A 288,358-nucleotide genomic window follows, 5' to 3' on the forward strand; every position below is an offset into this window, starting at 1 on the left:
GAGCAGCAGTAGGCCCAAGCCTCGATCTCAAGTTCATCATATTAGTGGGGCAAAAATGCCGTGAAACTCGCAGAGACGGCAGCCACTGGAGAGAGGAATGAACATCATGGGACAGCGAGTGAAATGTGCTCAATCCTTGCCTCCAGTCCCGACGCTTGGGCATTCCAGTCTATCTGGGCAGGCATTTAAATTGTCCAAGCACCGAGTAGTGTCTCGCTCCAAGACCCGGGCCCAGTGCAGTGACGCACCCAGACCGCACAGCCCGAAGCCATTTTTGATCTCACCAAATCAGCGTGGCGCTTGCAGCGATCCAACCTCACATCCAGGTTAGGTTGAAGGGCATCAAAACTCTACCGCATTGATTCCTCTCCAATCCAAATGTGTGTAACGTTCTTGAATATCCCCAGTTGCTTAAAGTATAGAGGTAGAGTTACTGTAGCTGCCACACATAACTCTGGCTACAGTCGTTGCCGGTTCCCGTTGACATAAGTCACTAAGCGGAGAAGCTTTACAGAGTAATTCACTTTCCACTTTATTTACAATGACAATATCCTGAAGACCACATGCTGCAATGTTTCCTGCACATCCCAGTTATTTGTCCTCTTCCAGTCGTTCCCACAGTTCCAGGTTTCCCTTCCTACTGATGCTGCTACTTCAAACTGCTAATGTCTTTAAAATTAATGTAAATTTAAAGTACAAAGTAAAACGTATTATCAGAGTACATACGTCACCACATACAACCCTGAGATTCTTTTTCCTGCAGGCATACTTAGCAAATCTATAGAACAGTAACAATGTATGTAACAATAACAGGATCAATGAACTACAAATTGTGCAAATGCAAATATAAATAAACAGCAATAAATAACGAGAGCATGAAATGAAAGTCACAACATCAGTTGTGGGAACACCAGAAATAGAATGAGTGAAGTTATTCTCTTTTGTTCAAGAATCTGATGGTTTAGGGTTCTTGAACCTGGTGGCGTGAGTCCCGAGGCACTTGTACTTTCTACTTGATGGCAGCAGCGAGAAAAGAGCATGGCCTGGATGGTGAGGGATACTGCTTTTCTATGGCAATGTTTCATGTAGATGTACTCAATGTTGGGAGGGCTTTACCTGTTATGTACTGGGCCAAATTCACTACCGTTTGCAGGATTTTCTGCTCAAAGGCATTGGTGTTCCCATACCAGGCCACAATGCAGCCAGTCAGTGCACTTTCCACTATACATCTATTGATGTTTGCCAAGGTTTTTTGACATGCTGAATATCCACAGACTCCTGAAGTAGAGGTGATGTCGTGCTTTCTTTGCAATTATATTTATATGATTATATAATAGATAGTGAAACCCAGGAAATTAAAGTTACTGACCCTCTCCACTTCCAGTCCTGCAATGCTTTCTGGCTCACGGACCCCTGATTTCCCTCTCCTGATGTCTACAATCAGTTCCTTGGTCTTATTGCCATTGAGTGAGGGGTTGTTGTTATCACACCACTTGGCCAAGTTTTCAATCTCCCTCCTGTATGCCGATTGATCACCACCTATGGTACGGCCCAGAACAGTGGTGTCATCAGCAAACTTGTATATGGTGTTGGAGTTGTACTTAGCCACACAGTCATAAGTGTAAAGCAAGTAAAGCAGGGGGCTAAGCACACACCCCTGTGGTTCATCTGTGTTGATGGAGATGTGGAGGAGGAGTGGGGTCTGCAAGTGAGGAAATCCAGGATCCAATTGCACAAGGCTCTGGTCTTGGAGTTTACTGATTAGTTTTGAGAGGATGATGGTATTAAATTCTGAGTTTAATAGATAAAGAGCACCCTGATCTATACATCTTTGCAGTCCAGATATTCCGTCACTGTCTATTTTGCCATAAAATAAACCCACAGCCCTCCTGTAGTCTATCATGCACAGCCAACTAACTGGGAACCCTCAAAATGGTGCTGGAATCAACTTTCCAGATATCAGCATTATGTTTTGCTGAATGGTCATAAGATATGATGAACCGGACATACCCTGACATCAAATTCAGAAATACCATTTGCTTTAAGCATGCCCTTATTAATCCAGTAAGCCACTTTCAAGAATATCAATGGAACATTCAAGTAGGTGTACTCGTGGAGCGATTTGTAAGCTTAATTTTTTGTTATTAGACTTTCTTTAACTCCTGCTTTAATCCAAAATGAGTAAAATAGCACCATATTTCCCTCCAGATATTGAATTCTGAAACTACTCAGACTTTCCATACAGGCAGATTGTTCACACCTACTATGTATAGTAGGCCCAATTTAATGCCTATCTGACAGAAAAATACAACTTATTTTCATTTATTTCAATTACAATACTTGCCTTTTACTTAAATTGGAAAATGCACAAACTGAAGCCTCAATACTGTAAAGAATGGCATAATAGCAATGGAAATCCAGTTAATACATTTTGAGGGTCAAAACCAGCTCTTCATAAACTAACGAACTTCTTATTTTCTCTTGTCAGTTGAAATGAAGATAATTTCTTTTAGGATACTTATTGACTCCAAATAATTTAATTAAAGCTTTGAAGCAAATATGCACTTCTTGGGCAGGAAGGGAATTTTTAAAGCACAGTATGGCTTTTGTTGATGTGCTGAACATTATCTTCTGTATCTTCCAACGAAGGTTATTTTAGTGAAATTAATGAGGTGTTCATCTACAAAAATAATTAGTATTAAATTCTTGTCCACCAATTTTCTTTCTCTTTTTCTCCTGAAGGCACAAGCTCACTTCAACTTGAAGGGCTCCAGCAGCTATCTGTTACTGTTGAAGTAGGCACTTTGCATACCGCAGTTTAGACAATATATGCAGACAGGTTATTTGACAATTAAGCCTGATCCTTTCATTAATAGATTTTTCCCCATGTGTTAAATTTTACAATGGTAATCAGGATGAGAACTTTAAATGACAAAGCTAACACCCAGATCATTGAGAAACTCTGAAAAAAATACAACCATATAGTAATGCAGACATTATGAAAAAAAAGTTTGTATTGTGTTGCGGTGTATTAAATTTTATAAAAATACTTGATGCCAGTCTGAACAATTGCAAGTGATACTTTAGCTCTGTGAGCTTGCAGCATTGTAAGATATCTGTGAAATTAAACATTGTAGATTTGTTAAATGTTTGTGAATAGTGGCTGCATTCATACACTACAGGTTTGTTAACTGTTTGCTAATAGCCCCTGGATTCATTGGCACCAGTGGCATGAGAACAAAAGACCAAAGAGTTCATCTGTGGATTGAATCCATATTTATTCAGGCACCTTCTGCTCCGTTCTTGGGACTTCACCTAGACTGAGGAATCGCAATCAATCGGTGCCTAGGATGAACCCAGGATGATTTCATGTGTCGGAATTCAGACCTCCCCCGACAACAGTAGCAATCAAGACCCCAATGACGGCAACAAATAAGTGGTAACTAAGAATTGTGAGACAATAGACAATAGATAATAGGTGCAGGAGTAGGCCATTCGGCCCTTCGAGCCAGCACTGCCATTCACTGTGATCATGGCTGATCATCCACAATCAGTATCCAGTTTCTGCCTTATCCCCATAACCTTTGATTCCGCTATCTTTAAGAGCTCTATCCATCTCTTTCTTGAAAGCATCCAGAAACTTGGCCTGCACAGCCTTCTGGGGCACAGCATTCCAAATATCCACCACTCTCTGGGTGAAAAAGTTTTTCCTCAACTCCGTTCTAAATGGCCTACCCCTTATTCTTAAACTGTGGCCTCTGGTTCTGGACTCACCGATCAGCGGAAACATGCTTCCTGCCTGCAGCGTGTCCAATCCCTTAATAATCTTACATGTTTCAATAAGATCCTCTCTCAGCCTTCTAAATTCCCTAGTCTACAAGCCCAGTCGCTCCAATCTTTCAACATATGACAGTCCCGCCATCCCGGGAATTAACCTCGCTGCACTCCTTCAATAGCAAGAATGTCCTTCCTCAAATTTGGAGACCAAAACTGCACACAGTACTCCAGGTGTGGTCTCACCAGGGCCTTGTACAGCTGCAGAAGGATCCCTTTGCTCTTATACTTAATTCCCCTTGTTATGAAGGCCAGCATGCCATTAGCTTTCTTCACTGCCTGCTGTACTTGCATCCTTGCTTTCAGTGACTGATGTACAAGAACACCTAGATCTCATTGTACTTCCCCTTTTCCTAACTTGACTCCATTTAGATAATAATCTGCCTTCCTGTTCTTACCACCAAAGTGGATAACCTCACATTTATCCACATTAAACTGCATCTGCTATGCATCTGCCCACTCACCCAGCCTGTCCAAGTCACCCTGCATTCTCATAACATCCTCCTCACATTTCACACCCAGCTTTGTGTCATTGGCAAAATTGCTAATGTTACTTTTAATTCCCTCATCTGAATCATTAATATATATTGTAAACAGCTGCGGTCCCAGCACTGAACCCCGCGGTACCCCACTGGTCACCGCCTGCCATTCCGAAAGGGAGCCGTTAATCGCTACTCTTTGTTTTCTGTCAGCCAGCCAATTTTCAGTCCATGTCAGTACTCTGCCCCCAATACCATGTGCCCTAATTTTGCCCACTAATCTCCTATGTGGGACTTTATCAAAGGCTTTCTGAAAGTCCAGGTACACTACATCCACTGGCTCTCCCTTGCCCATTTTCATAGTTACATCCTCAAAAAATTCCAGATTAGTCAAGCACGATTTCCCCTTCGTAAATCTATGCTGACTCGGACCAATCCTGTTACCGCTATCCAGATGTGTCGTAATTTCATTTTTTATAATTGACTCCAGCATCTTTCCCACCACCGACGTCAGGCTAACCGGTCTATAATTCCCTCAACATACATCAAAGTTGCTGGTGAACGCAGCAGGCCAAGCAGCATCTATAGGAAGAGGCGCAGTCGACGTTTCAGGCCGAGACCCTTCGTCAGGACTAACTGAAGGAAGAGTGAGTAAGGGATTTGAAAGCTGGAGGGGGAGGGGGAGATGCAAAATGATAGGAGAAGACAGGAGGGGGAGGGATAGAGCCGAGAGCTGGACAGGTGATAGGCAAAAGGGGATACGAGAGGATCATGGGACAGGAGGCCTAGGGAGAAAGACGGGGGGGGGGGGTGACCCAGAGGATGGGCAAGAGGTATATTCAGAGGGACAGAGGGAGAAAAAGGAGAGTGAGAGAAAGAATGTGTGCATAAAAATGAGTAACAGCTGGGGTACGAGGGGGAGGTGGGGCCTAGCGGAAGTTAGAGAAGTCAATGTTCATGCCATCAGGTTGGAGGCTACCCAGACGGAATATAAGGTGTTGTTCCTCCAACCTGAGTGTGGCTTCATCTTTACAGTAGAGGAGGCCGTGGATAGACATGTCAGAATGGGAATGGGATGTGGAATTAAAATGTGTGGCCACTGGGAGATCCTGCTTTCTCTGGCGGACAGAGCGTAGATGTTCAGCAAAGTGGTCTCCCAGTCTGCGTCGGGTCTCACCAATATATAAAAGGCCACATCGGGAGCACCGGACGCAGTATATCACTCCAGTCGACTCACAGGTGAAGTGATGCCTCACCTGGAAGGACTGTTTGGGGCCCTGAATGGTGGTAAGGGAGGAAGTGTAAGGGCATGTGTAGCACTTGTTCCGCTTACACGGATAAGTGCCGGGAGGGAGATCAGTGGGGAGGGATGGGGGGGACGAATGGACAAGGGAGTTGTGTAGGGAGCGATCCCTGCGGAATGCAGAGAGAGGGGGGGAGGGAAAGATGTGCTTAGTGGTGGGATCCCGTTGGAGGTGGCGGAAGTTACGGAGAATAATATGTTGGACCCGGAGGCTGGTGGGGTGGTAGGTGAGGACCAGGGGAACCCTATTCCTAGTGGGGTGGTGGGAGGATGGAGTGAGAGCAGATGTACGTGAAATGGAGGAGATGCGTTTAAGAGCAGAGTTGATAGTGGAGGAAGGGAAGCCCCTTTCTTTAAAAAATGAAGACATCTCCCTCGTCCTAGAATGAAAAGCCTCATCCTGAGAGCAGATGCGGCGGAGACGGAGGAATTGCGAGAAGGGGATGGCATTTTTGCAAGAGACAGGGTGAGAAGAGGAATAGTCCAGATAGCTGTGAGAGTCAGTAGGCTTATAGTAGATATCAGTGGATAAGCTGTCTCCAGAGACAGAGACAGAAAGATCTAGAAAGGGGAGGGAGGTGTCGGAAATAGACCAGGTAAACTTGAGGGCAGGGTGAAAGTTGGAGGCAAAGTTAATAAAGTCAACGAGTTCTGCATGCGTGCAGGAAGCAGCGCCAATGCAGTCGATATAGCGAAGGAAAAGTGGGGGACAGATACCAGAATAGGCACGGAACATAGATTGTTCCACAAACCCAACAAAAAGGCAGGCATAGCTAGGACCCATACGGGTGCCCATAGCTACACCTTTAGTTTGGAGGAAATGGGAGGAGCAAAAGGAGAAATTATTAAGAGTAAGGACTAATTCCGCTAGACGGAGCAGAGTGGTGGTAGAGGGGAACTGATTAGGTCTGGAATCCAACAAGAAGCGTAGAGCTTTGAGACCTTCCTGATGGGGGATGGAAGTATATAGGGACTGGACATCCATGGTGAAAATAAAGCGGTGGGGGCCAGGGAACTTAAAATCATCGAAAAGTTTAAGAGCGTGAGAAGTGTCACGAACATAGGTCGGAAGGGATTGAACAAGGGGTGATAAAACAGTGTCGAGGTATGCAGAAACGAGTTCGGTGGGGCAGGAGCAAGCTGAGACAATAGGTCGGCCAGGACAGGCAGGTTTGTGGATCTTGGGTAGGAGGTAGAAACGGGAAGTGCGGGGTGTGGGAACTATAAGGTTGGTAGCAGTGGATGGGAGATCCCCTGAGCGGATAAAGTCGTTGATAGTGTGGGAGACAATGGCCTGGTGCTCCTTAGTGGGGTCACGATCGAGGGGTAAATAAGAGGAGGTATCCGCGAGTTGTCGCTGTGCCTCGGCAAGGTAGAGGTCAGTACGCCAGACTACAACAGCACCCCCTTTATCAGATTATGCCTATCACCTGTCCAGCTCTCGGCTCTATCCCTCCCCCTCCTGTCTTCTCCTATCATTTTGCATCTCCCCCTCCCCCTCCAGCTTTCAAATCCCTTACTCACTCTTCCTTCAGTTAGTCCTGACGAAGGGTCTCGGCCTGAAACGTCGACTGCGCCTCTTCCTATAGATGCTGCTTGGCCTGCTGTGTTCACCAGCAACTTTGATGTATGTTGCTTGAATTTCCAGCATCTGCAGAATTCCTGTTGTTTGCCTATAATTCCCTGTTTTCTTTCTTCCTCCCTTCTTGAAGAGCGGGACAACATTAGCCACACTCCAATCCACAGGAACTGTTCCTGAATCTATAGAACATTGGAAAATGATTACCAATGCGTCCATGATTTCTAAAGCCAGCTCCCTAAGTACCCTGGGATGCAGACCATCAGGTCCCAGGGACTTATCAGCCTTCAGACCCAACAGTCTATCCAACACCATTTCCTGCCCAATATAAATTTCCTTCAGTTCATCCATTGCCCTAGGTCCTTTGGCCACTATTATATCTGGGAGATTGTTTGTGTCTTCCCTAGTGAAGACAGATCCAAAGTACCTGTTCAACTCGTCTGCCATTTCCTTGCTCCCCATAATAAATTCACCCGTTTATGTCTTCAAGGGCCCAATTTTGGTCTTAACTATTTTTTTCCTTTTCACATACCTAAAGAAGCCTTTACTATCCTCCTTTATATTCTTGGCTAGTTTACCTTCGTACCTCATTTTTTCTCTGTGTATTGCCTTTTTACCTTCTGTTGCTCTTTAAACGTTTCCCAATCCACCGGCTTCCCACTCGTCTTTGCTATGTGAGCTCTGAAATCTTTATAGAAATCTTACTACATAGTATCTAGGTCACAAACAAGAGAAAAATCTGTAGATGCTGGAAATCCAAATAACACACACAAAATCCTGGCCTGCTGAGTTCCTCTAGCATTTTGTGTGTGTTACGTAGTATTTAGTGTAGTTTATTTGTGTTTTCAGTTTTATGACAATAAATTAGGCTTAAGTTACTTTGTTGTGCTTGTTCGCTTATTAACACGTCTCTTGAACAATCCAATTGGTTTGGGTCTTTTGGGTCTGATCAACCCAGCTCATTATAGTATTATAAGACTAAAAATTCAATTCTAGACCAGTTTAAACTAAAGAACTGCTTTATGAATAGGAAATTTGTAAGTTCCAGAAAATTATAATTCAAATCTGAAAATCACAAGTAATTTAGTAACTGAAAAAGTTAAATCCCTAGTCAAACAATTTTGCTTTCCTATTTAAACCTACCAGAAAATCTGGTATATTGGCACTTCCTGCAGATTTTAAAGTTTTACAAACTATAAAGAAACAATTCACATACAGATACTTCATGCAACCTTACTACACAAATAATGAAAACAGAGAAACAATCCATACACTGGATTTTCTGGTTATACAACATTTAAGTAAAACACCAGTTTACTACACCATTTAAAACTCTTCATCATTGTTAATATTTGAAATTCAATTTAATATTAACTGATGTAGCTAATTATAATTGCAGCTCAAAATCTTTATTTAAAAAAGCCAGGTACTGAGCCAACACAAAACAGACATAAACTTCAATTACATAACAAGTGGAAGTCAGATATTTTGAAAGAAATGAACCACAGAACTACATGAAAACTATAACAGTAAATGCTACATCACATTCCTATATGAAACACCTTTGCTGCAGGAGGGCATGAAGTGAAACATTCTCATTTATAAAAGGGAAACAAAAATACTGCCTTAATTAGTGAAAATTGTTAAACCTCCTATAAAACTGTTAAGTCAACATTAAGGCTAATATGGCCACTACAAGACCTGGTAAAAAGTCATACTTTTGTACAGCTGGAAAATAAACCATTTTTACACAGTTAGAACATTCAGGACCTTGCATGGTTTATCACTGATTGATAAAAAATGTAATGGGTGAGCAACTGTGTAGCAAACACCTCTATAAATCTGGATAGTTTAGCTCTTCGCAAATAGTAAATACTATATTTAAGGATACTGGCTTTGGAGGTATTGGTTGTATATTAACTAGCAGGCTACTTACATCAAACAATAGGTTGGCTTGACTTCAAATTGCCCTTTGATTGATTTTTCAAATAAAATTGGAAATTCTAACAATATTTTACATCGGTTTATAGCCAAAATTGAAAATGCAAGCAAATGACGTACACTATAGAATCTAGGGAAGTTACAAATGCTGATTATTACCGTAAGATAATTTGTTCCAGTTTCTTTGCCTCCAATATGGTCAATTATGCTGGTTTTCCTTTGACTTATTAAAGATTCATTGATTGTGACTCGGTCACAGCAAATAAACTGTAAATATCTTTTGTTTAAATAATTATGCTTATTTTCTTGAAGGCTACACGTCTCAAGAGATCACACTGTTTTGTAACAATCGTGATCAACACTCATTAAGGTAAACACACTGGGTAACATTAGAAAATAACACAGCCAATTAAAAAAAAACTCACATGAGCCAAGTAAATTTCAAAATCCAAAATTAGCCCATTATATTGTAGAGCTTAGTGCCTATAACTAAACCTTGTATTTTATGATGATGACCACATTACATTTTGAAACAGTAACATTTCAAAGCAACAGAAGTGGATTATTTCAAAAGGTTCCAATAACCCACCTGGGCAATTCTTACATTGCTACCTTTATTCAGGAACCATGGTTGGATTTACAGCAAAGTGTTTTAAAGGGGGCACATTTCTTAGAAATGTGTACCTTTAATACTACTACAGTCAATAACTAATATCAACTTAAAGTTCCCTTCTGAATAGAATAAGTACTTCCATGAGCGGTGTCCAGTTGAAACCATTATCGGTTGATCTGACAGTCTTTTAACACCTATCCTAATGTTTGGGATTATTTCTCTCTTTGTTTTACATAGATTTTGCAAATAAAATTGTCTAATATGAAACACTTCTAAACACAGAAGAAACAAATTTAAAATTATCGGCACTATGGACAAAATGGTACAAAAGATTTAGGGTAGAAGGGGATGGGTTCTATGGCATGCTCCCCTGCACAGTTTGCAAAAATTATTTAGTGCATTTTCATCCCAAAAGATGCAAAATTATATTATTTAAATATTAAATCTGGACAAGCAAGGTTACTGAGTAATACCTGAAGTGCTATATTGCTATGAGCTGACAGTGTGGAAGCAAATCCATATGTAACAGCTCAAAACAGACGTGAGAAATCACCTGTTTAGTTCCATCCTATTTCTCAGAAACCAGTATTAAGATTTAAGACACAGATAGGCAGCCACAGTTATTTGTAAAGTACAATTTCACAATAGGACACAAAATTGAGTATATCAAGAGAAGGAAAATTTGAAATGGATTTGAATTAAATATGCAACTTTAAAAAAAACATCTAGTCTACTATTTTTATACTGCCATAAACCAAGGCTGCTTGGAACTGGAAAAGCTACTTTGCATTCCATGTTGCACTAGAATAGAAAGTGACAAAGTACATGGGAAATACATTCTTTTTGTGGCTTGTTACCTTTCTGTAACAGTAAGTACTTGCCATTAGCAACTCCTTTCTTTAACTTTTGCTCTGTGGCTTCCATGTCTACATCAGAGTTTCCTACTCTATGTCCCTTTGTTCATTTTATGGACTTAGTGCAATGCTTCCTGCAGCACAATGCCTGTGCCTAATTTAGAAGTAACTGGTGACAATTTCAGAATTAAAAATCTGAACCATTTCCATGAATAAAAAGGCAGTATCAGGTTTCTCTTCTGGCTTTCACTTTCCTCTTCTCTGTTTTGGCACAGTCTAAGGTGAATCCATTTTCTGCAATAAATCAAAAGAAAGTACTTGAGAATGACGACTGTTTTTAGAATAATTTGCCAACTGCTCACAGCATGTTTAAATTCTTCACCTGAAGGCAATTTCATAAAATCGCCCTCCTTCCTGCTAATTTTGAAATGTTTTTGTCCGGTAATTTCAAAGACAACTAAAAAGGTGATATCACACGTATTTTTAACATAGAATCCTAAGCAGACCTAAAATAAAAAATGATTCACCAGGGTAGAATTTATACATGCCAGTCCAGTTTCCTAATCTCATGAATACAATGACTCTCATAGACCTCCAATGCCTGAAGTTACCAAGGAGGGAGCAGGAAAGCCAGAGGTACTGAGGCCCTGCTATTTTAGCAACAGCTCATAATTTAAATAGAAGAAAAAGAGATTTGGGGGATGTGGTTAAAATTAGACCACATAGCAAATTGCTTAATAGCTGCTTTACGCAATACAAGAGTGACTTATTTAAAGCTTATGACCATTACCTAATCCGATGACAACTTTTGTTTCAGTAAACAAAACAGAAGTGCTGATATGGCATTAAATTGATTGCAGATGAAAATGGTTAACAAATCCCACCAAAAACGAGGAATCACTAAAAACAGGAGAGACTAACTGAGCAATTTTCAATGATTTTGTTGCAAAAAATGAGCATGTTTTGTACCAACCAGTGATTCACTCACATTCCCACGAATATTTTAAAGAAACTGGCTTAGATGTTTTTTTTCACGGCATGGCCTTGTGAAGTTCTGCAAAATTAAGACATCTAATACTCGAGTCAAAGTCTGTACTACTTTAAAACACATGGCTTACTTTTAGTGCTTGATGTGCTGGCTCCATTGTTCCATTGTTCAGTAAGACCAATATCTGTCAAGCACTGTTCCACTTCAATCCCTGATCTTTGTGAAATTCCCTTTGGATCCACATCTGCCAGAATCTTCTTTTGTACACCATCTCTGAGCTGTCACGTGAAAAAACTGTGATTAGCTTTATAACAATAACAGTTTTATTAATGTGTTAAGGTGTTACAAAGGCCTTCACAAGTGCCAGTCAACTCAAGTTTATTGTCACTTATCGATATACATATGTATTGTCAAATAAAACATCGTTTCTCCGAAGCAGAGCGTAAAATACACATAATAATTTATGAAAGTAAGGATGAAATCTACAGATGGTTAACACATAAATAAACAAACTAAAGTACATAAATTAAATATTGTAAGATATGGAACAGATAAACCAGTGACACTCTGAATGCGATACGGCAGGAAGTTCAGAAGCCTTATGGCCTGAGTGAAGAAACTGTTTCCTATCCACACCATTCTTGCTTTAATGTGTCGGAGTCCCCTGCCTGATGGTAGAAAGCTAAAGAGGACGCTGGATGGATGGGTGGGATCCTCCATAATACTCCGCAGCACTCCTGATAAATATCCCTGATGGATGATAGGGAGACAGCAATGACCCTCTCAGTCTTTCTCACAATCCTTTGTAGGGACTTTCGGTCTGATGCTTGGCTGCTCCCATACCAGATGGTGATGCAACTTGTCAGGATGCTCTCAATGGTGCTGCTGTACAGCACAGTTAAGATGGGAGGGGGGGAGCTTTGGTTTCCTCAGTCTCCCTAGGCACTCACTATCCATTAAAATATAGCACTGAGTTATTTAGAGAAATATTCTTGTACTATCTGCTCATTCAAATCACTTCCATGTCCTGCCAGAACTGTTCACAAACTGGATGCACTGTCTACACACTCTAAATCTAGCCATTTCATGGCTTCACTTTACTTGAATGCTGTTAGTCAGCGGTCCCCAACCACCGGGCCGCAAAGCATGCGCTACCGGGCCGCGAGGAAACGATATGATTTGGCGATATGAGTCAGCTGCACCTTTCCTCATTCCCTGACATGCCCACTGTTGAGCTTGAACTTACGTGAGGTCATTACCCGCACGTCATCCGTGTCAGCGCGGGAAGATCAACTCCTCGTGCTTGCAAATGACGGCGGGCTGAAAAGTATGTTTGATATAACATCTCTGCCAGCATTCTGGATCAAAGTCAAGGCTAAATATCCTGAGATAGACACGAAAGCACTGAAAACGTTGCTTTCATTTCCAACATTTTTCTACGAAGCGGAGTTCTCTGCAATGAAAACTAAAGTGCGGAACAGACTGAACATAAGGAACCCCCTTCGAGTATCGCTATCTCCCATCACTCCTCGATAGGACCGTCTTGTTGCAGGAAGACAAGCCCAGGGTTCCCACTGATTCAGCAATATTGGTGTGTTGCAATGATTTTATATGTTCATATGGGGAAAATGTGCGCTGTGTGTTTAATATCCAAACGTTACTTAAAATGTTATGATGCTATTGACTTACTTATATTACCATATAACAATTACAGCACGGAAACAGGTGATCTCGGCCCTTCTAGTCCGTGCCGAACGCTACTCTCACCTAGTCCCACCGACCTGCACTCAGCCCATAACCCTCCATTCCTTTCCTGTCCATATACCTGTCCAATTTTTCTTTAAATGATAATATCGAACCTGCCTCTACCACTTTTACTGGAAGTTCGTTCAACACTTACTTCAAGCTCCCCTGTCCTCCCCTGATAATTGACTTATCACTATATTCATGCGAGGAAATACGCGCTGTGTGTTTAATATTAAATTCGTTAGATAAATCATTTTAGAAACAAAATTGAGTGTATTAGCCACTTATCACCTATATTCTGGTCGTGATTAACCCCTCCCCATGAACAGAATTGCCAAAAACGGTTTGCAGAAAAAAAATCGGCTGGTACACGCCTGCGCAGGTCATGCAAGCGCACTGGTGCCCGCGCAAGGCTTCATGGTCATTGTAGTCTTTCTCTGGGTAAACACAACGTATTTGACTGCTACTCTTGTCCGTTGGCAAAAAAGGTTGAGGACCCCTGCTGTTAGTTATCTGCAGGATAGCCAAAGGCTCCTCAGCAGAGTGGAAGCAGAATTATCACTTGCAGTAGTGAGAGGGTGAGAGGAAGGACATCAGAGCTGAACAGTGGCAGAGCTAAGGGAATGACCACCTTAAGGGTTGTAGAAAGAAAGTCCTGGAGGAAGGAGATTAACTAGACAGTCAGTGGCCACAGAAATTAACGTGGTTTTTATCGTTGTCCTTTGGACCATCAAAGTGCATCTATACTGTCCTTCACTATTATGGTGTTCTTTTACAAGCTTGAGAGAGGTTGTTAACTGTCGCTTTTTTTTAAGTGCAGTCGTGAACAGCAGCCAGATCAGAAATGCTGATCAAGTCAACTAGTTCCCAAGGAGAACTCCAATAGGCCAGTCAGATGGTTCACTGCTGCTCAGCCATCGAACACAAAGAAAAATCACATGTACAATTAAGAAACATTAAAAAATAGTAGAAATACTGGAGTCATGATGAAGTCTGCTGGAGAGAGACATTTATACACATGCTGTCCTCCATAATTCAAAAAGGTTGAAAGATAAGGTTGCAGGGTGACAAAACGTGGCAGGAGCACTTGGAACTAAAAACTAATCCCTACTGGGAGAAAACAGCACCTGTTCTTTCCGCACTGTTCTCCAGCAGTTTAAGGACTAAGTCCAGCCGGAACATAACTCACAACTGCTCTTGAAAGTCAGGTATTAACCCTACCACCAACAACCAAGCATTGCCATCCCGGTCCCCTTCATGATAGCTTATGAAGAAGTATGTGACTTCCTTCCCAGAGATGATGGGTGTTTGTGCACTCGACTCTTGAAGGCTTGGACCCCATCATCGCAAATGTTTCTAGCCACAGCATCTGGAAGGCTGTTCCAAATTCTGATAGCACAGTAAAGGAAGCTTCTATCCAGTGTGTAGGTTTTCGCATCAGGCATAGAAACAGCCTGAGCATGAATAAATAAACTTGATCGTGTGGTGCGCTGTCTCTCACAAGATGAAGGCAGCATGGCGCGAAGGTCTGCAGGGCTGTGGCTGCTGTGCATTTTGTACAGCACAGTAGCTGCAGCAAACTGTCCTCTGTGGTGTAAGCTACTGATGGCTAGCTTCTCACGAGCTGTAGTGCCATGTACACCTATAATCCTGAGAGCCTTTCTTTGAATGGAATCAAGCTGGCTGAGGACACTCTGAGGCATTCATCCATGATAAGCAGGCATACTCCATGATACTTCGTACCTGGGCTTTGTAAACCATGGTTCTGCCTTCTTTGTCTGGTTTGGATGCTACTTTCCACAGAGCTCCAAGCCTTTGTCCAGTCTTGTTTGAAATAGTGGAAAGGTATTCATCCCACACCAACACGACAAAATCTGCAGATGCTGGAATTTCAAGCAACACACATAAAAATTGCTGGTGAATGCAGCAGGCCAGGCAGCACCTATAGGAAGAGGTACAGTCGACGTTTTGGGCCGAGACCCTTCCTGACAAAAGGTCTCGGCCCGAAACGTCGACTGTACCTCTTCCTATAGATGCTACCTGGCCTGCTGTGTTCACCAGCAATTTTTATGTGTGTTATCCCACATCAACTTGCTGTCAATACTAACACCAAGGATTATCAGCTCCTTCTTTAAATCCAGCTTGCAGTTCCCAAATTACAGGTCGGGGTTAGATGGATTCCTCTTCCTAGACATCACCACTTAGTAGGCTCAAAGGTGACATTCCAGTCACCTGCCCAGGCTTTCATCCTGTCAAGATCCCTATTCAGGCCTGCTGCCACTGTATTACTCTCTCCTGCTCTAATTGCTGCAAATAGTGTGGAGTGATCAGCGTACAGGTATAGCTTGTTACTGCATGCATCAACCAAGTCGTCAATAAAGATGGAAAACAGAAGTGGCCCAAGTATTGTACCCTGTGGTACCGATGCACTGATGGTTGAAGAATCAGAAGCCTGACCAGAGATAACAACTTTGATGGTCTGTCCATGAAGGTAGCTCTGCGGCCATCTAAGCAGCTTTCCAGATATTCCTTTGGGTCTCAGCTTAACACAGAGTCCATTATGCTAGACCTTGTCAGATGCTCCTTTGATATCCAGGGCTATGACACACACTTCTCCACCTTTGTCTAAGAAGGTGTTCCACGTTTGAGATAAGGTGGTGAGGAGATCGGCAGTACTGTGATTTTCTGATCATCTAAGTAATTTTCTTGAAATTCTGTCACAAGTTTCAAATGTTAGAATGCATCCTATAAACAGGATAGAATTCAAAACTGTCTATTTCACATTGCAGTCAAACAACGTTTTGCCCTACTTCTACCTCCATCTGAAAAATTTCAGAACAAAACAAAACTTTACCAACCTTTGTTTCTGACTCCGTTACAACAAAATGGACATCAGAGAAGCCAGCAGTAACTGGATGTGTTTTGCCTGGTTCATTTTGTGATATAGAACCCAGTTTCTCCAATGTCATCTAGAAAACAAAATGCGACTTTACTCCTTGCTTTGCTAAATTTTTCTTACTTAAAAGCTGAGTCATTCACTTCCCTAAACGAAGAGCGACTTTTCTCCTTTCAAATTATATTCTTGTCCTTCTTCTTCTGCTATTCCATGAAACACAATTCAATAGTAAAGCAATAATTTGCAGAATGACAAAATTATTGTGCTTAGCTTTTTTGTGCAGTCAATGGAGAATCCAAGTAGCAGTGACTATTTTTTAAGTGCGCTATTGTAATCTGAAAGGCATTACTGGCTCAAATGGAGTCAATATTAACTTTGAAAATTAGATGATATATTATAGGGCTGGGAAGCAAGTCCGGAGCAAGGGAATGGGGCTAATGGTATAGTCTTTACAAAGAACCAGCTCCCCCAGTTGCCTACTACCTCTCTCATGGTTCCGCCTCCTTCTACTACCCATTGTGTTTTCCCCTATTCCTTCTTCACCTTTCCTGCCTATCCCCTCCCCCACCCCTTTATCTTTCCCCTTACTTGCTTTTCACCTGGAACTTACCAGCCTTCTCCTGTCCACCCTCCCCCCACCTTCTTTATAGGGCCTCTGCCCCTTCCCTCTTCAGTCCTGACTAAGGGTTCCGGCCGGAAACGTTGACTAATCATTTCCACGGATGCTGCCCGACCTGCTGAGTTCCTCCAGCGTGTTGTGAATGTTACAAAGAACCAGCTTCAGCCTGATGAGCTAAACAGCCTCCCTCTAGTTGTGATTCTATTTTTATTTGCTTTTGGCTTGTAGGAAAATTGATGGAGCTGGAAGGAAATTGGATTTCAGATATTGCCACCAGGGACTGATGTGGGGGGATTTTAGAGGAAAGCTACATGTATGTTTGGGCACAATGAAGGCAATAATGCGATCCAGTTGCCAGCTCTCTGCGCATTTCTGGTAAACTGAGCTGAACTTGATTTTAATATTTTCACGGCACAGAAGAAGAATGTGAAAGGTCATCCTGCATCAAAGAACTTTTGCAACTCTGTGAAGGAATGCCTCTCAAGTTCTTCATAGTTCTGTTAGCAAAGATTGTATATTTATATCCATGCATCAACAATGTCAGTGAATTGGTTAAAATCAATCAATATTTGGTATATCAAGTACATGAATTATTCACTGCTTGGACAAGATGAAAAAAAATGTACCTGAGACCAGATGTACAGTGCTCTGCAAAATCTAAAGTATTTAATCAAAGCTAATAGCTTTGTATTAAACAGGTTATATGGAATTTTGCAGACAGAATTGTTTTCTTTGAAAAAGGGCTGGTGATACAGATCCATCCCATTCTGTGACCAAAATAGGTGTGTTGTACTGAAAATACAAATATAGGTTGAGTATATTACCAAAAGCTAACTACCACCTTGAACAGGAACAGATTTTATTCTCAGATTGGTATCCTGTCTTTGAGCATTTAGATGCTTTGTATTCTTCCAGTAGATTTAAAATGTTCAACAAATTTACAGAGATAATTTGTCTCTTGTGCTCAACAATTATCACACTGCATGTCTTAACTCTGAATCCATTTTGAAACTAATGTTCTAACAAAATGTACTTAAACTGATCTTGTTGAAAGCTCTTAAATTCACTCTATAGGAAATTTTACAAACAATTGATGATGCAAATTATTTTACTGTATCTTCTTGATTTAAAGTAAAATATATTCAAAAATATGAAAAAACTTTAATCTGAACTGGCAGGAATTTCATCCAAAAATCTTAAAAGGATAATAACTCAGTTCCATTCTGTACTTGTGTTGTGCCTTGAGGCATTCTGTTGTATTAGATATGCTTAGTTAGTACCCTTACTTCTTGTTGATTAAACAATCATCAAGAATGCTTTTCAAAAAGACTGTTTTATCTTTGACACCACATACCACTTCCCTTCCGACAGAATCTTCTGCATGCTTGCCCTTCTTCTTCCTCTTCTTTCGTTTTGACTTCCCACTGCTTGCAGGATTCATCTGAGACTTTTCTTCTTCTTCTTCAGACATCTGGGCAATAGGAACAAAATTCATTACAGTATTTAAATCATTGGCCCTTAATTCACTGCCTTGTGTATAATATTCCACAACAAATGTCCTGGTGCATACAAAGCTGCTCCCTGTCTTCATCTTGGATACTCTGACCAGTTATCTGATATGCTAATTCCTGCATACTGACTACTGTCAAACCAGTACAAAGGGAGATAAGGACATTGTGTTTAAGAGCCAGGAGGTAATGTTGCAGCTATTTAGGACCCTGGTCAGACCTCACTTGGAGTACAGTGCTCAGTTCTGGTTGCCTCACTTCAGGAAGGACGTGAAAACCATAGAAAGGGTGCAGAGGAGGTTTACAAGGATGTTGTCTGGATTGGGGAGCATGCCTTATGATAACAGGTTGAGTGAACTTGGCCTTTTTTCCTTGGAGTGATGGAGGATGAGAGGTGACCTGATAGAGGTGTACAAGGTGATGAGAGGCATTGATCGTGTGGATAGTCAGAGGCTTTTCCCCAGGACTGAAATGGCTGGGACGAGAGGGCATCGTGTTAAGCTGCTTGGAAGTAGGTACAGAGGAGATATCAGGGGTAAGTTTTTTGTTTTTTGCGCAGAGAGTGGTGAGTGCGTGGAATGGGCTGCCAGCGGCGGTGGTTGAGGTGGAAACAATAGGGTCTTTTAAGAGACTCCTGGATGGCTACATGGAGCTTAGGAAAATAGAGGGCTATGGGTAAAGCCTAGGTAGCCCTAAGGAAAGGACATGTTCCGCACAGCTTTGTGGGCTGAAGGGCCTGTGTTGTGCTGCAGGTTTTCTATGTTTCTATGTAGACCTGGCCAGCAGGACCAACATCAGTGTCGTGGGACATGTTCAGTGAGGTGGCTATCTACAACCAATACATTAACGTTGATGAATATATGAGATCTGTGATTGGCTACATAGAGAAGTACATTGAGGATGTCACCATTATTAAACACATCTACTGTATCTGAAAGCAAGTCAGAAGCCATGGCTGACAGCAGAGGTGCAGGCATGGTGGAGAGATCAGGATGCAGCATTCAGATTGGGGGATAAGACAGCTCTCAGGTCAGCAAGCTGTGCTTTCCTGCACCAAAATTCAAAGCAAATTTAAGTCACCATATACAACCCTGAGGTTCATTTTCTTGCAGACATTCACAGTAAATACAAGAAACATAATAGAATTCAAGAATGACCGCCCCTATCCAATGTGCAAGAATTAATATCAGGGTTGACAAATATGTACTTTGAAAATAAATTTACTTTGAACTTTGATGGTGTGGGAAAGCACTGTGTAAATACAAAAAGAGAATGAAGTAATAACAAGAAAACTTATGTATATAGTTACACAGCTACATAGAAATACTTAAGTAAATCTCCAGAAAGCCACAATACTAAACATCACTAGGATAGTCCAAAAGTTCCTAGCAATTGAGAAATGAGTGTGCTTGGCTATGCCCATTACTCAGGATCAACCAGCTTGAACTGAGAAAAAATAAAAATACAACAATAACAAATAAATAAGCAATAAATATCAAAAGCATAACATTGAAGAGTCCTTTGAAATGAGTTGATAGGTTGTGGGACAGTTCAGTGATGGGATGAATGAGGTTGAGGGAGGAAGGCAAAGCAGGATAGATGCACAGCCATTTCTGCGACACCAGAGACATGAAGTGCATGTGTCAGGACATTCAGACAGTAAGTCTACAAGTCCACCCTGCACATTAATGACAGCGACACTTCTCTTCCTGATAGACAGACAAGATTTACAAGTCAAAGGTTACAAGCTCACTTCCCTGGTTATAGGTTGACTTATTACACAGCCTGATGGCCGAGGGTAAGAAGGACCTCATATAGTTCTCTTTGGAGCAGAGCAGTTATCTTAGTCTAGTACAAAAAGTGCTCCTCTGTTCAGCAAAGTGGCATCTAGGAGGTGAGAAACATTGTCCAGAATTGCCAGGATTTTCTGGAAGGTCCTTTGCTCTACCACAACCTCCAGTATGTCTGGTTTGACTCCTATAACAGAACCAGCCTTTCTAATCAGTTTACTAGCATTACCCATGTGGTTGCCATTGCCCCAGCACACCATCGCATAGAAGATTACACTGGTGATAACAGACTGGTAGAACATGCGAAGGATGGGTCTGCATACTCCAAAGGATCTCAGCCTCCTCAGGAAGTAGAGGCTAATCTGGCCCATTTTGTACCCAGCCTCTGTGTTGGCACTTCACCCGTCTGTCATTCAGGTGCACCCCTAGTTACTTGTAGGGCCTCACTACATCCACATCTTCACCATCAATAGTAACAGGAAGTCTTCCTAAAGCCCATCACCATCTCCTTTGTCTTACTGATGTTGAGCTGCAGATGATTCAGCTTGCACCATTTGACAAAGTCCTCCACCAGGGCCCTGTATTCATCCTCCGGTCCTCCCATCCTTCCATCCTCCCTTAATACACCCAACTACTGCTGAGTCATCAGAGAATTTCTGCAGGTGGCATGACTTAGCGTTGTAGCTAAGTGTGAGATATAATGGGTAAACAGGAAGGGAGCCAATACAGTCCGCTGTGGGGCCTCAGCGCTGTTTATAGCCATGTCTGACACACAGCTCTGAAGCTACAGAAACTGTGGTCTGTTAGTCAGGTAGTCCATTATAAAGGATACAATGGAAATGCCAACTTGCACTGAATGGAGCTTTCCCCCCAGCAATGGTATTGAAGGCACTAGAAAAATCAAAAAACATGATTCTCACAGTGCTGCCCTGCTTATCCAAATGGGAATAGGTTCTGTTCAGCAGGTAGATGACAGCATTATCAATTCCAATGTGCTCCCGGTGGCAAACTGCAGGGCATCGAGGGCTGATCTGACCAGGATCGGAGGTGAGCCAGGACCAGCCTCTCTAAGGTCTTCATGATGTGTGAGGTCAAGGCCCCTGAACGGTAATCATTCAAGACTTTTGGTCGGCCCTTCTTGGGTACTGTTTTCCACACAGTTGGGACCCTTTCCAGGCTGAGATTCAGACTGAAAATGCACTGGAGAACTCCACACAGCTGCTCAGCACACTCCCTCAGGACCTTGAGGTTCACATGATCTGGTCCCAATGCTCTGCCATGTCTGGGTTTCTCCAGAGCCCTTCTTACCTGCTCAGTAGTGAAGGTGAGTCCATGATGACTGGGGAATTGGAGGAAGGTGGAGGATGTGAAGGTGAAGATTGGGACGATAGCAGTTGGTATGCAGAGGTGTGGCTGGTATGTGCAGAAGGAAGCGATGTAAGCAGTGGTAGCCTGGGTTGTTCATCTACGTGTTGAACTGGAGGGGGGAGGAGGGAAGAGGGACAGCATTGGAACTGGTGTGCTGAGGTGGGGGGGTGGGGTGAACAGGAGGGCAATTGTCAAACTTACTGAAGAAGTGGTTTAACTCAGGCTTCATGGCAGTCATCATCATTCTGGTGCCTAAGAGTGCACCAGTAACCTGCCTCAGTAACTACTGTCCAGTAGCACGGACCTCAACAATAATGAAGTGCTTTAAACAGTTGGTTATGGATCACATTAAATTCTATCTTCCTGCTACATTGGACTCTTTCCAGTTCGCTTATGAATCAACTGGTTCACTCCATGACACTCAATGACAGGTTGCTGTTTATCGACTTCAGCTCAGCATTTAGTACGATCATCTGATCATCCCTCAGAAGCTGGTGGGTGAACTCTCCTCATTGGGTCACAACACCTCTCTCTGCGATTGGATCCTGGACTTCTTGACAGAAAGACCACAGTCAGTCTGTGTTGGCAGAAAGATCTCGAGCTCCGTCACGCCGAGAACCAGTACTCTCCAGGACTGTGTGCTCAGCCCACTGCTGATACATGTTTGCATTGCTAGCTCCAGTTCAAACTGCATCATCAAGTTCGCTGATGACACAACAGTGGTTGGCCTCATCTGTAACGACGACAAGATGGCATACAGAGAGGACGTAGAGCAGCTGGTAAATGGTGTGAACACAACTTGAGTCTCTATGTGGAAAAAACCAGACATGATTGTGGATTTTAGGAAGGCACGGGCTGACCACTCTTCAGTGCACATACATGGCTCCTCCATGGAGAGAGTTAAGAGCAACAAGTTTCGGGGAGTGCACATAATAGACAATCTCACTTGTTTCCTCAATACCACCTCTTTGGTCAAGAAAGTACGGTAGTATCTACACTTCCTGAGGAGGTTTCAAGGTAAATTTATTATCAAAGTACATATATGTCAGCATGTACAATCCTGAGATTCATTTTCTTGTGGGGTATACACAGCAAATCCAAGAAACACATTAGAATCAATGAAAGACTGCACCCAACACCCAGTGTGCAAAAGGCAACAAACTGAGCAAATAAAAAAGAGAAAAAATGATAATAAATAAATAGGCAATAAATGTGGAGAACATGAGATGAAGGGACTTTGAAAGCCAGTCCGTAGGTTGTGAGAGCAGTTCAGTGATAGGGCGAGTGAAGACAAGTGAAATTTCAAGAGCCTAATGGTTGTGGGGCAATAACTATTCCTGTTCCTGAACCTGAAGGTGTGGGTCCTCGGCTCCTGTGCCTTCCTCCTGACAGCAGCGGTGAGAAGAGAGCATGACCTGGTTGGTGGGGGTCCTTAATAATGGATGCTAATTTCCTGCGACAGCGCTCCATGTAGAAGTACGGGCCCATGATGGACTGGCAGTACCCGCTACTTTCTGTAGGGTTTTCCATTCAAGGGCATTGCTGTTTTCATATCGGGCTGTGATGCAGCTAGTTAACATACTCTCTGTCATCCATCTATAGCTTCTAAGAGGACCACAACCTTGTTGGTGGTTTGGAGGCTTGCGCAAGAGCCAAAGCTATGTTGGCTGGAGTCAGGGCTTTATGCTTTGACTTAGTAGGGTCACCCATGCCAAACAGGTCAAAGGCAGGAGGCCAGACCAAAAGTGGCCCACCAGTCCTCCAGGTTCAGGGGTTTAACTCAAGGCTAACAACCCTGACTGGTAAAACAAAACTGTTATGGAAACAACAACGAAGAATCCTTTTACACCTGAGTGGTCAAGGACAAACAGATGGAGGGCCTTCACTGCTGCCCTAAACACCAGCAACGTAATGAGCATTAAGTAAGTAATACACCAATAGAAGTTTGTCAAAATTTTAGATGTCATGCTGAATCTCTGCAAACTTCTAAAGAAGTAGAGAGATGTTGCTGTGCTTTCTTTGTAATTGCACTTATATGCTGGGCCCAGGGCAGATCCTCTGAAATTATAACACTGAGGAATTTAAAGTGGTAATCCTCTACTCCGCAGATTCCCTAATGAGGACTGGCTCGTGGACCTTCAGTTTCCTCCTCCTGAAGTCAATGAGGTTGTTGTTGTAACACCACAATGTCCCTCCTACATGCTGAATCGTCACCACCTTTGATTTGGCCAATGACAATGGTGTAATCAGCAAACTTAAATATGGCATTGGAGCTGTGCTTAAACTCCCAGCCATAAGTATAACAGCAAGTAGAGCAGGGGGCTAAGAACACCTGACTGGTAAAACAAAACTGTTATGGGACACCTGTGGTACACCTGTGCTGATGAAGATTGTGGAGGAGATGTTGTTATCAATCTGAAATTGATATAGTATATAAATCAAAGAGCAAGAAATCAACAGATTGGAATGGATATGATATGTACTTAATTAAAAACATCATTGACTGTGTTGTGAAACCACTGACTCATATTTGTAATCAGTCTTTGATTGCTGGAAAATTTCCCAATAAAATGAAAATAGCCAAGATCATTCCAATATACAAAGCTGGCGATAAACATGTATTTTCAAATTATAGACCAGTTTCTTTGCTCTAAAATATTGGAAAAAATATTTGTAAGAAGGTTAAATGATTTCATAACAAAACATAATATATTCTGTGAACAGCAATATGGTTTCAGAAAGAAACAGAACCACTACAATAGCATTAATAGATTTTGTAGACGAAATATCAAACACTATAGAAAGAAATGAATACACAGTGGGGAATATTCCTTGATCTAAAAAAAGCATTTGACACCATTGACCATAAATTATTATTAACAAAATGAGAAAGATATGGTATTAGAAGGATGGTACATGACTGGTCAAGTAGTTATTTGAAAGACAGGTATCAGTATGTACATATAAACAACTCGAATTCAAAACTTTTGAGGGTAACTTGCGGGGTTCCACAAGGTTCAGTGCTTGGTCCATTGCTGTTCATTTTGTATATAAACGATATATGTATGGTCTCTCAGACATTAAAACGTATATTATTTGCTGATGATTCAATTATATTTTGTAGTGGGGAACATCTGAAACAACTTTTGGATACAGTGGAGAAAGAACTAAAAATTATAAAGAAATGATTTGATACTAACAAATTATCACTGAATCGAAATAAAAATAAATTCATAATATTTGGAAACCGTGTACCAAACTCATATAGTAAATTTAGAATAAATGATGTTGAAATTGATAAGGTATCGGAAACAAAATTTTTATGCATGGTAATAGATAATAAATTAAGCTGGAAACCACATATAAATTATGTCAAAGCAAAAATGTCAAAATCTATTGCAATACTGTATAAAGCGCAAGATTTCTTAAATCAGGAATCTTTTGTATACATTATACAAAGATTATAGTCCCATACATGACTTACTGTGTAGAGGTATGGGGAAATACATACAAAACAAATACAAACTCAATTTTTCTACTCCAAAAGAAAGTCATATGAATTGTAAATGAGACAAGTTATTATGAGCCAACCAATCCACTATTTATTTAACTAAACAGTTTAAAATTCAGAGATTTCGTACATCTTAAAATAATACAAATGATGTATAAAATAAAAAATGGACAGCTACCACAAAGTATCCAAAGGTTGTTTAAAATGAGAGAAAGTCAACATGATTTGAGAAGAACATGTATATTTCAAAAACAAAGGATAAGAACAAATGTAAAAATTCATTGAATTTCAGTCAGAGGGGTGAATCTATGGAACAGTTGTAGTGAGAATTTAAAAACATGCACTACACTTAACAAGTTTAAAAATTATTTAAAAATAATTTAATGAACAAATATAAAATACATGATTTAAAATGAATGGGAGTAATGTAAATAAATGATACTTGGAATTGGATTTTGTGTTAAAAGATTATGAAATTTTTTGTTTTGATATGATGATTGATGCCAAATGTTGTATAAGTAAGTGTGGTAGGCGTAATAAGCTGTAGCTTCAGCCTACACCCTTTCGGTCTGTTTAAAAGAATATCTATGTTTTTTGTTGTAATTTTTTGTCCTATGAAATCATCGCTATCAAATCACCGTTGAAAATGATGCTTTTTGTTACGTTTGTACTGACCAAAATATATTTCATTCATTCATTCATTCAAATGACTGGGGTCTGCAAGTGAGGAAATTGAGAATCCAATTGCACAAGGAGATATTGAGGCTAAGGTCTTGAAGTTTATTGATTAGTTCTGAAGCGGTGATAGTACTGAATGCTGAGCAGTAGTTGATAAAGAGTATCCTGGTGTATGCACCTTTGAATGTATATGTTGTTTGTCATATACATTAATGATCTGGATGATGGGGTGGTAAATTGGATTAGTAAGTATGCAGATGATACTAAGATAGGTGGCGTTGTGGATAATGAAGTAGGTTTTTAAAGCTTGCGGAGAGATTTAGGCCAGTTCGAAGAGTGGGCTGAAAGATGGCAGATGGAGTTTAATACTGATAAATGCGAGGTGCTACATTTTGGTAGGACTAATCAAAATAGGGCATACATGGTAAATGGTAGGGCATTGAAGAATGCGATAGAACAGAGGGATCTTGGAATAATTGTGCATAGTTCCCTGAAGGTGGAATCTCATGTGGATAGGGTGGTGAAGAAAGCTTTTGGTATGCTGGCCTTTATAAATCATAGCATTGAGTATAGGAGTTGGGATGTAATATTAAAATTGTACAAGGCATTGGTAAGGCCAAATTTGGAGTATTGTGTACAGTTCTGGTCACCGAATTATAGGAATGATGTCAACAAAATAGAGAGAGTACAGAGAAGATTTACTAGAATGTTACCTGGGTTTCAGCACCTAAGTTACAGAGAAAGGTTGAACAAGTTGGGTCTTTATTCTTTGGAGCATAGAAGGTTGAGGGGGGACTTGATAGAGGTATTTAAAATTATGAGGGGGATAGATAGAGTTGACGTGGAGAGGCTTTTTCCATTGAGAGTAGGGGAGATTCAAACAAGAGGACATGACTTGAGAGTTAGGGGGCAAAAGTTTAGGGGTAACATGGGGGGGAACTTCTTTACTCAGAGAGTGGTAGCTGTGTGGAACACACTAGTGGAACACTAGTGGTAGAAGTGGTTGAGGCAGGTTCGATATTGTTATTTAAAATAAAACTAGATAGCTATATGGACAGGAACGGAATGGAGGGTTATGGGCTGAGTGCAGGTTGGTGGGACTAGGTGAGAGTAAGTGTTCGGCACGGACTAGAAGGGCTAGAAGGGCTGAGATGGCCTGTTTCCGTGCTGTAATTGTTATATGGTTATATGATGTTCCTGAATGGAGTAAATAGTCAACAAAATGGCATCTGCTGGGGACCTGTTATGTCAGTAGGCAAATTAGAATGGTTCCAAATGGCTTCTCAGGCGGGAGTTGATATGTTTCAACACAAATTTATCAAAGTGCTTCATTACAATAGATGTAAGTGCTATTGGACAACCATCACTGAAGCAGATTATCACGTCCTCCTTACACGTCGGTATAATTGAAGCTTGCCTGAAGCTGGTGGGCAGACTGCCAAAGCGAGAGGATAAAGATATCGGTGAACACAACAGCCTGTTGATCAGCACAAGTCTTTACTACTTGGTCATGAATCCTATCTGGGCCAGATGCTTTCTGTGGGTCACCCTCCTGAAGGATGCTCTCATGTTGGCCTCTGAGACTGAAATCACAGGGTCATCTGGGGCTGTGGGAGTCTGAGAAAGTTCCTCCATGTTTTGGTGGTCAAAGTGAGCATAGAAGGCATTGTGCTCATCAGGGAGCGTAGCCTTGTGACCTCTGTTGCTTGGTTTCACTTTGTAAGAGGTAATAGCATTTAAGCCCTACCAGAGCTGTCAAGCATCCTTCAGTGATTCAAGTTTGGTCTGGAATTGCCTACTTGCACGTGGGATGGCTTTCCAGAAAGGATACTCTGGACCTCTTGTGGCAAGTGAGGACCCCACTCGAACCAATTTTTACAGGAGTACACTGTGACTGTCTTGACGAGCTGCATCACCTATTGGTTCAGGAATTGCAAGGCATCTGATCGCAAGTCCCTGCAAAGGGTTGTGAGAACTACTGAGAGGATCACTGGGTCTCTTCCACCCATCAGAGATATTTATCAGGGCCCTTGGCATTGTCAATGATCACTCCCGTCCGTTCAATCCCTTTGACCTACAACCATCAGCCAAGAGATACTGTAGTATTAGGATAAGAACTGTTAGGATGGGAAAGAGTGTTTTGCTCCAGGCCATAAAGCTACTGAACTCCACACCACCACCCAGCTCTCATCACGCATGAAGTGCCAGTTGTGTTATACTGTTCACTTTATAACGTTTTATAAGCACACTTTATTATTTGTTAATTTAGAATCAGATTTAATATCACCTGCATATGCCGTGAGATTTACAGCAACAGAACAATGACATAGATGATAAATAGAGAAAAAAAAACTTAGTTACATTAAGTATATATGTGTCTATTAAACAGTTTAGTTAAAACAAGTAGTGCAAATAAAAAAATAAGAAAGTAGTGAGGTAGTGTTCATGCGTTCAATGTCCATTTAGGAATCAGATGGCAGAGGGGAAGAAGCTGTTCCTGAATCACTTTGAGTGTGGGCCTTCAGGCTTCTGTACCTCCTTCCCAATGGTAACAATGAGAAAAGGGCATGTCCAGGGTGGTGGGGTCCTTAATGATGTGGTAATATCATTTTATGTGTTATGCGTTTGAGTTATATGTAGTATTGCGCACCTTAGTCTGGAAGGACATTGTTTCATTTGGCGGTATAGATATGTACGGTTGAATAACAATGAACTGAACCTGAACTTGAACTGAACCATGAAGAAATTTGGCTGGCACTCAGTGTAATGTTGAGCTGTTGTTAACTATCAACTACAGTATGTTGTCATTTAGCTGGGACATTAGACATTAAACCGGTGCTCAAATACTCTTTTGGAAGAATGTAATTAAGACATTGTGACATCTTTCAAAAAAGGAACATGGGTGTAAACTCAGATGCCTTGTTTGGTATCTATCCCTCAACTCACATCATTAAAACAAAGGAGTGAGTTTTACTGATAGCACACCAAGCTTGCTTAAAGGCATTATGTCAAGATAAGGAGTGACTATGAAAGGTGCTTTATAACATTTTTTCTTTAACGTGCATTCATATCAAATGCAAATTTCAAAGCTGTATGTTCATAACATCGCTGATCATATTAGATGATAACACTGAATATTTACAGTAAATGACAAAATATTAATCTAAGCATTGTGGATATGTTATTTATAGTTCTGGCTAACACACTACAGGAAGCCTCACAGAGGTGTTGCTTGGCTGGAGGATGTTAGTTAAGAGGAAAGATTAGCTTGCAATATTAAGAAAGAAAGGACAGTATAATTAAGAAGGATTAATTTTCCCAAGCAGAGAAGTAAATAGCTGGGGTGGATGCTTTGTGTAGCGGTGAGGTAGGTGTACAATTTAATATAGTTTATCAAAGGATTTGTGGGGTTACGTGTTGGAAAAGATGATTTCCATTATTAAGAAGAATCACAGAAATGTAAAACGTTGGCCACCTTGTATATGTGAACTAATCGTACTAGCAAGATAATGATCTATAGCAGCGATCCCCAACCACCGGGCGCGGACCGGTACCGGGCCGCAAAGCATGTGCTACCGGGCCGTGAGGAAACGATATGAGTCAGCTGCACCTTTCCTCATTCCCTGTCACGCCCACTGTTGAACTTGAACATAGGGTTGCCAACTGCCCCATATTTGCCGGGACATCCCGTGTATTGGGCTAAATTGGTTTGTCCCATATGGGACCGCCCTTGTCCCGTAATTCCCCCGCTAAGGTAGAGTGTTCCTATGAAACCTTTCGGGCCAAAATGGCGTGAAGCGAAGAAGCAATTACCATTAATTTAGGTGGGAAAAATTTTTAAGCGTCCCCAGACCCAAATAATAACCTAACAAATCATACCAAATAACTCATAAAACTGAAAATAAATAACACTAACATACAGTAAAAGCAGGAATGATATGATAAATACACAGCCTATATAAAGTAGAAATAATGTATGTACAGTATAGTCAGGAAGATGAATGCAAACAACAGGAATTCTGCAGATGCTGGAAATTCAAGCAACACACATAAAAGTTGCTGGTGAACGCAAAACCAATTTGTGGGGGAAAAACATCGGCACGTACACGCACACGCACGTTACGCATGCACACACAGGTGCCCGTGCAAGGCTTCATGGTCATGGTAGTCCTTCCTGGGGTAAAGTGTCCCGGGATTTGACTGCTACTTTTGTCCGTTATTTGGGAGTGAGAAAGTTGGCAACCCTAACTGTAAAAGACACGATGAGGTGAGTTTAACCCTACTTGAACCCCCCCCGGTCGGCCGGTCTGCAAGAAAATTGTCAATACTAAACCGGTCTGCGGTGCAAAAAAGGTTGGGGACCCCTGCAGATTACTGTAATTCAAGTGCTCAACTAGGTGCTCTACATACATACATACATACATACATATTTATTTATTTATTTATTTATTTATTTACTTACTTACTTACTTACTTACTTACTTACTTACTTACAGAGACAGCATAGAACAGGCCCTTTTGGCCCAATGCCTCATCTATTTAACCCCAGCCTAATAACAGGACAATTTACAATGACCAATTAACCTACTAACCGGTATGTCCTTGGAATGTGGGAGGAAACTGGAGCACCTAGAGGAAACACATACATTCACGGGGAGGATGTATAAACTCCTTATCGGAATTGAATTCTGAACTCCCAACACCCCAAGTTGTAATAGTTTCACGCTAACCAATATGCCACCCTGATGAGGGTTGGTGTTTCCCCCACTCTTCTAGGCAATAAGTTCCAGACACACACCATTTCCTGAATAAGTTTGTTCTTAAACTCCTCTCAGAACCTTCTAATTAGTTTAATTCTAACAAGGTTCTCCAACTCCCTAATTCTTTGATAAAGAATTTTAAACCTTCCTAATTATACTGTCTAGGTCTCTCCAAGTTTTATATACTTTCACTAAGACTTGCTTCAGCTTTTTTTTTGTCCAAAAATAAACCAGCTTAGACAATTTCTTCTCATAGCTAAAATTCTCCAGCCCCGCAGGAAATTTGTATACATCCTCTGCAAGTTATCAAGTGATGTCACATCCTTTCAGTAAGGTGGCGACCAGAACTGTGGATCTGCTATAGTTAACAAGTGCTTAAGCCATCCAGTTCCGGCATTATTCTCTTGCTCTTATGTTCTGTGTATCAGTCAATAAATAGATGCATGTTCTACATCTTAATCACCACTTTGTCCACCAGACTACCTTCAGGGAGCTGGGAACATAATCTCTGCTCATCTGCTCTCAACAGTATCATACCATTTATTGTGCATTCCCATACCTTACCCACACAGCTCTTCAAAACGATGATTTCTTTCTGAAAATGCATCTACTACCAACGTAAGGCTGAGTAGCCTTTTATTACTAAGTTTAACGCTTTCTCCGCATCTCACTGGCTTCCAATCATTCAGAAATATGCTTGAAGTCAGATAGTATGGAAAATTATGGCTAAAACCACTATCAATTTCGGTACAGCTAGTCTTTTAACTGCACTATTCTGATTGAAAGCTAGTGTTCCAATTCCACTAGAGCATCTTCATTCCACCTAAATTCATAACTACCCGTCTTCTCTTGGTATTGCGATTTGAAACACATTCTGTGCTCTCAATTCCTTTCCACCTCATTTCTGCCCCGGTCAGTGTTGAAGTAGTTCAAATCCTCTACAGAACTGGCAACTTTTTTTTTCATTTTTTGCAAATTTACCTACATTTTTGAATTAGGACACACTTCTGTACCATAGGACATGAAGAACACCTGAAGCATTTCATTGGAGTTTCTGTTTGGGTACAAACTTCTCATCATTACCTTCAGCTTCTCCTTCTCAACTTCTTGAACTATTAAGATTTCCTCTCCTGTCCAGTTGCCCCATTCCTCTGTTGGTGGACTCCAATCTGAGTTAAGGTCAACTGCAAAGGGGTCATCTATAAAACAAAGATATTCAGGCTATAATTTTAACCATTCAGTGTCATGGATTAAAATAGTTCAAAAAAGATCAGAGATCCAGCAAAGGTGCTCAGTTCGGGAAGAAACTATTCAGTCCATTTTAAAAATTCACTACCTTCAACTTCAGGAAATTTATTCACGAATGAATGCCTTGGTAAAGCTGGCAACTTACTGAAACTCATTACCTGCCTGATTTAGTCATAATATGGAAGGAGTAGAATGAGATCTAATGGCAATTGCTCTACTTCTTTTCGTGAAGTAACTTTTAATTGGTATAAATTCTTCAAGTGCAAGGACTGACTTATGAGGAAAGATTAAAAAGAATATTCAGTGGGGATCATATGAAGGAGAGCTGATCTCACAGAAACATTTTTTTGGTAAGGTGGCAGTGTTTTCCCTCTCGGGACCCAACCACAGGTGTTTTTGTCATTTTTACAATCGAAAGACAACGCTGGGCATTAAGAACTTCAAGTTCTGCAGGTCTAATCCATCAGCAAGCTGCTTGTTGTTGGAGGACCTGGTCTTTGTGCGAACCCTGTTACTGCCTGCTACAGAAGGGTGCCAGAGTCAGTGCATGAAGGCAGTGTGCAGTCTAACAGAGAGTGATTGGTTTGGATTTTTCTCTAACAATTGCAAGACCCTGCTAGACATTGGAAATGTAAAATGCTACAGGTCCATTTTCCTTGTTTATTGGTGAGACATACAACAGGGGAACTGTGTGGCCTTAGCTGTAGTGGGGACTAGGCCTCAAGATGCAGGCTTGCCTGTTGCAACAGTCCAGGAGAGGAGACATCGGAGCAGAGTGCAGTGTCCATGCTGAGTTGGGGGCCTGCTCCTCCCATCGGTGCTGTCCTCTAGTGTTCCACTGGTAGAATGACAAGCTGGATTGCGTGCGTGCGTATGTTTATCTTTGGACTTTTGAAAACTGCTTGTTCTTGCTGAAAGCATCCATGTACCATCAATTTTCAGGACATTTCATTCAGGGACTTTGGGTTATATTTTTTTTGTAAGTACATTTACTTGCTGTACGTTTATATGTGTCTTGTGCTGTGTTTGATGCCAGTACTGTGTTTTGCACCTTGGCCCCGGAAGAACACTCTTTCATTTGGCTGTATGCATGGGTATTCACGTATGGTTGAATGAGAATCGAACTCAGACTTGAACATTCAGAGAGGACATGAACAGGGTAGATACTGTGAGGCTACTAACACTTAGGAGGTGATAGTCATGGCGGACAATCAAGAAAATAGAAGTGGTCACTATTTTCCTTTTGCGGCTGGTGTGAGGATAAACCACTCAGTTTAGCACTGGCATGCACACAATTAAGAATCTTCTGCATTGCAAACAATGTGGTGCAGAATAACTCTCAGCTTTTCCAGTTCCTACATAGCCCATTGATTTCTCTCTCAGGTGCTTGTGCAAACAACGAGCTACTTTTGCTGTGTACTTATCTGCTATAATTCAAGAGCACACCATTGCCCAAACTCAATTCCTTTACTGATGACAATAAATGGAAATCTTATATTCATCAGAGAGGATTGCGTGGAAAGGGTATGGGCAGAATTTTACATGCAGCTGGAAAACTGATGTTTGAACATGTTCCGATATATAGCTTACCAGTTAAAACACAATGGTAGGAATTAGTTGCTGCCTGCTGTCTAACTCTAACAACACTTGAGACACCTTCTTTTCAGGATTACATCACACTCAGGTGATGCAACTCCTTCCAACAATTTGTTTATATGCAACATGAGTTTTTATATGGCACCGATGGATTTCATGAATGTCCTGCAATATTCAAGTGGATATTAATAGAAATATTTATATCATACAATACCATTCTTAACTAGTCTCGGCCTGAAACGTCGACTGCACCTCTTCCTATAGATGCTGCTTGGCCTGCTGCGTTCACCAGCAACTTTGATGTATGTTGATGGTATAAGATTAAGCTTTGTCTAATTTTCCATCAGCACTTGTTGGATATCTGATGCAATGTTTGGTTGTGCCCAGTGAAATGCGAGTGGGTATAAATGGAAGGGTTAATCAAGCGGTCCAGGTATTTGTGGCTGAATTGCTCACCCCAACAGATTGTTTTGGTGGCAATGACTTCAAATAAAAACCTCAACTTTACTTCACCTACATTTCAGCAAACAGCTGTAAGAGTAAAGAAAAAATGGTTTCTTTCTAAAGATCTATCAATTCTGTCTCATCAAAATCTCCAGAGTAAGTGCAGGAAACTGCCTGACAGAACGTTCTTTGTGATGTACAATCAATGAAATTATGCACCCAGACCCAGCTCAGTAATACTCAAAGAACATAAGAAAATGAAACAGGAACAGGCCATTAAGACACTTGTGCCTAATCCACTATTCAATAAAATTTACAGCTAATCTTTCACCTCAGCCACAGTTCAAGTGTAATCCCCTCAGCCCCTTAAAATCCAAGTATTTACTATGGTTACCTTTGAATATATTCAGCATAGTTCTAAGGAATTCACTGAAAAAAAAGAATCCAATTAATACAGGACTGCATGAATGGCTCTGCTGTGGAGAAAAATAATCATAGTCTGTCCCAAGGGATTTCTTTGCTCAATGTTTCACCTCAGGGACAGATCTTGTGCAAGTTAACCTTTAAGGATGTGATCCTCTGTCTGACCACTTTGGTTACTTTAACCCCAGGTTGCAGATGCCACAGTGAATTCCACAAGATGTAACTGTGCCATTAATGAAAACAAAATTCAGAATGCATACATGAGTTTATTAAAAAAGGTTTTAATTTGACTTCCATGACTATATTTACAATATCTACCATTATGTGCTATTTCTTAATAATGAAAAAATACCAAAAGCATTTATTAGATTCTAGGAATTTTCTTCAAACAAAACTTTGCATTGTTGACCCAGAGTTAGATGGTTATGTACTACAACCTTTACCCCACACACATACACACACCTCCCCCCCACCCCCTAAAAGAGTCTAGTCAAGGAGCCAAAACTCAGGATGGAATTTACATCAACCACCTATAGTTTTATGGGAACTTCGCTGAGAGTAAAGAACCTACTTAACATGGATCAGTTAAATACAAGTTAAAAAAAAGACATTTTCTAGAAAGCAGTGCATGGTTATTGCCAAGTATAGTTCTCAAGGTTTTGGAGGATTACTCCAGGGAGGCTGAGGAAAGCTGGAAATTTGAGGTCATTGGAAAAGAATGAGTTAAGATCAGGAAACTGAAACAGAATAGGTTTCTGAAACAGAAAGCTGTATTCAACAGTAAACAAGTATGGCAAAGAAGAAAAGGAAAGTTGATTCAATTGTTTAGAAATGGGAACGCAGAGATTTGTAGTGTACTAAAACACTGATCAAATTACTGTGAACTCCCGATGGGATTCTACTCTCTACCCAAAAGTGGAAATTCTTGAAAATGCGGTGTGAACCAGCAATAAAGGTGGCTTATACCCAGAGCCAGGGCCAACTGCTGAATGCCACGCGTGCAATACCCAACTGAATCATCCCAAGGTTCAATCATCTCCTGCCACTTTGCTGCACAATATCAAGGGCTGCAACTCTTTAAAAGGTACATTCCCCACAGCATTTATATATGCCAGCAACAGACACTTAGACTGCCTTGAAGTGAAAAAGAGTTCAGGGAAAGAGCGAAATGGTTTCCAGAATCACAGAATGGTGAACCACAGGAACACAAGGGTGTCCTCAACATACCTTAAGTGACCAATCACAGAGCCATAGCCAAAAGGACGCTTCCAAGACTGGAGTGCTATCAGAGGGACCACTACTGAGTCTACCACAAAATGAGAATCCATGGAGTAAAATTCTGGGAAAAAATACCATCTGTAACTTTAAGTAACTACAGACTTTAGACTTGAGCAACTTGCCGTCAGTTTTGAAGTCACATCTCCCAAAGTTAGCTGACTCCATTCAAATAGTAAAATATCAACAATTTGCTTTTACTTTTTTAACGGAGTCTACTTCATGCTGGTTGTGATGTGGAGTTTACTGTTGCAATAACGTTGATACAGTGGAAGAAAATTAAATTTTGCTATCAAGCTTGACTAACTCAGTATTAACAGGCTCATGAGGGTGACAGGATAAACATAGAACATAGAATAGTACAGCACAGTACAGGCCCTTCAGCCCACATTGTTGTGCCAACCCTCAAACCCTGCCTCCCATATAACGCCCCCCCACCTTACATTCCTCCATACACCTGTGTGTCTTGCTTGTGCCAGCTAACAACAGATCATATCAATACTGAGGTATTGCTGACCTTTGTCTGAGAAGCAAAATGACTGACAGCCTGGAAATGCAGTTCTAATTTTGTGTACTGCATCTGTAAACTGGCTGATATCTAACGTGCTTCTTCAAGTCACTAACCAAGTACATTTAGCTGTTGGCTATTGCCCACGATTTACTGTCCAAATTTAAGATGTAACCTGGCATTGGCAGAGTCTTGAATGGCTCTCCGCGATCACGTATTAAAGGTAACAGGGTAATTTCTCTGACAGACAGGCAGAATTGTGGGTTATGTTAACCATGACATAATTTGGTGTGCAGTTAATGTCAGGGAATGTCAGACGCAATAACATGAATGGCACATAAAAGTGCAACTGAATCGTGAAACATTTAAACAAATATGGCACTTCACGATCCAGTTCCGATTAACTCAACCCCTGGTATGAGGAAGTTATTGCTAAATGCAAGTTTGATCTCTTTCTTGTAAACAACCCAAGAACTGGTGGGAAGCAGCTCTTTTTATTATTTGCAGTTCACATTGTTATACTAGTGAATAATTCATTAACAAGATTATTGATAGCAAATGTTTTGTTTTGAAGAAACTAACTTATTAAAGTAAAAAAGCAAAAGTTTTCAATTCCAATTCCATTAAATATATTGGTACATGAAGGTGATAAAAATAATTTGCAGAAGTTGGACATTGTACACATGCCAACTAAGACATTACGGGTTATGTTAACCATGACATAATTTGGTGTGCAGTTAATATCGGGGAATGTCAGACGCAATAACATGAATGGCACACAAAAGTGCAATTGAATCATGAAAACGAGAGTTTTCTGGACAGGACCTACAGTGAGGTCGTTACACCCAGGACACAGGAAGAGAGTAGGAGGACGACGATGAGCAAAGAAAGGATGCTTGAAGTACAGGAGACCCCGGGAGATGTGCCTCTCGTAAACAGGTTTTCCCTCTTGGAAGCTGTCGGGACAGAAGACAGTGCCAGTCTGAGAGGCGGACGGGTCTGTGAGTCAACAATTGGCGCTGAGGCAAAGTCGAGGAGACAGACGTCAGGCAGAGCCATGGTAGTAGGGGACTCCATAGTGAGAGGTACAGAAAGGGGTTTCTGTGGCAACAGGCGAGATTTAGGGATAGTGTGCTGCCTCCCTGGTGCCGGGATCCAGGATGTCACGGACCGATTGCAGGGAATCCTCAAAAGTGAAGGTGAACTTCCGGTAGTGATGGTGCATGTCGGCACAAATGACGTGGGGAAGAAGAGGAAAGACATTCTACAGCGTGACTTCAGAGAACTCGGAAGAAGGCTGAAAAGCAGGACTTCCAGGGTGGTTATCTCCGGTTTGTTTCCAGTTCCCCGTGCTGGAGTGGTCAAGAACAGGGAGATAATGGATCTGAATGTGTGGCTGAGGAACTGGTGCAGGAAGCAAGGATTTACATTCTTGGACCACTGGGGTATGTTTCGGGGTAAGGATGAATTGTACAAAAGGGACGGGTTGCACCTTAATAAGCGGGGCACCAGCATTCTGGCAGGCAGGTTTGCCTCTGCAACACGGGTGTGTTTAAACTAAGTAGTGGGGGGAGGGGACGAACTGGAAATATAAGGATGGAGATAAAGGGAAAGTGAGAATAAGAAAAGTTAAGAAAGACAGCAGAATCAACAGAGCAGAAAGCTCAAGAAGGGATCGTACAGTATGGCCAAGTGAAACAGGAATTGATATGGGAGGTGAGGGGAGTAATGAATTAGAAGTATTGTATGTGAATGCACGGAGTATAAGAAATAAAGTGGATGAGGTTGTGGCACAGTTGGAAATTGGTAAGTATGATGTTGTGGGAATAACAGAGACATGGCTTCAAGTGGACAGGGCCTGGGAAATGAATATTCAAGATATACGTCCTATCGAAAGGACAGACTAATGGGCAGAGGGGGTGGGGTGGCTCTGTTGGTGAGGAATGATATTCAGTCCCTTGCGAGGGAGGACACAGAATCAGGAGACGTAGAGTCAGTATGGATAGAACTGAGAAATTCTAAGGGTAGAAAGACCCTAATGGGAGTTATCTACAGGCCCCCAAACAGTAGTCTGGATATAGGGTGCAAGTTGAATCAAGAGTTAAAATTGGCATGTCGCAAAGGTAATGGTACAGTTGTTATGGGGGACTTCAACATGCAGGTAGACTGGAGGAATCAGGTTGGTACTGGACCCCAAGAAAGGGAGTTTGTGGAGTCCCTCTGAGTTGGATTCTTAGAACAGCTTGAACCGCAGCCTACCAGAGAGAACGCAATTCTAGATTTAGTATTGTACAATGAACCGGATTTGATCAGGGACCTCGAGGTAAAGGAGCCATTAGGAGGTAGTGACCATAATATGATAAGTTTTAATCTACAATTTGAGAGGGAGAAGGGAAGCTCAGAAGTGTCAGTATTACAGTTGAACAAAGGGAACTATGGTGCTATGAGGGAGGAGCTGGCCAAAGTTCAATGGAACAATACCCTAGCAATGGCAAGTGTTTCTGGGAATAATGCGGAAGGTGCAGGATCAGTTCGTTCCAAATAGGAAGAAAGATCTTAAGGGGAGTAAGGGGAGGCCATGGCTGACAAGGGAAGTAATGGACAGTATAAAAATAAAAGAGAAGAACTATAACATAGCAAAGACGAGTGGGAAGCCGGAGGATTGGGAAACTTTTAAAGAGCAACAGAAGGTAACTAAAAGGGCAATACACGGAGAAAAAAATGAGGTACGAAGGTAAACTAGCCAAGAATATAAAGGAGGATAGTAAGAGCTTCTTTAGGTATGTGAAAAGGTAAAAAATAGTTAAGACCAAAATTGGGCCCTTGAAGACAGAAGCGGGTGAATTTATTATGGGGAACAAGGAAATGGCAGACGTGTTGAACAGGTACTTTGGATCTGTCTTCACTAGGGAAGACACAAACAATCTCCCAGATGTAATAGTGGCCAAAGGACCTAGGGTAATGGATGAACTGAAGGAAATTTATATTAGGCAGGAAATGGTGTTGGATGGGCTGTTGGGTCTGAAGGCTGATAAGTCCCCGGGATCTGATGGTCTGCATCCCAGGGTACTTAAGGAGGTGGCTTTAGAAATCATGGACGCATTGGTAATCATTTTCTAATGTTCTATAGACTCAGGATCAATTCCTGTGGATTGGAGGGTGGCTAATGTTGTCCCTCTCTTCAAGAAGGGAGGAATGGAGGGGGGTAGTGTTGTGTATCTTTTCATTCACAACATTAGTGAGGGGGTGTTTTGTTTTTTCTTTTTTTGTATCTTACCTATCTTTTTTTTCTTTTTGCCTGGATGATTGGGAGGGAAACACATAGCAAGTTCAAAGAGATTCCCCAGGGAACTATGAGAGTTGAGAAGCTAAGTAATGTTTTAGATTGTAAGAGACAAATATGAAACATTTTTGAATATTTGGAGCCCTTATTTATAGCTCCGATGATGAAGATCTTGGTTCCTTGGGGGAAAGTAACAAATATATATTAATTTTATTTTTATCCCATGAGCATGTGCAAACCTTCCAATATTCAGGCGGTCTCTTTTTTCTTTCTTTCTTTTTTTCTTTTCTCTTTAGGTAGGAGTATATATCGGGGGGGGGGAGGGTAGATATTATTTTTTCATGTACCACTTTGAAAACTCAATAAAAATTATATATAAGAAGGTAGGAAGAGAGAAAACAGGGAATTATAGACTGGTTAGCCTGACGTCGGTGGTGGGAAAGAAGCTGGAGTCAATTATAAAGGATGAAATTACGACGCATCTGAATAGTAGTAACAGGATTGGTCCGAGTCAGCATGGATTTACAAAGGGGAAATTGTGCTTGACTAATCCTCTGGAATTTTTTGAGGATGTAACTATGAGAATGGACAAGGGAGAGCCAGTGGATGTAGTGTATCTGGACTTTCAGAAAGCCTTTGATAAAGTCCCACATAGGAGATTAGTGGGCAAAATTAGGGCACATGGTATTGGGGGCAGAGTACTGACATGGACTCAAAATTGGCTGGCTGACAGGAAACAAAGAGTAGTGATTAACGGGTCCCTTTCGGAATGGCAGGCGGTGACCAGTGGGGTACCGCAGGGTTCAGTGCTGGGACCGCAGCTATTTACAATATATATTAATGATTTAGATGAGGGAATTAAAAGTAACATTACCAAATTTGCCGATGACACAAAGCTGGGTGGCAGTGTGAAATGTGAGGAGGATGTTATGAGAATGCAGGGTGACTTGGACAGGCTGGGTGAGTGGGCAGATGCACGGCAGATGCAGTTTAATGTGAATAAATGTGAGGTTATCCACTTTGGTGGTAAGACAGGAAGGCAGATTATTATCTAAATTGAGTCAAGTTAGGAAAAGGGGAAGCACAACGAGATCTCGGTATTCTTGTACAACAGTCACTGAAAGCAAGCATGCAAGTACAGCAGGCAGTGAAGAAAGCTAATGGCATGCTGGCCTTCATAACAAGGGGAATTGAGTACAACAGCAAAGAGGTCCTTCTGCAGGGCCCTGGTGAGACCACACCTGGAATACTGTGTGCAGTTTTGGTCTGGGTTTGTATACTCTGGAATTTAGAAGGCTGAGAGGGGATCTTATTGAAACATATAAGATTATTAAGGGATTGGACACGCTGGAGGCAGGAAGCATGTTCCCGCTGATGGGTGAGTGCAGAACCAGAGGCCACAGTTTAAGAATAAGGGGTAGGCCATTTAGAACGGAGTTGAGGAAAAACTTTTTCACCCAGAGAGTGGTGGATATATGGAATGCTGTGCCCCAGAAGGCTGTGGAGGCCAAGTCTCTAGATGCTTTCAAAAAAGAGATGGATAGAGCTCTTAAAGATAGTGGAATCAAAGGTTGTGGGATAAGGCAGGAACTGGATATTGATAGTGGATGATCAGCCATGATCACAGTGAATGGCGGTGCTGGCTCGAAGGGCTGAATGGCCTACTCCTGCACCTATTGTCTATTTGTTTTTAACTGTGCATAGTAGTAAATAATACTTTATCCAAGTGTCTCATTGTGCATACCACAGATATAATTTATATGTTCCAATATGTCAATTTAAATCTGAAAGCTGTTAACCTTTACACACTATAAAGGTAATCTCATTGTCATTCATTGCTGCCGTGCCACACCACACTTTGAGAGTACCCTCACCAAAAAACACTGTAAAGGTTCAAAAAGGCTCATAACAAATTTTCAAGGACAATTAAGGGTGCCCAATAAATGCTGACCTTGCTGGTGATATCCAGATATCGAAAATGAACATAAAATATGTGGATAAAGGAAGGACTCCCATACCTAATCCAAGCCATGCTTCATCAATTACATGTGAGGCACTCAAGTGACATCTGGCTGGGCTATCTTGAGATGAAGTATTGTCTTGGGTAACTGCGGACAGAAAGAACATTTTTTGTCAAACCAATTCATGATGTCTTTGAATATCGTTCAGCTCGTAGCATTATTTATAAGACAAGAATGTGAACTGATTTACTGATTTTATGGAGATGAAAATATAGTTTGCTAGTAAGTGGTCTGTGTTAAGTTTGCACATTCTTACTGCTACCGTGAGTATTCCCCCAGGTGCTCTGACTTTCTCCATGTTCCAAAAAACATGCAGATTTGCAGGTTAATTGACCACTGCAAATTGTCCCCAGTCTGGTAGGGTAATCGTTAGAAGGTTAAGAAAGTAGGTTACAGTGACATTGCGATTGCTCTGAGAGCTACAATGGACATGCTGGGCTGAACAAGTTCTCCCATGCCATAAGGAAATTAGGAAAACATGAGGTGGGAGATCAAAACCTCCATCAGAAAATTGTATGGTCAAGGCACTGGATATTTGGAGGTAGTCTCTCTGGCAACTGGGGTCAAAGGTGGGTAGTCAGAGACTGTGGGAAAATTAGTGAGTGAGGAAGGAAGTAGTGTAGAGATGCACGCTTCAGTATGGTGCCGCTCAATGAGAACATGGTTGTACAAAAATAGTTACTCTTAGGACAATAAGGGGAAATTTCCGCAACGGTGCTCCAAAGGAATTGCACAAGGAATGAAGTTATTTGATGCAACAGGAAGTGTCTGGTCAACATTCTGGTGTGATGCAAAATGACCGAGAAATGTTATGGTGTTTCACCCCATCCACCTTTTTATTTCAATAGTGTAAAACGAAATGAATATTATTTACCAGAAGCTTTTTGTTTTACGTGCTGCAATATCTGAGAAGACCCGATGGAAATCAGTGCCTCATGGCTCTTTCTGAATACAGAACCCCTTTACTGACAATCCAACTGCTGTTGACACTATTTATTGAACATAACATAAATTACTTATCCTTTAATGGATGGGACAACTTAATTGCAAATATTCGAATGTCCTGTTGCTTACTGGCTGCCACACAGTCTCCCTTATTTATGCTACAGGTCGATGTACTGCATCTGCAATTAAATGAGCTCTCCATAAGAATGTATTGTCTTAAGAATTGTTGAACACTTACTAGTTTCAGGTGGATCAGGAAAGGCTCCAAAAGTCACGGGAGGGTTTTTTACACCTGCCTTATTGTCCCAAGTTCCTAAACACAGATCAGCAAAATCAATTCATGACAAAACATAAAACAGTTTGAATTGTTTAACATTACATTTTGAACTAGCAACTAGTTCTACAATTTGCCATTCCCAGCAACAAAACACTGCTATGATATTATGGATTAGAAGTGTGTATCCTCTTAGTTATAAAGTTATACAGCATGGTAACAGGCTCTTTGACCTAACTCATCTATGTTAACTAAGCTGTCTGCTAGAGGTAGTCCAATTTACCCTATCTATATCCATGGCACATATCCCTCTAAACCTTCCCTATCCACGTACCTGACCAGGTGTTCACATCTCTACTACTTCCTCTGGAAGCTCAGTCTATATACCAACTAACCTCTGCATGATGAAGTTGCCGAAAGATCCCTTTTAAATTCTTCTCCCCTCACCTTAAACCTATACCCTCTAGTTTTAAACTCCCTGGGAAAAGGACCAGTCTGACTCTCCATGATTTTATACACTATCTATAAGGTTACTGCTTGGCTTCCTACGCTCCTGAGCAAAAAGAAAGTCCCAATCTATCCAGTCTCTCCCTATAGCTCAAGCTCTCCATTTTTGGTAGCATCTTGTGAACCTTTTCTGCACCCATTCCAGCTTAATGACATCTTTTCTATACCCAGGCAACCAGAAATGCAGACAGTATTGTCGTGACTAGATCCCTTTGTAAACTTAGTTAACACTTCCCCAGTCCACACCACCACTAATTCTGACATCGTCCACAAACTTCCTACATCAACAATACTTACTTCCTGCCCGTTTCGTTGCTGGAGCTGAGGGCAGCAAATTGTGAAATGAGGAACAACAATGGAGCCAGCACAACTCCCTCCAGTGTTGCAGCAGCTTCAGCCACAGCAATTTTACGGAGTGCTCAATTTTAAACCCAAACCACCCACTGACAAGTGGTGAATGATGAATAAAGTTCCGTTATTCCAGCATGCTCACGACTTTGAGGGTGCCAACCTGGCATATTTCTGGACTACTTGATGTTACTCTCTAATGGAGTCATCGAGAGATTTAGCACAGAAACCGGCCCTCCACTTGACTGAGTCCGCACCTAATTAACCCCAGTTTTTATTTTCCCCATATTCCCATCAACTCACAACACTCACCCTACCACTCACCTGCAATTGGGGGCGACCTACGATTAAGCTACCACCATGCTGCCTTTGGAAAGTGAAAGGAAGCCAGAGGAAACCTGCATGGTCACGAGAACGTGGAGCTCCACATAGATCCTACCAGAGATCGAGACTGAAACTTGAAACTTACTCATGCTCCATTACTCTGGCATTGTGAGGCAGCAGCTCCTTGGGTGTCATCCTTGTTCTAATTAATACTTTTAATTTACTTTTGTTTCACATGTTATACAGTAGTAAGATACATTTCGCAGCAGCCCCACTAAGTTTAAAGTGAGCACGGGAAACAGAAACAAGTGAGTTCAAGGCATCATGGAAGATGGAGCGTGAACAAGTTTCACAGGAATGCGGGAAATGGAACAAGATATTTCAGGGCTCTTGTGAACTTAAGAGGAACGTCCTAGTAAGTTTACAGGGAGCATGGAAAACAGGTCCCCAGTGAATTTAAAGGGAGTGCAGGAATGGGACCCTCCGAATTAAAAAGCAAGAGAAAAGTTCCCACTGTCTTTAAAAGGAGCTGGGTGCCCTGGTTCTTAAGAGAAGCATGCAAACTGGGACTTGGGTGTGCCCAAGGGAGCGTGGGAATCAAGGTCCCCAGAATGCCAAAGGGAACATGGAACCAGGGATCTGAGCACTTCAAAGGGGGCGTGGGAACAGGGAGCTCCCAATATGTCATCAAAATAAGCATATGGGTACTGGGGCTCCAATGTAGCAAAGGGAACATGAGAATTGGGAGTTCAGTGGTAAGCGGAGCTCCAATATATTAAGGGGGACATGAAAACGAGTGCCCCCAGCATGCTAAGGGGAACATGGGAACTGGGGTTCCGGTGTGTAAAAGGAGCTTAGGAATCAGTAGCGTGTGAACCAGCAGCCAAACTGTTAGGGATTCCTGATCAAGAGGATGGCAGTTTATTGGAATTTGACTGCAGCTCTGTGTCTGAAATTAGACCAACTAGGCACCATATTGTACTAGCCCATACTTCTATAGTGCTACTAATCCCAACTAGAACATACTGTCAACCTCCACCATTCACATGATCTCTTTGATTTGTCCCTTCCCCTGAAGTATGGAATACGGAATTAAAAAAATCAAGCTGCTGGAAGAACGCACTGGGTCAAGTAGCATCTGTGAAGGTAAAGGGATGGGTGATGTTTTGGAATTGAGACACTGCATAAGGACTGAAAGGGTAGAGGGAAGATAGCCAATACATAGCAGTGAGAAGGAAGTGTCAGACAGAGGACAGTAGTTGACAAGAGGAATCAGAGAAGGGAGGGATGATGAATAGATAGAATCTGGTGGGTGTGGAGCAGTGTTAAGAAAGGTAAACAACAGGAGGGGAAACACAGTTAGATTGGTATGTGGTTGATGGGTAGATGCAACCAGGTGGAGAAAGGTAATAAGCTTTGATAAAGACAAAAAAAAGCAAAGGAAAAGGTTGATAAAAGGAAGGATATCTGCATGGACTGACGGAAGTGGGAAAAACATACAAGGAGTGAGTTACATGAGATTAAAAGACTCAATGTTCATACACTTGGTCTGAAGGATACCCAAGTGGAAAATGAAGGTTGATCTTCTAATTTGTGCTTGGTCCCAGTGTGACAGTGCAGAAGGTTGAGGACAGACAGGTCAATGTGCTAATGGGAAAGGGAGTTAAAATGTTGTGCAACAAGATGGCTGTTGGTGGCAGTGCACGGTTGCTCTACAAAATGATCACCTAGTCGAAATTAGATCTCACCAATGCAAAGGTGACCACATCACAAGAACTGAACACAATAGACCAGGTTGAGGAGGTGCATATGAATCTCTGCCTCCCCTGAAAGGGCTGTTGAGGTTCCTTCCTGGTGGTGAGGGAGGAGGTGAAGGGATAAGTGTTGCACCTCCTATGGTGGCAGTGGGAAGTGCCAGGGAATGAGGGGCAAGTTGAAGGAATAGGTGGACCAATGAACCATTTATCAGGTGCAAACAACAAGAATTCTGCAGATGCTGGAAATTCAAGCAACACACATAAAAGTTGCTGGTGAACGCAGCAGGCCAGGCATTTATCAGGTGTTTGTCTTTGCATGTGTGCTGTGGGGACAATAAAGTGTCATTCCTACAGTATGTGGTGGTGGGGGGGGGGATGTGAGGCACAAAGGGAAGACGAGACTTTTTACTATGTATGCTTTGGACTACGGGATTAATGGATTTGTGGCTAAATTTGCCAATGATACAAAGATAGGTGGAGGAGTGGGTAGTGTTGAGGAAACAGAGAGCCTGCAGAGAGACTTACATAGTTTAGGTGAATGGGCAAAGAAGTGGCAAATGAAATACAATATTGGAAAGTGTGTGATCATGCACTTTGGTGGAAGAAATAAATGGGCAGACTATTACTTAGAGGGGGAGAGAATTCAAAATGCAGAGATGCAAAGGGACTTGGGAGTCCTTGTGCAGGATACCCGACAGGTTAACCTCCAGATTGAGTTGATGGTGAAGAAGGCAAATGCAATGTTGACATTCATTTCTAGAGGTATAGAATATAAGAGCAGGGATGTGATGTTGAGGCTCTATAGGGCACTCCTGAGACCACACTTGGAGTATTGTGTGCAGTTCTGGGCTCCTTATTTTAGAAAGAATATATTGTCATAAGAGAGGGTTCAAAGAAGATTCATGAGAATGATTCCAGGAATGAAAGGGTTACCGTATGAGGAACGTCTGGCAGTTCTTGGGCTGTATTCCCTGGAGTTCAGGAGAATGGGGGGGGGGGGGCGGGAATTTCATTGACACATTCCAAATGTTAAAAGGCCTGAACAGATTAGATATGGCAAAGTCATTTCCCATGGTAGAGGACTCTAGGACAAGAGGGCACGACTTCAGGATTGAAGAGTGTCCATTTAGAACAGAGATGTAGAGAAATTATTTCAGTCAGATGGTGGTAAATCTGTGGAATTTGTTGCCACGAACGGCTGTGGAGGCCAGGCCATTTAAGGCAGAGATGGAATGGAACGCTGGTGGAGATACAAGAGAATGCAGATCTGGAGCTTGGAGCAATACACAAAACAATGGAGGAACTCAGTGAGTCAGGCAGCATCTATGGAGGGAAGGGGACAGTTGACATTTCAGGTCGCAAACCTTCGTCTGGACTGAAAGATAGAGGGGGATAGCCAGTAGAAGTAGGTGGAGGGGATGAAGCAAGTGATAGGGAATCCAGGCTGGGAAGTGGTGGTGGGGTTGGAGCTTGTTGACAGTCTGATGGGGAAGGGAATGGCACCACAATCTGGAAGGTGATTGGTGAAAGTGACAAAGTATTCGAAGTAAATGTGGAACGTGGAATGGGGGAGGAAGATGGGGAGGTCAGACAAGAATAGTGGCTGAGGAAAAGTAGTTGGAGGAGTGTGTGAGTGATAGGCAGATGGAGGGGCTGAAGAGCCAGGTATATCAAGGGGGGAAGGGATAGAGGGGGCACAGTTTCTGAAAGTTGGAGAATTCAATGTTCATACTGCCAGTCAAAATGTGAGGCACTGTTCCTCCAGTTTGCATTTAGCCTTGACGTGGCATTGCAGGAGGCTGAGGCCAGACAGGTCACTGCAGAAATACTAATTATCCAAACTGCCTTGGTCATATTTTAAGCCACATCAGCCAATCTCTGAATGTACAATCAACTTTAAGGATACTGACCTATATTGGAAAAGATGTCCTTTTCAACAGAATCTACAGTTTCCCAGTCAGCTCCACTGCTGCTCAAGTCCTTAGTTGCTACTCCCCAACCTGAGGGAGCCATTGGTTTGTCTGAGGGTCCCCAACCTACAGTGCTGGTGTCTCCACCCCCAGGAAAGTGCCAAACATTGGGCTTATCAGTTGCTTCATTCCAGTTGGATGCTGCATCACCTGCAGAGTCAGGTGGGGCCTTCCATGCAATGGTCTCTGGAAGAAAATGAAGAAGGTAATATCAGGTTACATGCCATTTGCTACAGGACTTGCAGCACTTTTACTATTTTATAGTCAGTTACAAATTGCAAGGTTCATTATTCAGTTCATGTTTTATATTTCAAAACATATCCAGGGGTAAGTTGCATATCAAAGTATAAACCAGTCAACTTAAGGCCAATATATAAATATTTCAGATAAACCTGAGATACTACAGAGCCGGCAGATCTTCCATCCTCACTGAGGCTCTTATTGATCAGGTACTTCCCCAGGAAAAGACAAGGAAAATTGGCAGCTCAGAGCAATAACTTTATGCAACTTTGAAGGACGCCAAGCAACACACACAAAATGCGGGAGGAACTCAGCAGGCCAGGCAGCATCTGTGGAGAAGAGTACAATTGACGTTTCAGGCCGAGACCCTTCAGCAGGATGCCAATCTGCTACATGATTGTACCTTCATTCCAGTCTGAAAAAGTCAATCCTCAGATTTGTCCAGGGTGGACAAAAATCCTCAATTTTTGCTTCATAGCTACTAAAAAAAAATTTCTAAACTTTGTTGAGTACATAGACAAGTGGCAGTCCTATTAATCAAACTGAATTCCCCCGCTATCCGAGGTAGAGCGTTCCTATGAAACGGTTCATAAGCCGGAATGTCATAAAGCGAAGAAGCAATTACCATTTATTAATATGGGAAAAAATTTTGAGTGTTCCCAGACCCAAAAAATAACCTACAAAATCATGCCAAATAACACATAAAACCTAAAATAACAGTAACATATAGTAAAAGCAGGAATGATATGATAAATACACAGCCTATATAAAGTAGAAATACTTTTCTGCAGCACTGTCTAGTGCAGGGAAAATCTCATGGAAGCGCTCTCGGCAAAAACACGGCGCAAGCGCTCTCAGCAGAAACACTCTCTCCAGTAACCTTTAAGCTATGAAGCTGCCAAATCATACCAAATAGCACGTAAAAATACACAGCCTATATAAAGGAGAAATAATGTATGTACAGTGTAGTTTCACTTACCGGAATCAGAAAGACTCCAATAAATTGCAGTTTCGTTACAGCTAAACACTTGCTTATATGAATAACCACCTGACGCAATTGTCAATTGCCTCTGATCTGGGCCGACATTTACATGCCGGACGGCACCTAATTAATTATGCAAACAAGAGGAATTCTGCAGATGCTGGAAATTCAAGTAACACACATCAAAGTTGCTGGTGAACGCAGCAGGCCAGGCAGCATCTCTACAAAGAGGTACAGTCGATGTTTCGGGCCGAGACCCTTCATCAGGACTAACTGAAAGAAGAGCTAGTAAGAGATTTGAAAGTGGGAGGGGGAGGGGGAGATCCAAAATGATATGACAAGACAGGAGGGGGAGGGATGAAGCCAAGAGCTGGACAGATGATTGGCAAAGGGGATACCTCCACTTATTTACCCCTCGATCGTGACCCCACTAAGGAGCACCAGGCCATTGTCTCCCACACCATCACAGACTTTATCCGCTCAGGGGATCTCCCATCCACTGCTACCAACCTTACAGCTCCCACACCTCGCACTTCCCGTTCCTACCTCCTACCCAAGATCCACAAACCTGCCTGTCCTGGTGGACCTATTGTCTCAGCTTGCTCCTGCCCCACCGAACTCGTTTCTGCATACCTCGACACGGTTTTATCCCCCCTTGTTCAATCCCTTCCTACTATGTTCGTGACACTTCTCACGCTCTTAAACTTTTCGATGATTTTAAGTTCCCTGGCCCCCACCGCTTTATTTTCACCATGGATGTCCAGTCCCTATATACTTCCATCACCCATCAGGAAGGTCTCAAAGCTCTCCGCTACTTTTTGGATTCCAGACCTAATCAGTTCCCCTCTACCGCCACTCTGCTCCATCTAGCGGAATTAGTCCTTACTCTTAATAATTTCTCCTTTGGCTCCTCCCATTTCCTCCAAACTAAAGGTGTAGCTATTGGCGCCTGTATGGGTCCTAGCTATGCCTGCCTTTTTGTTGGCTTTGTGGAACAATCTATGTTCCGAGCCTATTCTGGTATCTGTCCCCCATTTTTCCTTCACTACATCGACGACTACATTGGCGCTGCTTCCTGCACGCATGCTGAGCTCGATGACTTTATTAACTTTGCCTCCAACTTTCACCTTGCCCTCTAGTTTACCTGGTCCGTTTCCGACACCTCCCTCCCTTTTCTAGATCTTTCTGTCTCTATCTCTGGAGCCAGCTTATCCACTGATGTCTACTATAAGCCTACTGACTCTCACAGCTATCTGGACTATTCCTCTTCTCACCCTGTCTCTTGCAAAAAAGCCATCCCCTTCTCGCAATTCCTCTGTCTCCGCCGCATCTGCTCTCAGGATGAGGCTTTTCATTCCAGGACGAAGGAGATGTCCTCCTTTTTTAAAGAAAGGGGCTTCCCTTCCTCCACTATCAACTCTGCTCTCAAACGCATCTCCCCAGTTTCATGCACATCTGCTCTCACTCCACCCTCCCGCCACCCCACTAGGAATAGGGTTCCCCTGGTCCTCACCTACCACTCCACCAGCCTGGATCCAACATATTATTCTCCGTAACTTCCGCCACCTCCAACAGGATCCCACCACTAAGCACATCTTTCCCTCCCCCCGCCTGCTTTCCGCCGGGATCGCTCCCTACGCGACTCCCTTGTCCATTCGTCCCCCCCATCCCTCCCCACCGATCTCCCTCCTGGCACTTATCCTTGTAAGCGGAACAAGTGCTACACCTGCCCTTACACTTCCTCCCTTACCACCATTCAGGGCCCCAAACAGTCCTTCCAGGTGAGGCGACACTTCACCTGTGAGTCAGCTGAGGTGATATACTGCGTCCAGTGCCCCCGGTGCAGCCTTCTATATATTGGCGACACAGGCTGGGAGATTGTTTTGCTGAACACCTACGCTCTGTCCGCCAGAGAAAGCAGGATCTCCCAGTGGCCACATATTTTAATTCCACATCCCATTCCCATTCTGACATGTCTATCCATGGCCTCCTCTACTGTAAAGATGAAGCCACACTCAGGTTGGAGGAACAACACCTTATATTCCGTCTGGGTAGCCTCTAACCTGCTGGCATGAACATTGACTTCTCTAACTTCCGCTAATGCCCCACCTCCCCCTCGTGCCCCATCCGTTATTTATTTTTATACACACATTCTTTCTCTCACTCTCCTTTTTCTCCCTCTGTCCCTCTGACTATACCCCTTGCCCATCCTCTGGGTTCCCCCCCAACTTTCCTTCTCCCTGGGCCTCCTGTCCCATGATCCTCTCATATCCCCTTTGCCAATCACCTATCCAGCTCTTGGCTCCATCCCTCCCCCTCCTGTCTTCTCCTATCATTTGGATCTCCCCCTCCCCTTCCCACTTTCAAATTTCTTACCAGCTCTTCCTTCAGTTAGTCCTGACGAAGGGTCTCGGCCTGAAACGTCGACTGTACTTCTTCCTAGAGATGCTGCCTGGCCTGCTGCGTTCACCAGCAACTTCGATGTGTGTAACCTAATTAATTAGCTTGTTTAGTTCGGCTTTTCCCTTAAAGATGTGCTGGGTGCGTCCCGGCTACCGCTGAACTGCTGCATTCTTCGCGGCAATGTATCAGTCAGCGGCCTGGAGGTTGGGGACCAGTGCTTAAACTTTGAAGCCGCCCTCTCCTCAGAAAACAATCAAACCACCCATGACTACCTTTAAATTCCACTTTCATCACCATCGTCCAGTGCTTTCTGTTTCAGCTTAATAAAAAGACTGACTAATTTATCCTTAAGTATAAGAAAACTTAACGGAACACCACGCTTTGTACACCCATCAATCCACTCAAGCAATAGACTTTCCATTTTATCCATTATTGGATGCCGACTAAGAGAGACCACTTTGCTACGAGCAGAACCAACAGTAACATTGGCAGCTTTCAAAATTCTTTCCCTTTGTGTATAAATAGTGCGAATGGTGGACGCAGGCAAGTTCAATGCGTGGACTATGTCCTTACTTCGTTCACCACGATCGAAACGCTTAATTATGTCTAGATTTACGCTAAGTGTAACACCCTTACGAGCTCTTTTAGGCTTTTCCGATACCTTAGAACTCATCTTGCTAACGGATGCACAAAATAAATCGAGATAAAGCACTTGTTTAAGCAATACTGGCTAGAATACAGTTCCAGGGGAGGAGCTTGGCTGCTCGGGTGCGCGCTGCCTTTTCTCGTAACACTGAAAACACCTTCTGTTAGCGAAAACAGGTAACTAATGTAGGTCTTTCGTAACAGCGAGGTGTCGTAAACCGAATGTTCGGAAAACAGGGGCCACCTGTATCTGGAATAAACCAGTGACCGCTGCAAAAGGGCAGCTGACAACCAGGGAAAGACCTGGTGACGGCCTGGAGAGACTGCTGACAGGAGGGATCAGACCCCATCGGGGCTGGCATGGGCTAGCTACTCGTGCCAGTAGGATCCATCGCTAGACAGCGCATTAGATCCACCCATTTATTGCTATGAAAATGTCAAGACGAAGAATACCCCTTGACTCTGTGAGATCGAAAGACTGGTGAAGGAAAGGAGACAGTGGAGGAAGTCCACAGAAGGGGAAAGGAAAGGACTCGAGGTATTACAAGCAGAAATAAAGCAGTGCTTGACAAAGCTGCGAAGAGCAGAATGCTTGAAAAAACAACATAAGAGGAAAGAACGGGCATTTTACAGAAACCCATACAAATTCGTCGAAAGCCTCTTTGGCAAGGAGAAGAGCGGGGTCCTTAGAGTACCTGTGAGGGAACTGGAGGAGCACCTGAGGAAGACCCACTCTGGTAACCAGAGGCATGAGCCAGTCACCAATCCACCCACCTGCGCACCAGATGGACGTAAGGACCCCTACATGGAGAGAGGTGGAAAGTAAAGTTAAACAAGCAAGATCAGCATCAGCTCCAGGGCCCAATGGCGTCCCATATAGGCTGTATAAGAACACCCTGAAATACCTCTGGAATCTAATGAAGGTGGCATGGGGGAAAGGAAATATACATAAGGCATGGCGAAGGGCGGGAAGGATACTAATTCCCAAAGAGAAGAATTCCTCAACAATCAGTCAGTTCCGCCAGATCAGACTCCTGAATGTGGAAGGGAAGATCTTCTTTGGTGGCGTGGCTCAAAGACTCTCAGCCTTTTTGCAGAGTAACAACTTTGTCGACACATCAGTGCAGAAAGCAGGAATATGTGGTTTCCCAGGATGTCTGGAACACGCAAATATCATCTGGCACCAGATACAAACTGCCAAGAAAGAAAAGAAAGACCTGCATGTGGTCTTCCTAGATCTTGCCAATGCTTTTGGGTCGGTGCCTCACGAGACTCTGTGGACAGCTTTCATCTTTTTCCAGGTTGCAGAGGGCATTACAAAGCTGGTCAAAGCGTACTTCCAGGATCTGTAGTTCTGTGTCACAACACAAGATAACACCATCACATAGCAGCACCTTGAGAGAGGCATAATGGCAGGCTGTACCATCTCTCCTCTGGCATTTATCATGGCAATGGAGCTCATTATCCGAGCATCACAATGGGTGGTCAGAGGGAAACGCTTGAAGAATGGGCTGCGTCTTCCTCCAATCAGGGCGTACATGGATGACATGACCACAAGAACAACAACAAAAGCATGCACCAAACGCCTGCTGGATAAACTCCAGGGAAACATCAAGTGGGCACGAATGGAGATCAAACCCAGTAAGTCTCGCAGTATCTCAATTGTCAAAGGCCGGCTCACCGACATAAGGTTTAGTATCAATGCTGAGCCAATACCAACTGTCCTGGAGAAGCCCATCAAAAGCCTCGGACGTTGGTACAACACAGACCTCAGAGACACAGAGCAGGTGGAACAACTACGGCAGGATACAATCAGTAGCCTCAAGCTAATCAACAACATGGCTCTCCCAGGGAGGTTGAAGCTTTGGTGCTTTCAGTTTGGACTGTTGCCCCGACTTATGTGGCCAATTACCATACATAAGGTCACTATGTCTCATGCAAATCAGCTGGACAGGCTGGTGAACTCACGTGTGAGGAAGTGGCTTGGGCTACCAAGATGCCTTAGCAGCATAGGACTTTACGGGAACGGAGCCCTTTCTCTGCCAATTTCTGGCCTGGTGGAAGAATACAAATGTGCCAAAGCAAGGCTGGAAATGACACTCAAAAAATCTTGGGACCCAATCGTAAGAGGCGTTGCTTCTGCTCTAGCAACAGGGAAGAAATGGACCCCAGCCGCAGAAGCTGCCCTCCGACACCGGGACATAATGGGCTATGTCCAACAGGGCAGAGGAGGCTTTGGCCTTGGAGTGATGAATCCTACCTGAACAAAGGCTACAACAACTGAATGCCGACACCTGGTGGTGGAGGAGGTGCGCCACCAAGAAGCAGCAGCCAGACGTGCTAAAGCAATATCCCAAGCCAAGCAAGGCTGCTGGATGAGGTGGGAGGGTGTTGAGAAGAGGAAAATCACATGGAGTGAGCTGTGGAGAATGGAGTCAAACAGACTGAGCTTCATCATCAGAGCAACATATGATGTCCTGCCCTCTCCTACAAACCTAAATCTTTGGCTGAGAGAGGATCCAGCCTGTCCTCTGTGCGCAGTTCCGGCATCCCTCAAGCACATCGTGGTTAGTTGCAAGACCAGCCTAACAGAAGGCAGATACACCTGGCGACACAACCAAGTGCTGAGGTGTTTGGCAGCTGAACTTGAGTGTAAGAGAGTAACCACCAACGCCAGGCCTCTCAATGCCCAGACAATGGTCCCACAACTACCATCCTTCATCAGGAAGGAGAGAAACCGGGGGCTAATGCCTTGCCTCACGACTCATACCCACTGAGTGCAGCCAGGGACTGGGAAATGCGTGTTGATTTAGGCCAGAAACCTACCTTCCCATCTGAAATTGCAATGACCAACCTGCAGCCTGACCTGGTCCTTTGGTCCAACTCCTGTCGGCGCGTCTTTATCATTGAGCTGACGGTCCCCTGGGAGGATGCTGTGGATAAGGTTTACGAATGGAAAAGGCAGCGATATGCCAACCTTGCAGTTGAAGCAGAGGAGCAAGGCTTAAAGTGCGCCCAGTTGAGGTGGGGTGCAGGCGCTTTGTAGCCAGTTCCACCGTAAGTCTGCTGAGGGAAGTAGGAGTCGGAGGGCAGGCCCATAGGAAGGCAATCAAAGCACTTGCTAATGCCACCGAAATGAGCAGTCACTGGCTGTGGCTGAAAGGAAGGGATGCTGTCTGGGCTGCCAAGTGACCGTCTAGAGACTAACCATGTGAACACACACCCAGGTCTGATCAGCCTGTGGTGGGCCTGCCTCATCTGAGGGTGTCTTGTGATAAAAGGTCAAAACACCCAGTGATGTCGAGGTACACAACTGAAGATGTGTCGTAATGGTAGTAACATCATCTAGCGGTCATCTTTAAAAACTACTTCCACTCAAGTCAAGTGCAGTGCAGAAACTTCAGAGATTGGAACATCTAGTCCTATTAAGCAAACTTTAAGACAAACCTACCAGGGCAGAGTATTTAGAAAAAAAAACTCTCAAGCTCCTTCTTTGTTTTTGCCAAACTTTACAACCTGTATAAGCTGTGTAACCGCAAACAACGGGAATTCTGCAGATGCTGGAAATTCAAGCAACACACATCAAACTTGCTGGTGAACTCAGCAGGCCAGGCAGCATCTCTAGGAAGCGGTACAGTTGACGTTTCAGGCCAAGCTCCTTCATCAGGACTAACTGAAGGAAGAGTTAGTAAAGGTTTACTAACTCTTCCTTCAGTTAGTCCTGATGAAGGGTCTCGGCCTGAAACGTCAACTGTACCTCTTCCTAGAGATGCTGCCTGGCCTGCTGCATTCTCCAGCAACTTTGATGTGTGTTGCCTAAGCTGTGTAACCAACAGCTTGCAGAAAATAGAAAATGTTGACTACAAATAAAGAATGGGTGCATATAAAAAAGGGGAAAAAAAAGGAAAAAAGGTTAATGCTTTCCAGTTTATTAATACTTAGAAATGTTAAGATGCCAGGAGAATCTTTCATCAGAAATATACAGTAACCAAAGAACAGTTGACCAAGTCTGAGCTAATCACAGAGTCAACCACACATCAGGTCTGACTAATTTTTGAGGATGACATTAACACATTGGACAGAGGAGCATTAATGGATGATGCTTATTTGGATGTTTAAGACCCATCTGACAAAGTTAAAAAAAAAGGATTATTCACATACAGTATCAGAAACAATACTGTAACTCCAGTTGAGAGGTAGGACTCTTGGGTGAAGAAACGTATAGTGTGTATTAGATTGATGAAAGAAGCAAGTGCTATGAAAGGAAATGTAATAAGCTTTCAACTTTTTAACCATTTATCATCAGTTAGATATCCACCTTACACATTTACATGAAATTAGGAGTGAGACAAAGGAAAAGAAGAAAGTAAGGAGGCATAAATGTACATGTTGAGTTAAACACTGGCAGACAGAGTTCAATGGAAGAGAATATAGCCATCCAATATGAATCTAAAACACACTCATCAAAATTTACTCCTAATAGTGCGAGACTAAGAACAATATGGGTGTGCGGGAGGCAAATGTCTCTGTGCCTGCAGGTTACTCAGAAAGTATGCGCAGGTGTTAAACGTAAGATTATGTGAATGTGGATCTCCACTTCAATGGGGCTGCAGTAAAAGAAATAGTTCCCCAAGAAATAATTTAGTGATAAATGTCTCAGTCAGACTTTATGTTGGCGGCGGAGTCTGCAGGGAGCGCTCATGGAGTGAGGTCGCTTCTTTGGCTTTGCTCCATCCCCGTTATTCTTTTCAACCTTTGATCTCCTTGATCTAATCAACTTTAAGTACACCAGAAGATTTATTTTATCTTCTTGATTTACTGATTAATTGATTTCCTTTCATCAACTGCAAATTTCGAGTTTAGAGAAATGAGTACAAGATCTAGAACCAAAAATGGGAAAGACGCTGATGGGAACGGAGCAAAGAAGAAAGGTGATTCTAAACAAACGGAATTAACTTACGAAGTTATGGAGGAAATGTTTGAGCAGCAGCGGATAAAGTTATCTGATAGCTTATCGGCTCAATTTGAACAACCTCGCCAAAGCCTCAATGAAGATTTAAAATCAATCACGGACTCTTTGAAATCCCTGGATTCTGATGTTCAGAAACACGATGCTAAAATTTCTGAACTGGATACTAAATCTCAGAAGACGGACACAAAAGTCGAGATCTTAGAGAAGAATCTAGCTTCGACTACTAAACAACTCCAACAACTTAAATCCAAAGTTATTGATCTCGAGAATTGATCGAGAAGACAAAACTTACGTTTAATCAGTTTACCCGAGGATGTTGAGGCTGGAGATCCTGCAATATTCTTTGCTCAACTTTTAAAGGATTCGTTCGGTTCAGTTTTTCCCAATGATCCTCCATTACTCGACCGCGCCCATCGTATACCGTGGACAAAGTTGGCAGCGATTGCTTCTAAACCTACACCAGTTATTCTTCGTTTCCATTATGTCAATGTTAAAGAACAACTTCTCCAGGTTGCTCGTCAACAAGGGGTGATCAAGTATCGCCAGCATTCCTTCAGGATAGTTCAAGATTACAGTCCTGAAGTGATGAAGGAACGACTGACTTTTAAACCTCTAATGTCGGAATGCTATCAAAAAAATCTCAAACCGGCACTATTGTATCCTGCACGTCTCAGAATCTCTCTTCCCGATGGAAATCGTCGTGTTTTCCATTCTACGACTGCTGCCCGAAGCTTTTTGGATGATAAGTTCCCTTCTGATACAGATACCCTCTCTTAATCTGTGTTGGGTGCTTCCAGCACCAATTCTTTTTTCTTCTGGTGTTTTCTTTATAAAATGAACCTCTTATTATCGCGCGATGAAGGTTTATTTTAAGTCTAAGATTTTTGTTCTTTATTTACTACTATAGTTGTTACTCTATAACTTATATAGATTATTTATCTTCTGTAAATTAACATCAGTTTTTTTAGTTAACCTTTTGTTTTAACTTTTCCTTTTTCGTTATTATTTATGATATGATTCGACGATCATTTTTAGTTATATGTTTCCTACTTTTGGTTTTTGCATAATCAAAATGGCGACTTGTCTTTCTTTTTGCTTAACCTCCTTTGTTTCTTTTTTGGGACGCCATGTTCCTATGCTTCTTCTTCCCATAATCCTTCTTTCATTTTAGAAGTGATTTTTTATTTATTCGTTTATAACTAATTATATGTACTGACTGCTTTTTTAATTTATATATTTTACTAATTTTTATTATGTAGATTAATTATCATATTGATTATTTTTTACATGCATTAGTTTCTGGGAGATCTTTTATTTAACATATATTTTTGGAGTTGCCCCCTGCAGAAATGGGGTTAGAATTAGTTTTAGTTAGAGCTTCCTTCAGCCATTTCTGGCTTAGTTCGGGGTTCTTGGGGATGGGGGGTGGGTCAGTCTTTTTCTTTTTTAATTTTTTCTATTGGGCTGTTTCAGAACTACCAAGATGTCCGCAGTGTCGGGATTTCCGGTTCCTCTCTAATCATGTATTCCTCTTCCAGTTTTATAAGTTCACATTGTGGTTAACCCTTTTCTTACCAAAGGGTTAACTCTTAATTATGGCTCATACTATTAATTTTGTTTCTTGGAACACAAATGGTTTAAACCATCCTATAAAACGGAAAAAGGTTTTCAAAGTGTTCCAAAGACTGAATGCTCATATTATTTTTGCACAAGAGACTCATGTAAGGAAAGAGGATAATCAACGCTTCTTTAAGTTTTGGAAAGATTAACAATACCACTCAAATGCTCAAGCCAAAATTAAAGGCGTTTCAATTTTTATTGATCCTTCAATTACATTTATTCATCAAGACATTATTTCGGATCTTAATGGCAGATTTTTGTTAATTACTGGGGTACTTTTTAATAAAAAGGTCGCTATGGTGAATGTTTATGCTCCGAATGTGGATTACCCTGAATTTTTAAAACAATTATTCACTTCCTTTCCTAACTTAAACGAGTATATGTTGATAATGGGTGGTGATTTTAATTTATGTCTGAATCCCATGTTGGACAGATCCATAGCTAGTGCGGCTTTACCGAACAAGTCGGCTACTATTATTAATTCTTTTATGTTGGATTCTGGGATTTTCGAAATTTGGAGATTTCTACATCCAAATGACAAGGAGTTCTCCTTTTTTTCACATGTTCACCGTTCTTTTTCCCAAATTGATTATTTTTTTATTGACTTCCGTTTGATTCCAGATGTACTTGATTGTAATTATGATAGTATTGTTATTTCAGATCATGCTCCACTGAAACTTTCCATCAAGTTAATGGACACCTCCTGTACTAGCCGACAATGGCGATTTAACCCTATTTTGCTTCAAGATCAAGATTTTGTCAAATTTATAAAGGAGCAGATCGATTTCTTTTTTTCAACTAATACTACGGACGAAGTTTCCAATGGAACTGTTTGGGATGCCTTTAAAGCTTATATCCGTGGTCAGATCATTTCCTATTCGGCTGGTTTGAAAAAACGTGTTAACAATGAAATACTTTTGTTGGTTGATAAAATTAAAGAAGTCGATAAAAAATATGCTATTTCTCCCAGTAAGGAGCTGTACAAACATAGAGTTGAACTCCAATTGGAACATAACTTATTACTAACATCCTCCATCGAAAATCAATTAATGAGAACTAGGAGTGATTTTTATATTCATAGTGATAAATCGGGTAAATTACTGGCTAACCATTTGAAATTTGATTCGGTTAAACGTCAAATTACTAAGATTCGTAAACAGGATGATACTTTCACAGTGGATCATGCTGGGATAAATCAAACCTTTCAAGAATTCTATACCTCTTTATATCACTCTGATTTTCCTCATGATTCTAATTTTATGCATGACTTTTTAAGTAAATTGAGTTTTCTGAAATTATCACCCGAAGAGTCCCTATCATTAGAAACTTCCATTTCAGAGGAAGAAATAATAACTGCAATCACATCTTTGAATTCTGGTAAAGCACCCGGTCCGGATGGGTTTACAGTGGAATTCTTTAAATTTTTTTCCTCCATTCTTTCCTCTAAGTTGTCTAGAATATTCAAGGAAGCAATCAGCTTAGGTAAATTACCACAATCGTTTTATGAAGCCTCTATTTCCTTAATTCTTAAAAAGAATAAAGATCCTACTGATTGTACATCATACAGACCGATATCTCTTTTGAATGTAGACTCTAAAATTTTTTCAAAAATTTTAGCAACTAGATTGGAGAAGGTGTTACCTCAAATTATTTCTATGGATCAAACCGGATTCATTAAGAATCGCTATTCATCCTTTAATATTAGGAGGTTAATGAATATTGTTTATACCCCTTCATTTACCACCCCGGAATGTATTATCTCTTTAGATGCTGAGAAAGCTTTTGACAGAGTCGAATGGCCTTATTTATTTAATGTTCTTGAGAAATTTAATTTTAATTTGACATTTATATCTTGGATTAAATTTTTATATTACTCCCCGGTAGCCTCGGTTTGTACAAATAATTATAGATCTCCCTTTTTTCGTCTTTTTCGTGGCACTAGGCAAGGTTGCCCTCTTAGTCCTTTGCTATTTAATATTGCTCTTGAACCTTTAGCAATTGCTATTCGTAACTCGCCAAATATTGTTGGTATTACCCGTGGGAACGAAATACATAAGTTATCATTATATGCAGATGATTTGCTGCTATATATCTCTAACCCGGAGAAGTCAATTCCTGCTATTTTAGCTCAATTTAGTAACTTCTCTGGTTATAAATTGAATCTTAATAAGAGTGAATTATTCCCTTTAAATAAGCATGTACCTATTTATCAATTTTTACCATTTAAACTGGTTAATGATTCATTTATATATTTAGGGATAACAATTACGAAAAAATATAAAGATTTATTTAAAGCTAATTTTTTACCTTTAATTGATCAGATTAAACTGTTATTTACCAAATGGTCGCCAATCTCTTTGTCTTTGATTGGTCGGATTAATGCTATTAAGATGATCATTTTGCCTAAATTTTTGTATATATTCCAATCAGTCCCAATTTTCATCCCAAAATCTTTTTTTGATAATGTAGATTCAAAAATTTCCTCATATATTTGGCAGAATAAAAATCCTAGGTTAGGTAAAAGGTATTTACAGAAGTCTAATAAGGAGGGGGGGCTTGCCCTCCCGAATTTTAGATTCTATTATTGGGCAATTAATATTCGATATTTAAAATTTTGGTTACGAGATCTGGACGTATCTTTAAACCCTCATTGGGTAAATCTTGAATCTAATTCATTACAAGGGCTTTCCTTGGGTTCGGTTTTAGGAACTTCACTTCCTTTTACTTCTTTTAAATTATATAAACAAATGAATAACCCAATAGTTAAGCATACTTTACGTATATGGTTTCAATTTTGAAGATTTTTTGGGTTTAATCAATTTATCCTAGCAAGCCCTATCTTGTCAAACTTTCTTTTTCAACCTTCCACGATGGATCAAGCCTACTCTGATTGGAAAATTAAAGGTGTAATATCTTTTCGCGATTTATTTATGGATAATTGTTTTATGTCTTTTGATCAACTTTCTAATAAATATAACTTACCCAGATCTCATTTTTTCAGATATTTACAGATTAGGAACTTTTTAATTACTGTTTCCCCTAATTTCCCACATCCATATCCAACGGATATTTTGGAAAAAATTTTAGATTTAAATCTCTCTCAGAAAAGTGTTGTGGCAATTATATATAATATAACTATGAATCTATGTCCTGATGCTTCTAATAAAATTAAAGCTGACTGGGAAAGAGAACTTGAGATTACTATACCGACTGAAAAATGGGAAAAAATTCTTCAGTTGGTGAATTCATCGTCTGTATGTGCTAAGCATAGGTTGATACAGTTTAAAGTAGTGCACTGGGCTCATATGTCCAAAGATAAACTATCTCGTTATTACTCTTATATTAATCCAATATGTGACAGATGTCATTTCGAGATAGCTTCTTTAACCCACATGTTTTGGTCATGTCCCCTGTTGCAGAAATATTGGAAAGATATTTTTGATATTATTTCAACGGTTTTAAATATAGACTTACAACCGCATCCAATTATTGCTATTTTTGGACTACCATTGATAGATTTAAATAATTTAACCTCTTCATCACGAAGAATGATTGCATTTCTTACTTTAATGGCCAGAAGGTCTATTTTATTGAATTGGAAAGAAATTAACTCTCCTAAGGTACTTCATTGGTTTTCACAAACTATGCTGTGTTTGAATTTGGAGAAAATTAGAAGTGCAGTTTATGACACTTCCATCAAGTTTGAAAAAACTTGGAGGCCATTCATTCAGCATTTTCACTTAATGTAATATCTTTATTTCCAAACCTATTCTATTTCTCTGTATTGTTGTTGGAGGGGTATGGATTCGTTGGCACTGAGGTTTTCTTCTTTTTCATTTTTAAGTTCTTAGATTTGCCTAAGTCTTTTAGTTTAGTTGATTAATTTTGTCTTTCTTTTGGGTTGGGGTTTTATTTTGGTTTTGTTTTTTTTTTCTTTTTCTTTTTTTTTTAGTTTTTTTTGATCTGTTTTATCCGTTGTTAGTTTTACATGATTGGGAGTTTTGTCAAATTTCAATATTGGACTTTACGATTACTGTTTGTAAGTGTAACAATTTATCTCCTATTATTTGTATCATTGCTATGTTTTGTTTATATATTCTAAAATCAATAAAGAGATTGAAAAAGACTTTATGTTGGCTTAACGTACTCAATTTTGGGCATTTCACCTCATGAAAGCTTTATTGGGAGGCACGGGGCATTTAGTAGAATGATAACAGGATGCAAAGGTTTAATTAGATGCCAGGTCTCAAAACTGTGGCTTTGAGGTTAGAAAGTTGAGGAGTGATCTGATCATTTAAAATGATACAAATCTTTCATTGGAAACAGACCATATAATTCCATTGATGGGAAAATCCAGAATAAAAAGGGGTTAGGATTTAAGACTGAAAAGCACATCACACACCACATAAAATTACTTCAAATGTGGAATCTACATGAATACAGGATTAACTGAAATGTTCAAGACAGAAATATGGATTTTTTTAAAAGCATGACTGTTAAATGATATGGATCATAGGCTGGTAAATGTGCTGAGGTGTCGATCAACTATAAATTATAGATTAGGCACAAGAAGCTGAATAATGTACTCTCCTTCATGTGTCACTGCCCCTACAAGTCTGAACTAAATACAATTGGTTTTAAACTTTGTACAATGACTTGTGCTTTTGAATAACATCATGGTTGCAGCATCCTACTACATTTTTCGGCATTAGTAGTTTTTGGATTACTTCTACTAACTCATTTCTAACTAACTGTATTTGTTCAGTTATTGCCCAGCAACAGTGAATAAGGGAGCAAGTGGACTGCTTCAAGCGAGAACTTCATTGATTCCTCTCTATTCTGAGGAATGGAGGTTCTTGGCAATAGATTAACAGTAATGACTGCCTGGGAGGAAGTTGACTTCCGAGCCAGGTGTGACCTCAATTCTGAGTATTAAAAATAGAAGCAAAACTTTCAGTGATACAAAGCTATATTTTAGATCCCAACAAAGCATACAATGCCTGTGGTTTTGATTACCAATTTTATTATCTCAATATCCATAACCTTACCCTGCAGCTTCTCTTTCCATTGCTGACTGGGCCTTCAAGTTAATAACAGCTTCCCAAAGGAGCAGTTGAAAAAAATGCTCATTTCCCTCTCCACTAAAACAAATTACGGAGCCTTCTTGCACAACAACATCAGGGAAATACACTCTCTAGTAAAGTTACATGAAATAATGGTGCTTAGCCAGCCCAATATCCCTGGAGAAATAACAGTCTTGAGAAAAAGACCTTACACGTCATATCTCAGACACCAGGTGTTCACTTTACAATAATGACAATCTCCAGATGTCATCTCGACTTCTACATATATAAACTCCTCATATATCTGCCATTGAATTTATTATGGTAGTGCTTTTTCCTAGATTTTCTTTAATGGAGGAATTAATTACTTCATTTAGTTTTACTCTCAATGTGTAAGGTCAAGGACATGAAAACAGTGTTATCTGCTTTGGAAAATAGAATTGCATAGTAAGGAACTGATAAGATACTGGTATTGGGAGTGACCTATAGTGTCTTTGTATACTACTCTAAGATAATCTGCAAGGGACAAGACCACAAGAAATTGCAGTGTTGTTGACATCGCTCAGGCCATCACCAAAACCACCCACCCTGTTAGAGTGATTTTGGGTAGATGATTCTTTTACACTTAAATGGCTTGGCCACCAGTCTTCTGTTTGACAAAGTACTGTGGATTGAGTTCATAACAATGCATTTTCTAAAAGCTGTGAATACCGGACGCTCCTGACGCCGTAGTTTGACCAGATACTGTAGTTTCGAAGACAATATTATCTACACTTTATAAATATGAATTGTCCAATGTCAGCACGTAAAATACCAAATAAATGTATTGTGGATTTAACTTGCATTCCTAAAGGCTGTGAGTACCAACCCAGACATGTGGGCGTCAGGAGGAAAGGATGAAGTCAGAAGGTATGATGTTTTATATGTAGCTTCAAAAGAAAGCATTGTCTATACTTTGTAAATAGAGATTGCCCTTTGTGTTTAGCAAATAAATATCAAGCCCACATTGGGTAGTAGACCTTTCCACCAAAAGCATCTCTGTCCATATGATGCCTGCTGTACCTTGTTTTGTCAAATAAAGAAACTGTTTTGTAACTACCAGTAACTCCCTCTCTGGTGATTTTATTCACGCCACAACATTTGGTGTCAGGAGTCAGGAGTGGGATACCTTTGTGACCCATCGTGTGGCCAGTGTTCCTAGTAGACTAAGTTGGTGAGTATTTTCCTAAAATAACACTCACACTTAGATCTGTTCGGTCGGTGGTATACGGGAACATGAGGTACCACGAACGCAGAGAGCTGAACTGGTAGATATAAAAGTAGTGTGTGCATGTGTGTTTATGTAAGTGAGGAAACTTTGCGTGTTAACTTGGTGAGACGGAGCCACCAGTTGCGAAAGGTGGTAACTGACGGTACGGTTTGAGACGCCAGAGTAGGAGCGTGTAGACTCATTCAGGAGCTACATTTTAGTGTTTGCGTTTGCAAGTGTGATGCAAAGGATTCAGTAGGCATCCTGAGTTCAGATACCCAAAAGTGGCAGACTGTGGAACACATACTCTGTGGTTTTAAGTATGTACTGTTTAACTACTACTCGTCTTTGATATTTTGCATAGTGTGCGAATTGGTATGGAGATATCTCAGGGAGATGTTTTACCCAGATATATCTGCCAGAATGGCACCTATTGAGATCAGGCAACGTCAGGTTGAGAAGTCTAATGATCCAAGCCAGCCCTTGACCTTGATTATGACTATTCATAAGCCCTTCACCCCCGGGGAGAAAAGAGCATTTTGTCTGAGTTGCCCTCACTTAAAGTCGCCTGTGGGAATTCAGAATTCTGGCGCAAGCTCCAGAAAATGGTTGAAATTCACCAGATGCACCCTAAAGATATACACGCGTTGGTAAAAGTGAAATGCCCGAGGAATATGTGGGACAGGATGGCCCAGGGGGTGCAGGATGGTACTTGGGCAGCTACCGGGAGCACCAGTAATGAAGAAGGATATCACTCTTTTAAAGGGGAAGTGAGGCAGCAGCTGGGGAATGATAATGGCAGTGACCCAGAGGGCTGACGAGACAACCATGGATTATGCAGAACGTAAATACCGAGTGTACGAGGAGTATTCCGGGTTGGATAACCCAGGGAGGGATGATCAATCTTCCTAAAAATGCTGAAGGAAGGCCTGAGATCAGCCCACCAGGAAGTTTCAGATTTAGGCATAACCGTGGGGTCCAATTACTCTGCGATAGTTTCATGGGCCAGTGAGATAGACCAAAGAAAAGGCAAGAAAAATTGTAAAGTGGGTATAGTGGACGCGCTGCTGTGATGTCACGGAGAGTTTGTTTTGCTTGCTGGCAGCCAGGGCACCTAGCAAAGGACTGCCAGACCAGGCTTAAGACAGTGAAGGAGTTGATATGCTACAGCTGTGGCCTATTGGGACATGGCTGGAGACAGTGTCCAAAAGGGAGGGGGGAAAACCCAGGCGAAGGTCACAGCAGACACCCAGTCACTCACCCCATCAGCAACCAGTCTGACTGTCGATCAGATCAAAGAGATAGTAACGGTGCCTCTTAGGGCAGAAAAAGATGTGGCAGTGGGCTCCACTGCCAGCACTGGTGACCTGCTGATGTACACAACGGCATTGTTAGGGGGACGGCAATGCAATATGTTAGTGGACACAGGGGCATCGGTATCGATAACAGACTTACCCTTACCAACAACCGGACTGGGTAGTTATATCAGGGGTGTAGGAGGGAAAACAGTAAAAACGGAAAGGAGCCAGTCGCAAATACTAGAAATCGGGGGAGTGCAGCTTCCAGTGTATTTCTGGGTATGTCCAAATAATGAAGGCACGATCCTTGGAATAGACATCCTAAGGGAAGCAGGAGCTGTTATAGATTCGGGAAAGGGAGAAATAATATGCACGAGTCAGGGTCAGCGAACACATACAACTAACAGAATACACAACCTGCCCAGCATAGTGGCAGCTGCCCCGATCATCAGACTGCAGCCAGGATGGGGTCTATGGGTTACCTTGTCAGCAGTTCCCAGCAGTGTGGGCTACACACAAGCAAGATTGTGGTCAAGTAAAGATAAACCCAGTTAAAATAGAGGAGGGTCTGTATAAACCCCCTAAGCAGGACCCTATAAAAACTGACACACTGATCGCTGTTCAGGGTATAGCGAAGGAACAAAAACACAGGGGATACTCAGAGAGACTGCAGGCACTCCAGAACAAAGTTTTCCCCGTTCCTCCGAGAGCAGACATTACTGCGAATAAGGCAGCAGGGGAACAAGAGAAGACTGCAACTAGCGGGGCACTGTCTACACCACCCCGAGCTACCTGCCAGCCTAGTCATCATATGGGAGCCCAAGCATGGGAGGATGAACCCTGGGCGCCCACCCAAGACTATGGTCAACATGCTTCTAGAAGACAGCGGCGCGGCTAATGTAGATGAACTGAACACACTGATGAGGGAGAGGGAGAAGTGCAGAGTCCGTCATCATGCCTGATGCCGGCCCCCTAGGCCAGAGTCAACATAGTGGTAGTAGTAGTAAGAACAAGAGGCAATTGAAATTGCAAGTGTGCAGGAGGAAGCGACAGAAGCCAGCTTAGTAAAATTATATGAAGAAGTAGAGACAGAAGAGAATGAAAAATGGAGGCGAAAAGGAGCAAAGGAGGGAACAGATGGGTGCTGAACACATGGGGAGGAAAGAATCGCGGTGGCCCCACCCTGTATTAGATAGATACTACTAAAGCTATATCATGGGGTGATGCATCAGGGAAGGCAGAGCATGATCACAACCCTCCGGCAGGACTGGTGGTGGCCAGGGATGGGTGGGGACGTTGAGAAATTCTGCCGCCATTGTATCATTTGTGCCCAGCATAACCCTGGTAAGGGCAGAAAGCTACAGCTGGCAAGTCAGCCTCGGCCGAGGGTACCCTGGGAAAATATCCAGACAGACTTCACAGGGCCCCTGCCAAAAAGCAGGGGGAAAAGCTACTGTCTAGTAATTATGGATCACTTCACCCGGTGGGTAGAGGCTTTCCCAACAAGGGACTGTACCGCCTGCACTGCTGCCTGGATCCTAGTTCAGGAAGGACATTTCATGGGGAAAGTGATGAAGGAAATGTGCCCACTGCTAGGGATTCGACAACGGTTCCACGTACCCTACCACCCCCAGAGTTCAGGGATGGTAGAAAGGATGAACCGAACAATCAAGAATGCGTTAGCCAAAGCTATAGCCAAGATAGGAAAGACATGGGTTGATGTATTAGCAGGAATCCTGATGAGATTGCGCGCAACCCTGAACCACACATTCGGTCTCAACCTCTATGAATTATTGATGGGGTGAGCAATGTGACTCCTTTATGGGGGTAATTACGGGTTGTAGGGAGCCTGGGGTTTACAGGGATAGAATGACCCAATATGTGGAAGACGTTAAAGTGTTGAAGGACCGAGCGAAACAACAGTAGCGAGTCACTGATCAGAGAGAGCCAGAGGGAAAGGAGATAGTCCTTCCCCAGCCCAGCAACCAAGTCATGGTGAGGGTGCTGCTGGAAAGGCCAGGGTTTGCCCCCCAGTGGATAGGACCACAGATGGTACTCTTAACCAATGATGTGTGTGTCTGTGTACAGACTTGGCGAGGCAGCCAGTGGAAACACTGGACCCAGATTAAAGCATATGACTCACCCTCTTGTTGCTCCCACAGACAGAACAGGGGATCAAGTGTACCCAGTAACCTGAGAGAGGAACACCAGCCGCCCATGCCAGACCTGACCACAGCTGATGAAAACATACCCGGAGGAAACGCAAAGGCAGAAAACGCCAACAGTTTGGCAGAAGACACTGAGAGCATGTTGGAAAACCATGAATAGCCTACTAAAGTGTGATGATGATGGTACTCTGTAAAGAAGGCTGGTTGCTGAAGGTAGATAATTAATTTTATAGCATAGTATAGAAAATTATTGGAAAATAGATGGGGAGGAATTTTTACGTTAAAGCAGAGATGGCAAGTTCCACCACTTCGATGGCATTTCAGATTGCACATGGCATCTGAAAGCAGTCATCCCCTGTCTGAAGAGCTGAGCCCTTTTCGGCAGTTGGGCCAGTGATCGACTGGACAGATCAGAAGGGGGTGCGACCACGGAGAGGTCCTTGCAGACGTTTATGTAGAGGCCGCCCCAACCCCTTCCTGTACATCGATGAGACAGCCTGTGGGTGCTCCTGGAAGGGGAGGGGTTTCAGCGACCAGAGGATGAAGGGCTGAAGACAAAGGAATGTGATTAAGCTGTAGTCAGCCTGCAGGGAAAGAGCCGACAGGCACACGAAAGGAGCCGCGTTTCTAAAGACTTGGAACAGCCTCTCTGCTTAACATTTGGTAGGTAGCGATTAGGGAATGCTAGGAAAGATGTCGAGGCACACAAAATTGTGGGGGGGGGGGGCGGATTTTCGAGACAGGGTGTTTTTGCTGCCCTATTTGAGTAGTTCCTCCTAGGTTGGCCTTTCCTGGTACAAATTTATTTTTGTCCAGGAGGGCCAAGAGGAGGGGCTGTTAGAGCGATTTTGGGTAGATGATTCATTTACTCTTAAATGGCTTGGCCACCAGTCTTCTGTTTGAAAAAGTACTGTGGATTGAGTTCATAACAATGCATTTCCTAAAAGCTGTGAATACCAGACGCTGCTGACACCGTAGTTTGACCAGATGCTGTAGTTTCGAAGACAGTATTATCTATACTTTATAAATATGAATTGTCCTCTATGTTAGCACGTAAAATACCAAATAAATGTATTATGGTTTTAACTTGCATTCCTAAAGGCTGTGAGTACCAACCCAGACAAGTGGGCGTCAGGAGGAAAGGATGAAGTCAGAAGGTATGATGTTTTATATGTAGCTTCAAAAGAAAGCATTGTCTATACTTTGTAAATAGGGATTTCCCTTTGTGTTTAGCAAATAAATATCGAGCCCACAATGGGCTAGCAGACCTTTCCACCGAAAGCGTCTCTGTATGATGCCTGCTGCACCTTGTTTTGTCAAATAAAGAAGCTGCTTTGTGTCTACCAGTAACTCTCTCCAGTGATTTTATTCACGCCACAACACACCCCACATTAACTGTCTACATGTCCCACTGCCTCAAGAAGGTTGCTAACATAATCAAAGATATCTCCCACCCTGAGCATTCTCTCTCCTTCCCCTTCCATCAGACAGAAGCCACAAAGGCTTGAAAATGTGAATCATCAGATTCTACCCTGCTGTTATGATTCTTGAATGAACCTCATATGAAAAAGATGAATTCTTGACCCCTCAGGTCTACCCTGTCACGAGCCTTGCATCTTATTTGTCTACCTGCACTGCACTTTCTCTGTAATGGTAACACTATATTCTGCATTTCTTTTTGTACTACCTCGATGTACTTATGTTTGGAATTATCTGTACGGATGGTATGAACAACAAAGTTTCTCACTAATATATCAGACTGTCTTCCAATTAGGAAAGCAAACACCAAAGTCACTTTTAACATAAGTGGATTTAAACACAAAAATAAAGATGTTCTGCTGAGAATCATACTTGGAATATTGCACACACATCTGCCACCCTTATCCTAGGAAGGACATTCATGCAAACTTCATTAGTTTAGTAGATTATTTCCTGATTCATAACAGTGAAGTTGAATAGAAATTGCTACCAAACTATCATTATTCAAAAGAGGCAATCAAGAAATTGAGGTCATTAATCTTTGCTTTTGAAAATGGATTTGTGGAGATAATGGACATTTGTGCAGCAAATTCTTTCAGATGCCAGACTGAACATCAAATACTTTCTGCAGATATACAAATACCTGGGAATGAGGAGCTGGGATAAATCTCTCACACTTATAAAGATCATGGCTGACCAAATTGTAACCGTAACTCTACACTCCCCTTAACTTACGGTAAACTTTTAGCAACTTACTTAACAAGTAGCCACCTCTGCCTTAATAAAAATATTGCTTCCACTGTGCTTTGATATAAAGAAAAAATACTCATGATCCTCTGAAAAAAAAATTACACTGCATCTGTCTTAAATGAACAACTTCTTGTTTCTAAAAAGAGACCTCCAGTTCTCGATTCGTCATCTCAATATTTGCCCTGTCATGATCTGGTAGGAATCTTACCACTTAATCAAATCCATCCTCACTGCAAGATTAGCTCCTCTATCCTTTCCTTGTGGTACAAACAGCCTATTTCAGGTATTAATTTAATTACTTCTCTGAACAGCTTGTAACACATTATTAACATTCTTCCTTTTAAAAGGAGATCAATACTGTACACTGCATTCTGTGTGAAATTTCTGGAATCCATTATAATCTCCACTTTTGTTCTGATGATGGACCTGAACCTGAAATATTAATTGTTCCTCTTTCCACAGATGCTGCTGACTCACTGAGTGGTTCCAGTATTTTCTGCTTTTAGATTCATAGAGCAATGTAGCACAGATAAATGCCCTTTGGCCCACACAGGCTATGATGACTATAGTGCCCACCTATCTAGCCCAATTTTCTGTTTTGTTAATCCCCTGCTGCTTAATGTGCCTATCCAAGTGCTTCTTGTACCTGCCTCAACCACTTCCTCTGGCGGCTTTTCCATAAAATTAACAGCCGTTGGGAGGAAAAACATGCTCTCAGATTCTTTGTAAATCTTTTTCCTCTCAGCCAAAATCTATGACCCTAGTTTCGACCTCAACTACACCGGAAAAAAGATTGTCATCACCCACCTTAACTGTCCCTCTCAAAATTTTAAACTAATTCCTCATTCTATTACGCACTAAAGAATAAAGACTCAGCCAGGCAAATTATAATTCTGGGCCTCTAGTACTGGCAACATCCTTACAAATGTTTTCTGCACTCTTTCCAGTTTAAACATGGCTTTCCCATGAGTGACAAAAAAAGCTTACACTGCATCGTTTCACCAATTACTTACACAACTACAACATCAACACCATCTCCTAATTTCTGGTTATCTGCAAACTTGATCAAGGCTTGTGCATTTGCATCCAAATCATTTACATAAATAATGAATAACAAGGATCCCAATATTGGCCCCTGCAGCACACCACTAGTTTCTGGCCTTCATTCCAAGAAACTCTCATCTAATTTCTTAATATAAAGGAATATTCTCTAAATCTACAGAATTCTGGAAAATTAAACCAATGCAACACCATCTGGCTGGCATACTGGAAAACTTATCTAGCATCTGCAGATAGAGAAACAATTCACATCTCAGGTGAAAGACCTTTCATCAAAACACAAATCTCATTGGGTATTTCTTTAAAATTCAAGAGAAAGTCCATGAATACTCAGATTTATAAGCATTCAGCATCAACTGTTTGAACAAAAATAAGTTCAAAGTTAAAAGTAAAATTTTTTATCAGAGTCCATACAGTGACATGCAAAGGTTTGGGCACCCCGGTCAAAATTTCTGTTACTGTGAATAGCTAAGCGAGTAAAAGATGACCTGATTTCCAAAAGGCATAAAGTTAAGGATGACACAGTTCTTTATAGTCCGTGAGCCAGGACCCCAAATTTGGGCCACCGGTACCATCTGCGGGGAATAATTCATATAGTGATTTTTGGCAAGGTATGCAACCCTAGTGCTAGAAAATGTGTGATAGCATTGCACCGGTGGAAGCATCTTGAAAGCAGACAGGTCTTTCTTTGGACGCGTCATAGTGATGGCACAAGGGCACAGTCTACGTATGGAGGATATCCTTTCTCATCCCCTTGGACCATTGCCCTAGGTCCTGTCCACACCAGAAGGATCACTGAGAAAGACAAATAAAGCTACTTTAGCCACAACCTTGCAGAAAAATGTAGCAGTAGAAGAGCAACTCCCAGGAAACTCTGCTACAGTGGTTGATGGAGTGAACTTGATCAAAAGAGTGAAAGGTGATCAAGTTACGTTCAGAGATGTTGCCACAACAATTCTGGGTATGGCTCTGAGGGAAGGCAGTCAGAGCAGCAGAATAGATGTCGTGTTCGACACATACAAGGAGAACTCTATCAATAATAGTGAAAGATCTCTACGGGGTGAAGAGACTGGTCATGAGTTGCAAGGTACCACGGGCACACAGATGGTGAGGCAGTGGAGGTGCTTCTTGACCAAAGTCAGTAACAAAAATAGTCTACAACAGGAATTCTGCAGATGCTGGAAATTCAAGCAACACACATAAAAGTTGCTGGCGAACGCAGCAGGCCAGGCAGCATCTCTAGGAAGAGGTGCAGTCGACGTTTCAGGCCGAGACCTTTCGTCAGGACTAACTGAAGGAAGAGTGAGTAAGGGATTTAAAAGTTGGAGGGGGAGGGGGAGATCCAAAATGATAGGAGAAGACAGGAGGGGGAGGGATGGAGCCAAGAGCTGGACAGGTGATAGGCAAAAGGGATATGAGAGGATCATGGGACATGAGCCTGGCCTGCTGCGTTCACCAGCAACTTTTATGTGTGTTGCTTAAACTCTGCTCTCAAACGCATCTCCCCCATTTCACGTACATCTGCTCTCACTCCATCCTCCCGCCACCCCACTAGGAATAGGGTTCCCCTGGTCCTCACCTACCACCCCACCAGCCTCCGGGTCCAACATATTATTCTCCGTAACTTCCGCCACCTCCAACGGGATCCCACCACTAAGCACGTCTTTCCCTCCCCACCTCTCTCTGCATTCCGCAGGGATCGCTCCCTACGCGACTCCCTTGTCCATTTGTCCCCCCCATCCCTCCCCACTGATCTCCCTCCTGGCACTTATCCATGTAAGCGGAACAAGTGCTACACATGCCCTTACACTTCCTCCCTTACCACCATTCAGGGCCCCAAACAGTCCTTCCAGGTGAGGCGACACTTCACCTGTGAGTTGACTGGGGTGATATACTGCGTCCGGTGCTCCCGATGTGGCCTTTTATATATTGGCGAGACCCGACGCAGACTGGGAGACCACTTTGCTGAACACCTACGCTCTGTCCGCCAGAGAAAGCAGGATCTCCCAGTGGTCACACATTTTAATTCCACATCCCATTCCCATTCTGACATGTCTATCCACGGCCTCCTCTACTGTAAAGATGAAGCCACACTCAGGTTGGAGGAACAACACCTTATATTCCGTCTGGGTAGCCTCCAACCTGATGGCATGAACATTGACTTCTCTAACTTCCGCTAATGCCCCACCTCCCCCTCGTACCCCATCTGTTACTTATTTTTATACACACATTCTTTCTCTCACTCTCCTTTTTCTCCCTCTGTCCCTCTGAATATACCCCTTGCCCATCCTCTGGGTCCCCCCCCCCACTTGTCTTTCTTCCCGGACCTCCTGTCCCATGATCCTCTCGTATCCCTTTTACCAATCACCTGTCCAGCTCTTGGCTCCATCCCTCCCCCTCCTGTCTTCTCCTATCATTTTGGATCTCCCCCTCCCCCTCCCCCTCCCCCTCCAACTTTCAAATCCCTTACTCACTCTTCCTTCAGTTAGTCCTGACGAAAGGTCTCGGCCTGAAACGTCGACTGCACCTCTTCCTAGAGATGCTGCTTGGCCTGCTGCATTCACCAGCAACTTTTATGTGTGTTGCTTGAACAAAAATAGTCTCGTTAGCTTCATAGTCCATGAATGGAGGAAGGCGGAGTACAGAGCAAAGCTACTGGAGATTTTATATGCAATTGTGAATGACAAATGTTACAGAATCACATCTCAAGACAGTGAGGAGGTGTCAGCTCTTCAGTGTCAACAAGAAGCAGATGGCCACCTACTTCTCCATGCTGCCCATGCCACAAGAGAGGGATACCAATCTGTAGTGATTTGCTCAGAAGACACAGATGTCTTTATCATGTCTTTAGCATTTTGTGACAAGATTGAGGCCCCATTGTTCCAGAAGTGTGGCACTAGAACCCGTATAAGGCTTGTAGACATCAGGAAGGTTGCTGCCACTGTTGTCATAGAGATTTGTAGGGCTCTCATCGGGTTGCACGCATATACAGGATGTGACACTGTAAGCACTTTTGCAGGCAAAGGAAAGACAAGTGCCCTAAAACTTCTGACCAGTAACATGGAAACTCAGGACACATTCTTAGAGTTGGGTCAGGAATGAGACCTCTCCCCAGAACTGATGGACAAACTGGAGGCATTTACATGTCTCCTGTATGCCCCAAAAGCATCAACCACCAAGGTCAATGAGCTCAGGTATCACCTTTTCTGTGCCAAAAAAGGTGAAATCGAAACTAATCAACTCCCACCATGCAAGGACTGCTTAACAAAACATGCCCAGCAGGCCAACTACCAGGCTGGTATATGGGGAAGATGTTTGGAGAAGAACCCACAAGTGCCAAGCCCTGTTGGCAGAGGATGGAAGAGGGAGAGAGAAGAGGAAGCTGAACAGTTGGTGGTGCACTGGATGGAAGGCCAGCCAGCACCCGATGCCATCCTGGATCTACTGGCCTGAATAACTGTCCAAGAAAAATGTTCACTCCCAAGATGTATGTGTCTTGCAAATGGCTTCAGGTGTACTGACCTATGTGGACTGGCAGACTGTGAGAACCCGTGCTTAACAGTTGGAGAGGTGTTCTTTTCATGAAATTCTGCATCCTTTTTTCTCCAAACATACCTTTGCTCATTGCGGTCAAAACGTTCTATTTTAACTTCATCAGTCCACAGGACTTGTTTCCAAAATGCATCAGGCTTGTTTAGATGTTCCCTTGCAAACTTTTGACGCTGAATTTTGTGGTGAGGACGCAGGAAAGGTTTTCTTCTGAATACTCTTCCACGAAGGTCATATTCGTGCAGGTGTTGCTGCACAGTAGAACAGTGCACCACCACTCCAAAGTCTGCTAAATCTTCCTGAAGGTCTTTTGCAGTCAAACAGGGGTTCTGATTTGCCTTTCTAGGAAATCCTACCAGCAGTTGTCTCAGAAAATTTTCTTGGTCTTCCAGGCCTCAACTTGACCTCCATGATTCCTGTTAACTGCCATTTCTTAATTACATTACGAACTAAGGAAACGGCTACCTAAAAATGCTTTGCTATCTTCTTATAGCTTTCTCCTGCTTTGTGGGTATCATTTATTTTAATTTTCAGAGTGCTAGGCAGCTGCTTAGAGGAGCCCATGGCTGCTGATTGTTGGGACAAGGTTTGAGGAGTCAGGGTATTTATAAAGCTTTGAAATTTGCATCACCTGACCTTTCCTAACGATGACTTGAACAAGCCATAGCCCTAACAAGCTAATTAAGGTCTGAGACCTTGGTAAAAGTTATCTGAGAGCTCAAATCTCTTGGGGTGCCCAAACTTTTGCATCGTGCTCCTTTCCTTTTTTTCACTCTAAAATTGTACAAAACAAAAATAATACACTAATCTTTTTTAAAATGTCGAAAAGAATGTTTCATCTTTAACGTTATGACTTTTGGAGATCAGTTCATCTTCTACTCACTTAGCTATTCACAGTAACAGAAATTTTGACCGGGGTGCCCAAACTTTTGCATGTCACTGTACATGTCACCACATACAACCCTGAGATTCTTTTTCTACGGGCACACTTAGCAAATCTATAGAACGGTAATTGTAAACAGAATCAAGAAACAACAAACTGTGCAAATGCAATAAATAAAGAGCATTAAATAACAAGATAAAGAGTCAAAGTGAGACCATCAGTTGTGGGAACACCAGAAGTAGAATGAGTGTAGTTATCCCTTTTGTTCCAAGAGCCTGATGGTTGAGGGGTAGTAACAAACTTACTTACTTTCTTAATCTTTATAGTTTTCTTGAGTTTCATCCAACCAACTTCAATCTCTTGCTATTTATGGGATGTTACCTGTATCGTCTATACTGAAGAATGATGCAAAGTACCTGACTAACTGATCTACTAGCCGCTTATTTCCTAGGCTTTCTTTGTTAACTTTTCATTTTAATAAATATGGATAAGCTCCTATATTTGTTTTTAAATATGTCTGGTTAGTTTAGTCTTCGCTACTAATTCTTCTATCCTTGTTAATAATTTAGCCATTTATTGTTGCCTCATTATTCTTGCCATCCATTTTACTTAATTAAATGCTTTTCCAATGAGACTGATATTATCTTCAACTTTTTTTTAAAATCAATTAAGCCCAAATAGGTTGTTCTCTCGGAATTTTTCTTCTCCTTCTGTATTATGTATTCTGAAGGATTCCCAAATAGGAATGCCACTACAGACTGCCTAACCCCTTAACCACCGTTCCCTTTAAGCTGTGCACGTGAGTGCACGCACCTTAGTTTTTCAAACAGCGCACAAAGGAAATTAATGTGTGCACAAAAGGTTAGTTACCTAAAATAATGTAGTAATTAATAATTATACTTACTGAAAATAATCTTTTAGCTACCTGTTTCTGTTAACTAGTTAGTCGGTTTTTCAAATACCACAATGCACGTCACTAATTTACGTGACCTCACCTTTCCTGTTCTGGTTTGTACAGCTGCATCACGGCCGCAGCCATGTTTGGCAGACAGTGTTCATATGGTAAAGTTTACAAAGATCTGTTGCAAATCCTGTAGATAGCTTACTAAGTTTTAATTGAAAAAAATATTGATTCACTATGTCAAATTCAAAAGAAGCGAAGGGCGTGAAGCACAAAAGAACTGCAATTTTTTAAAAGTTGAATGGCTTAACAAAATAGTAGAAACTGCTACACCGAAAGCTCATGAGGTCATGAACGTTCAGCTACGAGAAATATTTACGTATGATTCGGAAACTGGAGTTATCTGTTTGTATTGTCGTGATGCGAAAGTTGCTGGAGAATTTGCTTGTGGAAAGAAGTGAGATGATATTTGGAAACGTGACTTTTTGAAACGTCATTTGGCAAGTAAATCTCATTTGGACGGTATACAAAAGCTCAGGCAACAGAACCCATTATTAGCCGTTACAGGAGTGCTACGCATGGTACGGTTGAGTGCAGATGAGCCAGAGCGAAATCAATCAAAGCCGGAGGAGATCAAAGGTCTTATTTAGGTGAATGTCATTTGGATATGTTAATAAGAATCAAAAGCTATCAATTGGATCAACACACACAAAATGCTGGTGGAACGCAGCAGGTCAAGCAGCATCTATAGGAAGAGGTACAGTCGACGTTTCGGGCCGAGACCCTGTTGATCAAAATTCTATTAGTCTAGATACCGAGTTTACAAAGAATGGGTAAATGCCAAAGACAGGACAGATATTATTTTGTTCTTACTCTGTGAAGTTTTATGTCAAATATTTTGTAAACCTACATAAACTGTGCCATGTGTGTATTCATTGCGCACATACTGTTGTCACAGGAAAAAAATTGCACACCATAAGATTTTTGCGCACACTGACTACTAAAAATTAGACGGAACATTAGGGTTCACTTTAGCTTTAGCTGACAAACGCAGCAAAGGTAGACTTAAGATTTCACTGAACCAACAATTCTGATTCAACACTGCTCTACCATTTTGGAGCTCAATCCTTCTGTTACTGCCCCCTCTTGACTATGAATAAATGATGCCTGACCAGCTCTATTAAAAGAGCTACGAATTGCCTACAAGTGGAGAGGCTGTACTTGATCTGGTATTGGGAAACAAATCTGGTCAGGAGTCAGATCTCTCAGTTGGAGAGCATTTTGGATATAGTGATCACAAATCTATCTCCTTTACCATAGTAACACACATCAAAGTTGCTGGTGAACGCAGCAGGCCAGGCAGCATCTCTAGGAAGAGGTACAGTCGATGTTTCGGGCCGAGACCCTTCGTCAGGACTAACTGAAGGAAGAGCTGTCAGAGGTTACAGCGGGACATTGATAGGATGCAAAACTGGGCTGAGAAGTGGCAGATGGAGTTCAACCCAGATAAGTGTGAGGTATTTCATTTTGGTATGTCAAATATGATGGCAGAATATAGTATTAATGTCAGTATGGAGGATCAGAGGGATCTTGGGGTCCGAGTCCATAGGACATTCAAAGCTGCGGTGCAGATTGACTGTGTGGTTAAGGCGGCATACGGTGCTTTGGCCCTCACCAACCATGGGATTGAGTTCAATAGCCAAGAGGTAATATTACAGCTATAAAGGACCCTGGTCAGACGCCACGTGGAGTACTGTGCTCAATTCTGGTCACCTCACGACAGGAAGGATGTGGAAAATCTAGAAAGGGTGCAGAGGAGATTTACAGGGATGTTGCCTGAATTGGGCAGCATACCTGATGAGAATAGGTTGAGTAAAATTTGGCCTTTTCACCTTGGAGCGATGGAGGACGAGGGGTGACCTGATAGAGGTGTATAAGATGATGAGAGGCATTGATGTTGTGGATAGTCAGAGGCTTTTCCTAGAGCTGAAATGGCTAGCACAAGAGGGCACAGTTTTAAGGTGCTTGGAAGTAGGTACAGAGGAGATGTCAGGGGTAAGTTTTTTTATGCAGAGTGGTGAGTGTGTGGAATGGGCTGCTGGCGACGTTGCTGGAGGCGGATACGATAGGGTCTTTTAAGAGACTCTTGGATAGGTACATGGAACACAGAAAAATAGAGGGCTATGGGTAACCCTAGGTAATTTCTAAAATAAGTGCACGTTCGGCAAAGCATCGTGAGCCGAAGGGCCTGTATTATGCTGTAGGTTTTCTATGCTTCTATGTAACTGCTTTCATGTTAATTAATAATTTCCTCTACCTGTTGATACAAATCTACAAGTATCTTTCTGTGCTTGGTTCATGTTTCACACTACAAGTGACAGAATCCACCCCTTCCAGATTGCAACTGGAAACACATACCACATCTTAAAAGACTGGCATTTACTACTGTGTGTGGTACAAAGAACACATTTGGCATTCTATTCCCTTTTCCCCTAGAGGCTATAGATGGAAAGGGCACACAACACTGGTAGGACTATAGGGCTCCTCAGGGCACAGTGCTTTGTAAATGTTGCACTTCAACTCTGCCCTCTACTTTTCAAAAAGCATTCATTTTGAAGTGAATTAAAAATTAAAAGTTATAAGAAATAATGTTGATTAATACACCTAATAATACACTTGTAGGTTTTTTTAAAAGAAGTTAAAAGAATGTAAATTTGTAACTTGAAACAGCAACAAAATGCCTGCAGAATTGCTGCTGAAGGGCTTGTTATATAGTGCTGGTCAGGGTGTTTTTCTTCCTTCACAGTCAACAGAGCGCACAAAATGCGTTGTTAAGCTGGTTTTTAAGATACAGGAGAACAGCAAGATAGGCATGGGAAGATGTGAGCACTAATTCCAGAGTGGCAGATCTGACTGGAGACCAAGTCAGCACAACTCACCCCATTATTTCAGTACCTTGATGTAAAAGTTAAAATAAACTTCAACCTAGTGCTTGACTAATATTTTGCTGTGCACTAACAACTTTCTGGGTAGTTTCCACTAACCTGGTACTGAAAGTTAATGTGTTCCCTGGGGCTTTTCTTTGGTATAGTTTACACTGAAATGTTGACCTCTAGATGTGACTCTTCACGAAACACTGCGAACACTGCATGTATTACAGGATACAATTTCAGCTAGTCACAACCCAGATCAGAATACAGGACATGATAGCCGTAGCTATTTATTACAATATCATCAGCCAACTCAACTTCAATAATAGGATTCATCCAAATCTAATCAAACAGAGCAGGCTCTGAAGTACCCACATACGTCTGAATAGGATCCAAACCATTTTATTCCCTGGATAAAGCTTTACTTTTAAACTAAAACAAGTTTAGTATTTCTAATTATTTGATAATAATAATTGTATTTTATATTGAATCTATGGCTAGCCACTGAATGCATACTTTAAATACTTGAGATACTGTGTCAAGTCAGTTCCAATTAAGAAAAAAATATCAGTCCAAACCCATTTACTTGTTTGCTGCAGTTATATTTTAGTGTAGTAAAAATTATATTTAGGCTATGTAAAAAATATTTTCCATTTTGCTTTGCCTTGGGGTATTGCTAATTATAGAGTCTGAATCCTACAAGTTTATTTTAGGCAAACAGATGTTTACGAGTCTACCAGACTAAAATTTGGAATGTCCCAATACACTTATTTTGTCATGAAGAGCACATCTTCCTGTAGGGTCAGTGTTGCCTATTGTCCACATTTGTATTTATGCAACAACTTGAATGTATAAGGCCATGCACCAAAGGGCAAAAATCACCATTCAGGATGCAGGATTACTTTGCTAGAGGAATTTATAGGAACAGCAATTTAAAATACAAGGCATTGTTGAGGTGTGGGTGGTCAGTAACTTATAGAGATTACTAGGGTATAGGTGGTTAGTGAACGTGACTCATGGAGGGTAGAGTTGAAAGTGCTGAAATTATTGTATTTATGCCAAAGATGACCTGGGGCCAGACCACTGCTTGAACTGACAAGGTTCAGCCTGAAATGGTGATACATACAGTACCTTGGGAGTTGGTGGTGAAAACAGTGATAATATAACAAACTTTCTATGAGAGGGGTAGAAACTGGTCAGAAGTGAAAACCATTCCACAAGACCATACGATACAAGTGCAAAATTAGGCCATTCAGCCTGCAGCACCATTCGATCATGGCTGGTTTATTTTGCAACCCAATTCTCCTGCTTTCTCCCTGAAATCTTTAATCCCTTTACCAATCCCTACCAAAGGAGGGAGGAGAAGATGGCGGTGCGACGCAGCGCGCACGGCTGTTCCGAATGATATCGATATGTGTAACTAGGGGTGCCGTGCACAATCCGGATTTGATGGAGACAGACGTGAGAGCACAGAGGAACACCTGGAGTAACTTCTGAAATGCCTGCTTCGCTGCCACTGCTACTGTGCGATCGAGAATCTCTGGAGACGAAGGCCCCAAATCATCGGCTTTGCCTATTGCTTGTTGCCGGGGCCGGGATCAAAGCGCTTGGCAGAGATGGTGCTCGGTGCTCGGTGTCGGGAGCTGGTAGGAGGCTCGGAGTTTTTGGACGGACTCGGACTGTGGTCAGCTGCTTCCAGGATGTTGCATCGGCAAGTTGGCGGCGCTGGAGGTTTACCATCTGGGTGAGATGATGGGACTTTTGAGAGACTTTGAGATTTTTATCGTGCTATGGTCTGATCTTATCAAATTACAGTATTGCTTTGCACTGTTGTAACTAAATGTTATAATTATGTGGTTTTTGTTAGTTTTTAAGTTGGTTTGTCATGTGTTTTCATGATATCATTCTGGAAAAACATCGTATCATTTCTGAATGCATGTATTATTAAATGACAATAAGAGGACTACGTGTCCTCATAATCTAATCTACTCAAGAAACTACCAGTCTCAGCCTTAAATACACACAGTGACCTGGCCTCCACAGTGCACTATGGTATGAAGTTCTACAGATTCATTGTCATCTGGCTGAAGAATTCCCTCGTCATCTCAGTTTGAAAGGAACATCCTTTATTCTGAGGCTGTGCCCTTGGATCCTAGACTCTCCTGATAAAAGAAACATCCTCGCCGCGTTCCGTCTATCCAAGAGATTCTCCGTCATCCACCTATAATCCTTTGGTTTTTCTAACATCTAGCTGGTGAACCTAAAATTCAAGCACCTCAGGTGCGTCCATCAAAGATAATGGAGAAGGAAAGAAGAAGCTGCTCCACTGATGCCTCCATCCATATATGTTAAAGAAAATATGAATGTCACTTTTGGTTTAGGACTCTGTCAGGAGGCTTGACTCCAAAGCAAAGCAGCAGAGATGATTCAGCCATGAATGATAACTTTAATAATAGACTACAAAAATTTCAAGCCACAAGGGGCTACAAATTGAGGGAGAGAGCAGATACTGAACGCCACAGGCATCAATTTAGCTGAGGGCTAGGAGCAACTGGTAAAGGCTGTTTCAATCGGTGAACAAGGACTGTAAATGAGAGCTGGGTTTAAATAGGCTGAGAGCTGGAAATGAGTGGCAGGAGACGCCTGTTAACTGGGTGGAGACTGGGAGGTGCGTGCCCGTGCAGCCTGACAGGACCCTCCCTCCTGCCGCTAGCACCTGACAGCTCATAACAATCTGGTGGAACTCCTCAATTAGGAATGGATCCAAGATGAAACTGGACAGTACCCAAGACCTCTCTTCCAGGCCATGTCCTTCTCAGTCAACACCCTGTCCATGACGATGTGAATCCATCAACTAGCGAACGTGCAGACTGGACTACCTTCTACTGTCCTAGGTTCCAGAGTGCAGCGAATTGAGTTGTCTACGGAAAACAGGCTTGAGGCAGGACGTGAGGAAGGTAGGTGTGATACTAAGGGACGGTGGCAGCTGGAGACTGCAGGAGTCAATGCACGAGGTTAGATCTCGGGAGGGTAGCCTGACATAGTCCCCAGGCAGGAGTAGTCTGGCCTGGGCAAGCTAGCCGTTGGCCTCGGCAGCTAGGATGGCTCTCCGTGCCATTTTCCAAGCATTCCGGCAGCACCAAATCGAGGCGCTGGTGGATGGGAATTCCACTATTGGCTTGTCTGTGGGTCACACCGGGTGGGGGGGGGGGGTCAGTGGGGTGGGAGTTGTAGCCTTAGTGATGTGAGAGCACAGAGATTGAGGGACTGTTATGGACCTCAGGAGCCCAGAGGGCTGTGGGTTGGAGGACTTGGACTAGACACATTGAGGGCAGGCAGCGATGAGCTGATATACATCTGCAATCATGGTGGGCCACTTGAACCAGCAGCGCAGAAAATCCGGAGGTGAGGAGCAGGCCCACTGGAGTGCCTCAGAACATACGACTGCCGGCATGTACACATAGTCAGCAGGTGTGTCAGCCGGAACAGGCTTGTGCTGTAGGGCCTGATGGATCTGGTTCTCAAGATTCCAGACATTCGAGGCAAGGATCTGAGAAGGTAAAATGCTGGGCTGAGGGTCGATCTCCATTTCAGCTGGGTCAAATTGTCATCACAGGGTGTTCTTGGAAGCAGGTTGGCAGGAAATGAAGTTGAATTGCTTGAAGAAGGGGGCCCAGTGAGTCTGATGTGGGTGGACTTAGTTGGTCTGCTGTATGGATATGAGGTTCTGGTTGTCAGTCCAGATCAGGAGGTTTTGGTGTCTCCATTCCTCCAAGGCCGTTTGATGGTGAGTAGCTCCCTGTCTCTTACTCCATAACGGCGCCGTATAAAGTTGAACTTGCTCGAAAAGAAGGCACAAGGGTGTGTCTTGCAGTCCAGTCCTCGTTGGGAGAAGATGTCCCCGGCACCCACAGCAGATGCGTCCACGTATACAAAAAAAAAGTCCAGAGGGGTTCGGATGGTAGAGAATGCGAGCAGTGGTGAAGCTCTCTTGAGCTCCTCGAAAGCATGGTGCACGGCAGCAGACCAGGTTGTCTGTGAGGTAGGTGACTTGTTGAGGGAGGTAAGAGAAGTGACAACTTGGCCGTAGTTTCTGACGAAACGCTGGTAGAAGTTCCAGAAGCCCAAGAAGCAAAGTAGCTGATTGTGGGGAGTGTGGTTAGGGCCATTCAACGATGTTGCACACTTTCTCTGGGTCCATGGTTATGCCTTGCGGTGTAAGAATGGTACCCTGGAAGGAAATGAAGGGAGTGGGAAGTGCAGAATCAAATATTGCTGTGATGATTGTACGTTCTAGTATCGATTGTTTGGCGACAATAAAGTATAAAGTATAAATGACTGGGGTGAGGAACTGGCATTTCTCTAACTTACAGTAGAGTGGGTTTTCAAGAAGATGCCGAAGGACAGAGGGGATGTGACAGAAGTGGTCTTCGGGGCCCTTGGAGATGAAGATATTCATAAAGGCTTAGAAAATGACTGGACTGTTGGAAAGTCTGAAAGGCATCACCAAGTACCCGTGGTGGCCAGTGGGTGTTATAACTGCCATCTTCCACTCACCCCCCCCTCCCCCCAAGTGGATGTGGATCAGGTTGTACACACTCCACAGGTCCAGTGTGGTGAAGATCTAAGCCCCACGGAGTGCTTCGAATGTGCTGTACATCAAGGGGAGAATGGTGATTTTGTTGAGTCCATGGTAGCCATTGCAGGGATAAAGTCCCCCATCTTGCTTTTTGGCAAAGAAGAACTTTGCACCGGCTAGGGGCTGGGATGGTCGTAGCGCTTCAGTGACATAGTCATTCATGGCTTTGGTCTCAGGATGGGACAGGCAGAACATATGGCTTCGGGGGAAAGGTGGTACCTGGGAGGAGGTCGATCACACACAGTTGTGTGGTTGGTGCAGAGGCTGGGTGTTGGGCTCCCTTTAGCTAATGCGATAGTTAGGCTGTGATATTCCTGGGGGGGGGGGTTTGGTGAGGTCAAGGGTTTCCTCTGTCTCCATGGATTGATGGGATGAAGTCAGCTGAGGTTGCAGGCACGTGGGACTCCAACTCAGCAGTGAACTGGATAACCAGGCGAAGTGAGGGCCTTGAGTGGTGAGCCAGAGGTAACCCAAAATGAGAGGAGTGTTGAGCGAGTCGATCAGGAGGAATTGGATGGACATGTGGTGCACCCTGATGCACAGATCGTGTGTGTGCTCTGACCGCCCCAGACCCCAAAGGACATCTGTCAGTGGCTGTGATGCAGAGGAGGTGAGAGATAGGCTCAGTAGGGAGTCCAAGCTGTATACACAGAGTCCGATCCAGAAAGCTGCCTGTGTGCCAGTACCCACCAGAGCCTTCGGGGTGTGGAGGAGGACAGAGAGAGCGAGTCAGAACGAGGGGCTGGAGGGTGACTACCAGATAGAGGGTCCCTTATCTCTGCTGGGTGGTGCCTTTTCCAGACGCAGTGGGCATTTGATGCATGGGTGATCGGCAGCTCCGCAGTAAGCATGTCAAAACTCACAGGGATCCACTGAAGCATTGAGGCACTGAATCCAGGGCTCAAAAGGAGAAGGTTAACTGGCGCAGGGTTACTGTATTGAGACGGAGAGTTGGAAGAGAGCAGCAAGCAGATGGTCAATGGTTTCCTGCTGCTTCTGATCATGTGCCCACATCAACAGATGACCTTCCTTTAGATGAGCATAATCTGCTGTATCAATCGATGGTTCACCCATCCTGTTAGGAAATGTAGAGGAGGCTTAACCCAGAAGCAGAGTAGTGGAGACGATTCAGCAATGAATGATAACTTTATAGATTGGGAAAATAACAAGCCACAAGGGGCCACAAACAAGAGAGAACAGATATGAAATACCACAGGCAACAAAGTAACTGAAGGCTAGGAGCAACTGGTTGAGGCTGGCTGGTTCGATGGGTGAACAAGGACTGTGGATGAGAGCTGGGTTTAAATAGGCTGCAGGTGATGAGCTGGAAATGAGTGGCAGGCAACTCCTGTTAGCTGGCGGAGACTGGGAGGAGCCTGCCTATGCAGGCCTGACACTCTCAAATACCAATGCATAAGCAAAATCTTCACTGACATTTACTGTTTTGTTACTGCTGTTAACTCCATGCTCTTGACATATCCAGCCTAAAAGGGTAAGGCAGCAAACCATTTGTAGTGGAATTGGACCTAATATTTAAGCAAAGAATTATTATGGTAGCTCATACCTTAAACTGGAATTCTACCTAACTTTATCATTCCTACAAAGACAAACAACCTTCCTCTAATTTTAGGTAAAAATCAATAATTCCAAAAACGTAACCTACGGACTACAAAGTAATAGATTGTCCTGGAGAACAATGCAGCACCAGCAACTCTTTGAATCTTATGTTTCTAACATAAAATTACAAAAGAAAAAAATTACATAAGTACAGAGAAAATCTATAAGTGTTTTGGTGGGACTGGAGGACCTGAGTTATAAGATTGAATACATTGGCACTTATTTCATGGAACAAAGAAGACTGAGGGGAGATTTGATAGAGGCATACAAAATTATGAGGGGTATAGATGGGGTAAATGCAAGCAGGCTTTTTCCACTGAGGTTGGGTGGAACTACAAGCAGAGGTCATGGGTTAAGATTGAAAGGTGAAAAGTTTGAGGAGAACATGGGGAAACTTCTTCACTCAGAGGGCTGTGAGAGTGTAGAAAGGCTGCTAGTGCAAACAGTGCATGCAAGCTCGATCTCAACATTTGAGAGGAATTTGGATAAGTACATGGACTACAAGGGTATGGAGGGCTATGGTTCTGGTGCAGCTTGATGGGAGTAGGAGTAGGCAGCTTGATGGTTTGGCATGGACTAGATGGGCTGAAGGACCTGCTTCTGTGCTGTACCTTTCAGTGACTCTAAGAGAAAAGTAAGGTAAAGACAAGCTGGCAGCCCATATACACGGCAACTAGTGAGCCAAAAGAGTTAGTGGATGAGATCCATTATTAGATTTATTCCTAAATAGGAAACTACAGAAATAAAAATAGAAAAATATAATTTATTACAAAGTTTACAGATGTGGTCTAAAAATGTAGATATTACTCATAAGATGAATTGCTGTAGGAGCTTTCTGATCATCCGTTGTAACTTTAGAGGCGGATGGTTGGAAGCCCTGTGGTAGCGTACACACACTACTTAAGTTGCTTCTACAAGGTTTCTTCAGGTCTTTCCATGAAGGTACAGTGAAAGATCCGGAGATCCGTTCGGAAATTCAATCCCGGATATTCAATGACTAGTCAAATAATCAGGTGTCTCAAGAAAATAAGCTTTCTGTAAATAATACTGCTACTTATCTAATCCATTTGAAAGGATCACCATTCACACATTAATCAATTCCTTCAGACTTCAGAAGAATTTTCCTGGCCAATTTTATCCACCTCACAAACTCGTAGCTGTCATTATTCAAGTCCAAATTTGGTTCAGATGTTTAGTACATGCTTCTAAATTTTACTGGTGATCATAATCTAAATGGATTAAATTAAGACTTTATGCCAAAACTGGAAAAGAACAAGGAGAAAATAAATTTACTGAAAAATATATTTATTTTCTCCGAAGATATGCCTCACTGTTTTTTGTATTTTTAAACTTTGACCTAAGCATCTAATAAATCACACTGGTGATTTTGAAATACCTTCTTGATCATCTGATCCTCTGTAATCCTTCACAGTTCTTGATGCAGTCCTATTTCCATCAGAATGAAGAGGAACAGTTGGATCAGCAACACAGGTCACATCACATTTCTTCTTTTGGCGCTCCTTTCTCTGTTGACGTTTCTCTCGATTACTGATTTTTGTGACCCAGTCTCCTAGGAAACAACAAATGAATAAACCTTTCATTTATTTTGCATACACGAGAAGATCTACAGATGCTGAAAATCCAAAGCAACGCACAGAAAATGCTGGAGGAATTCAGCAGGTCAGGCAGCGTCTATGGAAAAGAGTAAACAGTTGATGTTTCAGGCTGAGACCCTTCATCAGGACTGAGAACGCAGGGGGGAGATGCAAAAATTTTAAAAAATGGAGGGGGGTAATGACTCTAGCTGAAGGTGATAGGTCAAGCCAGGTGGGTGGGAAAGGTCAATCAAGGGTTGGAGAAAAAAGAACCTAATAGGAGAGGAGAATGGACAAGAGGAGAAAGGGAAGGCGACCCAGGGAGAAGTAATGGGCAGATGAGAAGAGGTAAAGGTCAGAGTGGGGAATAGAGGAAGAAGGGGAGGAAATCTGTTCACCAGGAGAAAACGATATTCATGCCATCGTCTTCCCCCCTTCATTCTCAGCCCTAATGAAGGGTCTTGGCCCAAAACATCAACTGTCACCATAGATACCCATGGTGAATATACCCAAGCAGCATTTTCATCTGTGACTCCAAAAGGTATTACAATTTGTAAGTGACACAACTAACTCAAGTCACTGTTCAGTCATTGACTGCTACAAAGGAACGGCTGAAAATCCATGCAAATTGCAAATTTTATTATTATTTCGAAAGTAAACAAAAATATTTTAGTGCCTCTAGGTTTCCTTGTCTCCTTTCCTTAAATTCTAGTTTCTTTTATTAACATATTCCAGTTAGCCAAGCTTGGTAACCTGCAACTTTCCTTGAACTTGACAATCACTATCAAAGTTTCCAAGCATTATTATTATGCAAGAAGAGATACAAAAAATCTCTCGAATATTCTTTTTTCCAAAAGATCTTTCTCTCTTCTATAAAAAGCAATAGTTCTTGTATTTTTTCAGACTTTTGCATAGGCAGCAAACTTATTTTGCAAAGGGTGTCTTACTGATAACCATTAATAAAACATAAATTTACCATTGAATAAATAAATGTTTTATCTATCCTGAAAGAAGAACAGTAAATCTTTGGAAACTCTAGTGCTAACTACTACAGATTAGAGTTGGCGATCTCAGTAATGCTTTTTCTAAATTTCTTCCCATTGCAAGAAGTGTGTGGTCTGGCCAGGCATTTGAAGGATCCAGATTAAATAATGATTTCTCCAATACAAATTGATCGAGACTCCATGCAGCACTGTTTGGGCCTGTTTTCTGTGCCTTGGGACCAATATAACACTTCTTTCCATCAGGTACTTGATTGACTTCAGAATAATGAGGGGGGAAATCTCATTTTAAAAATGACTGAATATGAAAAGTCCTAAATAGAATGGACATTGAAAGGATGTTTCCAATAGTGGGAGAGTCTAGAACCAGAGGGTACTGCATCAGAATAGAAGGGTGCCCCTTTGGAACGGTGATGGGGAGGAATTTTGGACAACCCGATGGTGAATCTGTGGAATTCACTGCCACAGAAGCTGTGGAAGCCAAGTTATTGGGGATTTTTAAAGCAAACGTTGAAGGTTCGTTATTAGTAAGGGCATCAAAGGTTATGAAAGGAAGGCAGGAGAAAGGGGTTGGAAGGGAAAATAAATCAGCCATGATTGAATTATGTTGTAGGCTCAATGAGCCAAATGGCCCAATTCTGCTTCTATTTCCTCCTTTGTCTTATGGTCTTTCTATTTTCCCCCATCTATATCAGGTGAATTTCATGAAATAATCACTACATCCAAATTTAACAGGAAGCATTACTTCTCTTTTACAGTTTCCGTATTTTAAGAATGGGAATGACACAACTCCATCTGAAATCATGTTAGAACAGAAACAAAACTCAATTGTACATTCGCAATGAAACTCAAGATAACAGGCTGGAGCAGATTTTCTGCTTGCCCAAGATTGCCTGCCTTTCCACTGGACATCCTGTTTTTTCCACTGCAATCCCAAGCACAAATGTCTGCTGCAAGGAGAGACAACATAACTTGAGGAGCAAGGTCCATAGGGTTTTCCAGCTTATTGTTAGAGCGACGTTTAGTTTAGCACATCTATCAAATGACTTTAGCCACCAACCTTCAAATCTGAATATAGAGTGTAGATGTAGTTTGAAATGCAGCTCTGAACAAGAGGTTTCTAAAAGTCTTTAATCACTGACCAGATAATGCGGAATTTTGTGGTGTGGGTGTGAATCAGGATGTTTGAAGAAGTTTGTGTGTAGTTTCAAAGAAAGCATTGTGGATGCATTGTATGGAATTGTTGTCTGATGTTTAGCATAGAAAATATTGGGTAGCGAGGGCCAGCAAGATCTTTCAACCAAAAGTGTCTCAATATGATGCCTGCTGCATCTTGTTTTGTTGAATAAAGAGGCTGCTTCATATCCACCAGTAACGTTCTCTGATGACTTAATTCATGCAACAATGCTCATAACCACGTCCTGGCCAGTTTGAAGCAAGAACTCATGGGAATCTTCATGGAGAAAGAAATTTGACATCTTTGTGAGAAATGCTAATTAAAATTCTTCTAGAATTAACATTAGTTTATGAGATGACATATTGAGAACATAGATCCACATTTCCAGATTATGACCAGGTCTTTAGTAATTAAAACATAATCTCACAAGCACCTGCTTTGATTCTTTTTATTTGTTCATGCCTAAATCAATAAGATTTGTAATGGTGGTAGCATGAAGTACTGAAGCCATTATGAGTTCCCCCATCTCCCTCTAAAAGTGTTTAGTCTCATCTTCAAGAGAAATTTGGCCACAATTCATCATAGAGAAGTCCTTTAATCTAATGAAGCAGGCGGAAAGGAAATTAATCTATGCCTCAGAACATGACTTTCCCTTAAATATACATTCTCATTTTTAGGATTCAATTGAATTGCAATTTTCAAACTCACCAGCTTCTTCCTCACTTTTTTCTTTATTTCCTGCAACATTCTTATCCTTAGGTCTCTCGTTAACTCGTTGCTTTTTCTTTTTGGCCTGTGAGAGTAAAGTAACAATGACTTCAGATGTCTGTAATGTACAGAATGCTTCACATAACCACAGGAGGCTTCGAATATATGGGGGAGAAAACAGTTTTACTGAACTTCCTATTTGTGCTGGCTGTTATTTTCATATCAAGTTCAGATACTAATGGGGTTAGATGGGCTCTAAATTACAATGACATATTGCTAATAGCTTGCCTCAGAGCCCTTTTTAAATCTGGATTTGGCTGAAGTACAAACTCAAATGACAAAGTAAACAGTAGCTTAATGCTAGTTTATCATAATGTAGATGCTGTAAATTATCAGGGCTTTTTCGAATTGCCATGCAAGTGATCACAATGAAATGCTCAAAACTGTACCATTATACGTATCAATTTACACCCACATTTAACTCTTCTGCATGTCCAATAATAAGAATTTGAAAATAATTAATACATTGAACATCAACTTGGCAACAGTTAGGTTTGTGAAAAAGCAGAGAATCAGATGAACAGTTTTTAGATTATTTAACATAAGCAAGGCTACATAGTGGTTTAGCAGATACTGTATGAGCATGGATAATGATCATTGGTTTAGTTTGTTTTAACTGAACCTTACAGATGATAGTAATTATAAGGTTTCTTGGGCTTTAGAAATTTTCAGTTCAATTTCTCAAAATAATTCTGATTGGATGATGGGGCAGACCATGCAAGGTGGAGAAAAGATTTGTTTTAATGTGGCACCAACTCAATGTCTCAATCTTGACTGAAATAATCAGGTTGAACTGAGCTATGCAAAAGTGAGGCTGTGGCCTACCTCACCCCCAGATTTGGGGAAAACTCGACATACAAAGCAAAACTTTCAACGTTCTGTTGCATTCCCACACTTTTATTAAATATATGCTTTAAAATTTGAAAAAAAAATCCTGGAAAAATATGAAGACCTTGTAATCTGGAGATTTTATAAATGGTACTTCATAAAAACCATTCAAATTAGTTCTTTTTCCACTCACTATTGTGCTGATTTGCTGGTGAAGCCATACATTTGTATACTAACTGAACTAGAGTATTGATAAAGCAATACTAAAGTCACTGGTGGAGAGAATAATACAGTATGGAGAGGTCTTTCACCCCATCATCTAAATGCTGACCTTTTACAATAATCCTAAAATTATTATTTTTTTTCCCTATTTCAGAATCAGAAACAGGTTTAATATCACTGACATACATTGTGAAATATATTGTCTTTCTTACTTATTTAATTTTTTTCCTTCTTTCCCCACATTTCTATTAAATCTCCCCAAATTTTCATATACATTGCATTCACTTACACATTAGGAGTAACTTACAATGGACAATAAATCAGCATGCCAGCCTACTGGAGATTTTTAAGGAGGTAAAACAAGTAAGGGAGAACGGTGCCTTTGGACTTTCAGAACGTTTTTGACAGGGTACCAATTAAGAGGCTTGCATACAAGATTAAAGTTCATGGAATACTGGTGTTGATGAGATTCAGGTGACTGAATGGAAACAGAGCAGGAATAAACAACTGTTGTTCTGGGTGTCAGGGTGTAGTTGGGGGGCCCTAGCTATAATAACACCTCTAAATCCACAGATTACACGAAGCTGCAGGGGTAATAGGTCCATTGGAGAGTAATTTGTGAGGAGGAGGAGGTGGTCCCAATGTGATTTGACAGGTTAAGTGGCATCATCCAGTAAGGTTCTAAAAACAAAAGCCATAAAACATAGGAGTAGAACTAGGCCATTCAGCCCATCAACTACTCCACAATTTGATCATGGCTGTTTTATTTTCCCTCTCAATCTCATTCTCCTGCCTTTTGCCTATAACCTTTGATGCCCTTACTAATTAGGAAACTATCAAACTCTGCTTTATTAATACACCATAACTTGGCTTCCACAACGTCTGTGGCAAAGAATTCACTACCCTCTGTCTAATGAAATTCCTCAACTCTGTTTTAAAGGGACATCCTTCTATCCTGAGGTTGTGTCCTCCTGTACTAGACACTCTCACCAATGGAAACATCCATTCCACGTCCAATCTATTTGGGCGTTTTACTATTCAGTAGGCTTCAATGAGATGTCCCCTCATTCTTCTAAGCTCCAACAAGTACAGGCCCAGAGACATCAAATACTCCTCACATGTTAACAAATTCATTTTCGTGATCATTTTCTTAAACTTTCTCTGAACCCTCTCCAATGCCAGCACATCCCTTCTTAAATTTGGGGCCCAAAACTACTCCAAATGTAGTTTCATCAATATCTTGTAAAGCCTCAGCATTACATCCTTGCTCTTATATTCTCATCCTCTTGAAATGACTGCTAGCATTACATTTGTCATCATTTCTATTGATTCAACCTGTAAGTTAACCTTTAGAAATACTGCCCCAGGACTCCCAGATCTCTCTGCAGTTCTAACTTCTGATTTCACTGTCTGTTTAGAAAATAGTCTACACGTTTATTCCTTCTACCAAAGCGCATGACCATACACTTACCTACACTATATTCCATCTGCGACTTCTTTGCCCATTCTCTTAATCTGCCCAAGTCCTTCTGCAGACCCCCGACTTCCACTACCTGCCCCTCTACCTATCTTTGTATCATCTGCAAACTTGGTCACAAAGCCATCAATTCTGTCATCAAGATTATTAACATATTATGTGAAAAGTAGTGGACCTAACAATGACCGCTACAGAACACCACTAGTCGCTGGCAGCCAACCAGATAAGGCCCTCTTTATTCCCACTCTGTCATACAGCCAATCTTCTGTCCATGCTCCTGCCATTCCTGTAACAACATGAGCTCTAAGAATCTGGTAGATTCTGAAAGGAGATGCAATGGAACCTGGGTGTCTTTAGAGTGCCAGTCACCAAATCAAAGCGTTCAGGTGCAGCATGCAAGTAGAAAGGCAAATTATATGTTTGCAATTTTTTTTCACAAGAGCACTAGACTGCAGCAGCAAGGATTTCTTGCTGTACCTGTATGAGGCCTCAATGAAATTCCACACAGAGCAGGTGGAGTTTTGCTTTCCTTAATCTAAGGAAGGATGTTTTTGCCAAGCAAGGAATACAACGAAGAGAATTTCACAGGTTCTTCACCCCCTGCTTGAAGATTTTTTTTTTGATCTTATGACAGACCCTTTATCTGAGGTTTTAGCCCGTGGTTCTAGACTTTACAGTCATCAGGAATAAACCCTGTTAGTTGTGTACCTAGTTCTGTTAATATTTTATAGTTTTCTTTTGTGAAATTCCCTCTCACCCCTCTGTACTTCAGCACATTTCAAGCTGCCTGACCCATGCTCTCTTACATGAGAGTGTGCCATCCGAGCAACCACATATTAGATCTTTGTTGTACTCTTTGCTTGGCATCTCCTCCCTGTCTATTGCTCGGCAAGTCTCAGCTCTTCAAGTACATTCAAGTATTCTTAAAATATGGTCAACATTTCTGTATCTACTATCTTTTCATGTTGGGTTTTCCAAGTCAATACTACCCATTCAGTGAAAAAAGTCTTTGTCACCCTTTTAATCCTTCTGTCAATTATTTTAAACCCCTTGGTTTTTCATCATTGTCTAACAGAAACAGATCTGTCTATTTAATCAATCCAAGCTCCCGATCACCTCTTCCCAGCAATAGGCTAACCACAATCAAAATCAGAATCAGGTTTATTATCAATGGCATACATTCAGTAGCCACTTGATTAGGTACCTCCTGCACAAGTGCTTACTGAGTGTCTATTTGTTGTCTTCTACTGCTGTAGACCAAGCACTTTAAGGTTCGATGTGTGAATCATTCAGAGATGCTCTTTTGCACACCACTGTTGTAACGTGTGGTTATTTGAGTTCCTGTTGCCTTCCTGTTAATTTGAAACAGTCTGGCCATTCCCCTCTGACCTCTCTCAAAGTGTTTTCACCCGCAGAACTGCTGCTCACCAGATGTTTTAAAAAAATTTTTCACATCATTCTCTGTAAACTCTTAAGACTGTTGTGTGTGAAATTTCCAGGAGATCAGCAGTTTCTGGGTTACTCAAACCACCCTGTCTGGTACCAACCATCATTCCACAGTCACTTAGACCACATTTCTTCCTGATTCTGCTGTTTGGTCTGAGCAACAACTGAACCTCTCGACCATGTCTGCATGCTTTTATGCACTGAGTTGCTGCCACATAGTTGGCTGATTAGATATTTGAACTAATGAGCAGCTGCACTGGTGTACCTAATAAAGTGGCCATTGAGTGTACCATTTTGCAGCAGCAGTGCAAGGAAAACTAAAAATTACAATAAGTTACAAAAATAAATCAATCATGCAAAAGGTGCAAAATGTCCATTCATTAACCGTTCATAAATCTGATGGCAGAAAGCAAGAAGCTCCTCTTAAAATATTTTGTGTAGGTGTTCAGGCTCCTGTATCTCCTTCTCTCTGGTAGAAACACAAAGAGGGAATGACCCTGATGGTAAGGGTCTTTAATGATAGATGCAATCTTCCTGAGGCACCAACTGTTGAAGAAATCGTTGATGGTGGGTAGGCTTTTGTCTATGATAGAAATGGCTGAGTCTACAACCCTCTACAGCCTTTTGTGATCCCTGCACATTGGAGCCTCCATTGCAGGCGGTGTTGCAGCCAGTCAAAAAGTTCTCCACTGTACACCTGTCCAAATGTGTAGGAATCTTTGATAACATACCCATTCTCCTCTAACTCCTGATGAAGGAGAGCCTCTGGTGTGCTTTCTTTGTGTCTGCATCAACCTGCTGCGTCCAAAATGGATCCTCTGAGATGCTGACCCCCAGGTACTTGGAGCTGTGAACCCTATCCACCACTGGCCCTTCAACAAAGACTAGAGTGTGTTCTCCACACTTTCCCCTCTTCAGTCCACAATCAATTCCTTGGTCTTGTTGACAATGAGTACAAGGTTGTTTTGTGACACCACTCAATCAGCTGATCCATCACATTCTTGTATACCCCTCATCGTTATCTGAGATTCTGCCAACAAGAGTGGTGTCATTGGTGAATTTATATATGGTGTTTGAGATGTACCTAGCCACATGGTCATGAGAGTAGAGAGAGTAGATCAGTTGGCTAAGCACACATCCTTGAGATGCTCTTGTGCTGATTGTTAGCGCAAAGGAGATAATATTACTGATTCAGACTGAATGCCTGATCAGGAAATTGATATCCTGAAGTTGATTAGTACTGAGAGGATGATGGTGTTGAATGCCACGCTACTATCGATAAACAGCAGCTTGATGTGTGTTTCGCTACTGCCTAGGTGTTCCAAAGTTGAATGGAGAGCCAGTGATGGCTGCATCTGCTGTAGACCTGTAGTGTTAGGCAAACTGCCTCAGGTTCAGATATTAGGCAGAAGTTAATTCTAGAGGTGACCAGAGTCTCAAAGCACTTAATAGATGTGAATGCTACCACGGGATAGTCTAGACCAGGGTTTCTCAACAGGGGTTCCACGGAACCCTAGGGTTCTGTGAGAGGTCGCTAGTGATTCTGTGAGAGATCGGATTAAAAAAAACACATTGTTTTTTTGAACTTCGCTCAATGTGCGATGCTAGTGCTCGCAGTGACCGAGCAATCCCGTAGAGGTCTCTCATCGCCATATGGCATATGTTTATTTGGTTGAGTCCATTCTCAGTTTTTGCTGCAAGGTAGGGGAGGCCATTGATAATTGGTGAGTAGGTGGGCGTCACATGATGACGTGGGATTGAGACGTGTAAATCCAGCTCTCCCGTAAAAAAATCAGCAAAGTACCATTTAAACAAAGTAAAGTTAATAAATACTTTCCGAAAACTACTTGTAAACTTTGTAAGACTACTCTATGATATGTCTCGTAAACCGCAACAGAAGAAGTCTGTTGTTGTGAAGTCGCCGCGAGATGGGAAGAAAAAAGGGCCTACTGCAGCGATGGAGCCTCAGATTCAGGTTGGATCTCCTTTGGAGGAGACGTATTTTATCTCTGGCGTAGAAGAACAGGGAGCAATGGCGGCGTTAGCGGTCTCTCGGAAGAAGATACCGGAATTGCGCATGCGCAAATCGACACAACTTAAACTACAAGAACCGACGGCCACTGCAACTGAAAGTGACTCAGAGTCAGAATTGGATATCGCAGAGAATACAGATGAAGAGGAGGAGGAAGAACTGGAAGAGACTGGAAGCAAAGGAGACAACGGAGACATAAGAGAGGCTTTATTGCAATTAACGGCTGAACTAAGAAAATTAAGAACAGTGCTTAGAGACGTGAAGATGTGCTATGATAAAGCTATGAAAAGACAGGATAAAATGGATAAGAAACTTCAGAAGATGGAAAGAACAATGGAGCATATTAACGATAGAGTGGAAAAAACAGAAAATGATGTACTTGTCTGGAACACGGAAAGAAATCGACTCTTGGAGAAAGTGGACGTGTTGGAAAATTTTAGTAGATGTAATAACATTAAAATTGTTGGTCTTAAAGAAGGTATAGAGGGAGATAATCCAATAGAATTTTTTCAAAGGTGGATCCCGAAAACCTTGCAAATGAAAGAGGAAGACCGATCAATTGAAATTGAGCGGGTACATAGAGCTCTAAGACCAAAATCACAAGATGACCAATATCCACGATCAATTTTAATAAAATTCTTAAGATTGCAAGACAAAGAAAGGATCCTACAGGCGGCTGCCCAAGCTGCCAAGAAGAGAAAAGGGCCAGTGATGATAGAAGGGAAGAAAATTTTTTTTTACCCTGACATAAGTTATGAACTTTTAAAGAGAAGGAAGAAATTTAATCCAGTGAAAAAAGCCCTATGGGATCACGGTTATCAATTTATATTGCGTTATCCTGCAACCTTGAAGATTTTTTTGCCTGGTGGAGAAAAAGGATTTTTTGACAATTAACGGAAAGCGGAGGAGTTTGTGCAAGATTCTTTGAATATTCACCAGATACAAGAACAAACCTAGGGGAGCGAGATGGATTGAAGATGAAGGCTGGATCAAGGATTAGGCCTGTTGGATTTTTAGACAGATGAATATATATATATTATTAATTATATGAGGGAGGGGAAGAAAGGTTAAAATTTGAGGAATATTAGCTGGGAATAATGATATTAATTTTTTTTTAATATATACAATTTTTTGTTACGGGAGAGCCGGAAGAAACACTGACCAATCGCTACGTTATTCATGTGTGCAGACGTGGCAATAGCCATGACCCGCACAGTGGAGGGGGGTAGTGTTGTGTATCTTTTCATTCACAACATTAGTGGGGGAGAATTTTGTTTTTTCTTTTTTTGTATCTTATCTATCTTTTTTTTTCTTTATGCCTGGATGATTGGGAGGGAAACACATAGCAACATGGTGAAGTTCAAAGAGATTCCCCAGGGAACTATGAGAGTTGAGAAGCTAAGTAATGCTTTAGATTTTAAGAGATAAATATGAAACATTTTTGAATATTTGGAGCCCTTATTTATAGCTCCGATGATGAAGATCTTGGTTCCTTGGGGGAAAGTAACAAATATATATTAAATTTATTTTTATCCCATGGAGCATGTGCAAACCTTCCAATATTCAGGCGGTTCTCTCTTTTTTTTCTTTTCTTTTCTCTTTAGGTAGGAGTATATATCGGGGGGGGGAGGGTAGATATTATTTTCTCATGTATCACTTTGAAAACTCAATAAAAATTATATATAAAAGATAATTGGTGAGTGCTGTATTACACGGAGGACGGTAAGTTGATAACTGGTGAGAACTGTATCGCCTGGACGGGAGGATGGTAGGCTGTTCAGGAGCATGGTGTTTTCTCCGAGCTTTGAATGGACTCACCCAACTTGGACAGTGACGTCAACCGCTCCCTCCCGAATTACCTGCCCAACTTCCCCTTGCAGGCCACTGACTAGCTTATGGAAGCAAACAAACTGCCAGTGTAGTAGAAAATTGGAGGGAACTTTTCATTCTTTGATCAGCTTGCAATGCAGAACGTGGCCAAAAGCCTACATAAAACCCACTAGATGACATCAAATATACTGCCCTTATTGAATTATCCTCATTATCTCACAATTTTCACTTAAGTTAACCTATCCATAACAAATGCATGCTGCCATGAATTTATTGAAGGTTCCATTGAGAAACTTCAAACATAGAATGAATTAAATAATCACCATCCTCAATGTACCTTGAAAGATTTCTTCTCAGTAGCCTGTGAATCTTTAGTTTCTTCAACAACCAGCAGCTGTATGCCATTGGAAAATGGAGGATGCCCATTCACTGGTTCCTTTAAAAGGAAAGCAAAGGCAGATGTTCATTTTCTAACTGAAATAAAGGTGCAAAGTAAATGAATTGTTTTTGCTTACAAAATTGTTAAGTGTGAGAATGCAAATCATTTGAAATATGAAAATGTTGTCTTTAACTCAAGGAAGATTTCTTTAAAAATCCCACTTTAAATAATATTATATAGGGGTTAAGAACATATTAAACAAAGACTGCTCTTCTGCTTTAAAATTATTGTTCACTTATGATACATTGGTCCCCTTGATCAGGCAATCTCTTTTATGTACATAATACTGAATATTTTAATGTTAACTATCTGATTTTAATGCCAGTCAAAAATGATCAGAAGATAGGACTAGAATGCAAAATGCATTTGATTAAATCAAATACAAAAATCTGACAGAACAGCAGTTTGACAAAATAAATATTTCAAATAGTTGGTATTGAAAAGAGTATTGTTAGAAGCACTCTATTTGAACTGATACATGTGATTCTGGTTTCTGGAATACCTCCGTAGATGGCTTAACAAGCATTAATATTGCATTATTTACAATCAAGTAATGCAATAAAAATTAATTAAAGCCTGAGGTTTAATTGAATACTTTCATTAGCTTGGAATTTTTACTGTGCCATGTAATAGTTCCTCGTAGCCCACAGTAGATCAGTAGTAATATAAGCATAATCGTAAAATTGTTATGTTTAAACCTAAATTAATATCTGCCAATAGGATCAGTTTTATCTCTCTGCTGTTTTACCTTTTACTTTCCACTTGTTGCAAACGGCTAATGGGAAATGCTTAGCTCAATTGTTTACTATATAATCCTTACAAGACTGATCAAAATATTAATGAAAAATTACTCACAGAAAGTATCTTTCATTATTATTACTCAGTGTACAATAGGATTTGTTCTATATTCCAAAGGTGTGTGTAATGTAAAAATAAAGAATATAATTTGAAAGAAACAAAACTATGAATGTTAGCAATTTATACTTGTTTCAGTCATGGACCTCTGACTGAATTTAAATCAGGGAAGCAATGCAGTGTCGCAATCTACCATCACTGTACCTCAACAATATACCAGCATAGCTCTGTCCTAACATAAAGACAAACATGAACACAGAAAAGCCAATGGCACTTTTCAGAATAGACAAAGTTAATATTCCTGAAGATTGCACTATTTCCCACATGCACACTGTAAAGAGCTTCAAAAACAAAGATAACCAATGAGAAGTCAACAGGCAGCTAACAGGATACTCAAATTAGTCACAATCAAATTGTTTCTACCATAACCAGTCCTGCAAGAGTATATCGGTACATTCTTCTGACATGCATACACCATCATATGTATGAAGGACTCAGAGTACACACTCAGTGGCCACTTTATTAAGTACAGGAGGTACATGTGTGTACATTTTGACACAACTCTCCTATGACAAAAAGATTGCATGGTATCTGAAAACGTCACAAATTTGAACAATTACTTAAAGCAACAGTAAAAGTTAGTACCTCTTCCTACAGATGCTGCTTCGCCTGCTGCGTTCACCAGCAACTTTGATGTGTGTTGCAATCATTTTTCAATCTGCTTTTCTATTTCCATGAAAACTTTTTAATAAAAAGATGTATTTATACTTAATGCTCCAAAATATGATCTGCAGGACAGATTTATAGCTCGGTATATCAAACAGTAACATCACATGCAACACACAAAAGCTGGAGGAACTCAGCAGGTCAGTCGGCATCGATGAACTTTGATCTCTGAAGGAAATGTACAGTCAATGTTTTAGATTCACGATTTTTCATTTGGACTACAAAAATAACAGGGAGATAGCTAGTATAAAAAGCAACATCCTGTTCATTTGCATCGAAAGTCTACCACTAGCATCATGTTCTTGCCCTGATTACCTCATGATTTACAGGCTAAAAAAAATCATCTAAAACATCCACAAAGATTGCTATCTCTTCCCATTGTGACTCTTCAGTGATGCCAGAGAGAAAAAGTGTGAAGTGCCTTTTACAAAGTGCTATCTATCTTCTGCAATATTCAGGAAACAACTATTGTAGTTTTATCTTTGTTCCTTATCATATTGTAGTACTGTACTCAATAAGCAACACCTTCCTAAACACCAGAGTGTTTACATATATTGCTGCTCCACAGACTGTTTCCTTGATTCACACACAGACCCAAAGGATTGGAACCTCACTGCTCATGAAATTATTTTTCCACAGGGTTCAAAATCTGCAATGACATTAAGAATGTCAATGATTCTATTTGTCTTCTTGATATGGTCCATTATTATAAATATTACATTACATGGATGTAATCAAATGAAATGTGCTCTTAAACAACATTTTATTTAATGTAAAACACATGCTTTGCAAAACAAATACACTGTGACAACCTTCAAATTTTTTTTTATAGATGCTAAAATAGTTAGGGGAATTCTGCATGACTTTTGGTCCATTTTGAATGAGTAATGGAGAAACAGCCAGTGTAACAAATGTTCTACGGACACAAATCTATCACTTGTTTTCTCCAAAATCAATGCATAATTGATTGTAAAATGTTAACCAGGTTAGGACAGGCTGTATTTTGATGCTCAGCTCTAAAACTAAAGTATGCAATTAATTGTTTGCAATAGCAGCTATTCAGATGAAAGATTTTCCATGTTTTACCCTCTGCCTTTCCTAAATTAGCTGATCTACAGCAGAAAGGGGATGGGTCAGAATCCCTCATCCATCTGTCATGGGCCTCGGGACTCTGCTGAACGCCCAACAGATGTCAACAGTCTGTCATTTGGTGAAAGCTGCACCACGTTGGTCTCATAAGAGAACATGTGAGGTCACATTTCCAGCATCTAACTTGTTCATTATTCCACCATTGATGGAAACCCCCACAAAAACCTGTAGCTGACCTGAACCTTCCTCATTATTTGGGAAGTTTCCTCATTATTAGCCCCACCACTGCACATTTTACCAACATATTTTGTTAACCTGCATTATGAATTGAGTGCTACTCTCGAGAAGTAAACACAATAGTTTATTTTGACCTTACCCAGATGACTCAAGTATAATCAAGTATTTTAACATGGGATCTGAATACGATTTTGTTTCAGCAGCTTTCGTGGTAACGTTAATCTGTTTGATCTCTCATGTGGGCTGACAGTCTGTTTGTGCAGAACATGGTAAATGTATATTTCTGTGTACAATGCTTTTAAATCTGCAGACTTAAGATCCCCAGATACTATTAGAGCATAATTAATCCCACAAACAGAAACAAGGCTAGCTCAGTGGTGATGACAAAGACCAAGTACATCTATTTCCGTCAGTAAAACCACATTTGCTATTGGCGGCACGAGCATTAGGCAAGCTGTGCTGTACTACGTCTCCATGTGTGAGAGGTGAGAGACCACCATCACTTCAGTCAGAATCAATGAACCACCATGTGCACATTTCCCAGGTAAGTAATCAGGCAAGAATGTAAGCCTCTTCTTTACCTACGTATATAAGCTGATGTTGCTCATATTCAACACTGCCAGTGGCAGTGTTGTTTAACCCAAGTTTTCCAATTTCTTCCCGCATACTAAGAGTATGATGGTTGCCAGATTAACTGGCCACTGTGAACAATCCCTAGTATGTAGGTGGGTGGTAAAAATTCGAGGCGTTAATGAAGAGACAATAAAATGAGTTGGCAGAATTAGCGTAATATAGGTACTTGATGGTCAAGACACATTCAACAGGCCAAAGGGCATGTTTCCACGCTGACCTATGCACAACCATGAAAAAACATACTTGTTATTTACGTAATTACTTTTCATACAAATTCCACCAACGAATTTTATTGCCTATGTCCCACTTTTTGGTATTGATTTGTAAATTCTTAACAGCAAATTCCCCTAACCCGGATGGTTGTAATGTTGGAATGCAGGGTCGCCTATACTGAGATAAAGATCATGCTATGCCAATTCTGAGCAATATCTTTCTTCGATCCTACTTGTGACAAATTGGATTTTGTCAGTGGACAGATTTAACCATTCCATCCAACTGTATATCAACTTAACTAGACAGAAGCACTCTAATAGTGCCAGTCCTGCTGTCTTGATTTTCCTTCCTGTCAGTCTAAGATCAAAGCCAAACTACTGGGCAGACTCGTTAAGTACAAAAGAACCAAAATCTCCCACTTTCAAATCTCTATCTCTTCTTTCAGTTAGCCCTGACAAAGGGTCTCGGTCTGAAACGTCAACTGTACCTCTTCCTATAGATGCTGCCTGGCCTGCTGCGTTCACCAGCATTTTTTGCGTGTGTTAACCAAAGTCTCGTCTGCTTGTCCATGTTCTCTTCTGATAGAGGTGCTAGACACACACAGAGGTTCTTTGGAAGTTCACTGTTTTTGTATAAAGAAATATAAATTTCCATTTTAGAACCAGAAAGAAAGTATTTTTTTCCATTCCGGGGAAGTGATTGAGCTGTGAACGTCAGAATAAAGCACAAGGAAACATCTGGTTTCCTCTTATTTTATTTTTCAAATGTGCCATTTACAGACTAGTTTCCAATGACAGCAGGTCTTGTTATAAGTACCTTTCATTATTCCACTGTTATCCAATGCCACCCTTCCCCCACCACCCAACCATTGTACAGGATTCGAGGCATCAATACAGTGTTTCCCATTACTCTTATTGGGAGAAAAATAAACGGTGTTGTAGAAGAGCTGAGCAAAGGAATTTCTGTGGACGACAGAGTCTGGGTGAAGAAAAGGACTGATCTTGCTGAAAAGCACTCAGCAAATCTGATAGCATCTGAGGAAAGAGAAACCAAGTTAATGTTTCAGGTTGATGATCCTTTGATAAAAAGTACTCCCCCCCCCCCCGCCCAACAACCCCAACACCAAAACGGATAACCTCCTTGAAGTAAACTCCTAAGCAAGTAGGACACACCAAGGAGGGAAAGGAAGTGGAAGCAAGGCTTACTTTACTTGTCCCGGGACTACACAATCCATTGACTTATGATGGATTTGAAAATGCCTAAAATGTTGATAACAGGAAGAATAACATAATGACTTCCCTGATTGTTTTGCCATAATTATTGGAAGTTTTCACATCTAGTCTCTAGCATGATGGTGAACTTACGGCATGTGTGCCCAAGGTAGCACACACAAAGAATTTTTTGGCACAGAACATACAGTGCAGCCCCTCGATTCTTTAAACCTCACCCATATTAAAAGATACATAATCTTGATTACCTTTATGCCAAATGAAGCACCAAATGTTTTTTTACAATCTGAGAGTAAGATATTTTCACAGGAAACATCTCACATTGGCTTAGGTCCAGCTAGACAGTGATGGATACAAGAAAATTTCTAAGTCACTGAATATCCCTTGGAGCACAATGCCATAAGTCAATCGTCAAGAAATGGAAAGAATATGGCACAGCTGTAAATCTGCCTAGAGCAGGCGGTCCTCAAAAACTGAGTGACTGTGCAAGAAGGGGACTAGCAGGGAGGCCACCAAGAGACCTATGACAACTCTGGAGGAGTTATAAGCTTCAGTGACTGAGATGGGAGAGACTGTGCATACAACAACTGTTGCCCACGTGCTTCACCAGTTTGCAGCTTTATGGGAGAGTGGGAAAGAGAAAGCCACTGTTAAAAAACTCACATGAAATCATGGTTAGAGTTTGGCAGAAAGCCTATGCGAGATTCTGAAGTCAGCTGGAAGAAGGTTCTATGGTCTGATGAAACCAAAATTGAGTTTTTTGGCCATCAGACTAAATGCTATGTTTGCACATCATCAAAAACACACCATTCCTGCTGTGAAGCAGGCCCTGGAAGGGGGTAAAATAAATACAGCAAAATATAAAGGGAAATCCTGGAGGAAAACATGATGCAGTCTGCAAGAAAGCTGTGACTTAGGAGAAGATTTTTTTTCCAGTAAGACAATGACCCCAAGTTTAAAGCTAACGCCACACAGGAATGACTTTAAAACAACAAAGTTAATGTCCTGGAGTGGCCAAGTCGGAGTCCAGACCTCAATCCAATTGAGGTCAAGGGACTTTTCTCTCACGATCCCCATGAAATCTGACAACTTGAGCAGTTTTGTAACGGGGAAAAATTGCAGTATCCAGATTTGCAAAGCTGATAGAGACCTAGCCACGCAGACTCAAGGCTGTAATTGTTGCTGAAGGAGCATCTACTAAATACTGACTTGAAGGGGGTGAGTAATTATGCAATTAATTATTTTGTGTTTACTGATTGTAATAAATTTGGACCAATTTGTAGAAATTTGTTTTCACTTTGACACAAGAGTTTTATGTTGCTCAGTGTCAAAAAAGCCCAATTAAATCTACTGTGATTCAACATTGTAAAACAATAAAACACTAAAATTTCCAAGGGGGTGAATACAACTTATAGTCGCTGTATTTAAGTCTGTCTCTATTATATTTTTATTAGAATAATGAGTACATGTAGATAAATAACAGGACTTCCTTAATTGTTAACATAGTAATTCAATGGTGTCAAAATGGTTGTTGTGCTGCGTCTAGTGTGGTAGTGTAGTGTGGTTGTCCTTGTGTCTCTCACGTTCAGCTTCCACCGCTGGCTAGCAGTCTCACGAAAAAGTGAACTGAATGCGTATGTCTCTCCCTGCCAGTACATAGCCTCTCCAACAGCAAGCCTCATGTAGTTGCCAGCAAGGAGGCAAACACAGAAACTGAACTCCCTTTGGACTCTGGTTGAACTACAGAGGATGGGGAGGAGGTCTGGCCCCTGCACATGCAGCACGCAGGCCCACCGGTGTGTGGACACACCCTGGTGCCCGTGATCCAGATCCCCAACTATGGGTAAATAACCCCACTGTCTTGTGGGCAGCCTCGGGAGAGTCAAAGGCTATGGGAGTAAACCCAAACAGAAAATCCAGAGTGGAGCTCCTAAGGCAGCGGGACATCATTTAACATCCTTCCAGCAGCTCCTGCAGCCAAGCTAGTGCCAACGTATTGCTTCATAAGCTTTCCTTGGACTACACTGGTGAGGCTGAGAGGGGGACCTTGATGACTGGGCACCTCAGGATCTCCATACCTTCCAGCCAAGCTTTTGATGATCATCATCGTTACTCATTGTCCTTCGAGAAAGACTGATGCCAAACAACCAATAATTCAATAATCAACGATAATCTGCTTAAAATTACCATGGCAGATGAGGGAACCCTTTTTTTTGAAGATTTTTTGCCATTCTGGGCTCTCGAACCAGTTTACCACCGCAGCTTTCGGTATTCTTAGAAGGCACATGCTGTGGCAAGGCCAGCATGTCATGTATATTTCTAATTTCCTTTGCAAAAGTAATGTAAACCAGTATGGAGCCAACTTCTTGATTCTATCCCAGAATCTACACTGGAGAAACCAAACATAGATTGAATGACCATTTTGTGAAGCACCTGCAGAGTGCAAGGGCCCAGCACCTCAATTCTCTGCCCCACTCTGCATTGTCTGTCTGTTGGCTCCTGCACAGATGACAACAGCTAACATAAGTTTGAAGAAGCATCATCTAGGACCTTGCAGCTGCCTTCTTCAGTATCAAATTCAACAATTTCACGTAGGTCATTGTATCAAACTGACTATGTCATCCATCTGTAACAGTGACTCTGTTTTTTTTACCTCTGCAGTAGTATTGTTTGATCTGGTGGACATGTTCCATTGCTGTCCATTTCAAAGTTATTACATGTTCCTTTGTTTATTTTCTCCTCCTCTCTCCCACCTCATTAACCTATTAATCATATGGTTTTCGCCACAACCTCTCTTCCTGGTGGGCTGAATGTCTTTTACGCATGGCTTGATGTACGGAACAACATGCCGACGAGGACCCCTTTGTGAAGCAGGCACACCACCTGGCCGCCACAGATGTGGAAAAAGGCCTTAACCAGGTCAACCCACTTAAAGCTGTGGAGACTGATAACATACCTTTTCGGTTGCTAACAGACAGTGTAGCCCACTTGACAGAGGTTCTAACAGACATCTTCAATATCTCTCTGCAACAGTCAACTGTTGCTGCAGGCTTTAAGGCAGTCACGATCCGGGACCCAAGAGGACAACAGTATTTTGCTCTAATGACTACCATCCAGTGACACTGACCTTAACAATAATGAAGTGCTTTGAGCGGCTTGTTATGGATCGCACTAAATCCCATCTTCCTGCTACACTGGACCCTTTCCAGTTCGCTCATCACTCATATTGGTCCACTGACCTCCATTCCATCCTGTCCCACCTGGAAAATGGTACCTCGTATGCCAGGATGCTGTTTATCAATGTCAGCTTGGGATTTAGTATGATCACCCCTCAGAAGCTGGTGGACAAACTGGCCTCATTAGGTCTCAACACCTCCCTCTAACTGGATCACAGACTTCTTGACAGGATGGCGACAGTCAACTGTATTGACAGCAACGTTGCTAGTTCCATCACGCTCAGCATTGATTTGCCCCATGCCCCCTCCCCGCTCCGACAGAGCCAGGTGCTCAGCCACTGCTGACGCATGACTGTACTGCTAGATGCAGCTCAAACCGAATCGTGTTCGCTGATGACACATCAGTAGTAGGCCTCAGCAATGAAGTTGACTAAATTGCCTAGAGAGGTAGAGCAGTTGGCAAAGTGGTGCAAGCATAGCAACTTGAGTCTCAATATGGACAAGACTAAAGAGATGATTGTGAACTTTAGGAAGGAGCAGGCCGACCACTTCTCACTCCACATAAACGGGGTCTTCTTCCACCCATCCAGGATATTTACCAGGAGTGCTGTGTACACAGGGTCCTTAGTATGTCAATGATCCCTCCCATCTATTCAACAATCTCCTTGAGCCACTACCATCAGGCAGGAGGTACCACAGTATTAGGACAAGGACTGTTCTGATAGAACACAGCTTCTTTCCCCCAGGCCATGGGACTACTGAACTCCCTGCCACCACCCATGTCTCATCACTAATGAAGTCACATATATATTATTATACTGTTTACTTTTTAAGCTGCACTCTGGCTGATCTTTCAATGATTCTGTTATAGTTCCTATTCTATAGATTTGCTGAGTATGCCCACAGAAATACGAATCTCAGAGTTGTATAAAGTGACATACAAGTACTCTGATAATAAAATTTACTTTGAACTTGTGACATAAATATACCTTGCTATCTGTTAATTTATTTGTGGTAATGTTTGTGAGTGTTGGTGCGTGGGCAAGTGGTTAAGGCGTTCGTCTAGTGATTTGAAGGTCACTAGTTCGAGCCTTGGCTGAGGCAGCGTGTGTGTCCTTCAGCAAGGCACTTAACCACACATTGCTCTGTGACGACACCGGTGCCAAGCTGTATGGGTTCTAATGCCCTTCCCTTGAACAACATCGGTGGTGTGGAGAGGGGAGACTTGCAGCACGGGCAACTGCTGGTCTTCCATACAACCTTGCCCAGGCCTGAGCCCTGGAAACCTTCCAAGGCGCAAATCCATGGTCTTATGAGACTAATGGATGCCTAAGAGAATGTTTGTGAGTTATACATACTGTGTTATGAGCATTGGTCAGGAGGAACACTATTTTGTTCAGCAGTATATATGTATACAGTTGAAATGATAATAAACTTGAAGTTATCACCATGGCATCCTTTAACTCAGTCTTATTAGAGAGATACTTTCATGCTACCATCCATTTAGCAACTTGTTATAATATTTTCTCTCTTTCTTAGCCCTAACAAAGTCTCTTCAACCTGACGTTTTAACTCAGTTTCTCTTCGTACACTCTGCCTGACTTGCACAGTGTTCTCTGCAAGTTTTGTCCTTATTTCAAATTTCCAGTATTTACAGTTTTTTTTTCATTCTCGGGCATTATGGGGGATGTCTTGTCTTAGATGGCAAAGTTTGTTCACAGACAATACAAGGTCTTTGCCAGAAGTGTATAGTCGTCATTTTCAGCAGCTTCATTTTCAACAGGCAAACTAATGAGAAGGCGGCCAGTAATTTTAACTTGCACTGGGAGATATGCTGCGTCTGGTGCTCCCGGTGTGGCCTTCTATATATTGGTGAGACCTGATGCAGGATGGGAGACGGCTTCACTGAACACCTACACTCTCTCCGCCAGAGGAAGCAGGATCTCCCAGTGGCTACACATTTTAATTCCACGTCCCATTCCCATTCTGATATGTCAATCCATGGTCTCCTCTACTGTCGAGATGAAGCCACACTCAGGTTGGAGGAACAACACCTTATATTCCGTCTGGGTAGCCTCCAACCTGATGGCATGAACACTGATTTCTCTAACTTCCATTAATGCCCCTCCTCCCCTTCTTACCCTGTCCCGATTTTTTTTTATCTTTCCCTCTCACAATAACTCCTTGCCTGTTCTCCATCTTCCTCTGGTGCTTCCCTCCCCCTTTCTTTCTTCCTAGGCCTTCCGTCCTATGATACTCTCCCTTCTCCAGCCATATATCCCTTTTGCCAATCAACTTTCCAGCTCTTAGCTCTATTCCTCCCCCTCATGTCTTCTCCTTTCATGTCGGGTCTCCTCCACCCCCTCCCACTTTCAAATCTCTTACTATCTCTTTTTCCCGTCAGTCCTGACGAAGGGTTTTGACCCGAAACGTTGACTGTACTTCTTCCTATAGATGCTGCCTGGCCTGCTGTGTTTCACCAGCATTTTGTGTTAATCTTAACTGTGACACTTTAATGGCCAAAATAGTTTCTGGGCAATAATATTCCAGACTTGCATACGGAGTATTTAATAGACAAAGTACTGAAAACAATCAGTGTAACTGCATTCTGACAAGCAGTTAAAATGTTTGGCTGGGGTGTAAAGTAAAAAAAAATATTGGTGGAAATGGGAGAAACAGTCAACATGATTTTCATCCAGTGTATGCTCATCATCATCATCAGGTGCCGTGCCCAGATTGAGCTTTAACGGCCATGGCCCACACACTCCTGTTTTGGGTCAAGTGGATCAATTTACTGGTATTCATTTCCAGTTCTCTGGTTGCTGTCTCCATCATCATTTGTCTTTGCCTTCCTTTTGCTTTCTTCCCTTCAATCTTTCCCATAATTACCAGGCATTCCAGACATTCTTTAAGAGAAATATGATAGCCTCAGAACCAGAACTTTAAAAATACAGTACACAAAATGTGCCCAGTGTATAAGGGTTGCACTACTTTAACCATTATTGATATCTCAAATTATTTCACCACCTTCAGTTTTAAGTTTTTCTGCACAAGACACTATAAAAGTATGACTACGCAAAAAACATCTGTGAGGGCACTTAATAACATGCCTGGGTAATAATAGGTATCTGCCCACAGCATGCACTTTTGCAATTAAAGTAATGTGCCATCACAGGAAACACCATCACAAATGAACATATAACTCTGCCTTTCTTCTGCAAAAAAATATTTCTGACTGGATACCAGAATTTGGTGAAAAAAGATTGAAAATGTTGTCTCCAAATATTGTTAAAATTTTATTTTTTTTTCTAGTCTGTTTTGAAAATTCTGTGGTCGCCCTTCCCCATCTCTGTAACCAGCTCCAACACAACGCTCTGAATCTTACATCATTGGTTAATTCTGGTTTACATTATCACATTTTCATACACTTCATGACTGGCAGCTGTGCTTTCAGCCGTTGGTACTCTATGCTCTGGAATTCCCACTCCAAACATAGGACATTAAATTTTTAATTTACTACATCCTTCGGGCTGAGTGCCACACTTTGCGTGATAACACTTTATGAAAGAATGTGAATCACACCAGACAACACCCATGCTGCCGTTGATTTAGGATTTACTTCAGAGACCCAGGCGGCTATCTGTGTTGAGTTTGCATGTTCCCAAGTGACTGCGTGCGTGTGACCGTGCGTTCCGGTTTCCTCCTCTGCAGGTCTGTAGGTTAACTGGCCAGCATAAATTGTCCATGGTGTGTTGGTGAGTAGAAGACCTTGAGGGGAGTTGATTGGATTGTGGAGAAAATAATAAAAAAAATAAGATGAGCACAAACAGCTGATTAATGGTCAGCATGGAGCTGGCTGGCCAAAGGGCCCATTTTACCACTGTATTTCTGAATAACATTGACTTACATTTAGGAATCAAACAATCACAGAAGCTGGCCCCTTCTGCCCACCTTGGCCATATTGACTGTGATGTCTAAACCCTTTTGCCTGCATTAGGCCCGTATCCTCCCGTGCCTTTTCTATCCAAGTAACTGGTCTCAAATGGTCCCACCACCCTCTACCCTTTAGCTCTCTGTTACATTGCTTTCCTCTCTCTTTAAGCCTGTGCCTTCTAGTTCTAGACTCCCCAGTCACAGATCTACTATATCATCTTTACCCCTCAAAATGTTACAAACCCCTTTCACTTCACCTCCCAGGCTCCTGAACTCCAGTGAGAATAATCCCAGCCTGCTTAATCTCTCCTTATAACTACAGTCCTCCTGTTCAGGCAACATCCGAGTGAATCTCTTCTGTACCCTTCCTGCCTATTCATATCCTTCCTGCCTATTCTGAAGTGCCTATTAACTAAGGGTGGGTTATTAGTCAACAATGTTGGTGGGTCTAGAGTTAGTCATGGTCAAAATTGCAGATTTCTTTCCCTCATAGGATACAGTGAACAAAATGGACATATATGGCATTCATGGTTATTGTTACTAATACCAATTTATTTCTGGATTTTATTCTATTTCCACTTCATTTACTGAATTTAAATTTCCCAGCAGCTGCAATGGGATTTTGAACTCGTGACTCCCGATGATCTTGGACGATCTTGAAATTCAGCTACAGATTGGCAAGTATGATGTTGTGGCCATCTCTGAAAATTGGCTAAAGGATGGCTGCCATTGGGAGCTGAATGTCCAAGGATATACGGTGTATTGGAAAGATAGGTTAGTAGGCAGAGAGGGTGGTGTGGTCCTGTGTATAAGAAATAACCTTAAATCATTAGAAAGGGATGATATAGGATCGGAAGGTGTAGCGTCTACATACGTTGAGTTAAGAAATGGCGAGGGTAAAAGGACCCTAATGGAAGTTGTATACAGGCTTCCAAACAGCAGCCAGGACATGGATTACAAATTACAGCAGGAGATAGAAAAGGTGTGTTAGAAAGGCAATGTCATGATAATTCGTTGGGGATTTTAACATGAGAGTGGATTGGGAAAACCAGGCCAGTACTGGACCTCAAGAGAGAGAATTTGTAGAATGTCTAAGGGATGGATTTTTAGAACAACTTGATGTTCAGACCACTAGGGGATTGGCTGTGCTGGATTGGGTGTTGTGCAATGAGCCGGGGATGATAAGAGAGCTTAAGGTTAAGGAACCCTTATGGAACAGTGATCACAATATGATAGAGTTCACTTTGAAATTTGAGAAGGAGAAACTAAATTCCAATGTGTTGGTATTTCAGTGGAATAAAGGAAGTTACAATGGCATGAAAGGGGGACTGGCCAAGGTTGACTGGAAAGAGACACTAGCAGGAAGGACAGCAGAGCAGCAATGGGTGGAGTTTCTGCAAAAAATAGTCTCCATAACTCTGCCCATGAGATCTTGCGCTTAGGCAGATCCCATTTTGTCCAGGCACCCTGGGACCCTTGTTCCACTGCCTTTGAAATCCCCTTCTCTTCCTCATGGATCCGTACTTCTGCCTGTACCATGTCTCGCCTGTTCCTCATGCTTGCGTTTCCCCACTGCTGGAAGTGAACTGAGCCGAGGCTTTGCTGCCCGACGCAGGGGTTGCTGATGATATCTCGCAGCTTCAGAGAACACACTGCCTCCTCCACAGCTGCGTTGGCTGCCCACTTGCACCCGGATCTGGTTGTAACGCTTGCTTGCTTTACCAAGACGTCATTGGAATCTCTCAAGCTTAACAAAGCTCTGCATTTTGCCACCTTGAATTCCTCCACAACAGGTGACAGGGGAAGCTGCAGTTGCCCAGAACGAATGTAGAGGCCCACTGAAGAGAAGCTTGGGGGAACTCCCAACCATCTCCACAGGTGCTTGTTGGTTTTCCTCTCGATGCCTTCTACGACAGTTATGGGGAACTCATAAAGTGTGAAGAGCAGAGAAGCCTGGGCAGAAGGCCATGTTGGTACAGCCAGGTCTTGAATTTACCGGGAAGTCCAGATTTGTCAATCTTCTTCAGCCATTCGTCTGTCTGCTTCAGAGCATTGGTGACATTGGCCCCATCTGTCAGTGACACATTAAACCACTTCCCCAAACATTTTATCGGGTTATCTTCGATGGAAGGGATGACCTCACCCTGAACCTGGAGGCTAAACTTGCTAGTAACTTTGCCCTTTCTGATCACCATGCACATGGACTTCTTGGCCTTGAAGGACGTCCTCGCCCAAGTGGCTACATTGTCCAGGGTTTCCAATACCCATCTTGCTTGGACATGTGACACAGTTGTTATAGTGATGTCGTCCATGAACCCTCGTAGAGCCGGATGAACAATGCCTGACTCCAGCATCGGGCCACGGGTTACATCTTCTGCTGCTGATAATAGGAGGTTCATTCCCATAATAAATAGGATGGGGGAGATGATGCACCCTGTTGGAAACCCCTTCTGGAGGTCCTGCCAACTAGTTGTGAATTGGGCTGATGTTGAGTTTGAATCCTCCTAGGTAGCTGGTGATCATGTCTCGAATAGCCACTGGGATGCAGTAATGGTCGAGTCCTTCTAGGATGAGGTCATGTGGAATAGACCCGTAGGCGTTCGCGAGGTCTAACCAGACAACTGTTAGGTTGCCTTTTTTCTGCTTAATCTCACGGATCAAATGGCTAATCATTGAGGTGTGCTCCAGACACCGTGAAAAGCCTGGAATACCGCCTTTCTGGATGGATGTGTTGATATAGCGGTTCTGCGTCATGTAAGAAGTCAGCATTCTTGAGAGCACAGAAAAGAAAGTCTTACATTCCACATCCATGAGAGAAATTGTCCTAAACTGGGCAATTGTGGAAGAAATCTCTTCCTTTGGAATAAAGCATCCCTCTGCCAATTTCCAGCTTGATGGAATAGTACCTTTGGCCCAGATCTTTCTCCTGACCTTCCACAGCCTCTGAAGAAGTTTTGGGCATTTCTTATACACCTTATGAGGTATGCCGCTTGGGCCTGGGGCAGCTGATGCTTTAGCTTTCTGGATGATGTCCTGGATTTCCTGCCATGTAGGCTCCTTCACATTCAGCTCAATTGATGGATTTTCCCGTCTACGCACAGCCCGATTGGTTCTAAGTCCCTGACCCCTCCGTGGGTCGCTGTGTGCCTCCCGCAGGAACTCCTCTACCTCTGGCTTCCAGCTGGATAGTATACCAGATTTTTGTTGGCTGAGGAGAGTCCTGGTGAAGCTGAATGGATCTCTCACAAACCACGCTTGCCTTTTCTCTTTCTTCCTTCTTTGTGTCGTAGATGTTCCGCCCTCCGGAGTTTGCACAGCTTTTCCTGCAGCATACTGGTTAAGTCCTTGATACCTTCTTTTACGGCCGGTGAGCTGGTTTTAAACCTCTTGTTGAGCGCCTTTAATTCACCTCCCAAGTGACGAATCTCCATTTCCCTCCTATTTGGTTGCCGCAGTAACTCCGGCTGGCTTTTCTGCTCCATTGGGCCAAATTGTTCCTTAGCTAGTTTGTACGCTATGGCTGTGCGTGAGTCGATCTTTCTGTGTACTGGACCTGCTAAGGCAACTTCCAGGATGCGGTCTAGATCATCATCGAACTGCATCTAGGCGACGTTGTCTGACAATCTAGGCCATTTGATCCTGTCTTTCCTTGACGAATGGATTGGGGTAGACGAAGAGGAACTCGTTAGGTCTGTTGTTCGGTGCTGAGGCGACTCAAGTGCGGAGAGATCTTCAGCTCCATGGGGTGTTTCCTGGCTGGAATTCTCCTTCCTCTCACCGGACACTAAGTCCGTGCGCTGCACTTGGGTCACCACTGATCCACATCTCGACTTGCTATGGAGTATCTTGAGCCCTCTGATGTTTTTGCAGACTTTCCCGCAATGACACCTTACCATGAATTCCTCTCCGGTCAGTGTTGTTTGCTTTAGCTTCCTGTCCTGGCCATTGCCGGTATGACCGTCCTGTTGAGTCTCTCATTCTCTCCCCCTCTCGGGAGACTCTGGGGTTATTGCTCTTCGTGCAAATGGAAGAAGGACACTACCGTGGCTGACAAGTGAAGTCAGAGCCAAAGTAAAAGCAAAAGAGAGTACATACAAGGACGCCAAAGCTAGTAGGAAGATGGAGGATTGGGAAGCTTTTAAAAACTTGCAGAAGGAGACTAAGAAGGTCTTTGGGAAGGAAAAGATGAATTACGAAAGGAAGCTGGTGACTAATATTAAAGAAGATACTAAAAGGGTAAAAGAGAGCTGAGGGTAGATATAGGACCAATAGAAAATGACGCTGGAGATATTGTAATGAGATGGAGAGATGGCAGAGGAATTGAATGAGTATTTTGCATCAGTCTTCACAGTGGAAGACATCTGCAGAATACTGGACATTCAAGAGTGTCAGGGAAGTGAAGTATGTGCAGCGAAAATTATGGGTGACTGAGAAGGTGCTCAGGAAGCTTAATGGTCTGAGGGTGGATAAATCTCCTGGACCTGATGGAATTCACCCTCGGGTTCTGAAGGAAGTAGCTGGAGAGATTGCAGAGGCATAAACAATGATCTTTCAAGAATCGATAAGATTCCGGCATTGTACCGGATGACTGGGAAACTGCAAATGTTACTCTGCTATTTAAGAAGGGTGGGAGGCATCAGAAAGGAAACTATAGACCTGTTAGTCTGACATCAGTAGTTGGGAAGTTGTTGGAATTGATTTGTTAGGGATGAGATTACAGAATACCTGGAGGCACATGACAAGACAGGCCAAAGCAGCTCTGTGTCCTGAAAGGAAAATCCTGACTAACCTACTGCAATTTTTTTTGAGGAAATTACAAGCAGGGTAGAGAAAGGCGATGCAGTAGGTGTGGTGTACTTGTTTTTCAGAATCCTCTGACAAGGTGCTGCACATGAGGTTGCTTAGCAAGATAATACCTCATAGGAGTTACCAGCAAGGATGTGATGTTGAAGCCGTATAAGGCACTCATGAGACCACACTTGGAGTATTGTGTGCAGTTTTGGGTTCCTTATTTTAGAAAGGATATACTGATATTGGAAAGAGTTCAGAGAAGATTCATGAAAATGATTCCAGGAATGAAAGAGTTACTGTATGAGGAACGTCTGGCAGCTTTGGGCTGTTTCCCTGGAGTTCAGGAGAATGGGGGGGGGGGGGGGAATCTCATAGAAACACTCCAAATGTTAAAAGGTCTGAACAGATTAGAAATGGCAAAGTTATTTCCCATGGTAGGGGAGTCTAGGGCAAGAGGGCTCAACTTCAGGATTGAAGGACGTCCATTTAGAGCAAAGGTGCAGAGAAATTGCTTTAGTCAGGAGGTGGTAAATCTGTGGAATTTGTTGCCACGAGTGGCTGTGGAGCCTAAGTCACTGAGTGCATTTAGAGCAGAGATAGATAGGTTCTTGATTAGCCAGGGCATCAGAGGGTATGGGGAGAAGGCAGGGGAGTGGGGATGACTGGCTCAGCCCATGATTGAATGGCAGAGCAGACTCAGTGGGGCGAACGGCCTACTTCTGCTCCTATATCATATGGTCTTATTCCAGTAGGTTATGTATTTTACAACTTGTGATTATGTAGCAAATTTGTAATGTTGATACCAGGTAGAATAGTAGACATCTTCGTTGATTATTTCCAAACCAATTATGAGTCATTTGCTTTTGTACATTCAACTAACAATACTCCCTCATTTCATCATCCTTATATAATCAATCAATTCAAAAAGTCAAATGTAATTGACAATATTAACGATTGCTATATTGTATGTGTTTATGAGCTACTGAGATTTTTAAAGATGGTTTGGGTATTGTTTAATGGCTTGTGAAAAATCACAAATCAGTGACACTAAACAGTAAATCTGATTTACAAATTGATCCATGCAGCATCAATTTTCCAAAATTTTACCTAACCACTGTACAGGCAGAAAGTCTAAGTGATTCAACAAACTTGAACATTTTATAATCAAATCGAGGAAACAGATTTCACAAACCATTACTAATAGTCAGATCGCTCAGCAGGCTCTTGAGCAAGGGAAGTCCGGTACAGAATGCCTAGATCAATCCTTAAATGGATAGCTTTGCATGATTCAAGCAGATGATCTGCCACAGGACCACAAAGAATCTTCAGCATAATGTCTGAACCAAGAGTAACTCATACTAAACTTAAGAGGAAGTGCACTGAAAAGGCAGTGTATCCACTGAATAAATAACTCAAATCCTCTTTTAAAATTATGTCCATCTGTCCCATTCTCTTCTAATTCTGTTGCACCTGAAGGTTAAAAGTTCTCACTTGGGATATTCAATGCAACGGGGAATTCCCCTGTTAAGAAGTTCCTCTAATAATTACATATTTTAAGGTCCTCTAAAAGTCCTTGTGAATAATGCAAATGTACTTAACCAACATTTGTGTGAATCCTACCAATTACTTATATCTATAATGTGTAGTGGTTGCTGCATATAATTCTCCAATCTTCAGAAAGCAATGTTTCAATCCAACTGACAAAATTATAAGGGTAGCTATTGAGTCAACGCCACCGAATCTTGAGTTCTATCAACAACTCCACTGATAAGCAGTGTGAAGTACAAACAGTTAGCTAATAATCTTTCACCATCATACATTCCAACGCCTTAAGTATTGTGAACAACAGGAATTCTGCAGATGCTGGAAATTCAAGCAACACACATCAAAGTTGCTGGTGAACGCAGCAGGCCAGGCAGCATCTCTAGGAAGAGGTACAGTCGACGTTTCAGGCCGAGACCCTTCGTCAGGACTAACTGAAGGAAGAGTTAGTAAGAGATTTGAAAGTGGGAGGGGGAGGGGAGATCCAAAATGATAGGAGAAGACAGGAGGGGGAGGGATGGAGCCAAGAGCTGGACAGGTGATTTGCAAAGGGGATATGAGAGGATCATGGGACAGGAGGTCCGGGAAGAAAGACAAGGGGCGGGGGGGGAACCCAGAGGATAGGCAAGGGGTATAGTCAGAGGGACGGAGGGAGAAAAAGGAGAGTGAGAGAAAGAATGTGTGTATAAAAATAAATAACGGATGGGGTATGAGGGGGAGGTGGGGCATTAGCGGAAGTTAGAGAAGTCGATGTTCATGCCATCAGCTTGGAGGCTACCCAGACGGAATATAAGGTGTTGTTCCTCCAACCTGAGTGTGGCTTCATCTTTACAGTAGAGGAGGCCGTGGATAGACATCCCATTCCCATTCTGACATTCCCATTCTGACATTCTGACATGTCTGTGATATTTTGTAAACAAACACAAATTTAGAACTTGATGGCTGCAACACACTCAACAAAAGTTGGGACAGAGTTAAAATAAGATTGAAAAGTATACAGAATATTCAAGTAACACCGGTTTGGAAGACTCCACATTAAGCAGGCTAATTGGTAGCAGGTGAGGAATCATGACTGGGTATAAAAGTAGCGTCCATCAAAGGCTCAGTCTTTGCAAGCAAGGATGGGTCGTGGCTCACCCCTTTGTGCCAAAATTCGTGAGAGAATTGTTAGTCAGTTCAAAAGGAACATTTCTCAACGCAAGATTGCAGAGAATTTAGGTCTTTCAACATCTACAGTACATAATATTGTGAAAAGATTCAAAGAATTCAGAGACATCTCAGTGTGTAAAGGGCAAGGTCGGAAACCACTGTTGAATACGCGTGATCTTCGAGCCCTCAGGCGGCATTGCCTAAGAAACCATCATGCTACTGTGACAATTATAGCCACCTGGGCTCAGGAGTACTTCGGAAAACCATTGTCACTCAACATAGTCCGTCACTGCATCCAGAAATGCAACTTGAAACTGTATTACACAAGGAGGAAGTCATACATCAACTCTATGCAGAAATGCCGGCGAGTTCTCTGGGCCCCAGCTCATCTCAGATGGACCGAAAGACTGTGGAACCGTGTGCTGTGGTCAGATGAGTCCACATTTCAGCTAGTTTTCAGAAAAAACGGGTGTCGAGTTCTCCATGCCAAAGATGAAAACAACCATCCAGATCGTGGTCAGTGAAAGGTGCAAAAGCCAGCATCTGTGATGGTATGGGAGTGCATCAGTGCCCACGGCATGGGTGAGTTGCACGTATGTGAAGGTACCATTGACTCTGAGGCGTATATTAGGACTTTAGAGAGACGTATGTTGCCATCAAGGCGATATCTCTTCCCGGGACGTCCATGCTTATTTCAGCAGGACAATGCCAGACCACATTCTGCACGGGCTACAACAGTGTGGCTTTGTAGACACAGAGTGCGTGTGCTTGACTGGCCTGCTGCCAGTCCAGATCTATCCTATTGAAAATGTATGGCGCATCATGAAGAGGAGAATCAGACAACGGAGACCACGGACTGTTGAGCAGCTGACGTTTTATATCAAGCGAGAATGGACAAAATTTCCAATTGCAAATCTACTACAATTAGTATCCTCAGTTCTAAAATGATTAAAAAGTGTTATTGAAAGGAAAGGTGATGTAACACAATGGTAAACATGTTCTGTCCCAACTTTTGTTGAATGTGTTGCAGCCATCAAATTCTAAATTTTTGTTATGTTTACAAAATACAATTAAGTTGGTCAGTAAAACTATTGAAAATCTTTTCTTTGTACTTTTGTCAGTTAAATAAAGGTTCACATGAATTAACATATCACAAATTTTTGTTTATATTGCATTTTGGAAAATATCCCAACTTTTCTGGAAATGGGTTTTGTACATTGATTGTATGTCTATAAAATGATGCTAGGCACAGCAATGTCTGTACATAAGGTGGTTGACAACAAATGATAAAGTAGTGGCCGATGGGTATGGAGGGTGGGTTATTGGGTGAAGGTGTTGATCAGCCTTACTGCTTGGTGAAGCTAACAGTTTTTGAGTCTGGTGGTTCTGCCATGGATGCTACGTATCTTCCTCCCAGGTGGAAGTGGGACAAACAGTCCATGAGCAGGGTGGGTGGGATCCTTCATGATGTTACTTGCCCTTTTCCACCACCTATCTGTACATGTGTCCTTGATGGCAGGTAGGCTGGTGCCAGTGACGTACTGGGCAGTTTTGACTACCAATTATAGAATGTTCCTGTCTGCAACAGTGCAGTTTCCCTACCAAGTAGTGACGCAACTTGAGTGTGCATGCGCCGGTCGTGCATGCAGCCTGGTACAGCCGTTCCGATCTATTCTTACTTTCTTCTTCTTACTTTTTAATTTATGTTATTTTTTGTATTTTTTCTCACGGTAACACGTCAAAGCTGCACCCTCTCTAACATGCTGGTAGAGAGAGTTTTATTTGGGTTTTCTTTAACGCTGGAAATGGTTCCATCCTGACACGCGGGACAGAAGCAAGGTCGTATTGTGTATTCCACGGACCAGCAAATACCGGCCGGCTTAGCGAACAGAGCAGTGGACACCCCCGCTGAAATCCGGAGGAAAACACACAGAGGGGGATCACAAAGCCGAAGAAAGAGGACTGGGTCGAGACAACAGATACTTACGGAGAAGTGGAGTTCCGTGGTAATACCGTTCCAGCTGAACGGAAGTGCACTGAGAGCGGTAAGCATAAAGGAATTGGGTGCTTACTGCTCTGGCTAACAACAGATGGTGCAATCTGGGGTATATTACGATTGAGGAATGCGTTTGCAGACTGGATATTGAACTTTTTACTGTTGGACTTCGGCCACATTCCACCGTGATACAACACTTGGCGGCACAGGAGGTCGTTCCTGCCTGTGGCCCTCGAACGTGCAGCTCCTCCCGTGGAGGGTCAGACACCCTGAGCCAATAGACTGGTCCTGGGCTTATTTTCCATCTGGCATAGTTTGCATTTTGGTGTTTGATTGTTGGGGTCTTTTGTATTGCTATATTTACGCTCTATTCTTGGTTGGTGCGGCTGTAACAAAACCAAATTTCCCTCGGGATTAATAAAGTATATCTATCTATCTAACTTGTTAGGATGCTCTCTACTGAGCTGATGTACATAGTCCATTTCTTTGCAGCAGCCTCAGAAAGTAGAGGTGATGGTGAGCTTTACTGACTGTGTGGAATGTGTTCTGAGACCATGGGAGGTTGTGCGTGATGTACACTCCCAGGAGTTTAAAGCTGCTTGCAGTATCCTCTGCTGTGCCTCTGATGTGGAAGAGTAGGGAAAAGATGAAGAGCTGGAGTCAGAAGGTGGGAATACCTTCTTGTCTAACTTCATATCTTTTTTCCCCAGTCCTGCTGAAGGGTATTGGCCTGAAGCATTGACTATTTCCTCTTTTCAATAGATGTTGCCAGGACTGCCAAGTTCCTCCAGCATTTTGTATGTGTTGCCTGAATCATAGAGATTGCCTCATTAGGCCATACAGTAATGGGTTTTCTTAGCTGGTTTCTCCATTATTTTCAGCAGCAACCGGTATGCTGGCATTATCATTATGGAGATGTGGTCAGAGAGGCCAAGATGAAGGTATGAGACGGCTTTGTAAGAATCCCGTCACTTTGTATAAATGTGTTCCTGTCTCTTCGTTCCCCTAGTGGCCGTGGTGACATGTTGGGGGACTATGGGTAAAAGGTCCTGCAGGCTAACATGATTGAAGTTTTCTGCAAATACAGACCATCTGGATGTTTGTTTTGTAGAGAGCTGATGATACTGTAAAGCTCTCCCAGTGTGTCCTTGGCGTTCACACTCGGGGGAAGGGGGGATGTAGACAGCAGATGCAGGAAATAATTCAGACAAGCCAATAGCCCAAAAGCTGGTAAGAGCCAACAGATCTTGAGGTGGGGAGAAAGCAATGTGATTTAGAGGGCCAGGGTGATCATGGAATTGGAAATAAAGCCACAGTATTCCAGGAGGGTTCAGATATTATGAGAGGGTCCAATTACAAAGAGGAAATCAAATTAGCCTGCTACTTGGATTGTAGAATTGCTTGTGTAGATGGCTTCAGTTACAGAACAGCTTGCATTAACATTTAGCAACCACTTAACAAGAATAATTATAACACAGATGCGTAAGAGAAAATCTAAATCAAAATATAAAACATGAAATTACAGAATTATTTATAACTTTTATCTGTTTTGCTGGATTGCTAGATATTGTGCAGCTGTAAAAACTCTGGAGGAATTGAGCCTATTGTTACATGGTTTCTTCTCATTGGAAAAGAAAATAGATTTTTTTTCAGCGATTACATCAGCTTCAATTCTCAAATTTAGATTAGTAGATTATGAGAGCAAATATTCATACATAGTTCAAGCAATTAAGATTAAAATCCTCTCATTTTATTTATCTATGACAAATGAAACGCAGCAAAGTATTAAGCTGGCTGGTCTTAAATCAACTTCAGAAGCTGCTGCTTAGCTTTAAACAACTATAACTTCAAAGAGTGGTGATGGAGCTCTGCACTGTTGATTGTACTAACATGCTGACAAAAGCCTTTTCTATTTTCTCAGATGAATGTTTAATAAAAATCATAACTGATTACAGTGAAGAAGAGCAAGAGAAGCATCCTGGGCAAATTATCATCAAGGAGTGATACACAATCACACTGCTGTTTGCAGACGATTCCTACATGTAATGCTTGCTGTTGAATTTCCAATATTAGATAGATTTAATGACAGTGGTTCATTGGTTATAAATTGCTTTGGAGTTGCCAGTAGGACAAAAGGCACTCACTGTATTCTTTTATCAACATATTGATCTTGTTTTTCCTGTTCATGTATTTTCCACATCCCCATCTATGCATTATACTATTTGCCAAACCATTTCATGCAGTGGAAATATTAATTATTACAGTAATATCCAAACATTACTTTGCAGGTGGTTAACACAGTTCTGACAAGGATTAGTTGAACACTAAATTAGATACCAAAATGAAAAAATACAGCTTAAGGGTTTAAAATAAACTACTGTATAATAACTACAGCTGAAAAATTATGCGGCTGCTTTACAATCTAGAATGGATAATAAGTGGAAATATATTCGAATTCTATCTAGACCAGGGGTTCCCAACTTTTTTTATGCCATGAACTTCTACCATTAACCGAGGGGTCCATGGACCCCAGGTTGGGAACCCTTGGCCTAAACCATCAGTTGACTCCCTGGGGTTCAGCCTTTACTGGCTTGCACGTTTTTTTTAGGAACACTGTTTCTACAAAGTGCACTCAGGTAGAATGACAAGAATGAAAACATTTCTCATGTTTAATAACCACATGACTTTAGCAAGAGCACATCATAGAAAGTCTTCAGAGTTATAGTCATATGTAGTTAAAGATACATTTACCACAATTTCACAAACAAAATGTGGCTTCATAATAGTTGAAATATCAACTTCAAGTTCACCATATACAAATGAAACTGCGTTGCTTTTGGGCCAAGATGCAAAGCATAGTCACACACAGCATATATAGTTATGATTCAGCACATACAGCCATAATATTAGCACAAGTCCCTGACTGGCATCGCCTGAAGATTGACAGGTTGACAAAAGAGTGCAAAGTACATGTTTATGTAAGACAGTATAATGTTACTGGCACTATTATAATTGACCTAGCAGTTGTAATAATGTATGAAACAGCAGCAATAAAAGATGAAAAGTGACCGGTGTGGGATAAGAGAGTATCTGAGTTGGGAAGTGGGCAGGGTGGGGGAGGGGGGGCGGGGGGAGGTGGAAGGGCATTCAAACAGGGTGTACATGTGTGTTGGGTGGCAAGAAGTTTAACAGCCTGGGTGGAAGAAGCTCTAATACTTATGCTGCAGTACCTCCTGCCTGATGCAGCAAATCAAAAAGATTATGGGAAGGTTGGGAGGCATTTTTGACAATGTTGGAGACACTACACACACAGTGCATCTGATATACATCCTGAATGGCGGGTGGGTGGGGGGGGGGAAGAGAAAGAGAAACCCCTATATATGAATTAGTAATTACTTGGCAAAATATAGCAGCTGGTAAAATTAGCAATGACATTTGGCCTCAGTGATAAGCTGAGTCAGCTCTCCAGGGTAAATTAGTCCTACATATGCTGACTCCCTAGGCCGTGTTACTGAATGAAAATGTTTTTCAAATGAGGAAAATGAGTAAATAACAGTATGACAATATTAGCATAAAATACTAATCAGTTTGTGATCGCTGACTATCTGAGTGTGATGTATCTCTTTTCCAGCAAATACAAGTGTATATTAATTATATCGGGGTCAAAGGCTGCTGAAGTGCAGAGGCCTCATCCATGGTAAATTTTAGTAGGAATCCAAAAAGAGCCAGGCAGTATTCCCAGAGCAGGCAATTTATTTTTTTATAGAATCAACATCGGTCTAGTATCAAAAACTGGTGTTTTTATGGCAATATACCAGAAATGCCACTATACGGGAAAGAATGTCATGCACTTTGAAATAACTTGACTTTTTTTTGTAAATATACACATAAGACTGTAATAGAAAACAGGAAAGGTTGTAAATACTAATCGGGCCCGACAAAATGAAAATCTAAACTGCAGTAAAACTGAAACAATAACAGAAAATACTGGAAACACTCAGCGAGTCAGTTAGCATCTGTGTAAAGAGAAGCAAAGTTTGCGTTTCGGGTCGAAGATCCTTAGTAAGATTAACGTTTCCATGGCCTTTCCAACGAGAGGTCATCGACTCGAAACTGCAACTCAGCTTTGCTCTCTCCGCGTGTGTTGCCTGATCCGCTGAATAATTCCAGCATTATGTTGTCGTTTCAGGGCTTACAGCATCTGCGGTTCTTTTTGCTTTTCGACTAATCCTGTCCCATTGTGAAGGACTGTTATATTGCATTGATTATGAACGCCATTTATATCTACCATGAACGCAATATCTTAAAAGTTCTATCATCACGGAAATTCAATACCGGTTTGTTTTTGTTTAACTCGCGGTTCTGAGAAGGCTCAAGTGACCGACCCAGTACAGACTTATTGTTCAGCTGCCGCTTTGAAGATGATCCCGTTCACGCTGTTAGTAATCGCCACACGCACCCCGCCTCCCCGTCCCATTCTTCCCTTTAGTATTTTACCTTAGCCTTCTCCTTCCTCTTTTTCTTCTTCGGCTCTTCGTGCTGTTTCGGTTTCTTCCAAGAAGCTGCGGATGTCTCCAGCAGCAGATGCTCGTCGATGGGCAGGGCCCTGCTGGCACGGGCAGCAGCATGGTGGCCTCGACCCTGCACAAAAACAACAACAACCAGCAGCACCACACCTACCAGCAGGCTGAGAGCGACCGCGGGCAAGGCGACGAGCGCGGGATCAGAGAGACCGCCTCCGAACAGCAACTCCCTGCCTCGCAGCAACAGCACCTGCAGCCAGCGAGAGAGCGGCTCCAGCATGGCGAGACTCCCGACAATGGAGCGAATGGACCGGCCCAGGGGCCGCCGTGTGCTCCAGGTTTGAACGCGAGCCCAGGCGGCCAGACGGCTGGGCAGAAACCCCCTGTCAGCCTCGGGAGGCGACACAAAGCAAAGCTTCACTTTCACACAGGCTACACAAACTTTTCTTCCTGCAATGCTTTAAGTTCGGCGTGCTACTGTAAACGTGACGGTGGCCATGGAAGACCAAATCGTTCAAAACACATTTCAAGTTAAAGCTTGATTGCAGGCTGGCAGAGTGCAAATAGTAATAGCAGGAGCGGACTAGGCTGTCAGTGTTTGTGGATTAACTAAATTAGTGGGGGAGAAAACAATATCCATTCGGGGAGGAGTGATTATTTCCATAGTTTTACGTGTTGATTGGACGATTGCAATCGACTGTCTCAATTTTAGCACCCCACCACCTATTAGCCCTCCCCTCCCCCCGTGATTGATTTAAGATTATACAGTGTAACTTACTTATTGCCTAATACATAGAGGATGAACACCTCAGTTTTGAGAACTGGGTCCACTATCGGGCAATACAATTTAATCGAGTTAATTGCCGTGTGCAAATTACTTCCGCAAAATTGCAAAAATAAAGGTAGATTACGTTTCAAAACGAGAGCGGTTAAATGACAACCAGTCACAGGGAAAGAGGTTGATCTTATTCTAGGCGTTTCGGGGAGAGGCTTCGGCGGAATATTTTGCACTTAAGAAAAAAAATACAACTTGTACTCATTGTATGTACAGAAGCATCTTGCTGTACATTTCTTGTGCATTGATTCATATATCAACTACAAATGTAAGTGTAGAAGCTGCATAACAGAATAGTGCGCTGTCATAAATAAAACAATTGTTCCGTTAACAAACCGCCTACACCTGCAAATACCACAAAGTAAAAATTGCATTGTTACTACGTTATAGATTTGAAATTCATCTCTAATTGATATTGAAATAAGAAGCAGATTATTTTGTATTTGCTGTTTGCTGGAAATGTCTTATCAGAGTAAATACTTATGATGATACTTAAACGTAAATGCCTAGAACGACAAAGGCAAATCGTAACCAAGTGTAATGTAATTCTCGAAAGAGATAACAGTGCTCTTCCTCTACCCTATGGGTCGCCAATTAAAGGTACAAATTCCGCTTCTTTCTTCCAGCACAATGAGAGCGCATATCATGAAATAACAATTTTCCAGTGATTAATGATATTGAGCTGAATGTTGCTGACTAGGATTTAGCTATTTTTGCATTTTTATACCTTTATCGCCAAGTCAGCCAGCATATTATATAGTTTTGTGCTTCAAGCCCTAAAACTTCTTGAGCCTTCAGAGACGTGCCGACCCATTAGAGTTAGAAACTAAAGCCAAACAAAGTTTTCAGAAGTAAGACTAGAAGGGAATACCCGGTCACAAAGTTTTAATTACTGGATAATTACAGAAATTGGTTTTGTTTGAAGTAAGATGAGCGAAAACAACATTTTTGATAGTCAAAAGACTTCCTTGTTCTTTGGCAAGTATTAACTGGGGGTAAGAAATCAAATTCGTTCCCGTCGTCTGTAAAACTGCACGGAATGTATAATAAGGAGATGCAGGATTATAAAATGACTCTTCCACCCTACCCCCCAACAACACACACACATTCACACACTCTCTCTGTCTGTCTGTCTCTCTACCCCCCCCCCCCTTTTGCTGGCTCCCTATTAATTAGTCTAAGCCTGTATTCTGTAATGTTTAGAAAATTAAACAGAGATTTTATTGAAACTAATCATTACAGCGCTTGAATGGGTGGATGCTGAGGAAAGGAGAAGAATGTTTGGCCTGGTGGAGAAGCCCAGAATTAGTGTTCACTGTCTCAGAACAAGGAGTAGGTTGTTTTGGATTGAGAAGAAGAGAAATTTCTTCAGAAAGTGGTTGACAATTTTTAGAATTTTCTATCCCAGAACATTGTTCAGGCTCTATCACTTAGACCATTCCAAACACATCGGTAGATTTCCATTTTTGTTAAGGGAATCAAAGGAATATGGGGGCAGTGCAGGAAAATGGCAGTGAGGTAGGTCATCTATGATCTTATTGAGTGGCAGAACAGGCCTGAGGGACCAGTGGGCTACTCTACCCCCAAGTAATATTAAACATTAGTAGAGCAATAGGTTTATAATTATTCAGGGAATCTTGGGTAGGAGGAAATAATGCAAGAAAGTTAACATAGAGCAGTACAGCACAGTATGGGCCTTTGGCCCACAATGTTGTGCTGACTTATATAGACCTAGTCCATGGTCTATCTAAGCTAGAAGATTAGGCATGATCTTGTTGAATGGTAGAGCAGAAACAAGGGGCAGCTTGTTCCTGTTCCTACTTCATATGTTCTTAAATCAAAAGTTTACGTCAGGGATGAGGTAATTCTCCCGACGTCTCCTTATTATACATTTTGGTGTAGTTTTTCTGAAGGTGAGGCAATGAAAGTTAGTAACTCTGTGTTGCTCTTTGATGGTCTCATGCTGGTGGTGTTGCACCACTTTGTATTTTGTTGGCCTATTGTGTTGCCGTTTGTACATTCTGGACAGATGGCAGTTGTAGTGTTAGTAATGTCCTTCCCCAACTCTATGAAAGCATACCTCCCAAGAATGCAAGAATGGTAGAGAAATCTCTATTTCCTATTTCACAATCAAAATCTAAATTTCTTTATGACATAGGATTCTGCCCATCATGTCCATGGAAGTTCCCAGTCCAAATTTCTTTTCCTGTAACCTCTTCTTTAAAATTCTCTTTAATACCCATATTACTCCTTCTTAATTCTGCTGCCATCCACCTACTTACTTTACAGCAGGCAATTGATCAACTAGCACATCTTTGTGATATGGGAGCAAACCAGAGCACCCGAAGGAAACCCACCTGGTCACAGAGAATTGTACAATGTCCTTCCATTCAGCACCTGAGGTCAGGATTAAACCCAAATCCCTGGAGCTGTGAGACAGCAGCGCTAACTGCCATGCTGTTTTAATCTTCCAACTTCACTTGCTTCAGACTCTAATCCTAGAAATAATATATCCTTCAAGACTTCACAAAATCACCAGCTATTGGTCTTCCATTATCAGCATTACACTGCTCCCTCCACTGACTCCATCTAGACTTCATGCTTCTTCAGGAAAACAGCTAACATAATCAATTACCTCTCACACGCAAGTTATTCGTTCTTCTCTGTTCTTCCACCAGGCAGAAGATACAAGGCATAAGCCACCAGACTCAAGGACAGCTTCCATGCCACCATTATCAGATTCCTGAACATACCTCTCATATGCTAAAGGATCTCCTAGTCCACTTTGTCTAGGCCCTTGCACTTTATTTGTCTATCCACATTGCAATTTCTATAACTGTAACTTTATATTCTTTTACTACCCCAGTGTAATTATGCACGGCATGATTTGGCTGGGTGGAATGTAAAAAAGAAAAACAAGTTCTTCACTGTATGCTTTGTACATGTACCACTAACAAACTAGTACCAAAACATCATGGTAGGGGTCCAATGGGATCATTCTGATTGTTCTGAGGGCTGACATGGACCCAATGGGCTGAATGGTCTCCCCCTTTAATGGATTTGTTCCCTGTTATACCCTTATATCTGGCACTTTGGTTATTTCTTACTCATAGCCATTGAAGTATCAAGGGATATGGGGAAAAAGCCGGAAATTGGAACTAGATGGGTGAATAGTTTAGCTCATGGGGGAGCTGCGGAGCAGACTCGATGGGCCGAATGGCCTACTTCTGCTCCTTTGTCTTGTGATCTTGTGAAGTAGTATAGATAAATAGTTTGGTGAGAACATATTAAGCTCTCCGCTGCCAAAATTAATTACCATTAAGACATCTTAAAAGGGATGTGTAAGAGAACCCCCTGACTTTCTTACTATGTCGCCATCTATTTCTTAAAGTTCCTTTCCCTGTATGAAGACTTCATGACTTTCCATGTCATAAAAAGAAAACAGAATAACAAATATTTTTTTCCTCTGATGAAGAGGAGAGGGTATTAAAAATATTGCATAGACCCCTTTTCGCTTGCTAATCAAGAATCATTTCACTTGTAAATGATATTCAAAAATAAACTGTAGTTCAAGGCCTGAAATAAAATCAGAAAATGCTGGAAGCACTCATCGGGTCAGGCAGCTTCTATGGAAAGAGCAACAGTTAGGGTTTCAAATTGAAGACTCTTCATGAAAACTGAGAGAAAGAATAACAAGTTAGTTTTGAGTTCTCTCCTCCCAGCTTCTCTAGAGCTTAAAACTACATTGTTTTTCTAACTTTCCTAATTCAAATAAAGGGTCTTTAGCCTAAAAAGTTAACTGTTTCGCCTTGCACAGTTACCGTCTGACATGTTGAGTTTTCCCAGCATTTTCTGTGTTACTTACGATTACAGTTTCTTTTACCATTGCCCAGAACTTGCATCATTCTCTAGATTTTCTCTATTTCCTCTTTCAGACCCTATCTAGTTTGATTTATCTAAGAGATCCTGCATTCCCAGGATCTTTCCCATTAAACAGCTAGTTATGCAATTTCTATTCCTGGGCCACACTCTTGGTGAAATTGCAAATGGTTCTCTCTCCAATGTACTGTCCCTTTCCCTTTCAAATTAGACGTCACATCCACTAGCCTTGCTAACTACTTCCATCAATAAACTTCTTTATCTCTCCATACTCCATGAAAGTCTCACATATGTGTATCATTTTGCAGATCCATGTTTAAACCTCTCCATTCAGGTATGGTATAAGCAAAGAGATATCTCAGTAAGTTATTGCGATCTGCAGCTGTGACAATAGTGCACTACCCTATTTCAGTCTCCTCAATCAGTCTAGAGCCATTTACATGGTTATGAGAACATCTTCTTCTGATCCTCTTACTCTGTTGTCCAGTGTGGTCAGAATACACACTTGACAAAATCTACTCTTCTCTTGCATAATCTTTTTATCCCACCTCCACAATGCCTACAAGGATTCAGTATTAACTCCTATTTTTCTTAGTCCCATACATTCGACACTAGACCCTAGAATACTACAGCACAGTACAGGCCCTTCGGCCTTCGATGTTGTGCCAACCCATATATTCCTTTAAAAAAAGTACTAAACCCGCACTACCCCGTAACCCTCTATTATTCTTTCATCCATGTGCCTGTCCAAGAGGCTGTTAAGTACCCCTAACATTTTAGCCTCCACCACCATCCCTGGTAAGTCATTCCAGGCACCCGCAACCCTCTGTGTAAAAAACTTACCCCTGATGTCTCCCCTAAACTTCCCTCCCTTAACTTTGTACATATGCCCTCTGGCGTTTGCTGTTCATGCCCTGGGAAACAGATACTGGCTATCCACCCTATCTATGCCTCTCATAATCTTGTAGACCTCTATCAAGTCCCTTTCAGCCTTCTACGCTCTAACCTTGCCTCATAAGACTTATTTTCCAAACCAGGCAACATTCTGGTAAATCTCCTCTGCACCCTCTCCATAGCTTCCACATCCTTCCTATAATGAGGTGACCAGAACTGAACACAATACTCTGTGCGGTCTCACCAGAGATTTGTAGAGTTGCAACATGACCTCTCTACTCCTGCTCAATCCCCCTATTAATGAAGCCTAGCATCCCATAGGCCTTCTTAACTATCCTTCAACCTGTGCAGCGACCTTGAGGGATGTATGGATTTGAACCCCAAGGTCCCTTTGTTCATCCACACTCTTAAGTAACTGACCATTAACCCTGTACTCAGCCTTCTGGTTTGTCCTTCCGAAATGCAGCACCTCACACTTATCTGGATTGAACTCCATCTGCCACTTTTCTGCCCAACTCTGCATCCTGTCTATATCCTCTTCTAACCTTTGACAACCTACAGCTCCATCCACAACTCCTCCAATCTTCGTGTCATCTGCAAACTTACTCACCCATCCTTCCGTCTCTTCTTCCGGGTCATTTATAAAAATCACAAAGAGCAGGGATCCCAGGACAGATCTTTGCGGCACTCTACTAGTCACCGACCTCCAGGCAGAATACTTTCCTTCCACTACTACCCTCTGCTTTCTTCCAGTAAGCCAATTTTTTTATCCAAACAGCCAAGGTTCCACTGATCCCATGCCTCATGACTTTCTGGATGAATCTCTCATGGGGGACCTTGTCAAATGCCTTGCTAAAATCCATGTAGACCACATCTACCACCCTACCCTCATCAATTTCTTTTGTTACCTCTTCAAAAAGCTCAATTAGGCTCGTGAAGCACGACCTTCCCTTCATAAAGCCATGTTGACTATCCTTGAGTAGACTGTACTTCTCCAAATGCTTATAGATCCTATCCTTAAGAATCCTTTCCAATAGTTTGCAGACCACCGACGTAACACTCACTGGTCTATAGTTCCCAGGATTCTCCCTATTACCTTTTTAAACAAGGGAACAACACTTGTCATTCTCCAATCCTCCGGCACCTCCAAAGAGGATTCAAAGATCATAGCTACTGCTCCAGCGATCTCTTCTCTCACTTCCCACAGCAACCTGGGGAATATCACATCCGGCCCTGGGGATTTATCAACCTTGATGTTTTTAAGAAGATCCAACACTTCTTCTTCCTTAATCTTCACATTGTCCAGCACACAGGCCTGTTCTATTTCGACCTCACCCTGATCAAGGTCCTTTTCACTTGTGAATACTGAAGCAAAGTATTCATTTAGGACCTCCCCACCCTCCTCCGCCTCCAGGCACATGTTGCCTTCTGTATCCTTTAGCCGCCCCACCTTCATTTTTGTCATCCTTCTATTTTTCACATACGCATAGAATGCCTTGGGGTTCTCCTTAATCCTACATGCCAAGGCCTTCTCATGCCCCTTTGAGCTCTCCTTGCTTAAGCTTCTTCCTGGCTACCCTATATTTCTCATGACCCCCTCCCTGCTCCCTGCTTCTTATATCTGACATAAGCTTCCTTCTTCCTCTTGACGAGTTGCTTCATGTGTTTCGTCAGCCACAGTTCCCTTTTCCTACCATTTTTTCCTTGTCTCAGTGGGACAAACCTATCCTGAACCCAGCACAAGTTGTCCCCAAACTTCCTTCACATTATTTCTGTGCTTTCACCCTTGAACATCTGTTTCCAATTTACTCTCGCTAGTTCCTGCCTCATCCCTTCATAGTTAGCCCTTCCCCAGTTAAGCACTTTCCCATTTTGTCTGTTTTTATCCTTTTCCATAGCTTTGCTGAAGCGAAGGGAGTTGTGGTCACTCTCACCAAAATGCTCCCCCACCAAGAGGTCTGCCACCTGACCAGGTTCATTACAGCACCAAGAACCAGATCCAGTATGGCCTCTCCTCTCGTTGGCCACTCCATATACTGTGTCAGGAATCCTTCTTGAACACACCATACTGTGTCAGGAATCCTTCTTGAATACATCTAGATGTTCCTGAAAGATAGCAAAAATTAAGGCTGACAAGGGCTTTTAGTCCTATCTTTAAAACTCCCTGAGCATGCATCCCATACAGAAGCAAAATGATCTTCCCACAGAACTTAAATATCAGGGTTGGAAAAGACACCATCCTCTTGAGAAGGTGTAATTAGCGAGGAGGGAATATGGAAAGCTAACTTCAGTGGGGTCTTCCTTCTGACAAAATGCTTGACATACAATTTTGTCATAATCAAGTTTTTTTGTTCAGATTGTCTAGCATAGAGAGAATGCCAGGCAGGATGTTGGAATGCTCCTCTTGCAGGATGTGGGAAGTCAGGGAGCCCTCTGGTGTCTCTGACAATGACACCTGCAAGAAGTGCATCCAGCTGCAGCTCCTAACAAACCGTGTTAGGGAACTGGAGCAGGAGCTGGAGCTGGATGACCTGCGGATCATTCGGGAGAATGAGGAGATTATAGATCGTAGCTACAGGGAGGTAGTTACTCCAAAGGAGCAGAGGACAGGAAATTGGGTCACTGTCAGGCGAGGGAAGGGGAAAGGGCAGGCAGAGCAGGGTTCCCCTGTGGCCAATCCCCTCAACAACAAGTATACCGCATTGGATACTGTTGGGGGGAATGACTTACCTGGGACTAGCTGCAGTAGCTGGATCTCTGGCACTGGTTCTGGCTCTGCAGTGCAGAAGGGAGGGGGGAAAAAAGAGGAGAGTGGTAGTGATGGGGGACTCGATAGTTAGAGGTGCAGATAGGAGGTTCTGTGGTCGTGACAGAGAATCCAGGATGGTTTGTTGCCTCCCAGGTGCCAGGGTCAAGGATGTCTCTGATCGATTGCATGTCATTCTGAAGTGGGAGGGTGATCAGCCAGATGGCGTGGTGCACATCGGTACCAATGACCGAGCAAGGAAGAGTGAGGAGGTCCTGGAGAGTGAGTATAGAGAGCTTGGTAGGAAGTTGAAAAGCAGGACCTCGAGGGTGGTAATCTCAGGATTGCTACCTGTGCTACGTGCCAGTGAGGGTAGGAATAGGATGCTCTGGAGGATGAACAAGTGGCTGAGGAACTGGTGTAGGGAGCAGGGTTTCAGATTTCAGGATAATTGGGACCTCTTCTGGGGCAGGTGGGACCTGTACAAGAGAGACGGGTTACACTTGAACTACAGGGGGACCAATATCCTTTCAGTGAGGTTTGTTAATGCTATTGGGGGGGCTTTAAACTAGATTTGCAGGGGGATGGGAACCACAGTACCAGAGCTGACAGTGTGGCTAGGGTGAAAATAAATGATGTTAAAAGTTCAAGCAAATCCACTAATAGAAAGGTTGTGAGTGGTGGTAAAAATCTTCTGAGGTGTATATATTTCAATGCTAGGAGTATTGCGGGGAAGGCGGATGAGTTGAGGGCGTGGATTGACACGTGGAATTATGACGTTATAGCAATTAGTGAAACTTGGCTGCAGGAGGGGCAGGACTGGCAGCTTAATATTCCAGGGTTCCGATGTTTCAGATGTGATCAAGGCAGAGGAATGAAAGGTGGGGGGGTAGCATTGCTTGTTAGGGAAAATATTACAGCAGTGCTCAGGCAGGACAGATTAGAGGGCTTGTCTACTGAGTCCTTGTGGGTGGAGCTGAAAAACAGGAAAGGTATGGCCACATTAGTGGGATTGTATTACAGACTACCCAATAGTCAAAGAGAACTGGAAGTGCAAATCTGCAGAGAGATAGCAGGCAACTGCAGGAAACATAAAGTTGTGGTGGTAGGGGATTTTAATTTTCCATATATTGATTGGGTCTCCCATACTGTTAGGGGTCTAGATGGTTTAGAGTTTGTAAAATGTGTTCAGGAAAATTTTCTAAATCAATATATAGAGGGACCAACTAGAGGGGATGCAATATTGGATCTCCTGTTAGGAAACGAGTTAGGACAAGTGACAGAAGTCTGTGTAGGGGGGCACTTTGGTTCCAGTGATCATAACACCATTAGTTTCAACTTGATCATGGACAAGGATAGATCTGGTCCTAGGGTTGAGGTTCTTAACTGGAAGAAGGCCAAATTTGAGGAAATGAGAAAGGATCTAAAAAGCGTGGATTGGGACAGGTTGTTCTCTGGCATGGATGTGATCGGTAGGTGGGAAGCCTTCAAAGCAGAAATTTTGAGAGTGCAGAATTTGTATGTTCCTGTCAGGATTAAAGGCAAGGTGAATAGGAATAAGGAACCTTGGTTCTCAAGGGATATTGCAACTCTGATAAAGAAGAAGAGGGAGTTGTATGACGTGTATAGGAAGCAGTGAGTAAATAAGGTGCTTGAGGAGTATAAGAAGTACAAGAAAATACTTAAGAAAGAAATCAGGAGGGCTAAAAGAAGACATGAGGTTGCCTTGGCAATCAAAGTGAAGGATAATCCAAAGAGCTTTTACAGGTATATTAAGAGCAAAAGGATTGTAAGGGATAAAATTGGTCCCCTTGAAGATCAGAGTGGTCGGCTATGTGCGGAACCAAAGGAAATGGGGGAGATCTTAAATAGGTTTTTTGCGTCTGTGTTTACTAAGGAAACTGGCATGAAGTCTATGGAATTAAGGGAAACAAGTAGTGAGATCATGGAAATTGTACAGATCGAAAAGGAAGAGGTCCTTGCTGTCTTGAGGAAAATTAAAGTGGATAAATCCCCGGGACCTGACAGGGTGTTCCCTCAGACCTTGAAGGAGACTAGTGTTGAAATTGCAGGGGCCCTGGCTGAAATATTTAAAATGTCACTGTCTACAGGTGAGGTGCTGGAGGATTGGAGAGTGGCTCATGTTGTTCCATTGTTTAAAAAGGGATCGAAAAGTAACCCGGGAAATTATAGGCCAGTAAGTTTAACGTCGGTAGTAGGTAAGTTATTGGAGGGAGTACTAAGAGACAGAATCTACAAGCATTTGGATAGACTGGGACTTATTAGGGAGAGTCAACATGGCTTTGTGCATGGTAGGTCATGTTTGACCAATCTATTGGAGTTTTTCGAGGAGGTTACCAGGAAAGTGGATGAAGGGAAGGCAGTGGATATTGTCTACATGGACTTCAGTAAGGCCTTTGACGAGGTCCCGCATGGGAGGTTAGTTAGGAAAATTCAGTCGCTAGGTATACATGGAGAGGTGGTAAATTGGATTAGACATTGGCTCGATGGAAGAAGCCAGAGAGTGGTGGTAGAGAATTGCTTCTCTGAGTGGAGGCCTGTGACTAGTGGTGTGCTACAGGGATCAGTGCTGGGTCCATTGTTATTTGTCATCTATATCAAAGATCTGGATGATAATGTGGTAAATTGGATCAGCAAGTTTGCTGATGATACAAAGATTGGAGGTGTAGTAGACGGTGAGGAAGGTTTTCAGAGCCTGCAGAGGGACTTGGACCAGCTGGAAAAATGGGCTAAAAAATGGCAGATGGAGTTTAATACTGACAAGTGTGAGGTATTGCACGTTGGAAGGACAAACCAATGTAGAACATACAGGGTTAATGGTAAGGCCCTGAGGAGTGCAGTGGAACAGAGGGATCTGGGAATACAGATACAAAATTCCCTAAAAGTGGCGTCACAGGTAGATAGGGTCGTAAAGAGAGCTTTTGCTACATTGGCCTTTATTAATCAAAGTATTGAGTATAAGAGCTGGAATGTTATGATGAGGTTGTATAAGGCATTGTTGAGGCCGAATCTGGAGAATTGTGTTCAGTTTTGGTCACCAAATTACAGGAAGGGTATAAATAAGGTTGAAAGAGTGCAGAGAAGGTTTACAAGGATGTTGCCGGGACTTGAGAAACTCAGTTACAGAGAAAGGTTGAATAGGTTGAGATTTTATTCCCTGGAGCGTAGAAGAATGAGGGGAGATTTGATAGAGGTATATAAAATTATGATGGGTATAGATAGAGTGAATGCAAGCAGGCTTTTTCCACTGAGGCAAGGGGAGAAAAAAACCAGAGGACATGGGTTTAGGGTCGGGGGGAAAAGTTTAAAGGGAACATTGGGGGGGCTTCTTCACACAGAGAGTGGTGGGAGTGTGGAATGAGCTGCCAGACGAGGTGGTAAATGCGGGTTCTTTTTTAACATTTAAGAATAAATTGGACAGATACATGGATGGGAGGTGTATGGAGGGATATTGTCCGTGTGCAGGTCAGTGGGACTAGGGAGAAAATGGTTCGGCACAGCCAAGAAGGGTCAAAAGGCCTGTTTCTGTGCTGTAGTTTCTATGGTTTCTATAATCAGTGCAATGCATCAACAGACAGCAAGCACGATTTATACAGAATGCAACAGGGTCGAAGCAGGGAGAATGCTTTCGCTGTCTGAAGCATCTAAACCAGGGGCTCACAATTTCTACATAATAGATTGGTAAAATAGGCAGGAAACAATACATTTTTACCTGACATGATTAATTCTTGAAATTCGCTGACTGAGGTTCAGGATAATAAGTCACTGATGATGTTCTAGATAAGGAATCGAGGGATATGAGGTTAGGAAATAAGTCATGAAGTAGAAAATCATCCATCATCTTATTGGATAGTGGAATAGACTTAGAGGGGATGGATGGCACATTTCTGCTCCTATTTTTTAATGTTCACATATGAAGGAATTTACTTGCTGGGGATAGTGGACTTCTTGCTCATGTTTACCAAGCTCATTTTCTAAACACAGCAGCTGTCACTTGTAAGTAAACTTACAACTAATATTTCTTTGTTTAGCTTCTGGTCATAAATAAATAAATTCTGGTCATGAATTATTTAATATGGCTTGTATAAAAAACAGGCAAACTGAATAAGTTACTTTGTTCAAAGAAGCTTGCAGACCAGATGGATAATATAATTTACTATGTCAAATAACCGATCCATTAATGTTTGGAGTTTTACGTGCTCAAGGAAGTTAGCTTTCCATCATTTAATGCATTAGCTGAGGTCTATGTCTCCAAAAAGGCTTTCAGACTGTTTGTGTAAAAAGGGTACCCAAGGAAATATTATACCCATGTGAAGTCATCCAAGTGGTAGAGAAAAAGAGTACAAATGTAGACAGTGGTTCAGGCTTGGGAATGGGGTAAGGAACATCATGAAACATCAAAGAAATATGGGGTGAACTAGAATAAATTTTTCTGGTTTTGATTTCTGTGATGGATGATTTGCTCATCTGCATTGTTGGTATGTCTTTCTAATTTATAGGAATTGTACCTATGTTTTGGAAATTATTTGTGCTTTGTGTTTTAGAAATAGTTTGTAAGTTGGAAATATTTAAGCTGGTAGTCCTCTGTGAGCTTTAAATGTGTTTTAAGAATGTTGTTTGGATTTAAACATGTATCACTGAAAATAAATGAACTGTGTTTTAAACTACTTTGTTAGCTGGAACTATCTTGTCCTTGGTAGGGAGAGGGGACCCACCCCTCAAATAGTGGGTATTGGCAGCTAAACTTGTCGTGGAGAATAAACAAGAAAGTGAACTAGTCTTTGGAGATGGGGTAGTTACAGTATAACCTCCCTTTTGTGAGAGTACTCATCACTATTTATACCCGATAGATCTTAAGGGCTTTGTTTGAGTTTAGAACTTAGCAGTCAGCAAACTCTATACCATTCCACTCACAGTGACACCCGTTAATCAGACATAACCATTAGTCAAATCACATAATCATTTGAGTGTGTTACTTTAAGACTTTCATGATAGGTTGAACTGAGCACAGCCCATTCTGCTCTTTTATCTTAACCAGCTAGGCCTAAAATAAAAGAGGCAATAAAAACAGTGCGGCAAGAAATTCAGTGTAGAAGATTCCAAGGTACCACAAAGAAGGCTGTTAATTAACAGTGTTTCATTGATAGTCTGGTGATCCCCAACTAACAGGAGCCACTAAGTGTCCACAGAACATGGATTGGGCTGAGGTTGACCATTATTATCTCCATTGAAGAGACCTTGGCGTCTCTAGCAGAAAGTATCAGGATTGATTTGAAGAGAATGACAAAAGCATCCAGAAACTAATTAATCACAAGTGTAAGGTGTTCTTGGATTGAAAATTCCACTATACCACAAGAGACAAGGGAAAAAGTTCAATATGTTTCACAAGGCTAAGCTCCAACAAAATATAAGTGGCCTATTGAATAAATGGAAAGAAGACAACTTGCTGATAACCAAGACATGCATTGAACCATCAGTGATGTCAAGATCTTCTGTAGTTCAAAGGTTCAACCCCACTCTGCTGAGAGACTCTGATTTACAACAGAGAAGAGGTTTCTCGAAAGCTTCTGAACCATGACTCCGTGCTTGGCATGACCTTGTTTGATTCAATCACATATCAAACTATCTGTTCTGGTCTCATTTCCAGCTCAGACTAACAAGGAGTCAAAAATATTACATTTCCACCCCTCCACTTCTGTGGTATGAGTCTGACTGGCAATCAGTCCTGAATTCAGTTTTCTCCAAAGGAATTTGGGAAGTCCAGACTAATATTCGGTGGTCCCCATATACGTATATATTTTCCTTGCCTTCGAGTTCTCTGACAAACTGTACATCAATCTTCTTAACAATTTCTGTTTTGTTTTGGTGTCTTTTTGTATCTGACTAATATAATTATCAGCAGGTGTTTACCGATATTAAAGGAAATACACTATATATGTAGGTTTGTTTATTTAATGCATGAACTTTAACTTGTGTCTGAAAATATCAATCTGGTGTGAGACAAATCTCTAGGCTAATGATAGATTGTATGTGTCTTCACAGAGACTGTGACACTTGTTATAAAAGTGCCAATTATTCTCCTGTTACTGTTACCAAGACAGAAATTATGAAAACAGAGTGAATTCATTTTACAGCTGGTGCATCATAATGTTTGATTCTATTAATAATAATAATTTCAAGTTCAAAGTTCAAAGCAAATTTATTATCAAAGCACGTATATGTCAGCATATACTACCCTGAGATTTGTTTTCTTGCAGCAATTCATAGGAAAAAGTATAAAAATACAACATTTTATGAAAAAATATATAAACAAAGACTGGTAAACAGCAATATGCAATTTGCAAGATGAAGGCAAACAGTGCAAATAAAAATAATATTGAGAACATGAGTTGTAAACACCCCTTGGAAGTGAATCTGTAGACCATAGAATCAATTCAGATTAATGATGAATGAAGTTTTCCACATCAACTCAGGAGCCTGATGGTTGTAGGGGAATAATTGTTCTTTCTTTCTTTTTAAATCTTTTTATTGAGTAAGTATACAAAAAAGGTAAGCCATATAAACATTAATACAATGTTAAAGTATAATAAAATTCCAAAAGATAACAATACCAAAAAGAAAATACTACAAACAATGTAATTTAAGCATAAGAAACCAAGATAACATAATAGTATACTAAATTTTATATATATCAATGGAAAAAAAGAAAAAAAAACAACCCCAAAAAAAAACCCACCGTGCAACTAACTAAAAGCAAAGCAAAGCAATGGGCTAACTTGAAACCAAACATAGTTAAACTTAAAATCACGTCCTCAATCCCGACCTCCATTAAAACAGTGAAAAAAAAACAAGAAGGGTAAATATTACATTAAATGAAAATATCGAATAAAAGGTCCCCAAATCTGTTCAAATTTAAATGAAGAATCATAAAGGTTACTTCTAATTTTCTCCAGATTCAAACATAAAATCGTCTGAGAAAACCAAAAAAAGGTAGTTGGAGCATTAAGCTCTTTCCAATGTTGTAAAATACATCTTTTCGCCATCAAAGTAAGAAATGCAATCATTCTACGGGCTGAAGGGGAAAGATTACTAGAAATTTTAGGTAGTCCAAAGATAGCAGTAATAGGGTGAGGAGAGATATCTATATTTAATACCTTAGAAATAATATTGAAAATATCTCTCCAAAAAGTTTCCAAAGTAGGGCAAGACCAAAACATATGAGTTAAAGAGGCTATCTGCCCCGAACATCTATCACAGAAAGGATTAATATGCGTGTAAAAACGCGCTAACTTATCTTTGGACATATGTGCTCTATGAACCACTTTAAATTGAATTAGGGAATGTTTAGCACAAATAGAGGAAGTATTAACTAATTGTAAAATCTGCCCCCAATCATCCACAGAAATGGTAAGCCCCAATTCCTGTTCCCAATCTACCCTAATCTTATCAAATGGAGCTTTCCTAAGTTTCATAATAATATTATAAATCATAGCCGATGCACCTTTCTGACATGGATTAAGGTTAATTATCGAATCTAAAATATATATAGGAGGAAGCATTGGAAAGGAAGAAAGTATAGTACTTAGGAAATTTCTAACTTGTAAATATCTAAAAAAATGTATTCTTGATAAGTTATATTTATTAGATAATTGTTCAAAAGACATAAGGGAACCATCTAAAAATAAATCCAAAAACCGTAAAATACCCTTAGTCTTCCAAGTTTGAAAAGCGCGATCCGTAAAAGAGGGAGGAAAAAATATGTTACCTAAAATAGGAATCGCTAACCCGAATTGATTAAGATCAAAAAATTTTCTAAATTGAAACCAAATACGCAAAGCATATTTAACGATCGGGTTAGAGACCTGCTTAAGGCGTTTCGAATCAAAAGGAAGAGATGAACCTAAAATAGAACCAAGTGTATAACCCTGAACAGATTGTAATTCCAATGCTACCCATTTAGGAATAGATAGTATGTCCCGGTCAAGTAACCAAAATTTCATATGTCGAATATTAATAGCCCAATAATAAAATCTAAAGTTAGGTAATGCTAAACCTCCATCTCTCTTAGCTTTCTGTAAATGTATTTTACCCAGTCTCGGATTCTTATTCTGCCAAATAAATGAAGAAATTTTAGAGTCGACTTTATCAAAAAAAGATTTAGGAACGAAAATTGGTAATGCCTGAAACACATATAAAAATTTTGGCAAAAAAAACATCTTAACTGCATTAATACGACCAACCAAAGTTAAATATAAAGGAAACCATTTAGATGAAAGTTGAGTAATATGGTCTATTAATGGTAAAAAGTTAGTCTTAAATAAATCTTTATGTTTACAAGTAATTTTAATCCCAAGATATGAAAGGTAATTATTAATCAATTTAAATGGAAATTTATAATATAAGGGAAGATGTTTATTAATCGGAAAAAGTTCACTCTTACTAAGATTTAATTTATAACCTGAGAAAAGACCAAATTGTGCTAATAACTCTAAAACAGCAGGAATAGATCTCTCAGGATTAGAAATATATAAAAGTAAATCATCAGCATAGAGTGATAATTTATGGGACTTTAATCCCCGAGTTATCCCAGTAATATTTGAAGATTCTCGAATAGCAATTGCAAGAGGTTCTAATGCAATATCAAATAATAGGGGACTAAGAGGACAGCCTTGTCGAGTACCACGAAAGAGAGGGAAAAAAGGTGAGTTTAAAGAGTTAGTACGAACCGAGGCTACAGGGGAGTAATATAACAGTTTAATCCAGGATATAAATTTCAAGCTAAAATTAAACATTTCAAGCACCTTAAATAAATAAGGCCATTCTACTCTATCAAAAGCTTTCTCGGCATCTAAAGAAATAACACACTCAGGAACATTTTGTGAGGGAGTATAAACAATATTTAACAATGTACGAATATTATAAAAAGAGTAACGACCTTTAATAAAACCCGTTTGGTCTTCCGAAATAATAGAAGGAAGTACTTTTTCTAGTCTATTTGCTAATAACTTAGAAAAATCTTTAGAATCAACATTTAATAAAGATATTGGTCTATAAGATGCACATTGAGCAGGGTCTTTATCCTTCTTTAGTATTAAAGAAATTGATGCTCTATTAAAGGATTCCGGAAGTTTACCAAGTTTCAAAGAAGCCTCAAAAACCTTATAGAGCCAAGGAATCAATAAAGAAGCAAAACATTTATAAAATTCAACGGTAAACCCATCAGGGCCAGGAGCTTTCCCCAGATTCATAGAAAAAATAACATTCTTAATCTCATCCATTGTAATAGAAGTATCTAATAAAGAAGACATATCCTGTGAAATCTGAGGGAAGTCTAACTTATCTAAAAAATCATTCATATATTTAGAATCTCGAGGAGACTCTGATTGATATAAAGAAGAATAAAAATCACAAAAGGTTTGATTAATCCCCACATGATCCAATATCAATCGATCATTTTGGTTATAAATCTGATTGATTTGAGATTTAACATAATTAGATTTCAATTGATTAGCCAGCAGCTTGCCAATTTTATCACTATGAACATAAAAATCACTTCTTGTTTTCTTTAATTGGTTTACAATCGAGGACGAGAATAGTAAACTGTGTTCCATTTGAAGTTCAGTTCTTTGTTTGTATAGCTCCTCAGAAGGAGCCATAACATATTTCTTATCAATTTCTTTAATCTTGTCCACAATTGCCATCTCCTCCTGCTTCTGTTTCTTCCTCAAAGCAACGGAATACGAAATAATCTGACCCCGAATATAGGCTTTAAAAGTGTCCCAAAGAGTGTTAACCGAAATATCTTCTGTATGGTTAATTGTAAAAAAAAAGCTCAATCTGTTCATTCATAAAATTAACAAAGTCCGAGTCCTGAAGCAACAGCGAATTAAAACGCCATTGTCTATTGTTTGGTATATTGGCCATAATTTTAATAGAAAGCTTAAGTGGAGCATGATCCGAAATGGTTATAGAATCATAATCACATTTAATCACTGAAGGAATGAGACGAGAATCAATAAAAAAATAATCAATTCTTGAATAGGAATGATGAACATGTGAAAAAAAGGAAAAATCTTTTTCCTGAGGATGCAGAAAACGCCAAATGTCCGTCGACCCAGAATCAGAAAGAAAGGAATTAATCAAATTTGCAGATTTATTAGGTAAAGTCCGTAAAGGAGCCGAACGGTCCAAAACTGGAGATAAACAGGTATTAAGATCTCCGCCCCAAATCAATGAAAACTCGTTCAAATTCGGAAACTGATCAAACAATGATTTATAAAATTCCGGACAATCCATATTAGGAGCATAAACATTAACCAAAACTACTTTTTTATTAAATAGTAAACCACTAACCAATAAAAACCTACCATTCGGATCAGAGATAATATCCTGTTGTATAAAAGTAACTGAGGAATCTATAAAAATAGAGACGCCTCGAATCTTAGCATTGGAGTTCGAATGAAATTGTTGACCCTTCCAGAATTTGAAAAAACGTAGTCTGTCCCCCCTCCGTACATGGGTCTCTTGTAAAAATAAAATTTGTGCTTTAAGTCTCCGGAACACTTTAAAAACTTTTTTTCTTTTAATAGGATGATTAAGACCATTAGTATTCCAGGAGACAAAATTAATAATAGACTCCATAAAACCTAAAGTCAACCCACAACAAGGAGGATTGACAATAGGCGCGACCCACAAACCCGGAGAGGAAACAGAACATACAAAAGATACCGGGGAAAAGGACGCAACCAGTACTTCAATAATGTATATAGCCCAAAGAAAAACAAACTAAAACGTGAAGCCCCTCCCACCACCCCCCACCCCAAGACCCCAAGGCAAAATCTAAAGCAGACCCGCCAGAAAGAAGCAAGCGCTAAAACTACCCCCATGACTTCCGGTATACGCTCCCTAAAAAAACGGTATAAATATGAAAAAGATCAGCTAATTGTAAAACAGTAAAAAAATAAGTAAAAAAAAGTTAGCTCAATTAGAATACACACAGAACAGAACAAAAGCCGGAAAATATATATTAAAAAAACCACAATAAACCTCAAACTCATGAATAGACACAGCAACAAAAAAAAAATAGGATTATTAACATAAAGTGATTATAAAAAGCAAAACAGAATAAAATTTTTTAAAAAACTACAAAATTTAAGGCCGCACAGGAAATACGTAAGATGACAAAAGGGAAGTAACCACCCAGAATCCCCTGGGAAAAGAAAGAAATGACGCAGTTAAAAAAGAAAGTTTAGCAGCCATATTAAGAAATCAAAAGTAAACTTTTCTGCCCAAATAGGGCACAGAAAAGTTAAAACCAACCAATTCACAGCCTCCGATCAACGGAGAAAATTAAAAAAAAGGCAATTAAGGTGTTGAAGATGAAAGTTGATCCAGATAACTCTGGGCATCCGATGGAGAATCAAAAAAACGAAGGGCTCCATCTAACATGCGAATCCTTAGACGTGCAGGGTACAGCAGCGCTGGTCTTAAATCCATCTTATAGAATTCCGACATCACGGATCTGTAACGGACCCGTTGGTCCCAGATTGGTTTACTGAAATCTTCCACGAATCGGAACTTAAGATCCGAAAAATCAATGAAACCTTTAGATCGAGCGAATCGAAACAGTCTCTCCTTGTCTTGAAAGTAATGAAAACGTAAAATAACATGCCTAGGTCTATCTGACCTAGACGAGTATGATGGGATTCTGTGAACACGATCCAGTAGCGGTGGTTGGTCAGGAAATACAGTAGGGAATGCATCTTTTAAAAGTTGAGAGAAATATTTCATGGGGTTGTTAGCTTCAGCGGCTTCTCTCACGCCGATCATTCGTAAATTCTGCCGTCGCATTCTAGATTCCAAGTCAGAGTTTTTAAAAGTCAAAAAGTCAAGTTTCTTCTTCATTACATTAATTGTTTCTTCGATTTTCCCCATCTTAAGCTCACTTTGTTGCGCGAATTTTTGAAGATCAGATATAGCCGACTGATGTTCCGCAATACATGTTTGCATCTTATCAATTAAATCGGCAATTTTCTGGAAATTAGTTGAGATTTCCGCATGAATGAGGTCTTTAACAAAGCCTGCAATTTCCGTACGAATCATCTCCCTAACAGAGGTTGAAATTTCCCTCTGAATTAACTCCGATATCGCTTTCAAAGTCACCGGTGATTCAGTCGGAGGGAGATCCGTAGCTTTCGGTTTAGCCGGAGGTTTACCATCCTTGCCGTTTTTCCCGTTCTTAGACATAGCAGATCTAAGTATCATCCAATTGTCAGAGAATTCAGTTTAGTTCAAAGTATTGTAAAAATTGATGCCTTAATGGTTAATTAAAGTATAGCTGACCATAGAGAAAAAAAAACTCAGAGGTAATGGAGCGAGTCAAGAACGCGACTTCACTCCATGAGCGCTACCGGAAGTCCTGTAATTGTTGTTGAACTTGGTGGTCTGGGACCCAAGGCCCCTGTGCCTCCTATTTGATGGTAGTTGCAAGAGACGGGATGGTGGGGGTCTCTGATGATGAATGCTACTTTCTTTCCTTTGGCCATGTAAGTACTGGGGATGGCTTTGCCTGTGATGGATTGGGCCATATCTACTCCTTTCCATAGCTGTTGTGTATTTAATATCTCATCATCATCAACCCAGTACTAAGAGTAGATCAATACCCTCTGCCCAGGATAGAGGATACCCTTGCAAACCTTTCTGGAGAAAACACAAAGTAGACTTACCTGAGGCCTACGTACAAATGGAGATGGAAGAAGAGTCCAAAGTGTTTCACACCATAAACCCTCACAAACAGCTTTTACACTACAATAGACTTAATTTTGACGTAGCATCTGCACCTGCACTCTGTTATGGACCAGGCTGCCCAGACTCTCACTGTTACCTAGATGACATTATTGTTACTGGTAAAGATGACAAGGAACACCTTCAAAATCTCAAGACAGGGTTAAAAATATTAGAAGATTATGGGCTCAGAGCATGATGCAACAAGTGTGAATTCTTCAAACCAAGCAACACTTACTGTGGTCACACTATTAATGGACAATCAAACCAAGCAACACTTACTGTGGTCACACTATTGATGGACAATCAAATCAAGCAACACTTACTGTGGTCACACTATTGATGGACAATCAAACCAAGTTGTGGTCCTTTTAGGATTTGTCAATTACTGTAACAGATTACTGACAAACAAGGGTACTGTGCTCCACCTCTTGAACTCATTACTACAGATAGGGAAGAAATGGTGCTGTCAGACACTGTACTTACACATTATGACCCACATTGTCCAGTGCAGCTTGCTCTGCACTGTTGAGGATGTCCACATGTCCAAAAGAAAGGTGTTCAGAGCTGTCAGAACCATTTCCTGCAGTACCAGAGTCAACTCCTACAAACACTACAGAGGAGGCCCCAGAACTTGTGAATATTTCACAACCACAAGTCTCTACTGTCAAGCAGAATGACCTCGCCACCCCCTCTCCCAACCCCACTGGTAGGGAAAGACATTATTCCACCAGAGTAAGAAATCCTCCACAGCGATTAAATCTTTAGGCCTGAAGGGGACAATTTGAAATCTAATATGCTGTGGATATTTATATAGCAGTTGTATTGTATAGTATACTCTATGTAAGTTGAGTTGCATTCTCTATTGAGTTGGAGTTTATAGCTAAGCAGGGAGGGGTGTTGTATATTTAATACTTCGGTAATGTAAATATATTGTTTGATTAAGCATTCTTATTTGTTTAAATAATTCATTACAGTTTATATGTAAAAGTACATGAATAGCATACACCATCAAGACACCACATCATAGGCATGCATCTCACTAAAGTAAAAACGAAGCTAAGACATGTTCTCCCGGGTTCTCGTCATTTTGCTTTCGATTAGTTTTATGTTTTGCAGTTACAAAACATAACAGTAGCCTTTTCCGTTCCTGAGCATTGATGTTTCCATACCAGGCTGTGATGCCACCAGGTAAGGTACGCTGCAGTGATGGAATCCAGAGTAATGCACACAAAACACTGCAGGACTTCAGCAGGTCAGAAATAAAGAGTTGATGTTTTGGACTGAACTCTTCATCAAGATTCAGGAGCCCTGATAAGTGATCTTGGGCTGAAAAGCTGACTCTTTATCCTTCCCAAATTTTGCCTAAATTGCTAAGGTACTCTCCCTTGCGCATCTGCAGAAGTTTGTCAAAGTTTTTGGTGACTTTCCGAATCTAACCAAACTTCTGACAAAGTAGCGGCACTGTTGTGTTTTCTTTGTGATGACACTTACGTGCTAGTTCCTGGACAGATTCTTGGATATGTCAACACCAAGGAATTTAAAGATCTTGACTCACTTCATCTCCATTCCCCTAATAAAGACTCGCCGATTGACCCCAGGCTTCTTTCTCCTATAGTCAATAATCAGCTCTTTGGCTTTTCTGAGTGAAGATTTAGTGTTGTAACACCACTTAACCAGATAGTCAGTTTCCCTCCTATATGCTGATTTGTCACCTCCTTTAACTGTATCACTTCCAAATATATTGAGCACTGTACAATATTGATTGCATTTTGCAGACCTGTATTTTGCAAGCTTGTGGATAAAAACATGAAGTTGGACACAACTGGTTACATGATTATTTAAACTTAATGCTTCCTGCTGCAATAATAGAATGTATTCCGCAAGGTAAAGATGTGTCAAAGTTTAATTTAAGGAATATCAGAATAAAACTGTACAGCTTGGCCTATGTATTTCTTTAACCACTGCCACTTGAAATTATGAAGTTGCAAACAATGAAAAATTGTGCTTTTTAAAAACATTATTGTTTGTTTTGATGAATGCTGGTTGACATTGACTGAAATCAGATCAGCTTTATCAATGTTTGCATGATAGTTGCTATAACTGTTTGTTATATATAACTCTGCTAAACTTGTTTATTTGTTCATAGATCTTCAGCAATGCATATACATTAATTACATAATATGAAGATGCCAGGCCTTGTGGTCATTTTGATCAACGGAATAATCACTCAAATCTTGATAAAGAAAGAATGGTCTATTAATAATAAAGGGTAGAAGCAAGATGGGTGTGCACAGTCCATTAAGCTGAGCCTTCTTTCTGATTAATGTATGGTTAAAGAAAAGTTTAATATATGAAGAGTGTTTGATGACTATGGGCCTGTACTCACAGGGGGGCGGGGGGGGGGGGAAGTCTTATTGTAACCTATTGAATATTGAAAGGCCTAGATAGAGTGGATGTGGAGAGGAGTCTAGGAAAAGGGGGCCTAAACTCAGAATAGAGAGACATCCATTCACAGCAGAGAAGAGAGGGAATTTCTTTAGCCAGACTGCAGAGAATCTGTGGAATTCATTGTCACAGGTGGCTGTGGAAACCAAGCCATTGAACATACATAAAGCAGAGGTTGATAGGTTCTTGGATAGTCAGGATGATAAAGGTTACTGGGAGAAGGCAGGAGAATGTTGTTGAGAAGGATAATAAATCTGCTATGATGGATTGGTGGAGCAGACTTGATGGGCTGAGTGGCCTAATTCTGCCTCTGTTGTCTTTTGGTTTTTCTGATGAAATCAATGTACTGCCTAAAACTGCTAGAAATAAAGATAAAATCTACAGTGAGAAAAGTTGCATTTAATGAATCCAAATTAGCAGTGCAAATATTAATCAAAAAGATGGAAACTAAAAAGTTTGAACTCAATGCCTATTGATGTATGTTTAGTAAATACACATGAAGTACTGTGTAGAGCACACATGACCTGCAGCTAATCAGTAATTTTTTGGGTAACATAATTGCAAGAATACATACTACACCTGATTATGATTATGATTTTGATTAAATAAGATCATAAGACATAGGAGCAGAATTAGGCCATTCAGCCCATTGAGTTTGCTCTGCCATTCCATCACGGCTGATCCTGGATCCCACTGAATCCCATACACCTACCTTCTCACTATATCCTTTGATGCCCTAACTGATCAGGAAACAATCAAATCCCGTCTTAAATATATGTACAGACCTGGTCCCCACCACAGTCTGATGCAGAGCATTCCGCAGATTTACTACTCTGTGGAATGAAAAATTCCTCCTTATCTCTGTTCTAAAGGGCCGTCCTCAATTTTGAGGCTGTGCCCTTTAGTTCTGGATAAAACATCTTCTCCACATCCACCCTATCCAGTCCTTTCAACATTTGGTAGGTTTCAATGATATCCCCCTGCATTCTTCTAAATTCCAGTGAGTACAGTCCCAAAGCTGCCAAACTCTCCTCAGATGTTAACGCCTTCATTCCTGGAATCATCCTCATGAACCTCCTCGGGTCTCTCTCCAATGACAGCACATCTTTTCTGAGATATGGATCCCAAACCTGTAAACAATACTGTAAGGGAAGCCTGACTAATGCCTTACAAAGGCTCAACATTACCTCCTTGCTTTTGTATTCTATTCCCCTTGAAGTAAATGCCAACATTGCATTTGCCTTCTTTACCGCAGACTCAACCTGTGAATTAACAGTCTGGGAGTCATACACGAGGATTCCTAAGTCCCTCTGCACCTCTGATATTTGAACCTTCTCCCCGTTTAGATAATAGTCTGCACTATTGTTCCATTTACCACAATGTGTTATCATACATTTCCCAACACTGTATTCCATCTGCCACCTTTTTGCCCATTCTTCCAATTTGTCTAAGTCCTGCTGCAGTCGCGTTGCTTCCTCAGCACTACCTACCCCTCCCCCTATCTTCATATCATCCGCAAACTTTGCCACAAAGCCATCAATTCCACTATCTAAATCATTGACAAACAATGTGAAAAGCAACGGTTCCAATATGGTCCTCTGAGGTACACCACTAGTCATCGGCAGCCAACCAGGAGAGGCCCCTTTTATTCCCACTTGCTGCCTCCTGCCTGTCAGCCATTCCGCTATCCATGCCAGTATCTTTCCTGTAATGCCATAGGATTTTATCTTGTTAAGCAGCCTCACGTGTGGCACCTTAACAAATGCTTTCTGAAAATCCAAGTAAATGACATCCACAGCCTCTCCTTTGTCCACCCTGCTTGTTACTTCCTTGAAGAATTCTATCAGATTTGTCAAATTGTTGAAGGAGATGGCCACAGGGGTGCTCTCCACTATCTGACGCTCCCCCTTCCCTCTCCTGACAATCACCCATTTATCTGTCTCCCGTAGCCTTGGGGTGACTAACCCCTCTGTAAGTCCTGTCTATCACCGCTTCACTTTCCCTAACAAGCCATAGGTCATCAAGCTGCAGGTCCAGCTCTCTAACATGGTTCCTAAGGAGCTGCATCTCAGTGCACCTGGTGGAGATATGGCCATCAGGGTGGCTGGGAATCTCTTGGAAATCCCACATCTGACACCTCGAACAAGAACACTGACTCTGTAGACATACCCCTATTATCTCAAGATTTAAATAAGAAATAAGGAATGAACTTAACTACTTACCTTGCCTCCGCCTGTTCTTGCTAAAGCCTTGTTGAGCCAAAGCCTTACTGCTGCCTCAGACTGCTCCTGTGACGGCTGCCCCCACGACGACTGCTCCGATTGGCAGCACCTCTCTTTTACATGGACTGGGTTTCCTGTCGAAAATCTTCATCGGACCTGCGTGGGAATGCTCCTGTTGCAATCCACGCAATACTCCAATCAACGACTCCCGTCGAAAAACTTGCTTTCTCAAGCTCTTTGTCGGACCTGTGCATAAACGCTTCTGTTGCATCTGCACCCTACTCCAATTTCTTGATGTTCTCCTCAGTGCAGTATTGGCATCAAAGGAGGATGGTAACATGGGAATACAAAATTATTGCTATAAGGAAGAAGGTGTAGGTAGAGATTATGAATGTGGTGGTCATGAGATTTGCTGAAATCCATGCAACCTTTCAAACCTACAGTTAATTTTGGCCATCAAAGATCAAATCCTGTCTACTGAAGACATCATTGCTAGAGCAAACTATTCTGCGGTGCTTGAGCTGAACTTTTAAATATTGAAGTTTTGACCTTCATTGGGACCTGTATTTTTGTTATCAATGGGTTACAACATAATGTGGTGGGGTTACCACCCAGAGAGATGGGAAAATTCCTTTCATTTTATTGACATTGGTGCAATAGACCTGTGTCCCTTGGAGCTACAGGCCTAACTTTATGCTGTCCCAAGAAAACTCAGGAAATGCTTAAACAAAATATAAGGGACAAACACGATGCAAGTTAAATATACACATCTTTTCCTGACCAGGAGACACAGAGAAATTGCTCTTCCAAAAGAGCTGTTAAGAAAACTTAAATTCATACTTCATAGATTCTTAAATTAAAAGTAACAGGAAAAATAAATTACTTTTGGCTTGCCCTTTAACTAAATTTAACCATGGTCATTCTTTCTCTAAAGCCCTAACTGAGGAGCATTCAAAGAGAATTGCCCGCAGTACTGAACAAGACTTTTTATCTTTGTGATATTATATTCTTTCATTTAGATTCCTTCCTTTAAACTCTCATAAATCTTTTCCTTCACAGAAGCGCTTGCTCTTCTTTACAGATGCCACAGTCATTGATCTCTAACTGCCTGTTCTCCACCACTCTCTTCAGTATACGGTATTTACCTTCTAGTATTCACCTCAGTCACTATTTTCATTCTGTGCTCATCATTTGCCAAGTTTGTTTTCTGACACCTACGCTCTGTCCGCCAGAGAAAGCAGGATCTCCCAGTGGCCACACATTTTAATTCCACATCCCATTCCCATTCTGACATGTCTATCCACGGCCTCCTCTACTGTAAAGATGAAGCCACACTCATGTTGGAGGAACAACACCTAATATTCCGTCTGGGTAGCCTCCAACCTGATGGCATGAACATCGACTTCTCTAACTTCTGCTAATGCCCCACCTCCCCCTCGTACCCCATCTGTTACTTATTTTTATACACACATTCTTTCTCTCACTCTCCTTTTTCTCCCTCTGTCCCTCTGAATATACCCCTTGCCCATCCTCTGGGTCCCCCCCCCTTTGTCTTTCTTCCCGGACCTCCTGTCCCATGATCCTCTCGTATTCCTTTTGCCTATCACCTATCCAGCTCTTGGCTCCATCCTTCCCCCTCCTGTCTTCTCCTATCATTTTGGATCTCCCCCTCCCCCTTTCAAATCCCTTACTCACTCTTCCTTCAGTTAGTCCTGACGAAGGGTCTCGGCCTGAAACGTCGACTGCACCTCTTCCTACAGATGCTGCTTGGCCTGCTGCGTTCACCAGCAACTTTTATGTGTGTTGCTTGAATTTCCAGCATCTGCAGAATTCCTGTTGTTTGTGTTTTCTGACACTGACGGTTTGCTATAGTAGCAGATTCTGCCATGAAGTCTTGAAATCTTCTCTCCTGTACCAAGATCTGGAATCTACAGCTATTGCTGTGTGAGATGGAAGCTAAGATGAGTGAAGGAGCATTGTGGAAAGGGTGGAGGTTGTGTTGGGGGAACCGAACATGTACGCTGCTGCTTCTGATACTGCAGGTTGGACCATGACACACAGGCTGTTGTACAGCATTAAAAAAAGTGCACTGTGCTCCATTAAAGCCCCACTTGTATAAAGTCCAGAAAGTGAAGATAGTTTGGTTCTGAAATTTCATGTTTGTGCTTGTACTCTCAATGCAATTGCTGATTTACCTTGCTCAATGGGAGATATTGACATACATCTGTAATACTGGAGAAATTTGGGGTAGGGGGTTGGGCGAAAGTGATGATAGCTTGAGCAAATTTCCTGCAGGATAGAGGTGAAATGGTCTAGAAGGCCGATGCAGCAAGCACTGGTAACCATTTTGAACATGGATCATGGATCTATGAGTCCAAAAGGATGAAATTGTAAATAAAAACTAACCAATCCAAAGGTATTCCAAACACGAGAAAATCTGCAGATGCTGGAAATCCAAGCAATATACAGCAAATGCTGGATGAACTCCTTATGGAGGGTCTCGGCCTGCAATATTGACTGTTTACTCTTTTCCGTAGATGCTGCCTGACCTGCTGAGTTCCTCCAGCATTTTGTGTGTGTTGCAATTCAAAGGTATGCTGTTGTAGTTTGGCAAACTGATCTCCGTGTACTCTATGAACACTAACTTTCAAACATCCACTTTTACCTTCTACTGGACCATGAATCACCACCCCTACCCACCTCCACACCCCTGGGCAGTCACCGACCTAATTTCCTCAGTGGAATCTTCCCCCACAGCTTCCAACCTCAAAGTACACACACCTCACAGTCAGCTTCTGCCTCCCATCCAAAGTCCACAACAACAATTGATCAAGAATCAAATGAGTGATGCACTCAGTGCGGTATGGAGAACAGGAACATTCCTTACTTGACCCTTTCACTACAGAACCTACTTCTTTCTATCTTAATTCTTTTCACTCACAACTGTCCTACCTCTGATGACATCTGCCACTTTACCGCTTGCCTCTCTCAATCAGCTCATCTTCACCGAGGATCTCCAATCCCTCTCTCACACCTTTCCAAAGCAAGATGGTCTGGGAGTCCTTCATTTTTTTCACGGATAGAGTCCCAGATAGTCTCTCCAACCTCTCCTTCAACCTCACTAATTTACAAGCCAGGCTATGGGAAAGGAAACTTGAGTGGGCTGAGCAATCAAGGGTAGATCATCCTGAGAAGTGCCCAGTTAACTTTCTAGTTTTGCATGAAATGGCTCAGCCCATTTCATCATATTTCATCATACCCAGTTTGTTATCATATTCCACAGAAATAAAAGGATATTAAGATTGAACTTCTATCCTATTATTTTGCTACACGGCTATACACCTGGAATCTAGCGACTGCAACGACTGAGATGAAGGGCAGTTTACTTAAATATATCTCACTTGGATTCTTTTGATATCTGAGCTTAGTTAGTGGTGCTTATCCTAAATGTTGTGTGATTCAGAGCAATACACTGGCATCCCAGACACTGCTGCCTAACAGTAGATGGCACCATTTAACCACAATATTTTGACTTTTATCAAGAAATGGACTTTTATTGACAGCGTGATTCATTTTGCTTTTGAACAATGTGTAGTATACTTTCTGTGAAGAGGAACATTATTCCTTTGTCTTATCCTTTAACCAGTGGAAGCAGCTATATTCAAGTAGTATCTTCAGTGCAGAAAAAAAGTCACTTTGCAAAATTTCACCAACATACAATCAGAACAAACGGGTGTCAGTATTAACAGATCAGGAACTGATACAGTTTTAAGGAGATTCTCAATTGAGATAGAGGGAGTTTAGGATACAATTCCAGAATATGAGGTCTGAGTAGCTAAAGACTTGCTGGGCTGTGGGAATGGAGTGAAAATGCATAAAAGGCCAGACTTCAAATGCAGAGGTACTGGACATGGTATTGGGTGTTATTATGTTACTTCTGTTTAAACATACCGTGGGTTAACAGTAAATAATCATATTCTGGAAGAATTAGAGAACTTTTATATAGGTAATGAACAAACACGTCTTAACCCAGCCACGTGCTGGAACATTCTGGCAATCCCGCTCATACTCAGTGCTCTGTCCAGTCATGTACTGGCACATCATTGCATGTGATATCACCACATCGTCCCTTCCTTAAAAAGAAAAACAATTAAAAACATTAATCAAATCAAATACATAATTCAACAGGTCTCTATCAGTCTCTCTATGGGTTTACGAACATGAGTAGATCTTCTAAGTGGTACACACAGATCTTGTGTTTCCTTGTTATTATTTACATGTCTTGTCTTGTCTGCATCAGTTAACTGAATCTCTGAAGTTGGATCTTTCTTGAGGTCTTTGCGATTTCTTCTTACCACCGCTCCCTCCTCTGTTTGGAGCACGTATGATCTGGGTTGTGTCCATGTGTTCCTTTTATCTTGTACCCTCACTTTGTCTCCTTGTCCTTCAGACAAACGTCTCCTTAGATCAGTCAATTCACGTTCCACTTCCATTTGTAATGAAATACGAATCTTCTTTTCTTCATCTAATTCATTCATTAACTGTGTAATCTCTTTGTTATGCTGAGACTTCATCATTTCAATAATACTTCTCAATTCCTTCACTTGTGCTTTCACTTCTTCCTTATACTGTGCCCACTGTGAGCGTTTTTGCTCTAGATGGTGATGAGACTGAATCTCATGTTCTCTCAGTGTCTCTTTCATTATCGCTTGCATTGAAGCAACCTCCTCCTGCCATTGCTTTTTCACATCATCAATTGCCTCCTGTTTGGTCGTCTCAGACACTGCAGCTACTGCTTTTATATTCTCCATGTCAGCATTTGCCTCCATGAGCTGGACCTGCAGTCGAATTACATCACCTTCTGCCAACTGTAATGCAACATTCTGTCACTTCAGCTCTGTGTCACTATGCAAGACAAAAATTCTTTTCACTAAATTAAGCCTTTCACAGGCAGATAAATCCAGAATTGACTACATTTTTTTGGCACGACCACAAATGAAAGCATATGCACAATATTTTTGTGTGATACCTTTGCAATGCATGTTCCTTTAACTGGAATGTCTGCACCTGAATACCCAGTCACTTTTATATTTGTCCAATGTAACTTCAGTCTTGGCTTCAAAGCATTAAACTCAGATTCTGCCAGTACATTTACTTGCACTCCAGTATCAAGTTTAAACAGAATATTGCAACACTTGCAACAGAATAGTCCAGTCATTCTTACTTTGTTTATTTTCACAAAGCACATCTATATAAAATTCCTCACATTCATCTTCAAGCACAGCATTTATTTGTTTCATTTTATTTTCCTTCTTTCTGTTTTTACGACAGCGTGAAAAACGATTAATCTTACCGCAGCCATTGCAAATTTTGCCATTTGCGGGACACTGATTTAGACGATGTTCCGGCGCACAGCAATCACATGACTTTTTTCTTTCCAATGCCATCTTGCTCTCTGTCGGTTTCGTTGACGTATTATTATATTTCTTGATGTATTCGCATTTTTTTACAGTGTTTACATTACAGTTTTCAATAAAAAGCTCTTCAGCCTGCAACGTCACAGTCTCAGAGGCTTTGCAAAGCGCTAAAGCTTTTTCAAAATTTAAATCTTGCTCTTTCAACGGCCTTTCTCTCAAAGCATTATCTCCAATGCCCCAAACAAGTCTATCTTTAATGAGAGAGTCCGTGAGAGAGTCCAGAGGCTCATGGACCTCTGGTTTCCCTCTCCTGAAGTCTATAATCAGTTCCTTGCTAACACTGAGTGAGAGGTTGTTGTTATGATACCCTCATGAAATTTTCAATCTCATTCCTGCATGCTGATTCATCACCACCTTTGATACAATCTCTTTTTTGGAAGGGGTACAGATTCTATACACTTTAAAAGGGGCCACTTTATTATGTACACCTGTGCACCTACTTGTTAATGCAAATATCTAATCCACCAATCACGTGTCAGAAACTCAATGCATGAAAGCATGCAGACATGGTTAAAAAGTTCAGTCGTTGTTCAGACCAAACAGTAGAATGAGGAAGAAATATGATCTAAGTGACTTTGACTGTGGAATGATTAAAAACATAGAAACATAGAAAACCTACAGCACAATACAGGCCCTTCAGCCCACAAAGCTGTGCCGAACATGTACTTACCTTAGAAATTAACTAGGGTTACCCATAGCCCTCTATTTTTCTGAGCTCCATGTACCTGTCCAGGAGTCTCTTAAAAGACCCTATTGTATCCACCTCCACCACCATTGCCGGCAACCCATTCCACGCACTCACCACTCTCTGTGTAAAAAACATACCCCTCATATCTCCTCTGTCCCTACTTCCAACAACCTTAAAACTGTGCCCTCTCATGCTAGCCATTCCAGCCCTGGGAAAAAGCCTTTGACTATCCACATGATCAATGCCTCTCATCATCTTATACACCTCTATCAGGTCACCTCTCATCTTCCTCCGTCACTTCAAGGAAAAAAGGCCGAGTTCACTCAACCTATTCTTATAAGGCATGCTCCCCAATCCAGGCAACATCCTTGTAAATCTCCTCTGCACCCTTTCTGTGGTTTCCACATCCTTCCTGTAAAGAGGTGACCAGAACTAAACACAGTACTCCAAGTGTGGTCTGACCAGGGTCCTATATAGCTGCAACATTACCTCTCAGCTCCTAAACTCAATACCACAATTGATGAAGGCCAATGCACTTTATGCTTTCCTAAGCACAGAGTCAACCTGCACAGCAGCTTTGAGTGTCCCATGGAGTTGGACCCCAAGATCCCTCTGATCCTCCACACTGCCAAGAGTCTTACCATTAACACTATATTCTGCCATCATATTTGACCTACCAAAATGAACCACCTCACACTTATCTGAGTTGAGCTCTATCTGCCACTTCTTAGCCCAGTTTTGCATCCTATCAATGTCCCGCTGTAACCTCTGACAGCTCTCCACACTATCCACAACACCTCCAACATTTGTGTCATCAGCAAATTTATTAACCCATCCCTCCACTTCTTCATTCAGGTCATTTATAAAAATCACGAAGAGCGTGGCCCTGATGGTAAGTAACGATATCAAATCAATAGAAAGAAGGGACATAGGATCAGAAGAGGTAGAATCCTTTTGGGTAGAATTAAGAAATGGCAAGGGTAAAAAGGCACTAATAGCAGTTACATACAGGCCTCCAAACAGCAGTCGGTATGTGGACTACAAGTTGCAGCTGGAAATAGAAAAAGCGTGTCAGAAGGACAATGTCAAGATAATTATGGGGGATTTTAATATGAAAGTCAATTGGGAAAGTCGGGAAGGTAATGGATCTCAGGAGAGGGAGTTTGTAGAATGCCTACAGGATGGCTTTTTGGAGCAACTTGTCCAGAAGCCCACCAGGGGACCGGCTGTTTTGGATTGGGTGCTGTGTAACGAACCTGAGGCGATTAGGGAGCTGGAGGTAAAGGAACCTCTTGGAAGTGGTGATCATAATATGATTGAGTTCAGTTTCAAATTTGAAAAGGAGAAGCTGGTATCAGGTGTATCGATATTTCAGTGGAACAGGGGAAATTACAGTGGTATGAGAGAGGAACTGGCCCAAGTCAATTGGAAAAGTAAACTAAACTTGGAGGGACAGCAGAGCAGAACTGGATGAAATTCCTACAAGAAATAAGGAAAATGCAGGAAAAATATATTCCAAGAAAAAAGAAAATCATGAATGGAAAAATGGCACAAATGTGGCTAACGAGAGAGGTTAAGGCAAAAATAAAAGCAAAAGAAACGGCGTACAAGAAAGCAAAAATTAGTGGGAAAAATGAGGACTGGAAGACCTTTAAAAACTTACAGAAAGAAACTAAGAAAGTCATTAGGAAAGAAAAGATGAAATATGAAAGGAAGTTGGCGATTAACATAAAGAAGGATACTAAGAGTTTTTTTAAATATATGAAGAGTAAAAGAGTGACAAGGGTAGATATGGGACCGATTGAAAATGATGCTGGAGAAATTATAATGGATAACAAAGAGATGGCGGAGGAACTGAATGAGTATTTTTCATCAGTCTTCACAGTGGAAGACTTGAGCAATATACCTGATAGCCAGAGGTATCAGGGAATAGAATTAGGTACAGTCAAGATAACTAGAGAGAAAGTGCTTGGGAAGCTAAGTGGACTAAGAATAGATAAGTCTCCCGGCCCGGATGAGGTGCACCCAAGAGTTCTGAAGGAGGTGGCTTTGGAAATTGTGGAAGCATTGGAAATGATCTTCCTGGAATCAATAGACTCTGGCATGGTTCCGGAGGACTGGAAGGTCGCAAATGTAGTTCCGCTATTTAAGAAAGGAAGGAGGCAGCAAAAAGAAAATTACAGACCTATTAGTCTGACATCGGTGGTTGGAAAGATATTGGAGTCAATCCGCAAGGACGAGGTAATGAAATACCTCGAGGTGCATGACAAGATAGGCCGAAGCCAGCATGGTTTCATGAAGGGAAGATCCTGTCTCACCAACTTATTCGAATTTTTTGAGGTAATCTCGAATAAGATTGTCAAGGGAGTGGCTGTGGATGTTGTGTATTTGGATTTTCAAAAGGCCTTCGATAAGGTGCCACATATGAGGCTGCTTAATAAGATGAGAGCCCATGGAATTATAGGAAAGATATCGAAATGGGTGGAGCATTGGCTGATAGGCAGAAAGCAAAAGGTGGGAATAAAGGGATCCTATTCTGATTGGTTGCCAGTTACTAGTGGTGTTCAGCAGTGGTCGGTGTTGGGGCCGCTTCTTTTTACGATGTGTATCAATGATTTGGATTATGGATTAAATGGTTTTGTGGCCAAGTTTGCAGATGACACCAAGATAGGTGGAGGAGCAGGAAATGTTGAAGAAACGGAAAGGTTGCAGAGAGACTTAGTCAGTTTAGGAGAGTGGGCAAAGAAATGGCAGATGAGATACAACGTTGACAAATGTACAGTTGTACATTTCGGAAGAAGAAATAATCGGGCAGATTATTATTTAGATGGGGAGAAAATTCAAAATTCGGAAGTACAAAGGGACTTGGGGGTCCTCGTGCAGGATACCCTAAAGGTTAACCACCAAGTTGGATTGGCGGTAAGGAAAGCGAATGCTATGTTGGCATTCATTTCAAGAGGAATAGTGTATAAGAGTAAGGAGGTGTTGATGAGGCTCTATGGGGCATTAGTGAGACCTCATATGGAATACTGTGTGCAATTTTGGGCCCCCTATCTTAGAAAGGATATACTGATGTTGGAGAGAGTTCAGAGAAGATTTACGAGGATGATTCCTGGAATGCAGGGGCTAACATATGAGGAACGTCTGTTGGCTCTTGGATTGTATTCATTAGAGTATAGAAGAATGAGAGGGGATCTCATAGAAACGTTTCGAATGTTGAAAGGGTTGGACAGAGTAGATGTGGAAAGGTTGTTTCCCTTGGTGGGTGAGTCCAGGACAAGAGGCCATAGTCTTAGAATTAGAGGGTATCCAGTTAAAACAGAGATGAGGAGAAATTTTTTTAGCCAGAGGGTCGTGGATTTGTGGAATTCATTGCCACATATGGCTATGGAGGCCTGATCATTGAGGATGTTTAAGGAGGAGATTGACAGGTATCTAATTAGTCAGGGTATCAAGGGATATGGGGAAAAAGCCGGAAATTGGAACTAGATGGGTGAATAGTTTAGCTCATGGGGGAGCTGCGGAGCAGACTCGAAGGGCCGAATGGCCTACTTCTGCTCCTTTGTCTTGTGATCTTGTCATCTTGTGAGCAGTGGTCCTAGAGCAGATCCCTGAGGCACACCACCGGTCACCGACCTCCATGCAGAATATGACCCGTCTACAACCACTCTTCGCCTTCTGTGGGCAAGCCAGTTCTGGATCCACAAAGCAATGTCTCCATGGATCCCATGCCTCCTTACTTTCTCAATAAGACTTGCATGGGATACCTTGTTAAATGACTTGCTGAAATCCATATACACTACATCTGCTGCTCTACCTTCATCAATGTGTTTAGTCACATTCTCAAAAAATTCAATCAGGCTTGTAAGGCACGACCTGCTTTTGACAAAGCCATCCTGACTATATCTAATTATTTTATGCCTCTCCAAATGTTCATAAATCCTGCCTCTCAGGCCTGATGGGTGGTTTGAATATTTCAGAAACTGGTGATCTCCTGTGATTTTCACGCACAGCAGTCTCCAGAGTTTACAGAGAGTGGTGTGAGAAACAAAAGACACATCCACTGCGGGCAAAAATGTCTCACTGATGAGAGAGGTCGGGGAGATTCGCCAGACTGGTTCGAATTGACTGGAAGGTGACAGTAACTCAAGTAACCATACATTACAACAGTGGTGGGCAGAAGAGCATCTCTGGATACACAAAACATGGAACCTGGCAGGGGATTGGCTACAGCAGCTGAAGACCAGGAATATGCAGTCAGTGGCCACTTTATTAGGTACAGAAGGAACCTAATAAAATAGCCACAGTGTGCATGCATTCCATTTCTGATGTTTATTCTGTTTATTTATAATGATTTTTTATTATCAAAGTGTTTTCCTTATATGTGGAATCACGCATATTTTCTAGTATCTAAATTAGGAAATGTATAACTAGATAAGGCAAGCTGAGAGTCATGTTGTCTGGGTCATTATTTTCCAGACCAACACTCCAAGCATCATTGCTAAATATTTATCTGATTCTGAGTAAGCCTAGTCTAGTTCTCTCATCAAATTCAATCAATAACTCTGTGGAAGAATTAGTGTTCAGGCTGTAGGCTGAACCACCACTCTATGTTCAAAGGCTTGTGACATGGGCACGGTCAGATTTCGGGCCAACAGACCAGTGAGTAACACACGCAAAATGCTGGGAAACTCAGCAGGCCAGACAGCATGTATGGAAAAAAGTACTGTTGACATTTTGGGCAAAACCCTTTGGCAGGACTGGAGAAAAAAAGCTGAGTAGTAGATTTAAAAGGTGGGAGTGTGGGTTCGGGAAGGAGAGAGCACCACCAGTGATAGGAAGGATGAAGTAAAGAGCTGGTATAGAGAGGACAAGTTCCACTATGCAGAGAAGAGTGGTGGTAGAGGGGAACTGGTTAGGTCTGGTGTTCAGAAAAAAATGGAGCGGTTTGAGGCCTTTCTGGTAGGAAATGGAGGTGTATAGGAACTGGACATCCATAATAAAAATAAGATGATGGGGGTCAGAGAACTTGAAATCCATAAAAAGATTAAGAGCGTGTGAGGTGTCATACATGTAGGTAAGAAGGGAGTGAACTGGGGAGGGGGGAGGATAAAACAGAGTCAAGGTATGCTGATATGAGTTCAGTTGGGCAGGAACAAACTGAAACAATGGTTCTACCTGGACAAGTGGGTTTGTGGATCTTGGGTAGGAGGTAGAAACGGGAGGTGTGGGATGCAGGAACAATGAGGTTGGTGGCGGTGGATGGGAAATCCCCAGAGTCAATAATGGTGTGGGAGACAATGGCCTAGTGTTCCTTAGTGAGGTCCTGTTCGAGGGGTAAGTAAGAGGAAGTGTTTGAGAGTTGGTGCTGGGCCTCGGCAAGGTAGTCCACCAGACTACTACAGCACCTCCCATGTCTGCGGCTTTGATGGTGAGACAGCGTTCCGTGATCAGATTTCCATGTAGGCAGGAGGCACGAGGGCTGGTAATTTGCCGAGATAGGATTTCAAAGCCCAGTGTTTGGGTTCCGTCATCGGCATTTCTGGTGTTTAGAGTTCAGGTTGTCTTCAAGGGTCCCATTCATCATCATTGAATCCTGTGTTGAAACTGAAGGTCGAAGCCTGAAAGTTGATCGGAAGTCCAGAACAAAGCCCAAAGGTTGATTGGAACTTGAGAAGTCAAAGCCTGATTGCCAGAGTCCCGAGTCTGAGAATCTCCGCAAGTCCACCGGGGTAGTCAAATGCCAAATGTCTGCAAATTCATGGCTGGAGGCCAAAGAAGATGGCCTGTCCTGGGGTTAGACAACCATATATATGTGAGGGTGGGTGGGAGGGAAGAATGGGGCTTGTTTTGCTGTTATTGTTTTGTCTCTTCTTGTGTTATGTGTGGTTCTTCCAACCGGCGTGGGCATGCTCTGTTGGAGCACAATGTGTGACGATATTGGTGGGCTGCCCCCAGCATATCCTTGAGTGTATTGGTTGTTAATGCAAATGTCGCATTTCACTGTATGTTTTGATGAACGTGTGATAAATAAATATGTATCTGAATCTTCAGTTAGATGTTGGTAAACATCTGAAAATAAACTTGGTCAATTCCTTGTGTTATCATTGTGGAGGACCTGTCCTGGGTCCAGCACTTAAGTGCAATTACGAAGAAAGCACGGCAAGCACCTCTACTTCCTTAGGAGTTCACAAAGATTTAGCATGACATCTAAAACTTTGACAAACTTCTATAAATATGTGAGGGGAGAGTGTATTGACTGACTGCGTCACAGCCTGGTATGGAAACATCAATGCCCTTGAATGGAAAATCCTACAAAAATTAATGGATATAGCCTAGTCTATCACTGGTAAAGTGGCCCTCCCCACCATTCAGCAGGAAAGCAGCATCCATCGTCAGGGATCCCCACCACACAGGTCATGCTCTCTTTTAGCTAGTGCCATCAGGAAGAGGGTACAGGAGCTTCAGCACTCACACCGCTAGGTTCAGGAACAGTTATTGCCCCTCAAACATCAGGCTTTTGATCTAAAGGGATAACTTCACTTGCTCCATCATTAAAATCTTCCCACAACCTATGGACTCAATGTCAAGCACTCTTCATCTCATGTTCCTGATATTTATTGCTTATTTTTTAAATTATTGTTATTTCTTATACTTTATACTTTATTGCTGACAAACAATTGATACTAGAACGTACAATCATCATAGTGGTATTTGATTCTGTGCTTCCCGCTCCCTGGGTTACAAATCGATAGTAAATATTAAAAATTTAAATTATAAATCATAAATTGAAAATGATTTTCTATTTATTTATCTTTAGTTTTGTATTTGCACAGTTTGGCCTTTGATTCCTGGATGAACGCCCAAGCTGATGCAGTCTTTCATTTATTCTATTATGGTTATTATTCTATTATGGATTTATTAAGTACCCCCGCAAGAAAATGAATCTCTGGGTTGTATATGGTGACATACATGTACCTTAATAACACATTTACTTTAAACTTCGGTTCATATGTAGTACACTGAACAAAATGATTATTTTCAAAAATGTTAAGAAAAGAATGTCTAAAAATGATTGAACAAGTAGGGATCTAAGGCCCCAAGGAATGCCTGACTCAGGAAGTTCACGTAAAATCTGATGATAATTTCCTTTTGAATAAGAAAGTGCAATCATTATTTCACAATATGTGGTGTGATGTTACTCACCCTGGTTAGAAATTTAAAAGCCTGAGGCTTGGGTGTTGCTGTGAGTTTGTACACCTCTGGGATGTCAGTTCAAAACTAATGCAATGAGTCAGTTCTTAATTCCCAATGAAATAAATTCACTCAGCTTCAACCCAGCCCTTAATTGGTGGCCATTAACTTTTTTTTGTACCAATCAAACTCAGCTCTTACTCATGAAGTACTTTAAGGTGCCTAGCTACCCTTTGATAATTCAAGCAGTGAAGGTGTTTATGAAGTGTTGTGCATTGATATTGCTAGTCATTGCATTTATGCATTAACACGTCATTTTAAGTCTTTCCTAAGCATACTCTGATATACAATGAACTCCCCAACATTAGATGTCTTCAAATAGTGATAAAGGTTAATTTGCAAACGCGATAGACTGGCATCCTATCCGGGGGGGGGGGGGCGCGGTGAGGGGAGTCTCGTATTCTCAGTCTCGCTTCACGTCACGGAAACTGGAATAAGCACCGGCCTGATGAGCCACAAGGCTCGTTACAGACTTTAATCTTAATTTGCAAAATACTGAAACAGAAGCTAAACCTAATTCAAATATATCAACATCAAGTTTTAAGTTTGGCCTATCCAATTAAAGGAAGTGGATTGATCATTTATGTATTATGACCATTTATATACTATATTATAAATAAATGATCTTCATTTTACCCATTCTATTTTTAATCATAAATATTTCCTTCAGATTCAGTGAATATAGTTAATCCCATTGTTCCCAAACTGTGATCTGTATTATCCTCCTGACCATCAAAAGGGTCTTTCCAAGCAATGATATACTCCCATTAGATAACCCAACATGCTTCTCACTTTGCCCTACTCTCCTGTTACCAGAATTTTCTACTTCTTTGCTGCGTAGAATTCACCAATAATCTGTGTTTCTCATAATCTCTGTACCTCCCTATGCTAGCTGGATCTTCCTCTCTGCAGTCCAGTCTGTTCCTAATGCCACCCATCTCCTCCCATCCCCAATTCTTCAGGAACCACCTCCCTCTATGAATTCTTAACTTCCGTCTGGTAAACAGGCTTCCATCAGGGAACCCCATTTATAGAAGATCTCAAGTTAAATTCTGTGGGATATCTAGGACTCACACTCTTCCAGTTCTTTGTACTGCAACATTTTCCTCTCCTCTATCCCTGCCCTTGCAGGTTTAAATCCAGAACCACAAAAGGAAATTCCAATCATCTAGAATCTTTTTTTTGATACAAATGATCCAATTTACTTTTAAAAATACATTTAGCAGCAAGTTATTGTAAATATATCTTTATCCTTTCCTTTTTCACCTTTTGCCATTAATTCCTGACTCATCTGTTAGGTCATATTAAGAAATAGCATAATTTAGGTTTATGGCTAAATCAAGGACCTGAGTATGAAATATCTATTAATAGATATTTCAGCATAATGCCGAGGGTTCATTTTACTGTTACAGAATTTGGTGTGGAGCCAAAGCTCGCAATTCCTGTTCCAGTGGCTCAAGTAGATCTAAATCTCAGGACATCACCTAAAGCAGAGTGAGGACTTCTCCCAGTTATCCTGTCCAACACTACTACTTCAACCAACAAAAGCAAAATAAATCAATTAGCCATTTACACTCAGTGGCCATTTAGGTACAGGAATAGAACCTGGTGTGGTGTTCTGCTGCTGTAGTCCATCCACTTCCAAGTTTCGGCACGTTGTGCGGTCAAAGATGCTCTTCTGAACACCACAGCACTTGTTTATTTGAGTTGCTCTCTGTTAGCTTGAATCAGTCTGGCCTTTCTCCTCTGACCTCTCTCATTAACAAGCCCACTGAATTTCTGCTTACTTGATTTTTTTTCCCCACAAAATTCTCTGTAAACTCTATAGACTGTTGTGTGTGAAAACTCCGGAGATCAGCAGGATCTGAGATTGTCAAACTGCCTCACATGTCATCAACAATTATTCCACAGTCAAAGCCATTTAGATCACATTACCTCCCCATTCTGATATTTGGTCTAAACAACAACTGAACCTCTTGACCATGTCTGCATGCTATTATGCATTGAGTTGCTGCCACAGGATTGGCTGCTTATATATTTGCATTAATTTGCAATTAATTTGCATTAATTGTACCAAATAAAGTGGCCACTGAGTGTATTGCGTTGTTAATCCTGGGGCTTGATCATAAATAAAATAACAAATTTCTTTTCTTACACAACAGTTACTGCCATCTGTTTCCGAAAGTATGGAAAGTTAAAGTTTCTTCTGCTTGTTGAGTTAATTTATAATTTTCCCCCAAATGAATCTGTCCCCCCTCAGCTCTTTCAGCCCTGGTAGTGTTGTGTACGTTTGCCTTTCATGCAAATCTCTTACTTAGAATATCAGATTGAAAGCAGCTTTTTCAGACTCAGGTTCTGGGACTGCGTTCAGATGGGTATATTAGACAAAAGCGTGTTGTATTCTTAATGTCCTCATTCATCGATTGTTAAGGGTGGTCCGCAGGACCGTTAGCCACGTTACTGACCCTGCTCTCTACACCAATAAGGCTGGAATTTTTGGAAGCACTTTGAAAAGCACAGGATATATACAGCCCAAGGAGGAAAAAGTATTCTAAAGGAAAGATGACACAACCGTGGCCAACAAGAGGGAGAAGTCAAAGCTAAGAGAAAAGCCAAAGAGACGACATATTGAAGAGTGGAACTTAGACAATTGGGAAGATTTTAAAAACCAACAGAAGGCAACTAAAAAAGTCTTTAAGGTAAAAATGGAATATGAAAGTAAGCTAGCTAATAATATTAAAGAGGATGCCAAAAGTTTCTTCAGATACATGAAGTGCAAAAGAGAGGGGAGAGTAGATATCAGACCACTGGAAAACAATGCTGGAGAGGTAGCAATGGGTGACACCGAAATGGCAGTTAAGTATTTTTCTCCAGTCTTCACTGTGGAAGACAGTAGCAGTATGGTGGAAGTTCCAGGTATCAGGGTGCATGAAGTGTGTGAAGTTACCATAAAGCAGTGGCTGATTGGCAGGAGGCAAAGAGTGGGAATGAAGGGAGCCTTTTCTGGCTGGCTACCAGTGAATAGTGGTGTTCCACAGGGGTCTTTGTTGGAACCAATTCATTTTATGTTATATGTCAATGATTTGGATGATGGAATTGAGGGCTTGGTTGAAATGTTTGCAGATGATATGGAGATAGCTGGATAGCTGTAGGGGCATGAAGTTTTGAGGAAGTAGAGAGGATACAGAAGTACTTAGATCAGGAAAATGGGCAAAGAAATGGCAGATGGAATATAGCGTCGAGAGGTGTATGGTCATGCACTTTGATAGAGGAAATTGAAGGATTGACTATTGAATCCTTGTGCAGGATTCCCTAAAGGTTAATTTGCAGGTTGAGTTAGTGGTGAAGAAGGCAAATGCAATGTTAGCATTCATTTCAAGAGGACTAGAATATAAAAGCAAGAATGTAATGCTGAAATTTTATAAAACCCTGCTGAGGTCTCACTTGCAGTATTGTGAGCAGGTTTGGGTGCCTTATCTTAGAAAGAAATGCTGAAACTGGAGAGGGTTCAAAGGAGGTTCACAAAAATATTTCCAGGATTGAATGGTTTGTCATATGAAGAGCATTTGATGGCTCTGGGCATGTATTCAATAGAATTCAGAAGAATGAGAGGTGACTTCATTGAAACTTATCGAATGGTGATAGAGTGGATGTGGAGAAGATGTTTCCTATGGTAACAGAGTCTAAGATGAGAGGAAACATCTTCAGAATAAAGTGGCGTCTTTTCAGCATGGAGATGAGGAGGAATTTCTTTAGCCAGAGGGTGCTGAATCTGTGGATTTCTTTGCCACAGGCAGCTGTGGAGGCCAAGTCTTCATGTATATTTAAGACAGAGGTTCATAGATTCTTGATTGGTCACGGCATAACGGGATATAGGGAGAAGGCAGGAGATTGAGGCTGAGAGGAGGATTGAATCAGCCATGATGAAATGGTGGAGCAGACCTGATGGGTCAAATGGCCTAATTCTGCTTCTGTGTCTTCTGGTCTTATAGCCTTATATAAGCCTTTGACAAACAAATACTTAATGTTTTCTGGTACAGTGGAGATAAACTGCTTGAGGGATGCTTCTGCTCCACTGTCAACAGGTTTTCTTTGAACTCCAGCTGCAGCCATAGCTTGTGAAGAAGTCGTGAGGAAATTGCATGTTAAATGACACACAGGCTATCATTGGTTACACAAGGCTTCTGCACCACAGAACTGACAATAACCAACTTGTTGTAAGGCAGAAATAATTTCCCTTAAAACCATAACATACTGTAATTGCTTTACCCAAAACAATTGAACTTCCCCTTCTGAATGTACCACGTTGTTTGCTCTCAGTACTGAATCTTGCTATTTGCTTTTTATAGCTACCTATGCTGTTCTGCTCTGCAGACACCATATTTTTTTTCCATTTTATTGAATATCTTCTATATTCATTCAAACATTACCCATAATGAAAATTTATCCAGTTGTTAATGAGTGCCACAAAATATTTGGATATTCTTGATATCAATAAAGCATATATGGGACAATTTGCATAAAGTTAGATTTGCATCAGTCAGGTATACTGTATTCTTGGTAAGCTCCTGTAATTCCTTGTGATAGCCAAATATGATTGTTACAGAATAACATCAGGGAAGAAGTCACGTTCCCAATTATGTCTGTGGGAAGATGCTGAAGTTTAAAGTAATTATGAAAGGTTCATTATTTTGCATGAGTCAGATGGGAACAATACAACAACAGAAACCTGTTTTGTCAAATGATGTAATATGCCTTGATGTATAACATAGATAATTATACAAGGATATGATTGCTGTGTTGGTTGATTCTGAAGACATCATGCAAGACAACACTGTGAATCAGCAGAAAGGGCTGTCAGAACATTCACATGCACATTGTTATTGAAGTTCAGTACAAAGGTGCTAACCTAAACAGATTTCGTATGTTCTCTCTTGGGGTTGAGGATGACTACCTTTCACTCCATTTCTTTGGTTTCTGAGGTAGCTGCTAAGGCCTATGCAGATTATTAGACTCTGCCACAAATAGGGCAGGAAGTGCCTGAGAAGGCGGCTGGGTGGGCTAATTGAGACAGTCACTGATTCTACTGCCATTTTCAGTTGGTCCTTTGGAGCAGACTGACTGGGACATATGGCTTAGGAGAGGATGCTGGTATTGGTTTGTTTACTATGCCCATGGAATTTGAGGACTCTGCCGAGATGATATTGCTGGTAACTGTAAAGCATCCACACATTTTAACAAATCGACAAACGTTATAGAGCTTGAAATTCAGTCAAAAATATTAATCTTAGAACATAAGAAATGGAAAGAGGAGTAAGCCATCTGGCCCATTGAGCCTGCTCCATCACTCAATAAGTTTGTGGCTAATCTGACTGTGGACTCAGCCCCATCCCTGTCTTTTCCCCATATCCCTAAATTCTCCTGCTATGTAAACCTATTTATTTAATATAAATTTTTTATTTGGAGATACAGACACTTTCGGCTCAATTATACCCACCTGACCAACTAACATACTAATCCGTTTGTCTTTAGAATGTAGTGCACCCAGAGGCAACCCATGCAGTCACAGGGAGAACATACAAACTCCCTGCAGACTGCAGTGAACTTGAACCCAGTTTGCTGGTCCTGGACAATAGCGTCACTTGCGTACTGCCTCAAAAATGGCACCGCATCTAAAATGGAGTAAATGAGAAGTGAAGGCATGTGCTGACACTCAGGTTGGAGGAACAACACCTTACATTCTGTTTGGGTAACCTCCAACCTGATGGCATGAATATCGATTTGTCAAACTTCCAGTAATGTCCCCCTCCTCCGCTCCTTCACCATTCCCCATCCCTCTTTCCCTCTCTCACTTTATCTCCATGCCTGCCCATCGCCTCCCTCTGGTATCTCTATCACCAATCAACTTCCCAGCTCTTTACTTCACCCCTCTCCCTCCTGGTTTCACCTATCATCTTGTGTTTTTCCCTCCACTCTCCTCACCTTTTAAATCTACTCCTCATCTTTTCTTTCTCCAGTCCTGCTGAAGGGTCTTGCCCCAAAATGTCAACTATATACTTTTCCATAGATGCTCCCGACCTGCTGAGTTCTGCCAGTATTTTGTGTGTGACGCTTTCCTGGTGTTTAATTTGTGTTTTTTTCATTGATCTGAAACATTAAAATTTTTCTCTTTTCATGGTGCAGTCTGAATTGCAAAGAATGTCCATTATCTTCTATTTTTATTTCATGTTTCTAGCTCCTATAACATTTCTGTCGTCTGTTCATTATCTTAGGAGCTACTTCTCAGAGAAAGCAAACATTGGTAAAATTCATCAGAGCTTTCAATATGCCAGGAAATCCTTTATGGAAATCAGTCTTTGAAGATCAAGACCCGGCTACTGGACAGCAGAGATCCCTGTCCTCCTCTATGCTTCTGAGACTTGGGCTACCTACAGCAGGCATCTCAAGGCACAGGAGATCCACCAAACTTATTTCCACAATCTCCTACAAATTAATTGGAAAGACGAGTGAACCCATATTGAAAACACTCTCCCAGCCAGCATCCCAGTAGCGAGGTCCTAGATAAACCCAGATGGAAATGTTGAACAATCCATGTCGTTTCCATGTTCAACTGCAGACTCCTGAAACAGGTGTTGTATTTCAAGCCCTGTCATGGGAGGAGATTACCAGGTAGGCAACAGAATAGATTCAAGGATGTGCTGAAATCCTCCCTGAAGATATGTAACATTCCTTCAGTCTTCTGGGAATCTCTGGCCCATGATCGCCCAGGGTTGAGAAGATCCATTTTGATACTATTGAGAACCTCAAGACCATCTGTTATCTGCACACAAATACAGAAGGGAACAGATCACCTCCCATCTACCACCCACCTATCCTATTGGCCATCAGCTAATCTGTGGAACACGTTGCAGTTCCCACATTGGCCCATTACTAGGTCTTCAGTCTCAAGGGATTGTCCAAGAAGATTGATGGTCTGGAATGTGAATGATAGACCACACTGAGTTTTTCCTGTTTGGAGGTAACAGTTTCCATTTTGGATATGGGACCATTTCTACTTCTATAATGTCAACAGACTTCTCCGTGGATTGTCACCTTGTCGTGGTGGAGAAGATTGTGTGATCCTTTGGTCCCAAGTGCAATGTCATCTGGAGCTATGCTCCTGGTAAGGTCACCCATGGTGGTAAGGTCAAGGGTGAGGCCCCTGACAAACAACAATCCAACCAAGACCTCAACGGTGGAACAGGTGGACGAAGTTACTTCGAACTCAACGGCTGTGAAGGCGGATGAAGGCTGCAACAAATCCATCAGCTCCAATCGTGGTTTCCATGCCATCGGAATCAGCTGGTTCATTTGTGAAGTATTGTGTGCTTCTTGGAGTGCAACATCAACTACATGTTAAACAAATACATGCACAGGCGTCTTCACTCTGTGGGTCACCTCTTCAGAATGAAGACCAACATCCTCGACCTCGAGGGATAGCCACGACGACGACGAATGTCAACAGAGAGCAGTTTTAACTTTCAATGATGTTGCAAATGGAAAATAGTGAAATGACAGCCCAATTTCCATGTCTTCTGAATTTCAGCTCCATTGAAAACATTTGCTCGTTCATAATCAAAGTCAAGGATATGTCTATGATAAAATTCAAAGTAAATTTATTATCAAAGTTTATAGATGTGACCATATAAAACTCTGAGATTAATTTTATTGTGGGCAATCAGAGTAAGTACAAGAAACACAATGGAATCAATGGAAGACTACACCCAACAGGACGAACAACAATCAATGTGCAAAAAAAACTCCACAAAATTTGCAAATACAAAATGAAAGAGAGAAAAAGTATAATAAATAATGATAAACACGCAATAAATATTTATATATTCGTTAATTTATTTTGAGATACAGCGTGGGATGGGCCATTATGGCTCTTCAAGTCACTCAACCCCTGACAACCCTGATTTACCCCAACCCAATCACGGACCAATTTACTATGACTAATTAACCTACCCAGTTTGCTTTTGGCCTGTGGGAGGAAACTGGAGCACCTGGAGAAAACCCACTCATTCCACAGGGAGGTTATACAAACTCCTCACAGAGGAGGCAAAGTTGTTTCCCATGATGGGGGAGTCTAGTACGAGAGGGCATGACTTAAGTATTGAAGGGCGCCCATTCAGAACAGAAATGCGAAGAAATTTTTTTAGTCAGAGGGTGGTGAATCTATGAAAATTGTTGCCAGGGGCAGCAGTGGAGGCCAAGTCATTGGGTGTATTTAAGGCAGAGATTGATAGGTATCTGAGTAGCCAGGGCATCAAAGGTTATGGTGAGAAGGCAGGGGGAGTGGGACTAAATGGGAGTATGGATCAGCTCATGATAAAATGGCGGAGCAGACTCGATGGGCCGAATGGCCGACTTCTGCTCCTTTGTCTTATGGTCTTATGGTCTTATGGCCAGAGGATTAAACTCCAAACTCTGACATCCAAGTTGTTGCAGCGATATGCCAACCACTACACGGCCATGGTGCCCAATATCGGGAACATGAGATGTAGAGTCATTAAAAGTGAGCCCCGTGCAGTGGGAGCAGTTCAGTGATGGGGTAAGTGAAGTTGAGTGAAGAAGTCCCCTGTGGTTCAAGAGCCTGATGGTTGAGGGGTAATAATTGTGCCTGAACCTGGTGGTGCAAGTCTCGAAGCTCCTGTACCACCTTCCTGATGGCAGCAGAGAGAAGAGATCATGTCCTGGATGGTAGGGGTGCCTGATGATGGTTTCCTGTAACAGTGTAGATGTGCTCAGTTGTGGGGAGTGCTTTACTTGTGGTGGACTGGGCCATATTCACTATTTTCTACAGGCTTATCTCCACAAGAGCATTGGTGCTTCCATACCAGACCATGATGCAATCTGTCAATATATATATGCTCCACCACATATGTATAGAAGTTTGTCAAAGTTTTAAGTGTTATGCCAAAGCTTCACAGACTCCTAAGGAAGTAGAGGTGCTGCCGTGCTTTCTTTGTAATTGCACTTAGGTGCTAGGACCATGACAGGTCCTCTGAAATGTTAACACTGAAGAATTTGAAGTTGTTGATCCTCTCCACCTCCGATCTCCCAATAGGGACTGGCTCATGAAACTCCAGTTTTCTCCTCTAGAAACCAACAATCACCTCCTTGCTCTTGCTGACGTTGACTGAGAGGTTGTTGTGGCATCACTTAGAAAGCTTTTCAATTTCCCTGCTACATGCTGACTCATCATCACTTGATTTTGCCAGTAACTGTGGTGTCATCAGCAAACTTCAATATGCCATTGGAGCTGCACTTAAGCTCATTGGTATAAGTATAAAGGGAGTAGAGCAAGGGGCTAAGTACGCAATCTTGTGGTGCACCTGTGCTGAGGGAGATGGTGGACGGGATGTTACAGGAACATAGAAACATAGGAAACCTACAGCACAATACAGGCTCTTCGGCCCACAAAGTTGAGCCGAAAATGTTCCTACCTTAGAAATTACTATGCTTACCTATAGCCCTCTATTTTACTAAGCTCCATGTACCTATCTAAATGTCTCTTAAAAGACCCTATCGTATCCGCCTCCACCACCGTTGCCAGCAGCCCATTCCACGCACTCACCACTCTCTGAGTAAAAAACTTACCCCTGACATCTCCTCTGTACCTACTCCCCAGCACCTTAAACCTGTGTCCTCTTGTGGCAACCATTTCAGCCCTGGGAAAAAGCCTCTGTCTATCCACACGATTAATGCCTCTCATCATCTTATACACCTCCATCACGTCACCTCTCATCCTCCGTCACTCCAAGGAGAAAAGGCCGAGTTTGTTCAACCTATTCTCATAAGGCATGCTCCCCAATCCAGGCAACATCTTTGTAAATCTCCTCTGCACCCTTTCTATGGCTTCCACATCCTTCCTGTAGTGAGGCGACCAGAACTGAGCACAGTACTCCAAGTGTGGTCTGACCAGGGTCCCATATAGCTGCAACATTACCTCTCGGCTCCTAAATTCAATTCCATGATTGATAAAGGCCAATACACCGTACACCTTCTTAACCACAGAGTCAACCTGCGCAGCTGCTTTGAGTGTCCTATGGACTCGGACCCCAAGATCCTTCTGATCCTCCACACTGCCAAGAGTCTTACCATTAATACTATATTCTGCCATCATATTTGACCTACCAAAATGAACCATTTCACACTTATCTGGGTTGAACTCCATCTGCCGCTTCTCAGCCCAGTTTTGCATCCTAACAATGTCCCACTGTAACCCCTGACAGCCCTCCACACTATCCACAACACCTCCAACCTTTGTGGCATCAGCAAACTTACTAACCCATCTCTCCACTTCCTCATCCAGGTCATTTATAAAAATCACCAAGAGTAAGGGTCCCAGAACAGATCCCTGAGGCACCCCACCGGTGACTGACCTCCATGCAGAATATGACCCGTCTACAACCACTCTTTGCCTTCAGTGGGCAAGCCAGTTCTGGATCCACAAAGCAATGTCCCCTTGGATCCCATGCCTCTTTACCTTATGTTGTTGCCATTCCAATCTGATTCGGGTCGGCAAATGAGGAAATCAACAATTCAGTTGCACATGGAAGTATTGAGGCCTTGGACTTTTGAGGGGATGATAGTATTGAATGCCAAGCTGTAGTTAATGACATCTTCGCTGTCCAGATGTTTCAGAATTGAGTGAAGAGCCGAAGAAATGACATCTGCTGCTGACCTGTTATGACGGTAGGCACATTGAAATGGATCCAAGTTATTTCTCAGGTAGCTTTTGATATTTTTAATCACCAGCTTCTCTAACCTCCTCATCACAGTGGATGAAGTGCTACTGGCAGATAAAATTGAGGAAGGTTACCACATTCTTCTTAGGCATCGGTATAATTGAAGCCTGTATGAAGCCCCATTTGGGCCCATGCTTTTCACGGGTTCACTCCCCTGAAGGATGCTCTCATGTCAGCCTCAGAGACTGAAATCACAGGGTCATCAGAGGCTCTAGGAGTTTGTGAAGTTGCCTCCGTGTTTTCATGATCAAAACAAGTGTAAAAGGTATTGAGTTCATCTGAGAGCAAAGCCTTATTGTCACCTACAGTCTGTCTTAGTATATAATGGGGATTCTGTAAATCTTCACTCAAGCATACTCTAGCTAATTAGAATCAGTTTTGTCATGCCACTCTTGAGAAATTTTGCTCTTAACTCTTGGCAGATATAGCTAAAGTCTTATGATTAGCATAGGTCAACAAAAATATTTTGGAAATGAGAATGAAGTCATTGCATAAATTCTTAATTAAGGTAGTTTTAGATATTTTGTGATTGCTTTAGTATTTTATGGCTGCCTTACAGGGAGATAATATCTGTATAAAATTGCATAGTTTATTGCTTGCTTTTAAAGCAGTTGTCACTGTTCCCTTCATTGATAAATCAGCATGAACAGATAGATTTAGTTAAATCTACAATAGTTGAAGGCAAATGATAAAGTAGTAATGAATGGAAATCATAAAGATTTATTTTCTGGTAACGCTTACACTTACTTTGTGAAGTGTACACTCAGAGGAGCCAGCAAGTTGTTGTCTTTTTCATACTACAAGATTTCAACCATGAACATGTTGTATTTGTCACAAGTTAAGAGGAAAATTTCTCAATAGAGGCATGACGTATCTGGTTAGAATTAACTAGAATAGATTGAGATGAAGATTTGCAGAATAAATTCCTTGGTTAATTTTTATTAAAAACCCATTGTACTTTGAAAGGTCGTACCTTTGGGTCTGATGATCGAAACAACTTGATCATTATTTTCAAGAGAAAGTTAAAAAAAACAAATGATTAAATGAAACTATTTGCACGATGTTTGGTAAAATCATTTGATTTAGTCAATTCAATTTAATGTTTGAAAGAAGCCAGCTAAAAAAACTCAAACTACAGTACGTACATTGTTTTCCTTAATCAAATTGTACCTGCAACATCAGTGAACATCAACAATAGCCTGTCTGGGTTCAAGCATATTGATGCCATGGTCACGAAAGCTCGTTAGTGCCTCTACTTTCTCAGGAGGGTAAAGAAATTTTGCATGTCCCTTTTGACTTTGACCCCCACCAACTTTTATCAATGCACCATAGTAAGCATTCTCTACAGATTCATCATAACTTAGTATGACAACTCCTCTGTCTGTGACCACAAGAAACTGCATAGAGTTGTGGATGTAGTTTGGCATATTATGGAAACCAATCTCCCTTCCATGAGCCTTGTCTACACTTTTCCTTACCTTGTTAAATCAGCCAGCATAACCAAAGACCCAACCCACCCCAGAATTCTGCCTTTTTCACACCCCCATCAGGCAGAAGATACAAACGCCGGAAAGCATGTATCACCAAGCTCAAGGACAATTTCCATCCTGCTGTTGTCAGTCTATCGAAATGCTTCTGAATATGATAAGATAGACTTTTGACCTTACAATCTACCTCATTACGACTTTGCACCTTACTGTCTACCTGCTTTGCGCTTATGTTTTGTTCTTCATTCCATTATTGTTCTACCTTGTACTACCTCAATGCACTGTATAAAGAATTAATCTGTATGAACGGTATGCAAGACAAGCTTGTGTATCTCAGTATATGTGACAATATTAAACCAATTGACAATTACAGAGCAAGTCAAATCAAGTCACTTTTTATTGTCATTTGGACCATAACTGCTGGGACAGTACACAGTAAAAGCGAGACAATGTTTTTCAGGATCATGGTGCTACATGAAACAATACAAAAACTACACTAGACTACAGACCTACCCAGGACTGCATAAAGTGCACAAAACAGTGCAGGCATTACAATAAATAATAAACAAGACAATAGGCACAGTAGAGGGCAGTAGGTTGGTGTCAGTCCAGGCTCTGGGTATTGAGGAGTCTGATGGCTTAGGGGAAGAAACTGTTACATAGTCTGGTCGTGAGAGCCCGAATGCTTCGGTGCCTTTTGCCAGATGGCAGGAGGGAGAAGAGTTTGTATGAGGGGTGCGTGTGGTCCTTCATAATGCTGTTTGCTTTACGGATGCAGCGTGTGGTGTAAATGTCTGTAATTGCAGGAAGAGGGACCCTGATGGTCTTCTCAGCTGACCTCACTATCCGCTGCAGATGGTGCAATTTCCGAACCAGGCAGTGATGCAGCTGCTCAGGATGCTCTCAATACAACCTCTGTAGAATGTGCTGAGGATGAGGGGTGGGAAATGGACCAAAGTGAAAACCATTCACAGGTATTATTGAGTTCCAGCACTGCCCTTCAGCTTGATTGATTGCATTGATGAAATGGATCTGGGTTCTCTGGAGAATTTTTTTCCCTGTTTGCATAATTTGCCCCTGGCATTTCAGAACTGTTATTTTGCAACACCTAGTAAATTGCATGCTGGAACTGCAGTAAGTGTGAACGGACACTTCTTTCTCATACATTCATTCATTGAGTGTCTAGCTTATTTTGTCTTTTTATGTAGGCATGGTTTGAGACAATTTTCACATAAATATAGTAATAAAACACAGTGAACAGTAGAGCACAGGTGTGTGGCAGAACAGAAGGATCTGAGAATAGAGGTCCATAATTAATTGAAAGTGGCATCACAGGGCAATAGGGTTGTAAAGAAAGCTTTTGGCACATTGGCCCTCATAAATTATTGAGTATAGGAGATGAGATGTTATGTTGAAGTTGTGTAAGACATTGGTAAGGCCTAATTTACAGTATTGTGTGCAGTTTTGATCACCTACCCACAGGAAAGATGGAAATAAGGTTGAAATAATGCAGAGAAAATCTACAAAGATGTTGCTGGGTCTGCAGGATCTGTGTTATGAGGAAAGTTTGAATAGGTTAGGACTTTATTCCTTGGAACATAAAAGATTGAGAGGATATTTGATAGAGGTATACTAACTTATGAGGGGTATAGACTTGGTCAATGCAAGCAGGCTTTTTCCACTGAAGTTGGGTGGGACTACAATTAGAGGTCATGGGTTAAGGGCAAAAGGTGAAAAGTTTAAGAGGAACATGAGGGGAAACTTCTTCATTCAGAGGGCTATTAGAATGTGGTAAGTGCTACCAGCACAAGGGGTGCATACGAGCTCGATTTCAATGATTGAGAGAAGTTTGGATAGGTACATGGAGGCCTAAAGTCCCAGTGCAGGTCGATGGGAGTAGGCAGTTTAAATGGTTTGGCACATACTAGATGGGCTGAAGGGCCTGTTTCTGTGCTGCACTTTTCTATGACTCTATATCCTGTTATTGAAAAACACTAATTCTGCACTACTAATACGCTTGTGCTTCAGCACAGTTGACTAATTTGCTGCACAAAGAAAAACATAGCCAATCAGTTTTTGTTATTTATGCCTTTTGCATGAAGAAGAGAAAAGACATCTCACCGTTAAACATCAGTATCACCTCACAAAACTTAATTAATTTTATTAATATATACAAAGGTGTGGAGAGCTAATAACTGTGTAACCATACCATATGTTTTTATAATATTGCTGATAGAACACAATACCGAAATAATCTTGAAAGGACAAAGTTTGCAGATGCTGGAACCTAGGAATAAAAAAAAGAAAGCACTGAATAAACTCACCAAGTCAAGAAACATCTGTAGGGAAAGAAAAGTTCGCAATACAGGTTAATGACTTTTCATCAAAACTGATACTTCCATTCCTGAAATATTCTTAATGATTCATGACGTGATACACTTCCAGACTGTTGAATGAGTAAGAGCTACTCTCTGTTGGGAAGCTAGACTATCCAAGGAGAAGCACTCCAGTGATTCTTCTAAAGGTATTCGCATTATTAGACTATTTTACAACATAAATGGAGAAAAGATTTATTTTAATAAATAATATATACTTTGTATATTTTGTGTGCATGAACAATCCGTTTAGTTCATTCCTGGAGTGAGAAAATGCTGGAAACTAAACATCTACCTCAGAATTATTCCAGCACATGTAGCTCTTCTGATTCAGTATTAAAACAGGCTTTTAAATGGGTGTTCTCTCACCCAAAAACAATGGGAGGTCTTTAAGGCTGGCAATTAGAATTCTATACCTTGTTTCTGCCCTTTCATAAAGTCATAGGAACAGCTTGGAAATAGTTCTTTAGCCCACCAAGTCTGTTTTAATCATCAACCATCCATTTTTATACTACTCCAATCCTAATCCATTTTATAAGACCATTTATTCAAAGTTCAAAGTATATTTTTTATCAAAGCTTGTATAGATTATACAGCCTTGAGATTCACCTCCTTACAGGCAGTCACAAAACAAGAAACACAAAAGAACCCATTTAAAAAACTCCAACAAATACCCACTTGGGGGGGGGGAGAGGGGAGAAGGGGAGGGGGGAGAGGGGAGAGGGGGAGAGAGAGAGAGAGAGAGAGAGAGAGAGAGAGAGAGAGAGAGGGAGGTATACAAATCGTGCAAACAATGAAAGAAAAGAGAACAGAATTCAGAATGAAAGTGACTCCATAGTCATGAAGCCTGGAGCAGGCCCACAGCCTCACCCTTAGTTCATCACACAGCAGAGCAAAATGTTGCATGTGTCCATCAACTCCCTGTCACTTCATCAAGATTCTGTCACTTACCCACACAAAAGGAACTATTTACAATGGCAAATTAAACTCTAATGCGTATTTGGGATGTGGGATTGTTATGTTACTTCTGTTTAGTTGTACTGTGGGTTAACAGTAAAGAATCATATTCTGGAAGAATTAGAGAACTTTTACTTACAGTAATAAACAAACACGCCTTAAACACGCCATATGCTGAAACATTCTGGCAAACCCCGCGCATGCTCAGTGCTGTCCAATCATGTACTGGCATATCATTGCACGTGATATCACCACATCTTCCCTTCCTTAAAAAGAAAAACAATTAACAACGTTAATCAAAGTAAATACATAATTCAACACGTCTCAATCAATCTCTCTGTGGGATTACGAACATGAGTAGACCTCCTAAGTGGTACACCCAGATCTTGTGTTTCCTAGTTATTATTTACATGTTTTGTCTCATCTGCATCAGTTAACTGAATCTCTGAAGAATCACATCTTCCCTTCCTTAAAAAGAAAAGCAAATAACAATATTAATCAATAAACAAATCTATATCAGCTAACTGAAACTTTGAAGTTGGCTCTTCGCTATCTGACTTTGTGTCATGACTTTGGGATGATGTGAGTTGTAGTTATTATTACTGGGACAATGGTATACCCTGTTCATGTGCTATAGTCTTTTACTTTTCCTCTTTAGTTCAGCATATCTCTGGACTAAGATATTATGCAAAAAGAATACGTTAGGATAGGTACTGTAAATCAAAAGCATTTATTGCCTTTGTTATATTTTTACTATTGAGCCCTGACAGATCTTTTTAAGCCTTGAAGTAAATTCTGTTGAAAGTTTTCCCGTTATTGCACGATGATCTATTTTCTTTGCTTGTTGATATCCGTAGTCATCCACTGGCTGTATTGTTTCCTGCTGCTCTGTTTATAGTCTATTAGTTCTACAATATCTTTCTTTCACACGGCTTTAGACCACCTGGACAACACAAACACTTACGTCAGGATGCTGTTCATTGACTACAGCTCAGCATTTAACACATCATTCCCACGATCCTGGGCCTCTGTACCTCCCTCTGCAATTGGATCCTCGACTTCCTAACCGGAAGACCGCAATCTGTGTGGATTGGTGATAACATCTCCTCCTTGCTGACGATCAATACTGGTGCACCTCAGGGGTGTGTGCTTAGCTCACTGCTGTACTCTCTCTAAACTCATGGCTCTGTGCCTAGGCATAGCTCAAACCCCATCTATAAATTTGCTGACGATACAACCATGGTTGGTAGAATCTCAAATGGTGACGAGAGGGCATATAGGAGTGAGATATACCAACTAGTGGAGTGATGTCGCAGCAAAAGTCTGGCACTCAATGTTGATAAGATGAAAGATTGATTGTGAGGTGGTACACTTTGGAAGGACAAACTCCAAGGCAGAGTACAAAGTAAATGGCAGGATACTTGGTAGTGTGGAGGAGCAGAGGGAGCTGGGGGTACATGTTCACAGATCCCTGAAAGTTTCCTCACTGGTAGTTAAGAAAGCTTACGGGGTGTTAGCTTTCATAAGTCGAGAGATAGAGTTTAAGAGTCACGAGGTAATGATGCAGCTCTATAAAACTCTGGTTAGGCCACACTTGGAGTACTGTGTCCAGTTCTGGTTGCCTCACTATAGGAAGGATGTGGAAGCATTGGAAAGGGTACAGAGGAGATTTACCAGGATGCTGCCTGGTTTAGAGAGTATGGATTATGATCAGAGATTAAGGGAGCTAGGGCTTTACTCTTTGGACAGAAGGAGGATGAGAGGAGACATGATAGAGGTGTACAAGATATTAAGAAGAATAGATAGAGTGGACAGCCAGCACCTCTTCCCCAGCGCACTACTGTTCAATATAGGAGGACATGGCCTTAAGGTAAGGGGTGGGAAGTTCAAGGGGGATATTAGAGGAAGGTTTTTTCAGAGAATGGTTGGTGCGTGGAATGCACCGCCTGAGTCAGTGGTGGAGCTAGGTACACTAGTGAAATTTAAGAGACTACTAGACAGGTATATGGAGGAATTTAAGGTGGGAGGTTATATGGGAGACAGGGTTTAAGGGTTGGACCAACATTGTGGGCCGAAGGGCCTGTACTGTGCTGTACTATTCTATTTTCTATTGTGAACTTCAGGAAGGGTAAGATGAAGGAACACATACCAATTCTCATAGAGGGATCAGAAGTGGAGAGAGTGAGCAGTTTCAAGTTCCTAGGTGTCAAGATCTCTGAGGATCTAACCTGGTCCCAACATATCAATGCAGTTATAAAGAAGGCAAGACAGTAACTATTAGGAATCTGAAGAGATTTGGTATGTCAACAAATACATTCAAAAACTTCTATAGTTGTACTGTGGAGAGCATTCTGACAGGCTGCATCACTGTCTGGTATGGTGGGGGGGTGGGGGGGGGATTGCTTCTGCACAGGACCGAAAGAAGCTGCAGAGGGTTGTAAATTTAATCAGCTCCATCTTGGGTACTAGCCTACAAAGTACCTAGGACATCTTCAAGGAGCAATGTCTCAGAAAGGCAGCATCCATTATTAAGGACCTCCAGCAGCCAGGACATGCCCTTTTCTCACTGTTACCATCAGGTAGGAGGTACAGAAGCCTGAAGGCACACACTCAGTGATTCAGGAACAGCTTCTTCCCCTCTGCCATCCGATTCCTAAATGGAGATTGAACCCTCGAACACTACCTCACTTTTTAAATATATATTATTTTCGCTTTTTGCACGATTTTTAATCTATTCAATATAGATATACTGCAATTTATTTACTTCTTAATTATTTTTACTCTTTTCTTCTATATTATGTATTGCATTGAACTGCTGCTGCTAAGTTAACAAATTTCACAACACATACCGGTAATAATAAACCTGATTCTGATTCTTTATGTTTAATGTTCTGCACTTACCTAGACCAAACTTCATGTTTATATCTTTCAAAAATAGTTCTACTATTTGAATTAATTGCTTTAGCTTTACTGATGAAGGATGGTATAATTTCAAATTGTCTGTATATAGAAAATGTGTCAAAGAATAGTTTGTTTGATTGTTTCTGATCTGATGCCAATTTTTCGTATGATTCAGTAAATTAGAGATTGGGTTTAAAGCTAGACAAAACCATAGTGGGCTTAGAGAGTCACCCTGGAAGATGTCTTGGCTTACTTTGATAATGGTGGTTGTGTTCTATTTTGGTGATTAATAGAAAGGATGATTATATTATTGCAATGCTTTATCAGATGTTGAAGGAATTTGGGAATAGTTTATCTATATATTAAGAATTTCTATTAAACATGAGTGTGGGAAGGAATCAAAAGCTTTTTGGCAGACAATAAAACAACATGAAAGATTTCTGCTCTTCTGCCGGGCTTGATTTAGAATTACAGAATCCATTATCAGTTGTTCTTTGCTTCCCTTCATACCCTCACAATATCCTTTCTGCTCTTCAGTAAGTATATGATGGTTATTTAAATGAACGATGATTAGTTACGAGGTGCACGATATTAAAATTTTATATATAGTTTCTAAACAAGTAATAGGACGATATTTTGATGGGTCATTTGTGATTTCTCCTCTAGGCAAGAGAAATGTTTTCCTTCTGTCAAAAATGTGGGCACTTTTCAGGATTTTTAAGAAAAATGATATGTATTAGTTGGTGTGGATGAAGGCAGGTAATTTTTTTATACCAATAGTTATGAATGTTATTACTGCCAGCAATGTTCCCTCTAACGTGTGTGTGTGTGTGTGTGTGTGCGCGTGCGCGCGTGTGCGTGCGTGTGTGCGTGTGCACACATCTTTTGCTATTAACACACAAAGGAATTTAAACACCAAAAGGTTGTCACCTTCATCTCACTGTCATGATAAGAATACTTCACGATCATACATCACAATCACATTTCCTTTTCTGCTTTCTGATGCGGACAGTGTTAGCAATGTGGGGTTGGCAAATCTCTGCACCACTCTAGCAGCAGTAGGTCTTCCCTTCAGTATGTGACCAGAACAGCACGAACAGCAGAATACCAGCTGAAGTCCGGCCAATGTTCTATTTGGTGGGAGCATAACCTCCTTATGAAGACTTTTCATCTAGAAAGCGGTGAGCACCTGGAATACACAGGTGGAGAAAGTGGTGGAAGTTGAGTGGCTAACATCATTTAAGAGATTTTGGGATGAGCATTTGAGCTAACTCAATGTAGAATGCTATCGGCCAAGTGCTGGAAGATAGTAAGATCACATTTTCTGTCCTCTAGTCATCTGGTGCTTCACTTCTGAATGGCAAACATGTAAAATTTTCAGCTGAAGCCTAAGTAATCTCTTTCCTTACCTCCCAGTAGCAGCCCGCTCCTGATTCTGTACTTGAAACAGTTAACTCTTTCTCTTTTCAATGGCTGCTGCCTTATTTGCTGAGTGTTTCGAACATATTCCCTCTTATTTCAATCTTCCAGCATCTGCCGTTTTATTTTTTAATTTCACCTACATACTTCTCTCTTTCTCATTTCTGGATAGTGTTCTTGCAAGTGTAACATCTTTCACTCATGCATCAGATTTAGACCTGCTGTCTGTTCTAACAATGAGCTTCAGGCACTCTCCCTACTGATTGCAGTCTCATTCATGGGCAGCTGAGGGACCTGTAGATATTGTGGGTCTCACTATAGTCAGTCAGTAGTACAGAGAAACAGGCCCAGGCTAAACCCTCAAGTCTGAGATTTGTTCTGTTTTGTTATGGACAGTTCTTCAGTTGATTTTTGAACCAAGTGGAGACAGTTGTTCAGCTTTTGCTGAGCCTCTACTGCCCTGGATATGCTTCTCCATCTCCACATGCCATATCCTTTGGAATAATTGGACAAATTCAGACTTAATCTGCATCAGATTACTCTGTATCACTCTGTATCAAATGGCTGAGGACTGATCAGACTCAAGTGTAATTTGGAATCGAGGCCTTGGAGTTAAAGTGAACCACTTGAGTGTATCCAGGTGAGCAAACAGCTCATGTAAAAACTGAAATGTGACATTTTTATACAGTCTAAGGAGGGGTAATTGAAGAAGGATAATCTGTTAATGGAAGAACGGTAATGTAATAATACAACAAATAATCATATAGAATTTTGACTAGATTTTCTGTCTTCTGAAAATGTTGAGCAAAGTAATTTCAAATGACTACTCTTTAAAGAGTGTAATTTCCAAACACTGGTATGGATCAACTCATATGGAAATTTAAAAACAGTATGTATTCATTATTTAGGATTGATCAGTGTAGCTTCTGTACTTTATTGGAGAACAGCACCATCACAAAGAACACAAAATAAACCACAGGCCAACGCTTAGCGATCACAATAAATTAAAGTAACTGATCGGGCTTTTACTTGAAATTGAGCTTACTAGAAAGGGACACAAACAAAGAATCTGCAAACAGAATAAAACCTACAGAATATTGAAATTCCTAGATGGAATTGACATGCACGTGATATTTCCAATAGTGGGACAGTCTAGGACCACTTCCCATTAACAGTGGTAACACAGCGAAAAAACAATTAGAATTCTTTGTACAATTTTGTGCATTCCTCTTGTGGGCATTAGAACTCTCTGCTGTGGGCACATAACTAAACATGGCAAAAAAACAAGAAAACTGAAGTGCAAAGGTAAATATAGATCTTTTAGTGTGGGAAAGGAACATAATTTATTTTTTGTCCAAAAGTGGAGCTAAATGTATCCACTCAGTATGTGTCAATTTGATTAAATAACCTTAAAAATTCAGATTTAATGAGATATTACACGCCAGATCAGATGGCAGAATGTTTCATTACCAGAACTCACAAACAAGTGCAATATCACTCTTAGCTGGTCTTAAGAGAGGCTCTCCCTGTGAAATCGTTCATGTATAACATAAGGGTGCAATCCCACTGCATCCTGCTCTTAAGATGGCCAAGGTGTTGGTGAGATAACTGTTCACATTTTCTGTATACTTGCCAAGCAGGTCTGGAAAGAGATACCACAGTCCTTTCAGTGTCATTCTCGAACAGCTGGGTACAATGAAACAAATTTGAGAGATGGAGGACCACGAAGTTGGTTAAAGATACACTTTGGTCTACCCAAAACTCATTGATCTTCCTCAGTGAGGATACTGCTAGCTGGCACATTCCAGGCTGCATTCTGAGAAACGCAATGAAGCTTGCAAAGGCTCTGTGGTGAAGGACCACAGTCTACAATCCTCCTACCACTGGAGCTTAATGAGTACTTTGCTTCATTCTTTACTGTGGAAGATGCTAGCTGTATGCTGGAGGTCCATGAGTATCAGGGAGCAGGAGTGACTGCCATTGTTATTGCAAGAAAAAAAGTGCTAGGCAAACTGAAAGGTCTTAAGGTGGATAAGTCACCTTGTCTAGATGGACTACATCCCGGAGTCCTGAAAGAAGTTGCTAAAGAGATAACAGATGCATTGGTCGTGATCTTTTAAGAGAGGGATGGGAGAATGTCAGATAGTGGCTGCCCCACTCAACAATAAGTACTCCATGTTGGGAACTGATGGGGGTGCATGACCTACCTGGGGGAAGCAACAGTGGCCATACCTCTGGCACTGAGTCTGTCCCTGTGACTCAGAAAGGTAGGAAACTGAAGAGGATAGCAGCAGTAATAGGAAACTCCATAGTCAGGGGGACAGACAGGTGATCCTGTGGACGTGAAAAGGAAACACAGATGGTAGTTTGCCTCCCATGTGGCAGGGTCTGCAATGTTTCTGAATACATTCACAATATCCTGAAAAGGGAGGGTGAGCAGCCAGAGGTCATAGTACATATTGGTACCAATGACATAGGTTGAAAAAGGGAGGAGGTCCTGAAAACCGAATACTGGGAGTTAGGAAGGAAGCCAAGAAGCAGGACCCCTCAGGATTGCTGTCTGTGCCACGGGACAGTGAGGATAGGAATAGAATGAGGTAGCGGACAAATGTATGGCTGAAGAATTGGGGCAAGAGGCAGGGATTCAGATTTCTGGATCATTGGGAGCTCTTCTGGGGCAGGTGTGACCTGTACAGAATGGATGGGTTGCGCTTGAATCCGAACGGGACCAATATCCTTGCAGGCAAGTTTGTTAGTGCTGTTGGGAGTGGTTTAAACTAATATGGCAGGGGATGGGAACCAGTATGATAGAGCTGAGGATAAACCAGGCTTACAAGTAGAAGATTTAATATGAAATATGAATGTAATGAAGGACAAGACAATGACTGGGTACAACTGCAGACAGAGCAAAATGTTAAGTTGTAGCACAGAAGCAAAATTCATAAGGATGAAGAATGCAGGATTGAAGGAGCTCTATTTAAATGTGTGTAGCATTCAGAATAAGGTGGATGAACTTGTGGCTCAGTTAGAGATTGGTCGATATGAAGTTGTGGGCATTGCTGGGTCGTAGTTGAAAGAAGATCATAGTTAAGAGTTTAACATCAAAGGATATACTTTGTATTGAAAGGACATGCAGCAAGGAATAGGTGGTCGTGTGGCAGTATTGGTAAGAGATGAAATTACATCTTTAGAAAGAGGTGACATTGGGTCAGAGAATGTTAAATCTTTGTGGGTGGAATTAAGAAACTGCAAGGGTAAAAAAAACATTATGGGAATTACATATAGGCCTCCAAATAGTAACCAAGATGTGGGGTTGAGATTACAAAGGGAGCTGGAAAAGGCATGTAATAAGGGTAATGTCACAATTGTAATGGGGGACTTCAATATGCAAGGGGATTGGGAAAGTCAGGTTGGTGTCAGATCACAGGAGAGAGAATTTATTGAATTCCTACAAGATGGCTTTTTAGAGCAGCTTGTGCTGGAGCCTCCCGGGGGAAAGGCTATCTTTGATTGAATGTTGTGTAATTACCCTATTTTATTAGTCAACTTAATGTAAAGGAACCTTTAGGAGGCAGTGATCATAATAAGATTGAATTCAAACTGCAATTTGAGAGAAAGAAGCATAACCCACATGTATCAGTATCGCAATGGAATATAGGGAATTACAGAGGCATGAGAGAGGAACTTGCCCAGCTGGATTGGAGGGGGATACTGGCAGGGATGAAAGTGATGGCCAAAGTTTCTGGGAATAGTCCACACAAAAGAAGTTCTCAAATGGCAGGGGTAGGCAACCGTGGCAGACAAGGGAAGCTAGGGACTGCATAAAAGCCAAGGAAATGGCATATAAGGTAGCAAACATGAGTGGGAAGTTGGATAATTGGGAAGCTTTTAATATCCAACAAAATGCAACTAAAAAAGTTATAAGAAGGGAAAAAATGAACTATGAGAGCAAACTAGCCAATAATATAAAGCAGGATACCAAAAGTTTTTTCCAGTTATATAAAGAGTAAAAAGGAGGTGAGAGTTGGTATTGGACCACTGAAAAATGATATTGGTGAGGTAGTAACGGGGGACAAAGAAATGGCAGATGAACTTAATGAGTACTTTGCTTCATTCTTTACTGTGGAAGATGCTAACTGTATGCTAGAGATCCGTGAGTATCAGGAACCAGAAGTGACTGCCATTGTTATTACAAGGAAAAAAGTGTCAGACAAACTGAAAGGTCTTAAGGTGGATAAGTCGCCTGGACCAGATGGACTACATCCCAGAGTCCTGAAAGAGGTAGCTGAAGAGATAACAGATGCATTGGTCATGATCTTTCAAGAATCACTTGATTCTGGCATGGTGGCAGGGGACTGGAAAATTGCAAATGTCACTCCACTCTTTAAGAAGGGAGGAAGACAAAAGAGTGGAAATTAACGGCCGGGTAGCCTAACCTCTGTGCTTGGGAAAGTGTTGGAGTCCATTATCAAGGATGAGGCTTTAGGGTACTTGGAGACTGATGATAAAATAAGTCAAAGTCAGCATGGTTTCTGTCAAGGAAAATTTTACCTGACAAATCTGTTAGGACTCTTCGAGGACGTAACAAGCAGGGTGGGCAACAGAGAGGCAGTGAACATCATATATAGGTTTTCAGAAGGCATTTGATAGGTTGCCTCACATGAGGCTGCTTAACAAGTTAAAATCCTATGGTGTTACAGGAAAGATACTGACATGGATAGAGGAGTGGCTGACAGGCAAGAAGCAGCAAGTGGGAATAAAGAGGACCTTTTCTGGTTGTGTGCCACTGATTAGTGGTGTTCCTCAGGGGTCACTACTTTTCACATTGTTTGTCAATGATTTAGATAATGGTTTTGTGGCGAAGTTTGAAGATGATGTAAAGATGGGTGGAGGGGTAGGTAGGGCTGAGGAAGTAATGCGATTGAAACAGGACTTAGACAAATTGGTAGAATGGGCAAAAAAGTGGCAGGTGGAACATAATGCTGGGAAATGTATGATAATGCATTTTGGTAAAAGGAACAATAGTGCAGACTATTATCTAAATGGGGAGAAAATTCAAACATCAGAGTTGCAAAGGGACTTAGGAGTCCTCATGCAAGACTCCCAGAAGGTTAATTTATAGGTTGAGCCTGTGTTGCATGGATGTTGGGGCAGACCCAAGTGCAGGATACAGACAAGGGGGTAGCATTAACAGAAGTATGTTTATTAATAGTTGCCGGGGAGGCAGGAGAGCGAGGATTAGGTGCTTACGTGTTTGACATCAAACCGGAGGAGCCCAGACTTGGACTTGGATGCGGAACCTGGACTTGGACTTGGACTCGGAAGCGGAAACTGGACTTGGACTCAGACGCGGAACCTGGACTTGGACTCAGACGCGGAACCTGGACTTGGACTCAGACGCGGAACCTGGACTTGGACTCGGACATGGAGCCGGGACTTGGACTTGGACACGGAGCCGGGACTCGACCTTGGACATGGGATGACAAAACCAAATGAAGACAGACAATTCGTATCTTGGCTCGGAGTAGCAGCAAACGGCCAGCAATTCTCAGCTGCCCACAAAAACGACAGAATTCGCATCTTGACTTGGAGTAGCGGCAAATGGCCAGCTAAGCTCAGTTGGACACGAAAATGACAGAATTCACAAAGCAATCCCAGACAGCAAAGCAACTTAGAGTCCACTATTCTCGGTGGCCTGGAACGTGCATTACCGCACTGCTCAGGAGATGGACCAGCACAGAGTAGATGTAAGTTGGAGTTTTTATGCTGCTGGTTCGAATGAACATCAGGTGCCCTAATCAAGGAGCCCATAGCACATGGGGAAAAGGAAATTGACTGAAATGAGGAGTCAACAGATCGGACCGTGACAGCCTGTGGTAAAGAAGGTAAAAACAATGTTGGCACTTATTTCAAAGGCAATAGAATATAAAAGCAAGGAGATAATGCTGAACATTTATATGACCCTAGTCAAGCCGCACTTGGTGTATTGTCAACAGTTTTGGGCCCCTTATCGCAGAAGGGATGTATTATTATTGGACAGAGTCCAGAGGTGGTCCACAAAGATGATTTGGGGAATGACGGGGTTAACATCTGAGGAGCATTTGGCAGCTTTGGGCCTGTACTCACTGGAAATTAGAAGAATGTGTGGGAATCTCATTGAAATCTACTGAATATTGAAAGGATTAAATAAGGTGGATGTGCAGTGGATATTTCCTCTGGTGGGGGTATCCAGAACTAAAGGGCACAGCCTCAAAGCTAAGAGGAATTAAGTATGGGGATTTTTTTTTTAGCCAAAAAGTGGTGAATCTGTGGGATGCTCTACCACAGACTGCGGTGGAGGCCAAGTCCACGGATATGTTCAAATCAGAAGATAATAGATTCCTGATTGGTGGGGCATTAAGGAATATGGTGAGAGGCAGTTGTATGGGGCTGTATGGGAACCGGGAACAGCCATGATAGAATGGTGGAGTGACCTTGATGTGCTGAATAGCCTAATTCTGCTCCTATGTTTTATAGTTTTATAGTCTTATAATCAATGACAGATGGAATTCAGTTCCTATAAATGCAAAGTGATGTATTTTGGAAAGTGTAATAAAGATAGGACTTACACTTAGAATGGTGGGATCCTGGGGAGTTGTGAGGAACCCTATGACTTTGGTGTACAGGTCCATAAATCCCTGGAGGTGGCAGCACAAGCAGGCAAGGTGGTGATGAAGGAATACAGGATGATTCCCTCCATTAGTGAGGACATAGAATATAAGAACATGGAGGTCACATTACGTTTATAAGACTTTTGTTAGGCTGCAGTTAGAGCTTTGTGTGTATTTCTACTTGCCTTTGGAAGGATGTGAATACATTGGAGATAGTTTACAGAAGATTTAACAGGACGGGACATTTCTATTATGAGAGACCAGCTATACTGGGTTTAATTTCCATGGAGTAGTAGAGTAAGGTGGGGGGGGGAGGGGAAAATGCCTAGTAGGGGTTACATAAAGTTATGGAGGGCAGCAATCTGGTGGATAATGACAAACATTTCCCTGTAAGGGAGAGGTCTGAAACAAAGGGGTATTGGTTTAAAGTGAGGAATAAGAAGTTTAAAAGAAGTTAGGGAAGTTTTTTTTCTGTTCAGGGTTGTTGTAGTGTGGAACACATTGCTTTTGAACGGAGGCAAGTACTCTCACAACACAACACTAGAGTACCTGAGTAGGCAACTTGAACCACCAAGATATGGCCATGTATGGTAAGTGTGATTAACATAGATGGGTACACAATGATCAGCATCGGTGTTGTGGGCTGACGGCCAGCCTCTGTGTTGTGCAATTCTAAGAGAATGACCCTACAACATTTCTTGTCACTTCACATTTTCTGTCATAATTATTAATTAAAATTATGGTCACTGCTGTTGTTCTTAATTTGATGAATAACTGCTGAGAAAGAGCCCTGAATATGAATCAAACCTCTCAGCACATTACAGTGAATTAAACAGTATTTTAGTTCATTTGACTTCTCCAAATGGAAAACATATTTTAAGGTCACAGTATTCTTTCTGTACTCTCTAGGAGGAAAGAGAATACATTTTAAAATAATATGTAAATAATACAAACAGGATGAAGCTGCTAAACATCTACTGCTAATATGCCCCCTGGAAGTAAGCAACCAGCAAGCATCCTGTGACTTCCTTTCAACTGCAGGCTCATTTAACAAAAGCCATCAGCTGGGAAGCCTGTTGGTACATGTTGGTGATGATTCTTTATCTTCAGATGAAACCACTGACTATTAAATTGGGTTGGGTTACTTTCAACGAAAGAAATCTTTCTTTGTCAGCCTTTTGAAATGTCACATTGCGTAGCAGACGTAAACAGATATAATTATAGAACTAGGGCCAAAAAGTGTATTGTTGTTCTCTGTGACAGTAACTTCAAAATCGTTTCTTGAGGAGAAAAAGATAAGGATACCTTTCACTGTAGACATGTATGTTAATCCTTTCTCATTCTCTATACCTCTGAGTGCAAAACGTGTGGTCTGGAGTTAAGTCATTCAGTTTACATTGGACTTTTCCCAATATCTGGACAATATCTAACAGATCAACGTATCTTAATTTCCTGCACTGGCCCAATACAAGTTAACAGGAAGTTGTCCGAGAGAAAGATTATTCCCAAACTTGTTGCATACTGTTGTTTCAATTTAAATTATAATGCTATATTTGTTGAATAGACATTAATTTAGAATTATCATTCACTTTATTACTAAATATGACTGCAGTGTTTTGCTTCAGAGATCTGTATTTCCAATGTAGACCCACCCATGTTAAGTCCATTTTATTATTAACTAATCACAAAGGAAGCCTTGTGACAGAGCAGATACAGACTTGTCAACACAAATATTAATATGCATAATGAATCATAGGATTTCCTTCAGTTTACCTTTCCAGCATGATTCAAGATGTAGTGACCTGGAATTTTCAGTTACAGGATATTTTTGCAGCATGGCCTGTTATTTGCACTTTCTCCACCCTTCAACCTGAAAATGCTTTGCAAATTACTGAAAGTGCGAACTGATAATTGGATGGTGAGCCCAGTGGGACCTCTGGAACCCAGTGAACATTGGGAGAAGTTTGTCAAACATTGAGAAAGAAACAAAAGATTGATAGAAAATGAAACTGGAGGAAGTAGAGTGAAAGGGGAACCAATGTAGAAAGGAAGCTTTAATTAAGATAGACAGTAAAGTAACAATAAACATATAAAATTACCATTCTAAAGAAAATCTCCAAACAGAAATAATTACCTGCATAAATGAATGCCAGTTTCATTTGTTCTCTTTTTCATCCAAAGAGACTGAATGAATTCCAGAACTGCAAGTCTTAACACTGAGTACTTATTGTTAGTTATCAGTCTGAACATTTTAGGACATTTATTTATTTTATTTTATTTAGCGATACAGCATGGAGTCCGCCCTTCCAGCCCTTTGAACCACACCACCCCAGCAGCCTCCGACAATCCATTAACCCTAACCTAATCACAGGACCATTTACAATTAACCTACTCGGTATGTCTTTGGACTGTGGGAAGAAACCGGAGGAGCTGGAGAAATCCCACACATTCCACGGGGAGGACAAACAGACTCCTTACAGAACGGCTTCAGAATTGAACTCTGAAGTCCGGAACGGCCTCAGTTGTAATAGCATCAGGCTAACTGCTACGTTACCATTGCTATTGTACAAATGCACTTGTTTTCATGGTAGTTCCCAGTGAGACAAAACTTACAACTCTTTTATGAGGCAACTGATGGAACATCACAAAGGTAGTGAAAGTAGTGAATATTTGTGGATGTTTACACTTTACAGGTTCAACACAAGTTGGATAATTTAAACATGCATCTGCTTTAAACACATTTAATATTAATTCTGTTTTGTCATGAGAGTCTGGATGTATGATGCACTCACTTTGTTTCTGACTAGGAAGTGTGGATAATTTGGACGTTAAGTTCTAATTCTTTGATTTCCTTTCAATAAAAAAGAACAAGAACATTTTCAAGCTATTGACCATTTTTTCCCAAGGATTGATTTTGATCCACCCAGTTTGGCAATGGCTTTGCAGTTGTTCCTTGTTGGTTGTTTCCACACAAGAACATTTTGCAATATGATTCTTTGTCTAATATTTGTTCGCTCCATATGTCTAAACTTCAATCAGTAGTACTCAGAACTTGTTTTTTGAATTCTGGAGGAACTCAAACAGCCTTGCGAAGCACAAATTCCCATGAAATCAGGGGAAAGAAAAAACACATGGTTTTAGCTAAAGATGCTTTTAAAAGATTAAGACGTTCCATTATCTGCACCAGCCAGTGTGTTTATGATGACGAATGAAGGCTTGTAATTTTTATTCAATAAGTTGTTTGTTCTTCTTTCTTCCCAGAACTGAAAAGCCAACACCATTTACTTCAGTGAGGAAATCTATAGCCTGAATTATCATTGTGTATCTGTGCTTCAGACAAAATAGTGGGTTGATGTACATTTCAGAGGTCATGGGACTTTCTCCTGCACTTGATTTGCTACATTCAATCATTAAAAAGCTCAAGTTTCAGTTACAAGTCAAATGATTTAAAGAATGGCATACTATGAATCACACATTGTCAAAAAGTTTATTCAAAATTAATTACAGATTTTCCTTGCAATGATGCTTATACTTAAAAAAAATAATTAAACAAGGTTCACTTAATAACATTTTTAAAGAAGAACCAAAATGTTCTTATTCTCTTTACATTCACTACCTTTTTAACACCTTTGTTTCCAGCTATTCAAAGGTTTATTACAGCTCTGAGATCCTTCACTTCTCCGGGTAGCCATGAAATCAAGAAAGAGAAAAAAGGCAGCACGATCATCAACCCCAAATCCCACCTCCCTGCAAAAAAAAAAGAACAAAACATAGAACAGGCACATCAACCCACAAGAACCTCCTCCCACACAAAATACGAGCAAAACGGATCAAGCACATCAACCACCCAAATCCCCTCCCCACACAAAAAAAACAAACAGGCAGATTGACTCCCAAATCCCTCTTCCTGCACAAAAAACCCCCAACAAAACAGATCAGGCACATTGACCCCTAAATCCCAGGCTTCTTCCTGTATCCCTTCATGCCCTGACCAATCAAGAATCTATCATGCTCTGTCTTAAATATACATAAAGACTTGTCCTCCACAGCTACTGTGGCAAAGAATTCCAGTTTTGCCACGTTCTGGCTGAAGAAATTCCTCCTCATCTCTGATCTAAAAGGACACCCCTGTATTCTGAAGCTGTGTCCTCTGGTCCTAGACTCTCCCACCATAGGAAACGTGCTCTCCACATCCACTCTATCAAGTCCTTTCACTATTCAATGAGGTCACCCCCTCATTCTTCTGAATTCTAGTGAACACAGGCCCAGAGCCATCAGATGCTCTTCATATGGTAAAACACTCAATCCTGGAATAATTTTTTCTGAACCTCCTTTGAATCCTCTCCAGTTTCACACATCCTTTCTAAGGGGCACAAAACTGCCCACAATACTCCAAATGAGGCCTCACCAATGCTTTAAAGTCTCAACATTACATCTTTGCTTTCATATTTTTGTACTCTTGAAATGAATGTGGATATTGCATATGCCTTCTTCACCACCGACTCCACAAACCTGCAAATTAACCTTTAGGGAATCCTGCACAAGGACTCCCAAGACCCTTTGCACCTCAGTTTTTCATATCTTCTCTTCATTTAGAAAATAATCAACCCTTTTATTTCTTCTGCCAATATGCATGATCATATAATTTCCGACACTGTATTCCATTTACTACTTCTTTGCCCATTCTCCTAATCTGTCTAAGTTCTTCTATAGCCACTCTACTTCCTCAAAATTACCTGTCCTTCCGCCTATCTTCATATTTCCTGCAAGCTTCACAACAAAGCCATCAATTCCATCATCCAAATCATTGACATATAACGTAAAAGGAATCAGTCCCTGTGGAACTCCACTAGTCACTGGCAGCCAAGCAGAAAAGGCTTCCAGTGTAAGATTCTGGAGAATAGAAACGTGTGAACATTTATGATCATTAAAATGAAACAGATGATAATAACTAAGGCATATAGTGCTGACCAAAGCACTAACAATACAAATTGACTAACTATTCTGCTATGTCTGCCTACGCTCTGTCCGCCAGAGAAGCAGGATCTCCCAGTGGCCACACATTTTAATTCCACATCCCATTCCCATTCTGATATGTCTATCCACGGCCTCCACTATTGTCAAGATGAAGCCACATTCAGGTTGGAGGAACAACATCCTATATTCTGTCTGGGTAGCCTCCTACCTGATGGCATGAACATTGACATCTCTAACTTCCGTTAATGCCATACCTTCCCTTCGTACCCCATCCGTTATTTGTTTATTTATTTATTATTGTTTTATATATATTTTTTTTTTCTCTCTCCTTTTTCTCCCTCTGTCCCTCTCATTATACTCCTTGCTCATCCTTTGGGCCTCCCCTCCCCCTTTCTTTCTCCCTAGGCCTCCCGTCCCATGATCCTCTCATATCCCTTTTGCCTATCAACTTTCCAGCTCTTGGCTCCATCTCTCCCCCTCCTGTCTTCTCCTATCATTTTGGATCTCCCCCTTCCCCTCCCACCTTCAAATCTCTTACTATCTCTTCTTTCAGTTAGTCCTGACGAGGGGTCTCGGCCTGAAACGTCGACTGTACCTCTTCCTATAGATGCTGCCTGGCCTGCTGTGCTCACCAGCAATTTTTATGTGTGTTACTTGAAATTGCAGCCTCTGCAGATTTCCTTGTGTTTGTGAACTATTCCGCTATGTTTAATTTTAGCAAAAATCGACGACCAGGTCTACTTTCCTGACTGACAGCTTCTTGCAACAGTTCTTTGGGGTAGAATAATACTGTTGTGGTGAATCATTCAGATGCTTTACCAACAGTTCTGTAGAAACTACCAGAAAGCTGTGACACAAATGTCAACACAAACTGAACCTCTGCATCCGCACAATGTGCTGCAGAAGTATGAAGCATGCTGGAGATTAGATATGGATGCATCTGACCTTTCCCTCCACCTTGGTTCCAGGGATATTCAGTAACCTGCTAAATCATGAGCTGTTACCTTGTATGTGGCCATTTACCTTAATAACCAAAGTGACCTAATAGAACAAAAACTGATCCTGGTGAATTTATCCAGTGTTTGACTCATCTCACTTTGGAGCTGTATGGTATTTTATCAAGGAACAATGATGGAAGTTACTTCAATTGATTATAAAAAAAAAGCCTATGATTTTATTAAGTCTAGACAATCATGAAGAATGATAAAGGGTCAATAAAACTGCTATTTTACTCGTATTAAACTGAATGTGTTCATTTTTTTTTACATTAGTGAGCTGCTTCTCAATTAAATTTTGTCCAGACCAGGGATCCACAAACCCCTTGCTTAATTGTATTGGTCCATGGCATAAAAAGTTGGGAAATTCTGGTCTAGACTTTGCTGAGGAGAAAGAGCTTTGTGCTATTTAATTCAGGGTTTTGATTTATGTGCTAAGCATTACATTTATGTGAATGTTCATTTATAGTGGGGATGCCAATTTTTTAAATTATATTGTAACATTACAATAAGTGTAGCTTTGTTCAGAATACAGACGAAAGTATTTGACCTGGCTTCTTTTGTTGGTACACCAGCTGACCCACAAAAGTTTTACCCAATTGGATTGAGGTCTATTTTCCTAAGAAACAGAGGATTTTTAACATCATATTATTGAATACAGACGGGTAAACTAAGAAACTCAAGGTCATTATTGCTCAGACAGGTGATGGAAAATATAATGAAATCCATGAACTCCATTTGAGATAAAACAGGTGATCAAAGAGAGCTAGCAAAGTCTTGTCAAAAGCAGATGTCCTATCAACTAAAATTAATTCTTTGATAGGTGACAAAGTAGTATAGTAGGTATAAGAAAACAGGAAATGCTGGAGGCACTGAGCATTTCATTTTGGTTTGTATTCCCAGTATATGCATTTCTTTTTTCCACCAATAATTCAAGATTGTTTAATGTCATTTGCATTACATGTGCAAAGGAGAACAAAATAATTGATTTATTTATGAAAAAGGCTTGATTTTTTAAAATGTCTAATACTCAGACTGCAATGTAAAATTTCTAATAGTTAAAACATTGCCAATTGAGTTGACATTTATAAGATTTGGGGATAAATTAGCTTGATAAAGAGCAGAAGGCATGACAGGAGTGTAACAGAGAGGTGTGTTTTTTCAAGTGTGCTGAAGTGAAATGAGTGGCTCAATACTGAGATGTACTGATTACTAGAGTGAATTTTGTCTCCAAGTCTTCAAAAGCTCAAATTTGATATTATTGATTGGCATACCCATTGCATAGGACTGTACACAGAGAGTACTAATAATTTTTAAAATATGCACACGATATTCTCAGCAAAGCCGTCTTCTCAGTATCGCCCAAACCCAGGATATCCACTGGCAGGTTGGCAATAGCAGCAGCCCCACCTGTCACATGACACACTCATTTGGAAATATATTGCTGTTCCTTCACAGTCCTCGTATCTAAATCATGTGTTAGGGCATATTCTGGAGTTAGGAAATAAGGCACCCGGACCAGATGAACTGCACCCTAGGGTTCTGAAAGATGTAGTGTTAGCGACTGTGGTGGCATTAGAAATGATCTTTCAGAAATCACTGAATTCTGGCATGGTGCCAGAGGACTGGAAAATTGCAAATGTCACTCCATTCTTTAAGAAAGGAGGAAGGCAGCAGAAAGGGAATTATAGACCAGTTAGCCTGACCTCAGTAGTCGGGAAGATGTTAGAGTCAATTGTTAAGGATGAGGTGATGGAGTACTTGGTGACACAGGACAAGATAGTACAAGGTCAGCATGGTCTACTTCAGGGAAAATCCTGCCTGACAAACCTGTTGGAATTCTTTGAGGAGATTACGTGTAGAATAGATAAAGGGAATACAGTGGATGTTGTATATTTGGACTTTCAGGAGGCCTTTGACAAAGTGCCACACATGAGGCTGTTTACCAAGTTAACAGCCCATGGTATTATAGGAAAGTTACTAACATGATTAGAGTATTGGCTGATTGGAAGAAGGCAGTGAGTGGGAACAAAAGGATCCTTGTCTGGTTGGCTACCAGTGACTTGCGGTGTTCTTCAGGAGTCGGTGTTGGGATCACTACTTTTTATGCTGCATATAAATGATTTAGATGTGGAATAGATGGCTTTGTTGCCAAGTTTGCAGTTGATACGAAGGTTGATGGAGGGGTAGGTAGTGTTGAGGAAACAGGCAGGATGCAGAAGGACTTAGACAGATTAGGAGAAAGGGCAAGAAAGTGACAAATGAAATACAATGTTGGAAAATGCACGGTCATGCATTTTGGTAGTAGAAATAAATGTGCACACTATTTTCTAAACAGGGAGAAAATCCAGGAATCTGAGATGCAGAAGGACTTGGGTGTCCTTGTGCAGAACACCCTGAAGGTTAACTTGCAGTTTGAGTCGGTGGTGAGGAAGGCAAATGCCAGGTTAGCATTCATTTCTGGAGGTCTAGAGTACAAGCGGAAGGATGTGATGCTGAGGCTTTATAAGGCACTGGTGAGGCCTCACCTTGAGTATTGTGAACAGTTTTGGGCATTTCTTAGAAAAGATGTGCTGGCATTAGAGAGGGTCCAGAGGAGGTTCACAAGGATGATTCCAGGAATGAAAGAGTTATCATATGAGGAACATCTCATGGCTCTGGGTCTGTACTCACTGGAAATTAGAAGGATGAGGGGGGGATCTCATTGAAACCTTTCGAATGTTGAAAGGCCAAGACAGAGTAGATGTGGAAAGGATGTGTTCCATGGTGGGAGAGTCTAGCACAAGAGGGCACAGCCTCAGGATAGAGGGGCACCCTTTCAAAACAAAGATGTGGAGAAATTTCTTTAGCCAAAGGGTGGTGAATTTATGGAATTTGTTGCCACATGCAGCTGTGGAGGCCAGGTCATTGGGTGTATTTAATGCAGCGATTGAAAGGTTCTTGATTGGATATGGCATCAAAGGTTACGGGAGAAGGTTGGGAACTGGGGTTGAGGAGGAGCGATGATTGAATGGCAGAGCAGACTCGATGGGCCAAATGGCCTCATTCTACTCCAATGTCTTATGGTCTTATGATATATAGCAAAATCTTAACTTCAGCAACCAACCTTTAGACCTGAATGTGGATTGTAGATTATATTCAAAATGTAGTCCTGGACAATAGTTTCCTTGAGCTGTGTTGCACCAACTAACTGAAAACCAGACAATGCTGATGCTAATTGTGTGCCTGGAGTGTGGGTGCAAAGGAGGAGTGAAAGTTATATATGTCAAAGTATTGTAGATACATTATAACTATATAATCATTCTGATATCTTTGATTTTTAGTATATAAAATGTCATGTAATATTGGGTCGACCAGGTGTCTTCCTCTGTGGGTGACTTGTTTTGTTGAATAAAACACTTCTGTGTCCATTAGTTTCAGTGCTTTCTATGAATTTCATGTTACAACATCTTGGAATTACCGACTGAACATGGGAATATCTTCACCAGAAACAATTCAGTTACTGAAGCTCATCATCACATTCTCGAGGGCTGGACAATAAATACTGCCCCCTCATTCAATTGCTTAATTTTATAAAATGTACACACCGATCTTCATGCTTCCAGTAGTCACTATTTTACATATTACAATAAATTCATCTGTATCTAAGCTTTACTTTGTAATCCTTATTTTCATCTAATTTATTTCTGTTGGAGGAGTTTAGTGGCATCTGTAGGGGCATAGGAATTGTCAATGTTTGAGGTTGAAACTCTGCCTTACATGACTGGGAATGCAGGGTTTTGACCCAAAAATAATGAAAATTCCTGTCTCCCCCCCCCCCCCACAGATGTTGCCCAGCCCACTGAGTACCTTCACACTAACTGATTTAGCTGCAAGTCAGTTTCCTCATTTCTGTGGGGAAAATGTGTGCATGCTTCGCTTGAGGAGAGTTCATTTCATGCTCATGCTCTGTAGTTCTAGACTGGAAGACAGGTTTCACCTACAGTCACCTGATACTTCCAACTTTTGAGAAACCTGAGACAAGACGGGATCATTGCTAAGCCATGCAATGCAGGTCACGCAAGGTTTGCTAAGGAGGGCACCAGCAGCAATTCATCAGCTAGAAAAACAGTAACACACACAAAATGCAGGTGGAACTCAACCCCTCTGACTGTATCAACGGGGGAAATGAACAGTCATCATTTTGGAGCAGGATGCTATATCAGGGCTGGTGAAGGGTCCCAACCCAAAATGTTAACTCTTCATTTCCCTCCATAGATAATGTCTAGCCTACTAAGATCACTTGATCTAGAGTGTTGATCTTGTCTCTATTTTGCTGGAGGTTATCAGCTGGCACTAAAAGCTTACAGTAAACCAAGTCTAAGTAAAGAGAGGATTCAGATTTTTGACTATCATTAGGTGGTTTTAGTTTCTAATTCTCCTGCATTTTCCTTTCACAATTGCGTATCAATCACCTCCAAGCTGCAACCTGATTCACTTTAAGAAAATCCTTGGTTTTTGAAGCTTAGCCCAGTGTTGGCTAGTAGAGCACTATTGAGGCATAGGGGAATAGAAAAAAGGCCTGGGAATAATGTACACCAGAGAGAAGCAAATAATTGTAGACCTGGAAACAGGGCCAAACAGGTCTTAGAACAGGTCACATTAGAGGTCCAGGAAACAAGCAAAAGGACTTGATTCTATATAGTCCAATCAGAAACAAGAGAAAATCTGTCGATGCTGGAAAACTTTTTTCACCTGTCCTGATGAAGGGCCTCAGCCCAAAACACTGACTGTTTATTCTTTTCCATAGATGCTGGCTGGCCTGATGAGTTCCTCCAGCATTTCGTGTATGTTTGTTGATTTTATATAGTGTCATTCACAGTACCCTTTACAGCCAATTAACTATACTCACTGCTGTGATTCAGAAATTGCAGTAGCTACATTGCAGAGAGCATTTTACACCAATGTGATAATGACCAGATATTGTTTTCAAAATGTCAAGTGAGGGTTTAATACTGGAATAACTCATTTAATGTTCTTTAACCTACCATTTAAGGTTAAGGAAAATGCTTTGGTTTCACAATTCTTCTGAAGGACAGTACCTTCAACAATGTAAATCTTCCTTGGTACTGCTCTGGATAGTCAGCCTAGTTTTTCCTGCAGTTTTATATCAATTGGGGACCTTGAAGTCCAAGGTAAGGATATATATTAAATTAGCCATGACAGAACAACAGCATAACTGGGAATGGAGCACACCTGTGGGTTGGGAGGGAAAAAAAGAACACTGAACATTTGCTACAAATATCAGGGACTGGAATCTGTCAAGTTAAACGATTGCAGTGGACTTTCCTATAGTAACAATTCCAGGGGCACATACAGAATTCCAAGAAGGATCTATATGTAGGAGGAAAATATAGAATGTATGGAAGAAGTTCCCTCATAAATCTCTGAGCCTGCACTGTCTGTATCTACCTCCTACCCAAGATCCACAAAGCTAACTACCCCCAGTATGCCCAGTGTTCCTGTCTGCTCCTCCCTCATTGGACTCTATCTTGTTCCCCTTAGCCCAACTACATTCATGACACTTCACATACTCTTCATCACTTTAACAACTATCAGTTCCCTAGCACTGACCGCCTTATTTTCACCATGGACATCCAGTTGTGTAGGCTTCCATCCCCCATCAAGAAAAGAATGTTTTAAGGCTCTCCACTTCGTTCTTGACAGCAGACCTAACCAGTTTCCCTCAAGTACCACCCATCTCCATCTCGCAGAACTGGCACTCGCTCTCAGTAGCTTCTCTTTTTGGCTTCTCCCACTTTCTCCAAATCAAAGATGTAGTCAAGGGCACTCGCATGGACCCTGGCTATGTCTACCTATTTGTTAGCTGTGAGGAGCAGTCCACTCCTTTACATTAATGACTGCGTCCGTGCTGGGCACATCAATTTTCTCAGCTTTGCCTCCACTTTTCCTCCTGCCCTCAAATTCACTTGATCCAACTCTGACATCTCTTCTTTCATACATAACAGGGATAGGTGTCCCCTTGTCCCAACCTATCAACCTGAAGTCAAAGAGGCCTAATTCTGGAAGCCATGCATTTTGTCCAGCTGCTGCTGAACTGTGTCCTGAGTGCAAATGACTGAGAAGGAATTTGTATTTCAATTCAAGTAACATCTTTATTGGTACTTGGGGATTCTCTGTGGTTTTATTTGCAGAGAATTTTCAGCTTTCTAAACCAGAAACACAATAATGTGTGCAGAATTATTCTACTGGATGAGGAGTGAAATCCAACTCAATCAGAGATGCATGTCACGGATTTCAAAAGGATAGTTTATTTTCTAGCAATTAAATGCGAAATATAACCAGTAAAGAATGGACTATAATTACTCATAATCCCATTGACAAGATTTACAAACTTACATACATTTAGATTGTGAGCCTTTTGTGTGAAGACAAAATTCCCTTGCCTGGACTCAGACTTGTATTAACAACCAGGATGGGAGTATGGGGATATTCCAGCTAGAGAGCTGCAGCTAGAATTACATGGGAAACCCAAAAGTATTAAGCGCACCTGTCTATTTTAATTCATCCACATCATCTGCATCGTCTGAGTTTGGAATCAGTTGTGTTACAATGAGTGTAGTGTGGAATTGCCCACCCTGGAATTGCCCTGGCTCTGTTATTCAAAGGGTTACTCTAGACTGCGATATGGAAGTATTGGGGATTAGAAAGCATACAAAAGAAACAATTCAGGTTAAAACTCCATCCAGCATCAACAATGCATCTTTTATGTATGACTAGGATATGAAGCACTGCAGAAAGATGGCCTACTCTAGTAAAGGGAGGAAGAAGCCAGCTGTAGCTTGCACATGTTATTTTTATTCTCCCTTTCTAGTGAATCGCTCTTGGTGATTGGTCACAGCCTGACTCCAAGAAAGTGCTGCGAAGCTCTGCCTTGCAAATCTTGATTGCGGACCTGTTTGAAAAGGTAGCTCTACTTACCTCTTGGTGATTGGTCACAGCCCAATTAAGGATGGAACCTTCCGTCTTCCAGTGACGAAATGAAACCTGATGGAATACATGACAAATGACACAGGATGTGGCTGTGGCTAATGCTTATCAACCAGTGTGCAATCTCAGCTAATCGAGCTGCCACTCTTACTGAGTGATTTAAAAACCATCTATAGAAACTAAATTCATAGCAAAGGACTATGCACAACCATTTTCCTTTGAAAATGAAGGAAAAGTAGCTGATTAAGAACTAGATGCGTGTTATTTTTTCTCCCCCAGTATTTCCTTCTCTTTCACATTTTCAACAACTGCTGTCATTTAACTCCCAGTTTTGAACTGCCCTTTTGTCTTCATTCATCTAGGAATCAGACTGATCCAAAACTATTACATCACCAGAATGACCTCTGTCCTCATTTTATTATAGATAATCACTTTGTCCCATCAATCTCTTCCTATCTTTGCAACATAAAAAAATCAATTGTTCTGTTCTTCCAGCTCTGATGAAGTGATCTGAAACATTAACTATTTCTCTCTCCATCAAACACCGACTAACCCACTGAGTGTTCCCAGCATGCTGAAAAGGGAGGGAAGGGGTGTTAGAGAGATTTTTTTGGGTGTATGTCATTTACATTTAGCCAATGGCTTTGGTTACCAGTCTTCTGTTCCTTGAAAATGTATTGTGGATTTAATTTGGAACGATTTAATTTGGAAATCTAGTCAGCTTCATCTTGGGCACTAGCCTACAAAGTACCCAGGACATCTTCAGGGAGTGGTGTCTCAGAAAGGCAGCGTCCATTATTAAAGACCTCCAGCAACCAGGGCATGCCCTTTTCTCACTGTTACCGCCAGGTAGAAGGTACAGAAGCCTGAAGGCACACATTCAGCGATTCAGGAACAGCTTCTTCCCCTCTGCCATCCGATTCCTAAATGGACATTGAACCCTTGGGCACTACCTGTTTTTTTTTAAATATACGGTATTTCTGTTTTTGCTTATTTTTTTAAAAATCTATTCAATGGACATAATTGATTTACTTGTTTATTTATTATGTTTTATTTTATTTATTATTATTATTTTCTCTCTGCTAGATTTATTGCACTGAACTGCTGCTGCTAAGTTAACAAATTTCACATCAAATGCCGGTGATAATAAACCCGATTCTGATTCTGCATTCCTAAAAGCTGTGAATCCCAATCTAGACGATGCTGGTGTCTGTGGGATGGATGAGAATCAGAAGTTTATATGCAGTTTCAAAAGAAAGCATTGTCTATATTTTGTAAATATGGAGTTGACCTTTGTGTTTAGCACATAAATATCGAGCCCTACATTGGGCCAGCAGACCTTTCCACCGAAAACTTCTCCATATGATGCCTGCTGTACCTTGCTTTGTCAACTAAGGAAGCTGCTTGGTATCTACCAGTAATTTTCTCTGGTGATTTCATTCATGCAACAACAGAGGGAACCTTAGGGTGGCACAGTAGCATAGTGGTTAGCCCAATGCTTTACAGTGCCAGCAATATGGGTTCAATTCCCTCCATACAAACTTCCTCCCTGTGACCGCATGGGGTTCCTCTGGGTTCCTGCCACAGTCCAGTCCAAAGTTGTACAGTCGGTAGGTTAATTAGTCATTGTAATTTGTCCTGGGAGTAGGCTAGGATTAACTGGGGGATTGTTGGGTGCCACGGCTCAAAGGGCTGGTAGGGTCTATTCCATGTTGTATCTCAATAAATAGGTAAATAAATACATCTCAATGCTGAAAAGAGAGGAGAGGGAGGTGTTTGGCGGTGGAATCTCATTGAATGTGATGTAAAACATGAAAGGACAACATGAAGGCTGCTGACGATAAGGGGACTTACTCTGAGTGGGCAAGATCAAAAGTGGGAAATAGAGATGGAGCTAATAGTTTACCAACTCTGGTGAGGCCCTCCAGTACCTATTTAGGCATCAGACAAGTGCACTGTAATGCTACCACAAAGACATCAGGTTTCATAATGTCTGTCTGTAATAATAAACCTGTTTCTGACAGTGACTCGGTGACAGTGGTTTGAATATGTTCTTGCCTTGGTTTCACAGGTAAATTTCAGAAAGTGTGAAAGTCCTTTGGATTTACTGTTAAATTAAAAACAGTGCCCAGATTCCTGATTTCTGTCACATGCCCAGTTAAACAAGGAAATCAATGAGTTAGGACTGGCAACCTGAGTTATCTGCATTTTTGGCTTTCTTATACAAATCCAAATGCTTTTCAGTGTTAAAACTCACCTGTGGTCCAATATTTGTTAAAAACCATTTTATTTGACTGCCATATTTTTCTCTCTTGTAAGTATTCAAAATCACCAAGAAAAATAGCAGAATCTACATTCACATCTAAATCATTATAAACCATAGCCAGCAAGGAGATATGCAAAATTTACTTACCAGTTTAGGATTTGCTTCATTTCCCTCCATTGGAAATGGATTGAATTTCCATCAGTTCCTCAGAATTGCTAAATAGAGTGTAGCCCCCCGGCCACCCTCAGGGTCGCTCGGCTCGCTATCGTCTAGGGAAACAGCCCTCGGCCCCGCCAAACTGGGTAATAATTTGTGTGGATGCTATGTGAGGTACCCCACCCCGCCCAAATAACAGACAATACACCCGATGCAATTAAATGATTTACAGTTTATAGATATTACTGGAGCTATATAATTAATAGAGAGTAAAATATAAAAGGAAAATAAAAGGCACCACACTTATCAAAGTTCAATCTCTTCGTGCACAAAACAATTGGAGCTCAAGGACCTTCTTCACCCTGCGACCTCTCGGACCACCTCGACCGGCCGCCTGGGACCAACAACGGTGGTCGACCAGACGCTCCACACGAGTCCGTCTCCATCTCCTCGCCGAACGCCCTCCTTGGGGTCCGACCCCGTTAGCGGACATCACAGCACCTCGTCCATCCTCTGTCTCGCTCTCCTACCTTCTGCCCCAAAACCCCGCGCATACAGTAACTTCAAACACACCAAAACCACAACTATCCCAATTAGTTAATAGCATCCTCTTATCACACTCTAAACCAAAACAAGCTGCCAGCAAAAACTTTCTCAGCGTTTAACATAACAAAGCCACATTCCCCACATTAACATAACAAAGACGTCATTTTAATTAGCCTCTGCAGTAACAAAAGTCAAAACCCCCTTACAAGAGTGTCATAGTGAATGTATTTCTTATCATTTTATATCAGTTTATTCATGACCCTGACAGCAAGTTATAATGATAACTGCAGATAACAATCACTTAGAAATCTAAGAAATCGAAGATACTGGAAAGCTGAAATTGAAGCAGCAAATTCTGCAAACACTCAGCAGGTCAGACAGTATCTGTGAAATGTGAGTAGGATCAACAGATTAACAGGGTTTTTTTTTCTGTTATGATCAAGAATTTCCAGGCTGAAGGATTAACTCTATTTCTCTTTCCATTGATGCTGCCTGGCCTGCTGAGTGCAGAATTCTCTGCTTTAATTTCAGTTTTGCAGCATTTTTATTCTGCAGAGACAGCTGATATTTCATAAAGTTAGTCTTTATAACTTGAATGAGAACATATATAAATAATTGTGCTTTGGCAATTTTGAAAATATTACTGACACAAATAGTCATAAAGGCTTTGGAATACAATTGAAAGAGGCATTGAATAAAGTGATCACTCAGCATGAGTGTTTGGTACATTAGATGTGGAAAAATTTTGTGGTTGATAAAAGGGTTTGTGAGCCAATTGAACACCAGAATTAAAATACAGAATTTTGTTGTTGACACTAAAACAAAAACTGTTATATATGGCAACACACATAAAAATTGCTGGTGAACACAGCAGGCCAGGCAGCATCTCTAGGAAGAGGTACAGTCAACATTTCGGGCCGAGACCATTTGTCAGGACTAACTGAAAGAAGAGATAGCAAGAGATTTGAAAGTGACTGTACCTCTTCCTATAAATGCTGCCAGGCCTGCTGCGTTCACCAGCAATTTTTGTGTGTTGCTTGAAATTCCAGAATCTCCAGATTTCCTTGTGTTTGTGTTATATATGGCATTGATTTTACCTTTACAGATTCTTTCCAAACAAATTTAAATATCCATTCGAAGTAAATTTAAATTATGGACAATTAATTGCATTTCATTTCCTAATTGATACACTCAGATAATTTCAGTAAAACTTTGAAAATTCTTTCAGGTTTGGTAGAGTAGACGTAGAGATGGTGGTTCCCCTTCCTTGGGTGCGTGGAACCAGAAACTCACCTAAACTGTGATATATATCAAAGGTAAAATCACTGCATGGGAATGAATTGTTCTGACAAAACCAAATGTGTCTAAAAGCATCAACAAACCTCTAATTCCCGCACTTTGAGCATCTTGCTCATTATTTTCTTAGTTGTTTCTTGTTACTCATATTATTTAGCTCAGAAAAAAGCAAATCTACTTCTCCTGCAGCCATGAAAGTACTTAGTCATGGTGGCATAGAAACCACAGATTAAAAGTAGTCAGAAACGCCTTTTCAAAGCAGACTGCACAAAGAATCGGTTAGTAAGCCATAAATTGTTGTTATTCTCTTCCCAGTCAGAAAGTGATGAGACATAAAACAGAAGGAATATTTAGAAAGGAACAGATTTGTGAGTATAACTATACTGGTACCCTACTTTGAGGTACTCTAAGCCTTAAGAGTATTGTTCATTATCATGCTCTTGGACTCTAGTTTGAACACTCACAGGATGTTCCCCCATTATTTTAATATAGACAAGCACTAACAATGTTGGCTGTGATGCCACAAGCCTGTTTACTGGCCTCCGTCCTCATCACTGCTACGAGGAGTTATGCCCTCTATTAATGCTCGACTGGAAATAAGTCAGCCTGTGGCTCGATGTAGAGATATTGCCTGCAAGGGCTGGTGTTGGGCAGCCAATGTGAATAGTGCAGACATGTAGCGCTGTATCATAAAAATCAGAGCCGCACCCTGGTCGAGACAATGGAGACTGATAGCACCAGATTTGTGTTGACAGACTGTCTGGATTCTATGATCTCTCTCATTCCTTCTGCTGCATATGATAGGAGCTGCTGTCTCTTCCCCTCTTCCTATCCCAGACATTTCTCTATGGTAACAACTTAAAGGAGATCATTGGCCAGTAAGCTTCTTATGATTGAGACATCACCAGGTTGTGGAGAGCTGTGCATCAAAGTTGAGAGAGGGAGATAGCAGCTGAAAGAAGGATAACGGCATCCTACAGAAAGTAATGTGAGAAGTCCCCAGTGTTACCCACACTCATTGTAGTGACCAAGGTGAATCTCAGTCCCCAAGATCTCATCGCTGAGTTGGAGCACTACTAATCTCAGCCCACCCAACGGTGGTCTTTACACATAGCACCTTTGCAGCAAACTTTGGGGAGTTTAAAGTCATTGTGTCATAGAACACTACAGCACATAAACAGGCCTTTCAGCCCATCTGGTCCCTACTGAACTATTAATCTGCAAAGACCTCTGACCTGTATCTGGATCATAGCCCTCCATATCCCTTCCATTCACGTACCTATCCAAACTTCTCTTAAATGTTGAAATCGAACCTGTTCCACACTCTCACCACTCTTTAAGTGAAGAAGGTTCCCTCAGGTTACCCTTAAACATTTCACCTTTCACACTTAACCATAACCTCAGTGGAAAAGTCTGCTTATATTTATCGTATCTATACCACCTGTAATTTTGTATACCGCTGTCAAATCTTCCCTCATTCTCTACTAAACTTTATGGAATACATTCCTAACTTTTTCAAGCTTTCCCTATAATTCAGGTTCTCAATTCCTGGCAACGTCCTTGTAAATTTTCCCTGTACTCCTTGATCCCTTTCCTGTAGGTTCGTGACCAGAACTGCACACAATACTCCAAATTAGGCCTCACCATCGTCATATACAACTTCAACATAACATACCAACTCATGTACTCAACAAAAGTTGCTGGTGAACACAGCAGGCCAGGCAGTATCTCTAGGAAGAGGTACAGTCGACGTTTCGGGCCGAGACCCTTCGTCAGGACTGACTGAAAGAAGAACTCGTAAGAGATTTGAAAGTGGGAGGGGGAGGGGGAGATCCAAAATGATAGGAGAAGACAGGAGGGGGAGGGATGGAGCCAAGAGCTGGACAGTTGATTGGCAAAAGGGATATGAGAGAATCATGGGACAGGAGGCCTAGGGAGAAACAAAGGGGGAGGGGTGAAGCCGAGAGGATGGGCAAAGAGTATGCTCCTATTTCTCCCCGTCTCTCTCACCACTTCATCTGGCAGCTCATTCCACACTCCCACCACTCTCTGTGAAGCCCCCCCCCCCCAACGTTCCCTTTAAACTTTTCTCCCTTCACCCTTAACCCATGTCCTCTGGTTTTTTTCCTCCCCCAGCCTCAGTGGAAAAAGCCTGTTTGCATTCACTCTATCTATACCCATAATTTTTATATACCTCTATCAAATCTCCCCTCATTCTTCTACGCTCCAGGGAATAAAGTCCTAACCTATTCAGCCTTCCTCTGTAACTGAGTTTCTCAAGTCCCAGCAACATCCTTGTAAACCTTCTCTGCACTCTTTCAACCTTATTAATATCCTTCCTGTAATTTGGTGACCAAAACTGAACACAATACTCCAAATTTGGCCTCACCAATGCCTTATACAACCTCATCATAACATTCCAACTCTTATACTCAATATTTTGATTTATAAAGGCCAATGTACCAAAGGCTCTCTTTACAACCCTATCTACCTGTGATGCCATTTTTAGGGAATTTTGTATCTGTATTCCCAGATTCCTCTGTTCTACTGCACTCTTCAGTGCCCTACCATTTACCTCGTATGTTCTACCTTGGTTTGTCCTTCCAAAGTGCAATACCTCACACTTGTTTGTATTAAACTCCATCTGCCATTTTTCAGTCCATTTTTCCAGCTGGTCCAAATCCCTCTGCAAGCTTTGAAAACCTTCCTCACTGTCCACTACACCTCCAATCTTTGTATCATCAGCAAATTTGCTGATCCAACTTTCCACATTATCATCCAGATCATTGATATAGATGACAAATAACAATGGACCCAGCACTGATGTCTGTGGCACACCACTAGTCACAGGCCTCCACTCAGAGATGCAATCCTCCACGACCACTCTCTGGCTCCTTCCATTGAGCCAATGTCTAATCCAATTTACTACCTCTCCAGCCATACTTAGCAACTGAATTTTCCTAACTAACCTCCCATGTGGGACCTTGTCAAAAGCCTTACTGAAGTCTATGTAGACAATATCCACTGCCTTCCCTTCATCCACTTTCCTGGTAACCTCCTCGAAAAACTAATATATTTGTTAAACATGACCTACCACACACAAAGCCATGTTGACTCTCCCTAACAAGTCCCTGTCTATCCAAATACTTGTATGTCCTATCTGAGTACTCCTAATAATTTACCTACTACCGATGTCAAACTTACCATCCTATAATTTCCCAAATTACTTTTAGAGCCTTCTTGACCAACTTTCCGTGCAGGACCTTGACAAATGCTTTGCTAAAATCCATGTAGACAACATACAGTGCCTTGCCTTCATCAACTTTCCTGGTAACTTTCTCAAAAAGCTCTGTAAGATTGGTTAGACACAACCTACCACACTATGTTGACTATCCAAATATTTATATATCTAGTCCCTTAGAAAACCTTCCAATAACTTTCCCACTACAGATGTCAGGCTCACCAGCCTATAATTTCCTGGCTTATTCTTAGAGCCTTTCTTAACAGGATCTATCTGCCAATCCTCTGGTCTCTCACCTGTTGTTGAGGATGTTTTAAATATCTCTGCTAGGGCCCCTGTAGTTTCTGCACTAGCCTCCCACAAGGTCCAAGGGAACACTGTCAGGACCTGGTGATTTATCCATCTTAATTTTCCTCAGAGCAAACACCACCTTTTTGTTTTTGCTAGATTTAAACGAGGTTCCTGATACTTTAGAAGGGATGGGAAGGGGTGGATAAATGAGGTGGTTAGGTGTTTGTGCAAGTCTTCCAGCACAGCATTGTGTTAAACAATGCACCACTCTCACTATTTACATCTATAATGATCCTTTTAGTGCTGAGTGCATTAGCATTCCTTCTCCGAAAAGTATGCTGGTGCTAAACCAGGTGACCAGTGTAGATCCATTGTATGTTAACCATTTCATCCAGGTGGCATTTGTTACTATTTTTTTTCCCCCCTCAATAGCAATAAGAAATTCTGGGCAGTCCAGAGATAACCAGAGGACTGTGCATTTTTTTTATTTCCATCTACCTCCCATGTGACATATCAGCAAATCTTAATTTTGTCTAGCAATTTTTGAAATTGTCACTTTAATATCCCACTGATATTAACCAATGACTGTATTAGTGAAGGGACTTCCTCCTTAAACACAAAAATCCCTGATGCTTACAGTGCTTTGTAAGGGAAAAATACATTAAATAATACTACCTAAATGTTACATTTTGACCAAGTGCCAAGCTCATGGAGGGTCAAGTGTCTGCCTCATGAAACAGTCTGACTTAAATAGTCAGAAATACTCATGTAATCATGAGTGCTGTTGTTTGGGAGCTTAGAAAAATAGAGGGCTTTGGGTAAGCCTCGGTAGTTCTAAAATAAGGACATGTTCGGCACAGCTTTGTGGGCTGAAGGGCCTGTATTGTGCTGTAGGTTTTCTATGTTTCTATGTCTCTGTGTCTCATTGGGAAGGTAGTGGTACTGGGAACAAATTAGCATTAAAGGTTGCTGCAGTCTAAAGGGAAAACCACCTAGGAATGAAATATGGAAGTAAAAGAAATGTTTGTGAATAACAGTCTGAGATCTACAAGAGAGGAGAGAGCTCACAATATTACATTTCTAAAACTGCTCTTTGATGAAGCCTGACAAAGGTGGATTCTGTTCTTTGGAACAGGATGATGTGTTTATCAGATAGAGTTGTGCAACAAGATGCTGGTGATATACAGTTTTGCATTCACATTCCCAAAAGTAAACAATACAGATTTAACTAAATAAGCTATCAAATATAATGAATCAAGTCTCCAAGTTAAAAGGTAACACATTACAGATAGAAGATGAGTCATCTGACTAACAGCCATCTCTTGCTGATGGAGATTAAGATTTGCCCAGTAGAATTAGCTTTCAGCGTGCCTTGTGATGAATGGCCTACTCCTACACCTATTGTCTATTGAATGATCAGCAACACTGATGGATTGTTATTCAGGTACGTACTGATTTGCACCAGTATTGCAATCAACTATCTTCAGCTGCTGTAGCTCATCCACTTCAAGGTTTGACATGTTGTGCATTTAGAGTTGCTCTGCTGCACACCACTATTAAAATGAGCGGTTATTTGACTTACTGTCACCTTTCTGTCACCAGAACCAGTCTGGCTAATCTCCTCTGACCTCTCTCATTAACAAGGTGCTTTCACACACAGAATTGGCACTCACTAGATAGAATTTTTTTTTTTGTTTTTCACACCATTCCCTATAAACTCTAGAGAGTATTGTGCTTGAAAATCCCAGGAGACCAGCAGCTTCTCTGATACTCAAAACACCCTGTCTGGCACCAACTATTATTCCATGGTTAAAGGCACTTAGAACACATTTCCTCCCCATTCTGATGTTTGGTGTGAACAACTGGACCTCTTGACCATGTCTGCATGCTTTCATGCATTCAGTTGCTGCCACATGATTTGTTGATTAGATATTTGTATTAATGAGCTGGTGTACAGGTGTACCAAATAAAATGACCACTGGGGGCATATTTAACTACAAATATGTTAAATGATAATCAATAACAAGGCATAGCCAATGATACTCAAAATCAATACAAGTAGATAAATTTACAATTTTTTCTTCATAATTGTTGAGTTGTTAAACACATTCTTCATGAAAAATTTTTTTCCATCTGAATTCAGAATTCGGGACTGAAGTACTGGTAATAGTTTCACTAAGTATTAATTCTTATGTGACTGATCAGAAATATTCATTATATTGCAACTAGTTTGCAACTTCAAAATATGGAATTTTGAGGTTATACAGTATGTTTACATTTCCCAATAATTTGTCATTTTGATTATGACCAAGGGATTCAAAGAACAAAAAGAATATTTTGCACAACAGCAGGAAAGTTGAGATAGAAACAAAACAGATCAAATAATTATTTTCAAAACCTGGAGTTTCCATATTAGGTCCTGGTGTCATATGTATACACAAAATATGTTTTGCTCTTTGAGTGATATTAGTGTTAGCTGTCCAAAATTATACCTCTAAACAGTTGTAACTTTTCACCTGAGGCTTTTAGAAAGTTGCACAGAGAGCTTATATTACAAATGTGTTTAATAGCGGCTATATTTCATTAGAAGTTTGAGGACGTTCGGTATATCACCTACAACACTTGCAGGTTTCTACAGATGTACCATGGAGAGCATTCTGACTGGCTGCATCGCTATCTGGTATGGAGGGCTTACTGCACAGGATTGAAGTCAGCTGCAAAGATTTGTAAGCTTAGTTAGCTCCATCATGGGCACTAGCCTCTATAGAATCCAGGACATATTCAAGGAGTGATGCCTCAATAAGGCAGCGTCCATCATTAAGAACCCCCTATCACCCAGGACATGCCCTCTTCTCATTGCTACCATCAGGGAGGAGGAACAGAAGCCTGAAAATGCACACTCACAATTCAGGAACAACTTCTTCCCCTCTGCCATCCGATTTCTGAATGGACATTGAACCCATGATTGCTACCTCATTACTTTTATGTAAATTCTATTTTTTGCACAACTTATTTAACTATTTAATAGATATACTTACTGTAATTCAGTTCTTCCTCTATTATTATGTATTGCATTGTACTGCTGCCGCAAAGTTAACAAATTTCTCAACATATGCTGGCGATATTAAACCTAATTCTGATACATGAAAATCTGCACTTCATTTGGCAATTATTGCAGATTTGCTTCCATGCCAGAATTTAAATTTATTACAATTAGTGCATGATTGTTTTTATATAGTGCTGTAATCCATAATCTCCTTATGTCTACATAGCTTGTTGAAATAAACTTGTTTAGAGATTATTACTCATAAATTGATAGCTTGTTTAGTTAGATCTGTATTATTTAGTTTTGGGGATGTGAATGCAAAATTAAAACAGCAACATGACATTATATTTGAAAAAAAATACTAGACGCCTCTGACTACTTCATATCCAGAGGGACATGATGCCTGGGAAGATTGAAAGTGCCAATTTCTCTGGTTCCAATAAGCACCAAAACTATTGCTGTGTTAGAATTAATTAAAGCTGGTGCATGTTTACAATTTAATTTGACAGACACTATTCAGATGTTGCCAATATTTTAAACTGCAAACAATATCTGAAACAGTAGTTCATTGTTTGAAGTTTTGAGCATTTTGTCATAGTGAGTTTTTAATTAACATCCGGAAATTAAATATTGTGTAATGACATTATTTTACATTTGTATTAGTTAGAAACAGATGGAGAGAAAGAAACTGATTTCTTCTTTAAAATTCATCATTAAATTAGAAACCCAGATCATAAAAGAAAGCTAAAACTTTATTCACAAGTAGAAAAAATTACAATGTAAACAAACAATATAATACTATCAATTTAAAACACAGAATCAAAAGCAAATCAAAGAAAACCAATAAATATTTACTGGGTAATTCTTTGGAGTTAAGGTGTGTGTTGTGGAAGGTTATAAATTGGAAGACGTTGTTGTGATCTCTGTTCCTTTATGGACGAGTTCATTGGGAAATTCAAATGTGTGTGCATTGATAAAAATGAACAGAAATTCACTTCTATAGCACAAGACATAAAAATAGTAAAGATTAAAAATAAATGTTGGTAAAGCTGAAAATGTCATTGAAAATAGGAGAATTAAGCATTATTCCATAGTTTTGTTGCAGTTTGCTATATTTGTTAATATATTTATAAAATCAGCAGTCTTTTATACTTTGGGCATAAATTTTAGATACTCTTAGAAACAGAAAACATGCAGCACAATACAGGCCCTTCGGCCCACAAAGCTATGCCGAACATGTCCCTACCTTAGAACTACCTAGGCTTTACCCATAGCCCTCTATTTTTCTAAGCTCCATGTAGCCATCCAGGAGTCACTTTAAAGACCCTATCATTTCTGCCTCCACCACCACCACCGGCAGCCCATTCCACGCACTCACCAATCTCTGCGTAAAAAACTTACCCCTGACATCTCCTCTGTACCTGCTTCAAAGCACCTTAAAACCATGCCTTCTTGTGTTGCCAATTCAGCCCTGGGGAAAAGCCTCTGACTATCCAAACGATCAATGCCTCATTATCTTGTACACCTCTATCAAGTCACCTCTCATCCTCCGTCGCTCCAAGGAGAAAAGGCTAAGTTCACTCAACCCATTCTCATAAGGCATGCTCCCCAATCAGGCAACAGCCTTGTAAATCTTGCTATACTCATTTTAGTTTAATTAGAATAGAAGCAAGGTGATGATGTACCAATAAGTATTCATTGCATATTGAAGTACATAGCAGCAGAGCACAACAAAAAATCTTCCTACCTTCAATTCTGGATTATGAGCGGATGGGAATTCTCAAGTCAAATAGAGTTCCGCTGAGTGTATATGAATGTCATTGTCCAACTTCAGGAAGGTAATTGCTTAGTAAACTTGTGATTCCTGGCAGCATACAGAACATTAAAGGCAATTTGCTGCTTTAGCACCCTGCCTGCTTTGAATTCAACTGAGACTGCTGGGACTCAAATTAACAAAGAATACCACTCTTCCAAGACGCTACACTATTGAGTGAGAAATAGAGCTAACATTCCAGGTTAATGCCTCCCATCAATCCTACTTCTCTCTGCACAGATGTTGCCAAGTATTTCCAACTTTTTTTTTGTTTTTATTTTGTACTTCCAGCATCTGCTGTTTCTTGTTTTCAACCCAAGAATCTGCCCAGTTCCAGTCAAAAGAAGGAAATTTATCTTTACCAGCTTGGTGGTAATTTAGTAGACCCTTAATTTTCCACACCATATGGGTTTCAATGTAGAAACATTCCTTAAGATTATTCACAGGAAACAATTAGGTAACAACAGACACCAAGTCAAACAAGGGGAGATTGACAATCGCTTATAACAAAACGGGCAAAAAGTGAGGTTCTAGGGAGAGTTTTAAAGGAAGAAAATGTGACGGAGTACCAGGTGTTTAAGGAAAGGATTTGATAGTTTAGAAACCGTGTGTCTGAAGAGAATGACGTGGCCAATGGAGTGGCAGATTGAACATGGAAAAGTCTTGCACAAGTTTTTTTTAGGGATCAAAGAGATTATGACAATAAATGGGTAGAAATGAAGTGACAACATTTCAGAATGTTAAAAGGCAATTGGATAATATTTTATTCTATCCACTACTGAAAAGAAATAAATTGGACCCCTCTCCTCATTAATTTACTTGTTTCTATCTTTGAGATTTAAAGTTTATTTGGAATATGGAGAGAAATATTGACACTTCTACACTGAGCTTCTTCATGCTTTGCATCTGGCTTCCACTGATACATGTCTGATTGGTTCAATATATCCTATTTAAATTGTCTTCAATATGCCTACTATTGCTTTAAATCCAACCCAATACAATACCTTAGCTGCCCCCCTTGAGCCATTAAAAGTGTGCACATTCTCTCATTCTTTTTACATTGAATCATTTTGCACAGCTGATCACCCTGTCAGATGATAGGCTCCCATTTAGTTATTTCTTTTATTTATCCATTCTTCTTCATTACCTCTTTCCTCTCCAAAATCAGTCCACCATGTCTTTGACTTCCAACCTTTCCAACGTTTAATGTTATTTGCCTCCATATTTTAGATCATGTTTAGTTGCCCTTTTACATGTATTGAACAGCAGAGCTATCACTTTACATCATTCCTTCCAGTTACTATGTTTCGAGCTTGTTGAATGCAGTGGTTATCCCACTGCCTTAATTTGTCAATTGCAGCCAATTATAGAGTATGTATTCACAACTTTAAACAGAGAAAAAAAAGTAGGTCAATAAGTTTCACTTTACGTATTATCATTATAACTCCTTAGAGCAAGGGTTGCCAACGTGGGGTCTATGACCCCCTTGGTTAATGGTAGGGGTCCATGGCATATAAAAGGTTAGGAACCCCTGCCTTAGAGGAAATGACAGATCTTGGCTTATAACAGATAAGTAAATAAGCATTCCCCATGAAAAAAAATTTAACCTACTAAATGATTGATGAAACAAGCTACAGCTATGAACAAATAGTTAGCTTTCAAAAGCTGTTTGCAAGAATACTGTCATAAGGTAATAATCAGAAGGAGTAATTGCAGGCACCATTCAGCAAGCTGAGCTGCTCCCTTGGGGCTGGGTGCCCATAATGAAAGTTAATGAGCCACAAGTGATTTACTGAAACATAACCATGAGTACATTCCAGAGTTCAAAGAACCAGGAGATTATTGCAGTTGGAGTGTTTTATTGAGTTGGGAGATTGAGCAAAGTAGCTACCATTTAAACTAATTTTAGTAAGGCTAAAAATTTGAAGGAATTCAAGAAAGAAATTGAGAACATATTGTGGAAAATTTGTATGTGTGTTTTGCTTCTTAACAGCACTTCAGAATTAGTGGCAATTTTAATATATAGACCTTGTGATTAATGATGCATTCCTTTCAATGGTATTATTAAAAATAAAACTTAATTGTATATACATTTCTTGCATTAATATCTAAAACATGACCAAAAAAGACACCACTGACCCACTTAATAGCAGAGAGAAGTATTCAAAGTTCAAAGTTAAAATATCAAAGTACATACACAGTATGTCACCATATACAACCCAGAGATTCATTTTCTTGCATGCATAACTAATAAATCCATGATAGAATAATAACCATAATAGAATCAATGGAAGGCTGCACCAACTTAGGCATTCAACCAGTTTGCATAAGACACAAACTGTGCAAATACAAAAGTATAATAATAATAAGTAATAAATATCAAGAACATGAGATGAAGAGACCTGGAAAGTGACTCAAAAGGTCGTGGGAACATTTCAATGATGGGGCTAGTGAACATGAATGTAGTTTCCTCTTTGGATCAAGAGCCTGATGGTGAATGGTAATAATTATTCCTGAACTTTGTGTTGTGAGTCCTGAGGCTCCTGCACCTTCTTCCTGATGGCAGCAATGAGAAGAGGGCATGTCCTGGGTGGCAGGGTGCCCGATGCTGGGTGCTGCTTTCCTGTGACAACATTTCATGTAGATGTGCTCAATGGTGGGAGGGGCCTTACCCATGATAGACGGAGCTGTATAAATACTTTTGTAGGAATTTCCTTTCAAGGTCATTGCAGTTTCCATACAAGACTGTGATACAGCCAGTCAATATACTCTCCACCACACATCTAGAGAAGTTCATCAACGTTTTAGATGTCACACCAAATCTTTGCAAACTCCTAAGTATTGGCGCTGCCGTTCATTCTTTGTAATTGCACTTATGTGCTGGGCCCACGACAGGTCCTCCGAAATAACACTGAAGAATTTAAAGTCGCTGACTCTCTCCACCTCTGATCCTTCGATGAAGACTGCCTCATGGACCGCTGGATTTCTCTTCCTGAAGTCAATAATCAGCTCCTTGGTCTTGCTGACATTGAGTAAGAGGTTGTTGTTACGGCACCATTCAGACAGATTTTCAATCTCCCTCCATTTCACAGTCAACCACTTGAATATACTTGACCAGCATTTATTTGACAAAACCATTTAATTCTTTAACTAACCTATCTCAGAAACAGAAATGAGTTCCCTTCTCCGCTAAAAAAAAGTGACTTGGCTTTTAAAACACAGCAGCTGCCACTTGTAAAGTTCAAATAGTTGTGTGTTTATTTGTTTAGCCTCTGATCCTGAACAGGAGTCAACAAACTCTGTATATAGTAGTCGCATTGTCTACAGAAAGTAGGATGCTGGTCACTGTACCTGGTTTATTGCTGCTCAAGAGATGCAATCTAAGACAATTGGTCATTTAATTAATTTGGTGTGTTTCAAAACAGACAATGCTGACTAAGTTGCTCAGTTCAAAGCAACACACACAAAATGCTGAAGGAGCATTTTGGACGGAAATAGTCGACATTTCAATCAGAGACCCTTAATCAGGACCGAAAACAAAGAGGAGAAGTCTGAGTAAGAAAGTGGGGGCGGGGTGGGGGGGGGGGAGAAGAAGGGGAGGAAGTAGTACAAGGAGGTAGGTGATAGGAGAAGTAAAGAGCTGGGAAAGATTGATTGGTGAAAGAGATAAAGGGTGGAGAAGGGGGAATTTGATAGGCGTGGATAGAAGAACATGGAAGAAAGGGAAGGAAGAGGAAAAACCAGAGGGAGGTGATGGGCAGCTAAGGAGATATGGTGAGAGGAAAACAGGAATGGTGAGGGAGGTGGGGGGCAATTATCAGAAGTTAGAGAAATTGATGTTCATGGCATCAGGTTGGAGGCTACCCAGACGGAATATAAGGTGTTGTTCCTCCAACCTGAGTGTGGCCTCATTGCAACAGTAGAGGAGGTCATGGACTGACATGTCGATATGTCAAGGTGAAGAAACTATATAAATTTAGGGAGCGGTTCAGGCGCTTTAGGAATGTGGTAAGGAACATCAAGCAGCATGATAGAAACATGGGGTGAACGAGAATCCATTCTACTGGTTTCAATTTCTCCAATGGACAATCTGTTTGTCTGTACCTGTAATATGCCTTTTTAGTTTATAGGAATTGTACCTGTATTTTGGAAATCCTTTGTCATTGGAAAGGGTTCATAATTTGGAAATATTTACAATAGAAATCCTTTGTGAGAATTAAATGTGCTTAAAGAATGTTGTCTGGATTTAAACATGTATCACTGAGAATAAATGAACTGTGTTAAGACAACTTTGTTCACTGGAAGTGTCTTCTCCTTGGTAGGGAAGAGGACTGTTATGAGAATACACATAAAATTAAGATGTTTGCTGGCCTGGGCTAGCATTAGTGGCATCAGCAGTTGGCCTGCCACCTGCCCTCAGGGGAAGGAGAGATAAGGAACAATGGAGCAGCGTCTGGAGATGTGTAATGAAGGGATGTGGGAGAGAGAGCTGTCTGGAGCGGCTCCCCCCTTTGAACCCTGAACTGTTTGAAGTGATGGACAGGCGATACCCCAGCAGGGGGATAAAAAGGGACAGGTTCGCTAAGACAGGGACACACGCCACCCGAGGTAACGAGACCCTGGAAGCGGTACGCCTCTCACGAGTGGGTGAGAAGTACCAGACAATGCCCGGGGTGGAAAGGTACGATCAGCAGGAACCCGGTGTGTGTCCGCCCTTGCCTGGGTGCCGGGTTCACTGCAGAGGATCGACCGCATCTGGAGGAGGGGTCACAGTCGGTGACCTCAGGTGACATCACCAAGGACCCGCCCAAAAGCTGTTTGTGAGCCATCTCACTGGTCTGTGAGTGAAGCAGTGTTCTGAATGATCAGTTGTTCCTGTTCTCTCTCTCTCTTCCCCCACCTTGTCCATCGCCATGGCAACGATTACTGCGAACTGAACTACTAACTGGACTGAACTTTGAGTCATTTTGAAATTGGTCATTTACCCCTAGACAACGATAGAGCTTGATTGATGCTGTTATCTTACTTCTGTGCACATGTGTGTTTATCATCACTGAACTGTTGCATTTATTATCCTTTCGATTACTGTGTTGCTTGTTTCTTTAATAAAACTTTTAGTTCTAGTACTCCAGACTCCAACTGAGTGATCCATTTCTGCTGGTTTGGCAACCCAGTTACGGGGTACGTAACATAAGTGGGGTTCTCGTCCGGGATTTTGAACGCTAAATTTGGGACGGAGTAAATTGATTGGGTTAAAATTCCCGAAAGAAAGAAAAGACAAACAGCAGAAATGGAGGTTGAGGAATTTATAAAGGCGCCGACCTTGGAGGCATTAGAGGATGCCAGGAAATCGGAATTGATAGCTGTGGCCAAACGGGTGAATCTTGCCAAGGTGAAGTCGACAATGAGGAGAGAGGAGATACACAGAGCTATTGTAGAGCACTATGTATCTAAAGGAGTGTTTCCCCAAGGTGAGCTGGGGGAGGTGTCTATTGAAAAACCTGCTGGAGACGCGGTACAGGTACAGCTTGAAAAACTGAGACTCGAGCACGAGTTCCGGGTACGGCAGTTAGAACACGAAGAGAAAGAGAGGGACAGACAGATGGAGAGAGAAGAGAAAGAGAGGGACAGACAGTTGGAGAGAGAGGAGAAACAGAGGGAAAGGGAATTTGAGCTGGAGAAGTTAAAGATAAGGGCCGAGCAGGGGCTCGTGCCGAACCAAGGTGGAGGGTTCCGGGCGACCCAGGAGGTAAGGCTGGTTCCCCCTTTTGACGATACCGACGTGGATCGGTACTTTCTCCACTTCGAAAAGGTGGCTATAAGTCAGGACTGGCCGAGGGATAAGTGGGTTGTTTTACTTCAGAGTGTACTGAAAGGGAAGGCCCAAGAAGCTTACTCCGCTTTATCCGCGGAAGATGCCCAGAAGTATGAGGTGGTGAAGGAGGCCATCCTCAGGATTTATGAGTTGGTCCCGGAGGCATACCAGCAGAGGTTCCGGAATGCGAGGAAGCGGAGGACCGCACGTATTTGGAGTTTGCTCGTGAGATGCAAACATATTGTGAGCGTTGGTGCGCCTCGAAAGGGGTAGAGGGGGATTATGACAGACTGCTGCAGCTGATTCTGATTGAGCAGTTTAAAGGTTGTGTCCCTGAGGGTATGAGACCCTACCTCGATGAGAAAGAGGCAGCCACGTTAGCCGCAACTGCTAAGTTAGCGGATGAGTATGCGTTGACGCATAAAATGAAGTTTGCCCCGAGTAAAGGCTACCAGAAGGGTAGTCAGGACGGAGGGGAGAGTCCGCCGGAAAAGTCAGAAAGTAAGCCGGGGACTAGTGAAAAGGATAAGGTAGACCGGGAGCAGTCTGGTAGGAAGTCTCCTGGGGTCGTCTGTTATAATTGTGGGAAAGTCGGACACTTTGCGTCCAGGTGCTTTGCCCCAAGGAAGGAGACGGGGAAAGGAAAAGCGGAAATTTTGAATGGCTGTATCGAGCTGTTAAGCGAACCGCTAGGGAAGGACAGGTCTGAAAAAGTCCAGGAAGGGCGCGAGAGGTTTATCTCGGCCGGACTGGTGTCAGTGAAGGAGAGGTTAAAACCAGTTCCAGTGAGGATCTGGAGAGACACGGGAGCGTGTCAGTCACTAATACTGAAGAGTGTATTAGAGTTTAGCTCAGAGACCCAGACTGGGGAGGTAGAGGTCAAAGGTGTTGGGGAAGGGACAGAGTCAGTCCCTTTGCACCAGATACATTTACAGAGCAACCTGGTCTCTGGACTAGTCACGATCGGGGTGAGGTCCGAATTACCGATGAAAGACGTGGAAGTCTTGCTCGGTAATGACATCGCCGGAGGAATCGTGTTCCCAGTCGTGAGATTGATGGGTCAGCCTGCCAGCATGGAGGCCCCGCCCGCGATGGTGAATTTGGCTGAAACATTTCTGCCAACCTTGTATGAGACAGGGTGTAGTGAGATAAGAGGTAGTGAGGGAGCTGGGACGGACGTAGCAGTAGCCAGGAAAGAATTTGTGCAGACGCAGGAGCGAGACGAGGGGCTGATGGTTTTTGCCGAGACCGCTCTCTCTGACACAGCCTTGACAAGCTATTGTGCGGATGAGGAAGTGCTAAGGAAGAAAGGGAAATCAAGTACAGCATCCGCAGATGAGGAGTGGGGGGTGGTGCAAAAGAGTTATGGGGATGAGGTTTTTAACATGGCCCACGAGGTACCCCCCGGTGGACATTTTGCGGTGCTGGAGGAAACAGTTGGTGGAATCATGAAAGAGATTTACCGGCTGCCCAGGGGGAAGAATGTTATTGATCATGACCGACGCGAACTGAGACGGTCACCGGCTTTTGATATGCTAACAAACCTAGTCGGTGTTAGCGTGGAAATCAATGAAGCTTGGGGCCCCTTGATAAGAGGAAAAAACCATTTTGAAAAGATTAGGATGGGATCGGTCAGATGGGAGAAGGCTATTGTTTTGGCCAGGTCTACTGATAAGGTCTCTCCCTTAATCCCCGAACAAAGCGAATCTTTAGGAGTAATTAAACGACTCGCACCTATGTGTTTGATTGTCCCGAGGAAATGCAAAGAACTGGGACGTTGGGTGATTGTGGTTACAATAGGGCAGCCCAGTAAAGAACACTCATATATATTGAGTAATTCAGTGACTAAAGGGCTGATGACCACAGAGGTGTGTATTGGCAATTTAATACGGCTGTCTGAAGCCAGTTTGATAGTGAACCTTGAAAAAAATGAATTCGGCCACACGAGGGTCACCTACCTGGGAATTGTGGTGACACAGGGGCAGCTGGCAGCGGTGCAAGCTACAGTGCAGGCTATCGCTGACCTCCCAACCCCGACAGACAAGAGGGCCCTCAGAAGGCTCTTGGAGATGGTAGGGTACTGCAGGAAGTTTTGCAATAACTCTGCGGTCAATACCCGTCCCCCTCCTACCTAGCCCTTGCGAGAGAAAATTGAGTCGGAATGGGACGACCCTTGTTGTTGTGGTCCGGGACAAAACCAAATGAGAGGTTACATTGGTCGCAATTCATCAGTGTTTTTGGCCACTATGAAGTTTGCTGAGTTGGAGCCTGGTCTAAGGGATTATTAATAACACGTGTAAGAGGAACAGAAAATGTGATGACTGTCTGTCAAGGTGTTGACAGCTTCAAATTCTCTGTATTAGCTAAATAACTGTTAAAGATGTATATTGTGTATGTATCAGATAATGTAGTCATGTTTGTAATTTTTACCTCCCGGTAAAAATCCTTAAAGGGGGGAAGTGTTACGAGAATACACATAAAATTAAGATGTTTGCTGGCCTGGGCTAGCATCAGTGGCATCAGCAGTTGGTCTGCCACCTGCCCTCAGGGGAAGGAGAGATAAGGAACAATGGAGCAGCGTCTGGAGATGTGTAATGAAGGGATGTGGGAGAGAGCTGTCTGGAGCGGCTCCCCCCTTTGAACCCTGAACTGTTTGAAGTGATGGACAGGCGATACCCCAGCAGGGGGATAAAAAGGGACAGGTTCGCTAAGGCAGGACACACGCCACCCGAGGTAACGAGACCCTGGAAGCGGTACGCCTCTCACGAGTGGGTGAGAAGTATCAGACAACGCCCGGGGTGGAAAGGTACGATCAGCGGGAACCCGGTGTGTGTCCGCCCTTGCCTGGGTGCCGGGTTCACTGCAGAGGATCGACCGCATCTGGAGGAGGGGTCACAGTCGGTGACCTCAGGTGACATCACCAAGGACCCGCCCAAAAGCTGTTTGTGAGCCATCTCGCTGGTCTGTGAGTGAAGCAGTGTTCTGAATAATCAGTTGTTCCTGTTCTCTCTCTCTCTTCCCCCACCTTGTCCATCGCCATGGCAACGATTACTGCGAACTGAACTACTAACTGGACTGAACTTTGAGTCATTTTGAAATTGGTCATTTACCCCTAGACAACGATAGAGCTTGATTGATGCTGTTATCTTACTTCTGTGCACATGTGTGTTTATCATCACTGAACTGTTGCATTTATTATCCTTTCGATTACTGTGTTGCTTGTTTCTTTAATAAAACTTTTAGTTCTAGTACTCCAGACTCCAACTGAGTGATCCATTTCTGCTGGTTTGGCAACCCAGTTACGGGGTACGTAACAGGACCCACCACTCGAATAGTGGCTATTGGCAGATAAACTCACTGCGGAGGATAAATAGGGAAGTGAATTAGTCTTTGAAGATCGTGTATTTACAGTTTAATCTCCCTTAGTGAGAGTATTTGTGGCTATTTGTACTTGCTAGGGCTTAGTCTTGTGGTCAGCAAACCCAATACTGTCACGGTTAGTGCCCAACATGGTCAGGTTATACCAAAAGTATTATTTTAGAAAAAATTATTATTTAGTGGCTGTCTAACTCAAAGCATGTTCGATAGGTGCTACATCATTCCACCTCGTACTATAAAATGGTCAACCTCTTGGTTTCCAGCAGTTGCACAGGCAAGGGCTGGTCGATACTATGACTTTGTGCCAGATTCCAATATTGTAGCAATAATTCATGCCTAGACACAACGAAGCGGCCCTTTGATAGAAACCAGGCACCCCAGTGGGCACCATATGCTTATGTGGTAGAACCTGGTGACCCACATCTTAATCCTGATGCAAGGGGATATTGTGTATTCCTTCTTCCAGGCTCACATGAGGTAGCACTCACACCAGTAAATCCTAGAGGTACTAATGAAGCCTGGAGATCAGATGCTTGGGAACATGCACTTGAATTACTCAAAAGGCTGACTATAGCCAGCAAAAGAAGAATACCAGGACCAGTTCCTGTACAGGGAGCCACTGTAGCTTCCCTGGTACAAACTTCCCATCAAGTTTTTGGACCTTTGACTAATTAGAGTTTGCAGGCAGTATGTGAAAAGGCTCCAGCTGATGCTGAAGGAATTTCAAAGTGGCTACTTCAGAATGCCAGGAAGTTACAAGTCTTGTGGGCCAGTCATATTCCCCAACATATTCAGCAGTTCTTACTAGTGTTATTAATAACATTGGTACCACCTCCACAAGAGTGTGGAAAACCATATCTGATATATGTGTGGATTTATTAACAAAGAAATGCTGTATATGTACGCAGAGGATGTAATACTGAATTGAGTAAAATAGTCAAAAGCCAGGGCTTAATACCAGCAAACAAATGGCAAGGTCAGACTGGGACCTAATTCATTCTATAATATTACCCCTTTATCCCAGTGAAAACCTTCATACCACATGCAGAATAGCCTTTAATCAACACCCAATAAATGAACAATTTCAGGCTGTTGAAGGAAGTTTTAGACCAAAATACTTCTTCCAGGACAGAGAGAAGATTCAGAGGCTCCATTGATATTATTAAGAATATGCAACTGAGCACATGCCACGAGGCCTGCCTAATCCTTCACCCACTTAGTGCACAAAGGGAGAGGGCCCATCCCAAATGTTCACTCCCTCCCCTGTAGCTCAAAGACAACAAACTATAAAGGAGAGGAATGCCAACAGACATGTAATTAAAAATTGCACAGGAGAATTTCAGCAACAACTCTACTCAAAATGCTTCATCTGGCGAATGGGATACAAGCATTCCTAGTCTTGCCTTGCCACATGCTAAAGCTCTTACTTTTGGCAAAATTTGGCCCTGCCATTTTGACACAGGTGCAGACATTTTAGTGCCAAACTCTGATATTATTCACGGTGAAGAGAGCCGATAGGGAACATTAAAATTGTAGGCATATGTGGAAATAAGGTATAGTGCCCAATTTATAAAATTCCTGTACAGATATACGAGATTAGATACACAATAGAAGTAACCAGAGAAACAAAAGGCCCTTTGTTTTCACCCCAGAAGATTATGAAGCATGAGAGAAATTGATGAGTGCAGTTCACCAATCAATAGACCTCTGGACAAGAGACTTAACAAAATCTCCTTTTCTGCAAATACATGTTTCTCCAAAAACCACTGTAGCCATCTGCTATAATGAGGGAGGAGAAACACTTGCCCCCAGACACTATGCCTCATATAAATTCACACCAATAGAACAGAAAGCTACTGCCTGAGAATGAAGTCTTTCTGTGGTATCCCATGCACCTCCTGCAGTTAAGGCGACTGGAAAGTGACAAACCAACTCAGAGTTTGCGGATTTGTAAAATAATATCAAATTACCAAAAAATGAATGGAAAGCTACCCATAACTAGATATGGAAAATGACAAACACTTTTACAAGACAACTTCTTAAAGTGGGGATATGTTCCAGAGAGCTATCACTTATAAGCCTTATCTGTCAGAGAAAATGCACAACCACCTTCTCCACGACCTAATGTAACACAACAGCTTAGTGCACATGCGCCGGTCGTGCATGCAGCCTGGTACCACCGTTCCGGTCTATTCTTTTACTTTCTTCTTCTTCCTTTTTAATTTACGTTATTTTTTGTATTTTTTTCACACGGTAACGCGTCAAAGCTGCACCCTCTCTAACATGCTGGTAGAGAGAGTTTTATTTGGGTTTTCTTTAGCGCTGGAAATGGTTACATCTCGACACGCGGGACAGAAGCAAGGTTGCATTGGGACCAGCAAATTCCGGTCGGCTTAGCGAACAGAGCAGCAGACACCCCTGCCGAAATCTGGAGGAAAACACAGAGGATGCAGAGGGGGATCACAAAGTCAAGGAAAGAGGACCGGGTCGAGACAACAGAGACTTTTGGAGAAGAGGAGTTCAGTGGGTAATACCGTTCCGGCTGACCGGAAGTGCACTGAGAGCGGTAAGCGTAAAGGAGTTCAGTGCTTACTGTTCTGGCTAACAACGGATGGTGCAATCCGGGGTATATTACGATCGAGGAACGTGTTTGCAGACTGGATATTGAACTTTTTACTGTTGGACTTCGGCCACATTCCACCGTGATACAACACTTGGCGGCACGGGATGTCGTTCCTGCCTGTGGCCATCGAACGTGCAGCTCCTCCCGTGGAGGGTCAGACACCCTGAGCCAATAGACTGGTCCTGGACTTAGTTTCCATCTGGCATAGTTTTGCATTTTGTTGTTTGATTGCTGGGGTTTTTTGTATTGCTATATTTACGCTCTATTCTTGGTTGGTGCAGCTGTAACGAAACCAAATTTCCCTCGGGATTAATAAAGTATATCTAACTATCTATTAACCATTCTTTATAGCACTATTCTCAAAAATGGTACTGTGATGGATCAGCAATGAAAATCCAGGAAGATGAAACCACTCAATTATAATCCTTGCTCCTCATTATAAAAGGAAAACACTTATCAGAAACTGAATTTGAACCACATGAGTTACAATTGCATCCTTTAGGGAATCATACAGCTCAATTTGCAGAGGCTAGGGCCCTATAATTATGTCTAAAACAAATAAATACAACCGAACCAGTCTTGGCATGTACTGACTCTAATTATGTTAGGACTGTAGTAGAAAGAGATCTTCCCATCTGGTTAACTACCATCGGGTGAACCAACAGAGGTAATCTGCTTCCACATTTGTCCATGTGGAAGAATATTTATGAATTATTATTAACTAGACTATTAGAACAGGTCTTACACATCCTCGGACATACTGTAGGCCTCTTAAGCAGCTATGGTAATAAAATAGCCAATGAACAAGTAAAACAAGCTGTTGGGATGGACCTTACAATGGTAAGGGAGGTCAGTGTTTTGGTAGTAACTGAGTAACAAACAAAAATAACCAGGACGGTGTTTTAAGAATTCTCCTAGATATTACTAAGCTCAATTCCAGAGGATTGCCTATACGTTACATGTATGAAGCTGATGGTGAATGTATGGTTTGGGTATGCCAGTCTAAAAAAAAGGCGGCAAATACCTCCTGCCCTCAAGCACTGATTTGAGAAGCCCACAAAGGATTCAGATGCTGGCGGACATGGTGCTCATGAGAAATTAGCCATATTTCTTTGTTGGCCTCAACTCTGACTGTCCCAAGCCCAGCTGTGAAAGGGGGATTGGGCCTTGGGCTGGCAACCCCATCCTGTAAAAGCTTAGTACTACAGAAATACCAAGCTCCAAAGACCTCATCCCTGGGAGCGGAAATATCTTCACGTAGAAGACGTATGAAGTTGCGTGGTGAAAGCCTCTAGTTCGTGGAAGCCACAGGGTCGATCATCCTTCTATAATCCAGGACCACCACCATTGGAACGTAGACTATAAAGACCAAGTATGAAAGAGGAAAGGTAGCGCAAATGGCGGCCAAAATGAAGGACAACAATCTGGACCCTCTCAGCATCAGCGAGACAAGATGGACACAGTCTACGTAGAGAGGCTGATGACAAGGGAACTACTTCTTTATTCGGGGCCTGAGGAAGATGCCACCTTGCACAGGTACTGTAAAGCATGGCATCATGTTATCAAAAGTAGCACAGAAGACATTGATAGGATGGGAAGCCCATGGTCCCCGTATTATCTCGGCATCCTTTAGAACAAAGAAGAAAATGATCAAGATGAATGTCACACAGTGTTATGTGCCAACTAGTGACAGTGATGAAGCAACCATGGATGCTTTCTACAGCAGACTCCAGAAAATCCTAAAAGCACATCCTGAGAGAGATATTAACATTCTCATGAGAGACTTCAATGCAAAACTAGGGTCGGATAAGACTGGCTATGAAGATGTGATGGGAACACATGGACTGGGTATGATGAGTGAGAATGGAGTGTTTTACCGACACATGTGCATTGAGAAACATGGTCATCAGAGGAGGCATCTCCCTCCATAAAGAATTCACAAGAACACCCAGGAGTCAGCTGACCACATAGCAAAGAATCAAAACAGACCACATCTTTATATCCAAGAAATTCAAGAGATCACTTCAAGATGTCAGAACGAAGAGAGGAGCAGATGTCACATCTGACCATCACCTCTTAGTTGCAAAGCTAAAGCTCAAACTGAAGAAGAATTGTCTGGAATCAGCATCATTGAGGCCAAAATTCAAGGACAACCTCTCAGAAGGCACACCGTGTCATGGCATGCGTTGGCAACAACTGAACCTAGGTGAGGAAGAACGGCAGATTCTGTCACGGTGAGCTCTGGCAATGACTCTACCCAGGTGTGGAAGGACAGCCAACTCCACCATAGAAACAAGAGGTTAAACATTGGAATACCAACACAGCATCAGTGGCACAACCGAGCGGCTCCATGAAACATATCATTCTAAACACAAGGACTCTGCTAACTGTGCTAAAAGAGAGTCTGCTCTAAATACTCATAGAATGTGGAAAACGCGTGTCAGTCACAACTAACCTGACAAGGTTGAACAGAAAGCAACAGGACTTAACAACTCTAGTTAAGACAATAATTAGTAAATACAGGTGTTTGAAAAACCTAGAAGCCCAACATTCTGCAGCATGCCACAAAGGCCCGCAGGGCTCATGACACACAGACCCAAGAAACATTCAAATTGGTCCTCAGCAATGAGTTCCAAGTGCTACAAGAACAGCATAAGGAAGAGGATTTACACAACAAGTGGCAGAAAGTTAAGAAGATGCGAGACTCAACATGTCAGGAGGTACTAGGTGCCAAAAGGAACCAGCAGGAAGAATGGATCACAGCTAAAACATTACGCAAGATCGAGGTGGGGAGGCAGAAGAAAGCAGTCATGTATAAAAGCAGGACTAGAGTGGGAGAGACAAAAAGCACAGAAAGTGCATGCAGAGGCTCACAGGACAGTGAAGCAGACAAGCGTAGGTACAGTGGCTATAAAAAGTAATCATCATCCTTGGAAGTTTTCATGTCTTACTGTTTTACAACATTGATTGACAATGATTTAACTTGGCTTTTGTTCTGACACTCCTCTACAGAAAAAGACTCTTTCGTGTCAAAGTGAAAAGAGATCTCTACAAAGTGTTCTAAATTAACATAGAAACATAGAAAACCTACAGCACAATACAGGCCCTTTGGCCTACAACGCTGTGCCAAACATGTACTTACCTTAGAAATTACCTAGAGTTACCCATAGCCCTCTATTTTTCTAAGCTCCACGTACCTATCCAGGAGTTTCATAAAAGACCCTATTGTATCCACCTCCACCACTGTCACCCCATTCTACGCACTCACAACTCGCTGCATAAAAAAAAACTTACCCCTGACATCTCCTCTGTGCCTATTCCAAATTGTGCCCTCTAGTGTTAGCCATTTCAGCCCTCGGAAAAAGCCTCTGACTATCCACACGATCACTGCCTCTCGTCATCTTATGCACCTTTATCAGGGCACCTCTCATCCTCCATCACTCCAAGGAGAAAAGGCCAAGTTCACTCACTTAGATGCAAATATAAAACACTAAATAATTGATTGGATAAGTATTCACCCCCTTTAAAGAGACACACCAAATCATCACTGGTGCAGCCAATTGGTTTTAGAAGTCACATAATTAGTTAAGTGGAGACCCATTTTTGAAGACCTATGTGCAATCAAGGCGTTTCAATTGATTGTAGTAAAAATACACCTGTATCTGGAAGGTCTCACTGCTGGTGAGTCAGTATCCTGGCAAAAACTACATCAAGACGACAAAAGAACACTCGAAGTAACTCTGCGAAAAGGTTATTAAAAAGCACAGGTCAAGAGATGGATACAAGAAAATTTCCAAGTCAGTCAGTATCCCTTGGAGTACAGTTAAGTCAGTCATCAGAAAATGGAAAAATATGGAACAGCTGTAAATCACTTGTCCCCTTCTTGCACAGTTACTCAGTTTTTGAGGCCATTCTCAAAAACCGAATAGCCATGCAAGAAGGGGACTAGTGAGGGAGACCTAAGACAACTCTGGAGAAGTTACAAGCTTCAGTGGCTGAGATGGGAGAGACTGTGCATACAACAACTGTTGCCCAATTGCTTCACCGGTTGCAGCTTTATGGGAGAGTGGCAAAGAGGAAGCCACTGTTGAAAAAAACTCACATGAAATCTTGTCTAGAGCTTGCCAGAAGCCATGTGGGAAATTCTGAAGTCAGCTGGAAGAAGGTTCTATGGTCTGATGAAACCAAAATTGGGCTTTTTGGCCATCAGACTAAACACTGTGTTTGGTGTAAGCCTAACACTGCACATCATCAAAAACACATCATACCTATCGTAAAGCATGGTGGTGGCTGCATCATTGTGTGGGGTTATTTCACTGTAGCAGGCCCTAGAAAGCTTGTGAAGGTAGAGGGTAAAATGAATGCAGCAAAATACAGGGAAATCCTGATGCAGTCTGCAAGAGAACTGCAACTTGGGAGAAGATGTGTTTTCCAGAAAGACAATGACCCCAAGCATAAAGCCAAAGCTACACAGGACTATCTTAAAATCAACAAGGTTAATGTTCTGGAGTGGCCAAATCATAGTCCAGATCTTAATCCAATTGAGAATTTGTGGCTGGGCTTGAAAAAGGCTGTTCCCTCACAATCCCCATGCAATCTGACAGAGCTTGAGCAGTTTTGTAAAGAATAATGGGGAAAAATTGCAGTGTCCAGATGTGCAAAGCTAACGGAGACCTATCCACGCAGATTCAGGCTGTAATTGCTGCCAAAGGTACATCGACTAAAAACTGACTAGAAGGGGGTGAATACTTATGCAATCAATTATTTTGTGTTTTATATTTGTAATTAATTTAGATCACTTTGTATAGATTGGTTTTCACTTTGACACAAAAGAACCTTTTTCTATTGATAGTGTCAAAATAAGCCAAATTAAATCCATTTTGATTCAATGTTGTAAAACATTAAAACGTGAAAAGTTCTGGGTGTGGGGAGTTGAATACTTTTTATAGTGTTACATATCAGCAGCAATAGATTATACAGAGTCAGGTTTTAATGTTAAAACCATTACTTTTATTAGTATTTACTTAAAATATAGTAACTTAACACTGTTAACTTCTGTTTATTTTGTTTATGTGTACATGTGTGTATATGTAGCTCCCAAACTATCAAGCTTAGGAGCAAGTCTTAAAGTCTTAAGATGGTAAAGTAGGAAAGTTCAGCAATCCATGAAATAAGTGAGTGAGGGGAGAGATTTGTAATCCAGGATATAATGTAGAGAGTAGGCGATTATGTCGAATTCCACAAATTCCCTCTGGGTAAACAAAATAATCATTGTCAAAGATCTTGTCCATCAAGCCATTCCGAAATCCACTTAGAAATATCACCAGGTGACAGTCACAGGACTACCTTCTTCAAGTGCTTACCACAACACCCTGATTCCAGGTAAAGGGCCAACAGAAGTGATACCACAGGATACTCCAACAAATCCATACATATGGATTATATGAAGTGACAGTCACACATCTGTTGTGCACTGCGTGCCGATGATCAACCCAATCCTTTGGGCATCAAAGAGTTCCAAATCATAGCAGTGACAAGCTGAAGTTCCAACAGTTTGTGCCTCTCTCTCTCTCTAAGTCCACAGCAGGCTGTCAGAGTCTGTGACTGACGTCATAGTCCCGCCTCACTCAGGCACTCTTAAAGTAACACTCACAGTACAAGCCCGCGTCTCTCATAACACCTCCCCCCAAAAAGGAAAATTTTGATCTACAAGAGTAAAATTTTAACTGCAGACTACAATATGTGAAACAATACAATGTCTTAGCCTTTGATAGAGCTTCATCAGAATGTCCGGAACCCTGTGGGTTCAGAGGTGTTTCAACATTTTGAATACAGGCTTCTGGAACTGCCTCCTTTACCTTCAAGAGGAAACAGTTAGCCATAACATGACCAGGTTTCCTACAATAGTGACAAGTAGGACCAGAAAGTTTCTCCTTTACTTGCTTTCCTTCATCCTTACCTTTGTCACTAGTTCCAGATTTGATTTCTGGTTTACCCTGACTATCCATGCTACTCTTTTGGAAGGTCTTACTTGGGGTAAATTTAAACTTGTGGGTTAAAGCAAACTCATCTGCTAATTTAGCAGACTCTTGCAAAGTGGCAGCATCCTTTTCATCTAAATATGCCTTTATATCATTATGGATGCACCTTTTAAATTCTTCAATTAAAACCAACTCTTTCAGTCTGTCAAAATTATCACCCACATTTTTAGATGTACACTATCGCTCAAAACACAGACTTCTCATAAGCAAATTCCACATGAGTCTGGTTCACAGATTTCCTCAAATTCCTAAACCTTTGTCTATAGGCTTCTGGAACCAGTTCATAGGCTTTAAGCACAGCGTGTTTCACGGCCTCAAATTAGCTGCATCTTCAATTGATAAGGCTGAATAAGCCTGTTGAGCCTTACCCTTAATTACACTCTGTAACAAGAGAGGCCAGCTTCCTTCTGGCCACTTCAGGCTCTGAGCCACTTTTTCAAAATGCTGAAAGTATTTATCACCCTGAGTTTCATCAAATAGAGGGACCAATTTAACTTCCTGACAGGCAACAAACTTATCACCAGAGTCAAACGCTAGACCTCTTTACTGCAATTTCTCTATCTTCTCTAGCTCAAACCTCTTTTGCCTTTCTGCTTCCTCCCTTTGTTTTTCTGCTTCCTCAGCCTCGAGCTGTTTTTATTGTAACTCAGACTCAAACTGTTGCTTTTTTTGCCTATCCTCAGCCTCCATCTTCAGTTTTTCCAACTTGTACTGGAGCTCAAGATCACTGTGCTTACTTTCAGGAAACAGCCTTAACACCTCGCTGTCAAACTTCCCCAAAGAAATATAGTACTCAGATATTTTCCTCTGAATCACTACCTTTTTCATAGATGCTTTTGAAACAAATCCCAGTTTTTTAGCAACAGCCACCAAGTCGTCCTTTTTTAGCCTTCCCTAATGCCTCAGGGGTTGGAGATGCAAGAAATGCATCAATATCCATCACTGCTAGTTTCCACATACAAGTCAATTGAAAGGGAATTACCCAATCAGATGGATAATTAATCAATAAGCTCCAATTTTGTTCATATCCCGGACGAGCCCCCAGTTTTATGTTACGTACCAGCAGCAATAGATTATACACTGAGTTGTGTTTTAATGTTAAAACCACTATCTTTATTAATATCTACTTAAAATATGGTAACTTAAACGAAATAAACAGAAGTTAACAGTGTTATGCGTATATATGTGTGTAAATATATCTCCCAAACTATCAAGCTTAGGAACAAATCTTAAAGTCTTAAGATGGTAACATAGGAAAGTTCAACAATCCATGAAATAAGTGAGTGAGGGGAGAGATCTGTAATCCAGGATATAATGTACAGCATAGGCAATTACATTGAATTCCACAAATTCCCTCTGGGTAAACAAAATATCCGAAGATCTTGTCCATCGAGCCATTCCGAAATCCACTTAGAAATATCACCAGGTGACAGTCACAGGAATATCGTCTTCAAGTGCTTACCACAACACCCTGATTCCAGGTAAAGGGCCAACAAAAGTGATACCACAGGATACTCCAACAAATCCATACATATGGATTATACGAAGTGACAGTCACACATCTGTTGTGCACTGCGTGCCGATGATCAACCCAATCTTTTGGGCATCGAAGAGTTCCAAACCATAGCAGTGACAAGCTGAAGTTCCAACAGCGCTTTTTTTTCCTCTCTCGCTCTCTCTCTCTCTCCCCACAGCAGGCTGCCACAGCCTCTGACTGACGCCATAGTCCGCCTCACTCAGGCACTCTTAAAGTAACACTCACAGTACAAGCCCGGTCTCTCGTAACAATAGGCTTTGTATATAAACAGCCTGGCAGAAGAAATAGAACAAGCAGTGGAGTGTGGCAACACAAAGAAGCTGTACAACACTATCAAGAAATTGTCCTCCAAGTACAGTAAGCCTGAGAAGCCAGTGGGCCCTATGGAAACAACTGGGTGATCTGGACTTTGCTGATGATGTAGCTCTCCTGCCCCATAGCCACAGATGGATGCAAGAAAAAAAAACAGACCTGCCAACCACATTAGTGCAAGCATGCCTTAACATCCACAAAGGGAGAACGAAAGTCCTCAAGATCAACTCAACCAGCACCAACCCAGTCACTCTCAAGGGAAGTCCATCTGAGGTGGTAGAAGCCTAGGTAGTGTCTTTGACAGACAGGGAGGCATTAATGCACATCAGAAGGCAAGGATCAGCCTTCATCCAGCTCAAAAACATTTGGTGCTCCAAGGAGATGTCGCAACGCATTAAGACCAGGCTGTTCAACTCCAACATTTTCTAATTTCTTCTGTACAAGGCAGAAACTTGGAGGCCAACAAAAACTATAAGTATCTAAGAAACATCTTCTGAATCCACTGGACAGGAGTAATCAGCAACGTCAATCTATGGCAAAGAACGCATCAGCTAGGAGCGGAAGAAGGTGGAGATGGATAGGACACAGGCTGCATAAGCCGAGTACCAACATCACCAGGCAAGTGCTGATGTGGAATCCCCAGGGAAAGTGGAAGAGAGGTCGGCCAAGGAACACTTAAACTTGAAGCTGACATCAAGAAGATGGGCTACACCGGGGGACGATATGAAAGACGGATCCAGAACCGAGGATTCTGGAGGCTGGTTATTGGTGGCCAATACCCCAGTAAGGGTGATCGGCTTACTTAAAAAACTAAAATATTGGTGGCCTTATAGGCTGAGCGATTGTAATCAAGTTGCTGCAAATTATAAAGGATATCTGGCCTATAATGAAGAAAGAGTCACAAGACCAATTCCTACAAGACAAACAAAACCAATTGCACCAATGCAGGTGTGGAAATTGGTTATATAGGCCTATTTCTGGCATACCAAGGCAACCCATCTTGTCAGAAACCCAATATATGAGGGCGCATTCTGGAGTTACAGTATATAGCAAATATTAATTTCAACAGCAATCAATCTTCAGACATGAGCTCTTTCTACTTAGATTAGGAGAGGACATGGCTTTCGGGTGAAAGGGGAAAGGTTAGGGGGAACTTCTTCACTCAGAGTGGTGGGAGTGTGGAATGATCTGCCATCTGACGTGGTAAATGCAGGCTCAGTCTTAAGTTTTAAGAATAAGTTGGATAGGTACATGGATGGGGGAGGTGTGGAGGGCTATGGACTGGATGCAGGTCAATGGGACTAGTGGAATAATGTTTCGGCACAGACTAGAAGGGCCGAATGGCCTGTTTTCTGTGCTGTAATATTCTATGGTTCTATGAGTGAGGTTAGGAGATTGAGTTTAAAATACAGCTCAGAACAATGGTGTTCTTGGAGCTGCAGAATGGGGTTGATTGCAAACCAAGAAACATTCATTGACCTGAGATATCTGCATATGCATGGATGCAATTCAGAGACAAAGGTGATTAGAATTCATTTTGGCTGCCTGGAGTGTTGGTGTGAAGGTTCAGGTGTTTGAAATTTATATGCAATTCAGAGGAAGCATTGTGGATATATTGTAACTATAGAATTGTCCTGCCATTACTTTTGATCTGTAGCATATAAAAATGTCATGTATTATTGGATTAGGGAGCCTCTTCTTCCAAGAGCTTCTCAAGTATGATGCTTGCTTATCTGGTTGAATAAAGACTTCCTTTTCCACCAGCTTCAGTGTCTCTCCAATGACTTTGTTCATAGTCACAACAGTATAAACTTGTGATAACCGATCTTTGTACAGCATATACATGGCTAGTCTCCATGATTTCTTGTAGTGAGACCGCAACCACAACAGCACTCCAAAACTCCATATTCCCACATGCTGGCACTCCTGCCTGCATACATGCTTTCAGTAGTAAGGCTTTCAAGCCATGTGTGAACGAATGGGAATACAAGTGGAGTCCAGCTCCTCATTCCAGCTGCAATCAGGTGGCATTGTGGAGAGAAGGAATCAGGAGATTAAAGAGGCTTAGCAAAACTGGTTTCCTCTTGATGCAAAAGAACCTGACAAGAAAGTTCGGATACCACAAAAGGCTGTAAGTAAACCTGTCTCCATAGAGAACATCGAACCTGCCCCAGCAGGATTTATCCCCCCAGAAAAACTGGAACTTTTGTATATACTGTATAGTTCTATAATGCAATTTCTATAGATTTCTGTAACGTACTTTGTAAATACATTGTTTGCAGCTAATTCTGGCATTTACATCTTTGACTTTTAAAACCATCTGCCTTACTATATGTACTCTTCCTTACTTCTGTAAATGTATCACCTTTTATATATCATGCAATCATGTAGCTGATAGATAGAATTTTCTTACTAAAATGTGAGGATTACTATTCCTTTGGCAAAAGAGGACGGCAATACACAATCAGCAACTTATTTACAAGATCCATTTTCAGAAAACCCGAGTAAAGTCAGGCACAGCATCGAAAGCAATGCAAACACTCCTGTGGAAGAGATGAACTATCTTCAGGTTATTGAAAGACACCGTCAGCTGACCTGATAAACTAAATGGCAACAGATACAGTCATCCAAACTTGCATCAAGGAAATGGTAAGAACTGTTTGTGAGGATGAAGATTTTGAAGATGGACTAGAATGGACCTATAATATAAACATTGATGTATCATTGTCACACATTTACAAAATTATAGAGTCATAGAGTCACCAAAAAGTACAGCACAGAAACAGGCCCTGCAGCCCATCTAGTCTGTGCTAAACCATTTAAACTGCCTACTCCTATCAACCTACCTGGGGACGAGAGCCCTCCATACCCCTACCGTCCATGTACCTATCCAAACTTCTCTTAAACCTTGAAAATGAGCTTGCATGCACTACTTGTGCTGGCAGCTCATTCCACACTCTCACAACCCTCTGAGTGAAGAAGTTTCCCCTCATGTTCCCCTTAAACTTTTCATCTTTCACCCTAAACACACAACCTCTAGCTATAGTCCCACCTGACCTCAGTGGAAAAAGCCAGCCTGCATTTGCCCTATCTATACCCCTCATAAAACTGTATACCCCTATCAAATCTCCTCTCCCTCTTCTATATTCCAAGGAATAAAGTTCTAACCTATTCAAATTTTCCTTACATCTCAGGTCCTCTGGACCCAGCAACATCCTTATAAATCTTCTCTGTATTCATTCAACCTTGTTTACATCTTTCTTGTAGGTTGGTGACCAAAACTGCACACAATACTCCAAATTAGGCCTCATGAACATCTCATACAACTTCAACATAACATCCCATCTTCTGTACTCAATATTTTGATGTATGAAGGGCAATATGCCAAAATCTTTCTTTACAAGCTTATCAAACTGTGATGCCACTTTCAATGAATTATGGACCTGTATTCCCAGAACCCTTTGTTCTGCCACAGACCTCAGTGCCCTACAGTTCTGCATGATTCTTTCCCTAAATTGAAAAAAAAACATCAAACATGAAGCCTATATTACTTACATCAGTATTCCAATAAAGCCATTTCTGGAATTCTCTTCTACCAAAATATATATGGTCCCTCTTAGCTGTAACATCTCTGTAGAGGCATAGGCCTGGTATCAACCAGGAGATTAGCAGGATGGTATGCAAAAGCCTGGCAGCTTGTCTGGAGATGTAGAGGCTCTATTAATCATAATTGCAATAGATTAAGGAAATCAGAGGAATGGGGATCAGGTGGGAGTGTGGACTTGATGCATCAGTTTCCCAATGATCCAATGAAACTGTGGAACAGGTTGAAGAGAACTACACCTGAATGTGCTAATTATGTTGTTAAAGGTTTACACGTTTGGATAACTTGTGCAAAGTTAGCCTGGCTAGGTGTAGAAGCAAGCACCTGGGGAATTGTGGGGTGTTTAGTTGGCATTAAGTACAAACATACATCAATGATTTCAGAGCATGATTGTAAGGGTGAGGAGTGCAAACGTTAGGGTACTGGTTATTGGTGAGAAGAGTTTGGGTTGGATGTTGAGAAGACAACCGGCCTAATATTCAGATTAAGGAGAGGTTCAGTGTCCTCGAATTTAACATTGGGCCCGGATTTCCCAGCCGAAGCACTTTCATCTCTCTCACCTGCCTCTCCTCCCTCAATATCCTCCTGTAAAGTCATCTCTTTACCCAAGCTTCTTTTAGTAACTCCCGATACTGCCCAGTTAGTTGATCTTCACCAAAATATTTTAGCATCTTGATACTTCAATGCCATTTTATTGTGAATTTTATCTGAAAGAGAATGACTGAGGAAACATAGCTCATGAAAAGTTGACTTCAGCTTATTCCATAGTTAATGATTGATAGTTAGAGAATGGAAACATGAAACAACAATGCTTGAAAGTACTCAGCAGATCAGGGAGCATCTATGGATATAGAAAGGTAGAATTAGCATTTCATGTCAAAGAACTTTCAGTTGAATTTATTTTCATTGGTTTATTTCATTGAATATAATCATGTTAAAGTTGGCTACTGAAAGTAATACGAAGAGGAATAGTTTGGTTTTTGGTCTGATAAGACCTTTTATTTTGAAATATCATGCTCATTTTCAAGTTCATTTATGGGTTTCTTCTCCCTATTTATGAAAACTCTGCCAGCTTTAAGATCCCCACACATCTATAATTCCTGTCTCTTGACCATCACTGGCTCCACCAGTGACAGTTTTCCCTCTGTTGCCCAGACTCCATGTGCCAAAATTTCTCCAGATCTTTATCATCTCCTGCTCTAAGTTTCAATTCTATTTTTTTTAAAGAAGTCTTTATCTGACCTAATATTTCTTATCTGGCTTGGTATCAGTTTTTAGTTGGTGTAGTCCCTACAGAGTGTCTTGTATAGCTTCCTATATAAAATGGTCACAGAGAAATGATTGTTCTTTCTATCTTAATAGGAGCAGCAAACAAGAGGACAACATGACCATCTAAGGACATGGGCCTTGACCTTAGAATGGTGATATATTTATCCTTTAAAGTTCTGCCATTACCTTTGGGCACATATGACCGTTATATAGTCTGGTAAAAGTTAATCAGAATTTACTATTTGTTATACCAAACATTTTAAGCTCATGGAAAGGCATTACCTGCATTTAAAAAATGCTTCCTGTTACAGCTATGAACTGAGACTTCACTTAGGAGACCATAGTCAGGCCGAGCCCTGCGCACATTACCTCACTCCAGCCTGCCAGGTTTACATACTTTGGGAGACCAGACTCTTCTTCCCTGACGAGGTTTGTTTCTGAGTTACACTGCCAGCTCTGGGCCATTGTAATGGTGGCAGAATAGCTCAATGACTCAGTAGTTGTTAGTGATCTAAATATAAATAAGATATCATTATTTTGATTCTGATTTGTTTTTCCTTTAGCTGAAGAATTCTTTGCAGTTGATAACATTCTACATTACCAAATCTATTCCTGCAATCTGAACGCGCGAGAAGGAGAAAATGCACAATTTGGTCAATTCTAATTGTTGACATTATAGGATACAGTCAGTAGGATAGGCATGTAAAGGTTTACTAGAGGTGGCAACTTTCTTTTGTGGGTGACTGAGGCATAACATTTAACTCCTGCAAGCTCTTTGGTGCCTTAACTCCTTCCCCTTCTTTCTCCTTTACAATTCAGTGGAGGGTGTAGCCTGGGAGACCAATTTTATTACCTATCCCCTGTGAACTTGTTCCTTGATTTGTTTCAGTTTATGTGGTCCAGGCACTCCCACAGCGTTATGATTTGAGCACTCTGAGGTTTCTTTTACCATTCTTTTGCCATTGTTGGGTCATGTATCTACAAACCAGAACAGCGTGCACAACTTGGAGGGGAACATAAAGGTCACCATTGCTTCTGCCCTTAATATCTCACAGTCTGGATATTGTACATTTGCAAAATGCTGTGAAACAAGCTTGAGTTTCCAGAAAGCATCGAGCAGGAGATGAACTTAGCAATGGTGTGGCAGTTGCAAAGGGAGTGGATAGACATTGACATTAGGGTGGTAGGGTGGGGTGCCAATCATTTTTGCACCACATTGTCTTTCCTAGTGCTGATCTCTATTTACCCAAGCAAATAGAATGTACTTCATGATACTCCTGATTTGGGGCATATTTTACCACAAAGCCATCAATTCCACTATCTAAACCACTGGCAAACAATGTGACAAGTAGCAGTCCCAATACTGACCCCTGAGGAACACCACTAGTCACTGGCCGCCAACCAGAAAAGGCCCCTTTTACTCCCACTCGCTGCCTCCTGCCTGTCAGCCATTCTTCTCCCCACGCTTTCCTGTATCTTTCCTGTAATGCCATGGGATTTTATCTTGTTAAGCAACCTCATATGAGACACTTTATCAAATGCCTTCTGAAAACCCAAAATAAATGACATCCAATGCCTCTCCATTGTCCACGCTGCTTGTAACTTCCTCGAAGAATTCTAACAGAAATGTCAGGCAAGATTTTCCTTGACAGAAACCATGTTGATTTTGATTTATTTTATCATTAGTCTCCAAGTAACCTGAAACCTCATCCTTAATAATGGACTCCAACATTTTCCCAACCTCTGAGTTTAGACTAACTGGCCTATAATTTTCTCTCTTTTACCTTCTTCCCTTCTTAAAAAGTGGAGTGACATTTGCAATTTTTTAGTCCTCCACAATCATGCAAGGAACAAGAGATTCTTGAAAAATCATGACCAATACTTCCATTATCTCTTCAGAAACCTCTCTCAGGACTCTGGGATGTAGTCCATCTGGTCCAGGTGACTTATCCACCTTAAAACCTTTGTTTTTTTGCTAGCACATTTCCCTTTGTAATAGCAATGACAGTCACACCTGCTCCCTGGCACTCGCAGACCTCTGGCATACAACTAGTGTCTTCCAAAGTAATGACTGAAGCAAAGTACTTGTTAAGTTCATCTCCCATTACTACCTCACCAGCATCATTTTCCAATGGTCTAATATCAACTCTCATCTCCCTTTTATTAATTTTGTAACTGAGGAAACTTTTAGTATCTTGCTTTATATTATTGGCTAGCTTGCCCTCATATTTCATCTTTTCTCTTCTTATTGCTTTTTAGTTGCCTTTTGTTGGATTTTAAAAGCTTCCCAATCATCCGACTTCCCACTTATGTTTGCTACCTTATATGCCCTTTCCTTGACTTTTATGCAGTCCCTAACTTCCCTGTCAGCCACGTTGCCTACCCCTGCCATTTGAGAACTACTTCTTTTGTGGGATATATCTATCCTGCACCTTGTGAACCATTCCAAGAAACTTCAGCTATCTCTGTTCTGCTGTTGTCCTCACCAATACCCTCTCTCATGCCTCTGTAATACCCTTTATTCCATTCAATACTGATGCATGTGACTTATGCTTCTCCCTCTCAAATTGCAGTATGAATTCAATCATATTATGATCACTGCCTCCTAAGGGTTTCTTTACACTAATAAGATCGTGGTTATTACACAACATCAATCTAAGATAACCTTTCCCCTAGTAGGCTCAAGCACAAGGTGGTCTAAAAAGCCATCTTGTAGTCATTCAACAAATTCCCTCTCTTGCGATCTGACACCCAAACTGATTTTCCCAATCGCCTTGCAGATCGAAGTCCCCCATTACAACTGTGTCATTACCCTTACTACATGCCTTTTTTGGCTCCCTTTGCAATCTCAACCCCACACCTTGGCAACTATTTGGAGGCCTATATGTGATTCCCATAATAGTTTGTTTCCACCCTTGCTGTCTCTTAACTCCACCCACAAAGATTCAACATTCTCTGACCCTACGTTAACTCTTTCTATAGATATAGTTCCATCTCTTACCAACAGAGCCACACCACCACCTATGCCTTCCTGCCTGTCCTTTTGACACAAAGTATATCCTTTGATGTTAAGCTCCCAAAGATGGCCTTCTTTCAGCCATGACTCAGTGAAGCCCACAATGTCATACTGACCAATCTTTAATTGTGCCACAAGATTGTCCCCCTTATTCCAAATGCTACATGCAATTAAATACAGCTTCTTTCAATTACTGTCGCCTTTGTCTCAGGTTGAACCAGTCTGGCTATTCTCCTCTGCCCTCTCTCATTAACAAGGTGCTTTCGCCCATTGAACTGCTGCTCATCAGATGTTTTTTTTGTTTTTGCACCATTCTCTGCAAACTCTAGGGTGTGTGCTTCAAAATCCTTGATCTTAAGTTACTCAAATCACCCCATCTGGCACCAACAATCATTCCACAGTCAAAATCACTTAGATTACATTTCTTTCCCATTCTGATGTTTGGTCTGAGCAACAACCGAACTTCGTGACCATGTCTGCAGGATTGCTGCCATATGATTGACTGATTAGATATTTACATTAGTGAGCAGGTGAAGGGGCATACCTAACAAAGCAGTCACTGAGTATAATCCTTTTGCAGCAGTTCCGGGCTCTTTGATAAATGCATAGATGCTCTAGTTCCTGTATTCACAAGACAGGAGCCAGTACATATCCTCAACAGTAACTTAGAATTGAAAGAGTAAAACACTGGAAATACAGGTGCAGTGCTACTGTCACACAAACAACCACACTGAATTCAAAAATAATAAACTTTCAAAGAACTTTTCAGTGTTGTACACGAAGATTTTTAATACATAAGAACATAAAAACATAAGAAATAGGAGCAGGAGTAGGCCAACTGGCCCATCGAGCCTGCCCCGCCATTCAAGAAGATCATGGCTGATCTGTCTGTAAACTCAGCTCCATCTACGTTCCTTTTCTCCATAACCCTTAATTCCCCTACTGTGTAAAAACCTATCTAACTGTTTCTTAAATGTATTTAGTGAAGAAGCTTCAGCTGCTTTCCTGGGCAGAGAATTCCACAGATTCACCACTCTCTGGGAAAAACAGTTTCTCCTCATCTCCGTCCTAAACCTTCTCCCCTGAATCTTGAGGCAATATCCCCTAGTTCTAGTCTCACCTACCAATGGAAACAACTTTACTACTTCTATCTTATCTATCCCTTTCAAAATGTTGTATGTTTCTATAAGATCCCCTCTCATTCCTCTAAACTCCGGAGAGTATAGTCCTAGATGACGCAATCTCTCCTCATAGGTTAACCCTGTCATCCCTGGAATCAACCTGGTGAACCTCTTCTGCACTGCCTCCAAATCCAGTATATCTTTCCTCAAGTATGGAGACCAGAACTGCACACAGTACTCCAGGTGCGGCCTGGATTTTTTCTAGATGAGGCTGAAGTATGAGGTCATGTACCACCAATGGAGTTCTGAAATTGTTGCTAAGTCAGTTTGATGACTCTTTTTAATATGTATTTGTGTCTGCATAATTGTGTGGCAGGTCTAAGCATGTCCTTATGCCAAATAGCATAATTGTCCACTTGTGTGCAATTGCTGAGCAGATTCTTAACTATAAAGTAACAGAATTCTAATTAGTGTCTCTCACAGATAAAACAGGTATCAATAAGCAAGTTAAAGTTGAAAGAGATAGTAATGAGCTGACTTTGACAGAAGTGTCTCCTCTCTCTTGTTACTCTGGTTGCAGGTTAGCTGCTTGTGAAGTGAAATGGAGAAAGATTTTAAAATTTAACCTTTAAAAGGACAGAATTCAAAGAGGCTTAAGGGGATGTCGGCAAGAACTTGGCAGCAACACCGTGTGCAAAAGTATGAGACTTTCCACTATAGCACACAGAAACAAGAATAAAAAGGACTTCCGCTAAGATAGCAGCTCATTTCATCGCAGTGGATTCTATGGGGTCAACCAAAGGTGTTATTGTCCTTTTTGAACATATTTCTTATGATCGTAAGGCCCTGCTGGACAATTACAACATAAAGTACTGCAGGTCTGCCCCATCAGTGAGTCGTTCACTGACAGAGCAACTGCAGGAGCGGGACATGGTGTGGATTGTGCTCCTGCCTGTCTCAGGGGGGCATTGGAGGAATCGGTGCAAGAAGGCACCCATGCAGACTAACAGCGAGTCGTCATCTTACTCACTTTTCTTGTGATCAAAAGGCCCTGTTGGACAACGTTAATGTGGAATGCTGCAACTCTGATTCACTAATTTATTGGTGGATGAAAGGGTGGACTGCAGGGGAATTACGTGGCCTTGGTCGTAGTGAGAACTAGGCCTCAAGCCACAGTGTCGCCTGTTTATAGCCGCCCAGGAGGGAGGTGTTAGAGTCGGTGTGTTCCACCAGAGTGGTACGGTGTGGCGTCCAAGCTGCAGCTAGCGTTATCTGCCAGTGTTTACTCAGCAGAAGACAAGCTGTATTGTGTTCTACTGCAGACTGCTGCAATATTCATGGACTCAGGGTCTTGGACTATATTTTTTTGTGTGACTGTACTTTACTGATATCTTGTTTGTGCTTGCTATCTTACATGTGCTATATCTGCTCTGTTCTGTGTGTGACTGTGGCTACTGTATTCTGCATCGTGGCCCTGGAGTAACACTGTTTCATTTGGCTGTATTCATGGGTATTCGTGTATGGGTGAATGAGAATCAAACTTGACCTTGAACTTGAAGAGTTTTAAAAATGCGATAGATTGGTCAATGTGGTTATCTTGTAACTTGGTACCAAATCTGTGATCTTCTATGCAGCAGTGATCTCCGTTTAATGAGTGCTTCTGGGACCAGAACTACTTTCAGGCACTGGAAAGAGATCACCATTACCGTCCTTGTAAAATACTCTAAGTTCACTGGAAGGGTAAGTGAATTAATGCCAGTGTCTAAGCCACCATTCTCAGCATTGAGGCCTTGGGTAGACTCAGTTATCTATTTCAGCAGGCTGCTCCACTCACAGGTCCAACGCCAGATGCCCCAAACGGACAGGATTTTTCAAGCTCTGGCACGGGATTCCTGGGAGACAGAGGAAAAGACGCAATGAAGAAAATGCAACATTGTCACTAACCCTTGGGAAACTCCAGCCCATGATTGTTCAGAATTGAGAACTTGGGTCAGTGCACCGAGTGCACATGATGGTCCTGCATAAATGGTAGAAAAAGCATGACGATTTACAAACCACCCAACTACTCACCACCCCCATTACTCTGGCAATTATTATTGCTTAAAGGGTGTGGTTCCAATATTGGCCTCAATTGAACCTCAGAACCCAGAACATTGGAATGGAAACAAATCATCCATATTTCTGAGGGATTGTCTAAGAAGATGAACATTCATGTTCAGTAGGAACTAAGTTGAAGTGGAAAATGAACCATGATCTCGATGAAGAGCAAATGAACTACACCTGCTCCAACCTTTTATGTTCTTACATAAATTGTAACAAAGGTGGTGTGCTAATGGTTTGGTAAACTGCACCATTTATGTAGAAATAGGGATGAGCAATAATTGTTAGTAACTTTCAGTGCATTTTCAAGTTGGTTGCCCTTTGTCTAGGAGTTTCTGTTGGAGGGAATTAGACATTTGTTTGGCTGTCTTTTTTCATCTGGAATCCTACTGCAAATGCACTGAAGGAACAGATAATTTTTGATACTGGGTTATTATATAATATTGACTCCTATATGTTTTTACCCAGTTGAATGAATATCTGGACCTTGTAAACAAGAAACGCCTTGGGAATCTTTGATTCATAAGGGAGGCAACAACCAAATTGCCTAACATGTTACAGGAAGTTACAGAGCTACCATTGAAGAGCTGACTCAAGTAATGAGCTGAATTAATCTTACTCCCTCATGCACTGGGCATCAGGAGCATAAAGATACACCGCAATGTATTTCCTTAAAAAAACAGATGAATAATGGATATTCTTTAACAGAGCAGAAGGTTAATTATTCCTTCAATTAACATCCATCAAACTTTCTGCAGTGGAATTTACAGAATTGTGCACATCTGTCTCAGTTTGCCTAATAAAATGACATTGCTGATTCCAACAAACTAAGTATTCAAGCTTCAAAAATTTGCATGGCTTGTCTGAGCTGATATTAGCTCACTACCTCAATAGTATAAATTACAACGACTCCAGTAAAATCCTAAACTTAGATTTTTTTTGATAAACAATAAGACAATTACACCTATTTATTCACTGCAAATTCCTCATCTCATCAGTACTGAATTTCTCACGTGAGCGATTTTATTTTATTGGTGAATAAAGTCGCATTTGTTTTATCTTTTTTTCAGCAAATAACCAAAAACAATCAATTAAAATCTTAAACACAAAATAATCTGCAGATGCTGGGGTCAAAGCAACACTTAGGGTCTCTGCCCCTTCCCTCTACAGTCCTGATGAAGGGTTCCAGCCCGAAAAATCGACCGATCTTTTCCACTTAGGGCCTCTGCCCCTTCCCTCTACGGTCCTGATGAAGGGTTCCGGCCCGAAATGTCAACCGATCTTTTCCACGGATGCTGCCCGACCTGCTGAATTAAAATCTTCTTCCTCAACATATCCAAGTGTAAAACTAAAATTTCAACATTTTTGAAAAAGACCTTTTTTTGCATCTTTACCCTCAGATTTATGGATCATTTATTAAGTAGTTAGTTACTATTGATTAGAAGAAGATAATTGGTGATGGCTATGCTGGACAAACAATATCAAAATCAAGCTAAATGTACCTCAGCTAGAAGCCCAATGAAGAGCTAATTATTTTATCCAACAATGTGCTTATTCCAGTTTTTCAAATGCAATAAAGGAACAGCAGTTATAATGGGTGACTTCAATCTACATGTAGATTGGGTGAACCAAATTGGTAAAGGTGCTGAGGAAGAGGATTTCTTGGAATGTATGTGGGATGGTTTTTTGAACCAACATGTCAAGGAACCAACTAGAGAGCAGGCTATTCAAGACTGGGTATTGAGCAATGAGGAAGGGTTAATTAGCAATCTTGTCGTGAGAGGCCTCTTGGGTAAGAGTGACCATAATATGGTGGAATTCTTCATTAAGATGGAGAGTGACATAGTTAATTCAGAAACAAAGGTTCTGAACTTAAGGAAGGGTAATTTGAAGGTATGAGACGTGAATTAGCTAAGATAGACTGGCAAATGACACTTAAAGGATTGATGGTGGATATGCAATGGCAAGCATTTAAGGATTGCATGGATGAACTACAACAATTGTTCATCCCAGTTTGGCAAAAGAATAAATCAAGGAAGGCAGTGCACCCGTGGTTGACAAGAGAAATTAGGGATAGTATCAATTCCAAAGAAGAAGCATACAAATTAGCCAGAAAAAGTGGCTCACCTGAGGTCTGGGAGAAATTCAGAGTTCAGCAGAGGAGGACAAAGGGCTTAATTAGGAAGGGGAAAAAAGATTATGAGAGAAAACAAGCAGGGAACATAAAAACTGACTGTAAAAGCTTTTATAGATATGTAAAAAGGAAAAGACTGGTAAAGACAAATGTAGGTCCCCTACAGACAGAAACAGGTGAATTGATTATGGGGAGCAAGGACATGGCAGACCAATTGAATAATTACTTTGGTTCTGTCTTCACTAAGGAGGACATAAATAATCTTCCAGAAATAGTAGGGGACAGAGGGTCTAGTGAGATGGAGGAACTGAGCGAAATACATGTTAGTAGGGAAGTGGTGTTGGGTAAATTGAAGGGATTAAAGGCAGATAAATCCCCAGGGCCAGATGGTCTGCATCCCAGAGTGCTTAAGGAAGTAGCCCAAGAAATAGTGGATGCATTAGTGATAATTTTTCAAAACTCGTTAGATTCTGGACCAGTTCCTGAGGATTGGAGGGTGGCTAATGTAACCCCACTTTTTAAAAAAGGAGGGAGAGAGAAACCTGGCAATTATAGACCGGTTAGCCTAGCGTCGGTGGTGGGGAAACTGCTGGAGTCAGTTATCAAAGATGTGATAACAGCACATTTGGAAAGCGGTGAAATCATCGGACAAAGTCAGCATGGATTTGTGAAAGGAAAATCATGTCTGACGAATCTCATAGAATTTTTTGAGGATGTAACTAATAGAGTGGATAGGGGAGAACCAGTGGATATGGTATATTTGGATTTTCAAAAGGCTTTTGACAAGGTCCCACACAGGAGATTAGTGTGCAAACTTAAAGCACACGGTATTGGTGGTAAGGTATTGATGTGGATAGAGAATTGGTTAGCAGACAGGAAGCAAAGAGTGGGAATAAACGGGACCTTTTCAGAATGGCAGGCAGTGACTAGTGGGGTACCGCAAGGCTCAGTGCTGGGACCCCAGTTGTTTACAATATATATTAATGACTTGGATGAGGGAATTAAATGCAGCATCTCCAAGTTTGCGGATGACACGAAGCTGGGTGGCAGTGTTAGCAGTGAGGAGGATGCTAAGAGGATGCAGGGTGACTTGGATAGGTTGGGTGAGTGGGCAAACTCATGGCAGATGCAATTTAATGTGGATAAATGTGAAGTTATCCACTTTGGTGGCAAAAATAGGAAAACAGATTATTATCTGAATGGTGGCCGATTAGGAAAAGGGGAGGTGCAACGAGACCTGGGTGTCATTATACACCAGTCATTGAAAGTGGGCATGCAGGTACAGCAGGCGGTGAAAAAGGCGAATGGTATGCTGGCATTTATAGCGAGAGGATTCAAGTACAGGAGCAGGGAGGTACTACTGCAGTTGTACAAGGCCTTGGTGAGACTACACCTGGAGTATTGTGTGCAGTTTTGGTCCCCTAATCTGAGGAAAGACATCCTTGCCATAGAGGGAGTACAAAGAAGGTTCACCAGATTGATTCCTGGGATGGCAAGACTTTCATATGAACAAAGATTGGATGAACTGGGCTTGTACTCATTGGAATTTAGAAGATTGAGGGGGGATCTGATTGAAACATATAAAATCCTAAAGGGATTGGACAGGCTAGATGCAGGAAGATTGTTCCCGATGTTGGGGAAGTCCAGAACGAGGGGTCACAGTTTGAGGATAAAGGGGAAGCCTTTTAGGACTGAGATTAGGAAAAACTTCTTCACACAGAGAGTGGTGAATCTGTGGAATTCTCTGCCACAGGAAACAGTTGAGGCCAGTTCACTGGCTATATTTAAGAGGGAGTTAGATATGGCCCTTGTGGCTACGGGGGTCAGGGGGTATGGAGGGAAGGCTGGTGCAGGGTTCTGAGTTGGATGATCAGCCATGATCATAATAAATGGTGGTGCAGGCTCGAAGGGCCGAATGGCCTACTCCTGCACCTATTTTCTATGTTTCTATGTTTCTATGTTTCTAAGCCAGTGTAGTGTTTCAGAACTGAGGCACCATGTGGTTTTTGCCTTGCCTAAATGTGGCTGACAATCCAGTGGCAGATTAAGACCTGATTTACCACTCAGTGATTCTCTCAACTTATTAATTATGGCATAAACAACCAGAAACAAACTTACAGCCCAGTCATTTTGGGCGTGATGGTAAAAGGACAGCTGTCAAACCCTACTGCAACACCCAGCCATTAAACAGTATTTTGTTTTAATTTGAAGTGATCGTGTTAGTTCCGAAGAATGCATTAAAACAGCGGGTTGCGTGTCTCAGTCATATGCTCTGATGTAGTCTCATTAGGGAAAATTATTGCGAAAGATCCTGAATTTTAGGTGGCTAAGCTGAAGATTAATTGGGCAATGGTGCTGATGGGAGATGGGAACTAATGTTTGATTTTAAGGGCTTCGTTTGAATGGAACTTTCCAGCTGCACTTTGTCAATCTCTTCAAAGGATTGGCAATATATGATAAAATTTAACGGATTTGCTCGCACTTGTCTGACATTAGCAATAACCTATGAGTCACTGCATTCTTTTATGACTACCTTTTCCCCCTGTATATCCAGGCACAACTTATTATTCATCTCAATACAGGCTCTGTGTCATATACTCATCAAAATCAGAGCTGACAAATGTAATATCATTGGAGAGCTGTGTTACTGATTTGTTATCCTTCAGATGCAAAGATAAACTGAGGCCCTGTCAACTCAGCTAAAAGATCCCCTTGGCAGTATGTTGAGCAGGGTCATTACTTGTGATACCTTGTCTAATACTTACTCTTCAATTGACTTCAATGAAACTGAATACCTGGCCATTATCCTGTTGCTGTTTGTAGCCCTTTATCAAATTGGCTGCTGCATGTGGTACATTGCAACAAAAAGTTACACTTTGGAACTACAGGTGTCCCTCGTTTTTCGAACGTTCGCTTTACGAAACCTTACTGTTACTAAAGACCTACATTAGTACCCCGTTTTTGCTAACAGAAGGTGTTTTCACTGTTATGAAAAAAGCAGCGCAAGAAAAAAAAATCAGCACGCGATATAAGGCAGCGTGCGTCCCGAGCAGCCGCTCTCCTCTGGATTCGGAACGGCATTCTCGCCGGCATTGCTTAAACACGTGCCTGTGGGCAGCTGTTTGCAAGATGAGTTCTAAGGTATCGGAAAAGCCTGAAAGAGCTTGTAAGGGTGTTACACTTAGCGTAAAACTAGACATAATTAAGCGTTTTGATTGTGGCGAATGAAGTTTGGACTAAGTGAGTTTGGCTTGTGGAAGCTGACAAAGATGATGTTGAAGAGGTTTTGGCATCCCATGACCAAGAACTGATAGATGAAGAGCAATTGGAAGAGGAAAGGATAACAATCGAAACCGAATGAGTAATGATAAAGTACGACTTTAATTTTGAAAGGGTACATCGGTTTAGGGGATATTTGCAGGATGGTTTGACTGCTTACAAAGAACTGTATGATAGAAAAACGCATGAGGCTCAGCAGTCAAGCAAGTCTTCCACATCAGCCACAGCAGACGACAAACCTCGACCTTCGACATCCAAGTGAGCAGTCAGAGGAGAAGAAGAGCGGCCTGCTCTAACGGAAATAGACGACGATGAGATGACACCCCAGTGTCCCACCACCCCAACACCCAGGCTGCGGACACCGATTCACGGAGAATGCAGCAGTAGCCAGGAGACACACAGCACATCTTTAAGCAAAAAGCCAAAATAAACATGCCAATTAATTAGGTGCCGGACGGCACCTAATTAATTAGCTTGTTTATTTCGGCTTTTTTCTTAAAGATGTGCTGTGTGCCTCCCGGCTACCGCTGGACCCCTGCATGCTTCGCGGCAATGTATCGGTTCGCTGCCCGGAGGGTGGGGGCCACTGCACCACCCCAACCTGCGACGACTCAGCCTAACACACCATCATCAGTGTGCTCGATGCTGTTCCAATTCCGGTAAGTGATACTACACTGTATATACATTATTTCTACTTTATATCGGCTGTGTATTTTTACATGTTATTTGGTATAATTTGGCAGCTACATAGCTTAAAGGTTACTGGAGAGCGCTTGCACCATGTTTTTGCTGAGAGCGCTTGCGTGAGATTTTCACTATGGAGAACAGTTCAGGCAATGATTGTGGAAAGGTATTTTTACTTTATGTAAGCTGTGTATTTGTCATATCATTCCTGCTTTTACTATATGTTACTGTTATTTTAGGTTTTATGTGTTATTTGGCATGATTTGGTAGGTTATTTTTGGGTCTGCGAACGCTCACAAAATTTTCCCATGTAAATAAATGGTAATCGCTTCTTCGTTCTACGACATTCCGGCTTACGAACCGTTTCATAGGAACGCTCTACCTTCGGATGGCGGGGGAAAACTGTACTTCATTGGTTGCACATTTCTATACCTTGAGGTTGTGCAAGTGGAAAACAAAGGAGACTGCAATCTGGAACAAAGACAAACATGGTGGAAATCTTTTTATTTGTACCTCCCTCTCCATATCTCTCCTTTCATCTTTTATGTTTGCCTCTTTTACTTTCTTTCATCAGTTAAGAAGTCAATCAGGATTTAAAAACCAGCATTGTCAGAAGTCAGATAAGCAGGTAAGTTATATTACCTTGCAGTTCCTAAATAATGCAAAGTTGGACTTTGATAAAGCACTCGATCAATCCAGTGTTGACACAAAGCTGGCCAATCTTGCTTCATTCTATGGTGCAATTTCATAGCAGCTGGTAATCATTACTTGCTGTGGAGTTAAAATATGTTTTTATAAGGGAGAACTACTGCCTGCGAATTGAATTTGCTTCATGATTGTGTCTGGTTCAGAGAGATGCCTGGACTTATACAAACAATATTCAATAGCATTAGAGACGAGACTTTCATTATGATCTATTCATTCACTTCCTTTAATCAGCTCTTATTGCCGTTTTTCTCATTATCTACTATTTATTAACATAGAAATAATAAAATAGCAACCAGCAAATTAGCCCAACTAGTCTATCCCATTGATCAGGTGTTAAACAAACCTCCTTCCACTCCACTTCCTCCAAAACTATCAGCATATCCTCCTAATTTGGTAGTTATCTGCCTTTCGCTTGTGTGCACCATACAGTCATACAGCAGGGAAACAGACTTGTCAGCCCCTGCGTTACATGAATTCACCTGAATCAAACCAATTTCTTCTCTCATGTCTGTATCAACATCCCGCTCCACTTCCTCATACACTCCTCTCCACTCTAAACCCCTCGTTCTTTTAGATTAGATTAGATTTAGATTATGAGGACACTCAGTCCTCGTTTATTGTCATTTAATAATGCATGCATTAAGAAAGGATACAATGTTCCTCCAGTATGATATCATAGAAACAGAAGACAGACCAAGACTAAAACTGACAAAAACCACATAATTATAACATATAGTTAAAACAGTGCAAAGCAATACTGTAATTTGATAAAGAGCAGACCATGGGCACGGTAAAACAAAAGTCTCAAAGTCCCAATCGCCCCATCATCTCACGCAGACGGTAGAAGGAAGAAACTCTTCCTGCCATGAACCTCCAGCACCGCAAACTTGCCGATGCAGCACCCTGGAAGCACCCGACCACAGCCGACTCTGAGCCCGTCCGAAAACTTCGAGACTCCGACCAGCCCTCCGACACTGAGCACCGAACACCATCTCTGCCGAGCGCTTTGACCCCAACCCCAGCCGCCAAGCAACAGGCAAAGCCAAGGATTCGGGGCCTTACCCTCCGGAGATTCTGGATCGCACAGTAGCAGTGGCAGCGAAACAGGCATTTCAGAAGTTTCTCCAGATGTTCCTCCGTGCATCTCATGTCCATCTCTATCAAATCAGGATTGTGCATGGCATTTTACTTGACAAATAACAGATATTCATCACCGGAGAGGCCGCTGCGTGCTGCGTCACGTCGCCATCTTCTCTTCTCCTGATATCTCTGGAGAACCTGAGTGGAAAATCACCTCCCAAAATCTGTGCTGTTAGGGGTTTACTTGCCACTTAAAAATTGTCTCTTAGTCCATCTAAGTAGCAAATGAATTGACGGTTATTCGAGAAAAAATGAGTTGCAGAGGTACAGGAAAATAAGAAGGGGGCTGCTGTGATTGCTCTGTTGGAAGCCAGTATGGACTTACTGGTTCAGCCAGCATCATTCTGTAAGATATTAAGTAGGTAAGTAAAACAAAGCAATCTGGAGAATAACCTCATTAGAATGGAAAAAGAAATTTTAAAAAGAAGGCAGAAAGTGGAAAAATGCAAAGTTTAAGGTTACCAATGGCAAGAATGAACTCATTTAAAGTTACCCATATTTGACATAACGTTACGTAGCAGTAATTAAGTTAATGGGGCTGCATATTCTGTATCAAATGATTCTAACCTGACAGAAGATCTTACATAGTTTTCAAGGAAGTTACCAGAAAAGTTGATGAGGACAAGGTAATGGACGGTGTCTAAATGGACTTTAGCAAGGCCTTTAACAATGTCCTTTAGCATTCAGAATGAGGTAGTAAATTGGACTAGACTTTGGCTTTGCGGGAGAAACCAGAGAATGGTAGTTGATGATTGCCTCTCTGACTGGAAATCTGTGACCAGTGGTGTGTTGCAGGGATTGGCGCTGGGTCAGTTGTTGTTTGTCACCTGTATCAATGATCTGGATGACAATATAGTAAACTGGATCAGCAAATTTGCAGATGATGCCAAGACTGGAGGTGTAGAGCACAGTGATGAAGACTAACAAAGCTTGCAGTGGAATCTGAACCAGTTGGAAAAAAATGGGCTGAAAGTGGCAGATGGAATTTAATGCAGGCAAGAGTGAGGTGTTGCATTTTCGGAGGACAAATCTTACACAGTGAGTGGTATCGGCACTAAGGAATGCGGTTGAACAGAGGAACCTGGGGATATGGCATCAAAGGTAGATTGGGTTATAAAGAGAGCTTTTGGCACATTGGCCTTCATAAATCAAAGTATTAACTACAGGAGTTGCCTGTATTTCTGGTTGCCTACCTCCAGGAAAGGTATCAATAAGATTGAAAGAGTGCAGAGGAAACTTACAAGGCATAAGGATAGGAGGGGTATGGGGGGCTATGGTCCAGGTGCAGGACAATGAGACCAGGCAGATTAATAGTCCAGCAAGTTCTAGATGAGCTGAAGGGCCTTTTTATGTAACTTTATGACTCTAAGATCAGGGAGGAGATTCCTGAAAGATCAGGGAAGAGACTCTTGAACACAACAGTACCTCAGTAAGGCTGAGGTCTGCCACTTTGGCATGAGCACAAGTCATCCTTTAAGTGCAGGAAATTCAGAGTAACACACACAAAATGCTGGAGGAACTCAGCAAATCAGATAGCATCTATGTAAAGGAATGAACATTTGATCTTTCAGGCCGAGACCCTTCAGGACTAGAAAGAAGCCAGAATAAGAAGTTGAGGGGAGGGGAAGGAGTACAAGCTGGAAAGCGATAGGTGAAACCTGGTGTGGGGGAAGATAGGTTGGAGGGTGGGAAGGGGCGGGGTGATGAATTAAGAAGCTGGGAGGTGACAGTAGGAAGAGGGGAAGGGTGGAAGCAGAAGTAATCTGATAGGAGAAGGAGAGTAAATCATGGAACAAAGAGACAGAGGAGAGGCACCAGTGGGAGACAATAGGCAGGTGAGGAGAAGAGAAAGGACCAGGAAGAGGCCACCTTCAGGTTGGAGGAGCAACACCTCATATTCCATCTGGGTAGCTTCCAACCTAATGGCATGAACATCAATTTCTCTAACTTCTCCCCCCTAATTTCTCCCCATCTGTGTGACCCCATTTTGGCTCAAGGCACTTGCACAGTAAATATGAATACACAAGAATTAGCTTCTTTTCTATTAAAATCCAGGGCATTATTTTCCCGTGGCTGCCAGCTAGTTCCAATGCCTGTACAATAAAAATCTCTGGAATCAAAAAAAAATAGCTTAATATATCTGATATGACTGGAGAAAATCTAGGAATTTGTATTCTTATTCAGTATTTCAATTTTTTTTATACTTTAATGCAATAAATCTATGAGGAAATGATGCAGATGACTTCAGCATTACATAAAATCTCTTAAACCACAGCAGCAGAAGATCAGTAGTTTATGTGCCTACTCTTCTGTTAATTGTTTAGTGCTGAAATGTTTGAAGTATGGCTTTTTAAGAAAATGTCAGCACTAGTAAACTTCAGAGGTAACTATCAGACTTAGTTACATACAATATGTGACTGAACAATGGCTTGGCTATTGGAGGATTTTAGGAGATCAGATTAGGAAGAATGATTGATCGGGCTTAATACAGATGAGTTGCTGATGATATATGACTTCTACAGACAATAATACTTCCTTCTTTTCATAAATTCCTCAACTGAAGTGTCGTAGTTCCATGAAGTCCCTCACCATTTTAGCAAAGCCTCCGATCCATGGACTCTGCACCTCTTGCTGTATCAGAAAAGCAACCAGCATAATAAAAGAACTTTTTCATTTAGACATTGTCTCTTCCGCTACTTTCATACAAAAGCATGAAAGCACACACCACCAGGCTTAGAGACAACTTCTATCTCTGTTATAAGACTAATGAACATATGTCTTGTACATTAAAGATGAACTCATCATCACCTTTACACTTTCTCATCTAACTGTGCTGCACTTTCTATGTAACCGTAACACTATATTCTGCATTTCTCCTGTACAATCTCAAGTACTTTATGCTTTGAAGTGATCTGTATGAATGACGCACAAGCGAAGTTTTCCTCTGGACCTTGGTATATGTGGCAATAATGAACCAACTCTAATTTCGGAGGTATTACTGGAATTACAGAGAGATAAATAGCTCTTTTCTACTTATGATGATTTTAATCCCTTTCAGTTCTTTTGGGTGGCGGGGTGAAGATATGTGATACGTTTCTACCAAAGGAAGTGTATAGTGCTCCTTCCCTCTGCTAGCCTGCAGGACCCCTTGGGCAAGATGCTTACCCGCACTCAGTTTCTTGTGAAGCCATAGGTTCAGGTGGAGGATGGTGGTATATGCAGTTGGTGCATAATCGCAAGTCCTGGTCATGTGACCACCGACACCAGGCAGACAATCTCTGAAGAGTATTGATAATGGCTCGGGTCACCCATCTTGTAAAGACTCTGCCCGGAAGAAGGCAAAGGCAAACCACTTCTGTAGAAAAATTTGCCAAGAACAATCATGGTCATATGAAGACCATGCTCGCCCACATTATATGACATGGCACATAACCAACAGATGAATTTTTGAGAATATGGATATTTCTGTCATCCCAAAGACGTTCCATCATTTGCAAGGGTATAAAGCAAGCAGAATATTTCTATATTTACCTGGATGATTGAAGACAAACAAAATTCAAGAGAGCAGCTCAAACAGGACAAAGTAGTATCACACTTGGTGTCCTTTCCTCAATTGTTACTCCTTCCACCATTCTAATTTCTATTTCTATTATAATCATACTGCTTACTGTTTCTGTGATGTATAACAAGGAGGATAATTCAGAATCAGAATCAGGTTTATTATCACCGTCATGTGTTGTGAAATTTGTTAACTTAGCAGCAGCAGTTCATTCCTATACGTGATAATATAGAAAGAAAAAAATTAAATAAGGAAATAAACTTCAGATAGTACATATAAGAGGGCATGTCCTGGGTGACGGGGGTCCTTAATAATGGACGCTGCCTTTCTGAGGCATCACTCCTTGAAGGTGTCTTGGATACAACAGAAGCTAGTACCTTAGATGGAGCTGACTAATTTTACAACTTTCTGTAGCTTGTTTTGGTCCTGTGCAGTAGTGCCCCATACCAGACAGTGATGCAGTCTGCTAGAATGCTCTGCACAGTACATCTATAGAAGTTTTTGAATATTTTAGGTGACAAACAAAATCTCCTCAAACTCCTAATGAAATATAGTCGCTGTCTTACCTTCTTTATAACTGCATTACCATGTTGGGACCGGGTTAGATCCTCAGAGATCTTGACACCCAGGAACTTGAAATTGCTCACTTTCTCCACTTCTGAGCGTTTGATGAGGATTGGTTTGTGTTCCCTCGTCTTACCCTTTCTGAAGTCCACAAACAGCTCTTTTGTCTTACTGACATTGAGTGCAAGATTGTTGCGGTAACATCACTCAACTAGCTTCTATATTGTACTTCCTCTCATATTGCCCTCTCATCTCCATCTGAGATTCTACTCATCAATAGCTGTATCATCAGCAAATTTATAGATGGTATTTGAGCTGTACCTAGTCACACTGTCATAGGTATAGAAGGAGTAGAGCAGTGGGCTAAGCACACACCCCTGAGGTGTCCCAGTGTTGATCGTCAGTGAGGGGAAGATATCATTACCAATCCATACAGATTGTAGTCTTCCTGTTAGGAATTCGAGGATCCAATTGCAGAGGGAGGTACAGAGACTCAGTTTCTGTAGCTTATCGATCAGGACTGTGGGAATGATGGTATTTAATTCTGAGCTAAAGTCTATGAACAGCATCCTGACATAGGTGCTTGTATTGTCCAGGTAGCCTAAAGCTGTGTGATGAGCCATTGAGATTGCATCTGCCATTGACCTATTATGGCGATAGGCAAATTGTAGTGGGTCCAGGTCCTTGCTGAGGCAGGAGTTTAGTCTAGCCATGATCAATCTGTCAAAGCATTTCGTCACTGTAGATGTGCGTGCTACGGGATGATAGACATTGAGGCAGCTCACACTACTTTTCTTAGGCACTGGTGTAAGTGTTACCTTTTTGAAGCAGGAGGGATCTTCTGACCGTAGCCTGAGAGGTTGAAAATGTCCTTGAATACTCCCGCCAGTTGTTTGGCACAAGTTTTCAGAGCCTTAACAGGTACTCCATCTGGGCCTGTCACCTTGCAAGGGTTTACCCTCCTGAAAGACAGCCTGACATCGGCCTCTGAGACAGAGATCACAGGGTCACTGGGTGCAGCAGGGACTTTTTTTACTGCTGTAGTTATATTTTCCCTTTCAAAGCGGACAACAGGCTCACAGGAACACCACCACTTGCATATGCCTCACAATTCTGACTTGGTAGTATAAAGCCTTTCCTTCACCATTGGAGAAAATAATTCCTAGAACTCCCTACTATAACAGTACTCTAGGAGTTAGTTCACTAGAAGAGCTACAGGGCTTCAATAATGTAGCTCACTGACATTCTATAGACATAAAGTTGATCTTGTCAGTAAGATCCCGGACTTAAATTATTCCAATGATATTAATATCATTACTGAAAGTGAAAAGTTCCATTAACATCTCTATTATCATCATGTAACTCTCATGATAGATATAACTCGTTTAATAGAAATCTCCCCTCTGAATCAGAATATACTGTGTTTAATAATCTCCTCAGGAAAATGCAGGCTGATCTCCCAGTACATTAGCAAGTTACCAAGGGACAATGATCTTTTGAAGGTAAATTAAACTGAGGTCTCTGTCTATCCGTCAGGAGCATGTAAAATATCTTGTGACATTATCTCAAAGAAGTGTAGGTGAGTTAACAAAAGTGCTAAAACTAGTATTTACCTCTCAATCAGAATCACCTAAACAAATTAACCAAGTAGATTAGAGTGCAAATTAATTGTTCCCCTATTTCCTACACGACAACAATGACTGAACATCGGAATGTACTGCAAATTGCTACGATCACCCCACGCTCATGCAAGTAGGTGAAAATACTTCACTTTTCTTTGAAGTGTTATATAAAGCTTTAGATTTTGTTTCCCATGTACTCTGTAAAGACATTTCATTTTGGTTTAATTGTCAAGGGATGTGCATCTGTCTGCAAAAATAACAAAATGTGTCAGTGTATTCACAGTGGAGCTAGGATATCAAATGTTGTAATGTTTCTGGATAAATGAAAGTGAAATGGTTAGTGTTGGAAGCTGGTAAAATTCAGCAATCATGATAAATTACTGTTCTGCTGAATTTCTCTTGCTTTCATTTATAATTCAGCCTTCACTTACAAGAGCTATAAAAGAGATTAAAAAGGTAATGATTTAATTTAATTCAAAAACTCTTTAATATGAAAGGATAGCATTTTGACAAACTGATGATAGATTTTATAATATGATAAAATTGTCTCATTACTATATGATTTAATCAAAGAGTAAATCAAACCACCTCTGACTGCCGGTTCACTGTAGGCAAGAAGCAAATAAAGAGAACCATCACTCATTGACTTCCAAGTTACTGTGTAAAAAATAAATATATTCTGAAAATATCATAGAAAAAAAAGAATGATATATTATTTCGACATAATTATTTCTCTTTTGTTTGGCCACTGTGTTAATTTACTTTCCTTTCAATTCAGATTGAAGTTCTGAGATAATTTTTGTATTTATTGCAAATTGAATATCTGTTCCAAATTTCTGGCCTGGCATAGTTATTGTTTTATGTTCAGAATAGCCAGAGTGATTCCCCATTCACAGTCTTTTCATCTTACTTTTGGGAGTCTCCCTGTGCTGGCCCATATCTAGATGCAGTCCAAGAAGCCCTCTTGGAACACGAAGCATCCTCTCATACACTTCCTGTTCTTATAGACTGTGTAAGTGAGTGCAGCTAATCCCTATAATGCACTTCAAACTGCACTGAATTATTAATTGACGATTACTTTGGATGCCATCCATGTTTTCTTATCAGCCGTTCCTGATAAGTGCAGGCTGCCCTTCATAATAACCTATGGATAAAATACAAAAGAGGAGGATTTTATTCAATGATCCTGTGATTCCCAGATACCATGAAGGAAAACTCACTTGTTCTCCTTCTGCAGTGCCTGACGACATTCCTTTGAAGGAGCTAGGGCTATCTTGGAACAGGCATTGGCGCAGGCACGGCTAATGTGTTGTGAATAAATTTATTTTATTTTACCTTTTATTGTCATCTTTCAAAATAGATTACCTCAATCTTAATTTCATATAATCATTGAAGTCACATCATTGTCATCACTATGACAACTGAAGGTGACTATACATACCAGATTGTCACTTCAATAATCAGACATATGAATTCATTCAACATTTACCAATACAACTCATTGTGGTGTGCTGTGCTTGAACCCAAATAAAGGACAACACTTGTTTGCACAAGCCAGTTTCATGTAAAAGACTACTGGACAAGGAAAAGTTCAAATAAAATTTGACACGTTGCAGAGACAGATGGTTTTAACAGCTAATTGAACAGATTGCACTACTTTATTGTAAGCAGCAGAACAAACAGATGGACAAGTCCACCACGTAGGTGCATGGCAGCCCAGCACCATTTTTAAAGAGGAAGACTAAATGTAATTATGTGTCGCAGCAACGCAGACCGCAACAACTGTGATTGGTCCGCTTGGTAGCATCGCATTTCCTCCTACGTTGCAATAGCTTCCCATTGGGCGATTGAAGGGCTGGGAAGGAACTCTAGCTGCAATGCTTTCCATAAGGCTTTACAGACCTCCGAAATTATGGAGGACACATATCGTTTTTACGAAAAAAGATGCTTGCTTTAAACTTGTTTACCCTGAGAAAGACTACCATGACCATGAAGCCTTGCACGGGCAGGTGTGTGCGCATGCGCGACGTGCCCGAATTGCACAGCAACACAGATGCACCAACGCACAAGTATAAATGCTCACAACGTGCGTAGGAAGTCCGCACCCGGCAATGGCTGTGATACTGCGGCCAGTGTAAATGTCCATGTGAAGCGGATGGAACCGAACTGGGGATGGTTCTTGGGCCATAGGTGCGGATGGTGCTGCTGTTGGCTGCTGTAAGTTCCAGTCCTGTTCTTCTTGTTTGGGTATCGTGGCTCGAGGGGGGTAGGACACTGATTTCCGCCCCCGAGTCCACCAGGAATCTTCGCCCGGAGAGCTTGTCCCAAATGTAGAGGAGGCTATCACGGTGACCAGCCGCCATAGCTATCAGCAACAGCTGGTCCTGGCGTTTCTCTGGAATGAGCATGGCAGTCGGCATCAGCGGGCCGTGGAACCCCACCTTTGATGATAAAAACACCAAGCCTCAGAAGTGGTGCCGTCCCTTTGTGTGGGTGTTACGTGCTCCGCTGCTGGGGTGTGGGAGGGCTGGACTTTCGGCCGTGCTGCAGCACTAATTTGGATGGTGGTTCCGCCATTTTGTTTGGCGCACCAAGGCATGTCCACGTGGGCAGCCACCCTGCGCGGGTCTCTGAAGTCTTCATCTGCTAGCAGGAGGCGGATGTCTTCTGGCATTTGCTGCAAGAAGATCTGTTCAAAAAGCAGGCAAGGCTTATGGCCATCTGCCAGTGCTAGCATGTTGCTCATCAGGGCTGATGACGCGCGGTTGTCCAGGCTGTCCATACGCAGTTCGCGGTGGGAGAGGCCAAATGTGCGGATTAACAGGGCCTTGAGTGCCTCGTATCTGTCTGTTGCTGGGGGCTGATGCAGAAAGTCGATAACACGGCCTGGTGTCTCCTGGTCGAGGGTGCCCACCACGTAGTAATACCTTCTGGCGGCTGAGGCAATTTGCCTGACCTGGAACTGGACCTCTGCTTGCTCGAACCGGACCAGGGGTTGAGTGGTCCAGAAGGTTGGCAGTTTAAGGGAAACTGCATTCTGCAAAGCCGAGTTGTTTATGCTGGGTCCAAATGCCGTTGGACCATCAGGGTCACCAATGTAGTCGCACTGATACGCAACGAGTGAAAGCAACACACTGAATCGAGCAGGGTCCGGTTGAACTGTTTACTGTTTAAATCCACACGCGCTTAAGTGCCTGCTCCCAGCATCCCCCACTCTTTGCGGGGCAGAAGTGACCCTCTCAGCCACCCTCTCGGTGGCCGCTGGCTGCAGACTCGCCCACGACTGCTGGAGCCGGTTCGCTTGCCGCGTGAGCAAGCTGCCATGGTACTATGTTTTACCGAGAACCAAGACCCAAGTGCTCTTGTAGGTTTTCACAAATAAAATGGCAGAGGAGTTTTACGTTTCAGAAAAGCCCTAGCAGCTCACTTATTGAACACCAAAAGAAACAAACTCAAAAGTGCACTAAAAACCGTTTAGGTAATGACATCACCATATCAGACCAGCTTCTTAAAGTGAAACCGTAACTCAATATCGGTGGTTGTGAATTATGTACTGCACGTTTCCACTAATTATGTCACCCTACACCCCCCACCCCAGAATTCAGTAAAGCTGGTGTTGTGAGTCTGTCCGGGTCCAAGAGTGGAGGAACAGCCGGTGCCTCTGGCTCATCCAGAGGTGCATTGACACACTCATGTCATGTCATGTCATGTCAGGGCGGCAGGAATGGTAGCAGAATACTCCTAATCTTGGTAGGCCGGTTTAAGGCAAGCTGCCAAAATACGTTCAGGGTTACCCCCCTTATCTATGATAAGAGTCTTTCCTCCCCCCTCCAAAACAGGGAACAAGCCATTGTAAGGAGGCCTAAAGGGATGTTGCTGTGCGTCATAGTGAATGAAAACAAACAAGGCAGAATGCAGCTCAACAGGAACCCGAGACAGCTGTACGCCATGATGGGAGGTAGGAATAGGTGAAAAGGAATTGAATTTACTGAGGAGGATGGAACACTGTTGAGAGGCCAACCAGGCAGATGTGGAGCCAGGAATGAAATCCCCTGGCACTTGGAATGGCTGCCTGTATACCAACTCAGCTGCAGGCATCTGCAGGTCCTCTTTTGGAGCTGTTCTGAACCCCAGCAGGACCCACGGGAGACGATCATGCCAACTCTTATCAGTCAATGAGGCTCTCGGAGCAGCCTTTAAGGAACGGTGAAACCGCTTGTGTAGGCCATTGGACCGCAGGTGGTATGCTGGGGGGTGATAGAAACATAGAAACATAGAAAACCTCCAGCACAATACAGGCCCTTTGGCCCACAAAGCTGTGCCGAGCATGTACTTACTTCGGAAATTACCTAAGGTTACCCATAGCCCTCTAATTTTCTAAGCTCCGTGTACCTATCCAGGAGCCTCTTAGGGGAGGGAACGTCGACTCAGACCATGAGAGGCCTGCGTTGGGCATTTTCATGCCTTACAAGGCACAGATTGGAAGTCTGTGTAGGGCGCCATTCCTCGCACAGACTAGAGCAATGTGTGATTAAGTACTTTGCTCAAGGGCACAAACACGCTGCCACAGCTGAGGGTCGAACTAGCGACCTTGAGATAACTAGATGAACGCATTAACTACTTGGCCACGTGCCCAACACAGCCTCTTAAAAGACCCTATTGTATATGCAATCGCCTAATGCCAAGGTTCTGGGCTGTCGTAGTCCAGAGGATTTGATACGAATTGGGAACCGAGATTAGATTAGATTAGATTATGAGGACACGCAGTCCTGTTTTATTGTCATTTAGTAATGCATGTATTAAGAAATGATACAATGTTTTTCCAGAATGATGTCACAGAAACACATGACAAACCGGCTTTAAAACTGACAAAAACCACATAATTATAACATATAGTTACAACAGCGTAAAACAATACCGCAATTTGATAAGAACAGACCATGGGCACGGTAAAAGTCTCAAAGTCTCTCGAAAGTCCCATCATCTCACACAGACAGTAAACCTCCAGCGCCGCAAACTTGCCGATGCAGCATCCCGGAAGCATTCGACCACAGACTGACTCCGAGTCTGTCCGAAAACTTCGAGCCTCCGACCAGCTCTCCGACACTGAGCACTGAGCACCATCTCAGCCGAGCACTTCGACCCCGGCCCCGGCAACAGGCAATAGGCAAAGCTGAGGATTTGGGTCCTTCCCCTCCGGAGATTCTTGATTGCGCAGTAGCAGTGGTAGCGAAGCAAGCATTTCAGAAGTTTCTCTAGGTGTTCCTCCGTGCTTCTCACGACTGTCTCTATCAAATCCGGATTGTGCATGGCCCCTAGTTAACACATATGATATCATTCGGAACGGACGCTCGCACTACGTCGCGCCGCCATCTTCTCCTCCCTCCGAATAGATCAGAGGAAATATCAGATAGGGTGCCAAACTGAGCAGCCCAGGTGCTGATGAATGCTCGAGCCCCATCTGCGGCCATCGTTGATGCTAGTGAGATGACCTCTGGCCACCTGGCGGTATGGTCCACCATAGTAAGGAGGTGCACGAAACCGCGGAAGGGGGAATGAAGACCAACAAGGTCCAGATTGACATAGTCAAACCGTCACTCAGGGATCTCAAAAGGTGCCAATGGCGCCTGAACATGATGGTTAATTTATGCCTACTGGCACTCCATACAGGCCGCAGTCCAATCACGCACAGCCTTTTGAAGGCTATGCGGCACAACCTTTTGTGCAACCAGATTCCATGAGGCCTTCCGGCCCAGACTCGAGAGGCCATGTATGGAGTCAAAAACACCAGGCCCTCCAGTCTGCAGGCATGATGGGGTGAGGGTGACAGGTTGAGACAACGCATAGGAGAGAAACCTCAGCTTCCTTGAACTTAATGTCAGCCAGCCACAGGTTCTCAGCTGCTGTTCTGTAAGCCTGGAGTTCTGGATCGGTAGGTTGGTCGAGGGCCATGCCAGCATCGTCAACCCCTACGTGTACGGCCTCAATGGTTGGTTGTGAGAGGCAATCAGCTGCAACATTATTTCTCCCCTTGATATGTTGTATTCCAGTTGAGAACTTGGATCTGTAGGCCAGGTGGTGTTGCTGCCGTGCAGGCCAAGGGTCTGATATTTTGACCATCATGTGCACAGGGGGTTTCTGATCCACAAACACTGTGAAGTAGTGACCCTCTAAAAGAAAAGGGAAATAGTGGACAGTCACATAGAGATCAAGAACATCATGGTCAAACGTGATGTACTTCCTTTCCGGGGGATGAAGCTAGCAGCTGAAAAAGACGAGCAGCTGTCACATGCTTTTTACCAACTGTTTGTGCACAGCACCCACAGCAAAGTCTGAAGCAGCAGTAGTAATGGCTATGGGGAACAGGAGCATCAGTAGGGTTGTGTAGGAAAGAGATCATTTGGTATCACCGAATGCCCTGGTGATGTCCGCTGACCAGTCAAGCATGTGATTATGGGTATTGCCCTTAAGCACACTGTACAGGGGGAGCATGCGGTCAGCAGCTCACAGAATGAAGCGGAGATATAAATTCACCTTGCCTAAAAACTCCTGTAGTTTTTTTAGTAATGGGAGCAGTGGGAACCCCATACAGCGTCTGCTTTTGACGGGAGCGGCTTCACACTTTATGTGGAAATGCGATGTCCGAGAAAGTCAATGGTTGACAATCCAAACTGGCATTTAGCAGAGTTAAAGATCAAGTGCTGGAAACGTGTGCAGAGATGAGATACGTGTTCGGATTTAGATGCACTGGTGACAAATATGTCATCCAGGTAAACAAAAAGAAAATCTAAATCTTTTAATACAGAGTCCACCATCCATTGGAAAGTCTGCGTAGCATTTTTCAGCCCAAATGGCATGCACAGAAACTCAAAAAGGCCAAATGAGTTTGTGACAGATGTTTTGGTAATGTCCTCTGAGCACACAGGCACCTGGTGTAGCCCTAACTAAATTGAATTTCCAGCTAAACGAATTGGATATGTTGAACTGGGTAGTGATCGGGGGTTTCTGACCTCACTAAGACATCAGTAAACGCCACATGGGGGGCGGGGGGACCACCATTGCAGTTAGGGACCATATGGAAGGGTGAACCCCAGGGGCTATTTGATCAGCATGCAATGCCAGGTCTTTCCACGTTGGCAAACTCAGCCTTCGCGGTTGCCAGCTTTGCTGGGTCCAGTCTGTGCATGCGGGCATGGACTGGTGGGCCAGTTGTAGAAGTGTGGTGCTTGACCCCATGTCTTGTGCCCGTCGTGGAGAATGTGGGCTTGGTGAGGTTTGAAATTCGCCCAGCAGTTGAATAAGCTCACATGGTGGTGCATGTGTTTGACAGAGTTGTTGTGGGAACTTGCATTGGGAGGAGGACTATGACACAAAGTCCTTGACATCCACAAGCCAACAGTTCTTAGGATCGACCAGCAGTCCTTGGACACACAGGAAATCTGCACCAAGCAGAGGTCTAGCCACTTTAGCCAGGACGAAGTCCCATCTGTAAGGTCACCCACTGAAGCAGAGTGTCACCAGTCTTGCTGCCGTTGGTGGCCTCTAGCAAGGATTCATCGCTCTTTGTCTCAGATCAATAGACAATGCCTGCAGCACACTCACTTCAGCACCCACATCACACAAGAAGCAACGCCGTGGGAGGGTGTCTGTAACGTACAGTGGACAACACTGGCAGCTGTGGCCCACGGTGTTCACAGATGCACTGGCACTATTGAAGCTGCAAGGCGGTTGGCACTTCCTGGCATTCCTACCAAAACAAGCTGATAAAAGCACAGGTCCAGAGTCATCTATTTTGCAGCTGCAGGTGTCCTTATGTTGGGGGCCTTGTTGACTGGGCTTATTGAGATAGAGAAAGGAGGAGGAATGACGTATTGCTGCCTAGCTGACTGTAGACATCAACCATTTTTGCAAGCTCCCTATGGTCCATCATGGGTACATTAGCAAGTGCTATATGAACTTGATCAGGCATTTGCTGAACGAAGTGTTCCTTAAAGTAAAACAAGGATGGTGAATTCCCAGGAGAGACAACATATGGTCCATTAGTTCCGAAGGCTTACTATCAACGAGGACGGGCAAGGAGGACAACTGTTCGGCGCGCTGAGACTCCAATAGTCCAAAAGTCTGTAGAAGAAGAGTTTTCAGCAGTTGGTATTTATCATGTTCAGGCGGGTGTTCTAGTAGACTCACCACTCTCACAGCCATGGAGTTGCTAAGCAACACTACCACATAGAAATATTTGGTGATGTTGGCCAAGATTTCTCAAAATGTGAATTGAGCCTCTGCTTGCACGAACCAAGCAACAGCATTTTGCTCCCAAAACTCCAGTAGTTTCAAAGCGATTGCGTTGGCTGCCATATTGAATCACTCTGGAATTGTCCGAGAGCATCAGGGTCACCAATGTAGTTATTTTTCATAAATAAAACGACATTTTATGTTTCAAAAAAGCCAATGCAACACTAAAATTTATTGAACACTAAAAAGCTGAACTCAAAAGTGCACTAAAACCCTTTAAGTAATTACGTCATCTCATCAGACCAGTCACTTAAAGTCACAACACGCTGGAGGAACTCAGCATGTTGGGCAGCATCCGTGGAAAAGATCAGTCAATGTTTCGGGCCGGAACCCTTCGTCAGGACTGTAGAGGGAAGGGGCAGAGGCCCTATAAAGAAGGTGGGGGGAGGGTGGGAAGGAGAAGGCTGGTAGGTTCCAGGTGAAAAACCAGTAAGGGGAAAGATAAAGGGGTGGGAGAGGGGAGGCAGGGAGGTGATAGGCAGGAAAGGTGAAGAAGGAATAGGGGAAAACACAATGGGTAGTAGAAGGAGGCGGAACCAAGAGGGAGGTGATAGGCAGCTGGGGGAGGGGGCAGAGTGACATAGGGATAGGGGAAGGGAGGGGGAGGGAATTACCAGAAGCTGGAGAATTCTATGTTCATACCAAAGGGCTGGAGACTACCTAGACGGTATATGAGGTGTTGCTCCTCCAACCTGAGTTTAGCCTCATCATGGCAGTAGAGGAAGCCATGTATGGACATATCTGAATGGGAGTGGGAAGCAGAGTTGAAGTGGGTGGCTACTGGGAGATCCTGTCTGGTTTGGCGGACAGAGCGGAGGTGTTCGACAAAGCGGTCCCCCAATCTGCGTCAGGTATCACCGATGTAGAGGAGGCTGCACCGGGAGCACCGGATGCAATAGATGACCCCAACAGACTCACAAGTGAAGTGTTGCCTCACTTGGAAGTACTGTTTGGGGCCCTGGACGGTGGCCAGAGAGGAGGTGTAGGGACAGATGTAGCACTTGTGCTTAAGGGATACGTGCCAGGTGGGAGATCCGTGGGGAGGGACGTGTGGACGAGGGAGTCGCGGAGGGACCGATCCCTGCGGAAGGCAGAAAGGGGTGGAGAGGGAAAGATGCGCTTAGTGGTGGGATCCTGTTGAAGGTGGCGGAAGTTGCGGAGGATAATGTGCTGGATCCAGAGGCTGGTGGGATGGTAGGTGAGGACAAGGGGAACTCTGTCCCTGTTGTGGTGGCGGGAGGATGGGGTGAGAGCCGAAGTGCAGGAAATGGAGGAGATGCGGGTGAGGGCATCCTTGATGACCCCAGCATCTGCAGATTATTTTGTGCTTACAGCCACTTAAAGTGCAATGCCAACTCAATGTCGGTGCTTGTGAATTATGTACATGTAATGCCCTGGGTAAGATTTCTACTGCTATGTTGTGAGGTATTATTAATTTAGCAGTTTTTTGTAAAAGCAATATGCTCTGCTCGTAAGAGTTTTTTTTGCTTTGGCTAAAGATAAGGAGCCATGTTGTCCAGCTTGGGAACATAGTGTCAGCCAGTCATGGGTTGTCTTGCTACATGTCATATCTCTCTGAGAGTGCTGTGTGGGAGCAGATTTCTGAAGGACAGTAGTCGGGTTTGGAGTCTATGTTTTGGGTGAGCAGGCACAAGGGAAGATGCCACAGAATGCTGTTCAAAGGAGAGTCAACATTGTAAGAAATGCTTTGTGCAGATGAATGGCTCCAAGGAGGAAGGGCCAATACTCCTGAAAGAGCCAGTTTTGTTCAAGATGGTCTTTTTTTTATAAATTTAATTAATTAATTTAGTTTTTGCTCAGCATAACAAAACTTTCAATTTCCAGATACATTTACGTTTCTTCCCCTCACAGATATCAGGTATCAGAACACTTCCAACAAAATATAGACATCACCACAACATCCTATACAAAAGCCCTTATTAGTATAGCAGACAGGTTTACATCTATATACTGCAGAAAAAGTTGTCATGTTTTATGAAAACGATTTGTTTTTGAGTGTACCATACATGTCAAAAAATCCAAAGGAATGTATTCTATGATTAATTTACGCCAACCAAAAAGTCCAGGGGCCTTATCGGATATCCAACAAAGTAAAATGTTCTTCCTTGCACAAAAAATCAGGATGTTAAAATGTTTTTTCTGATGTGCATTAATAGTACAACTGCTGGGTAAGCCTAAGAGAAAAGACCAGTTCAAGCTCCATCTTCAAAATCTTTTCCATTTCACCCAAAATATCATTCCAGTATGACTGAAGTTTGGGACAAATCCAAAAACAGTGGGTGAAAGTTCCAGTATTTACTTTACATTTACAGCACATTGGAGAAACCCCCATCTTAAATTTCGAGAGACGATCTGGAGTCAGATGGGTTCTATGTAGAATTTTGAATTGAAATGCTTTAGTTCTATTACAAACTGAAATCTTCTTGGCATTATCACAGATGTCTTCCCATGCTTCAGTTGTACTTTCTACTCCCAGCTTTCCCTCCCAGACCCTTCCCAGGTGCTCAGCCTCTTCACAAGAACATTCCCTCAGGATGCTGTAAAAAGTACGAGTAGAGACTTCACCCTTAGAACAAAACACCCTCTTTTCTATGTCAGAACTATAGAAATCAGTTAACAATGATGTTTTTTTCTGTATATAATCTCTTATCTGAAAGAAACAAAAAAGATCCTTGTTGGGTAGGTTAAATTTCTGTACTATTTCAAGATGTCTTTGAGGGAAATTTGGACTGTGGCAGGTGCCTTCTCACAGACTATGGGTCCAATGCCGGAGTAAAATGATACACCCCACTATTCTAGAAATGAACAACAAAGTTTTTGTGCACATTTAGACTGGTTGAATTGTAGTGGGCTCTTCTAATTTTCATTTATTTTTCTGTACCAGTTTGCTAAAGATGAAAATTTGATAAATATATTTCTTTTGTAATTTTATACTGATGTACGATCTGTTAACTATCTGGCAGACAATACTTTGCATGGAGCAGTATTCACACACAGCATTTGCTACAATCTATGTTCCTCCCCAGAACATCCCAACTTTCCTGTTAGTTGAATCCCAAATCATACCGACCCTAGGTATATATTGCTTATGAAAGTTGGCCCTGTCAACTCTGAGTCACGTGGTTGTTAGCAGAGTTAGCTAATGAACCAAGTTTATATATGAGCCAGGTGTGAGAGCTGCCATCAGTTTCATTCCCCTGCACTCCCATGTTATTCTAAGTGTTGTGTAGGCCTCAGGCTTCTCCAGTCATTCATATGCATAACAGCGTAACAGTAGTGCCAGATATTCAGGGGTGCAGGTAGGAAGAGAAGTGAGGGCAGTTACTGTTACAAGTGGGAAGGTGCTCAAAAAGCTGAAAGACTGAAGGATACATAAGTCACCTAGGTCAGATGAACTGCACTCCGGGGTTGTGAAAGAGGTAGCGGTAGGAATTGTGGAGGCATTGGTAATTATCTTCCAAAAATCGTTGCATTCTGGCATGGTGGCAGAGGACTGGAAAATTGCAAATGTCACTCTACTCTTTAAGAAAGGAGGAAGGCAGCAGAAAGGAAATTATAGACCACTTAGTCTGACCTCGGTGGTTGGGAAGATGTTGGAGTTAATTGTTAAGGATGAGGTTATGGAGTACTTGGTGACACAGGACAAGATGGGACAAAGTCTTCATAGCTTACTTAAGGGAAAATTTTGCTGACGAACCTGCTGGATTTCTTTGAGGAGATTACATGCATAAAGGGGATGCAGTGGATGTTGTATATTTGGACTTTCAGAAGGCCTTTGACAAAGGTGCCACACATGAGACTGCTTACCAAGTTGAGAATCCATGTCATTACAGGAAAATTACTAACATGGTTAGAGCATTGGCTGATTGGCTGGAGGTAGCAAGTGGGAATAAAAGGATCTTTTTCTGGTTGGCAGCCAGTGACCAGCGGTGTTCCGCAGGGGTCGGTGTTGGACCACTTCTTTTTATGCTGTATATCAATTGTTTAGATGATGGAATCGAGGGTATTGTTGCCAAGTTTACAGATGATATGAAGATTGGTGGAGGGGCAGGTAGTGTTGAGGAAACAGGTAGGATGCAGAAGGACTTAGACAGATTAGGAGAATGGGCAAGAAAGTAGCAAATGAATTATAATGTTAGAAAATGCATGGCAATGCACTTTGGTAGTAGAAATAAATGTGCGGACTATTTTCTAAATGGGGAGAAAATCCAAAAATCTGAGATGCTAAGGGACTTGGTAGTCCTTTTGCAGAATACCCTGAAGGTTAACTTGTAGGTTGAGTCAGAGGTGAGGAAGGCAAATGCAATGTGAGCATTTATTTCAAAAGGTCCAGAATACAAGAGCAGGGATACGATGCTGAGACTTTATAAGGCACTGGTGATGCCTTACCTTGAATGTTGTGAACAGTTTTGGGCTTCTCATCTGAGAAAAGATGTGCTGGCATTGGAGCGGGTTCAGAGGAGGTTCACAAGGGTGATTCCGGGATTGAAAGGGTTATTATACAAGGACCGTTTGATGCTCTGGGTCTGTACTCACTGGAATTTAGAAGAATGGGGGATCTCATTGAAACATTTCAAATGTTGAAAGGCCTAGACAGAGTAGATGTGGAAAGGTTATTTCCCATGATGGAGGAGTCTAGGACAAGAAGGCACAGCGTCAGGATAGAGAAGGGGGGAAATTTCTTTAGCCAGACGGGGGTGAATTTGTGGAATTATTACCACAAGCAGCTGTGGAGGCCAGATCATTGGGTGTATTTAAGGCAGAGCTTGATAGGTTCCTGATTGGACACGGCATCAAAGGTTACAGGGAGAAGGCTGGGGAGCGGGTCTAGGGAGGGGGTAAAAGGGTCAGCCATGATTGAATGGTAGGGCAAACTTGTTGGACCAAATGGCCTAATTCTGCTCCTATGTCTTATGGTCTTATGCTTATTGATGCCATCACAGTTGCTAACATTTCAGGATTGGCCTCTTGCCTATTGGAACTGAATATTTAATTCCGGAATAATTTATAGCGCCATTTCAAAAAGGTGTTTACTTTTCATTTTCCATGGCCAAATATTTGTTTCATTTGCGAATAACTATGTTCTTTGGTCACCCATTTGCTTGTTACTAAGTATTTGGAGATGTGAAAGAATCAAAATTGGGTAATGAAGGTTCACTTAATTTTCCATCAGCAAGAGAAGGCTTGGAGCCATGAGGTGAACTGGCTGGGAAATCAATAGGAGAACAGGGCAGGTCTGTCACTGGAGCAACGTCGCATCATAAAACTTCCAGCAGTACTTTACTCCTGACATAGGAAACTCAAGTGTTATAGACCTTAGCATCAGTCTCTAAACTAGAAGCCAGTTTGCCACATCTGTTCCTATCCTTCTCACAGTTCCTCTGGTGATGTTCCTAGATGTATAGATGTTTTCATCGCGTTTATGTTTACATTTAAACCAAGGAATTAGTGTGACTACATATTGATTATGTGTTCAATTGATTTACTCCTTCAGGTCTGCATAATCTAATGTTTAATTTATACAGTTTTTGCTTCCAATACGACTGGATCTACAATGCTTTTATTGTATTAGATGCTGGAAGTCTGAAACAAAAAGGAAGAATGTTGGGTGCACTCAGCAAGTAAGGAAACACAGTGGAGAGAGAGAGTCGGAGAGAAAACATTCTATCAAGTTACTTCAACAAAATTTACCTTGAATAAATCCATGCTGCATTTCACTTATGAATTTGTATTTGTCTAAATGATAGTTAATTCTATCTCAAATTATAATTTCTAAAACATTCCCCTCACCAAGGTGTACTTTGGATAATAGTTTCTTCAACCTTCAATGCTGGAGGGAATCTGCCTATTCTAAGCTGGCAGATTGAGCATATTACCAAATGCAGGATCCATAAACTGCCTGCTGTAATCACCTGATCCACGGAATCTTTTTATCTTTATTTTTAATGAATGATCTCAATGTTTGATTATCCCACCCACACAAGTTTATCTGGGCAAGTTAGAGTCCTCCAGGAATTGAAATCAAAGCCACTTGCCTCGACTAGACCTTCAATGAAGCCAAATCAAATAATTCTTTGTTCAGTGCACTTTTATTCTATCAAACACAAAAGTTCCCAAGATTACTCGCCAATAACATTTTATGTCTGCATCGGAGATGCATTAGAGTAATAGGAAAGAAAATTATTGAATAACTATTAATAGCTAAACAGATAGTTAGTCATTTCTCAGAAACCTTTGGCGAAGAATGGACTTCGGCACGTTTATAATAATTAACAGACATAATAAAGTCAAAGATACTGTGCAGCTGAATGCAGGAAATGAAAGCTTTATTATATCCATTGAAAGTAGGACAGTTTCTTGCAATGCATCTGGAAGTTCTCTCTGTATTACAGTGTTGTTTTAATAGATCACCTGTTCTTAAAGTGGATAAGCCAGAATGATTAAGTTAAAAGCAGCATCAATTTGTATTTATCTAAAAACAGTCCAATGTAACAAAATGTCTCAAGACATGTCGTACACCAAATAAAATTGAAGATATTAAGATGATTAAGTCAAAACATGGACAGAGAGGTAAGCTTTAATTTAAAAGAAGTAGAGATTTGCAGAAGCATCTCAGAGCTTTGATTATGGATACTTTGGGGATTGAGATCAGAATTGGAGCAATGCAGAAGTCTCAAACTCAAAAGGCCAAGTGGAATTTAAAGAGTTAAGGAACATAGAAACATGGATGAGGGGTTTGAAACAGAATTGTTACTAGGCTGCCAGTGAATGAAGTCTAACTGGCAGAGTGTCAGATGGATGACACTGACACCAGTTTAAGGATCTCACTAATACTGTACTCCAGGACTTCCATGGAAAAGTGCTGGCAAAGATTCAACAAAGCAAATAAAAGCATGTGTGTTTTCAGAAAAGGAGACAGCTAATGTAATACAAGTGAAAATAAATACTTCAAAAGCATATACAGTGGATTCTGGTTAATTGGGCATATTGGGACCAGTACACTTGGACCAAATTAAGCAGCTGTACTGATTAGTTGAAGTTTTATGGAAATAGTTAAAAAGGTATAAAAAAGACAAGCTACCTTTTAAGTGAGTAACAAATTATGCATTTACAGTAAATGAAATACAGAACAAATCAGAACACTACTAATACTAGTGCAGTACTTTAATACTGTATGTTTGTTCCTAATAATTATCGACAGAGGAATTCATCCAGTGTATGCTGTGTTCTTTTGATTGAATGTAAATTGGTGTATGTTCATGTAGTGAAGATAATGGACTGCCTTCATTGCTTTCCTGCACGAACATGTCATAATCCAACAATATACTTCCTTGTATCCTGTACAGTCACTAGCTCAAGTTCAGATGTGTCATCTTTATCACTTTCCTTGTTTCCGTATTTCCCGCCTTGGTATTTTGATACAATGCTTTTAACAATTGCATCCTCCAAATCTTTATTTCATTGTAACTTTCAAGAAGAGTGCCAATATTTGGCATGTCAACAAATACACTCAAAAACTTCTGTAGTTGTACTATGGAGAGCATTCAGACAGGCTGCATCACTGTCTGGTTTGGAGGGGCTACTGCACAGGACTGGAAGAAGCTGCAGAAGGTTGTAAATCTAGTCAGCACCATCTTGGGCACTAGCCTACAAAGTACCCAGGACATATTTAGGAAGCGGTGTCTCAGAAAGGCAGTGTCCATTATTAAAGACCTCCAACACCCAGGGCATGCCCTTTTCTCACTGTTACCATCAGGTAGGAGGTACAGAAGCCTGAAGGCACACACTCAGTGTTTCAGGAACAGCTTCTTCCCCTCTGCCATTCGATTCCCAAATGGACTTTGAAGTTTTGGACACGACTTCACTTTTTTAATATACAGTATTTCTGTTTTTGCACATTTTTTTAATAATCTATTCCATATACATAATTGATTTACTGGTTTATTTTGTTTTATTTTATTTATTATTATTATTATTATTATTATCTCTCTCTGTCTGCTAGATTATGTATTGCACTGAACTGCTGCTAAATGTTAACAAATTTCACATCACATGCCGGTGATAATAAACCTGATTCTGATTCTGATATATGTAATTGATTTACTTGTTTATTTATTATTATGTTTTATTTTATTTATTTTCTCTCTCTCTCTCTCTCTCTCTCTGTCTGCTAGATTATGTATCGCATTGAACTGCTGCTGCTAATTTAACAAAATTCATGTCACATGCCGGTGATAATAAACCTGATTCTGATATTTTCAAATTTTTCAGGTTTTCTAATTGGTTGAAGTAGTAAAATAGTTTCATTTTCACTGCTTTTGGAGCCAGTGTCCATCGGGACAAATGGATAACATAACAGAAGCACACGTAGCTGATGCTATTTAAAACTATTCATTCGAAGCATTGTGTAGTGTTCAACAAATACACAAGAGCACATGCCTGATGCTACTTAGAAACTGTGCAGCAGCAGTCTCCTCTTCCAGTTAAGTGGCATAGGGAATCCTTTGATTACCTTCTGTTCTTTAAGAGTTGTCCCAATAAGCAGCTGCCCCAATTAACTGATGGCCCAATTAGCCCGAGTCATCACCAAAAGCCTCAAGGAGGAGTTTAGAAGAATCTCTTTTATCCAAAAGGATGCAAAGACCCAATTTCAATCACAGACTTCAATAAGTCCTCATGGATGGTCTTGGCCTGAAACTTCGGTTCTTTATTCCCCTGCTTAAATGCTGCCTGACCTACTGAGTTCTTCCAGCATTTTGTATGTGTTACTACAGACTTTAATAATTTTCTTCTCCTGGTCTGCACTGGTATAGCACCTGAAGAAAGACTGCAAGTGAAATAAAATGATTTAATAGTTGTTTCTCCTTTAAACATTTTGAGAATTCTCTGTTTTTTTTTGCAGAGACATGCAAAAGCACTTGCTATGCAAAGGGCCATCCACGACTTTGGTTGTTGGCTGCTGGCTGAAAACGGGAGGCAGCAGCTACCACTGTACTGCTCTATTTGACTTATAGACTTTGCGTCAGATTCTCCACCAGTGCAGAGGATATAAAGGAAGTCAGTTATCCAGGGTTCAAAGTTCAAAGTAAAACCTATCGTTAAAATATGTATATGTTACCATATGCTACATTGAGATTCATTTGCTTGCAGAAGTATAAATAAGTACAACAGAATTTATGAAAAACTATACATAAATGAAGACTAACATGAATGTGCAAATGATGCAAATGAAAAATAAAACTAAGATCATGAGTTGTAAAGAGTCTTTGAAAGGGAGTCTAGTTCAGTATTGTGGTGAGTGAAGTTATCCACACTGGTTAGGAGCCTCATGGATGTAGGGTAATAATTGTTTCTGAACTTGTTGTTGTGGGATCCAAGGCTTCTGTACCTATTTCTGATTGTAGTAGTGAGAAGAGAGTATGGCCTGGTTAGTGGGGTCTTTGATGATGGATGCAGTTTTCTTGAAACAGTGCTCCATGCAAGTGTGGTCAATGGTGGGGAGAACTTTGCCTGTGATGGACTGGGCTGCATCTAGCACTTTCTGTGGTTTGTTTACTCATTCCTTCACGTTGGTGTTTCCATACCAGGTCATAATGCAACAGTTAATTGTGTATCTATAGAAGTTTGTCAAAGTTTTGGGTGACACACCAGATCTATGCAAACTTCTAAGAAATTAGAGGTGCTGTTGTACTTTGTAACTGTGCGATCGAGAATCTCCAGAGGGGAATGCCCCAAATCTTCAGCTTTGCCTATTGCCCGTTTCCGGGGCCGGGGTCGAAGCGCTCGGCAGAGATGGTGCTCAGTTTCGGAGGGCTGGTCGGTGGCTTGAAGTTTTCGGATGGACTCGGGAGTCGGCTGTGGTCAGGTGCTTCCAGGGTGCTGCATTGGCAAGTTCGTGGCAGGGAGAGTTTTTCTTCCTTCTACTGTCTGCGTGAGATGATGAAACGTTCAAGGGACTTCGAGACTTTTTTTTACAGTGCCCATGGTCCGTTCTTTATCAAATTACGGTATTGCTTTGCACTGTTGTAACTATATGTTATAATTATGTGGTTTTTGTCAGATTTTTTTAGTCTTGGTTTGTCTTGTGTTTCTGTGATATCATTCTGGAGGAACATTGTATCATTTCTTAATGCATGCATTACTAAATGACAATAAAAGAGGACTGCGTGTCCTCATAATCTAACCTAATCTAATCTATGACAGTTATGTGCTGGTCTCACATCAGATCTTTTGATATGATAATGCCAAGGAATTTGAAGATACTGACCCTCTCCACCTCCAATCCCCTAATGAAGACCTCTGGCTTCTTCCTCTTCTAGATGATAATTAGCTCTTTGGTTTTGATGAGAGGAGAGGTTGTTGTTGTGGCACCATTCAACCAGATTTTCAATCTTCCTCCAATATGTTGATTTATCACCGCCTGTAGACTTAGTCACACAACCATAGATATAAAGTGAGTAAAACAGGGAGCTAAGCACATAACCTTGAGGTAACCTGTGCTGATGGTGATTGTGGAGGAAATGTTGTTTCAAGTTCGTACTGACAGGGGTTTGCAAACAAGGAAATCCAGGATCCAGTTGCACGGGGAGGTGCCGAAGATGAGATCTTGGAAATGAGTAATGAGTTTAGAGGAGAATGATTATATTGAATGCTGAGCTAGGACCAATGAAGAGCATCCTGATGTTTACATCTTCATTGCCCATGTGTTCTGGAGCTGAGTGAAGAGCCAAAGAAATGGCATCTGTAGTGAAGATAGTTAACATGGAGTGGATCCAAATCACTCCTCATGCAGGAGTTGATATGTTTCATGACAAATCTCTCAAAGCACTTCATCATAGTGAATATAAGTGCTGCAGGACGATAGTCTTTGAAGCAGGTTATCACATCCTTCTTGGGCACTGGTATGATTGAAGCTTGCTTGCGCCAGATGGGTACCTTAGACTGACAAAATGAAAGATTGAAGATGTCAGTAAACATCCTCACCTGTTGATTAGCACAGGTTTTCAGTACTTGGCCAGATACACCATCTGGGCCAGATGCTTTCTGTGGATTCACCCTCCTAAAGAATGCTCTGACATTGATTGGCCTGAGAGACTGATATCACAGTGTGGTCGGGGGCTGTGAGTTGTAAATGCACCTAAGGATTGTGAGGTTGTGACATCAAGGTGATAGAAGAGGGTGTAGTTGGCTGACAGTATTTTGTAGTGGGATGGAAGGAAGATGAGGGAAGAAGGTTCATAGCTGAGCATGGTGGTGGTGGTGGGGGGGGGGCAAGATAAGAGTCTGGACTGAGGTGTGCAAGGCTGAAGAGAGCAGAGAGTACCTGAAATAGCACCAACCTGGGCCAGCTTCCTAGTACTAAGTTAAGGATATCCTCCTTAACTTACACAGAAGCAGTCTTCATAAACATAGGTATGCTGAGGGGCCTGTTTCTGTGCAATATATCTCCATTGATCCATGATATGAATAGACCAATATCCTGCTGTCTCAGTGACCAAAAATACTGATAAGATCCTAGATCCTAGATTCACTCCTCAATCTTCACCCATCTGAACCAGGCTGACAGGGAGGGTGTCTCCAAGGTCAGTATAAAGATATTCAGAGTTTTCAATCTTCATTACTAGCATCTTTGGCATAATCTGGCTGAACACAGATGAGTGGATGTTGAGCGGAAAGAGGATTGAATTCAGTTTTTATGTACTCTGCTACTATCGTCTCTTTATACATGTTGTTTTGGCTCTTGTCTAAAGAATGCCCACTTGGCTCGGTTTAATTCTGTTGCTCATTACAATGAGTCATTCCCTTTGAGATAGGCAGACTGGAAGTCAACATAGAGACAGCTGCAGCTAAACAATGAAACAAACCCTGCCTTTCAGGTGATTCATTTACTAAAACATGCTGTGACCTGGTGCACCTGAATGAGCGGCTTACAGATCATTTTCATTTTAAATATTATTTCTTCCTCAGAGAAGACATTGTTTGAACATACACTGGGTGGCACTTTATTAGGTATACCTGTACACATACTCATTAATGCAAATATCTAATCAGTCAATCATGTGGCAGCAAACCACTGCATAAAACCTTGCAGACATGGTCAAGAGGTTCAGTTATTGTTCAGAACAAACATCAGAATAGAGAAGAAATGTGATTTAAGTGACTTTGACCGTGGAATGGTAGTTGGTGTCTGGCAGGGTGGTTTGAGTATCTTAGAAACTGCTGATCTCCTGAGATTTTCTCGTACAACGGTCTCTGGATTTACAGTGTGAAAAACGAGAAGGCATCCAGTGAATGGCAGTTCTGTGGGCAAAAACACATTGTCAATGAGAGAGGTCAGAGGAGAATGACCAGACTGATTCAACCTGACAGGAAGGTGACAGGAACTCAAATAACCGCCTGTTACAACAGCTGTGTGTGCAGGAGCATTTCTGAATGTGCAACAAGTTGAACCTTGAAGTGGATGGGGTACAGCAATAGAAGACAACAAACATACAGAAATACACTTCGGTAGCCACATTATTAGGTACCTAATAGTGGCCACTGAGTGTATGTTCAGAATGAAATGCAATAGGATTTGATGGAGCATAAAATTAACCAGGCAATTACCTCTCCTTGTCCTCTTTGAGCCGGCCAAATAGTAACTATGGTTAAGAAAACTCAATCCCATTATTTTTTCCTAACCTGGGAAGCACCTCCTTGCCACTCTGCTTCAGCAAAGAGTAACACCTTGGTGAGGATTATCAGCCACTCCTAGAGCAGTCACCCATGTGGGCCGATAAGTGAGGATGCAAGATATTACATAGCTCATTAGGGATAACCAATATAGTTTGAGTGCTGTCTTTTAAATAGGGGAAATGGGTTTAGAAAAACCTGGTTGTTCTGAAATTTAAAAATGACCATCATGTTTCAGATCAGAGAGATTAAAATTATACTGATGGTGAATTTAGAGATTTGCATCAGTGTTTAACGACGGAAATATGGTTAGAATGCAAAACAAACTCATGATGGTAAATTTTCCTCTGGATTTAATAAGATCTGGGAAAGAATGCAGAACGGTGGATTCTGGCTAATTGGGACACATCGTGACCAGTACGTTTTGGCCCAATTAGGCAACTGACCCAATTAGCCAAAGTTTCATGGAGATAGTCAAAAAGATAATAAAAATATATATACTGAGTAAAAAAAAGTATTTAAATGAAATACAGAACAAATTAGAACACTATTAATACTACTACAGTATAATAAAACTGATTCTAATACTTATCAATGGAGTTATTCATCAGTGTACCCTGGTGCATTCTTGTGATTGATTGTAAATGAACAAAAACAGTGCGGACACATATTTGTAGATAATGGACTCCCTTCTTACAGTGCTGTTGACGATTGCATCTTCCAAATCTTCATATTCATTGTAATATTCAAGATGATTGTCAATGCCTTCAAATTCTTTGTAGTTCTGAATTGTAGTGAAATTGTTTCATTTTTACTCCCGGTTGTTTCTGGCATCTCCAAGCCGGAATGCTTTAACCGCGGTGAGCAAAACAGTTCCAAATTCTCTTGCTTCGTATTTCTCGCCAACTATCAGTGACAAAAATCACTGTTTTTTTGAATACAAACACACACAACTGATGCTATTTAAAAACTTTTTGTTTTAAGCATGGTACGGTATCTGATGGCCAAACAAAAGCGCACAACCGACACTAGTTAGAAACCTTTTGGCAACAATCTCATGTCCCAAATCGGCATAGTGACCCAAATGAGTGAAGGGAATCCTGGCAATTTTCTCAATTAGCTTTTGATCTTTGATTTGTCCCCAATAAGCCGCTGCTGCAATTAACTGGAATCCGCAGTATTACTCAACTTTAGGTTAAGATTTCTGTCAACTGCAGAGCACTTTTTTAATATAGTTTGTGAAGAGAATAATAGCCGACATCTTCAAAATTAAAATAGACTTGCAAATAAAAATCAGATATTTTACTTAAATTTCTTTACATTAATTACTCTTTATCATTTCCTTGGATATTTGAATATTGGTATATTCTGTCTGATTTTCTGTGTCAACTCACATGTGGATATGAACCCATATTTTAAACCTACAAGTTTCTGGGCCAAGAGCTGGAAATTGGAATTGAACTTTTCTTCTGGATGGTTTCCAGAAGGAATCTCATGATGGCATTAATTTTTCTGACCCTAAAATGGAAATCCCTAGACTAGACATGTTTGAAAAAAGGTCATAAAATGCTATCCTCTTCTGTCAATTCCTCTGTCTCCACGGCATCTGCTCTCAGGATGAGGTTTTTCATTCCACAACTAAGGAGATGTCCTCCTTCTTCAAAGAAAGACGCTGTTTTCACCCCATTCACACGCCACCCCACCACGGATAGGGTTCCTCTTGTCCTCACCTACAACCCCACCAGCTTCAATGTTCAACACATAATTCTCCGTAACTTCCGCCATCTTCAACAGGATCCCACCTTTCCCTACCCCCATTTTCGCATTCCACAGGACTCCCTTGTACATTCGTCCCTCCCCACTGATCTCCATCCTGGCACTTATCCTTGCAAGCAGAATAAGTGCTACACCTGCGCCTACGCCTCCTCCCTCACCACAATTCAGGGCCCCAAACAGTCCTTCCAGGTGAGGAAACACTTCACCTGTGAGTCTGTTGGGGTCATATACTGTATCCAGTGCTCCCAGTGTGGCCTCCTGTATATTGGTGAGACCCAACATAGGTTCAGAGAGCACTTTGCTATGTAGCTACACTCTGTCTGCCAAAAAAAGTGGGATCTCCCAGTAGCCACCCACTTTAATTCTACTTCCCATTCCCATTCCAACATGTCAGTCCATAGCCTCCTCTACTACTGCAACAAGGCCACACTCAAGTTGGAGGAGCAACACCTTATATTCCGTCTGTGTAGCCTCCAACCTAATGGCATGAACATTGATTTCTCTAACTTCCGGTAATGCCTCCATTCCCCATTCCCATTTCCCTCTCTCACCTTATCTCCTACCTGCCCTCTGGTTCTCCTCCCCCATCCCTTTCTTCCATGCCTTTCAGTCCTTTCTGATTGGATTCCCCCTTCTCCAGCCCTGTATTTCTTTCACCAATCGACTTCCCAGCTCTTTACTTCACCCGTCTCCTTCTCCCAGATTCACCTATCACCAACTACCTTGAATTTCCTCCTCACCTCCCCCCCATCTTCTTACTTGACTTCTCATCTTTTTTCTCCAGTCTTTCTGAAAGGTCTCAGCCTGAAACATTGACTGTTTACTCTTTTCCATAGATGCTGCCTGGCCTGCTGAGTTCCTCCAGCATTCTATGTATGTTGCCATGACAAAAGGTGGCACATTTAGGCACTCTCCTTTGTGGATGCTAGGTTGAGCTTAACTATGTGAACTTTGTTTAACCTGCTTAAGCATTGACATTCCTTCACCACACTGAATACTCTTTTGTTAAATCAGAGTGCTTTTTCAAGTGATCGTCTATAAAACTGGAATACTGACTGATTATAGGTCATAGATATTACAAAAGAGAAAATAACAGGCAGCAGATGAGACAGAAAAGTGTTAGCTTCTATGTTGCACAGGTATCCAATGAGGATAATGCCAGCTGTTAGTGTTTGTAACTTGAGTTATGATATTAGTTACGGTACAGCTCAAAACATAATTGCAGTGCAAAGGAAAAAAAACATGCTTCATCATTACCACAATAAACGAGAATGGTGGTGCGATTATAACAAATACTCCAAAATAAATGAAAGGATAACAAAAAATGGCTGAATAATGAAAAGGAGGCCTTCTGCTTAAACCATGTAACCTTGTTACTGTTTGTTGTTTCACCTCAGATTATGGGAGAGAAAGTACTATTCTCCAAATATTGTGAATATTTGGAGAAAGCCTTTAACTTTTATTGTTCTTGATTTATTTACTACAACTTAAAGCTCAATTCTAATTGCAATCAGACAGGTTGCAACATTTTGGTTTCCTTAAGGGGAAATCTTGCCTGACAGATCAATTGAAATACTTTGAGGAAATAACAGGTAGGATAGATGAAGGAGAGTCAGTAGATGTTGTTTACTTGGATTTTCAGGATGCCTTTGACCACACATGAGGCCAACTAATGAGACATGAGCCCATGGTATTACAGGAAAGATACTAGCATGGATGGTAGATTGGTTGACTGGCCGGAGGAAAAGAGTGGGAATAAAGGAACCTTTTCTAGTTGGTTGCCAGTGGCTAGTGGTGTGCTGCAGAGGTCGGTGTTGGGACTGCTTGATTTCATGTTATATGTCAATGATTTGAACATAGAACATAGAACATAGAATAGTACAGCACAGTACAGGCCCTTCAGCCCACAATGTTGTGCTGACCATTAAACCCTGCCTTCCATATAACCCCCCATCTTAAATTCCTCCATATACCTGTCTCTTAAATTTCACAAGTGTATCTGCCTCCACCACTGACTCAAGCAGTGCATTCCAGGCACCAATCACTCTCTGAGTAAAAAACCTTCCTCTAATATCCCCCTTGAACTTCCCACCCCTTACCTTATAGCCATGTCCTCTTGTATTGAGCAATGTTGCCCTGGGGAAGAGGTGCTTGTATCCACTCTAATATTTTGCATGCCTCTATCATGTCTCCTCTCATCCTCCTTCTCTCCAAAGAGTAAAGCCCTAGCTCCCTTAATCTCTGATCATAATGCATACTCTCTAAACCAGGCAGCATCCTGGTAAGTCTCCTCTGTACCCTTTCAAATGCTTCCACATCCTTCCTATAGTGAGGCAACGAGAAATGGACACAGTACTCCAAGTGTGGCCTAACCAGAGTTTTATAGAGCTGCATCATTACCTCGTGACTCTTAAACTCTGTCCCTCGACCTATGAAAGCTAACACCCCATAAGCTTTCTTAACGACCCCATCTACCTGTGAGGCAACTTTCAGGGATCTATGGACATGTACCCCCAGATCCCTCTGCTACTCCACACTACCAAGTATCCTGCCATTTACTTTGTACTCTGCCTTGGAGTTTGTCCTTCCAAAGTGTACCACCTCACACTTCTCCGGGTTGAACTCCATCTGCCACTTCTGAGCCCACTTCTGCATCCTATCAATGTCTCTCTGCAATCTTCAATAATCCTTTACACTATCCACAACACCACCAACCTTTGTGTCATCTGCAAACTTGCCAACCCACCATTCTACCCCCATATACAGGTCATTAATAAAAATCACGAAAAGTAGAGATCCCAGAACTGATCCTTGTGGGACACCACTAGTCACAACCCTCCAATCCAAATATACTCCCTCCACTATGACCCTCTGCTTTCTGCAGGCAAGCCAATTCTGAATCCACCTGGCCAAACTTCTCTAGATCCCATGCCTTCTGACTTTCTGAATAAGCCTACCATGTGGAACCTTGTCAAATGCCTTACTAAAATCCATGTAGATCACAGCCACTGCACTACCCTCATCTATATGCCTGGTCACCTCCTAAAGAACTCTGTCAGGCTATCAACTCTATTAGTATTGGTCAGACTGCTCTTGGAGTATTGTGAGCAGCTTTGGTTTCCTTATCTACCAAAAGATGTGCTGTCAATGGAAAGAGTCCAGAGCATGTTCACAAGAATGATTCCAGGAATTAAGGGTTAATTTATGAGGAGCGTTTGATGACTCTGGGCCTCTATTTACTGGAGTTTAGACAATCAAGGGGTAATCTCATTGAAACCTGTCGAATACTGAGAGATCTGGATAGTGTGGATACAGAAAGGATGTTTCCTATAGTGCGTGAGTCAAGAACCAAAGGGCACAGCCTCACAGCCTCAGACATCCATTGAGAATGGAGATGAGGAGGAATTTCTTTGGCCTGAGAGTAATGACTCTGTGGAATTCATTGCCATGGACGGATATGGATGTTGAGTCATTGAGTATATTTAAAGCTCAGTTTGACAAGTTCTTGATTAGTCAGGGTGTCATATGTTACGGGGAGAAGTCAGTAGAATGGGGTTGAGAGGGATAATCATCCCCATGGTAGCGTAGCAGGAAGTACAACGCTATTACAAGTTGGGGCGTTGGAGTTCAGAGTTCAATTTTGGTGTCGTCTGTAAGGAGTCTGCACGTCCTCCCCATGGAATGTATGGTTTTTTTCCGGGTGCTCCAGTTTCCTCCCAGATTCTAAAGATGTACCAGTGAGTAAATGAAAGGCTCGTAGTAAATTTTCCCATGATTAGGCTGGGGTTAAATTGGGGGTTGCTGGGCAACCCAGCTCAAAGTGCCAGAAGGCCCTCCATAAGCAAAAAATAAATAAAAACAAAGCAGCCATAATGGAATGTCCTGGCAAATTGCCCAACTCTGTTCCTATTTAACATCTGTCCATTTCTTTATACCCACACACTGCCTTGCACTGTAAGTAACACATGCTACGCGAATGAGTACATTATTTCTTCAAACAACACGTTATATTTATTACTCAAGCAAGAGTTTCTTTTTCATGGAAATGAGAAAAAGGATGTCTGCAGAACATGAGCAACCCAAACACAGGTGTAATCTTCATCCCGTTTCCCCTCTATTTATCCTATGTCTCTCTCCCTCTTTATTTCCTTGCAGTTTCGGATTCTGGTACTTCTTTGGCCAATTTAATACTAACTTAATCCAAGCATGGACAAGAGAGCTGAACTTCAGAGGTGTAGTGAAAGTAACTGCCCTTGCTATCAAAGCAGTATTTGACTGAGTACGGTATCAAGGAACACTCACTCAACTGGACTCAATGGGAATGAGGGGGAACCTCTCTGTTGGTTCAGATTACACCTACAACAAGGGAGGAATGTTGTGGTGGGTGGAGATCAGTTGAGCACAGGACATCTCTGCAGGAGACCCTGAGGGCAGTGACCTGGACTCAACCATATTCAGTCCTTCAGTGTTCTCTCTTCCATCGTTAGAAATAGGGATGTTCACTGATGATTGCACAATGCTCAGAAACATTCACAACTGCTCAGGTAATGAAGCAGCCTACATCCAAAGCAAACCCTGAAGAATATCCAAGCCTGGGCTGAAAGCTGGCATGTAGATTTTGTGCCCCACAAGTTCCGGGCAATGATATGCCACTGCATTCTCCACCATAGTATGTCATCTAGTTTGCCTTTAATATTTTAAAATTTCTTTCTGCAGCCTAATTGACATTATAATTGGCTATTATCCAAGCATTTGGGTCCTTCATAACTGAAAGTTCAAAGTAAACTTATTATCAAAGTACACATATGTCACCTGTTACGTACCCCGTAACTGGGTTGCCAAACCAGCAGAAATGGATCACTCAGTTGGAGTCTGGAGTACTAGAATTAAGAAAGTTTTAT

At 41.6% G+C, this 288,358-nt stretch overlaps 1 protein-coding gene across 1 annotated transcript; it reads right to left on the minus strand.

Moving 5' to 3' along the window:
- Nucleotides 1-8,152: 8,152 nt before the first annotated feature.
- Nucleotides 8,153-125,429, minus strand: LOC134339780 (protein LYRIC-like). The gene is made up of 12 exons (XM_063036552.1): nucleotides 124,719-125,429; nucleotides 98,551-98,649; nucleotides 90,319-90,403; nucleotides 87,234-87,407; nucleotides 47,331-47,576; nucleotides 42,449-42,523; nucleotides 41,263-41,352; nucleotides 31,551-31,666; nucleotides 18,207-18,323; nucleotides 16,196-16,306; nucleotides 11,722-11,869; nucleotides 8,153-10,897 (listed from the first exon to the last, which is right to left on the minus strand). The coding sequence occupies exons 1-12, from the start codon at nucleotides 125,022-125,024 to the stop codon at nucleotides 10,830-10,832; spliced, it is 1,635 nt and encodes a 544-aa protein (XP_062892622.1). The 5' UTR covers nucleotides 125,025-125,429; the 3' UTR covers nucleotides 8,153-10,829.
- Nucleotides 125,430-288,358: the final 162,929 nt, after the last annotated feature.

Source organism: Mobula hypostoma, chromosome 2 (assembly GCF_963921235.1).
Source record: "Mobula hypostoma chromosome 2, sMobHyp1.1, whole genome shotgun sequence".
In the NCBI taxonomy this organism is placed as follows: domain Eukaryota; kingdom Metazoa; phylum Chordata; class Chondrichthyes; order Myliobatiformes; family Myliobatidae; genus Mobula; species Mobula hypostoma.

Coding starts and splice junctions, on each gene's coding strand:
- LOC134339780 (XM_063036552.1), bottom strand. CDS start 125,024: ATGCTGGAGCCGCTCTCTCGCTGGCTGCAGGTGCTGTTGCTGCGAGGC. Junction 47,577..87,233: donor AGGATCAGATGATCAAGAAG/GTATTTCAAAAT, acceptor ATTTTCTTCCAG/AGACCATTGCATGGAAGGCC. Junction 42,524..47,330: donor GGACATCTTTTCCAATATAG/GTCAGTATCCTT, acceptor ATCTGTGTTTAG/GAACTTGGGACAATAAGGCA.